We start from the raw sequence: 288,358 nt of genomic DNA, 5'->3' as shown, positions 1-288,358 counted from the left end.
GACATAATTTAATGCCCTTTGGTTGGTCAGAGAAAATCACCTCAATATCTGCCTGATTTGGTTAAAGAGCAATTTTCCCAGCTCTGGAGAGGCACATGCACCCAGCCACCATCTCCCAGAGCTCATGTGTTCTTTCCTGAGCTCAGCCCCTGCTGCCAACCCCATTGTTCTGCCCCCCACCAAGTCCCTATTGTTCGTGTCCCTTGCTGGTGGCATCTAGCTCAGCCAAACTCCTCCTGAGCAGGGGCCCAGGCTGCAGGGGTTGCTCTGTCGTCTTTGGTTTGGCTTTGTTGGTATTTTTTTCCAGGAAAGATTCTGAATGATCATTTTTAGGGGGGCCAGTTTTAGGCACTGCAGATGGAGCTGATTTGCTAGAAGAAGGTGTTGGGGCCAGGGATCAGCAAACCAGGCATTTTGGTGACAAGATGGAAACCTGAAGACTGAGAGTCCAAATTCACATCTTTGCTCTGAAAACTTACAGATGACCCCCAGATTTTCCTTTCCCATCTCTAACAGGTGCTGCCCCACTGATCCCAAGGTGAGAAGCATCAATAATGAGGAAGAGGAGCCAGGAATCCTGGGATGGAGACGACACTTCTCAGCAAAGCTCTGGCGAAACCTAAACTCTCCTTAGCTGCTGGGCTGTACTGGGGGCTGGTTTAGGGTGATGCCATTCCCAGAGCAGGAGGGAAATGAGCTGTCTCTCAGGACTGTCATCCTGCTGACAGGCCCCACGGTGTGTGGTGCGCTGGAACAGCATGGGAGCGCATTTGTTTCCATCGGGAACCGCGCCGGATCAGCGCTCGGCATCCTGTTTATGTTAAAACATTGGCGTTCCATTTTTATAGGGAAGCTGGGAGAATGGTGCAGCTGGGGCTCCTACTGAAGTGTCACCAATTAAGTCACTTTTCAGCAGGCTGATCACTGCTCCAGAGAGGTTCCCAAGCGAAGCATCCCCAGTTTCCAGGCTGCTCTCCTGGCCAGCAGATGTTGGCTGAGGCACAGCACCCCTTCAGCCTGGGATACCTGCCTCCTGCTCCCATGCCTTTCCCATGTCCCCTGGCCAAGACACAGCCTGCACTTCCCACCTCCCCAGTGGGATTTAGGGAGCAAAGGACGAGGGGAGGCGCAGCCTGTTGGAATGACAGCAGCACCCCTTGGACCCCATGGTAACCCTACTGTTTGTTCCCCTGTTGCATAAATGAGAAGGACAGGATCCCAGCCCTGCAGAGCTCCTGGGGAGCTGTGTTGCTCAAACCATGGGATGGGAAAGGGTCATTTGGTGGGGTTTTGCTGTAGGTCCTGAGGGGATATTTAGTAGCCCCCCATGCAGGGTCAGATGTGTGGCCTTGGGATTGTTCCAGCATGGACAGGCTGATCCATGGGACAGATTCCCCTTGGAGGGGGTTCCTGCAGCTGTGCAGAGCTGATTTGGTGATCCCCAGCCCTGGCCATGCAGCAGAAGCTCTCCAGGGCTGTGCCAGGAGCACTCTGCCCACTGCAGGCAGATGAAAGCAAAGCAATTTTGCTCCTTACCCACACCAGCATCAGTCCCAAGGGTGATTTATTGCCCTGGGACTCCCTCCTCACCCGCAAGCAGAGCACAGAGAGAGAGTGTCACTGTACTCAACCCCCAAAATAAGGCTAAAAAAAATCACTTTGAGGCAATTCTAGATGCAGTGGCAGACTGAGATCACCCTCCACCTACAGGAGTTGAAGGGGTCAGAATTGGTCCCTCAGATCTGCAGGCTGAAACAAGTAAGGTCTGTTTTTTTAAGATCACCTTTCAGAAAAGAACCTATTCTCCCATGGCTGGTGAAATCTCTGCTAAATAACAGCCCTGCAGACACATCCTAACAGAGAAGTTTTACCTTTTTACTGATGTTTGCCTACAGCCACAGAGCTCCAAAACCCCGGCCAGCTCAGTAATACTGGCTTGGCTCCTTAATCGAACATAAACCATTTAAATACACAACAAATAAATAGACACGTTCTGTGTTTCTCCAGGAGGGCTTAACACCTTTACAAAGGGATTTCTTTGATACTTAAGCAATAATAGATTGGCTTTCATTTTGCTAAGACCTTCCTTATATCAACATATCTCTTCAAGTACTACACTTCCTTTTATGAAACGCTGGAATTCTTTCATGTTGAAAATGCTTTTACAGCCAAGTCCTCAGTTGTGCTGGCATTTCTTGTGTCTTGAACTCCAAACTGGCTAACCGCAGTCTCAGAATTCCCAAAGGAAATAATGAAAATTCCTAAAATCCTTGGCAAGGAAACAGTTGAAATTTTAAATTGAGTTAATCGTTTTAGCGAAAATGCTTGTAATAAAATAAATATGGGGAGCTGGGGTGAGGAGGGGGGAAAATCTGCTTCAGAAATGAGCATCAGAGGAAAAAAAGAGAAAGGGAGAGAAGATCCTCAAAAGTGAAGCCTTCTCTGCTCCCTTTGAGTATTTACTATTAGGGATATCTGCAAACTCCTGCTGAAAGCAGGGCTTTGGTGGGTGTCCTGGTGAAAGTGAGGTCCTTGAGAGCCCACTTAATGCTCCAAGATAAATCTGGTCCTGGGGGTCTGGCATTAGTGATGTCAGGTGTCTTCAGTGGCTGTGCAAAGATTTCTGAGGACAGAAACCTGGTCTCTGGGATAGCCCTTCTGTTACACCAGGATGATTAAATTAAATTTCAGCTCAACTAACCTACATAGGTTCTTGACAGCCCTTTTCTCTTCCTAATTAAATCTTAAAAACTTTAATGATAGTTGTTCAAATATGCAGGAGAGCAAAACACACCATGATTTTTTGCTTCTTCCTGTCATAGCTAATACAATAAACGGCTAGAAGAAGACTCAATTAATCAGAACTCAGCAAATAATTTACAGATGTGAGGTTATTTGTGAAGATTCCTCACCACATTTTCTCTCCCTACCCTTTGTAGGTGATCCAGCCCAGGGACAAGGTGAAGGAACAGCAGCAGCATCCAGGTTGCCAAGAGGAGGATGTGGTGACAAGATCTGCTCCTTACCCTGAGCAGTCATTTCACAGCTTTGCCCAGGCACAAACTGAAACCTTGGCAGGGCACTGCTTTATTATTTGGTGTTTTGTAGCCCCCAGAAGCTCGACATGATATGGCAATGTGCACTTGCAGTCCTGGGTTGATCCCACAGAGTGGGCAGGAGGCAAAGGGAGGATTCTGACCCTCTGCCCAACTCTGTTGAGATCCCACCTGGAGTTCTGTATCCAGCTCTGGGGCACCAACACAGGAAGGATGTGGAGCCTCTGGAGCAAGTCCAGAGGAGGCCATGGAGATGCTCCAAGAGCTGGAGCCCCTTTGCTCTGCAGCCAGGCTGGGAGAGCTGGGAATGTTCACCTGGAGAGGAGAAGGATCCAGGGAGAGCTCAGAGCCCCTTGCAGGGCCTGAAGGGGCTCCAGGAGAGCTGGAGAGGGACTGGGGACAAGGGATGGAGGGACAGGACACAGGGAATGGATCCCAGTGCCAGAGGGCAGGGATGGATGGGATATTGGGAAGGAATTCTTTGCAGTCAGGGTGGGCAGGCCCTGGCACAGGGTGCCCAGAGCAGTTGGGGCTGCCCCTGGATCCCTGGAAGTGTCCAAGACCAGGCTGGTCTAGTGGAAGCTGTCCCTGCCAGGGCAGGGTGTGGAACTGGATGGTCTCAGGTCCCATCCAACCCAAAGCCTCCATGAAGGGTTGCAGTCCCTTCCCACTCGTGCAGTGCTGTCCTGTCCTGCAGGAGCCGTGTCCCAGGAATGCAACTTTGACAGTGCTGGGTCAAACCAAAGGCTTGTCTAATGGTGCCTGTCAGTCCTAGGGATGGGCTGTGGGAAAGAACTGCAGTAATTACACATGGAATCAGCAACAGAACTGCAGTAATTACACATGGAATCAGCAACAGAACTGCAGTAATTACACATGGAATCAGCAACTGAGCAAATATTCTGGAGCTCTGTCCTGCAATGGATCTCAATACTTTCTCCAGAGAAGTATCCCTGTCCTTTTCCACTGAGGCTGCAAAACATGTTGGCATCAACTTCTTCATCTGGGGTCTCAAACAACAAACTTCTTTCCACAAAAGTGGCATGCTTGGTCCAGATGCTGCAGCAGCTGGACTTGGCTTTTCACGTAAGGTCTGTCTTGTTTTCCCTCCCAGAGAGGGAATTCACCAGTTATCCATAGGAAAGAAGTAATAGCTAGGGAAAGAGTAGAGATTTTCAAAAGTAAAAAATACCTTTAAAAAAAAAAAAAGGAAAAGGAAAAGAGAAAACTAAAATAAAAGAGAGACAACAGGGAAAAAATGTCTCTAAAACATGTGATGCTAAGGGGAGGTCAGGAAAACAGAGCCAGCAGGGGTAACAAGTCAGATAAGATCATACCATCAGTGAAAGCACTTGCAAAAGGAAATGGATAGTGTTCTAAACCTCAATTAATTTAATCTAGTGCTTCACTGAAAACAAATTATGATCTAAGATAAAACAAAACTCTGGCAAAACAAAGAACAAAGCTATTGCAGCCATGATTTACAGTTCAAAGATATTCTGTTTGTTTCCTCTTCATCAGAGATCTTGGATTCCCCTTGAGAGCATATGAATAATTAAAGGTGGTCTCTTACGATGTGTTTGCTGCTGCTCAGCGTTGCCAACCCAAGGGCTGATAGGGGAACAATGGTGAGTTATGAGACCTGCTGGTTGCATTTGCCTTCTGTAAATAAACCACAAGGTTCGGTGGCTTCCCTGCAGTCACAGCAATCATACTGCTTTGTTTAAGTCAGGAATCTGAGTAACAGGCACATGAAGATTTGTGTGGTTTGTAAAACTGAGCTGAGCTGGAGGAGCAAGCGAGGAGGGCCAAGCTGTCAAAGCAGCTTTTGAGTTCTGCAGAAACACCTGCAAGGTTGGAGAGGAGAAAATCCTCTCCCAACCAGAAAGGTCCAGGCAAAGACCCTTTTTTTGTGGGCAAAACTTGCACAAGGGCAATAAGGCTGAGCCCCAAAACAGAGTATAACTCATCACTTGCACACGAGGCCTAACCTAAATGAAGCACAGAGACCACACGAGCCCAGCTCCCTCCTCCAAACCCCCCAGGCCCAGGTGTGGGCTTTGGGGTCTTGTGTGAGCCATGGGAAGGGAAGGGAAGGAGCAGGCCTGAGAACAACTCTTTAAGCATTCAGGATGGAATGGGCTGGATTTCCAAGGTGCCAATCTCTCCTTTCAAGCTCTAAAAGATGAATCATTAGCTTAGGCTTCATCTGTGCCTTGCAGCCTTCAGTGAAGGGAGATGAGTCTGGCTGAGGTCAGGTGAGCCTGGCACTGAGGGCAGAAGGCACAGCCAAGCCATGTTTACAATTTTGAGATTCCTTTGACCTAAAAAGTAAAAAGTCAGGAGACTCTTGCTCAAAAAACCCCTCCTGAAGATGTCCTTGTCTCTGTGACCTGAGGAAGGAAAGCTGCGTACCAACATAAACTCATTTTTTTGATATGTGAGGACAGAGATAACAAGAGAAATCCCCAACTGTAAGTCTTCCCCCTGCACAAATCAATCTGTCCTTGTGAGCATTTTAACCCTGAGAATGAAGGAAAATTAGGAGATTGCCTCTTTATCTGTGCATGGGGGAAAAAATGCAGTTTCCCAGGAGGCAAACTGGGCTGCAGAGGAGCTCTGGCTGGTGCTGGGAGCTGGCAGGGACTCCCTGTCAGGCTGGTACTGAGCACACAACAGAGAGGATCCAGCAGCAGAGTCCCCAGGGAGCAGGGAAGGGAAGTGTCTTCATTGTACCATTCCTAAGACATGCTGGGCACCTCACAAAACATGTGGTCAACATCCTGGATGGAGCAGATCCCAGGCGCTGGTGGGGTCCAGCTGAGAAGCACGTGGGCCGCTGCTGACAGGACAGGACAGCGTTGCTGGAGGCCAGAGGAGGACAATGGCAGGACACTGAGCATCTCAGGGGCTGCCAGGCCTCAGGGGGAGGCCCTGCCCTCAAGTTATTGCTTTGCAGCGTGCCTGCTGTAAGAGGGTTTGGGCCCTGCTCCTGGAATGGGGTCCCCAAGGAGCCGCCACAATTGAAGGGAGAATAATGCAAGCTCTGCTCTCAATGCGAGTCACCCACTCTCCCAAGGAGGCTCTGTTCCAGGACCTCTGCTTTAACCCAAATTGACACCAACTTGGCAAAAGCCCCCAGCTGCACATTCCTTCCATCCAGCTTTACAAGCTGCAAATGCAAAGCCACAAAACAAACTGGGAAGGAAAAAAAGAGGGAGCCTGAACCGTGTAGGGTCCCCCATCTTCCCTCGTGCCCTGATCACCACACCCCTGTTCCCTACCCCTTTTCCTCAGTAGCTTCTTACTTTTTAAAAGGCCTCCCAGGAGCATCATTTCAGCTCCTTGCTGAGTGCCAGTATGTCCTGTCTCTGCACCAAGAGCAGAAATCAGCTTCCAAACTCCAGATCATTCCTTGTCAAGTTAGACCATCTTCCTAGGAACAGGCTCCTGGTGACGAGCTGGAATGCCCTTAGCCCCTTGGTGAGAGTCATAACTACTTGAAAAAAAAGCCCTAAACTACTAATAAATCCCAGCAACAAATGCCAAATACTTACTGGACAAGGGAAGCACTTGCCAGTTGGTCAGGGCTGCTGAAACTTCATCTGTGGAACTATGGGTTCATGGAACACCTCCTCACTGAAGGCTCTGTCTGTCAGTGAAGTGTCTCATCCAGTTTTTATAGCTGAAAGGACAGGCATGAACCCTCCCAGGTCAAGCCAAGCTCTGAAGCACCATACAGATGTTAAGTAGGTTGGTTCACAACCTGGAGGCTCTGAAACTGATGATGTGACAACAAATGCCAGCTCCCCCACACCTGTGGGATGTGTGCCCACCTCTGCTCCAATCCCGTCACCAACCTTTGCCAGTGGGAGCTGGACCAGTACTGGTGGCACCTGGGGACATGGGTTAGTGGTGGACTTGGCAGTGTCAGGTTAATGGCTGGGCTGGATGATCTTAAAGGTCATTTCCAACCAATTCCATGGACACTTTCCAAGAGCAGTGCCACATGTGCATTTTTACTCAGAAGGCAGCTCTCGTGTCACCTAATTGAACCACACATTGGAAATGGGATGCTTGGTTTCATACAGTTCCTTCCTCACTGCCCTGAGGGAGCAGCAAACTTGATCAATCCTCTTCTCTCCCACTTCCCTGCCCAGACCTGATCTCCATGGGAAGACCTCTGTTTCCAACAGCTCTGCTCCTCGCTGGGAGCTGGCTGGAGAGCTGCCCACACTTACTGGTGTCTCTGAGGTCTTTGTCACACAACCAGGGCTGTCACAACGAAGTAAGCCATGCAAAGGTGCACATCTGTGGGTTCTGGACAGATCTGAGTGATTCCAGCACATCTCCACCTGGCATGTGCTGTGCTGACTGCAAATTTAGCCCCAGGGATGAAGGTGATTCCTCCTCTCCCTTTTTAGGTGAAAACCACAAGAGCAGCCAAGAAATCAGTGAAGAGGCAGTCAGCACTGGTGTCGAGGGCTGGGAGCAGGTTATTTTGCTTTTATTTTCCTTCTCATTCTGCTTTGCTTCCCACGTGGTGGGGTTTTTTTTCATTTTTGGGGGGTTTTTGGGGTTTTTTTGTGTCTTCTTCTGCCAACTTTATTTGGACACTGCCCCATCATACACCAAACTCTAAGTATCTGAGGGTGCTGTGGTGTATTCAGCAGTAGCTAGGAGAGAACAGAAAGTTAATGCTGTGGGAGAACTGGGTTAACCCTTGCCCAGGAACGTGCTCTGGTTTATTAATACCAGGGAATTCACAACGAAATGTGCAGTGCACCTACTGGGTTTTCTCATGCTACTTTTGGAAAGATTAAAGCCCCCTAGGACAGCAGCTGCTCTCTGAAGATGTGTTTGCATGCCAGCACCACTAATGCATAGAATAAACTCGATTTTTCCAATTGCTAATGATTTTAATCTTTTCCTTCTGTTTCTGAAGGGGCCGACACAAAACAGAGTTGGCTCATGGTGTTTTCTTCCCTTTTCCAGTGCACTTTATGTAATGTTGATCACACACACGCACTTGGAACTCACCTTCTGTCTGAGGATGGCCCACAGGGTTGCTGCATTTCCATGGATGTTCCTTTGCACAGCTCTGCTCCGTTGCCACATTGAAGGGAAGATGCACCTTGCTCTGCAGCTTTCCTGCACACAGCACACATTGGCATTTGGTTCCTTCACCAGCCTTTGCCTGGAAGCCATTCCTGGAATTTTTCAGCTGTGGCATGGAACAAACCTTGCTCTCTAAATCAGCTGCTCCACAAAGGCTGAGACATGGATCTGTTCTTTGCTGGACCCAATCCTGAAAGCCACAGTGCAGCCATGCACTGGACAGCCTTCCATTTATTTATTTCCTCTTTAAATTACCTGCTTTCAGCAGCTGAGGTTCAACTCCTCCTATGACAGGAACTGCTTTCATTACAAGCACCTCCTGCCAGGGTGACTGGATGTCTCCTACTGATCTGAACAGTTTGGGAACAAGGACCTTTCTACTTCCCAAGGCATGCTATTTCATCCTCATTTTTTCAAGCAGGATACAAGATTTTCTCTGTCTTCACCACACAAGTGACAGACCTGGTCACCTTCACACCACGACAGAGAAGGAGCAGAAGGCAGGAATCCTGTACAGGATCCCTACAGGATGGATCCAGCCCAACCAGTCACCCAGGGCAATGGCAGCACAGGCAGATCCTTCGAGCACCACTTTCCCCCTCTCAGCTCCTGGGTACACAATTATAGAGCATGGTCCAGGATGGATTCATGGGAATAACAGAACAAAAGATGTGCCAGACTCTTCCTCTGTTATCTTTGCTCACTGCTGCGGGTAGACACCAATAGTTCTCCACACCTTTGATAAGACAAGGAGGAATGGCTTTAACCTGAAGGATTGGATTGGTTTAGATTGGATATTGGGAAAAAACTCTCCCCTGTGAGGGTGGTGAGCACAAGTTGCCCACAGAAGCTGTGTCTCCCTGTCCCTGGAAGTGTTCAAAGCCAAACTCAATGGCGCTTGGAGCAACCTGGGATAGTGGAAGATGTCTCTGCCCATGGCAGAGGGGCTGGAAATCGATGTTTTTTAATGTCCAACCTAAAGCACTTCATGATTCTATGATTCTGGACACATCTGGGCCTGGCTGTAGCCCCAGAAACATGTGTACACTGAGTTCACATGTGCTCAACAGCAGTGACTCAAATCAAAAGGCTACAGAGCCAACCCACCCTTTTTCCTCCTCTTTCCTGCTCCCACCCCCACGCTGGGTCAGTACACAGAGCACAAATATTCCTTTTTTTTTTTTCCTTTTTTTTTCCCACCCCACTTCGAAGTGAAACATTCTGTATCTTATTTATCTTGAAAACAATTTATAAGGGCGATAATAACATCCTTTGGCTCCTTGCCTCTGTAGCCCCGGGCTCTATACATGCCTCATTATGGGAACAGCACACACCCTGCCACGTACAGGCAACTCACTGTACGCTCATTAAAATTCTGTAGGTATTGGCTGATATAAACAAAGAGGAAAGTGCACCAGTACTAGAAAGAAAGTGCAGAAAACGACTGCAGGATAGGTCATGTGGTTCAGCGACGCGGCTGGGAATCCTGGAAATCTGAAAAACCTTTTGTGGTTCCGGCATCCCACGTGAGCGCGCGTCGTTCCTGGACGAGCGGCGCGGCTACGCCAGGAGGCAGTCGTTTGACACAAATCCACGCTGGGGCTGATGCAAAAAAAAAAAAAAATTAAAAAAATCACATTTGCCTGTTGTAGGAGGAGATAAATAATGCAAGAAAAAATCAAAGTGGCTGTGACAGAAAACTTTGGAGGAAAATCCGAGCCTTGGAAAAACCAGGCTCTTGTTGGAAGAGTAATGCGCCTAAAAATGGCGAAGAAGAGGAAGAAAAATGTGCTGAATGTCCATGCATTGTGTAAAGAGTAATTGCACTGGAAAGGAGTTGTAAAGTAAGTAAACATGACTTCCAGTTTGATCCATATTAAGATTTATTGACCCTGAAAGTCAATATTCTCTGCAGCAGGGCCAAGGTTAACATTGAGTTTGAGGCCAATGGGAAAGTTGTAATGAAGTGCTGGTTAAGAGGCCCTTACAGAAGTATCTGGTTTTGCAGGAGGATTGGAAGTCTTTCCACATGATCAGCCCCATCTTCCTCTACATTTCAAAGGCATCCAAATCTGCCAATTTTTCTGTGAAATCCCAGCCACACAATTAACAGTGTGCCAAACTGATAAACCCTTTGGATAGCTTTTCTAGCAAGAAGTCTAAACCACCTCTGTGCTACAATCACCCTGAGGCTTTGATCATGGTCAGGACCCACTCGTCCCAGTCCAGTGTAAACACAGATGGAAGGAAAAGTTGACCTCAGCTGATGACAAGCTAAGAGCAAATTTGATGATGCTGTAGGAAAAAGCAACATTGGTGAATTTCTGCCCTTTGGCAATTCCTGCTTTAGGGAAGAGCAGGCATACACCATCACAGCAGAGATTTGTGAGGTTGTGAAAGTAGAAAGTATTCCTTAGGAGTCAATAAAAACATGACAGTTCTCCTACAAGGAAAGAACTCATCCTGTGCTCTCACACCCTGGCCTTGCCATTGTAATTTTACAATTTTCTTAGAAATTCCCTGTGAGATGTTAGATGGACAGAGAGCAGACCATCTCTGTATATTAGAAGTAAAGATGTTGCCCAAAGTCTGCTCTGAGGCATAACATTATACTTCCAGAATATCTGTGCCTGCAAAAACCTGGATTTCCAAGGCTGGTTTGGGCACTTGCCTAAAACCTTACTGCACCTGCAGAAAGATTTGTGTCCCAGACATGTTTCCCTCAGTTTTACCAATTAGGCCAATAAATGGTACCACTTCTCCCAGTGAACCTTTGCTTGCCTGAAAATGCTCTGCCAAATCTTCCTTAGCAAGAGGTGAGGGACAGGGCTGGAAAGAAGACCATGGTTTTTATGAGCCTGGTGACAGCACAATCCAGCAGAACTCACCAAGAATTGTACAAATATTCTTGGAGACTGTACAAGACCACAGACCTGAGAGGGAACATGGATTTCTTTGGAGCACAGAGGGAAAGCAGCACAGCACTTATTTCAGTCTAGTTCCAGAGGAGCAACTTAATTTTGAAAGTACTTTGAATGAAGTTGCAATGATTTCCCCAGGACTTTGCTGGATTTGTACATTTTAATGTCCTTCTCCAGCTGCTCGCTTTCTCCTTGTGTTCATTAAGACATTTGGTTTTGTTACAAGGTCTGGGCAAGAGAAAAATAGCTGTATGTATATTTAAACAGACTATTGAAATAAAGAGCACCATGTACTGGCACAGAAGAATTCATGGTGTTATTCATATGTTTCTGGGCTCAGTGAGGCTGTTGTTGTGCACAGCAAAGAGCACCTTACCAGTGTTCTCATCACAGCCTTGTTCATTTGTGCTTCATTTTTCCTTCTCCAAAAAGCACCAGGTTTGGGTCAGAACCTGCAAAACAAAACTGTCTTTTCTAGGAGGGACAATTTGAGGAAATAGGTTCCTGGTGACCACATTTGGCTCTCCATCCTCTTAAACATCTCCTGCTGACCCTCTACAGTTGTGTCTTGCTTTGTGGCAGGGTCCTCTTTAATGAGCTAAGATCAGAAGCTCCTTAGCAGGGTCTAAGGGATGTATCCAGGGGGCTTCATTTTGTGGGAATTAAGCATAAAATTGGAGACAAATATGGATAGATGGGAAGTATGTTATCAAATAGGAGCCTAACCCCTTAAGAGTAAAACAAAGCTGCAAGCCACGCTCCCAGACCATCAGGCAAGCCAGGTCTCAGGAAAAGGAGACTTATTGGGAAAGGAGACTTAGTGCCTGAAATTCAGTGACAGCTACAAGCACATCCCCAAACCCCCATCACAGCCCTTCCTCAAAACACAATCAGGGAGGAGCCAGCTCTCAATCTAAACCTTTATTTAGCTGCATTTCACAACAATTCCTGCATAACTTGGCATTGTGGGCATGGCCCTACATGGACTAGGAGAGCGCTCAGTGAACAGGGAGGAGAGCTGGGAATGCCATTTTCCCACACTTCCTTACAGAATCTGTTTTCTTCTCCCAAATGACGAACAGAAAACAGAAGAAGGAAGAAGCCATTCACTGGTTGAGGAGTGTATTAAATATGAGATGGTCACAGCAACTTTGGCAATACAAGACACAACTTTTTGCATTTCTGCACAAAAATGCATTTTGTCCCTAAAAGAAATTGCTATTAATTTTCTGCAAAGTATTAACACATTCCCACCCAAATCCTTTCATCAGCACTTGGGTATTTGATGCAATTCAACCTTGCAAAGAAAGTTTTGAGGTCTGTAATCAGTGAACATCACCCCCTTGGGAGCAGGGAAAGGCACGGACAGCAGCTGTGAGGTTTTGAGGCGAAGCTCCAGCTTTCAGCTCGGAGAGTTTATACCTTTAAGAGGCACAAAACAAAAAAGAAACCAAATCCTTGAGATGAATCACTGCAAAGTGTGCCCGTTTTTCTCCTCGCAGGCCTGAGCAGCCTCACACAAAGCCCCGGGGCACAGGCTCCTCATTTGGCAGGGCTCAGCGCAGCAGCAGGGCTGGGGAATACTTTTACGCTGGAGAATTTGGCTTGTAACAAGGCTTTTCAGGAACATGGCAATTGCCCACGTGAACGCATGGCTTCCTGCATTAATATGCTAAAGAGACAAGACAAGCATCTTTAGCTACAGCTGAGGACTAATTAAGACTGCTCTTTTACAAATATTGCATGGTTCATTCCATTCTTCCCCGATTAAGAACAAAAGAAGAAAGAAGTCATTTATTGTCATGAGTCACTTCAGATACAATGGAAGGAATTCCAACAGATGACTGAGACAAAACAAAAGCTGACATTATGAAAGCCATGTCTAAACACTAATTTAAACTGTCAACTTGCGAGTGAGGAAGGTTCATGACAGAGAGAGTATTAAAACTTAAAAGAGCACATAAATCATTGAAGAGATTAGCGGCGTGTGATGGGGCCAAAGTAGCCGCGCTGGAAACTCGCTGACTGGTAGCGAGCTCCTCGTAATTTTGGGGTAAATGCCATGTTTTGCCAACAGTCCTGGACTAAAATGAGTAGTTTGGGCTGCGTTCCCAGAAGTGGGACTCTGTGAGTCAGTGGCATTACTCCTGTTTCCAGCAGGTGAGGATCAGACCCTTTGTGGCCCACATTAGATAAAATCTGGCCTGAGCTTTGCTCTGCCTCATCAGAAATGCTTAATTTCGGAAAGGAGCCAAAAAATGGCTTTGGGTCACATCCGGAGCCGCTGTAAATGATCATGACTGACTTCCACAAGCTGGCTGCTTCACTCAAGAACCTTCCCTTTCAATAGCACCATGGTATCTCCTCTCTTCTGATTTACAAGGGGTTTATCTTGAGGTAGTGCCCTGTAATTCTCTGCAGACCTGCTTTCCACCATCAGGAAACTCACTCATCCCCACTTAATTAAGAAACATAGCAGAAGAAAATGCACTGTGTGCTGCAGGGTTTCACTTGTGAGTTATTTTCCCTACGCATTAGAACAATATTTTATGAAAGAAGTGAGCACATCCTTTTCAGCCCATTTGGTTTTTCAAACAGGTACTTCAGCTCTCACACATCAGCTCTGCTTGTTTTGTGTAAGTCTTGGAGGGGCCATGCGTAACAGTTCTGCAAAATGAAAGAAAACTGTATTTAGATCATCTAAAATCTCTGTCTTTATCTCCCATTGTTGCTAATACTCCCAAAACAGAGAAACCATTATAGATTACCAAGATAGAATGACTCATATTGATGGATTTAAGAAGGTTTATCATCTATCTCAACCATTTTAAAATCCAGGTGACCCTGAAATCCACACAAGCAAAAGCTCCATCTTTTCTCCAACTCAACATGCAGACTTCTTCCCTGCTTCCCTCACAGACCAGAAAGCAACCGCTGACCCTGTTCCCCCAAAATTTAGTTTAGTAAAAAGTAAGAGGCCAAGAAAGTATTTGATAAGTTGCTGAGTAAGAGGAGATGAGAAAATGCAGTTATTTACCCAACTGAGGTCAGTGCTGTGGGGACTGGTGGGTAAAACTGTGTCTCCTGGACACCAGCAATGAAGAAGATCCCCATCCCAAGAATGGGGATGTTATTCTGGACAGATCACAGGTTCCCTTTAACTGGCTGAGCATCACTCTGAAGTCAATGGGGAGTGAGATCTGTGATCCATTTGTGGCTGGGAAGTCAGCAGCAGAGATTTCCCAGCTGGATTTTTCTGGAGTGATAGAACTGGAAAAGGAGGAGGTCCCATGTGAAAGTTAGAGCTGGACAAAGTGAAGGCAAACTTGCAGGATTAAGAGAAGAGGAAGAAGCAGAGAGAAACACAAAAGAGGAGATTCCATGATAGTCGTCACTTTCTCTCCAACAGGTGCCAGTCTGGTAAAGGTAGAGGAGAGTGGGAGCATGGGGCTTGCTCCAAAAATGCCCCCCTCATCCAGACATGAGGGTCATCTGCAGGACCACCAAGTCCTGGTCTGGCTACCTGGGGACAGTGACCTTCAGACACAATCAGGGCAAAATAAACCACCCAACAAGGGATGTGCTCTGTGCACTTTGGTTATGGCTCCTCAGAGCCTCCAGTGGGGAAGATGAACTCAATGTGAAGCCTCTGCCACTGATGGAGTCATGCACCAGGCTGATATCTCACTCTGCAGCATCACTTTAACACCACTGTAGCTTTCCCAGAAGCTTAAAATTGCTGCAGTGGAGGGGTGAATCAGGCCTTTCCTTTCCACACTGACATCAATAAAGCTACACCCAGGGTAAAATTAGCCCCAGGACAGTTATTCTGACACTTTCACAATAGAAAGTTTTGGGGGTTTAGATTTGTTTGGCTTTTCTTTCCCACCCCCAGACCCCCTCCCCCTCTTTTATTTTAATGATTCTCCACTAAGCCCACTTCCACAGTTTGGAAAGGGGAGGGAGATGTCCCAGGGCTCTTTGTGTGACAGGATCATGAGGCAAGAGTCAATGTAGTTGTGCTGACAAACAGATCAGGCTTTGGAGATCTGAGCCTGAGTGTTACCTTATGTTTTAGCAACTTCACTGGCTCCAATCCCTCAGACTGCTTGAATTTCCCACCAGCTCAGTGCAGTTCCCTTCCACATATTTTAGGTGTTGAATTAGTCTGGAGCTCAAAGGAGCAACATTTCCAGGCTCTTGATGAAGAGCACGTCTATCAATTGAGATCAAGAAGAGCTGCCAAGCTTTTCCAAGGTTGTTTGCCTGCATCTGAAGTGTGGATGAGCTGCTTGGCCCTGCGAGGTTGTTTAAGGACCCTCTGGTTCTGCTGTGATATGAAGACAGTGTAAATACCCTTATGTAGGTTTGTGTTGGTGGAACAGAGGTCTGTAAATCCACGAGCTGCATTTTTTGCTCAGCTCCCATCCGTGTTTGTAAACACTGGAGAAAGAGCCCCAAATCTGTGTCCAGCACGGAGCAGTTACGGAACACGCTGTAATCCTGTAATGCGAACCAGAGCGGGCCCGCTAACCGTGCCGCTCTGGAGAGAATTCCTGACATGATCCTTTTACGTATTTCATGTTAATCACTTCCATCTCAGGAACACACACAAACAATACCCCATTAGACGTTCCCTTTGGCACTCGGACAGCAGCACAAGCTGCCGCGTGTGCCAGAGCGGCGGCCGGAGCAGCCGCAGTAGGGACGGGAGGCCATCGCTGGATGCTGCTCGCGGGAAGCGTGTGAAGAGCAGAGCTGAGACTATCTCCTGCTTTGGGTTTCTTCACTGGGTTTTCCTGTGGGCTTTTCCAGGGGAAAAGTCTCCAGCTGTGTGCCTGGCAGGGCTCATAGATGTTGGTGCATTGCCATGATCTCAGAGACCCTAAAGCTCTTCTTCATGGGGGATGGAAATTTGCTTCTCCACATCACTGTGCCTTGAGCAGGTGTAACGCAGAAAGGACAGAGCCTGGGATAAACTGAGATAAACTGACCTGCCTGGTCAGGTTTTCTGGCCCTTTTTCCAGTTCTAGGGATACACAGGGGCTTAACTCTTTAAATAAGCCTTGGGACTACCTGGCAAATATTTTTCTGGTGGAAGGAAAGGGACTGGATCCCCACGAGCAGGGATGTATGCAGAGGGCTCTGCTGCAGGCTAGGACACAAATATCATTTATTAATCTTAATAGCATTAACTTAAAAATCACTTACAGTGGGGAAGGGGGACAGCTCTGAGAACTGAGGGTACAAATCCTGCTGCTGTGGGGAGCTCATGAGAACCTCAGCACAGGGAAGCAGGCAGAGGGAAAGGGAGGAGAGGAAGCCACGTTTGCAGAAACAACTGCTGGAAGAGGAGACATAAAACAAGTCCTCTGTCACAACAAGGGAGATTCCACATCTTTAATAAAATGCCCACCCCGTGGGGAAGGCAGATGGCTTTGTCAGCTCACCACAGGAGCAATTCCATCACCAGCTGTGCCCCACTGCCAGCAGGGTGGGATCCACAGGGACCCTCCATCCCCAGAGGCACCCAGCACGCTCCAGCAGATGGGAATCACCAGCACCATCCCACACCAGGTTAGTGGGCAACCCCCAGGGAAAGCAGAGAGGAGAAGATGTCTTCAAATACCCAGCAGTTTTGTACCATTTTGAAATGATCTAAGCCCTCAGATTCTGTATTTTCCTCCTCTGCCAGATTTTTTCATTACTGAAATGAAGATTTCAAGGGCTTACACGACACAGGCCTTTGGCTGCAGCAAAGCAAGACACACTGGCACTGGTGCCACTGAGAAGCAGCGCCTTGGCTGAGATGTTTCTGCTCAGGATGTACTTTTAAAGCAATTAAAAAGCAGCTCTGACTTTGAATAGTAACACTGAAGCAGAATTCGCTCCAACATTCACTAGCCCAAATGTCTTCACTGAAATCATGCTGTTCCCCTATTGTTATTTAACAATAAATCCCGCCCCAGGGGAAATGCGTATAAATATGAATTTAAGAGTTCCCAGATACAAAGTATCTCCACTTTTTTTACCCTCCCTGGAGATAAATAGCTTAGAAATCTTCCTACAAAGATGTACTTTTCTTGATTCTTTTCCCCTTAATGCTCTAAAATGGTTCTGTATGAGGGGAGAGCATCCAGACACTGCAGCATCATGAAGAAAAGCATCTTAATAAATAAAATAATTCCTTTATTTCAGTGCTGAGGCATTAAATACCATGGTGTGGATGCAGATGTTCTGCTCTGGAGCCCAGCTGGACTGTTCTGTGGGAAGGGTTATGTGGATTGCTGTGTCCACTACTCCCTCTCTCAATGTTCTGGAGTGCAAGAGGCATTTTTGGAGCTGCCCAAGAATTCCCACTGCCTTCTCCATCTTAGGGATGTGCTGTACAGAGGTTCTTTTGTTAGAAGCTTCATTTTACAGCTGAGGGGAGGGGAATGCTGAACTTCCAAACCTGGATTCCATGTTCTTTGTGGTCCCACGGGTGCCAAAGTGGTGGCAACCTGTGATCTGCAGGTCAGGGGAATAAATGGACCAGAACAGTGACTTGAAAAACAACTGAATTAGGTCTCAGCTCTGCCAACCCGGCCCCCATTAAGTGTAGAGGGATACAGCAGTTTTTTGTGGTCCAAAAAATGTTGGTGAATAGCTTCACAACCCTCCACTGAGTATATATCAGCCAGATTTTGCAATCTAGCCTATTTGTCTTTGTGAGTTGAGAGTCTAGATTAGAAAGAGAAGAGAAGAGAAGAGAAGAGAAGAGAAGAGAAGAGAAGAGAAGAGAAGAGAAGAGAAGAGAAGAGAAGAGAAGAGAAGAGAAGAGAAGAGAAGAGAAGAGAAGAGAAGAGAAGAGAAGAGAAGAGAAGAGAAGAGAAGAGAAGGAGAAAAGTTGCTCAGACACATGTTAAATCCACAATCAGATATATCTAGAAATGCAGGCAATGTTGCAAACTCTCCAAGCATGGTAGAGTGCAGAATTTATCTCCTTTTTTCTTCTTTTCTTAACACTTCACCCCTAATAATGTTTTCCTCTAAAAGAAACCCTAAATGTGATTATCTGGAGGGGGGAAAGGCACAAGGTGTGTGATGCAGTAGATGCTGAGCACAGGCAGAGCATCCCTGACTGCTGGTGGAAAGACATCACACATTTTCCATGAAGGCTGGACACAGTCCCTGGGAGTGACCTGGTAAAGCCTCAGGCATTCGGAGAAATGTTGAAAGTAATCCAGCTAAAGCTCCACCTGGAAAGCAGTGGGTGGGAAGAAGACCTCAGTGATGGGGATGCCAAAAAAGCAGAGGTGAGATAGCAGTGGAGAGGGATCCTCCAAGAGCCAGTGCCATGCTCAGCTGCTGCAGAGGAAAAGATTTGGGTTTCACCACCTTGTTTCTATGTGTTTCTCCATCCCAATCCTCTGTGATAACAACCTAGCAAAGAGCTTCCACCCTGCCCAATTACTTTATTGTAATTAATTAAGTAAATGTAATTAATTTAAGTAAATGTAATTAAGTAATGTAAGTAAATTAAGCCACAGTTACTAATTATTGCTGACTCCCTCTATCAACATTGCTTTCACTCTAGTTTTGCTCTGCATTTTTCCATCAGTGCATTGAACTTTTGAGAGAGAACAGCTCATCTTCCGTGATCTTTTCCAAGACACTGGCAGTACCGAGGGAGAATTAACCATCTTTATGACTTTTTGCTGTGAAACATTCCCTCTCCTCCCCTCCCTTTCCCATAAAAAGCCAGAAATGCCACTTAAATTGCTATTGTTCCCTATGATTTAATTTTATACCACTGCTCAGCAGCTACAGCTATTTACAGCAATCCTCAGTTAAGTGATCATGGATATTTAGGAATTTTTAACGCAGCGAGCTCATCCCCAAATTCAGCATCTCTCCTGGCAGCTGGGGTGTAGATAGGACATGTTTACTTAATGTGCTGGAAGCCCAAATATTTAGCTTGTGGTTTCAGTGGCTGAACAATCTGTGCTCAAGGGCTACGTGTGCAACTCAGAGACCACGGAGGGAGAACAGGTCTGGGACTGAAGGTGGAAATGTGTTTGTCAATACCCCAGAGCCCCTCACAGCCACATCTCACCTCCCCTAACACGAGGCTGGGGAGGGCATGGATTAATACAAACAGCCTGCTGATGTCCCTTCGACAGAAAATGTGGGAAACGGAGTTTGCCTTGGATTTATGGGCTGGGAAGGCCATTCCTCATCCTGATTAATGGCGAGTCACGGAGCAAAGCCGAGGCCGCTCGCGAGCCCGTGTGCTCCACGTCAGGTGTCGTGGGAGTGAGAACAGTGGGAGAGCACAGAAAGGTCTCACGACGGTCTGTTAACTAATTTTCATGTGCTAAGTGAAGACATGTCCTGGAATTTTGGGAAAAAAACCTATATTTAGCTGTGCTGAGAGTCTCTAAAGAGAGCTTTGTAAGATGCTGGAACGGGGAGGAAAATACACACAGGTATAAAAAGCACTCCAAGAAAGCAATAACTTACACAACTTTAGAGGGATATCCGACAATACATTTACTGCCAGCTGGGGACTGAGATGAATATCCAGGAGGCTGATGAACAGCAGGCTGCCCAACCCTGCACTTCTGCTGGAACACAAGTGCAAAAGCAGCTCGTGCATGGCCTTTTCCTCCATAGATTTCCAGAGTTTTTACCCTGGAGTTTCCCTGGACATCCCCACATGGCAGGTCTCCTTCCAGCACAGCAGAAATCCAAGAGATACGGTTTTTTTATTTTTTTTTTTACATTTTTTCTATATAATTTTTGGCATGCTGTAGTGATGTAACATGGATGTGAGGAAGAAGGCAAATCCTCAAATCCTCAGCTGTGTGCAGGGAGGGCAGGGAAAGGCACCGATGTTCTGCATGATGGGGCAGTGAAGTGACACAAGACTTGATGGAGCTGGGGAAGGGGGATGAAGGGTCAGTCCTGTGGGGAGCAGCTGAAGGGAGCTCAGCCTGGATTTCTCAGGAGGAGCAGAGTGGCCCTTCTGGCTCTGCACAACTCCCTGACAGAAGGGGACAGCTGGGGTTGGGCTCTGCTCCCAGGGAACAGGGACAGGATGAGAGGGAGTGGCCTCAAGTTGTGCCAGGGGAGGCTCAGGTTGGGTATCAGGAAGAATTTCATCGCTTAAAGGGTTGTCAGGCATTTGAAAGGGCTGCCCAAGGAAGTGGTGAACTCACCATCTCTAGAGGTGCTCAAGAAATGACTGGAGGTGGCACTAAGTGGTTTAATTGATATGGTGGTGATCAGTCAAAGGTTGGACTCAAAGATCTTGGAGGTCTTTTCTGACCTAAATGATTCCATGATTCTGTTTCACCCCATGGTCACGTCATGGCTTGATCCAATAACTGAGGAGCATGGGGAGGATATCCTACATCTTCATGCTGTGTTTCACCATCCCATTGTTCATTTGGACACCAGAAAAGGGGGATTTCATCCCAAACGACCCTTCAAAATACTCTGGTTGAACCCACCATCACCAGGCAGCATTATTACCAAATATCTTCAGGAAAACAGCCAGCAATTAACCTGCTGCAATGCACACACATTTCTTTCACAGAGGAGAAAAAATGTAGAAAGAGAGGAGAAGGGAAGAGAAAGAATAATGCCACAGGATCTCCCCAGTAGCACATGGGCACAATCCAGTACTGTACAAGAGCCATGCAGCAGAGGCCCAGAGGACACACTGTCCCAGCACAAGGGCTGCCAGCATCCTGACAGAATTAGGAAGTCCTCTCTCACAGTTGCCCTGTAGACATGAAATTACACAAAGAAAGACTTCATTAGGATCCTGAACTAAATATAGTCAAGTGAGGAGAGTGGAACATTCAACTTTCGCTCTTGGCAGGCAGCGAGGCTTTGCAACCTTTAGGATATTGTTTTAACTAAGCTGGAAATCTGCATGGCTGTGATTCTGACAGCTCAGCACCTACCAGGGGGAAAGAATTAGGAAAATAAAACCTTTACCTGAGAAAACCCTGGAAAATGTATGTGCCCTCATGGCAGAGTTCTTGCCCAGACAAAACTGCTGCTGTCACTGGGAATGACGGGCTGGAAAATTATTGGCGTCAATGAGAGTTTTGTATGAGCTCAGATCGTGGGGCACGAGCCAAACCGTTTGCAGCTCCAAAAGTCTTATAAATTTGTGGATAAAACAGAAAATAACCAATGCTGAGCCTGTGACAAGCCTTTCTGAACAGTCCAGGTCCACCAGCATCTTCAGGGCTTTAGGCAGCTCCACATCTTGCAGTGCTTTGGCCTTACTGCTCCATCTGCACCTCTGCTGTGGGAATGACCTCTCTGCTGAGGCCTCAAAATGCAACCCCAGCAGCTTCAGGAGCAAAAACACAGACACGTGAGGAACAGGATCGCTTTTGCCAAACAGTGTGGGCATTCAGATGCTCCTGAGGGAGGTAGCACCACCAGTGTCCAAGCTGCCATCACTTGGGGGACTGGGTCCTGCTTTGTCTTCACGGGGAAAGGTCCTGGCATCCATGACACACAGTTTGATGAGGACACCTATTTGTGTTAGGCAATCCCAGACCCTTCCCCCTGCAGGAACTGGCTCACCAAGGACCCAGTTCTGCCTTCCAGCCCTGAGTGCATTTTTGAGAGATCAGAAACTCTTGCACAAATGCAGAGCTCCCAAAGCCAGGGACATCTTTTCAGGGCTGTCATGCTCTGTTTCTGCCTGCTCTGCACAGGGAACAAGCACAAATATCCAGGTGACACAGAGGATCAGCCTCCCCTGCAGGAAAACCAAAGGTACAAGGGTGTTCAAGCACAGAAACTCCCAACACCTCACCCAGTGTTAGGAGTCAGGCACATAGAGGCTTTTATTACTCTGGCCTTTGGAACAGTCCCTTAGTTTGTTCTGAATCCCTAATAATATCACCAGTCCCTAATCAAAGGTCAGAAATCTCACACTCATCTGTCATCCTAACAGCATCCATTAAAGAGAATAAAACACTCCTGAATCCAGCTCATGGCACTGTGAGAGGGGGCAGGAAACCCCCTGAACAAAAAGGACCCATTGAGAGGTGGAGTGGGACAGAAAAGGAAAAACATCCAGCCTGAAAATGATCCCTCTTATTTCCCCACAGCTACGTCAGTGGCCTTTGGTGGAAATTACTCCCCTGTGGGGACACCAGGAGATGCAAAACCTTCCCAGGGACGTCCCTCCTCCTGTGCTGTACATCTCTCCTGTCATGGAACAACCTGGAATAGCTTTTTGAAGACTTCTCCCATTAAGTGAGCTCCCTCCAAGGGATGGGGGGAATGACCAAGCACAGCTGAACCGGGGGAGTTTCCAACCCAGTGAGAATATCCACAGATAGAAGAGGAAAAGGTGTATGACCCTGGGAGAGTGTTTGCAGAGTGTCAGTTAAGTAAACCAGGTGGAATAAAATCAGTTTATTCTGATTAACTTTTAGCCTCAGGCATGAATTCGTGCTACCACAAACCTGCAGACTCCTCTGCCAAAACCTGGAGCCCGGACATGGCACAGAGCTGCCCTCCCCCTCTCCCAGCTCAGCCTGTGCTGCTGGACCTCAGCTGCAGGGTTGGAGGCTCCCAGGACAGAGCAGTTGGCAGCCAAGACCAGCCAGGGCTGCAGCTTTCGAGACACGTTCCACAAACATCACTGTTTTAGGAAAAACATCAGCAAGGAGCGGTCACGTGTTTCACTCCAGGAGCTGAAGGCGTGAGAAGGGCTTAAAAAAAAAAAAAAATAAATCTATTCATTGAAGAAAAGCAATTCAGAAAAGAAACCAAAAAAGGAAGCAGACCCAATGCAGATCCCCCCAGAGAGCTGTGGGGCATCCTGAAGAGAAGAGTGGCTTTGGAGCATCACCCTGGCCCACACAGGCACCAGTGCCCACCTCTGGGATGGGTGCAAGGGGCTGAGGGGTCTCTTGAGACCGGGGGTTCCCAGTATAGCTTTCCTGCATCATTTTCCTAGCCCTGTGCTGGAGCTGTGCCCTGTGCAGCAGGCACAGGGAGCCCTGCTGAGGAACCCCTGCCTTCCACTGCTACCAGTGCAATTATTTCCTAAAATGCCACTGCTTTTCCTGCTGCTGGAATGGAGCGTAGCTGCAGCACATTCATCCCCTTCTGTAATTCTGCCTAAAGCAGTCCCTTGTCTCCTCTGGCCTTCTGCATTTCTGGTTTTCTGCATTAAAACTGACCCTCTGCAAGAGGCAGACTCCCCAGCACGGTGGCAGGTGAGGCAGGTGCGTTGGAAAAAGACATTTTACAGCATGGATTCACGCTCAGAACAAATCCAGAGACACGGAAAAGCTGGTGCGTGGAAGCAGCCCCAAAGTGGAGGCATCATCCACCCACATCCCCAGGCAGCCCTGCTGATTGCCCCAGGGTGGCACTGGCTGAGGAGCAGCAGGGAGCTCCCAGGCCACTTCCATTCCCAACTTTTGCTGCTCTGTGGCTCCTGGGTGGCAGCAGGATGTTCCAGTGACACTCAGCTGCAAGTGCAGCACCAGAGGACACAAAGTGATGCCTGGATTCTGCATCTTCCATCTGTGCCAGCTCTCCAGCATTTATCACCCCCTTTAAAAGCACAGCTTTCCCTCTGCCCCAGAACCTCCTCATGAGCCCAGGCTGAGATCTTCACCAGAAAAGTGCTCTGGAACTGAGAAACGAGGTAGAAGGGTCCAAAAGAAACACCAGATGTACCAAGCAGTGAAAACGAGCCCTGCCACTGTGCAAGAAGGCACAGGCTTGTATAATATGATATATACTGTACATACTGAGAGAAAGAATATACTTCTCACTGTAAAGTGTTTTACATGCTAACCATCAGGCATACACCAGCTCAATGGATGCTGGCACTTTACATAAATATATGATGATGCAGTGCTATATGTAATAAAAATCTGGAGCCCAAAATATGGAAGCAATTCAAGAAAACAGATCTCACATTTTTGCCTTTGTTACAGTTCGATTCTGACATGCTCTGATTAAAATTCAACATCTGCATGCATTTAAAATTAAAATATATAGGTATTCATGTTCTCCTCCTTCCACAATGTTTTACTGCTGCCTTTTTCTTCTTAAATATTAAAAACATTACATTATTTTATTTCAGATGTCTCAATATATTACACATCACCCTTTCACCTCAGAGCTTTGGTTCAAATCCAGCTCTTCGCTGGGGAAATAGAAAACATCTGAAAATATTTAGTAGTCTCATCTCAGTGTCTAATCACAGTCTGCTCTGACATGACAAAACACAACAAACAAACTGGCTTGCCACAGATGAAAAATGTTTACACAAAAATACTCAGGAGTGTAAGAATGAATAAAGACATCTCTAACTGCATTAAAGCCCGTGTTGTTAAGTAATAAAAAAAAATAGTTTGGAGATAGTCTGAGCTGCACCTGCCCCTCTGAAAAGAAAATAAATAAATAAATTTAAAAGTGCAGGTGATTTAAAGTCCTCACAGCCTAGCAGGTCCCAGCTGCATGTTTTTTTGTTATTCTAAAGCAGGAAGATGTGCAAAGATGTGAAGCAGGCTACAGTGCAAATATTGTCCATGGGCATCACAGTCTGGAGAGCCTAAGTACCTCGTGATTTAGGAATCTCAGAAGAGAACTTTATTGCAGGCAAATCCTCCTGGACTAAAATATATGTACTTTAAGAGGAGCGAGCATAAATAAGTCTTTGTCTTTGCAGGGGAATTCAGCTGTTTGGTGGGTGGTGGGGAGGGAGAGCAGCTGTCCCAGCTGGCTCCGTGTCGGGCACTGCAATGGGGCACAGCTCGGCTGCTCTGTGGGGCAGGGATAGGTTTAACAGGCAGGAGAAGGCACAGGAGAAAATTGCCCATGAGAAGGTGCAGGATCTTCCCCCTTTACCCACCTCAAATCCTGGATTCAGTTCTGGGACCCTCATGACAGAAGACAGAGCTGGGGAAGGGGCTGGAGCTCCAGGAGAGGCTGAGGGAGCTGGGAAGGGGCTGGAGAATTGCTGAGGGAGCTGGGAAGGGGCTGGAGAATTGCTGAGGGAGCTGGGAAGGGGCTGGAGAATTGCTGAGGGAGCTGGGAAGGGGCTGAGCCTGGAGCAAAGGAGGCTCAGGGGGCCCTTGTGGCTCTGCACAAGTCCCTGGCAGGAGGGGACAGCCGGGGGGGTCGGGCTCTGCTGCCAGGGAACAGGGACAGGAGGAGAGGGAACGGCCTCAGGTGACTTTTATTATTAAGGGTTATTATAAACAAAAGGAGTGATCATAAAGATGGAGCAACTCTTCTTTATTTCTGTCCTCTACCTACAGACAGTTCCCACCTACCCTACCTGCAGCATTGACCTCATTCCTAGACATGATCACACACTGTTGTCAAGTTATACCCCACTTTTAGAACTTTTGGGAAAGTGGTTCCATTAACTATTTCCAAACTGAAGATTTTCAGTCTGCAGAAGCTGATAGGGACCTGCATGGGAAAAAAAAGAATAAAATCCCTTGCCCTATCCTACAATGCATTATTTTTTTCAGGAAGATATTGTAGTATTTCCTTCAGCAATAGCCAAATTAAATACGAATAAATGAACGTGCTAGGATTTCACCATATCCCCTTTAATGCAAAATAACATGTATCCCTTAATTCAATAAATTAGAAAGTATATTTTTTCAAGGGGAAAAAATACCAGTGTAGCTAAGTCTTTGCAGATCTTGGCACATCTCCAATACACAAAGGACGGGCCAAGGAGAGACATCCAATGGCCATGCTGCCTCCAGAAGTCAGGGCTCAGCTGAGGAACCTCTCTGGGAGGAAGATTTGCTCCCCTGGGCACAGCTGAGCCAGGGGAGGTCTCCTGGACAATCCTGAATCCAATCTTACCCCACTCCTGCTGCAGCACTGAGCTGCTTCCCTTTGCACACACCAGCACTGGGTTTCTTGCCTGGATAATAATTTCCTTTCCATGTGACTTAGACAATACCCAGAGCTTTTTCCATTTCCAAGCACCCCTTGGTCTGGGGTTACATTTTATTGTCTCTGCTTCATTTTCCTGCACTTTCCTTCTGCTGTTGTGTTTTCCTTTTGCCCCTTGATGAAATCTCTCTCTTTGCTCACCTTATTTAAATTCAGCAATGGCACACAGGCTTGTTCACACAGCTTCACACCTCTCTGCCCCTGTTAAAAACCCACCCCAAATTATTTCCCATTTTAAGATCTGAACACCGTTCCCATCAGCCATGTGTCCCTGCAAAGCAGTGTATTAGTAAATTATTTCTCCAGGCTCTTGATTGACATTGTTGAAAAGATACTTTTCATGCGTGTCAGTCTTTGTGGGGTGAAAATGCTTTTAACATGCTCCTAGGATTTACATGGGCTTCCCTGGGCTGCTGCTGCCAAGTTCAGATGCGGTTGGAGCATGTGACATTCTTTGTCCTACTCTTATTTCATTTTCCTTTTCATCCAGCCCCGCTACATATTTCATATTTTTCATATTTCTGCCCTGTGATGTAAAGAGCAGCCATTTGCTAAATATCCACTCCAGCATGAGCTTCTCAGGTCCTGCTGCAACCAGACTTTCCTCTTCGTTTCTTTCCTTTTTAAATTTTGTTTTCTTTTCATTATTTACCTCCTCTTTTAATATTTTAGAACTCAGCCCTTCGAGGAGCTGAGCAGATGCCACGTGTCTGCTGAGCCAGGGCAGGAGACCACACGTGCACTCACGGGGAGGGACAAACCCCAAACACCACATGTCTGCAGAGATCAGGTCTCATTTCTGGCTCTGCATGCAACAGTCCAGCCCCAGAGCCAGAGCTGGGATGTTTCCAGGATGTTTTCCCTCCTTTGCAGAAACAGCCCTCGCTGCTCAAGCTCTTCCAGGGCTCCACACCACCCAAGACAGTGCTGTACCAGAGACACCTCTGCAACTTCATTAAAGCTGGAGCAGCATAATTGAGGACTGGAAGCCTCAGAGCCAGGCCAAGAGCAGAGAAGGAAAACATCATTTCACTTATAAAAAAGCACATTTAAAGCAGAAAATACTAGGGAAAAAAATGTCATGTTTCTCAGAAAAGCTGTTGCATGCCTAAATGTTGGTTTTACAAGCCCAAACTCCATTTGAAAAGAGCAAATTCAGGACTGGTTTCCTAAGAGTCATGTCCAGGAATGGCATTTTATGCATTAAATGTATCCTGCAGCATTTACCAGCTGGTTGTCCACTTTGCTTAAGAAGTTACTTCCTAAATAAAATGTAATCCCTTCACTCTGGATGAAGATCTGTCTTCAAACCACAACACTTTTGCTGCATTCCTGAGAAATCCTCAGCATCCAGCCCCTCAAAACCCATGTTCAACACCTTCCACAGTGGCTGCTCTGCCATGCTCTCATCCCTTTCCCTGGAGCACACCAGGAGGCTGCAAATATTACTGCAGACAGAGATCATGGTTGAAGCCCTAGAACACTGATTATTAACACTGGTTATTAAAGGTAATCAGCAAATCATAGACCAGGAAGGAAAAATCACTAACAACAGAAGTATTAAGACACACACATTTAAATTGATTGTCATCATCACCTGCCAGTGTCCAAAAACAATAAATAAAAAATCACCTGTTTCCCTGGCAGGCAACAAATGGAGAGCTTTCCTAAATTTGCAGCAGTTGAGTCCACACTCAAACTGTTCTGCTGACGGAAATCCAGCAAACTTCTCCGTCACTACTGCGGGTAGAGGACAGGCCACCGATGGGAATAGTTTCATAATTCTTTTATTGGAAGCATCTGTAGAAACCATAAAACAACAACTACAACAACAGCAACACAAAGCCATGTTTTCTCACTTCTTTCCGAGCAACGAGGGTGCCAGAGCGATTCCCCACCCTACCCCTGCACTGCATGGTGGTTTCCTTTGTTCATATTTCACTGCCTGCATCCAGCAGCAAGATTTATGGGCTGGTGCTGAGCTCGGGATGTGCACAGGACTGGTCTCGGGGGACCTGGGCTTGGCCATGCAGAATGGGGGTGCAGAAAGGCTCCTGCAGCTCCACGGAGGGAGAAATTGGAGGGAGGTTATTCCGGGCCAGATTCCAGCGCTTTCCACTGAGTTACAGCTCACCAAAATCCCGGCCCTGGTAGCTAATGAGACGTTTCATGGAGAAATGTTGTCACTCGGTGCCGGCGGGGTATCGCACCCAAGGACACAATGCCTGGATCCGGCCCGATGTCCCCTGCGCTCCCTTCCGGTCTTGGTCGCCATCCCAGCACTGAGGAGCCCATTTATTCCAACGTCAGATGACTTCCCTGCAGCAAAGTGTTCCAGGAGCACTTGCCAGCCTGGCCAAGAACTGCATTTTAGTGCCTCCAGCTCTGCTGGGACCTGGAGTGGGACTGCGCCGAGTGGATCCCAGTGGGGAAAGGGCTCCGAGTGTTGGGAAGATGGTTGTGCAAGAGCAGGACACGAGATCCCAGGTGAACATCTTGGCTTAGACACCTTCCCAATGTGGTTTTTTGATAGGTTACAACAGCAGTTCTGAGCCACCTTACCCCAGCAAAGGGGGGATGTTGCATTTCCTGACTCTTCAGGCTCTCTTTGAGAAGGGTTGGAGGAAGAGGCCAGGAAAACAAAGCAGGGAACAAGACAACAAGCCAGCCAGCAGTAGAGCCACTCAGCTCAACAAAAGCAGTAACCATGTGAATACATGGAGTTGAGCATAAAAATACCCAGGGTCTGTCCAACTCCTATAGGAGCAGAACCCCAACACCTCTGGGCAATGATAAAGCTGGGTCCTTGGTGTGCAATACAAATTTATTTTTGCAGTCCTGTGCATGTGTGTGTTTTTGTGGTGCATGTGCTCATGATAAGCCAATAAAAGAAACCCAAGTGAAATAAAGACTGGGAAAAATGTAACCCATGAAAGCCACACAGAATCTTTCCTTCCCCCCCTGATTCTTGCTCTTTTTCACTTTGTCTAAATATACCTCAGGGCTTTTTCTCTTGGTTTAAGTGTGCTCTTTCATGGATAGTTTTCAATGTATGTTAAAGTCACTGGCTGCTGCCAGCTCAGATTTTTGCACTGCGCGTCTCGGCTTTCTCTTCCATTAAGACAAAGTGCTGGCACTGCTCTTTGACCAAGCACATTGTTCATGGTACTGAGCAGCAATTTTCCATCTCTAACTGTCTTTGGGCTCACCCCAGGAGGAAGGGTGAGCCTGGCTTATTAAGCTCTTGTTTCTCAGAGAGAAGCAACATCTGGAGTGCGGGGTGGGCTGCTGGCACGCCTCAGCGGAAAGGAATTCGGCGTGGGGTGAGGTCTGCCCAGCTCCAGAGGTGTCACTGCAGTCAGGTCTGGGGACAGAGAAATAATGAAACCCCACGTCAAACAGCACATTTCAACCTGTGCTGGGCTGCTCTGAGGTTTTGTTTCTTCTGACAGGAGTCAGGAGGCCCAGGAACCATGTTGGTCTTGGGTTTTATCATCCAAAGCTACATTTTGCTCTCCTGCTACACAAGATTTTGGAAACTTGTGTTGCCCTTGAAGTCTAATTCAATGTGATACCACAAATCAAGGCAGATGTAGAGGATGAACTCTGCTACTTGATTTCATTGAAGTTCTCTCTGAGGCACTCCTGAAAACCCATCCCAAACAGAGCTGTCCCCTGCAAGCCACGGTACAGAAACCACCTTTGGCTGAAGACAGGTATCAGTTGCTGTGCCCAGCAATGTGGGCTCCTCCCTGCCTCTGTTGGGTGTCATTTTGGTCCAGGTGAGATGACATGTCCTGGAACAAGCTGTTCTGTTGCTTTGGGACACAGGCCTCCAAGATACACACACAAGATCCTCGTATGCCACTCCTCCTCAACTTTTCACCAATATCCTCCTTTTTCTCATGCTCTTACACACCCCAGCTCTCAACCTTTCCTGCAGCTCCCTCTCAAAATTACTGGAAAGTCACATGGAAAAGAAACCTTGCTGGATGGGGCTTTCCAATGCAGTGCTGAGGGACTTTAACTGAACCTCCCCCCAAAATGTTTGTGCCTTTGGTCCCCACGTGTGTTTGCAATTGCATTTGCTGGAAAGAACCCACCACCACCGTGGAGATAAAAGCCATCCAGCGTGTGACTCCTAGAAGTTTATTTTGGCTGCCAAGCCGAATGTGGAGATAGTCTCTAATTAGAAGTGTTGCCTCTGCAGCAGTGCAGAGCAATAACAACAGTGGAATTTGTCTGAAGCGTGCGCTCCTCTCGCATGGCCATGGTGAATTAAGCAAAAATGTCAAACTCAGTCTGCAAGCAGCAGACACATTGCATCACATTCCATGTTTACACCACACGGCAGCCTGGCTACAGAGCACGTTTCTCGACAAGCCCTGATGATGTTCATGCTAATTTGGGTTTAAACCCAGAAGAAGCTGGGATGTTCCCCTCTCCACCTTTTCAGACTACTGTGATGATGATTAAGAAAGGAGCGTTTCTAGTTAACGCCTGTCATCACTTAGCTTTGGGAAGATGTGTAACAGATTTCATCCAGTGAACCCCAACAGCTGGAGTACACCCACTCAGGGTATTCCTCGTTTGCTGCAACATTTATTTATTTGGATCTGACTTCTCCAGAGATGTTTATCCTTGCAGAAATATTTGCAAACATCAGGAAATCAGTGTAAAAGCTTTCTGCCAAAATAATACCTCTGCCTGATTTTATTTAAAAGGCTTTAGACCTTCCTGTAATGTACACAGAAATGGTACTTACCTACAGATGCCCAGGAGTTACAAAGACTACGGAGCTGAATGAACAGTAGCATTTTATACCATCACAAATATGCTGCATTTCTCACAGGAAGAACAATATTTTAAGGATTTATGGTGTTCCTACTGGGTCTATCACTACACATGGACATAATCCTCACCTCAAAAGTCCTCTTTCCCACTCTCAGGTTTTTTTCTATAGCATTTATCTCTAGCATACTCCACCATCGAAAGACTAAAAAAAAATTAAGCAGAACCTTCCAGGAATTCTTCAAAAACCAGCTTTTTCTTATATGATGACAATGTGATTCTAAGGTAAAATGCTCTCAAGACCTACAAAACTTAGAAATAGTTCCTCCATCAAATGCAGGTCTCTGGTTTGAAGCCTGGGGAGCCAGACCTGCTCTCAAGAAGTGTGAAGCTATTGATTTCCTCCTCTGTGCCAAACACTGTCAGTACCCCCAGCCCCTTGCCAGAGCACATCGCTACACACCAAGCAGGAAAGAAAAGCAGGAGTGAAAACAAACTTGTCAACCCCTCTGGGCCCTTGGCTAGAGCTTCACAGGGTCAGCAGAGGCCAAGACACAACTGTAAGATTAATTTCTCCCCACCTGCAAGAATTAGTCTGTTTATTTAAATCAGACAAAAAAAACCCAAAAAACAAAACCAAACAAAAAACAAACAAACAAACAAAAACCAAAAAAGCCTTAAAAAACCTCTCAGTGGTCACATATTGCAACATGCTCAAATGTTTTTAAAAACTAGGCCAAGCCTGGTGCTCACAGGTGGGCACATCCAGTTACAAACCCAGTTTATCTCAGCTTGGTAACACCTCAGGCAGTGTCAGAGCACGGTGTCTTTGCCAGGAACTGCCCCTGTGGTGGTTTGCTCCCAGTTAACTCCACTTAAAAGCTGTGCCTGAAGCACCTGATTGTGAACAATCTTTCCCAGTGAAATCTTGTGCAAGCAGAACAAACAATTTTCTTCCTAATAAAAGCAAGACCTTCAAGACTGATGGAGCCAACAAGTTAATCAAGTTTCCTACTAAACAGGAAGTTGTGGGACTGTGGCAGGAGGAGTAAATCTGTGTTTTGGCTGGAGAAAGAGTGGAGAGGAATAATACAAATTAACCACTGGGGTTTGTTTTCTGTTTGACAGGAAAATACCCTTCAAATGTACCAGTTTGGGCAATATCCAGTCTGATAAGACTGGCAATAAAATGAAAGCTGAGCTTCAGAAAAGGGAAGGGTGAAGCCACCACAGGCATGAGGACCATTGTAACTAAACCAATCCTGCTATTAATATTTTTTAGGACTGCTCCCACAGTAGTTGTTATTACCACTAATTACAACTGCAGCAATATTTGCACTGCAGCAGCGTTTGGCTTTCCTTCCCTGGAGCAGGATCTCAGTGTGTTGCTCAAATGTGGAACAAAATTAATAGCCCCGAGCCCCAAAAGAAGGTTTCTAATATAGCATGTTCTTTTTCAGGAGCTCAAAAAGGAGAATAAACTCACTGCTGGTTCCATTCTTGTCCATATAAACCAGCTTCCACTTTCAAGGACTTGCACGTTTCCCTGTCATCTGATGGACAATTAGTCCAGTGCATCTCACAATGGTGGCGACAGACCAAATCAAGAAGAGCGAAAAAAGTACAGACAAAAATGCAATCATGTCATTACAGCAGAACATACGACCACATTTTGCTTCTAGCCACCAAGCAGTACTATGGGATGCGTGTATTCATGTGAAAATAAGCCCAACCAGTCATTGAGATATACACAAAATGGATGATTCATGATGCTTGTGACACTGGAATTGCTCGACAAAGAGAGGGAAGAAAGCTGTTGATTGCCAGGCACCTCAAGAAAGACCACAGATACAGATAAATTTAATGTTATAGACACTGTGGACGTGCAAATTTCTGTCTGAAGACTAACAGACAGGCCTGTGGAAAGAAATGAAGAAAAACATGCTCGTTAGATTCAAAATAACTGGGGAAAGTTGCACATCCACCCAAAAAGGGTGGGAGTCACTGAGTCAATATGCAGCACTCAAAGGTCCTAATGAGCAATACACCCTTTCTAGCCTTAATCCTTTGAAACAGCAAATGGCAGAGAGGACCACAAAGAAAACACATAGATCACAGCCTAGCTATGGTCCTTCAGCTCTTTGGGATTTATCTTTCTCAAAATAAGCAGCATTATTGAACCCTCAGTACACTGGGAAACTTGAAAGTGTAAGTATTTGTTGGATCAAAGTATGCATTACTTCAAAAGCATAAAATGCTTAGATATTGAATGCCATAAATCTTCCTCTGTAAAATACATGCATATATAATTTATATGATAAGCTTGATACTGAGATTTTTAGCTTGGCTTCCAACAGACACGAGATGCAGGCAATTATGTTCCCTTAAGAACGAGTCCATCTGTCCCCTCTCGGTCCCAAAAAAAATAACTTCAGAGCCCATTAGCCAATTTCAACTGATTTTGGCAGAGGGATTGAGGTCTTGAGGGTATTAAGTTCCCATATGCTTTGTGCTTGTAGGTGGCCAGGTAGGAGTGGCAGACTGCAGTGCCTTGAAGGAATAGCCTCAGTATGGACACCACCCTTTCTGAGAGCTCAGGGCACCCAGAGAGACCTCACAAATCTCCAAATAGGGATGTGTGAAAAAATCCTCATCTCATTGGGCACCAGAAAGTCAGAGCACAACACTTGAGGCTTTCCTGCTGTTGAAAGCACCCATTTCTCCTTCCCCTTTGCTCCCAACAGCAGCTGTGGTGCCTTCAGAGCACCTTCACATCCCAATTCTCCACTCATTGCAGTTGTGTCTTTCCATTTAATGGGAGCCCCGATGCATTTTTATGCCTCAGCTCTCTGCTCATAACTGGGGCTATCTCCTAACATATGGAAACAATTCATTTTCTTTGTCATCCTTTGGATCTGAAACTCGGGCACTCTGAAATGTAACTATACATGAATTTCCCTGAACTAATTACATAATATTTATCCTATTTTCTTTAAAGTAATACTCGCTAGCTAAGAAATGAAGAACTGCATTGCTTATAATAAACTCTGCATGCTACATTGTAATCTAAACTGTACAGTTATATATGGTGAAGAACTAAAAGGTTTGAGTTATTCCCCTTGGCAAACATTTTTTTAAGGATTGCTTAAATAAGCAGTACAGAAACCAGATGTCATTTGGTAAGAGTATCTGAATGACCAAAAATTTGCTGTCTGGGTATTTTTTTTTTAACTTTATAAAAACATGAGAAATTCTTTGGATTTATATCATATTTAGCAGCTGTGAAACAGTGCAAACATCTGTTTGTACCTATAGGGAGCTGACCTACGGGGTCCTCATCTCTTAATCACCAAGCAACAAGCCAGTCTCATATACATAGTTTATTGTTTTCTTTTCAGCTGCCTCCTGCACTTCAAAGTTTTTATACTCTCATGTTCCATTATCACGGTGAGAGAGACAGTCCATTCATTACAAGCCCAGATCTGTGCAATAACTGATCAAAAATGGCCATAAAGCACCATGGACACAGAAGTGCCCTCAGACACAGCCATAAGCAGCTCTGAATATGTCATAAAAATCGTTGCTTCCCTTTTTCCCCCTCTATTATTTGTTGTTAGTCTGCTGCTGTGGGTTTGTTGTCTTTTTTTTTTAATGTAAAGGCTGAAAGAAAAGAAGATAAAAAGCAACAGAAGTCTCTTTTTATAGCCAATCCTACTGTGGGAAGAGGGGTTGACAAGACAGCTCCATGAGGTCTCATCTACCCTCTTTTTCTAAGTTTCCACAATTGTCAGTTATTATAAGAAAAGACTGCTATCTTCTACAGTTATGGAGCACCCCAAAGACTCAAAAAGAAGGAAAATAAAGTAACTTTAGTGGCTATCCCCTTCCAAAAAGTTTCTATTGGTGTGCCTGTGCTCATCACAGCCTAAGGAAGATCCCATCTTCTGTCAGGAGTTCTAATACAATGCAGGGCATTAGGAGGGAGAAAGAAATTTATTTGAGAAGATTTTTTTACCCTGTTCATTACCACAACTCACATTCACACCCCATCCTTTAGTGATTCAGCCAGGAGCAAAATTTTTCAGCCTCCGAGATAATCTTTTCCCCCTAATGTAATATTGACCCTGGGACCTCGATTTTTATGCAGTGAGAGAAAAGTGCAAACAGTGTGGAAGAAAAGATTTGTGGTCCTTGGACATGAGAGTGGAATCAGCACTCCCAGATATACTATGAGAGCTTAAGCTACACTCTGAACTAAGGCTGAAAACAAATGGGAAACACTGTATGATTCCATCCCATTACAGTACAAATAAATCATTTCTGGAAATCCAAAACAAATGGCCCAAGCTCAGCTCTATGGATGATCCAAATGCAAAAAAGCTGCTAATTCTAAAAGGCAGATGCAAGTAACCAATTAAGAATGTAGAAAAAAAAAAATAAAAAATAAGGAGTGTAACTTGTTTAGCAGGAAGATGTTAAGGCCACAGAAGTGGGTCTTCCAATCACCTTTTTTGGTATTCCTGAGCAAACATTCTTTTTTGCTTACGTTAATATGGAATGTATTATGACAACGTTCTTATGGATATCCATGCCTTTTGTCTATCAGTACTTGCAGATACATTCAAAACAGCTGCAAATATTTTTTAAATTATGTAAAAGTCCCAAACACTTTGAAAAGAATATTAATATCCCTTTAAAACAGCAGTGTATTATATTAAATTAAGGATAGGAATTTAGAGAACAAAAAAAAAAAAAAATTGTAGTTAGCATTAACATTTTCACTGCTTTCAAATGCAGTTGCCTCAGATAAGATTTTGAATTATTTTGGTAAAATTTAAAAGCGTTATGGTGTTTGCACATTTAGATGATGAAACACATAATCACACATATAGGTTACAAGGAAAGGTTTGTCTTCTTAAAGCTCAGCTGTTTTTTTAGCAGCTATGTGAAAAAATATAGAATTTTTTTCTACATATCACCTCTCCCTAACTTTGCTTTGCTTCAGTGAGATCATCATAGCTACAGTCCCATTCCCAGTGCCCATGGAGATGTTATTTCTCTTAGGGCTGACTCCACAGTCTTTGTCTCTGCAGAAAATAAAATAAAATAAAATAAAATAAAATAAAATAAAATAAAATAAAATAAAATAATAAAATAAAATAAAATAAAATAAAATAAAATAAAATAAAATAAAATAAAATAAAATAAAATAAAATAAAATAAAATAAAATAAAATAAAATAAAATAAAATAAAATAAAATAAAATAAAATAAAATAAAATAAAATAAATACCTTGGAGTGGTTTTCAGGAGGGATCTGGAAAGGGGAGGTATCATTTCTTGCACTGAATCCCTCAACCACATTCCTGGAATGGCCTTTCCACATCCATGACAAAGCTGGCAGCAGCCAGGGAAGTTATGGGACATGAACTGCTCCATCTGTCACCTCTACCAAACTCCTGAGGAAGGAAAAACACAAATTAGTGCTTTACCCTGGCTGTGGGAGCAATGCCATGGCAACATGGGCATTGACATCCTCAAAAGATCACCACAGAAGTACCCCAGAAAGTGCAGAATGGAAAAGGTCTGCACTCATCACACCCTTCCACACAGCGTTTTTGGGGAACATCTGCTCTGCAAAGGCAGAAGGATTTGTGTCTTGACTCAGAATCCAGCACAGAAGAGAAGAGACAGCTGAAGAGCACCCAGGGGAGCTGAAACACCAGGCTCTGAAATGGCTGCACCAAAGCATGCATGTGCAGCACTGGCTGCCACTTGGAAATGCATTTCCTGCCTCCTGGGTCAATCACTACTAATTTTAATTTTAATTTTAGTTTTAATTTTAATTTTAATTTTAGTTTTAATTTTAATTTTAGTTTTAATTTTAATTTTAATTTTAATTTTAATTTTAATTTTAGTTTTAATTTTAATTTTAATTTTAATTTTTGATTTTAATTTAATTTTAAATTTAAATTCAATTTTACTTATAATTTTCATTTTAATTGACACCCCTTACATAACTTGGACACAGAATAGGCTGCTTGAGCAAGGGCTTTCCACCATTTCTTTTGGTTGTTTCTTTTCTCATGGACTGCAGCTTCGTGTCCTTTGGTCAAGTGTGTGCAGCTCCATTTTCTCCCTCCCAGGATGGATTAATGATACATCAAATAACAGGGAGGATGAGCAAAGGAGAGAAGAATAAAACAAGAATAAAGCTGAGTCCCTGTGCAAAACTCCATTGCCAGGTACTTGTGGACTGTTATTACTTTCTTTGGGTTTTTTTCCATAGGATTAAATAGCTAATAAATGCAGACTTCATGTCCCATAATTCATGTTTTGTCAGCTCATTTAAAGAATAATCAATGGTTAGTGCATGAGACTTTTCAGTACAACAAAATAAACTCTGAATTTACTTTTCACAGAGACACCTTGGAATCCTCCACTTCATTTTGTTCTTACTAAAATACCAGTTATACCCAAATACCAACCAGTGACTTGGTTACACACAGATGGATGCCTTCAAAACTTCTGGAAACAAGACCTAGACCTAATTTGGTCAATCAGGATACAAATTCTGGTCAGAAACTGCCTGCAGTTCTTGGCTGTCCCCACTTGCTAATTCCTTGCTCAGGCTTCATCCTGTTGGAGCAGGTTTGGATACAACTGGCTGGGTGCTCTGAGCCCTTCCCTCTGTCAGCCCTCACTGAGTCAGCTCCTCTTACCCTTGCTAAAAACACAGGAGATTTCTGCTCTGCCCATGCTGCAATATCAGCCTCTGAAATTAATCACCCATGAATCTGGGGCTTGAAAAAAATCACAGAATCGAAAGGGAACTTGAAGCTCATCTTGTTTCAGCTCCCCTGCCATGGGGAGTTTCACTATCCCAGGTTTCTCCAAGCCTCATCCAGCCTGGCCTCGAACACTTCCAGGGATGGGGCATCCACAACTTCTCTGGGAAACCTCTTCCAGTGCCTCAGTGTTAACCCAGACAAAACTAGCAACATCAGACTATCAGATGATTCCATCAAATATCAAATCAACATCAAATCTCAATTTTTATCTGTAGCTTTTTAACTATTAAAAAAAAACCCTACTTTGGTCCTTCTGCTCTGCTGCTTTGGACAGAGGCAAAGCAACATATTAAATGCATTATTATTTTTTGCTTTTCACCTTTACCTTCCAGCTCATGGGTGGCACTTATCAAATCTGCTTTTGCACCTGTACCTAATTTAAAGGTTATAGTTCATCCATTAACCCTGCTAACACCACCCATGAGGCACAGAAGCAATATTAATTTAGTGGTATCTGGAACTCTGCTCTAAAAGCTCTATTAAAAAAAAAAAAAAAAAGGTTTCCAAGCAATCTTTATAAATATAATTATATATATAATTATATATATATAATATACTACATATTACATGTTATATTTTATATATTATCTACTATACTTTATATTTTATAATATAATAGATATATATCTCGGCATAGAGGCACCGTTTTTGATGCCACAGACTCTTGTCCTGGGTTTCCCTTGAGCCAACCCCCTTCTTGTGTGTAAAAACATTATTAGGATGCTTTTTTTGTGGAATCCTTGGAAGCTCATTGGGTTACCACCCTCACAGAAGTAGCTGAAATTTGCTGTGTCTGCATGTGGAAACAGCTCTGCTATCTGTGCCTGTGGTTACCTGGACATTCCAATGGACAATTTTTGGATTATAATTCCACTACCCACTCAGCTACCATTTCTTGCAACCTGTCCCTGCCAAGAAAACTCCAGGAGAAATAAAATCCCCTGAAAAACTTGCTCACAATGCTCCAGCTCAGGGCTTGGCAGCTACCTTCCAAAATTAAGTGATTAAAGTAGTGCTAATGAGACATCCATCCCCTGCACCTTTTTCCTTAAAATAAATATGCAGGGCTCTGCATTACAGGTGCATGCAAAACTGCTTAAATAGACATCTTGGAAGCACAGGAAATAAAAACAAAGGCCACTCTGGCAGAAAGTTCCCAAAATACTTGAAAATGTAACTGAATAAATAACTCTTGTTTTTGGACTGAAATCTGCAGACCTTAGCAGATGTGTCCAAGCTAAACCAAATATCCAGGGAACTGGATCTCCTTTCTGATGAGAAATAATGAAGAGCACTGCACTGGCAAGGAGACAGGCTGGAAGAACCTACCGGTCTTTTCCAGCTCCGACTTCCGTGATAGCTCGGAGTTATCCTTAGGCATTGGCTTGATCCATCAATGAAGTTCCTTATTGTGAGCCCAGGCTCCAGGGCTGCCAAACCTACATCCATATTGAACTGGAAGCATTCAAGCATTCATGGAGTGAATAGGATTATTGGATACTCACAGCCGAGCACGTGCCTCTGTCTTTGTGGGAGTGGAAGCACTGGAAAGATCACGGAATATAAGCAGAGCTTAAAAGTCCACTCGAGAAGAGGAAAAATATGGGAGTCACTTCTTCAATTACTCTTTTTTTTTTTTTAATATTTAAGAAATGCCATCATAGAGGTGTCAGCTTAAATTATTAGGGAAAATACTAAGGCAAATAAAGAAATGGCATTCCACAGGCCTGCATGGAGGTGTAAAGGGGATATTTTCAGTGGGGCCTTTTTTCAGGCCCTGCTCTAACAGTACCTGCCATTGTATTTGCAGGGCAGGGTGTCAAATCTGCTTACAGGATTTTTAGCTGCTCTACTTTGCAATCCTTTCTGTTGCAGGGCCCTGCTCCTCCGAAGGTGAAGCCCACAGCAAAACCCTTTCCCCCCAACAACAATGGCAGCAGGAGCAGGCCTCAAGTTTGTAAATATTAACTTCTTTCGAATGTCAGATTATTTACTCTCTGCTCTTCGAACCACCCAGGCCAAATGGACGGAGGCCAAGTTTGTTAACAATAGCTCTTGGCTGGGACGGGCCGTGGCAAAGGTTAAATCCTGTTTGCCTTATTCCCGTGTGGTGTCCCACCAACTCCACCGCTGGCTTTGGGAGGGCACAGGCAGAGACACCGGGACCTGCCCCTGCTTTTGCAGGATGCAGAGAGCCCTGAGCGACCCACGGGCACCGTGCTGGAGCCTCCAAGCACAGCAGCAAGACCCACCACAATGAGGGGCTGAACCCCAGCCAGAGGGGCTTTGTAACCATTGAGGAGAGCCTTTGCTGCCACACCACTCAGGCACGTCCCTCTGAGCCCTCTCCACGCAGTTGTAGTAGCCGTGGTGGGGATCTCACTGAGAAAAGAGATCACAAAAATCACAGAATGGTTTGGGTTGGAAGGGACATCTCATTCCAGCCCCTGCCATGGGTAGGGACACCCAGGTTGCTACAAGCCCCGTCCAACCTGGCCTTGGACACTTCCCAGGATCCAGGGGCAGACACAGCTTCTCTGGGCACCCTGTGCCAGGGCCTCCCCACCCTCACGGTCACCAAGCCATTTCTGCTTGTCCTGTGTGTCTTCAAAAATCTCCCCTGTTTGCAAGGTCAGGTCTTGCCTCCTTATTGATCAACCATGCAACATCAAGCAGAGTATCAGCTGCCATTTGATCACAAATCTCCAAATCCACACCAAGAAACAAGCACTGGCTGGCATGATGGACACCCCAAAACACCCTCAGCACGGACACAGGAGCTGCCTTTCCCAGAAGAATCCCATTTCCAGGCAGCAAGGTAGGAACAGCAGTGGCTGACCCATCTTTCACCCTTCCTCAGTCTGTGTATCATCCTCCTCTTCCTCCCAGCCTTCTTCCCCCCAGCTGGTGAAAAACATGCTGATCCACGAGGGCACGGGGTGTGCTTTGCCCGGCGTGACCCGCACAGATGGCTCGCAAAGGAAGCGCTTGCACAGCAGAGCCAAGTGGCCACAGGCTCATCCAGAGACATTCCTCCCCTGATTAGGAAGGCTGGGAGGGAGCCAGGGGTGGGTCAGCGTTCTCCTTCCTGTGGCTGCAGCCATTCCTGCCACGACTTGGATCACACCTCTCGGAGACACTCTTGGGTCGGGCACGGGAAGTTCACGGCGGCAAACGCGCTGGCGGGGAAGGGGGAAGAGCACGGGGATGGAGGGGAAGTTCACTGAGGTTCAGCCAAAGCTGGGTCTGGAAGAACAGAGGTCTGATATAAAAAGAGAGAGGAATTGCAATGGACATGACCTCCAGGGACTCCTTCTCCACTCAATGCAAGGTGCTGGGTACATCAAGAATGAAGAGCACCAGCAGCTCCAAGAAACCCACAGCTTAGAGTGGTTTGAAGAAATGAAGGTACACACCTACCTGAGTGAAAATCAAAATCTCCTGGTCAGAGCATGATATTTGTCATCTCCTCTGGCATCCCCACACAAACTGTCCTGCTGAACTTGGACAGGTTTGCTGTGCTGCACACACTGTGTGCTCTACAACACAGGAAAGACTAAACAAATCTCTCCAGGCAGCCAGGGTCAAGCCATACCATTTTTATCCCCAAAGCCAAGGAGGAGAAGATTTCACTTCCTAGCAGGGAAAATAACGACACAGCAAAATGAAAAAAACAAGGGAAGCATTACTCAAATTATCTCCACAGCGAGTGGAGGGATGGGAGTCCAGAGAACAAAGAGATCAGATGACCAGATGGGACAGATCAAGCTGACCACAAAGCCTCTGTCCAACATTTTTTGACAACTGCTAGAGCCATATGTTCATGAGGATTGTGGAATAACTGGGAAGGGTGTGTGGACTCAGAGTGAGCCCGACCGCACTTGGAGCTGCGTGGCTGTAGGGTGTGAGCCAGAGAACCCTTGGTGAGTGACCCAGATCCCAGCCCTGCACCCCCTGAAGGGAAAGGGGCTGGTAGATCATTTAGCTCACCTCATGATGGGCTCTGACCAGCCTTTCTCGTGTGTTTCCTGGTGTTTGGTCCATCTCTAATGAGCCATGTTCTGGGGGGAATTCTTAGGTCATTTATTATGCATCATGTCTGCGAGGAGAGGTAGCAGGACTATGGCTAATTAGGAAAGCAGACAGATAGCACCAAACAAAGCCAAGGACAGAGGGATCGTGTGTGGGTGCACAAAGGCTGGGAGTGACCTTTTCTGCCAGCTGTCCCATGGACCTGAACATCAACACTCCTGAAGGGCAGAAGCTGCACATCCCAAATGGCCCGTCCTGCCCTTTGGGTGAAGTCCCCATAAAAAACACACTTTCCTCATCTATTTTGTCAGCTGCTCCTTTTGATTACTTAGCACATTCCAAGGAGTGTGAGGAAACTCGATGGATGACGTTCTGTGAAGTAAAGGTGACAGTTTTCAGGAGTAAGAAGCAATGGCAGATACCCATCCTAGGGACATGCAGGGACATTCAGCCCTGCCCTGAGGCAGTTTGTCACCCACTAATGAGTGGCTCTACTACACACAGCAAATTCAGGACACAGGACAAGCCAGCAATCATGGCAGGCAATAGTTTTTCCTTCTAAAACTGAAGAGAGAATTTAACCACATAATATTACCTAATTTTCCCTGAGTGACCAAGGGACCATTTCCCATCGTAATATTCCAAACTGCCCCTGGTCTTTTACAGAGCCTTGGAGTCTTCTACAACCAGAATTACACTAATAATTCCAGCAAAAGAAAGTGAAACAAGTGTCAAAAAGTACCAAACATGGACAGAGGTTGCAAAATGTGCTGGACACCCTCAAGCTGCACCAGAGCAGCCCCAAGAACCCTCTTACACCCCTTTCCCAACCACCCCAAAGCCCACATAATCCCACACCATTCCCTGGATCCCCTCAGGATGCACAGTTTTCTTTCATCTGCAAGAGACTAGATTGTCCCACCATCAGCAGATCCAGCCTGTGCTCTGGGCTTTGTTGTGACTCCCCAAAACTCCTGACCAGAGAAGAAAATGCTGCAGCTTACTTCTCATCTTAAGGGCCTGCAGGTGCTTTGGGATAGTGCTGCTGGAATTCCTCTCCTACAGGCTGCTCTTGGGCGGTGGTGGTGTCCTGGGGTGATGAGGACACCCTGACAAGTGGCCAAAAGCTCAGCAGATGCCCATGAACTGATGCCCCGATGCTCAGCAGCCTCCCAGTGCCACAATCACCCAACTTGCCTGTACACAGTCAAGAAGTGAGTCCAGAGGAGGCCACATCAGAAGGATGGAACACTTCTCCTATGAGGAAAAGCTGAGAGAATTGAGATTGTTCAGCCTGGAAAAAAGGAAGCTCCAGGGTGAACTCTTTGTGGCACTTCAGTACCTGAAGGGGCTACAAGAGATGTTTAGAGGGACTTTGGACAAAGGCCTGTAGTGACAGGACAAGGAAGAATGGTTTCCCACTGCCAGAAGGCAGGATTAGATGGGATATTGAAGAGAAATTCTTCCCTGTGAGGGTGGGGAAGCCCTGGCACAGGCTGCTCAGAGAAGCTGTTGCTGCCTCTGGATCCCTGGAAGTGTTCAGGCAGAAGTTGAATGGGGCCAGGAACAATCTGGTCTATAGACCAGATAAAGACATATAAAGTGTCTCTGCCCACGGCAAGTGAGTGGAACAAGATGATCTTTAAGGTCCCTTACCTTAACCATCCTAGGATTCTACAATTCTATGAAGAAGAAAAAGGGGAAACTCTGAGATCTCACAGAGAAAACCCTGTGAACAGAAGCGTTCATACTGTGACTCCACCACTCTGGAGTCAGGGACAGCAGAACAGCCAGGAACTCCATGGGGAGGGAATTTCCCATCACTCATGGGAGCGTTTCCCTTTGCCAGGACAGCTCATCTGCTCTGCAGAGTGGCCACACTCCACAGGGGCTGGACCCATGAGGGGACCCATCCCTCCTCTGTGCCCAGCAGCACTAGGAAGGGGCTGGCTGCCCTTCCTCATCCTCCTCCACTCCCCAGTGGCAGCGATACTCATGGAAGCAAGAGCCAGGTTAGGAAACGCCGCACGAGCCCATCCACTGCCGATAATGTAAACAGGGCTGTCGGACACGGCGAGTGCTGCCAGGCTTTGATCAGAGACAGCTGCGTGGCCAGACTCTCCCCACGGCCATGGTCCTGCTCCCCTGCCCCATTCCTGAGGGGGCCTCATCCTTCTGCTGGCAGAGAAAAGAAGCTCTTGTGGCTTTGCATCTCACACCGGCAATTTTGGGATGCGGGAGAAATAATTTGGGTTATTCCCCACCAGCAGCTGGGGGAAAATTACTCCCTGCTTTTGGACCTGAGAGTTCCCAAGAGGAAAATGGTGCCGTGGGTTTAGGGAATTTTGTGGGCATTTGAGCTCAAGTGTAGCTCACTTATTGCTTTTGTCCAGCAGCAGAGCCAGGGAGCTGGGGTAAGATCTTCCCATCATCTGAGCTGCTTGTGGCTGAGCCTTTTCCCATAAATCACTTCACCCAACCTGGTGAAACAATCCAGGTTGAAAAAAATTAGGAATTTGGGGAGTGTAGAACTTTTTACAGGCCTGGATCACCCCATGATGGTTTCTCACCCAGCAAGGGTCAGTGGGGACATCGCATCTCACTTCACATCCCACCCAGCTGCTTCTCACCCCGTCAGGAGCAGTGCTGCTCCCTTGTTCCTCGGGATCTGCAGGAGTCAGGCTGATCCTGGCCAACACCCAGCTCCTGGGATTTGAGCACTGAGGGAGGGAAGGGGATGTAGTTACAGCTGCAGGGACATCCCCTGCCAACAAGAAGTCTTACAAGCAGCCATTTTTCACATCAAGTTTTCCAGAATTCTCATATTTTCCTCCCTGCTACCTTAAAATCAGTTTTACTGTTTTTTTCTATTTATTACTCAAGGTTAATGTCTTTCACCTATTATAAGGCAATCACAGCCTTAGGAGAGACAGAGTGAATAAATTGGCTTTTTTTGGTACAGATTTTGTCCACAACTGTGCAATCCCTGTGTTATGGTTGGGAGAAAAGTGTCCAAGGCTGGGAAACACCAGCATTTTCTGCAGCAGCCTTTTTGAAAGTAGCAACACCTGAATGAAGTGGTTAGGAGTTTACAAGGGCTTGGAAAAAATTACCTCCTTTAAGAAAGTGTTAATTATATGACTAATTAAATAGAGAGGAGGTTGAAACACTCTCCTAGTCATAACCTGTGTGCTCCTTGCCCGTTCCTTGCGTGACAGAGAAAACAGGGAATGAATCCTGTTTGGCCTTCATGGCAGGAAGTGGCTACTAAACCAGCTCTAACTTCTAATTTATTTACCTGGGAAGCTGTAGGGAGCTGTTTTAAAATTGACCAAAGTTTCTGCTACTTAGAAAAAAAAAAAAAAACCCAAACCCACCAGCCATTCAGTAAAAACACATTTGGAACAGCTCAAGTTTTAAGTAAGAGATATAAAAGACCACTTTGTTTATGTTTTTCAGCAATGGTATGTTGGCTTCTTTTTTTCCTAAATGACGGCAAAGAAAAAAAACATTATGTTAAATCTCTTATCTCCATGCAAAGTGGTTGCAGCTATCATAAAACACACACATTGTGTCATTTCAAAACACAAATGGGCTCACGGTCAAACATTCTTCAGATTACCTCCTCTTTTTCTTTTTCCTTTATAATTTTGTGGGCATTAATAAAGTTCAGCATATTCAAGCGAGGTGCTTTGTTCCTCCAGTGAGGAATTAATCACATCCTTCTGGAGAAGCACAAAGAAATCACAGGGTCAGGACTGAGCTGGAATTGCTGCAAAGCCCTCCATGGTGCTCTGGCACCAACCTATCCCTGACTTTTATGTCTATTGACATAAATATTGACATATTTTATGACAAAATAAGACTATTTTGTCCCCATGGACTTTCATAGTGAAAAAAAGTGGTGGGAATGGGGCTGTGATACAGAAATCTGGGGCCAGCAGCAAGATCCCTGGTCCAGAGCTCTGACTGCAGGCCGATCATGTAACCTCCCTGTGCCCAGCAGAATAAGTTAAGAAGTCTCCTTCCATGGGGGATTTCATTTCCATCCAGTGGGGCTGGATCTCAAACACTTCAGACCTGGAACCTGCCTTTTTGATGGTCCCAGGATGCTCTGAGCTCACCAGGCTGCCACAGGGGAGCTGGCAGGAAGGACAGGCTCTTCCACCCACTGCCAAAACCCAGGCTGGCACATCTGGCCAGCTGCCACTCTTTGAGGGCAGGGCATAAAACCCTGAGCCAACTCCAAGGAGAGAGCATCAGCCAGCCCCAGCACGGGGGCAGCTCAGCCAAAAAACAGGCTCTAAATATAACAAAAACACGGGAGGTAGAAAGCAAACAGTGCCTGTTAAGGTGTGCTGTGCCTCGGAAGGGCACGTGAGAGAGGTGGCAGCACAGCTGTAGACTCCCCTGACCCACTGAATGTGCTGCAACTCAAGAAGAAAACTCTGCCAGCACAGCCAAAAGGATATTTTTGGCAAAAAAAAAGGATGTTTTGGCAAATCTCAGCAGTTCTAATGCTGCTGGAGCTCTAGGGTACCTGCTGGCCACCTGAGCAAAGGGAGGGGTGCTCCATTTTCCTGGAGCATCCACGGCCCCTCCAGGACATTTCCATTGGAGAGGTTATGCACCCCAGAGTCCTCCTCCATCCCAAACTCCCTCCCAGTGCTGCTGGAGACCTGTTTGACTCAGAGGTTTCCGTGATGCCTGCTGGTTTTACTTCCCACATCCTGCCCCATTTCCAGGTGACTCAGACAGTGATGTTTGAGTCATGTTTGAAGATGCTGAACCCAGGGGATCACGCTGAGATGGCCCAAAATTACAGGTGGATTTTCCAGCCCTCAGTCATGAGTATTTCCACCTCCTCCCAGTTTTCTCTCCTTTTTGTTGCATTTAAAGGCTTGTGGCTGCAGACAGCTGAGAAGATGATATTGTGCAGGGGCATGACCGTGGGTAATCATGGGAGAAGTGTCAGAGGGGTAAGTGGCAGTGCCACCAGACTGGAACTCCTCCCTGAGCAGATGCAGGTCATTGATACTTGGCTGGGTGAAGCAGCCATGGGGTGTTCCAGCCTGTGAGGAGGCAAGGGAGAGCCTTCCAGTCTCGTACACCTGGAGCTTTTTAACTCCACAATGACCCTTCAGCTTCCATCATTTACAAATGACATCTTTAAAGATGCATCTAAACAAGCAGCTAGTAAAGGAACAAGCAGGAGGACTGACAAAAATTTGGACATGAAAGAGGTTTTTTGAAAATGAGGAACCAGAGGAACAGAGATGATCAGAGTTTGTCCTGACAAGTGGCACCTGGCCAGCACACATGGTACCGCTAAAGTCTGTGTTCACAACACCCTGGTGTCACCAGAGCAGAAGCAGCCTGGGGCTGTGGAGATCTTGAGCACTGAGGACCCAAATCCACCAGAAACCAAGATTTGCAGATGGTCTGAACCCCAGCACTGACCTGCATCCTCAGGGTTGTGCTTTGCTTTGATACTTTGGTGAGTTTGAAGGTCTGGTACCACCACAGGGACACCAGAGGGTCAAACAGAGACGAGCAAACCACGCTTGGCTTGGGGAGAGGTTTCCTCCTCCTGCAGCAGTGGGAACTTAGAGGAATCACAGAATCTCAGGCTGAGCTGAGCTGGAAGAGACCCACAAGGGTCATCCCCAAGAGTCACACCCTGGCCTGAGAGCATTGTTCAAACACTCCTGGAGCTCTGTCAGGCTGGGGCTGTGACCACTTCTCTGGGGAGCCTGTTCAGTGCCTGAGCACCCTCTGGGGGAAAAAACTGTCCCTCATACCCAGCCTAGACGTCCCCTGACATTCCAGGCCATTCCCCATGTCCTGTAACAGGTCACCAGAGAGAAGAGGACAATGTCTGCTCCTCCTCTTCCCCCCATGAGGAAGATCTAGACTGCAATGAGGTTTCCCCTCAGTTTCATCTTTCTTTTCTCTTCTCAAGGCTGGACAGACCAAATGCCCCAAGCTGAGGTGAACTCCACAGGTCTCTGCACACCAGCAGCCAGCTGGATGCTGCCAGACCCCATCAGCAGGAACCAGGACCAAAGGCTGGAGAGCGAGTGTCCTCTCCAGGGGACTCACACACACCTGCCCCAAATCCACATTGGTGAGAACACAGGACATGGCACACACTGAAACCACCATCACTTTGCCAGTCCATCCTTCCCTCCCCCCTGCCAAACCCAAACTCTGAGCTGATCCCCAGCTACCCCAGAGAGAGTTGAGAGTGAAGTATATTCGAAATATAAAAGGTTAAAAGCAGCACAGACTGCGAAAACAAAGGCTTGGGCTTCAAAACAACCTCAACACACCATTTCAGGGAAATTTCTTAAAGTGTTTGTTACCGCTAGTGCCACGAAAGCGATGGATTTAAGGAACTTGGACGTGCTGGAAACAGGCTCTGCCGTGAGTCACCCGCTCCGAGCGGGCACGGCCAGCAAACAAACCCCTGGAGCACCACACAAACACTGATAACACTTGCACCAGGCAACAGCCACAGGACCTTTCAGCAGCTGAACTAATCTATTCCCACTGTTACGCCGTGTTACTTCAGGCACAAAGTGGGGAATTATTTTTTTTTTTCCTTTCCCTGCTAATTAACATTTGTTCGCGCACAAAATGCGGAGGCCGGTGCCAAGCGGACATACCTAGATAGAGCCTAATATTAGATTTCACAAAAGCATTCATCCTGTCTAAACAAACATCCTCCATAGAGTGTTAACCTCAAAATGTTTGCCCAAACAGATGTTCCCACCGCGGGCACGGCTCGGCATCGTTTCCCGGGACGGAGCGAAGCCTCCACATCCATGACCATCCCCAATTAACCCAGGCATCGACAGGAAAACACACTGTTATTTTAGGAAGCTTTGCAGAAAGCTTCCTTTCGAATTTAAAACCGGATCAGTCATTATTTGTCTCTGGCAGAGGCTTCGTTTAAGGTCTCTTCAAGTTACTCATTTTTTGTTACAGCCAGAGACAACGTTCCGCTTTTAAGGGCTGAGAGAATTCGCTGGCAAATGATATAGGGTGTTGATTAACGTTAATATATGGTTCAGGTCTGCTCTAACAGGCAGGAGGCTGAAATGGGAAAGCAAGTTTTTTAACAATTTGTTATACACAGTAGCAAGAAAAACAGGAAGTAGGTGTTTATTAGCAGTTTCCAAATATACCAGCCAAAATAAAACTCCCCATGCAGTCTGAGGTATTCAAAATACAGCGACGACCAGAATTCCTCAGATTATAAGAGGGTAATTAATCACAAACAGCGTTCACAGACCAGTGATTTGGAAACTTCCTTTTTATTGAAGATCTGGATCAAGAGCAAACTTCAAAGCAAAACTAATTGATCTGAGATTCATTGTGTCTGGGCGATAAAGCAAAAAAATAAAATATCATTCTGACGCAGCCAGGTCCGTGGTTTACATTCATCCTGGCCTGACAGCCTGTAAAGCACATTAAAAAGCCATTTTTCACTGGATGCTATAGCTCTGACCTATTGCAACATAAAAGCTATTCATACACGGGAGACTGTTGCTTCCTCACAATCAGAGTATTGCACCCAAAGCCAGCCGTGTTATTCCAGGCTTGTTCCTCAGGAATGTGAGCATATCTTGGAGACTGATTCATAAAAGGAAGAGAGCAGCCCACTTCTGGGCCAGGCTCACATGCTTTATTCAGAAGTGAAATTTTCTGAATTTTGTTTGGCTCCAGCAACTCTTAACTCTGCTGGAGCCAGGAGAGCAACTTGAAATGAACAGCTCTGTCCTTATTTTTCTAAAAATTGCCAGAAAATAGCAGGGTTCACCAATTTTTCTCCATCAAGGTTGTATGCACATCCCAGTCAGGAGACTGCCATTCACCAGCAGCCAGAATTCACTGAAATATTTGTGATTTAACCTATATAATTTGTCACCTAAGTCATCTGGCTTTTTCTTCTTGTCCTCCACTGGAGGATTCAGCTGGCCCCAGTGATACCTCCATGAACACACAGCTCCCCCCTAAATCCATATGCCATAAGACAAAAAAAAAATAGAAGATCAGTAAGTTTTCAAAGGCATTTTCTCCACATCTGCCCTCCTGGCACGTGCCATAGATGCTCCAGAGTCCTACACGGGATCTTGTAGTCTGATTTCTCAGGTGGCTGAGGCAGAGCCATGGGGCAAGGAAAGCAGGCTGGATTTTGCAGGGTTCATTTTCATGTCAGGTTGGAATGGCATGGTTGGATACAGAGCTTATAAGAAAGGAAAAGTTAGTTTCTTTTTTGACTGTAATAAATTCCCAGGCTGAAAGAATTGACACCAAGCAGAGATTTTCAATCAGAGAATGGTTTGGGTTGCAAAGAATTTGAGATCATCCAGTTCCACCCCCTGTCATGGGCAGGGACACCTTCCACTATCCCAGGTTGCTCCAAGCCCCATCCAACCTGGTCTTGGACACTTCCAGGGATCCAGGGGCAGCCACAGCTTCTCTGGGCACCCTGTGCCAGGGCCTGCCACACTGACTGCAAAGAATTCCTTCCCACTATCCCATCCATCCCTGCCCTCTGGCACTGGGAGCCATTCCCTGTGTCCTGTCCCTCCATCCCTTGTCCCCAGTTCCTCTCCAGCTCTCCTGGAGCCCCTTCAGGCCCTGCAAGGGGCTCTGAGCTCTCCCTGGAGCCTTCTCCTCTCCAGGTGAGCACCCCCAGCTCTCCCAGCCTGGCTCCAGAGCAGAGGGGCTCCAGCCCTTGGAGCAGCTCCATGGCCTCTCTGGATTTGCTCCAGTAGCTCCATGTCCTTCTGGATGTTGGGAGTCCCAGAGCTGGACACAGAACTCCAGAAACTTCCATCTATACTTCTCCTTTGTTTTTCTGGATAGTCTGAGGAGTCACTGGAGAATAAATACTGAGGTGATTCCCCCTTCAGCCCCAGACCCTGCTGGGGAGTTCTGCATCCCAAGGGGTGTAAATGACAATTGCTTGGAGAAGAGACTCTCAGTGGCCTCTGAGCAGGAGATGAGCCCTGGCTCTTCCCTCCAAGAAAAGTTCTCAGGGGGTGAAGTCTGGGGAAAGGTCTTGACCCTTCTAGGAAGACAGAAGTCCCAGCCAGACCGTGGGATGGGGTGGGCTTGGATCACACACCAAACCCTTCCAAAGCCAAGACTTCCCACTTCAAACTCTGTCAAAACACAGACTATGAGGACGCATCCAATTTATTCTCAATAGGTTTTGCAGACTTTCACTTTGCTGGGCTGCTTTCCTGGAATCAAAGGCAGAAATTTCTAAGCTCCCAGATCACCAAAACCTCCGACAAAGATTTAATCCTAAATGCAGGCTCTGATTATTTGATTTTTATTCTTTTTCTTTTTGGTCTATTGTCTGCTGATAGCTTCACCTGTGTCATCTGCTCTCAGCCAGGCAGCCCAGTGCTGTGAACAGGAAAGATCACCACGAACAAAACCTTTTACAAGGGATTAAATTTCATCTAAAAGCATGTAATTCTCCATAGCCAGGAGCAGTTTCTAATCTTCATATATAGGAACTTACAAGGCAAGGAATTCAAAGCCACCGGATTAAATGAAAAATGTGAATGAAAAGCTACATGCTGATACTCAGCTGACCTAGGCAAGTTACTGTACATTTTTCAAAGTTTTAAATTACCACTAATGGAAAACGTGGGGAGTAAGGCTGAAGTGTCTCTCTACATCATTCCTTTAAAAAAAAAAAAAAAAAAAAAAAAAAAAAAAGAGACGTCCAAAACAATGAATGAATATTTTCAGCTTAGCCCCTGATGCTTTCCAACACAGTTGGCCTCACTTTGCTCTTACTGTATAGATCAGCAGGTATCATCGGATTAGATTAAGACCAGCTGTTGGTTTCTAGTAAAGGAATTTCCCAAAAAGGTAAAATATAATTCAAGCTTAGCAGCCTAGATACTTTGGAAGAAGAGAAACCTCCGCTCATGACTGTAAAAAGCAGAGAAAAAGACATTATAAAGCATTTAAGAGCTTTGGTTTCAATTATTTTATATTAAAGGATAGGTAAGCTTAAATTGCTCAGAGTCTTTATAAAAATAAAAGGGATTGTAAATAAAATTGGAAACAGATATACAACAACCAAGTTCCCACAGGTGCATTTTCTTCACTGGGGGAATACCCGTGTGAATTTCCAGTTTCCCATCATGTAAGGGGAGACAATGAATTCTGAAGTTACCCCGTTTGCCTTCGGACTTTGCCACAGAAGAAGAAACCTCTTGTCTCTTTAGACCCCAATGTCCCTCTGTGTGTGTCACACCAAAGCAAAGGTTTGTGCTGCCCGCCGGGGCTCAGCGCGAGATCAAAGCTCTGGGCCACTCACAACAAAACAAGAGGGTAAAGCCCAAAGAATCAAAGAGACAAAGGAAAGGTTTAAGAGATAAGGATCAGCCCCAGATATGATATTTCATCCAGATCAGATCCGGTGCAGAAGTTCAATTCAAAGTTCATAAGACAAAAATACAAAAGGGATCAGCTCCGAGGTTTTGTTGCTCTCTATCTCTCCAGGTCTGCAGTGACATTCCCATCTTCCAGGCAACAAAGGTTTCACCTGTATTATGCAAAACCACAGAGCTTATCTCATCTTCTGCTCCTGGCTATGCATCTACTCAAATATGTATTTCAGGCATTTCTAATATCCTCACCCAGCCCCAAACCAAATGCCTCCAGCTGCATCTCACAAACAAGGTGTGAAGTCCCGGGGTAACCAGCCAAACCAGAAACTCATTCCTTTCCTCAGAGAAAGGCACCTCTCCACTCACTGAAGCTCCACCAAGACATCATGGTGAAACATCTGCAGGTTTTTTTAAAAGACCAAGGAGAAAAAAAAGAAGGAAAAAAACCCCCTGCACCTCTGGATTTCTCAGAGGTGCCGAACCTGGTGTGTATTATATTTACATCTGTAATTGTCTTGGCTTGCAGGGGAGTGCCTGGGAATGACGTGGTTGAAAGAGTCTATTTATTGAGAATTCAGGGATGAGAGAATGATGGCTGGGGAGGTCTGTAGGTGTTTTGGAGGTGAGGAAGCAACTGGGAACTGTGATGTCATTGCCCTCAGGCAAGGCTCCCCTGGGAACAGCTCCTCTGCCTGAGGTGAAAATATCATCCCTGACATCTCACCTGCTGCGAGCAGGATCACGGAGACTGCAGGGTGCTGTGCACCACAAAACCCTACAGCTCTTTAAAGCTTTTGTAAAAATACAACCAACATCTTCCTCTCAGCGTTACAGACTCTCAGCTTTTCTCATAGAATATCCTGAGCTGGAAGTGCCCACAGGGATCATCCAGGGCAGCTCCAGGCCCTGCACAGACACCCCAGCAATCCCAGCCTGGGCATCCCTGGGAGAAGTGTCCAAATGATCTGGAGCTCTGGCAGCCTTGGGAATGTCACCATTCCCTGGGCAGTGCTCTGGGGGCAGAACCTTTCCTGCAATCCAACCTAAACCTCCCTGGCACAGCTCCAGCTGTACCCTCGGGCCCTGTCATTGTCACAGTGGATTCATGGATGCAGCTCCTTCCATCCAATCTCCAGCTGCTCCAGACCAACACAAACTGGGCAGGTCACAACACAGCTGGCAGGGGCTGGGCACTGCCCATCCACACCCTCCAGGCAGGAGAAGAGCCACCAGCATTGCAGGAATGCTCTGCACCAGCACTCAGAGAGCCCTTAGGGATGCAGCGCCTTGGGAAAGGGTCAGCAGGACTATTTACCATGGGGGTTTGAAACAGCTGTTGCCTAAACACAGATGTGATTATATCACTTGTCAGCCTCTGTGGTCTGCAGACACACAGGTTATTTCAGGCAGGGCTGAGCAGAGCACTGAGATCCCTTACAGCAGGTGAGGTTTCTGCCTGAACCCACATCTAGCAGAGCCTGCTCTGGCATCCTCACACCCTTCTGCTGGCTGTCCTCGCCCCACTGCTCAAACAGAGTCACCCTGTTTCACAAATATTTACTGGAATACCTATTCCACCGTGTTGCAAAAGAGAACTCTCTGACCTTGTGAAGGACCAAATCAAAAGCAGCAGTTGGATGCAGTAGAAGGCGCAGGAGAATCAAGGAAAAGTTTGTCAGGAAGGATGAGCACCTTCCTGTGCACAGTGTGAGGCAGCTGTCACTGCCTCCCTCTTAGGCAGAGCTGCACAAAACTGTGGGGAAAAAAGACAAAGAAAAGGGGATTTAGAAAAGTGCAGAAGGAAAAAAATAACTAGAAGATTCAATTCTTAAATTTGGCGAGTGCTGCAGGCTCGTGGTCAGGTTAGGCTGGTTAAATAAGTGCTGCAAATATACAGCAAATGGCTCAGGGCTCAACACAGCATCCATTCTCTTACAGGGGTGACTTTGGCATCAAAATATTGAAGGACACCACCAGGCCTTGGTGGGGTAAACACCCCCAGTGCCAATGGGATTGCCCCTGAGCCATCTGTGCACAGCCTGGTGGCACAAGGGCAAAGATGCATTTTCTGAACCAGTTGGATCCCATGGTGTTTTCCCAGCCAGTGTGGCTCTGGATCATCCCACTGCCTTTCCACCCTGAAGAAATCTGGAGCCCAAGCACCTGCACCTCCCAAAGGAGTCAGGTTGTGCTTGTGGGGAGAACCTGGAGGGAACCAAGTGGCTGCTCCAATTCCTCCTGCTTTGAAAGAGGTTTGTGAAAGACTCACACCCAATCTTCTGACATGTGAAGACCCCAGAGAATCAGAGGCAGCCTGGAAGATGAAGTCTGCCCCCACCACTGTTTATCTGATGCAGAGTGTCACTCCAGAGATTTTATTTTGGCCAGGGGGGACAATTGGCTCCCTGTCACCACCACAGACAAACCCATCTCCTGTGGGATGTGGGGTTTTTCATTCTGCCCCCAGAGATCACACACATCTTCTGAAGTTCCCTCACATGTGGTCTCCCAAGGTGCTTCCACAAGCCTCCACACCACGGATACATCAGCCAGGAAGAGCTGAGCAGAATTCCAGACTCATAAATCTCCCCGCAATTATGAGGCCTCATTCAACCTCCCTGTGAGATAAAACAACCTCTGCATCATAGTGTCATGATGGGACTTTTTTTTTAATCCTTTTTTTTTTTCCCCCCTCATTCCAACCCATGGAGCTGGTGAAATGTTAACATGGAAAGAGATGGGATTGTCCAGGATGATCCTTCAGCAGAGCTTGACTACACTGATTGGGAAACCTGCACCACTGCTGGGACCCATGGTTGGGTATTAGGTAAAAAATTAGGTACAAAAGCACCACAATCTAAAAATAAAATATATAACGTCAATAAATATATATATTATATTGTATATATATATTGTATATATATATAGTAAATAAATAGCAATATAAATAAATAAAATAAATATAAACATGCAAATATGTTCCCAGAATAAAACAGTTTAGACAAGACTATGCCAGGAGGGTTCTTTAGTGCTGCAGTTGTGGGGATATTATTATTAGCAGTAGTATTAATATATTATTATTACTATTCTTAATTTCTTGTCATTGTTGTTGATATTATTATTTTTTGCTGTATCTAAATACTTTGGCTCTTAAAAAGTAAAATCTACAGCAAGACACAGAAAAAATAAAAAAAGAAGATGAAAAACACCCCCATGTTTAAATTTGCTTTTGTATTAAGCACTTTTAAAGCTTTGATCAGAAGAAAATGTGAAAAAAAGAACAACTTCACTGTCTGCTCTTACCTGGAGTCTTGTCACAGCAATCTCACACTTGGTGAATACTTAAAAAAGGCTCAAACAATCAGGTGGGGTTGAATAAAATTCAGAATTTCAGTCCATTGGTCATCTCTAATATCATGCCACCTGTTTAGATATTTCATTAGAATTTAAAAAGAAAAATTAAATTGTTACAAAATTTAATTTCTATATCAGAATCAACACTTTGATGAAGCTAAACAAAACTAAATTAACAAAATTAAATGAAAAATAATAAAATTAAGTTAAAATAAACTTCAGAAGATTTATTTCAGAAAATGCAATTTTTTTTTTTAATTTGCACTGGAACAACTCAGGCTTCCTGGAATTTCAGGAGACAAAGAAATGGGGATTTTAACCTTTTCCTTTTTCCAAATCCCATCTTTTACTGGAAAAAAAATTTCAAGTACCAAAACTGTGAATCTGTTAAACTGTGATTTTTTGGCTCCACATGAGCAGAGGTGAAACAATATCCTTGTCCACAATCCCACGGAGCTCACAGCAATTACATGAAGCTGGAACAGCATTTGTAGTTACATATTTTCAGATCCTAAAGGATTTCATCCTTCCCAGTCCCAGGACACTGAACCAGCCCATCTATTCCTTATTTCCCCAGACAAACAACAGACTCATAGGATGGTTTGGGTTGGAAGGGACCTTTAAAGGCCACCTTTTTCCACCTCCTTCCATGGGCAGGGACACCTTCCACTATCCCAGAGTGCTCCAAGCTCTGTCCAACCTGACCTTGGGCATTTCCAGGGATCCAGGGGCACCCACAGCTGCTCTGGGCACCAGGAATCTCACTGCCCTCAGCCTAAATTAATTCTTCCTTGTATCTAGTCTAATCTATTTTCATTTTAAAACCATTACCTCTTGTCCTGCCAAGCAGCCCCAGTTGTGATCCACCAGGAAGAGACAGGAATCTCATTACTCCTGAGAAAGGGAAGAATTCCCAGGCATTCTGAGCCCAGCCCTGTTGGCATCACTGGGTGACAGCCAAGCAAGAGCAGCCCTGTGCAGGCTTTGCAAACCTGGCTTCCTGCAAGTCCTTCTTGACTTGCCACAGCTTCCCACTGCTGTGGGAACAGCTGGAAAATGTGGGAAAGAGCTGAATTACTGGATTTTGCTTCCCTTGCCAAGCTCTATAGGAATGAAGTCATGGGTACCTTGCACAGGGCACCCAGACTTTTCCTGCACTCCCATCAGCCATGGGAAGTTGTTTGGGTTCGATGGGCAAACAGCTTCCTCTGGAAAGCTCTTCCCTCTCCAAACACATGACTGCGCTACTGGACACCGTTCAACTCAGCAAAGTCATCAAGTTAAGTCATCTGAGCACATTTTTGCAGCGAGAGGAGGCTGTGTGGTGGGCTGGTTTGGGAGAACACTTGGATGCAAACCTCCCCGGGGGGAACAGATGCGGATGACACGCTGGAATCCGGATGGTTTTCGTACAGCACCGTCCTCTCCAGCTCCCCAGCTTTACTACAGCCATTCCTCACCAGCCAAACCCAGACCAAGGGTGGTACAAAGGCATTTCTACATCTGCCTTCTGCCACAGATCCACCCAGAGCCCACTGCAGGGGCCTCTCTGCTACCTGGCCCGGAGCAGAGCAGCTTTGGGGCCGCTCTGTGTTGTTATTGTTGTTGGTCCTGCTCAGCACAGCTGAGGCATCTTCCTTCCAGATGTTTGCAGGGTGTGTTTGTGCTCACTTCGCTGGTGCGTGAGAACAGTCACAAGACGAGATGCTCAGCACCAGCCAAAAGGCCCCAGCCTAAACAGCAGCCTTTATTTCCACCTCACCTGTCCTCAGAACAATGGGGTTTGTGATTTCCTATGTGTGCAATAGCAGCAGTGAGTGCTGAATAAATAAACAGGAAACCCTTAGGTCTGATGATGTTGCTCAAGAAAGGCACAAAAGCAAAAATTCCACTTATCTGAGCATCCCTCCCAAATCTGCTTCCCACACAACCTTTTGGGACATCACGTTTGCATCAGTTTCCTCAATTACTGATTCTATCACTGGTGCGATTCTTCAAGTGGCCTCCCCAGGGTACCCCAGGGATGAGCCGGGGGTGGGAGGAAAGGGGGTGTTGTGACTTAGCTCTTGTTTTCCTGAGTGCGCCTGAGGCCACAAACCATGAGCTTTCAGCTTGTGATTTAACCAGGTTTCCTGGAAAGGCAATTCCTTGGATTTTCATCCTACACCTTCCTCCTGGCTGAGCTCACACCAGTCACACCGACCCACTGCGTGGCCAACCTGTGTGTGTGGGACTGAGCTGGGGTTTGTGGCGGTGCTGGAGGGACCTGAGACAGGCAGGGACAGAGCCTGGGCAGGGACCTGGAGCATGGAAAGGGATCTGCGCTCCTGCACAGGGACCGAGAGATCTCCAAAACTCTCGAACGCGCCGTGCAGCCGAAGGAAATCAGAGCATGGGATTGAAAGACCACTTGGAAAACATTAACAGCTCATTACTGATGGTCTGTTTAAAAAGCCCCATTAATGTATATACACATGTCCCTGGACAGCACGTTTACCCCCAGCTAATGGCATTGAGTGGAAGCTGGAATGATCTGTGCGTAACAACTGAGCAAACTCCCAGCCCTCCCTCATTTGCACTTTTCCCGCACAGGCTCCTCCTGACCTCTTCAAATCCCATCCCAATTACAGCCTCCCACTTACCCTTCAATGTAAATAAATCCTGCGTGCTGGGGATGGCTGCTACCAGCACAGATAAAAACAGTGGAGGGAAAGCACAACCTGCAGCCGGCTCTGGAAAAAGGCAAGAAACCAAAGCACAGGAGGGAGGGAGGGAGGCTGGGGCTGAGCAGTCTCCTCAGGCCTCTGGGGAGAGCACAGATCCATCCAGGCTGGAAAAGGCCCCTGAGACCCCTAATTCCATCCATTTCCCCAGCACTGCCAAAACCACCACTAGCCCATGTCCCCAAGTGCCACATCCACGTGGCTTTTAAATCCCTCCAGGGAAGGGGGCAGCAGTTCAGGAAGAATTTTCCCCAATATCCAATCTAAACCTCCCTTGGCCCATCCCAGGGCCATTCCCTCTCCTCCTGTCCCTGTTCCCTGGCAGCAGAGCCCGACCCCCCCGGCTGTCCCCTCCTGCCAGGGACTTGTGCAGAGCCACAAGGGCCCCCTGAGCCTCCTTTGCTCCAGGCTCAGCCCCTTCCCAGCTCCCTCAGCAATTCTCCAGCCCCTTCCCAGCTCCCTCAGCAATTCTCCAGCCCCTTCCCAGCTCCCTCAGCAATTCTCCAGCCCCTTCCCAGCTCCCTCAGCAATTCTCCAGCCCCTTCCCAGCTCCCTCAGCAATTCTCCAGCCCCTTCCCAGCTCCCTTCCCCGGACAAGCTCCAGCCTCTCAGTGTCCTGTCATGAGGGTTCCAAAACTGAACCCAGATCTTGCAAGGAGGAGCTCCAAAGCAGCAGAAAGATACTCACACCACATGGGTATCCAGCAAGTCCCTACTGGTTATCCATGCACCTGAGTCTTCTCCTTGCTTGGATGCATAGGAAACTGCCTTAGGAAACTTAGGATCTTCCCCTGGGAAAAAATGCTGCCACCCCAGAGGTATTCAAGAGGCCTCTGAGAGAAAAAAAACTGGATTTTTGTTGGCTTCCTGGGGCATCCTTAGGCTGCTGCTACACTAACAATATTTTCTCTGGATTTGTGGAAGCTGAAGAGCACTTTTGGGTACTGAGGCAGGGTGAATGCCATATGGATTCTCCTCCCAGCACAAGGTGAATGGAGAGAATGAGACAGCTAAAGCCACCCAGGCTGCTCACTCTTAAATCTCATCTCTAAATCATCTTCCTCAACTTGCACCCAGCCTCATGCTGGGATGCTGGGACCTCACAGTGCAGTTTCCCCAGGAGCCAGCTCTTCCTTTGCAATTCCAAGCCACTGGTGCATCACAGGTGTGAGAGCTCTTGGGTTTCAAGTTCCTGGAGGTTGGGGGTGTCTTTTAGAAATTTTTTTTCTCCTTATTTTTTGCCTTAATGTGGGGACTTTTCTACTGATCATTAAACAATTACCCTGTGGCTTGAAATTGTTTTCAAAGGACTAAATGATGTTATAATGCTCTGGAACTGTCAACTTAATATATGGGGCTGTACTCAGCATAAATTACAGGCAGTTTCCGTGCCACAAAAGCCGCACAAGCTCACGGATTCAGCCAAAATATTCAGCAGAGAGTTGTGCCAGGCCGCAGGGCCCGTTTTGCCAAGACATGCAGGTGTTCACCGTGGAGAGCAGCCCCACCACTGATCCAGGAGATTCCACATCTCCTCCCAGCCAGCCACAATCTCCTTGGGACACCTGAGCCAAAGCGTGGTGTGATCCCAGAAGCTGCAGCGGGGATTTTCAGAGCTGTTGCAGCCCTGAGCTGACACAGCCTTTCACCTGCACGAGCTCTGGATGGAGACCTCGCCAAGAGCTTTGGAGAAGTTCAGCTCCAGGCTGCAAACAGGGCTTGGGCATCTCTGGAGCTTTGTGGCATTGAGGTGACAAGGCCATCCACTTTCTTCTTGCTCACCAGGCAAGTCCTTCCCTGTCAGGAGAGCAGAGAGGTTGGAATGTCTAGGGACAGACTGGAGACACTGTCCTGGAGACAGGGTCAGCTCTGTGGGACATCCTTGGCCTCTCTTCTGTGCCTGCCACAGAGATGGTGAACTCCAAAGCAGGGCAGAAGCCCCAGCCCTTGGAGATGCTTCTCACCCCGAGTTCCCAGCAGATGGGAAATGGGTCCTGTCATCCACAAGCCTCAGGGAACATGGGAATGATGGAGTCCCACCAGCTTTTCATGGCAAATTTGTCCACCAAGTGGTGGCTTCTCCAAGGCAGGGATGGAAGAAAATTCAGCAGCGTTTTTGTGACAAAATCTTGTACTTCCTTGCCCTTGTTGTGCCCCTTCCAGGGAGCAAAGGGAAGAGCCCTGTGTCCTCATGCAAGAACAAGGTCAGGAAATATTTAGTCCATCCCTGCTCCTGGTTTTGCTGAGTTTGAAATGAGTTGTCCAGAACAAGATAAACGGAGAGCAGCGGATGTGTGCAGGATGCCATGGGCTCTGTGCAAAACATCCTGTTGTCCTCTGCATTTCAAAGGGGCAGGGACAAACACAGCTCATCAGGGTGGATGCAGGGCAAACTGTCCCACCTCTGCATCAGGACCTCCTTTAGGATGGAAAAACTCTCTGTCCTGCCAATTTCTCTATCCAATCTCATTTGTGTGGCCTTAATTGCTGGCTGGGCTGAGTTTGGTGTCAAGGATCCCTCAGGAAAAATTAACTGCAGTAGAGACAAACCTCCTGCTTTGGTGTCAGAGCAGGGCTGAGAGAAGGGAGGGGAGGACCTGGCCCCCAAAGCACAGGTGGCTCTCCTAGAAGTCACACTGTGCTCCACAAATGAGGCATTCCAACAGAGAACTCTGTTCCAATCATCTCCTGGCCTCTGGGTCAGGCCCACCCAAACCAATCACAACTGCCCCCAAAACCAGAAAAAGTCCACTTGTGTTTCACTTGCTTTTCTGGGGGCTTTAACACCTTCCAGCCACAGAAAACCTTCACCTTCAAAAGGAGAGGGGAGAGAGAGGAAAGCCACGGAAAGCGAGCAGCTTAGCCCCAGTTACAAACGGAACGACACCAATCCAAGAGGAACCCACCTGGTGCAGAAGGGTTTCTCCACACAGGACTTGGGATCAAGCAGGGATCTGGGGATGCCACGTGGCAAAATGTGGGAACAGTGTCAGGATCATGGTCTCCTGGCTGTCCCCAGGATGCTGGGATGCTGCCACCACCCCATTCCCAAGCGCCACCTCCAGCCTGCAGCTGCAGACAGCCGTCATCGCCCCGGCTGTGGGGTCTGGGTCTGTGGTGGTTTGGGACTTTTCTCCACAGAAGATGCTCCTAACCAAAACCAGATTTGATTCCCAAATATCCCCAATCTCCCTTAAATCTTACAAATCTTCCACACCTGTGTTTGCTCGTTGCTGCTGCTGGGCCCTGCCCTGGGAAGGACGATGTTTATCCCACTCCTCCACAGCTATTTACAATGGGGTTTTCGGATGGAGATGGAGCACATATTTGTCTAATGGCAACAGGGCAGTGAATTTAATTCTTCTCATTAACAGTCATCAGCTTAACGGGAAGCAATAAAAGATTTTCTTTTTTTTTTTCAAGAGCAGCTGCTTGTGAGATAATATTTATGGCTGGGACTGTCAGCAGGATGAGTGCATTGCTGGCTTGTGAGGGGGGAAACTGAGGCACAAGGCCATTCACTGACCCACCCTGGACCACACAGATGGAGGTGGGAAGAAAATCCAGCCCTCCTCTCTCCCATCCTGAGGCCATGCTGCCCCAAGGCCGTTGTTATAATGAGCCAGCATTTATCCCCCAGGAATGGGAATTTGGGAGCAGTGCCACATTTCCAGCACCCAAGGGAGTCACAGCAGGGCACCCTCCTTTCCCCTCCATAAGCCACTTCCAAATCTCTGACTGGCTGGGGACAGCAAATGCCCCTTCCCATGCCCCCACCAAAGCAGGAAAGGGCATTTTGACCCCATTCTGATGATGAGAAATAATTTTGTCTGAAGCTGCTTCTCTTCTGACCGTGGCTGGTGACATCCACAGTGAAACCTGGGATTGCAGGTGGTCCCTGAGTGACTTTGGGTCAAGGTGCTCACCTGACATCCTGCACCCAAAGCTGCAGAGACCCCCAGCACGGGGGAGCTGCTCTCTGCTCTCCTGAGAACAACATTTTGCTTTCCCATTGGCAAAGAGGAGTCACCTCCAAACAAGGACAGATTTTTTGACCTGGTTAGGCCCTGTTGAAGTGGCCCATCTGGGATCTCATTTCTGATAAAGGGACTTTTTTTTCCAGTTCCACTCAGAGATGAGTAGCCTTTCCCTCTCATCAGTATTTACCCCAAGAAACACACAAAACTCCCCTCCAGCCTCCCATTTTCCTGGCAGAACCTGACCAGGCTGTTCCCTGAGGTTGTTTAATCCTGATACCAGTCCAGTAAGGTCTGAAACAACTCCCCATGAATGCAGGCATCAGAAAACCAGTCAGCATTTAGCCCTGCCCTTGGCAGCTCTAGGGGAAAATCCTTACTTCATCCATCCCAAGTGTAATTTGGGCTCTCTCAAGGTGTTTTCTGACCAGCAAAGCTCCCAGGTTTTTAAGCATATCCAAGAGAACTGCTCAGCTGTCTGTGGAACCCTTCTCACCACATTTCATTGCTCGTACCACCAAATTTTGCTCCCAGATTCCATCCTGCTACTGAGGCACATGTGAGTCCAGCTCAGTGCTACCATTGGTTAATCAAATTAAAAATATTATCTTTGCAAATGATCCTTGGGGACTGCCTCTTACCGGGAAACTGTCCAGCTCTACAAACTGTCTTTCAAGGAACACTGTCGTGATTATTTTTAATCCTTTTAAGCACCAAAACAAACAGCGACTCCTCAAGCTGTAGATATAAAATCTCCTCAAGTGACACCTAGAAATACCTGTTTTTGATGCTCTGAGCCCAGGAGTGGGAAGGATCAGGATGTTCCACAGGATGTCTGGCTTGGTGCCTCTGCCAGAGGCATCCATGATGTGAAGACCCTTGGGTGTGGGTTCCTGTGGTGAAGAACAGGAGGTGCCACGTGGGCTTGGAGCCCTCTCCTCAGTCATCCAAGTGGGAGACAGTGATGGAATAAGGCCCTGGTTTTCCTCTTTGATGTAGAACAACAGCAAGAAACTCTCCCCAGCAGCATGGGGTGCCCCCAGAGCAGATCCAGAGCTCAGCCCTCAAACCCAGCCACGAGCAGTCAGTGAAACAAAGCTGGGGCTGTGCTGCTTCCACCAGCCCCAACCACAACTTCATCCCTTTATTCCCTGCTCCCCAAAGAGCTTTTATCAGCCTGGAGAAGCATTTTCAGAGAATCACTGGCTGGGGTTGGAAGGGACCTTAAAGCTCATCTCGTTCTAGCCCCTGCCATGCACAGGGACACCTCCCAGGTTGCTCCAAAAATCTGGGGAAAAGGACATGGATGGCTCTTCACTGAGCTCCCCAGTCCTCCTCCTTTGGAGATAACTGCTGAGTGTGGCATTCAAGCAGAGTGTTTGTTTCTAGTTATTTAATTCCCTATTAAACATCCTTCAACCTGCACATCCTGTCCAGGGTTCCCCCAATGAGGTGTAAAATCAACTTGGCATTTCTGAGCTAATCTTGGCATGAAGGATTTCACTGATTCCTGTACTAAATAGCAGGTGTGCATTACAGCCCAGACAAAACCCACAAAGCCAAGAACAACAATGCAGATTGTCACCATCTTCCCTCAAATCTGATGTGTGGGACAGCACAGTCTGTATCAGGAGATCATTTTGTAACATATAATCTCATATTACTGAAAGAACAAGTGAGGGATGGGTGGATTACTTGGAAAACCACTTGCTCTTTACCTGTGGGACTCCACTGTGTCCAAAAACATAGGAATTATGGGGCATGAAGATGAACTTCTAGGCAATTGTTTCAAAAAACAATAAAAGGTTCAAAAGGATAAATGAAGTGTGGAATCTCTAGCACAGGATTACACTGAGAAAAAAAAAATGTAATACTTATAAAATAATTCTATAAATTACTGGAAGTAAAGTTGACAGAAGCCTATTAAATACAATGACCCTGATTCTGGATCTGGAAGCTCTGACCTGTAAATAGCTGGAGACTGAGGGGTGCTGCAGAAAAAAAGTTGTTATAGGCCTGCTGTGTTCCTGCCTTCTCCCACAGCACTAGGTGGATTTTTTTTTCCTTTTTTCCATTGTGAATATAGAACAATTTCAACATTTTCCATCCATCTCCATGCTAGGACTGGAAGCCAACATCTCCTCTGGGGACCATGTGGACTCCTTGGATCTGCACATCTGTGATCCCCAGGAAAAGGGAGAATCAGACCAAAAGTGGAAAGGAAAATCTGCATCTATAAACACATTCTGTGCCAGCACCTGAATGAAGACTGGAAGAAATGCTGATGGTGTAAAGCACCTGGAGATGCAGCCACAGCTGGAGCACATGGATGGATCCAAGGCACAGGGCTGGGTTTGGATAAGGATTTCCTTGGCACTCTGATATTATGAGTTGGGCAGCTCATCACAAGTTCTTCCTAGGATGAAATCCTACTGGTGATGGCCTTGTTTGAATGAAAGGTCCAGGCAGCCCTTGTGGTCTCTAACACAGCTCTGGGGCTGGGAGTGATGCCCTTGGATCCCTGGAAGTGCCCAAAGCCAGGTTGGGACAGGGCTTGGAGCCACCTGCGATAGCAGAAGGTGTCCCTGCCCATGGCAGGAGGCTGGAATGAGATGAGCCTTAAGGTCCCTTCCAACCCAAATCATTCTGAGATTTTATGTCTCTGCTCATTGCAAGGGTTGGACTACAAGCCCTTTAAAGGTCCCTTCTATTCCAAGGAATTCTGTGATTCCATGATGCCTCTCAAGGACACAGATCCCATTAACTCCACTGCCACTGCTCAGCAAATGGGCTCAGAGCAGCTCTCCACGAGGCCAAATCAGAGTTCTGGGAGAACACAAGGGACCACTGGGACCTTGGTATCCCTGTGTAAAACAGGAAATCTGAGCATGAGCAGCAGACAGTGGATGAAAAATGCTGAATCTGTGAAAAACAGCACAGGGCTCCAAGCTGGGGAGAGTTCTGGATGGACCACTCAGAAACAAAGTCCCAGCACACTTTTTTCATCTGGTGGGTGGAATAAATGACTCACAGCTGATCCAGCAGAGTTCCCCATGGAACCTTCAGACCTCCTTGAGCTCTGCTAAGGTGTAAGTGATGGAATTTTTCCTTCTCTGATTATGTCTTAGTACATACTCTGCAGTCAACTAAGGAGCAAGTTTGAGGCACTTCTTTAAGAAGCCAGGTGAAAATAAGGTTTTGAAAGTCCTATTTTACACTTTCTGACTTGAATGCAGGATCCATGAAGTGGATGAGCATTGTCTGGGCCATTTCTGATGCTCCCTGTCATTATCACTACTGTTTAGAAAACAACATGGACTTTGTAGCTTCCTCTCCATTATATTATACAGGAATCCACCTCTGGTTTGAGGTGAAGTGATGTATCTTCAGGAGGCCAGACTCTAGACCAGAGAAGAGTTTTGTGCCATACCACAGGACAGGGGCTGAGGTGTCAGATACCTCTTGTGGCTCTGCCTGCTCTTCACACATGACTCTGCCCAAGTCTCTTCATCTCTCCGTGCTCAAGACCCTTATCTCTAGGGGGTCAGTGACATCTTACCTGTTTTGGTCCTGTGGTTTCAGATACAGACTCCACAGAAGAGGATCTTCAGACCTGCTTTCATGCTGTGAGACCCCAGGATAAAGAGAACAAAGTCTCCATTGATGCCAAGATTTCCGAACCACCCCAGCCTGACTGCGCTCATCATTTTGGGATGGGCGAGAAGTTTTCCAGAGGTGTCCAAGCAGCAGGGAAGGGCCCCATCCTCCTTTGCTGGCTCTGCAGCAAAGCCTTGGTGCTCCTCCCAGAATAGCAATGTGCAAACCTCGGTGCTTCTCTTCCAAAACCATTTGCATTTTTAGAAACTAATTTGCAAAGCCTCTGTCCCCGTGGCTACAAGCAAAACCTGGCTGTCCGTGCTGCCTCCTCAGCCACGGCACCTCTGGGGCAGCAGCTTGGCTCGATGTGATGCTGTCAACTTGGACTGGGGGTGGATTTACCCCTGGGACAAGAAAGTCCTGCCTGAAGACTCTTGGGATCCTAATGCCAATAGGGAAAGGGCTGGGGATGGGGTCAGTGTAACCACGGGTCTCCGGGGGGAGCTCCTGACACATGGCAGAGCCTGGGACCCCATTTTCCAGCACACCTGACCCCACACTCTCACCTGTGCTCATCATTCCAGAGCATCCAGTGGCTCTCACCACCACCACTGTGACCATTGGAGCACAGGGAGCTGGCAAACCCCACTGAGATCTCCTCATTTCCTATATCCATAAGCCACACAGACAGTACATTTAAGGTATCCAAAGCCACAGCCTTCCTGGGGAAGGCACAGAGACATCTCATCGTGGTGAGCTGCAGAGCATCTCCCATCCAGCTCACACTTCTGGGGATGCTGGTCCATGGGCACAGCTGCCAGAAGGACACCAGATGGTGGGAAGTGGCTGCACACCCACCTTCAACCTGCTCCCCTTTCATTTCACAGCTTGGACTGAATGAGGAAGGGGGGGATTAAACTGATATGCCTTATCTCAGACCTCCCAGGGATCCCTGCAGCAGCCAACACAAACACAGCTCTGGCTCTGAAATAAGTCACATTTGCAAAGAGTAAAGTTCCACGGTCAGAGGGATGATGGCATGATACATTTGTCATATTTTTAAGCAAAGATAAGCACTGGTTGCCTGATATGAAGCCTCACTCCAGGTCTGCCCTGTTGGAACCAAACCGGCGCTTCTACGGCACAGAGCACTTGTCAAACACACAGGATCGGTCACCACATTAACTCCAGCACGGGATTAAACCCCAAACTGCTGCAAGAAATGCACAAAACAATAGCCAGAAACACTGTGTGGAATTCCAGGGTCTCTCCACACCAGTGCTTCAATCCCAGCTTCCCAAACCCCGCTCCTCCTAGTCAGGATGGTGAAGAGAGCTCAGGTCAACACCATTAAAACCCAGCACAAATTGAAGTGGTGGGGAAAAAACATCACTGGCTGTCAGATGGAAACTAGAAAGGAATCAATTCTGGCTTCACTACAGTTTTGGTGTGCTTTCCTATTTTTAAATGATTTAGCAGTTTGAGAAATTTGGTGCCTCTCCAATCACACAAGGTTATGCAGCAGTTTGTCACCCATGGGTGACAAGGACACAGACAGGGAGGAGAACCCTCAGCCCCTGTGTTCTGTGTAAAATGCAAAACTTCAGCCATGATGAACAAATTCCTCAATGCATCCATGAGTATTTTGTCCCTGAGATTACATTTACTGTCAGCAGGTTTATAGCCACAGTTAGATTCCTATAAATTCTACATAATTAAAACATTTTTTTTTTTTTTTAAACAGTTGACTTTTTTCCTACACTTTCTGAGCAGAACACCCCATGCAGGATCTCAGCAGCCCAAGCAAAAGAAAATCTCCCAAAGGCCTCAGGACAAGAGCAGCACCTACAGAAAATCAAGTGCCTGTGCCTCCACAGGGTCAAAGCTTTGATTTCATCATTGAAACGCAATGCAAAAAGAAGCACCAAAATAAACAGCTCCATAAAGCAGCAGGAACGCAGCAGAGCAGTTGGAGGCTCCTCCAGCAAGAATGACCTAAATCCAAGAGGCATTTGTGCAGATGCTGCTCAGCTCCACAACACCCTCACAGCCTCCAGGACAACCCGGGATGCAGCGACCAGCAGGGCAGTGAACCTGGGAGAAGCCTCTTTTTGATAAAGTCAATTTTAAAGCCAATAAAGTGATTTTTTTTTTTTCCTAATTTTTTTTTTTTTTTCTCCAAGGTACCCTCCCTCAGTGGCTGCCCCACATCCAGGGCTGCCTGGGGGCCCAGAGACCCCTTTTCCCACCCGACCCCGCAGCAGCCGGGGTTATCGAGGGAGATGTGTGTAATTGCCCTGTCAGGCAGCTGAAAGGCGCTCGCCTTTAGCTGATGCCACTTCAAAATGAAATTCTTTCTTTGGCATGGCTATGTCTGATATGCAGGCATCAAAGGGGAGGCAGCAGGTCGCCGATGCCCCAGGCCACACATTTCCCTTCTAAAGGCAGGAATGAGAGTGTCAGCTCGGGGCCGAGGGGGCCCCGGAGACCCAACACCCATCGCTCCTCCATGGGGTGCTGGGAGCCTCGGAGGGTCCCCCAGCACCCCGAGACAGCCGAGGGCAGCAGGTGGGACCCTGTGGCCCGAACACAGCTGGGATGGAGGGCTGGGAAAGCCTCGGTGGCACAGAGGAGATGGAGGGCTGGGGATTTTCCTTTCCAAGAGAAGCGCAGGGCCACGCTCGCCTCCCCCTCCCGCAGCTCGCATCTCCTCTCTCCACCTGCACTCTTCAGGGAGCCAAGGCTTTTGGCAAGCTTTCCGCTCCACTTTTTTATTGGTTTCAACTAAGCTGCCCCTTTCGGAGGGTTGGGAAGCTTCAATCATTAAAGGAAAAGAAGAAAAAAAATTAAAAAAAAAAAAAAAAAGAAAAAAAAAAAAAGAAAAAGCAAGCATCATGCACCCTTCACCCTGCTGTCCCTTCCCCATTCCCACGATGGTCCCACACCTCCCATCCCAGCACAGCTCCCTATTTTCCCAGCCAAACACAGCCCCTCCAACGCATTTGAGGCAGGGTTTTTAAGGCCCTGGATACCTCCAACCGTACCTGCCCAGCTCCAATCACCTTCCTGCTCGGAAGCAATTTAGAAAGGACACAGCACAGGTAGCTATTAGCTAACACACATTTAACTGCTCCAGATATCTTTTTTTTTCTTTTTTTTTTTGGCATTGTAATGGAGTGATTTGATCTTCAAAGGACCTGTGGAAACCTTTGAAGCTTCCCAATCTCCAGTGGGGAGGGGAGGAGAGGGGGGAAAATGTTAATAGTTTTAAAACCTGGGGAGTCCTGAAGTCAGAGAAAGGGTATAAAACCCAGCGGGTTTAGCATAAAGCCCTCAGGTAAATCTTCACCTTCTTTTCAAATGCATTTTTGGTGGGTTGCTTTGGAAAGGCTTGGGCCAGGTTAGCAAGGTCGGCTCTATTCCCAGCGGCTCTTAAATCTCCAGGGCCCCTCATCTCCCACGTGGCACAGCCCCAGCACCAGGGCATCCGCGGTACCTCGGCGAGAAATAGAAAGACTAAAATTTGCAAAGCCTTTAAGTGAAAAAAAAAAAGGGTAGGGAGGGAAAGGAGTGGAGAAAAGGAGGGAGGGGGGTAAGAAGATAAGGAGACAAAATAAACTCTCGGCTGCACTCCCAGCCAGCACAGCCTCAGCAGCACCCTGAGAGGCGAGACACAAAATGCATTTACCTTTAAAATAATGACTCATTTTATTTTTTTCTTTTAATACGTAGTTATAAATATATTTTGTCAAAATATATGATCATTATTGTCAAAAACATTTGCACATAAAGTCATAAATAAGGTCAAGGTGAACGTTTAGTTTAGAGAAGAGTCCAGCTATAGCAAGCAGTTCTGGGGTGGGACGGGAGGGAGAGAGAAGGGGAGGAGAGGGCGGCGGGGAAGGGGGTCAGCGGCACCCGCACCCCTCCACCACCATCTCCTGGTAGTTTTTCAGGACCACCTTGTCATACTCATCCAGGTAGAGCATGGAGATGGCGCTGAGCTCCGTGGGCACGCAGCAAGCCTTGGGAATGCTGGAGTTCACGGAGTTCACCAGCGTCTGCACGATGGCGTGGTTGGTGGAGTTGAGGTGGTCGGCCAGAGGGAAGGGGCAGTCCCCGTGGCAGTAAAACGCCTGGTACCCCGGGGGTGCCACGATCCAGTCGTTCCAGCCCACGTCGCTGAAATCCACATAGAGGGCATGGCGGCGGCAGTTTTTTTTGTTCTTGCGGGAACGCTGGTGCTTGGGGCTCCGGCGAGCTCTGCGGGTCAGAGCGTGGCCTCGCCCGTCGTGCCCAAAAGTGACCAGGAGCGGCCTGAGCTGCGCCCAGTCCCCGCGCCCTTGAGGTAAAGATCGGCTAATCCTGACGTGTTTGCCCTGATGAGTCTGTGCGTGGTGGAGGTGGGTGACCTCGATCACCAGCCCGTGGTTCGGCTGCTTGTCCTTGGTCCACCGGATGACGGCCGGGCTCACATCAAAGGTCTCCCAGCGCGTCACGTTGTGGTGCACCAGCCGCGTGTCCAGCAGGCGCGTAATGGCCTGGGCGCGCTCCGACAGCGGCTTCATCACTTCGTAAATGTTTATCCGGTGGAAGCCCCTCTCCCACGCCGCGCTCGGCTCCTCCACCTGCTCCCGGTACAGCCGCAGCTCCGCCGAGGAGATCACCTCGTTGTCCGGCACGCTGCTGAGGTTGAAGACGAAGCGGATCCGGGGCGCCTCGCTGGGACCCGGGACGGTCTCCAGGTGCTCTGGAGGAGAGCAGGGAAGGGGGGGAAGTGGTAAGACAAGCAAACGAGAGCACTTCAGCCTCGGGGCAGCCAGCCACGGCCCCCCGGCACAGCTCACACCCACGCTTCACCTGCCCGGCAGCCACCGGCTCCTCTCCGCTGCCCCGCGCATCCCTCCCGGCCGCACCGGGAGCGGCTCCTGGCCCCCGGCACCGCTCCTGCCGGCCCCGGCACCGCTCCTGCCGGCCCCGGCACCGCTCCTGCCGGCCCCGGCACCGCTCCTGCCGGCCCCGGCACCGCTCCTGCCGGCCCCGGCACCGCTCCTGCCGGCCCCGGCACCGCTCCTGCCGGCCCCGGCACCGCTCCTGCACCGCTCCTGCCGGCCCCGGCACCGCTCCTGCCGCCCCCGGCACCGCTCCTGCCGGCCCCGGCACCGCTCCTGCCGGCCCCGGCACCGCTCCTGCCGGCCCCGGCACCGCTCCTGCCGGCCCCGGCACCGCTCCTGCCGGCCCCGGCACCGCTCCGGCCGGCCCCGGCACCTCGAGCAGTTCACCCCTTCCCATCTCGCCTCCCCGTCCAGGGAGACTTTTTCCCTTTAGCTTTTCCCCCGTTTTGCTTTTCCTCCCCCAGTCTCTCCAAAATCATCTCCCCGGCGAGATGCGGCGCCACGGAGCACAGAGGTGCTTTGTTACGGGGGGCAGGGGGAGAAAGAGAAGCGAATTCCAACGCAGTAATGATGCGGCTGGATTAATAATTCAGATTTACTTTGGAAAAGAAACATCCGCTAGGAAACATTTGGATCAGATTACAAGGGTCTATTGAATAAACCTTATAAACACACAGCTGTAAGTATTAAATTCGAGTCGGGGTTTGGGGGGATTTTTTTTCTTTTTTTTTTTTTCTTAAGAGTAAAAAGCAGGCAGCAATTGCTTTGATAGTTCAAAAGAAACACTCCAGGGGCGAGATCCCGCCCTCGCTTTACTCCCGCATCCGATCCAGAGCCATTAAATCCACGCGAGCCCAGGGAGTGACCCCGAGGCAGAGGCACCGAAGGAAACTCACTGTTGTCAACAGAAGCAAAAGCACTTCAAAATATGGTCAAGCTCGGGTTAAGCACAGGATGCTGGAAAAAATAGCGAGCAGCACGCCTGTCACCCACACACGGCAGGCTGGGGGGGAGGAGGTGGTTTTCCTCCCATAAATTTAGGGCCGGGCACGTCCTGCTTGTAAAGGCATTTGTGAGCTTCCAAACTCAAGGAAATCCCGATCGCTACCGGGGCTGGGAATTTACCGCCTCCCATCACTGACCTTCATGGTGGAAACTCCTCACGGTGTTTGCCCGGCTGGTCGATCGCTCAGGGTACTGCAGGCTAATTTCCTGGAGGCTTTCCTCCTCTTCTCCGGACTGGAGTCGATAGAGATCCAGCATGTAACTAGGAATGACGGCTGACTTGCTGGGCTGAGGCCGCCTTCGGAGCCCAAACATCTGCAGCAGAGTTGTTTCGAAACCCCGCAAGAGTTCATGGCTTTGGGCAGAGCGGCGTCCGGATCCGGCTTGTCCCTGAAGCTCTGCCACTTTCTTCCTGCCGGTCTCAGGGATTAGGCTAGCATGGTTAGTACCTCCTAGAAGGACTTGGCATAGTAGGATGACCATCAGCATTCGGTTACCAGGAATCATGGTGTCTCTGGGGTGCAAAAAACACGACAACAAACAAGAAGGAAAGTCAGGATGAGTAGCGAAATCCCCCTCCTCTTTCGAATAAACTTAAAAATAATAATAATAGTAGTAATAAATGTCAAAAGGACACGGGGAGCAGCCCCCATTCGAGCGGCAGCCGGCGCGCCCCGGCGGGCAGGGACCGGCCGCCGTCGCCGGGATGTCCGCAGCCCCGCAGCCCCTCGGGCAGGAGGGCTCCCGGTGCATCCCGGCCCCGCAGCCCCTCGGGCAGGAGGGCTCCCGGTGCATCCCGGCCCCGCAGCCCCTCGGGCAGGAGGGCTCCCGGTGCATCCCGGCCCCGCAGCCCCTCGGGCAGGAGGGCTCCCGGTGCATCCCGGCCCCGCAGCCCCTCGGGCAGGAGGGCTCCCGGTGCATCCCGGCCCCGCAGCCCCTCGGGCAGGAGGGCTCCCGGTGCATCCCGGCCCCGCAGCCCCTCGGGCAGGAGGGCTCCCGGTGCATCCCGGCCGGGACGGGACGGGAGCGGGACCGGCGGCGGCGGCGCCCGGCGGGGAGGGAAGGGGCGCGCGGCTCTGCAGCCGCCGGTTCGAATCCCGCCGCCGGACCCCGGGAGGGAAAACCAGGATAAGAACAACATAAAGTTTTTCTTTTTTTTTTAAAAAAAGAAAATTTTAAAAATAAAATAAAGCCCTGCGATGAAAACAAAAAGCGAAGAGCAAGGCGGAGGAAGAAGAGGGCTGTACTCACTGACAGCAAGCAAGGCATATCAGCACAGTCCATGATTCTGGAGAGCCAGCCCGGACCCAGCGCGCCGAAAGCCCCGGGGCAGCGGCTGCCGAGCGCCTCCCGCGATCGCCGCCCGGCGCAGTGCGGCCGCCGCCGCCGCCGGCCCCGGTTTTCTGCCGGCCCCGCAGTCACGTGGAGCCGCGCTCGCCGCCAGCCCGGCCCGGCCCGGCCCGGCCCGCCGCCCCCGGCCCGCCCCCGGCCCGGCCCGGCCCCGCGGGGGACGGCCCTGCCCGCCCCGCCGCCCGCGCCCGGGGAGCGGGGGGAGCGCGGGGACCCCCGGCGGAGCGGCCGCGCTCGGAGCCGCGGGGCGCGGGACGGGGTGGGCGCGGTGCCCCCGGGATCCCCCCCGTGCCGTACTCAGGTGCATCCCCGGGGGACCCTCCCGCCCCGCCCTGTCCCCGCACGGCCGGGGCGGGGTCCCCGGGGAGGTCGCGGCACCGCGGGGCTCCCCGAGGGACCGGGCTGGGGAGGGAGATTCGGGACGGGAAACTCGGGAAGCGGCTGTCCCCCGACGAGCAGGGAGGGAGAGCTTGGGAACGAGAAGCAGCTCCCGGGGAAAGGCACGGCGGCAGAGCGCGGGTTTCTCCTGTGCTCCCACCCGCCAGCCCCAGGCTCCCCTCCCGGGGTTGGGAGCCCGCTGCCAGCACCGGGGGTTATCCCCAGTGCCTGCCCTGGATTCCCTCTCGTCCTCCAGATTTTCTCATCCTTGTCCCGGGCTGCCTGAATAGCCCTCTCCCCCTTCCCACCCGGCCGGGTTCCCGGAGCCCCAGCGGGGTGTGCAGCAGGCGCCTTCCCAGGCCCGCACCGGCTGTGAATGGCCACAGCTGGCGGCTCCAGAGAGCTACGGACAGGGGTCTCCGGGAGGAAGGATGCTCCCTGCCCCGCAGTTCAACCCCAGAATTGCTCTGGGCCAGTTTTGGACTGAGAATAAGAACCAGACTTCCCAAGGCTTGAGGCTGCTCCCGGGTGGGGGTTTGGGATAAACTGGACACGACGCTCTCAGGCACAGGGTGGGATTCTTGGGGCTGTTGTGTGCAGCACCAGGATTTGGACTCATGATCCTTGTGGATCCCTTCCAGCTCAGGATATTCTGTGGTTCTCTGAGCTACCAGGGGTGATGTATGAACACGGGGTGGAGAAGGCAGCTCTGGGGGAAGACCCCCTGCATGAAGTGTGATGGGTGCACCATACTTTGGAGACACAGCAGACTGAGGAACCTCATGGTTGCATAAAGCCAGCTCCACCAGGGCATTAAAATCTGTCCCTTTGCCCTGCCGGGGTATCCCTTTGTGTTGTGCAAACTGTCACCCACAGTGAGAGCACAGTTAATTTATGAGACCAAAAGATGTGGTCATGGAGTGGCCATGGGAACTCCGAAGCTCATCAATTAACCACAACCAAAAACCAGCTCAGAAACGATGACTGTGGCCACAAACCACGGGGCTGCTGTGCCTGAGCGCAGCGAACCCACACCAGCGTCTCGGTGTCCTCCCAGCGCTGCCCCAGAGCTCACACACCATCACAGACGCCTTCTTTTCATATTTCACTTTTTTTTTTTCTTTTTTAGCTCAGACCTGACCCATGCATTAGAAAAGCCCAGGGATGTCACCGAAAGGACACGCAGATAAAAGGCAGTGCTGACACTGTAATATCTCTGAGTTATTCCTATACCACTCTGAGTTTAAAAGAAACATCTGTTAGCAAGGTATTTGGACTATGAATCCATCAAAATTTGTGAAATATTGCTATCGCCATTTCAAATGTATCACACTGTGTGTTATTCTTAACAAGGAAAAACAATTTTGGGAGTAGCTGCTGTGCAACTTTTTTTAAGTTAAATAACATTTTCATTGAAAATACTCCAGTCTATAAACAAAGTTTACATGAGGGCCTGTATAGCGCTGCTCCTAAAACAGATCTCTGGACTGGGAAAACCAACCAGCTCCCTCTTTGTGGTCCTCTCTTTGTCTGAAGACCTCACTGGGGTTTTGTAAGGAGGGGAGAGTGGCCGTGTTGGAAATGTTTGTCCCGGAGGAATTCAGTCACACGGCATCCAGTGCTGCTCTCCTAAACCATCCCGTTAAGCTGAAATCCCGAAAATTGCTTATGTAACGCTGGTTAACCCCTGTGTGAGGAGGTGGCCAGCTGGGGCCAGAGAGCCAGGGCAGAGCAGTGTGGTTTGGGCTCTCGTAGGAGGCAAGAGCGTATTTGAGTAGCTCCCTGGTTACTAAGAAGTGTTAGTCATGGGGAAAGCTGTAGTATTTATTCCGTAAAATGTAAATACATAACCCAAACCACAAAGGAATAACCATGGATGGAAATAGTGTAGCGTTTACTGAAGGAGCTGGGCTGCCTTTCTACAGAAGCTGTATTTCCTCGGCCCCATAGAGCGTAATTCACCTTGAACGGAGCTTCTGCTCCAGCCCGTGGAATTACACATCAGCTGAACTCAGTCCAGGCACACTAAACAACCCAGTGTGTTATATATTCCAACCAAAAAAGTGATGCCAAAACGGAGCTAAAAATACAAATGTGGAAGGTTTGAAAAGCAAACACTGCTTAATTCAGCGGTAGATGCAACATTAAAGATCCAGCACATCAAAAAGAGAGAACATTGTGTCTCCACTCAATGCAAGGCTCAGCTCCCCTGATCACACCTCACATGGGTGATGGGGGGATTGACGGTGGTCTTGCCTGTGACCCAGTCCCAGCTTGCCTAAGGGATCTGCTGCCAGGTTTTTTCCTGTCTGTCTTCTGTGAAAAACCTTCTGGGAATCTCTGCACCTGGATGGCAAAACCACTTTTCTCCTCTGGAAGAAAAGCACTGGGGTGTTGGGGACGTCACCCTGCAGAGACTGGCCGGACCAAGGGACGATCCATCATGTGCAGACCTTGGCTGTGACAGCAGGCTTTGCTGGTGGCAGTGAGAAGCCCAGGAGCTGGCAGGTGTCCTGGAGCCCCAGTGCCCAGCTCTGCTCGCAGGGGTCAGAAGCTGGGGGGCAATTATTTGCTCATTTTTGTTTCAGCCTGATAATGGTGGCTTTTCCCAGACATGTTCCTGATAAGATCCCAGCCACTCACATCTGACCCATTTCCAGGTTTTGTGTGCTCAGGACAGACCAGCAAGCGCTGCAGGTTGATGTTCAGCACCTCTAGAAATTAGGCCAGCTCTGTTTACAAGGAAAACTTCTCCACTCATGGCAGCATTTCAGGAGATGCCTCTGGACTCAGACCTTCCCAAACCAGTTCTTGCATCCTATGTTATTTTTAGAGAGGCTGCACCTTTTTGGGCTCTAAAGTCTGCAAACAACCCGCCTTGGGAAAAACAAAAAAGAAAAAAAAAAAAAAAAAGAAAGAAAGAAAGAAACCAACAACAACAAAATAACTTGCCTCACCAGATTTGTGCTTGAGCAGAAACAAGCCTAAAACCATAAATAAATAAATAAATAAATAGAGGCCTATGTCAGAGACATTTTAATGACATGAATTACAGGAGGAGATGCTCATAAGTGTGCTAAAATCAATTCCCTCCTACCTGTTCATTTCAACTGCCTAAGCTTGTCAATTAAAACAAAGGGAACTGAGCAAACAACTCCAAGGGATTCCATTTTCCAAAGTAGCTCCTTACTAAAAACAAGTGCAGCTGCTTGAATGGCAAAAGGAACATTTTTTTACAACCACTCTGAGATTTTCATTATTTCTCTGAGTGCTTCAGAGCTGGCCTGTTCTACCAGAATATTCTAACTCCTCCTGAATAAATAAATTCATACTTCTAAAGCACAGAACTGGGCCCAGCTTGGACTTTATTTCTGCTTTACATTAAAATGTCTCTGCTGAGGTGTCAGGACCACGTCTAGAACCACTCTTGAGCTGAGAGGAGAATCAGGTTCAGCACTGCTCTTTTATTCCAAACAGGGTTGTGTTGGTTTTTTTTTACAAATCCCTACAAAAACATTGTGTGGGAACATTAAAATAATGTAGTTCTAAAAAGGCAGTCCTTGGTAATCAGACACAAGGCAGTCGAAACAGTAGGATTGTCTGCTCTTTTCTATTTTTAAGATTTTAAGGATGATTTTTATTGTTTTGAGAATGCTATTAAAAGGTTGGCTGTCCCACGCAGGGTGAATCTTAAGTTGCTGTTACTTGACTCATTGCCTTTGTCACTTTTCAGAGATGCCCAAGAGTGAGCAAGGCTGGAAAAGTTACCCCTTGCTGTGAGGTCTCTGCTGCTAAATATTGCTCATTTAGAGATGTTGGGCCTCAAAACTCAGAAGTCTGGGTCTTTCAGGCTGGACATCAGGAAGAATTTCTTCACAGAAAGGGTGGTTTAGGCATTGGAATGGGCTGCCCAAGGAGGGAATGAAATCAGCATCCTTGGAAGTGTTCAAGAAACAGCTCAGTGCTCTGGTCTGCTTGGGAAGGTGGTGAATGGCCAAAGGTTGGACCCAATGATCTTGTAGGTTTTTTTCGACCTTAACGTTTCTATGATTCCACGATTGGGGAATGCTTCAGCAACTTGACTCATAAAATAAAGGGAGAGCCATTTTAATGGTCTGTTGTTCAATTTCCCCTGAGCTGTGTTAGAAACACATCTGTTGTAAAAGCATCTCCACATCAATGGGTTTCCTCGAGGGATGTTAAAAGAAGAACACACACTGATCTCATCCAGCTTTTGGAAAGAATCGCTGCCTTTAGCCCACTTTTGCTTCTGCACTTTGTTGCTCCCCATTCCATCAAAGCCTCATCCCTGAGAAGCAAGGAGAACCTCCAGGAGATGGAGAACTCATTCCTCCTGCTCTGCAATTGTGGCTGGTACTAATAAAGACCATCATCCTCCCAACGAGTGCCATCCAACCACGTGGCTACCGGAGATAAGCAGATTCCTTTTGGATCTGATGAATCATGAAGGCTTTTGGAGAACAGCACAGCCCTGGCAGCTCCCTGACCTTACAAACCACTCCATGTGTCTCTAGCCCTGAGATGTGGCTTTGTCTGAGTTCTGCTGTTACTGATACTTCCCTCTTCCTCGCTGCCAAAATCTGCAATTCCACACAACCACGTAGCACCTCCGGGGTGCCAACATTTGTCTTTGTCCTTTAATTGCAGCTTGAGATCTGCTGCCAGCAGAAGCTTTAATGATCTCAATCACTACTACAAGGTGTAAATGAGCAGAGCAGGACAACTGCTGCAGAAATAATTCACATGAGCTCTATTGGAATTTTAGCAATAGCAAAGGACTTCACTGGTAGGTGCTATAGCAAGTTCTGGGAAATGTCAGCAGGTGGATGAATTTTGAGTTCATTAATGTGACCATCCTCACCTGAAAGCAGACAGAGAGGATCCTGCCCAAGATTCCCTCCTGGGCAACATGGCTGTGCCCTGTGGCCTCCATCTCCAGCAATAACAAACTGGTGGGGCTCGTTTGTACCAGTTGCCTGGTGACAAGGTTCATACTCACAATTAATCATCATTCTTAGAAAGTGCTCGCTGAATAAACTTACACAGGGTGTGTGTGAGCAGAGCACGAGCCTCCCACAGACACGTGACACTGAAAAGATGGTTTCTGATGGAAAGGCTCCTGCTCATTCTGTCACAGAATATCCTGAGTTGGAAAGGACCCACAAGGATCAGAGTTTAATTCCTGGCCCTGCCCAGACACCCCAACAATCCCACCCTGTGCTGAGAGCGGTGTCCAAACCCTCCCGGAGCTCTGGCAGCCTCAGGGCTGTCCCCATTCCCTGGGGAGCCTGGGCAGTGCCAGCACCCTCTGGGGGAAGAATCTTTCCTGGGATCCAACCCAACAGGTTGACACAGCTGCATTGCTTCCTGACAAACCTTCCAGCCTAGCATGGCAAGGCTCTCTGTTCTGTTATTGATCAAGCAAGCTAATTAGTGAGGAGTTAGCTGGGTTTATTTTCAAATAGAGACATTCTTACTTAATGTTACCTGCTCTGCATCTTTATGGGGCAATAAAAAACAAAAATTTGTAAGCAGAATCAATTCCCACCTTTCCCCCAAACAGCCACGATCAAAAATATTTGAGTGGGGTCACGGTTTGTGTCAACAGGAGTGAAAGCTGATTTAATTTCTGGCTCTTTTCTGCATAAGCAAGTACCTATTTTCCTCTTCCCTGCTTCCATCATGTACAGACATTGACTCAGCAGCCCAGAGGAGGCCTTCAGCAACCTGGGAATTTCAAAGGCCATAGATTTGGTGCAGAGCTGCAAGTACTGGGATGCCTAAAGGAAGCTTGTCCTAGTGATGAAGGATCTGATTTGGACTTCAGAAGGTCTAGGTTCATCTTTGTGCTTCTGTGGCAGTGACTGAATCATCAGGAATGTACTTTATCCAAGTGGTTAAGAGTATATTAAACAGTGAAGAGTCATTAAAAAACATGAGGAAAGGATGCAATTAGAATTAAAAGCAGGTCAGAGCCTCCGTTCTGGAAGAACAAGAGCATTTTGCACCATTGTCAGAAATAAATAAAAAAATAAATATTACTTTTGAACAGGTCCCCAAATTCCAACCCAACAAATAAAAATCTTTCCAACCTTTTAGGTGGGACTCCAAGCCCTGGAAAAATACTGGAGGAGTACCAGGACATGGAGACTCCATATGATCTCTGATTTACAGCACATGAGACAAAAGTGGTGCTGTCCTGTCCATCACTGGAGAGACACCTGGTGATTCACCTGTCACCCATGGTAGAAGAAGAGGAAGAAGAAGGAGAAGAAAGATGAGAAGAAAAAGAAGAAGAAGGAGAAGAATAGCAGGAAGAAGGGAAGAAGAAGCAAAACTAAATTTGCCTGGAAATAAGAGATTAAACACATTGTAGTCGGAGATGGCTTTCCAGCATTTTCCAGAAATACTCATCAGGGCTTTACATTACTGGCTGGCAGCCACGAGGCCTGTGAACTGAAGGGAGGCCAATTTCTTGACCTGCAGGTTTCAATGCAAAGACAGTCTGTCCTCTCTGATACCTTATCCAAATGATGTGGGCAAACCAGCGTCGTACGTGCGTTCCGTGCGTGTCCGATCCCACAGGCAAACCAGCCTTTCAATTTCCTAAAATACCAGCCACCAAATAGCTCACAGAGGGATAAAACTGAGGAACTGGCTTAAAAAAAAAAAAAGGAAAAAAAAGAGAAGAGGGACTTTTAGAAAAGGAATATCTAAATGTCAGCTTGAAGAGGAAAAAAAGTGAAATGGCAAAAAAGGAATGATTCTGGAGACATCTTGTATCTGTTTCTTGTACATGAAAGGGCCTTAGAAGTCAGGGGGTGCTCACCTCCACAGAGGTCCACCTGGGCAGAGGGTTTACAGAGCCAGAGCCCAGAGGATCAGCAGGAAGAACAGGAGAGAAAACTGATATGGAAAAGAAGTGAAAACCAAGTAGGCAAATTCAGTCTGGGCAAAGGGCCAAGGGAAGGCCAAGTGCAATTCTAGAAAACAGGACTGGAGCCAGAGGCACCGAGGTGTCATGACAGGCCTGCAGTGGTCTACAGTGACAACCCAGAATGATGCACCTGCCAGGAGCACAGCATCACCCAGACATGCAGAGAAATAGGCTTCAAAGTAGATTTTTGAACAGAAGTCTCAGGACGGAGGGTCTGGGCCAGCAGTTTCTACTTGTGCAGGATCTGGAGTTAGCATAAGGCTGGTATCTCCCTGTTCCAGCCCCCCTGGGCACACTGGAGTTACACCTTGAGTCAGGGAAAGCAGAACTAAGTTAGAACAGTTTCCCTGAGGACCTGTTTGTTCCCCTGGTTTCACCCTGCATTCCTGCTTGTTCCACCTCTGTCCTGCTGACTCTGCTGCCTTTTCCCACCCTCTGTACACATACCTGATAGAGCAGCAAGCCTCAGAAGCAGGTATTGTATGCAGCACCACACCCCAATTCGCAGAAACATTGCAAAAAGCAAATGTGAAACGTCATTTGTAAAACCGGCATAAGCTCACAAATGTTCCTCACAAAGACCCAACACTGAGGTCACTCCATGGCTGCCAAAAAGTCACCTGTCCTGTCTCCAGAGGCCTCAGCAAGTCAGCTTCATCTCCCATCACTCTTTCCCTACATAGCTCTTAGGGGCAAAGTGGGGCAGGAATCCTGATGCCCGTCCCCTCCAGCCCAGGCTGAGGAGAAGCCGAGGGGTGTTGGGGATTTAGGGATTGCAGGATAAAAATGAAGTGGATTAAGACAGATGTTTGAAGAGCAGAGGATAAAGTGAGAGGGTCAAAGAGGACTTAGAGTCCATGAGGACTGACCTGAGTCAGGAATAGTAGAGACAAAGCATAGACCCAAAGCACAAAATAGCAAGGTGGGATTGACAGAATCTCTCTCACAGTGGTGCCACAAGGAGAGCTAGGACTTGCAAATCTGTTGTGTGATTTCCTTCCCTCTCTTGGGACCACCAGCCACTCCCAGAACAGCCACCATTCCTTTTTCACAGGTTCTCCAACTGCTAAGCCACCAGGAGGTCAGGATGGCCCCACCACGGGAGTGTGGTGCCTTGACATGGATGGCACAACTGGATCACTTCCATCGTGTTTTCTGAGGGAGGAGAGGGACTGGAAGCAGATTTCTGAATGCATCTATGGGGTTGAGAATGGCTACAACCTGGGGGCTGAGCAAGAGTCACCAGAACTTTGGAGACATGAGGCCTGTGCCTTTGCTTGCAGGAGGTGCACAGCTCCAGCGTCTCGGAGTAACCCCCAATCCACTCTCAACCCTTTCCAGAATACAGAGAATTTACCTCACCCAGCACCATCCTTTCCCTTTCCACACAGGATCACCTTTGCCCTGCTGAGCAAAAACTCCTTTCACCCAAACCAGCAAAACTCAAAGTCCAGTCTGCAAACAAATAATTCTGAAACCCAAAATGAAACCCAAAAACACAGCAGCGTACAAAAGGCATTTTTAAAACAAAAACTAACTAAAGGCTGGGCTCTGCTCTGTTGCTTGAGGCACATAAATGCTCTGTTCATACATTTCAAACTCTTCCCAGCAACAGAGCTCCCAAAGCACTTTGTGTCTGTGGGGTGAGCAGCTCCATGTCTCCCATGGCAGAGGGCACACTCAGTGATCTGGCTCACGTTACTGAGCAGGATCAGATGATAGATGAAGATCCATGATGCTGAGCAGCAGCTCACAGGTCAAAGCCTTTTCCTTCTGTCTGAAAATCCTCCTGCACCTTTCTTTTCCAAAGTAGAAGCCCTTCATTCTCCAAAGGCTTTTGTTGCTACCAAGCTTTATGTACTTACACATCTCTGCTAAAGCAAGATTTCAGCACAAGAGAATTGGCACAGTATGTTACAGCTCACACAATTTTTTATTTTTTTGTTGTTGTTATACTAAAATCTTTTGTAAAACTGTTCATTCTTCTGCCCCATGAGAGATTAATTGCAAATCCAGCCAAAAAAAGCCTACCTCACCTCCCTGGATCTTAGGAAATGTAGATTTGTCACCTTTCAGTCTCAGTATGCTGTTAGATTTTCTCCCTGTAATTTTATGCTGCTGAGGCACCTAATGACCTAAGTGGTCCCAGGAGAGAAGAAGTGGCGTCCTCGAAATAAAAATTAAAATTAAAATTAAAAAAGAAAAAAGGTGTTTAATTGCAATTTACCTTACCTGACTTGTTTAAAGTGTTATCAGAATGCAAGCACCTACTTTCTTCTCTTCATTTTCACAAGATATCCAAGATTTTCGTGAATTGAGAATGTCTAAAGCCTCAGGCATGATCCTGGGTGTTCTCAAGACTTAAATGCCACTGCTTAAAGAGTTAAAGATCTAGATGGCTGCACTAAGAAGATGATAAACTAATCACTCACTCACTGCTGGTGAGCCTGGTGTCATTTACTGAAACATGGAATGCATTTAACAATGTAAGAGAAACTCCATGCAGTGCAAAAGCCAAAGATTATTGTTAGATTGTCAGGGTTTACTTTGGAGAAAGTCCTCAGTCTAATTACCTACGTTTAAGCAACAGAAGTATTTTTGCCCTCGTTGAAGAAGTTCACATTTTCCTTTCAAGCCAATTGGTGGCTTGGGTGTTTTTTAATGCTGCTAAAGATTGCAGATTCTGTTCAGGGGGCTAAAAAAAATGGAGACAGGGACTAGGTAGAAGAAATAATTCTTCCAGGGAGCAAGTAAAAAATGTTTCTTATCATTATAACCATGAGAAAAGTAGAAATAATAATTAGACTGCTAGTACTGAACATTTACCTATTGATTTGTGTCTTCCAGTTCTTTGAAATGGCTGGAAAGAAAAGGACAGCCCTCCACACTCAACAGAAATGCATATTTAAAATCCACACTCTTTTTTAGTGCTATTGGAAAAAGAATTCTTTAAATCATTCTCACTGCAATCTCTAAGCCGAGGAGGAGGAAAGAGCAGGTCCAACATTTTGGTTTTGCATTTTTTGCACCAGAATTTGGTGAATATTGGCAGTTTTCCTTAAAACAAGATCTCAATTAAAGATCAAGATACCAAACATGAATAAAACATCAAAGGGATTTTGTGGGGCTTATCCAAACTGCAAATATCACTTTATTCTCTTTTACTTCATTAAACTTTGAACAGTTGGTGCAGGACCCTTTCCCAGCACACCAAATCCCAGAGCTACTCCCAGTGGATGCCACCAGAAGATTTTTGTTGATGGGAAAGCAAGGCCTGGAGTGACAGAGACAAATGAAGGTGTGACCATAACTCATCGTGGTGGATCAGTGTCGCTTTGACCCAGCAAAGACAGGCAAAAACAGGCAGTGACATCAGCACATCCTGGCAGCCAAACCACCCTCCTGAGACTCTGGCTGGGTGCTCTGATGTGGCCATGGCACATCCCTGCACACCAGTGTCAGTCTGACCTGGTGAACACAGGTAGTAAAAGCAGATGAAGCAACAGCAGCTTAGCAAGTGTTAACTGCTTACCCGTTCTGCAGAGACGCGCAGCGGGAACTCTGCTCCCCAGCTCGGACAAAGCTTGTCCCATGGCTCTGCTGCTGTGACCCAAATGACTTCTGAGGAGGAGAAGGAGGAGGCAGAAACACCTTCTAATGACACCTGCCTTCATAACAAGCCTGGCAAGACAGCACATGATCATTTTCCCTGTTGGGTGATGGCTGGTGGCTCAGGCAGCTCTGCTGACCTTGGTTAGGTCAGTCTCTGAAGAAGCAAGCAAAGCTCCAGCCTCAACCAAAGGATCAAAATCCAGCTGTATGGGTGGAAATTCAACTGATCAAAGAGAGACGTCTTCAGCATCATCCTGAAATGAACATCAAAAATAGATCAGATTGTTCTCAAGCAGTGGCTATTTCCCTGCACGCCTAAAAGGAGAATCCAAATGAGTAAGTCAGGTGTTGCTGTGCACACTGCAGAGATCTAAAGGCAGCAAAGAGAAATGCTATTCAAAGGAACCTGCTCTTCCTGTTGTGTAAACCTCTCCCTCTACAAAGAGGCAACATTTTCCCTAGGAACTGTGTGACAACACTTGCCTCACTGCACTGCGTGAAAGACAGAGCAAACACTTTGAGATCAGTGGGACCAAGACATGTTTTTTTTACAAGGGCATGGAGAGACAGGACAAGGGGGAATGGCTTTAAACTGACAGAAGGCAGAGTCAGATTAGAGATTAGTAAGAAATTCTTCCCTGTGAGGGTGGGGAGGCCCTGGCACAGGGTGCCCAGAGAAGCTGGGGCTGCCCCTGGGTCCATGTAAGTATTCCAGGCCAGTTTGGACAGAGTTTGGAGCAACCTGGGATATGGGAAGGTGTCCCTGCCATGGCAGGGGGTAGAACAAGATGGTCTTTAATGTCCTTTCCAACCCAAATCATTCTAGGATTCTATAATAAGGACTGGGGAACTTTTGAAATACCCTCACAGCTCCACAGACCACAATCGCTACTGCAGAACAAACTGTTTCTATTTCATCTATATGGGCATGATTTTAGGACTCGAAAAACTGCTGCCCTTGTACTTCTCAGCAGCTAATAAAATCCCTTGTTAGCAACATCTGGATACAAGATAAGGGAACCTTGCAAGGAAACATGAGGCATTCAACAGGTTTCTGCAGTGGGTTCTTCGTTGATCCTCTGCTCCAAAGTCCGCTGAGGTGTTGGGGTGTTTTTCCATTGACTTCACTGGGCTCCAAACCAAGACCTAAAGCCTCCCTGCTGTGTCTTGGACATTTATTTGTGTTTGATCTGTAATAAGATCTTTCATTTCTCTTATTCCTGTAAAAACAAATAAAGCCAGAGCACAAGAAAGCAACTAAACACATGCTTAGCTTTAAGCATATCCCTAAACCCACTCACTTAAAGTCCTTAATTCTGTGGACTCCTGGGAAAGAAAAGCACATGCTTAAAGTTAAACACGTGCTTGGGGTCTTTGCTAATTAGTGATGGCCTTGTGTCTTATAGGGCCCTAAACACTTCTTAGAGCATCTGGGGTTTTAGGGCCCATATGGGAGAAATTACATGGAAAATACCATCTCAAAAGTGCAACTTTTAGTATTGTATCTGATGCTGGAAGCCTGTCTCAGTGACTGATTCTGTTACAATACCATTTACAACTAGCTGAGGGAAGAGTTTCTTAGATATTTGTAAAAATAAGAATATCTAAAAGCAGAACCTTTCCTTGGCTAATGCTACAATACCTTCCCATCAAGACAATCAGTCTAATCAAAGTAAAACTTGTGCTTACTGACATCTCAAGACCAAAACTGTATCACTTCAGGCAAAGTTTTGTCCCTGACATCCTTCACTTTGCTCAGAGGATGAGTCTGGCTCTGGAAGACAGGTGAGCCATTACCTTTGGGCCAGGCAGCAAATGGAAGAACATACCCAGTGAACTGCACAGAGTAAAAAGCATTTTTCCTCACTGCACCATGTTTATTTTGGACCTCTGCTGAAGCGCTAGAACTCTCAGCTATCTTGATCAGACAAAGCCTGAAACGTAACGTGTCTGACAGGTCAAATCAGTGTTGTTGCCAGTGAGAGAACACTGGGGAAGTGCCTTCACAAAACACATGCTAGCTAGCAGGAAACCTCTCACCTTGTCAGCATCTCCTCCACAAGGACTGAAACTTGTCTTTCTGTGGCTCTTGCACTCTGTCTCTTATATCCTCCTGAACTCTTTTTCAAGGTGCATCAGTTCACTCAGCTTCAGATGCTCTCAGACTTTCAGCTCTAAAATTTTAACGTGTCCCCTGTTTGTAGATTCATTGTTCTGCAAGCTGAGCACTAATGTCCATTAGTGAGGAATCTGGATCAGATGTGAGCACACATTTCTCTCAACTGCCAAAGCACACAGCCTGGTGCTCCCGCTGCCTTTCCTATTTATACAGCCTGTGGGAAGACAGGTGATATCTGAACCCAGCATAAAGCCTTCAGAACATTTTTTTTGAAAGAAAAGTGATTGTTTGAATGCTTTACATCACATGGCTGCGTTGTCTTTGATCTGAAACTAGATTTACCACAGTTTCACACTTACCTCTGAGGAACAGGGAAGTTGTGAGTCAAAGCATCAACCATCAGAACCACCACAAACAAAAAGCTGCTGGAGGCTGTGCTTGCCTAGAAGCACCAGCAGCACAGTCCTCCTCAATCTCAGGTCTAATTAAACACCTAAAATAACCTCAGCTTAGCCCTTCATGTTTTAAGGATGGAAAGGAGGATAAACACGGGATTCTCCTGGATCCTTCTGCAGCCCCAGTTTTTAAGTTGGTGATCTCCTAAACTCCCTGAATCTTCAGTGCTCAAGTTCCAGCTTTTAGTGACTGTACAGAATAGATAAAACTTTTGTAGGAGGCATCAAACCCATCTTCTCTCAACCTCAAAACAATAGATGCAAAGCAAAAAGGCCGAGGATGTCCATCTAATGATAATGCCTTGGATGGTTTTGCTGAAACAGTTGAACTGGTATTTCCAATGTTCTCTGAGCAGCCCAGGTAATAAAGGAGAATTTACAACCAAAAACTCGTCAGCATCTTCTGTGCTGAGTCTCTGTATTAAATGTCCTGGAGCTATGATCCACTTTTAAACTAGTTTTTGGGGATGACCTGTATCACTTGTTGGAGAATAAGGGTTGATATCACTGCAGGCAAACTGATTTTAGCAAGTCTGCATGAAGACCATACAATTTCAAATTACTCTTTGGTACCCTGCTCTGTGCTTTTGCAGAGACCACTGTCCCCACAGCCTATGGAAATAAAATACTGTCTTCCTTCTGACAGCAAATAGGTAAAAGACAAGAAAGTTGGGGAAAGAAAATTGTGCTCAATACACTTTGTACTCTCTGTAGACCTCAGAAAATTCACTTCTTTCACCACCAGATTCCTGTTCCCAATGCTAACTCTAACCTCTGTTTCCCTTCCTTTCCACACAAGATTGATTCACAGAACTTGATTTAAAGGATGTTTATTTCCATAACAAAAATGATCAGGGGTCTAGAAAACATGACCTATGAGGAAAGATTGAAAGAATTGGGTTTGTTTAGTCTAGAGAAGAAAAGACTGAGGGGGAGACATGATAACAGCCTTCAACTATGTAAAAGGTTGTGTCAGATAGGAAGGTAATAAATTGTTCTCCATGTCCACTGGGTATAAGACAAGAAATAATGAGTTTAAATTGCAGCAAGGAGGATATAGGTCAAGCATTAGACATGTTTCCTAAGAGGAAGGACAGGTGAGAACTGGAGTAAATTAGTCAAGGAGCTACAGACTCCACTGTCACCAGGAATGGCAAATCTTGCCTTGGGGTAGAGGGATAGATCATCTCTCAAGGTCCTCTCTGCCCCTTTTGTGACTGGTCTACATTTATACCAGTCAAAGTGATCAAAAGTATGTTTGTTCCAAAGGAAGGAAAGAGAAAATCTTTCTTGAGTCCTCCCTAAGATTTTTACTGCTGGTTTTATCTGTAGTTAGGGTGCATTTGCAGGCATCCACATTCATTTCTATTTAGACAATTAAGGAAAGGATGATTTTTAAAGTCCTATGCCCCTGCACATGTTTTCTCTTGTGGTTCATGCTATAAAATGATGTGTCTGCACTCTGTTCAAAACCTTTTCTCCTGGTAAGACACAACCCCACAGCATGGGTTGGGTTTGGATATTGAATCTCAGCTCTGCTCACACCAGTTGTGTCAACCCCTCCAGTTCACCTTCAGTGCAAAGGACAATGGAGTAAAAAACCAACCTCTCTGGCCAGTGAAGAAAAGATAATATGGACAGCAAGGAAATTTTATATTTTTTTTGGCATTTCGTGAAAGCAAAATAGTTCTGGATCCACTTATGGCTTTTTTGTGTTTCATCTGCAAAGTAAAATTAGTCAACATGAGGCACAATATCTTCTGCCATTTATATTTAATAAAGTTTGCATGATGCAGTGTCTCCATTATTTTAATTTATTTTCAAATAGCAATAAATTACCTTACCTGTGGAGGTCTGGGTTGCCATTGTACTTGAGGACAACCATTATGATTCAACCTGATTAAAATGTGATTAAAATTCACCAGAAAACACAGTTTAAGAGTGGTCAAGCTTAAAGGTTTATTGTGTCAAGCCCAGCTGCAATTTACCTTCCATAAAAAGAAAATAAAACCAAAATCAGAAAAAGGCAAGAATATTTGTCTGACCCTTTTTTAAAGTGTTTTGATCATTCATCTGAAATGAATTTTTGAAACTGTTTGCATAATTGCATTTCTAAAGTGGTTTATGCACACACACAATCCCCAAAATTAAATGGAACTTTATTAAATGAAATTTTATTTCAGACCAAAGAAACACTTAGTACCAACACATTTTTTTTTTTTAAGAGAACTTCTTTTCTCCCTAACTTCATGTTGCGTGTGCAGACAACAATAGCACTCAAAATTTCATAAAAGGTTTTCTTCCTTCAGATTTCCACCTCAGCTTCCTATAGGAAAAACTGTAAATCCTACAGGTCCTGATCAACTGGGCTGGTCTGATAACAGGGTTTGTCTCCATCTGCTGGTGTTTCAGCTTTTAGAGTCTCAAATGTCTGGAAAAATAGTAATATTTTTCAAAAGATTTGAGAAATTCAGATCACTAAGTTCTCTAACTCCTAATTATTACTACTGAGACCAAGTATTGTCTGTAGGGCTGGATGCCATTAAGTAAAGTTATGGTGATATACTGATCAGGAATTTATTTTCTCTACTCACACTGATTCAAAATTCTTTTTTTTTTTCTGATATTGGGTAACCTCCTGCTTGAATCAACCCACCAGGGAGGGTGGCAGATTTAAACCCCAGGTTAAACCCTACATCATCACCACCCAAGTCACCAACCATGAAGCACAGGTGTCCACCTGTGAGACTTTGATCCTCTGACTTTGGAATGACAAAATCATCAGGAATAATCCCATTAGACAGGACTGCTTCCCTCCATTGATGCCAAAATGTGACAAGTGCCCCAGGAAGTGGGGAAGTGTTCCAGGCCAGGTTGGATGAGGCTTGGAGCAAGCTGGGATAGTGGAAGGTGTCCCTGCCCTTGGCAGGGGGTAGAATGGGATGGTCTCTAAGGTTCCTTCCAACCAAAACCAGTCTGGGATTCCAAGTGCAGGAACAGATACCTCTCATTCTGCCATTTCAAGCCATGAAAGGCATCTCTCATCCTACACTCCAGATGTTAACTGCACCCCAAGGGCTTGTTCCCTCACATTAAAACAAAATTCTTGTCTTCCAGGTGGATTTAGCTGGTGAAGAACCTATCCCAGGTCCCTTCCAGCAAGGCACAAACATTTACAGTGATCTGGCAGCACATCTAAGAGTCAGGGAGCTGATACACAATACCTTGTGCACTTCACATGGCAGGATTCATCTTACCTAACTCTATCCACCTGAGAGGCAGCCTCAGGTCTGAGGCAGTCATTTTAGCTCCCTGAACACCCAGCAGAGAGATGCATTTCCAGAGGGCAACTTATTCCATGACTTCAAGACACCTGTCTTTGGCAAGATAAATCCAACCCTAAGAGAACATTGTCACCTACTTTTTTTTTTTTTTTTCATTTCAAAATAAAAGATCACTGTCAGCCTCCCCACCTGGCAAACAGCAGATCAGAGCTGGACTCAGCATTCATCTGATGGGCAAGTGAGGCTCTGGAGAAGGCAGTGGTTATGCTCTGAATTACTTCAGTTGAAAACTACAGTTGTTTGCCTGTGTCAGAACAACTGCACTGTCCTGATCCTACAAAATTTAAATACTTTTGCCAAGGACAGTGCTCACCAGGATATTCAGCTCCTGGGAATGGGGAAATAGGTTTTTATGTAGTTTATTCTCAATTAAAATAAGTCTCCTGGTAACTTGTTTCACCAGTGATTCTAAAGATGATGATCATTAAAGTCCTGTGTCAGATTCTACGTAGGCTGCATTTAGTTTTACATTTAAATGTCCACATGGCCATAAATGCAGCCATCAGAGCACCATTACATCAAGAATATACGATTACATCAAGATTTATTTAACTGAATCCCCCCTAATTAGGTCATAAGGTATGATTAAGCAGTTGTTAACTGTGTCATAAGGAAGTCTACAAAGGGAACGAAATATTTAAAACAGTAATAACATACCTATCCTGCTTTGCTATTTATGCACAGTTAAACACATAAAAACAAAGGAGCAACTCTTAATTACAAGGACAATTTATTTTGCTGACCTTCTTTTTGGGACACAAGCCAAAGCCACTGGGGGTTGGTTTGGTGGTTTCTCCGGTTGACTTTGCAGGGAAAAAGTCCTGGCCCGTTGTTGGAGGGTTCCTGCCTGCAGAGAGCAGAGCCTTTCACAGGGCTAATTTACAGCCTTCCCCAGTGGTCAAGGGCAGCCATGAAGTACACAAATTATGGTTAAAAATAGAGATGGCTTTATGGAATCTCATCCCAGTGGCTTCCAAAGGTGCGGGGCCAGGAACACATACATCTCATTCCACGCTGCCTCTAAGCTCTAAGTCCATTTTCATCTTTTTTTCATCTTTTTTTTTTTTTTTTTTTTTACTTCTCCCCTTGGATCCTGAGCTCCACTTCAGTTTTGAACTTCCATAGGAAGGCAGGAGGTTAAACCAAACTGCTAACTGTGTCTCTTCAAAACTGACATTTAATACAGGGTATAAATCACTGTGGGAGCCTGTTATTCCTTCAGGAATGCAATTACATAGGGTCAAATAAAACATGAAAGAACCCAACAAGTTTTAAAATGTAGTATGTTCTCAAAAGCAGGCAAGAAGGAATGCAAAGCAGTCCAAATATGCTAACATCCACATGTTGTCCTGTATGAGGGGGATTAGAAGAGAAGGTTTCTGCTCTTTAATGATTATGTTGTTAAGGGTAGGTTTGTTGCAGGTTCTTGCTGAATACCAGCCCACTCAGGGAGCTCTGGGCAGATTACTGTATTTATTTAAAGCAGGTGTCTTTTATGTATCTCATTATTTTAATTGCCACTGTAGTTGTGCTTAAGATACCATTTAGCACAAAATAGGATGTGCAAAGTGGGAATTCACCTTTGCCTTCAGACTCAGAGGTGCAGCCCCTGCTCTCCTGGTGATGGAGAGATATGAGAGACACATCAGGGGAGAGAGAAACAAAGCACTGCAAAATCATCTCTTTGATAAACAAAACTTCCTGATTTAGGCCACCTCCATCTCAGTCTCGCTGGTTTGCTTTTGAAACAACAGGCAAAAACATTAAATAAAACCTCATGAAACCTGTTAAAATCCAAACCAAAGGTGCTTAAGCAGGTTCAGCACCTCCTACAACATCACTCCCTGTCACCATTCACATTTCACTCACGTTTCTCTGAGAAAAACCCTTCTGCTTTCGCATTTTAAATGTATTTAAATAGCCTGGAAGGAAAAGTCCAGAGGTTCTAGCAAATTTTTGAGGTCAAATTTGCAACCCTCAATTTCACTACTCTATATTTTATGCCGTGAATAGTTAAACTAAGCAAACTTTGAAGTTACCTAATTGAAAATCTGGGGTTTATTGAAGGCAAGTTTGATCTGAAAGTAATTTTTTTTTCAGCTAAAAGGGATTTTTTAATTCAAAATGAAAGGCTTTATGAAAAAAAAATATTTTTTTTAAGCATCTAAGTGTAAGAATTGCTAGAAATGTTTCTTCTTCTCTTTGTGAAGAAGTGACTTCTTCCCAAGAGTGAGTGATGTTTAAAAACTACATATATGAGAGAGTACTTTGCTTTTTAAAAGCCTTATATTTTTTAAATTGCTTCAATCTTGCTTTTAAAAGTTTTGCTTTTCACATTTAAATGCAAACCTTTCACTTTTTAACCTTCTCCCTAAGAAAGTAACACAAGGAATAGTCTATATTTTAAATGTTTTCCAGGGAAAAAACATTTAAAAGAAATATGTGAAATAACTCATTTTTCTCTTTTCAAGTGAAGCAGGGAAAACCTTAATAAATTGGGCAAAAGTAAGGGTTTCCTCCAGATCTTTTAAAAATTACATTTTTACAGCATATTTCCTAATGGGAAAATTACAAGTGGGGATTTTTTTCCAACAAAATCCCCATAGCTCCCACTCTCAGACTCCCTGATTTCACCTCCACTAAGGCTGCCAGAATAAAACTTTGGATTTCTCTCCCTTGTTTTATAGCAACCCACTGCATTACAGCTCCATGGGTCACTGGTCCTGCCAACATTTATATATATTCTCAGAACAAAGCCTGGGAAAAAGTTTTTGCAGAACAAACCCTTTGTTAAAGGTAGAAGTAACACTACCATCCATTACAAAGATAATTAAATACTTCCTATTGCAAGAATATGGTTTTATTTGCTTAAAATGTTGCCTCACTGCAGCCACATGGGTGAAATACCTCGTGTTAATCGTGGGCCTCAGGGTTGGTTTGTGTGTGGGGAGGATTTTTTAATATATTTTTAATATCAAGCAGAATGACTCACCTGTTTCAGAGGGGAACAAACACTGCTCCAGGGGTTTCTCAAACAATCCCTGAGCCCTGTGCTTTGAAATGTTCTGGTGTCCTAATTCTTTGTAGGAAGGGCTTAAAAACTCCTAGCAAGGGAATCTCTGGATGAAGAACAGGTTTTTCACTGGTCAGATGTAACTGTCCCCAAATGCAACCAAATTCCGAGTTCTTGTAAAATGCTGTTTTCACTCAGGCACAAACTGAACGGAGAAAGAAATTTGAATTTCACTTCCAGTTTGAAGTTGTCTTCCATTCTCAGAGAATTCCCCTTTTTTTATTACTGTTTGGGAAAGAAATTACAGTGAGGAAAATCCCAGTCTCACAGAAGGCACCCCCAAAATCTGGGGACACACCTGGTTTGTTGGCAGAGGTGCAGGGTCTGTGTGGTGCCAGTGTCCTGAAGCATCTTTAAGACTCCAATCCTGATGCCTGTGACATTCTCTGAGCCTAACACTGACATGTGAAATCAGCTTGGAAAATGCTACTGAACTAGCAAAACTTAAGTGTTTTCCATCCTTTCTAGAAAGTCCTCCTTCCTTCAGCTGGGAAGGTCACCTCCTACAGATACAGTTCCTTGAGCTTTCCTCTGCTGGGAAGAGCTAAACCAACACCAGGTAAAATTCAGGTTGGATATTGGGAAGGAATTCTTGGCTGTGAGGCCCTAGCACAGGTTGCCCAGAGCAGCTGTGGCTGCCCCTGGATCCCCTGGATCCCTGGAAGTGCCCAAGGCCAGGCTGGACAGGGCTTGGAGCAACCTGGGATGCTGGAAGGTGTCCCTGCCCATGGCAAGGAGTGGGACTGGATGGTCTTTAAGGTCCCTTCCAACTCAAACCATTCTAGAATTCTAAGCTCATTTTGTGTATACCTGAGCCTGTTCCAGGAAAAACTCCCCACACAAGTTCAGTGACAGCACAGATGATCCTGACTGCAGAAGTCTAAGGCAGGTCTGTATGGTCAAGACAGAAGCTGAATACAGAGTGAGTAAAAAGGTAAAGTTTCATCTTTTTAGATGCGTTTAGTACAGAGTCACAGAATCATTAGGGTTGGAAAAGTCCTCTGAGATCATCAAGTCCAACCATTCCTCAGCACTGCCAAGGCCAACACTGCCCCATGTCCCCAGGTGCCACATCCACACATCTTTTCAATCCCTCCAGGGATGGGGACTCCACCACTGCCCTGGGTAGTTGTACCAGGGCTGGACAACCCTTTCCTTGAAGAAATTTTTCTCAATATCCAATCCAAACCTCCCCTGGTGCAGCTTGAGGCCATTTTCTCTTGCCCTGTCCCTTGTTCCCTGGGCAAAGAGACCAACACCCAGAACACAGAGTTTGCAGTGGTCCCTCAAGGAGAAATATTCATTTCACCAACCCAAGTAAAACTGAAATAGTGAATGTGCTTGAGCAGGGAAGGAGCAGTGTCACTCCAGAAGAAGTAGCACATGGAACTGCAAATCTGCTGATAAGATTTATTGCACTGAAACTGATACCTTAGAGAAAAGCAAAATGTAGTGGCTTTATTTAATGAGAAAAAAACAACTTGAGCACTCAAAGGCTCATAACAGCATTATCAACATTATACAGATGTTCTGAAGAAACACTGGGTAAAATACAGACAGCTGTGGCAAAGTGTGAGACAAGGGACAAACTTCAGTCTGGATAGAAGTGTCAGGCTCTTGTACCAGGCTGCTCTATCCAAATATTAGGTAAACCCTTGATATGTTGCCACACAACATTTCTGGTGAAACTGGAGAACAGAGGGATGAGACAAGTGTTGCAAGGAGGATAATAAATTTTCTAAAATGGAGATGAGAGCATGTTGTACTGATGGAACAAGTGAACTGAAGGGAGGTTACTGGAGGAATTCTCAATATCAGCTGTGGGATGACTGCAGTTAACACTGCCTCTACCGTGCTGCTGCTCAACGTGGAATCATTTCTATCCAATTTGCCTGAGGCAGAGTTAAAACACATCATCAGTACCAGGAAGATCAGAATATCATCCCTGAGGAAATGACCTAAAAACCACAAGGTGACTCAGGGACCAACACAAACATCTGCTACAGCCACTGATGCTGCGTAGGGCACTCGTGATTCTTCCTGATGAATCCCCTGCTCAGCTGTGTTTGAAACAGGTTAGTTCAAAGTGGGATAAGTGTGGAAAACAGGTGCAAAGGCTGGTCAAGATCCAGGAGACATCGTGACAGTAGAGGGATGGAGTAAATCAAAGGGCAACACTGGCAGATGTGGGCAGGAATAAGAAGGGGAAGATTTCTATGGATCATGACAATGGGGTTCATAAATAGGATCCCAAGAGGAATCCCAAAAGTCTGAAGCTGCAGCCTCATTAAGTTAAGAACAGATATAAAATGAGGCTGATTGCTCTCTACTTAAGGGAAGCTCAGCTCTCAAAAGGGAGAGAGACTTAATCTCAAAAACCTGATAAAAACAACACTAAATATAGATTATTCAGCAGGAGGAGGAAAGTGCTGAAAGACAGGACGGACTTAGCAAGCACTTAGAGCTGAGTAGTGTGTTCTCTGCTGATAAAGTTGTGGCTCAAGCTCTATTCCCCATTTCCTAAGCACCCTGAGTGAGCACACACTTCAGAGGAACCATCAGATGCAAAAGGCACTGCTTGTTAGACGGGATTTCTATCCCCTAGAAAGAAGCCAGCACTGCACTAGAAGTGCCTCAGAGACCAGCAAACACCTGGATTATTAGGCATTGTTATCTTTAGATTTAAAACAATGTTCTGATTTGGAAAATCCAGGTCAGATTGAGGGTTGCAGGGTAAATCATAAACCAGGTGTGTGAGCAGTTACTGTGCCTGCCATAAACACAACGGCTGAGCTGCAGGGACAGACCCTGAGGATCAGATTCTGTTGGTGCTTGATCTCTCTTATCCCACTGGAGAAACTGGATTCTTGCTAAGTATTGTGCTGGAGATCCTCGTTCCACTCCACACAGGCACACACACACACACCCCCATGCATTCAGGCAGGCCATCTCATAAACTTTAACTACATACAGAAATTCCCATATTGCCTCTTGGATATCCTCCAGCTCATGAAGCACTGGTGGATGATCAGTACCTGCCAGGTACAAAGCCTCCTCTTTTCTCCCCAGGTCAAGGGCTGTCATGAGCTGCCCTAATGCCTCTGCAATAAAACTCATCAAATTCCCCCAGTATAAAGTAACAAGCTGTAGCCCTTCTACCAACCTACATCTGCTACTTACAGCAGGCCAAGAAAACAACCGGCTATGTCAACTCTTCATTCTGTTCCTCAGATCATCAACTCTCTGAAAATAACAAAATCTGAAAGGCATATGGACCTTCTCATAAAAACAACAAACACACAAACAAAACCTCAGATGAGTTTCCCAAGTCAGCAGGATCTGCCTGCTAATTATTACAGTACAGAGGGACCGACCATCCTGTAGCCAGAAATTACCCAAGAAGAGGCCTGAGTTCTTCCCCCAGGCTGGGCTGTTTGGACACACTGAACTCCCTCACTTTTGGGGATAATGTGTGGGATTTGGCTGCCCAAATCAACACAGCCCCTAGACCTAAAAGGCTACATTTAGATTAGATATTGGGCAGAAATTCTTCCCTGTGAGGGAGGGGAGGCCCTGGCACAGGGTGCCCAGAGAAGCTGTGGCTGCCCCTGGATCCCTGGAAGTGCCCAAGGCCAGCTTGGACAGGGCTTGGAGCAGCCTGGGACAGTGGAAAGTGTCCCTGGGCATGGCAGGGGGTGGAATGAGATGAGCTTTGAGGTCCCTTCCAACCCAAACCATTCTGGGATTCTGTGATAGCAGGGCACTTGTGATGGATGTTGAAGGCTGCCTTTACCCTCACCTTCGTGCTCGTGCCTCTCACATGTAGATAGTGTGGGCTCTGCAGAGACAGGGAACTCCTCTCTGGCTCAGGAGTCCTGGAGGAGATATTTTGACCCACAGAGAGAGAAATATAGATAGATAAATGGTATTGGGCATGGAGAAAGCAGGCTGGGAAAAAAGCAGAGAGGAATACCTGCAGCCACAGATGGTTTTGACCCTGGAGTGCTCTCTCCCCCACCAATCCCCTCTGCTTACCTCAGAGCCTCCCAGGAAATGTGTCCACGGGGCATGAGAGAATGGGGAAGGGAAGAACACAGCATCCTGCACAAACACTTCCCTGCAGACCCACCAGGCCTGCTCTTTCCTCATCACAAAGGACAGGGAGGAACGATGAGAAGCAAAGGGGCAATTACCTTCAGCAGATGGGCCCTCCGTGCAGCCCCCACCATGTCTGTGCTCAGAGCTGCTGCCAGCCCTCTCTTCCAGGGAGAGGAGAGAGCTCACCTCCCCATCCAGAAAAAAAAAGTAGCATCTGTGGGAGAAAGACATATGTCTGGCCTCCACCGTGAACCCTGCGCCTGGCAGGAGAACGCGATGCCGATTCCAGCCCCAGCTTTTCATTCCTGTTGTAACAGTCATAAACGCCTGCTGAAACCTAAGAAGAACAAGACTGTAATCCTAATAAAACAACATTCTGGAACCCTGAAAACTAGATGGAGGCTTCTCAGGCCAACTTTAAAATTATATTCGCTTTTCCAAGGGCTGCGCTTTGTGTGTGCCGGCGGGATGGACGCTGGCAGGCTGACCCAGATGGGATGGGGGATTTCAGCAGGGAAAGGACAGGAGGCAGTTCTGCAGCTCAGCAGCCATCCTGTCCCAAAATATAGAGAGAATTCCCCAAGCCCAGGCTCTTAAGGTCCCCTCCTAAAAGCAAGCCTTGATATTTTTTTTGCAAATCCAGCCTTCTTTTCCAGATGCCCTGAAAGCCTGACTCCATAGAGCAGGAACAGGCTGTGCTTGTTTGAAGGCAAAATCTCGTGCAAAGACATGGCTTTCCATGCTGAAACCTTTCCCTCCCTTTTTGAAGTGTGGTGTTGAACAGAAGCCATGGGACTTTGTGCACCAGCTACCCCCAAAGTGAAGATCAGGAGGAAAGGGGCTTCAGCTTTCCCTGCTCTCCATCACGCAGCTCTCCAGGGATGCTGCTCTCCCTTGCTGGCATTGTCTCCAGCAAAGCACCACATCAACTGGTGCTTCTCTGTGGGCCTTAAAACACCGACCAGCACCGAGCCCAAGGGTGGCAGGTCCTCAGTCATCAGTTTGCATCCTTCCCCTGGCGTCTGTAGAGCTGGAGCTGCACCAGCCAAGAAGCTGTGCTCTGGAACACCAAGTTGTGCTGGCCTTTTCGGAGAAAAAAAACTGCTGTTGCCAACTCTTGTGATTTTACTGCAAGTCTTCCCTGATGTTATGTGAAACCTGAGCTCCTGATGTGCCACTCCATCCAGCACTTCCACTTTAAGGGAAAAAAAAAAAATCTGTGGTCTTTCTGGTCTTAAAGAAAACACTTTCCAGGAGGTGCCTGAACACATGCTAAAGGCTAAAAGTAACATTCACGGAATAAAACCATCTCATGGTTGTTAAAAGGTTTTTGCAGTTCTGGGGGCCTGACCTGTGGTATGGGGAGCCACAGATTATAGAAAACCCAACAATTGATTGGGCAAGTGCACTGTCTGATAACAGGTATTGGCTGTTGGTGGTGGAAGGCCTGTGACAGCTCCCTAATCAGCTCTGTGGGGATGACATGAGTCAGTCCCTGCAGGGAATAGCACATTGGAACTGCAAACACACACAGGGCACTAATAATATTTATCTGGCAAACAGCATTTTCTATCATCACATTGTCTTAGAAGCATCAATTAATTAACTTTAACTCACCAGAGAAGTAGGAAATGTTTTCCCAGGCTGGGGAAGCTGTGAAGGTGCAGAGAGGCTCCACATCCCATCCCCAGCCCAGGGAGGCTGTCAGGGTCAGGGCTGGCTTTTTAACAGCTCAGCACTTCAGCAGTGGATGAGCTTCCCCACAACCCCATTGCCCTGGCACACCACAAAAAGCAGCCAGCATTTCCAAAGAGCTCAGTGTGCCCATGTGCACCTCAATCTCATCACCACTGTCCTGGAGGAAAATGAGGGGCTGAAAATCTGCTCCCAGGCCACAAAAGTGTCTTGGGGCTGACACTGAGGGCCTCTTTGGACTTGGGTGAATCACTTCACACCCACACAAACATACACAGCTACACAGCTCCTCCCCACGCCACAGAACGTGTCCTACTCGTGACATTCAGAGCACTCTTGACTTCCCAACTTGGCCCTGACTGTGGGTGGTGAATTCTTAGAAATCTGGCCCTGAGCTATTTTGGATTGGCCCTGCAGAGCACAGAGACTGACACACCTCAGCTCTCATGTGCATTTAGTGCTGCAAGAGGGGGCAGATCCCAAGCGATCCACAGGAGCCTCAAGCATGGAAGAGGAAAGATCTGCCCACGTTCATGCACTGTTCCTCATTTGGTTTGAGTTTTTCCTGAGTGCAGCCTTTAATCTCTGCAGAGTGGAATTTTTGTGGAGGGGAAGATTTGGAAAGAAATCAATGGACAACATCACAGATGAAAATCCTAGCAGGTATTATAGCTGGCCATAAAAGAGAGAGCATTTCTGAGTGCAGTGTTCAGATGGAGGAGATTCAGCTCTCAGTGCCTTTCACACACTACAGTTTTCTCACTTTAGCCAATAAAGGCATCTCCCCTGTGCTTCTTCCACAGGATCTCTTCTGCAATGGGATATATAAACTGTAGAAGTCACATTTCACTTTCAAATCAGCAAAGTAGAACATTGTGTGATATTTCAGTCCACAGAGAAGGAGGAGAGAGAGCGAACACTTTGCACTTAAATAACTAAAAGCTTCTAGTGTGACACAAAGGCAAACTTCACTAACCTTTAATTTTCCCCACTTCTTAACGGCACACAGATCCAATGAAATCAAATGAGATAATCCCAGCCTGGTGCAGCCTGGAAGCAGAGGTGAAAACCTCCCAGAGCTCATGCAATCAGAATAGAGCTCGGACATTGTCGACTTCCCCCCTCAACTATTTCCAAATAAAACACTTTTGTTGCTTAGCTGCTCCTGCCAAATGAGTTAACAATAAAAGAAGGAACTTGCAAAGCTTCTATCCACAAGAAAAAAAAAAAAAGTGAAGAAAAAAAAAGGAGGAAAAAGGAGTTAAGGAACTTTAGGAAAAAAACTAAAGGGAAAAAAAAACTCTAAGAAACTATAGGGCAGATCCTCTGGCTGGGGTAAATCAGCACAGACCCAGCTCTGTTGCTTTACCCCAGGCAAATTGTGGGCCTGGTGCTATTCTGCATTTCTCAGGGGCAGGGGGTGGTCTCCACTGGAAGATTGCAACACTGCAGGATACTTTTCCATATTAAAAAGGCGCTTTTTAGCGTCTTGTCTATTGCCAGGTTTTGGGTTTATTGAGGACTCATTTGGCAGAGCCATCCTGGAAGAACAATACAGATGTTTTATGGAGAAATAAACTGGGACTTGGGCTGGATTCTTTCAGTGCTGGATTCCACCTAATTTGGAGGGAGAAATGGCTCTTTTAATGAAGGGTGCAATCAAAACCTGTATGAAAAGCCAATATGCCCTGGGCAAACGGAGCAGGAGATACACTGCCCCTCTCTGCTGCCTAGTAAATTCTGGTCTCTTTAGCACAGGAAAAGCCTCGTAGAAAGGTTAGAAAACATCCTTTTTCAGCCAGGGAATCAGAGCACCACAGCTTTCCTTCTGCTGAATCTCTTGGAGGGAAGTGGTGACCTCTCAACAATGGAGAGTTTCTTTACAGACTAAATCTGCCCTATCTTAATAAGGACCTGATCCTGTGGAGTCACCTGGTCTCTGTGAGCTCTCCCTCAGCAGGGACCCCCTTAATTAATCTCCTTAATTAGCACCATTTTTTAAATAGCAGCTTCTGAGGCACCTGGAGATGATGTGGGTGCTTCTTGTGCTTTCTTCCTTTGCAAGATTGCAAGGGAAGGGTTGAAAAAGTCTTACTCTTCACTCAGGTTGGGTTCACTTCCTTGCAGGGAAGGTGAAGCCAGATGACTTTGAAACCCAAGTTTGTTGTTAATTGTCAGCTACACAGTGTAGAGTGCTCCTTAAATCATGGCAATTGTCATTGACAGAAGAAAGTGCTTGCCACCCTCCAGCAATGCTAAATAGTCATTATTGTCCTTTAGGTCAGATCAAGCTAGAGGAAAGCTGCAGGCTAAAAAGCCTTTTTTTATCTTTTCTTTGGCTTCTTCCTTACTTCCCATTACGAAAATTTTGATTTTTACATCAACCATCCCTTCAGATCTTTTTTTTTTTTTTGTGGCGCTGAACACTTCGGTTAGCAAAGGAAGAGAGACTTGAGTGTTAAACTGACATGCCCTCCCAAGGGTTATTAAGAGTGGCCAGATGTGCTGGGCTATGCTAAAGAAATCTTCACAGGGGAAGACTCCAAAAGTGAAATATTGGAACAGAATATACACAAATTCCCAATCACAGCGTTGCAGGTACCAGAAAATAACTTACAGCCTTAAGCAGCTCCGGGGAGTCGAGAGTTTGCAAATCAAGGGGCTGGCTGATGGGGAGAAAAGAGTTTTTGGGAATTGCTTTGGGCCAGCACCTAGCAAGGCAGATTAGGCTGGCTCTGATCCAGCAGTGCCCTTAAGCACATGCTTAACTTTAACCCTGAAGGAGCCACTGGAATCATTGGAAACACCCTCGTGTCTCACAGGCATTCAAGACAGGTTTGTGTGGTCACAGCAGAGAAATGAGCCCCCCTTACCAGGCAGAGGTTTCTGTCTCCAGCACCTGCTCAGGCTGTGTGGGGTCAGTGCATCAGGCTACCTGCAGGGAGAGAAATCTCCTATTCCAAAACCATTTCTAACTTCTCATTTATTTTCCTCTCTTTTGAAGTCAACAGCCAACTCTTCAAAACCACCTGTGAAATTCTGTAGGAGTGGTTGGAGACATTCCTGCTGGCTCCTCCAGAGTCTGGATTTCACTGACATCTCTCTCTGCTTCTCTTTCAGTTTGTTTTTGGAACAGCACATGGGGGTATTTTTGACCTGCCTCGAGAAAGTTTTGAGGATAGATGGTTTTGTTTAAGGTGGAGTTTCTCAGCTCTGGACTAGAAATGGCTACATGTAAAGCAAGGTTGGAAGGTCCCTCTGAGCCCTGTGGAAAGCTTGTTCTGGGGTACAACAAGGGATACAACAAAGACAAGGAGATGGTTTTGCCTAGCAGTTGAGAATAACAGTGCTGTGATTTATCCATTACTGCTACTCCAGACCGAAATACTTAATCTGTAACCACCAATGACAAGGATAACAACAGTGTGTTAATATATTCCATTTCCTATATATCTGATGAACTGATAGGCAGTCATATGCTGTTCAATATGCAGTTTTTGGCCAGGCCTCCCTTTGTGGTCTCTGTTTGCATTTGCATTAACCTGGGAGTATTAATCAGGTCATGTAGACACCCAGAAACATAAACCAACTCAAACACCCAAAAGATACACACCACACTCAGAATCAACACACAGAAACCACAGGATGGAGTGCAGTGTCCATTAACTCAACCAGATTAATCACATACACACTAAGGGAGGCCAAACATAAAACATCTGATTCCCACCAACCTCTGACTATATAAACCCAAGTAAATACTAAAGTACCCAGAGGCATGACTGGACTCCTGGCCCTACCACATATGCTGTTAAGCCCCCCATGGAAACAAGGTCCAGGTAAGGAAATCATTAGCCACAAAAAGGTTTCTGATATGACCACTCCCAAGGAAACGCCCTCCAAAGTCCATATTCTCGAAGCCCAAGCATTATAATTGTTTCCACAAACATGTCAAGCTGTTCTTATAAGCCTTCCTTAAGTCACAAACCTTCCTCTGATATGAACCCAGTGTACTCAGACCAATGTAATCATAAAATCATAGAATAGAATCAGTTGGGTTGGAAAAGCCTGCTAAGATCATCAAGCCAAATCATTCTCCCAGCACTGCCAAGGCCAACAGTAACCCATGCCCCAAGTGCCACATCCACATGGCTTTTCAGTCCCTCCAGGGATGGAGACTCCACCACTGCCCTGGGCAGCCTGTGCCAGTGTCTGACCACCCTTTCTGTGAAGAAATTTTTCCTGACATCCAGTCTAAAATTTGTACCCATTTAGCCTCATGTTCTTTACCTTACATGGCTTATTTTCCTCTCTGACGTTTACCATCCTGATATTTAGATGTACCACCATCACCCTTCTTCTCAGCTTTCATTTTCTAGCTTAAAATTTTCTCTCTTTCATTCCTCTTCCAAAAGACAATCTCTTCCCTTCCAACATCTCCACCATCTTTTTCTGTAAGCAGCCCAGGTGAAACTCATACCTCAGGAACATGGGGATCAGAATGATCTATAGGATGCCACAGTTCCTGGCATATTTACCTTCTCCTGAAAGAAACTCCTCCTGGGATATATGAAGGTGTGCATACCTTTTTCAGAGCCCATCCCATGAATTATCCACACATTTTTCCTCTTTGTCATCTACATATGGCGAGTCTCTGTAGTAGGAATTCTTATTCCTCCCTAAACTTGTGAGTTTGTGTTTTTCAATACTGGATTTCATCTCTTTGCTATTATTCCAGACTTCAAGGTCACCCAGTTCTCTCTGCATGGTATGTCTCCCAAGTCTGTGTCATCAGCAGACTTCAGCAACATGCTATGTTTTGTACCAAAATCATTCATGAAAATATTAAATAAGATCCATCCCCAAGAAAAATCCTTGTACAGCTCCACTCATGCCCAGCCAGACTCTTTCCCATGCTACTTGTTGTCACTCAGTCAGTTCATCTGAGCAATTCTTATTCAACCTCCAGTTTATGTGTTAATCATGTAAACAGCACAACATCAAATCATTAAGAAAAGGTTGTTCATCCAAATAAAGCCTCACCATTGCAGAGAAAGATCTTTGGAACTCTCCCAGACCAACTCTCCCAAGTAAAACAGCTCAAAGGGGCCTTGAGCAACCTGCTCTAGTGGAAGGTGAAAGCCAAGCCATCCTAGGATTCTGTAGTGAGCAAGTTATCATATGATAACCAAGATACAATGAGGATGGCTCTGCTTTCTGGTAGGTGAGATCTTACACCCGACCAACTTACTGAGCAGTGTCAGGCACCTAAAAGCTGTTAGGTCATTGTACATTAAAATTAACACTGTTAAATTAATGTTGTTAAAGCATGAAGCAAATACTGAGTTACTGTAATTTTTCTTAATGGAATAACACAGTTCCACAGAGGCTGGGGGACATGGTTGAGTGGTGAGTGTGGTGGTGCTGCTGGGTTGAGTTCCAAATGGTGATCTCAGAGGGCTTTTCCAGCCTTAATGATTCTATGATTCCTATGTACATAGATGGCTTTATGTATTAGTAATCTATTATTGATAAAATCCACCAACAGCAGTACAGACTTGTGCCTATTTCTGTCTCATATTAGGCAGTGAAAATAAAATTACATCAGTCCAAAGGGAATAAAGGTTATGTTGCTTTCCTTTGATAACACTGGAAACGAGCAGCTCGCCATTCGGGATTCGTTGGCATTCAGTGTAATAAACACACTTCCTGATGGATGGCTGTGATTATAACGAGCACTGTACAGAAATGACACTGCAATTTAGGAATAAGACAAACACGAGTGATGGAGTTCAAAGCCCCACCGCCCTCGCTGGGCTGGTGTTTGGTTTGCTGTTTTGTTTTGAGCCGACTCTCCATGCCCGCGAAAGCCGGGATCGCCTCGAGGGTCGCCCCAGCTGAAAAGCATCTGCAGTGATCCCCGCTGACCTTTCTCTCTGATAGCACCCTGCCTGCCTTTTAACGGGGGCCTGAACCGAGTCAGAGGTGAAACAGATAAATGACTGAAGATCCAAATGTTTTCTCAACAGGCAAGTTCCCACATGCTCAATTTTCTTTTCCTCCATGAAGAACAAGAGGGGGGAAAAATTGCAAGTGATTAGCTAATGAACATCTGGTTTGCTTTATTTGGGCTTCCTTGCAGCCAGGGGTTGCATTTACTAATTTTTATTTCCTACTAAAAACAAAAAAGGAGCTTTTTTTTGTTGGGGTTTTTTTTTTCCAAAGCCTGTAGAGGAGAGGCTCCTCACAAGTGTGGCCGTTCTTTCCACCACTATGATTACCTGGCCCACATGCCACGTCCTGTGTGGTTACCTTCTGTCCTGAACTTTTCATGTGGTTTGACATGTCTTTAATTTAGACAATCAGACCACGTCTAACCTGAAACAAAAACACTCTTTGGAGATCCTGAACCCTTTTTGAATCCTACAGATGTCAACCCAGCGGGATGCGATGGCAAACTGTAAATTATATGTGTAAAAAGGGTCGATGTAATTACATAGTAAACACAAATATTATCTGATGTAAATATAGACTGATTGTGCTCTTGCACTGCTGACTGCTAAAAATAGCTGATTTAAGGCCCAGCTCTGCACTGACTTTAGATTTGAGCAGCACCATTGATTTGCCTGTGCTCACTTCAGCTCCTGAATTCATCTCTACTTGTTTATTTTCCAGGGGTTTCACAGAACTGAACACATGACCCTGCATGGGAATAATCAGAGATGGGATTTATGAACAAGCAAACAATGATTTGGAGACCTGGTTTTCCTCCACCTCATAGAAATCCTGTCCTCCAAAAATGCTTAAGCCCACACCTCAACTTCCCCAACCATTTCAGAGCATTTCAAGCAGGTTCCCAAAATCTGTTGCTGCCTTGGGGAGTTACAGATTTTCTTTGCATGGTCAATTCATTTCAGAGGCAACTATGAGACTAAATTTCACTGTTTACTGTTGCCCAGCTCTGAACAAGGGGTTAAGGAAATAAATTGCCAGCCATAAACCCTTTAAAAACATGGTTTAGTTTCTTCCTCCCACTCCCACAGATTTACCTTACACTGACTTTGCCAATGAGTTGCTCACTCCAGTCTGTCTTCACTGCAGTCACAAAGGCCCTCAAGCCTCAATGGCACATTTTTATTCAACAGACATAACTCCAAAATTGTTGAAAAGGCCATTTATGGCAAATCTTGGAGCCTGATCCAGAGCAAAGCTGCAGCAGTGTAAATCTGGAGGGACACTCACATAACACTTGTAACTGATATCATACCCTGCCCCAGTTTATCACTCCCATCTTTATCGTTCAACCAACTTGTTCTCTAGAGAAGGATCATAAACCCACAGGTAATTGCAGGATGGCCACACAGACAGTAAAAAGAAAAAGCCTGCAGATGGGTAGTTCAAAGACAGATTTCTCAAAAAACACCAAACCACTGAAAGGAGCCAAGCTGGGTCTCATTTGCAGATGCACTGAGCATCTATAAGTTTGTTTAAAATCAGCAATAGCTGCAATATGCAACGCCTATCAAAATCAGACATTTACCCACAACTGTGGCTTTTGAAAGAAGTGATTTACTTCAGAAGTGAAGAAGAAATAACAGGGCTTTCAGGCAGGCTAATAAATGTATGGTCCAGAGACTTTTCCAGTAGCATATTTATTGTCCAAGCCCTCCAGTCAGCAGCACACTTAATTTTAAGCACATGCTTAAGTGCTTTACTGAACAAAGCTGAAATATGGACCCACCAGGCAGCTCAAGAAAAGCACTTTCACATCAGTCATCCTGCACGAGCAGTGATAACAACCCAGCTTTTTACCATGATAGGCACAACCCAAGCTCAGAAGCATTTCTTCCCTTTGCAGCTGGAATCTAATTGGGAACAAAGCAACCCTGAGGAGCAAGAAGAGTTTTCCTGACTCCTTAGGATGTCCCCTATGACCCTTGGGTGATCCAGCATGGAGCCCTGGAAAGGCTTCACCCAGTGTGCAGCTTTTGGGGCAGGTGGTGGTAGTGACAGACAGGAATGAAAAGGATGCAGGATGAAAGGATGCGAAGCTACAACAACCACAATGTTACACCAAATAATTTCATGCACCTGAGAGTGCTAATACACATCTGACAAGGTTAGAGGCCCACCAAAGTCTGCATATTGTCTGTGCCATGTACCCCAGCTCCATGGTTCAGGAGACAAGGAAAAGATCCAGGGTGACCATGGCCATAACAGGTGTGTAAAATCCTTCTTGCCTCATTGAAGGCACTGGGTTTATATCCTACTCCTAGGTTTCTGTCTGGAAAAGGGACTGTTGGCTCCTCTGCCATCTTTAAAAGATAAAGGAAAAGTAAAAATTGTATTTGTTATTTTAGGAGGAGTGTGGTATCAAAATGTGTCAGACAGAAGAAAGCAAGGATTACTTTAATAAATTATCACCCACAGTGCTGAACACTAGAGAAGCCACATAAAATTATCTCTAATTGAAGGGTGGACTCTCTGGTATCCACTTAGATTACAGCATGTTCTAGCCTTTTCCTGCTTTCCTGCTCTCTGCCATCTTCTAGTCTTAGTGAAAGCTGAGCTTTCCCTGGAAGGAAGAATTAGAACTCTCTGAAGCCTGGCCATCTATTTGCATAAAAATTGCCAAAACTGAATATTTTTGAGATTCTCTCAGATGTGACTGAAACTGGGCTATGGATAGAGTGTGATGGGGGGCAAAAATCAGGGACAGGGACCCACATACCCAAAGAGTCACACTGAGTATGGCTGCATTAATCTTTCTCTCCCTTTAGGAAATAAGACTAAAAACAATGACCTCACATTGTCACAGTGCAGCTTCTTGCTCATTTAACACAAGACTCTGTGACATATCAGACACGTGGTTGTGCTTAGAGAACTTGGTCATGCCAGGCTCCATTCACCTGCACCAAAAAACAGCTCTTCATGTCCACAAATAGGTTTGGAGCCTTCACAGCAAGAGCAGATTTTTTTTTTTTTTCCTGTGTGAGCCACAGCCAGCATGCCAGACCTGCAGAAATCCTGTGAACATTCCAGCACCAGCCTGGACCCCTGTGGAGCCCATCTCAGCCTTCTGACCATTTTCCCTGTTAACTTTTAGAGACCCCTGAGGAGCAGTTTGCAAGGCCCCAAAAGAGGCACGAGCTATAAAGCACTGTTCTCTGTGCTCCAGAGCCCATTTACAGCTGCCTCAGGTCTGCCCTGGCTCTGAAAGACATGGAGGCTGCTCAATGTACCCCACACTCTGCCTGAGCTTTGAGCCTTCCTCCCACAGGTGAGCACCAATCACTAAACTGAGATAAACTCCCCAGGACCAGTGATGGCTGGAACTATGGGAGGGGATGTCAGCCCATTCCTTGGAGCTCCAAAGCCAGAGTTTTGTGTGCTGCCCAGGTCCTCCCTTTTCTTGTGGAAAAACAAAGTTTATATTGTTCTGTAGCTGTTGTAAGAGTGCTTCCAGTGGGCAGTAAAATGTCATCCACCAACACCTGCATCCATAGCATGAGAAAGGTTGGGACAGCCCTCTAGTTCCACTGAGTCCAACCACTTCCCCAGCACACCCAAACCCCAGTCCCCAAGTGCCACATCCACACAGCTTTTAAATCCCTCCAGGGATGGGACTCTACCACTGCCCTGAACAGCCTGTTCCAATGTCAGATCATCCTTTTAGTGATGACATTTTTTCCTAATAATCACCTGGCTGTCAGGGAGTTGTGCAGAGCCTGAAGGTCCCCCTTTTCTCCAGGCTGAGCCTCTCCAGCTGCTCCTGGTGCTCCAGGCTCTTCCCAGCTATGTTCCCTTCTCTGGACATCCAATTTAAATCCATGCAGAACAAGGAGAGTACAAAGCTACATGCATGGCTTTAAAAAGATTAAAGTAGATAAATACAGGGGAGGAGCAATTTTATTATGAAAGGTAAAAAGGGACCTGGATTTTCATTACTGTATAGCTGGAGTTCCTCTTCTCTCTCTCCAGTGCCCATAGACCACGACTCCACTGCAATGATACTGAAAAACACAGGACTAAAACTCAGTTGTTTGCCTCAATTACTCACAGCCTAAGTAGTTTTTCTATAGCAAGGAACATTTCAGTTCATAGAAGCCTCTATTTTCCTCAGCTGCACTGAAGCAATTCTGACCCTGCCTGATTTTCCTGATCACTTTCTACATTTCCCCCATGCCCCTGAAGCACATGGAGAGTCCCTCAGCTTTTCAGACATCACCTCCAAGCACAGAAGCAAAGTAAGGAAAAATCAGCCTGCTGGTTCTGATGGCTCATGGATCAGAGCTTTGTGTCCCTGCTCTGCACCTCAGTTCCCAGGGCCAAGGAGCCATCCCAGAACTCCCAGCCCCCATTAATGCCTGCAGAACTTAAAGATTTGCAGAGTTTACTTGCAAAGCCTTTTAGAAGCAGAGATGAGTAAACAAGAGTGAAAAGTTAAACAAAGGAAATACATTTATGCTTGTACTGTTTTCAAGTTTATGCAAACAATCCATTTCTAAAGCTGTCACTGACAGTCCTGGCACGTTCTCATTCCCCAGCTCAGAGTCATGTTGGAAACTGAAATCACAAGCATTTCTGAGATGCTTTGGGCAAAATACCTCCCTCAGCTCCACCAGCTGAAAATCAGTGAAGTTGGCTGTGGCTACAGAGCCATGGCAACATCCTTGTGCCATGATTCTGGAAGAAGAGGGAGAAGAGTCTGAACTTCTCTGGCCACAGCGGCTGTGGAAGAAACTGGAATAGAGTTATCCAAATGAGTTATGAAGAGATCAACTGAAGAAATAACAGCAGGAAACCATCAAGCAGAGAAAGAATTAGAAAATACTGTTTTTTAGCTGGTCAGGCAGTAAGTGGAGCTGCCATAAATGTAACATTTTGCTCATGGCTTGACCGAGGAAAGGAGACATGGAGAGCCCGCTCTCCACCAGCACAGCTCACCACGCTCCACGCAGGAAGGGAGAACTCTCTGCAAAGGGTCAGCAAAGCCACAGCTTCCCAAACCACGTCTCAAGAAGTGGCATATAGGTTTGTTTCAAAGGGGAAAAGCGTGCACAAGCTCTGCTTCAGCTGGAAGACAGCACAGTTGCCATTCTGACGCCTCCTCACGCTCTTCCCTCCATTCAGCTGCACGGGACAGCACGTTTAACAGCTGATCCATCTGGAGCAAAGCCTACAAAGTTAATTTCTAGCTTTGAGATGGTTACTGGTAATTGTAGGTAATTTCAAATATAATTGCAATCGAGTTGAAAAAGCTCTGTTTGCAGTGTTTATGCTCATCACTCTAATTTAAGACCTAGAAAGCTGGATATGCTGCTCTTCAAATACACACCCATTTTTCATCTTCCTGATTTTACCACGAGCGATCATAAAAACAGCCCCAGCAAACCACAGTCTGCAATGCAAGGCAAATGTTTGAGAAGCTGCATATAAAGTTTCAAGCAAAGCTGCTTGAAGGTTAACGACAGAACATGTTAATGATTATCAAATAGACAAGGAAAGCCGCAGAGAGCTTCCAACACAGAAATGCAAGAGACCCTCAAAATAAATGGTGGCTAACCTTGTTTGGAATAATACTTCTCTTCAAAGCCATGGAACTGTTGCATGTCGCAAATATGTCCACATGTAGTTTTAATACAGGAATAATTACCCATGGCATGTTTGTTAGTGGAAAAAGCAAAGGTCTCCTGTTACTTACACATAATAAAACCTGCATTGTTTACCATGAATGAGTTATATGAGAGTGGTAATAAATAAGTGTTGTAACAAACTTTTGCTGCCCAGGCCTGCAAACTGTTCTTAATATCTGCAGTTTGGTAGCACCTAGAGGCCCTGCTAAAATCTGTGGTGCTGAGCCTGCTGCAGAGCAAGAAACTGTCCCTGTTCTGAAACACAGAAAATATGGTATAGGCAGAATAAAAACATTAAATCCCCTGGGCAGGGTGACTCAAAACATGCAAGTATTTGCAGAAAGCTCAGCTGGGAAGGACACACTGCAGGTGGCCCTTCTGCTCCCTCTGGGATGTGCCCCATGTGTGCAGCCATGTGAGTGGAGGGCAGGAACCAAACAAGCTTTGATCATACTTTGAGTGGGTACTACCTAAGAGCCCACACCAGGCAAAGCTACTCCTGTGTGCAACTGTTCCCAGGCTGGGGACTGAAATGTGACCATTTTAAACACTGGGATACACCCTTGAAGTTAAAATCAACAGCTGTGTGCTGGCTTATAGACACTTAAAATATCTGGGTTTTAAAAAATACATTTGGCTTTCTATAGCTGACAAAACTCCTTGGGAATTTTAAGCTCTTTGGTAAAGTCATATGGAATCACAGAATGGGTTGGGTTGGGAGGGACCTTAAAAACCACCTAGTTCCAACTCTCCTGCTGTGGGCTGGGAAGTTTTATCTGCTAAATCTATGCATGGGTTACAGAATCTCTGGTCATCTCTATCCAGTGTTAATCTCTCTCAACATGGCCCTGCTTGAAAAAAACCCAACCAAACCAAAATCCTTTCCTTGTTGTTGTCTTGCAAGACAACATTCATCATATTCATATAACAAAACACTTTTAAAGCTAGAAATACTCGGGTAATTATTTGTTTCCCACGAAAAATTCAGAGGAAAATGAAAAAAAAAAAAAATTCTTTACCTTGGCGCTTTTCTACTTTTTGTTTTAAAATTAAAAAATATCTTTCCTTCAACTGGTTTTGTTGGATTTTGGCAGCCATTGAACCATTTGAGAATAGTTTCAGGAGCAAATTATCCACCCAGCTCTTCACAGAGCACCACCTCTGTGAAGACTGGAATATTTGCTTATTTTAGTGCAACCCACCAACCTTCTCTGCAGAATTCAGTCAGAAATATTATAGTTTAAAAACTATATGTAACTTACCTGAAGAAAACTTCAAAACCTTGCTTTAGTAATGAAATGGACTTATTTTAACTTTCTCAGAAAGCTGTTTCATATAGTAAAAGAAGCAGCTGTGGGATTACTGGTAACACTGCACAGGAGCTGTAGCTCTGCACCACTTGACCTGAGCCAGACATTGCCCCCAGAAGAGTTTTCTCCTCCTTCATTCAACCCCCAAATAATGCAGGGTCAGTCTCCTATTTATTTCTGTTCCTTCACTTAGGAGAAAGGATTTTAGGACAATTTTAACACCATCACCTCAAAGTCTCAATTACTCTTTGTTGGATAAAAGGGTTTACTAAAGATGAGGAGCTTTAAGGAAAAACTAATGAACAAACTGAAAGAGAAAAATTCAAGCAAATTAACTTCATGGCAACTTTGCAAGACAGCAAGGCTCCTCCAGACTTCTGCAGAAGGAAGTCCAAATGATTGGTCCAAAATAATGTCCTGATCTCACAGGTATCAAACAAATCCAGGTGAGCTATGCCCTTCTCCAACCACTTGGTTTGATGTGTTAGACCCACAACGCTACCCAACCATCTGGTAAATGTGGAAAAAGGAAAATCTGAATGATTTACCCTCAGGAGCAATGGTGGTGGGTACCAGGACTTTACATTTATCAGCAGAACCTCAGCACTTCGTTGTCACTGAACTCCTGTTCCTGCAGGCACTGACCATGCCACAGGAACAAAACCTCCAGCTCCCAACAACTATTTCTACTCTGTTTTTTCCAGACTTCCAAAGTTTTTGCTGTGCCATCAGTGACTATAGCATCCTCTAAGGCTTTACTCAGGAGGCAAAATAATAGGGGGGCCTCAAAAACCTGGTAATCAAAGGCAGCTGCATGCAAGACGTTACACTCAAGCTCTAAGAATAACCATTAATTGCTTGTGTGGGTCAAAAAAACCCAGCTCCCATGAAAAATTAATATCTAAATGAAGACTAATGAGAGGCTGGTTAAATGTAGCAGAGAAATAACAGTAAGGGAGAAAAATTTAGGACCCTGATTCTAAGTGCCTGGAGTAACCGAAAGTGATGGTGATGCTGAGACTTGAAGTCTGATCCTTCAGACAGGGCTGGGCATATTTATTAGTTCAGTCCATGGGTCACCTTTTTGTTATTTAGGGTGCCCAGAAAAGCCTCTGTTGTTATTCAAGTTGAAAGAGCAGCAGCACCACTGAGATAAGTAAGAGTCTTTCCCTGCAAGGACTCTGGAACAAGTTAGCAAGAAAAAGTAGGGAAAAGGGATTTTTCCTGCCAGTGCTGTGCATACTGAATGCCCCAGAGATACTCCTCCAGGAACACAGAGAGCAGTGCTTTGAACAGACTGCCTGCAGCTCATCAGTCTGTTTTCCCCCTTTGTAGCACATGCTGTCTTCCCATCCAGGCTGAAGGCACTTCTGCATTACCTGTGACCCAAGGAATAACCTCAATCCATCCACAGGAGTCTGAGCAGAGCAGAGGAAAACAGCCAGAGCTCACCCAGGCCCCCAGGTTCACATCTTTGCAGACTGGCATCAGGTTTAGCTCACAGTGATAAACTTGGTTGGAAGTAGAATTCATAAATTCAGTTGTCAAGACAAATTTGAAGCTCCCAGACTGCCAAGCCCTTAGAAGAAAGGCTGAAGAGATCTGAACCTACCGTAAGGGGTATGTACAACTCTTCCCCTTCTAAGTTACAATAAAATGCAGGGCAAAAATGTTCCATCCCCAAAACTGCTGTTGCTCCTGCCAAATACCAGCAATATAAGACTGCACTTCTTGATCTCTGGGTAGCAATTAGACCTGAAAGATGGTCTCATGTTGTGCCCTTCAGCATCCCAGCATGGCTGAGGCAGCAGCAGCTCAGGAGCCTCGCTCAGCAGTGTCTTGTTTTGTGCTCTGGGGACTGACAGCACCACAACCCCACGAGATGGGAAACAGCTCCCTGTCCATGTGTGGAAGGGAGGATCTGTCAGCCAGATGCCTGGGACAGAGATGGCAGGAGATAATCTGGTACCATGAACATTTCAGGGAAGTCTTACTCTTCCACAGAGAAGAATGAAACCAGCCAGGAAATTTTTCTTCTCAGGAAACCTCGTTTCAGTCCTGCCATTTGGTCTGTGAAACAGGGAATGGGGAATGGGTGGGTAATCCCCAAGGAGCACCAGCCAAGTTCCCAGACTTATTTCTTAAATGCTTTGCATTTTAATGTGCAAGTTGGAATACCAGCAAAGACCTTTCTTGGTAGCTGTTCTTCTATTCCTGGAACTTGGCAAAGGGACGCTCAGTGATGCTGGCGATGCTCTGGTGTTCCACGGGCAATGTGGAATGCTTAGAAAAAATGCAGCAAATGCAAGGCCAAGATAAAATATTTCTGGCCATGAAGATCAATCCTAACCTTTGTAAAATGCCTGTCAACAACAGCATTGTTTATTACTACCAGCTATAGTCCTGCTGGAACTTTTGAGCTGAAAACTGATTCTGGTTCATATTTCATCTGTTCTGCATCACAAACCTCCATCCCTCTGCCTACTGCTCCAGTGAGGAAACTTTATTATTTCACATTCAACCTGTAGTATGTGGGGTTCTCTACTCATCTTGAATCAACCTTAATATCTTGCACTCAGATTTTGGTGTTTAATGACATTTCTTAGAGTATTGCATAAATACACTTGAATTATGGATTTGATTTGAGCTGATTCTTGTGCTTGTTAATCCAAATATTTGTATTTACTGTGAACTCTGAGACACCTGATGTGGTTGCTGGTTTTGATTCAGTGACTGAAGCTATATAAATGGAAGACTCCTTCCAAAATTACAATTTAATTCCTTCTCTGAAGTCACATTAGGATGTGTGTTGTTAAACAACTCATTCTTGGGCACTGTCTTCTAAAACTGATGTTAGTGGTCCCTTCCAGCTCAGGACATTCTATGACTTTGAATTCATTCACTTAAAACACTGAAAAGCAAAAAGGAATTTAATTCCTGGCTAATCAAGTTAAAAATCTTTGTTTGAACATAAGCTTTCTGTCCTGAGGAACTATATTTAAAACAAAATTTTCAAAAAATCTACATTTAAGCCTCAAAATCCAGCACTGCCAATTAAGGAAATCAGGTATCTCACTACAGCTCTCTTGTGCTTATGTTTCATGATGGGGTCTTCAATTACAGCATCATTTCAGGCCATTTTTTACATAACTTAATTCACAGAGTGAACAGTCCTGAATCAATGAGCACCCACTTAATGTTTTACTCCACCCTCATTACACACTATGTCTTTACAACTTCTTTTGCAATCCCAACCCTGATCTGAAGGCAGGATTAATAATTTTTCCATAGGTTTTCCTAAGGAGCATTTCAATGCAATATATGAGAGCTTGCCCAATAGGAATCAATTCCCATTCACCTGCAAAATGGGGAAGTCATACATTTCCCATTTTGTAGGCAAGGTGCTCAGGCACAGAAGGGAGGACAAAAGTGCTCATTAATTTCCAGAGGCCAATTTGCTATGCCTTGGACATGATTATTCATAGTACTTAGCATTAAATTCTACTTTATGCATCCAACATCCTGCTCTCGTTGAGTAACGTGGCTGCTGGTGCTCCTGTGCACTTCATACCAGATTTGTAGGATTTTATGTCAGAAGGTGATCAGTAGAAGGTGAGCAGCAAACAGTGACCCCCAGGAAATATTCAGTTAAGGGATGGATGGTCCCATCTAGGGACACACAAGCCCTATTTTCCCAGGCCAGCACGACAACACCTTGATTTTGGGACCATCCTGTTGGTTATTGATCACACAATTTCTGCACCAGCAGAGAAAGGAATCTTGCAGACAATAAGCACATTAGTAGGAAAATGAAAATTGTTCATCCAGACATTTCTGCCATTTACAAAACAGACAGTGGTTGGAGGGCAAAATAGTTTGTGGAGATACAAAGAAAGGTCCCTGTCCCAGAGGAGCTGCATCAAGGGCAGTTTTATGCTGATATTTCCTTCAGTCTGGAGAGCTGGTACAATGAAATCTTTGGGTTGGCCCTTAAGATTTGCAATAAAATGTGTTCAGTTTTACCAAGGGGATGAATTTGAGTGTGGTTTGAGACAGACACAGTCCTGAGACTGCTGAGCCACTGTGTACCTGGGCTTGTGCCAGTGCCCATTGAGGAAAAGCCATGTGTGAGATGTTCTATTTCTAGCTGAGTCTTTAAAACTTCCAGGGATAAAGATTTCCCTCCTTTCCTCCTCCACTAGCAGCTTGTTTCTGCCTTGCACTTGCCAGGAAAAAAAGGTTTCCCTGATGTCCAGCATGAAGCTCCCACACTGCCTTTGTGGCCTTTGCCCCCCTACAGTGTCACCTGCCACTATCAGGAAGAGTTCGATCCCATCATCTTTGCAGCTGAACTTCAAACAGTTGTATTAAATTTCCTCTTTACTTGGCCTCAGTCCTGAAAGAAGCCAGGATTTCTGTCCTTTCTCTGGGGCCCAGATACACTCTAGGCCCAGAACAGGGGGCCCTGTTTCTTTCAGGGTTAAAGCCAAGCACCTGTACAACCACCCCAGGGCTCCATCTGAGCCACAGGCTGAAGTCTCCCTTCCATGTAGACAGCTGGGCAGGGTTATTGACCTCTTTGATATGGACTGGGGACACAGCCAGAGTCGGCATGAACAGAGGAAAATTCACATCAGAGGTTTTTTAGAAAGCAGAACAGGCAAAAATAGTCTGTGATGTGTAACTTCAGGCCTCTAGCACACAGGGAGAGCTATAGGGGCAGTTTTGGGGTTCCCAAAACCATGGGCAGGCAGAGCCACCATCCTCACCACACTGTTTAACCACTGAGAAAGTAAAAATAATCAAAAAATTATCTTTCCCCAGTTGCCATTACATTCTGGGAAACCTAACCAGAGGCACACAGGCAGGGAGGGAGTTTAGACCAAGTCTAAGAAGAGAAAAGGCCAAGCTGGCTGGGGCAGTTAACCTCTGACAGACAGTCTGTAATATACCTGACACAGAAAACAAACCAGGTGGTGCCACTGCTCGGAAAATACAGACACAGCGGGGGCCTGGGCATGGAGGAGGGGGAGAGAGGGAAAACATGAGCAGGGGAAAACCAAGAGGGCAGGAGTTGTTAACCCCTGGTAGTGAGTATAAAGTATTTTACTCCCCATCCCATTCATTAGACCGCGTCAGCTCCAGGAGGACCATGTCCATTCCCGCACATAAATCCAGCAAGTTTCTCTTTTAAAAAGGCCAGACACTGTCTCTGCCACGGCAATCCTGCTGTCTGGCCTGCAAGAGCTCAGCTTTGGCAGGTGAGGGCAGCCCTTTCCCTGGGGCTCCTGCACCCTCTGCTATTTTCCCTCTGCCTCCCTGCAGCCCAGGGAAGTGGGATGTCCCCAGGGACCACCGTGTCCTGTCCCTGTCAATGCCAGCCCATGGGCAGGAGCAGCTCAGCCCACCCAGCAGAGATCTCAGGGAGGCAGAGCTGTTCAGCTCTGTAGCAAAAGCTGATATGGAACAGGAAGTGGTAGAGTCACAATCCCTGGAAATGTCCAATAGAGGAGTGGATGTGGCACTTGGGAACATGGGTTAATGGTGGGCTTGGCAGAGCTGGGGTAGCAATTGGACTCAATGATTTTAGAGGGCTTTTCCAACCTTAGTGATTCTATGGTTCTATAAATTTTTGGATGACTGATTTCATCCATGGTCCAGCATAGTTCCCTCAGGCATCTGATCACAGGAGCTGTGCTACAGGAAAAAAATGGGACTCTCACCCTCTCTGCAGAGCCACCTCCTTCACAACCCTAAGGAACAAATCTTTTATAACCCATGCTTAAATAAGAGTACAGTGTTGAAAGAAAGGAATTACACAGAAGAACTTGCATCTGGTGCTGGTTTGGAGCTTATCTTTGCACTTCCAGCTTAAGGGGACACAATGTACCCCCATCCTGCCCCATTTTTATAAGTTGCTCAAACCAGTAACTACCCCAGTGAAGCTCTGGGAAATGCAGGAAGTACTTCTGCCCTTGAAATCTGACCTGAAATTTTACTAAAAAGCTAGCAATTCCAATTAAAGAACGGGGACAAAAAAAATCAAACTATTTTTAACACATCTGTCTACAGTTAAACAACATTGTTTTTCTTTGTGAGAACTTAGTAACATCAGAAAAGTTGGAGAGCCTTCCTGAGGCTGAGGTATTACAGGGCATCTTGTATACCTTGGCATTGTGTGGCTTTCCAGGACATCATTTTAACACTTCACAAATCAGGCTTTATGGACATTCTTCTCTCATAAATCCACTGCAAAGCAAACACAGAAATTACATGTTACACATAGCCAGGTAAACTGCACGGAAGATCACCAGCAAGCAGAGCGTTTTTAAAATGTATAAAAACCATAAAGCATTTTTGGTGTTTTATGATGGCAACATTTCTTTTAGGGCCTGATCCAGCCTCCTTTGAAGTCAAATTGAGTCTTTCCATTGACATCAGAGGGTGTGGGATTTGTCTCACAGCAACTTATACCAATGAGAACAATATTTTGCTCTGAAGTCATTACTTTCTGCTGTGGATGTTTGGAAAACAGCTCGTCACCTGACAATACACCCTGAAGGTACTGACAGTCCATGTGTTTTCATTATTTAAAAATGAGACTTGGTAACAGGCTCAGCTGTTTAGGGAAGGTAATATTTTTCTTAAGTACGCCTACCATAAAGTAAATTAGCAAAATCTTCTTCGAGCTGTAACTAAAACATAAGGGCACAGCTGCCCTGGAGGAGTAAAAGGACTCTCAATGTAAACTCCACTGATATCATCACCATCAGAAGGTCATAAAATTGATTGATTATAAATACAGTCCTCATTTGTTTACAGCTTGCATTTTTGGGTCCTGGGTAATTAGCACATTAACCATCCCTCAAAGTGAGCGCTTACAGGTGCCGCTCCCACATAGCCAAAGTGGAAAACTGCACAAGAGCAGCCTAATTTTCCTTCCACAATTCCAGGATGGATGCATTAGGACAGAGGGGAGAAATGTAAGTTATGTGTTTAGCTACTTGATCACACCTACCCAGGAGCCAAGGGCGTAAGGGGGCATTAAAATGACCTCTTAATTTCCTTCAGTGCTAAGGTAGCACCCAAAAAATGAGAGACATGTCAGCAATGTGAGGGAGATCTCCTCTTTGGGAAGCCTGCGGCTGCCAGAAGTCTTTTAAGATTCTTTTTCCCTCGGCACAAGCCAACAAAGGAAGATAAAGATCACCCTATTTGTGGTAACTGGTACTTAGTTCCTTTTAGTTACACTTAAAATAAACTCTCTTTGAGTTCTCCAAAGGTTTCAGCCTTCAGACACACCACTACCGAGCTGTAAGCCAGCCACCTTCCTCTCAGCCCCTCTTGGCTCCAAGTTCATGACTACTCTGTGCTCAGGACATTAAACTTTAAAGTCACGTTTTATTTGTACAGCTGGATGCATCAGGTTTATGCTTATTGTCTAATTAGCCAACTAGACCACTTCTGAAAGGGTTTTAATGCTTTACCCCCAGTGAGATCTCTGTAGTGAGTGTGTGTTGAAATGCTAATGGAGACAAGGAATTCCTTTTTGTAGGAATTTGCAGTATTTTGGACACATCTCGTGGGCCAAATCTTCAACTGCTGTGGCTTGGTTGGAGTGAGGCAGGTTATTCCCAATTACAGACGTTGAAGGACTCCTGAAATTTAACAGGATGCCAGAGAAGCTATTCACTAATATTCTGGATTTCAGATGGCTTCAAACTCTATTACCAGCTTCCAGGTTTTTCCTGTTTTCCACAGAAGTTTATTAGTCATGCCTCCTGCATGTGGGACAAGATAACAGCGACAGGATTCACCAAGGCACTAACGATTAAAGCAGGCATTATCTGCCCTGGCATTTACGTGATTTTACAGATTAATTCTTTCAAAACATCTCCACTGCCGTCACTTGCTGCACAAATAATTTTAAAATCTCATACTTACATTTTTTTCATTCATGAAATGAGAGTAGCAAGTGAGCAAAAGGTGAAGTCGCTGGCATAGCTGATATCACCTGTGCATTAAAAAAGGAGATCTTGCTTTACTTTTGGGGGTATTTCTGTTAATGCTAACAGTTCCTAAATGGAAATATTTTGGAGAACTGCCTCTTCTGATGTATTTGTACAAGCTAGAGCAAAAAGCAGCCTGAAAAGAGCCCCTAAACACACCGGCAGTAAATAATGCTAATAACCCTTAATTATGGGCCTTATTTAATTCCTGTGCCATGAATGTAGCTAAATGAATGTGTTAAATGATAGCAAATTAGCTTTAAAAATGTTAATGGAAAGTTGCTTAGTGCTGAAGGCTGTTTTTTGCCCTTCTGGCAGGAGGGGAACTCCTCCATTGAGATTCCTCTCCAGCCACAGGAGATCTGAATCCACAGATCTCCCATTCAGTTTTTAAACCCTCACACCTCTACAAACCGAGACCCATTTTCACTTTAAATCCAGAACATTTTAGTGGTGTTACTCCTAAGATTGTTTCATTTATGGTTGGACTCGATGGTCTTAAAGGTCTTTTCCAACCTAAATGATTCTGTGATTCTGGTTTAGATGACTGAATCCTCCTTGTACAGTTGTTTGATTTTTGCACTAACTCAACACACATCGGTACCCGCAGCAGCAAACCCAGCTTGGCTCATTTCAGATCTGGTTTGAGTTCAAGGTGGCAAAAATTCCCCATAAAGTTTATCCATTACAGGTGCAGAATACTACACAGTGCTCCCTTGGTCTGATAAAATTCAGCTTTTCAGTCTTCCTGCATCCTGGGCATGACGCCTCCTTGTAAAACTGTCTCATGACCAAACCACAGAAGAGAAGATCAAGCAAATGATTCAATTTCTAACATTTGAAATCTCTGGGGTTTTTATACTTGAGCCAGTTGCCCAGCTGAGCCCATAAACACAACTGCAGTGGAAAATATGATGTGCTTGGTCAGACGGTATTCCTGTAACAGTGATGACCCAGCAACATGAGCACAGCAATTTTTCTAGCTGTAAGTGCTAATCTTTATTGAACCAATTAGTACAAAGAAGAGCAAAATTAATCACAGAAAATCCTGAGCTGGAAGGGACACACGAGGATCATCCAGCCCAACATCCTGGCCCTGCACAGGACCATCCCAAAGAATCCCACTGTGTGTGTGAGGCAAGGTCCAAATGCTCCTTGAGCTCCAGCAGGTTTGGTTCTGTGACCATTCCCTGGGGAGCCTGTTCAGAGCCCCATCACCCTCTGGGAGAGGAACCTCGTCACAAGGAGGAGGTTCTGTTCCTAAAGTTGCCCATCCCCCTGACCTGCATCACTTGTGCTAATATTATTCCTCCTTAAAATTTGGCTTCAGATTTGATCTTTGCAGGCACTGAGTGAAACAGGTGGTAAGAGACAACAGCACCCTACACACACCACCTCCCCACCCCTCCCCAAACCTTATCTTTGCAAAAAAATCCCAGACCAAACTTGCAATTTATCCCAGAAATGTCTCTGGCTATTCTGAAATGTTTTGCTGCCTTCCCCATCATTTGTTTTTTTCACACTGCTGTCCCACTGCACTTTAAGGCTGGATGATAACTTAATCTAAATTGTCACCGGCATCCAAGTCATTGACTTGAGCTGGTTTATAGCAGTTAAGGATCTAGTTCCTGACAGCTCAGCTTTGGAAAAGAAAGGGCTGAATTGTGTTTTGCAAACAAGCAATACAGTGAACTTCATTCTGTTTCTCTGTTCATGAACCAACATTGGTTTGGTAAGAGATATTTGTTATTCAAGTACTTGTTGGACAGCTTGGATCAACAATGGCTCATTCCAGAAACAGTTCATTTCAATTTCTTGCTGCTCATGGGGTGAGAACTGTCACCTAAATCAGATGGTACTGATGCTAATCTTTGAGGAGATGAGTAAGCCTTTTAAAAATAGGAGAACAAAGGCCAATGAAGAACAAATATACTTGTTCACATGTAAATGCAAGTACAGATACAAAGAACAACCAATTCTCAAACTAGCATGCAAATAAAAATCTATCCAGGCATAAACAGGGAGTTGTCAAGGGCACTGACAGCCTCAGTCTGGCAAGCCCAGGTGGAGTAAAAATTATCAGAGTGGAAGGGATGGTTATTGCCACACTAATTACACTTTCATCCCAATGGCAACAGGATTTCAACCTCTAATTCCTGCACTGACCCTGCTTAACTGGGGCTGAATTACAGCATACTCCTGCACAGCTATTCAGGCTTTCAGTGATGAAGCATTAAAGACATCCCTTAATAAAATGCAGCAATACTTAATTACTCTGGGTTGCAATTTGCTTACATTTTCCTGTTCAGAAACGATCCTAGTCATGTTCCCACCTATCAGTTCATGTTATTTTTTCACTGCTAGATTACAAATCATCACTGGTACCTTTTTGTGATGCACACTTTGCAGTCAAGTACACTCTTCACCTCCTCTTTCAACACTCACAGTGACTGTCTCACAGTACTCAACCAGCACCTTTCTCTAAACATTGGAGAGTTGAGGTGAACTTCAGGAAAAATATTAAATAAAGGTTGAATTTCCTATGAATTTCTATTAGGCATCAGGATGAAGACATCAGAATGTCCCTGCAGTCTATAATGGTATGTGCAGGGCTGTCTCACACCTTTTTCATGTAGGCACAGGCAGAAAAACAAGGGATTTTTCAAAGTTCTGTCACTTTAATTGCCTTATTAAAATGTCTCTGAAGATCCTGCAACTTCACTTACTACTCTGCATTGCTTCTCTGCTGACACCATGCTCAGGACAGTCTCCTTGGCCTGAGTATCTGCAGGGCCAGCCAAGCCAAACTGACTTCAGAACATTTTATGAAAATGTTAATATTGCTTTGTTACCTTAGCAGGCAGATGTGAAGCCATTCCCAGTTGGATTTCGACATCCCAGTGCTGGTGGGTCGGTGCCTATGGCTGCACAGAGCCTCATTACAGCACTGTTAGAGTGATGTTATTGCAAAGAGGAGTTTCTACATGCCATCGCTGCAGCTCTCACCTCATCACCAGCCAAATGAAGGATCGAGGAAAAATACAAAAAGAAGGAACTAAAAGTGAGCTGGAATTAATTTCACTGAAATAAATATTTTTGTAAAATCGGCTGTACAAGCTAAGCTGTTACTGCATCACCCAGGAATGAAGGTTCATTTCTCCAAGATGCAGATCTTTTCTGTGGGTTGTTCTGAACCCATCATGATCCCTCATCCTCACTGTACTTTCTCTTTGGAAGTAGCATAAGAACTTATTCTACAGCTTGGGTCATATATAAAAGTTCCTGAGCACTAAGCTCAAAAGTGGAAATCAAAGTTTCATAAACAGCTTATCAGATACAGAGATTAATTTTATCTCCAGATAACCACGGGATGCTCACAGTCCTCTTTAAATTCCATGGCAGATACCTCACTTAAACTACTAGAATTACCAGAAATTACTAAACTATAGAATCACCACAGAATGGTTTGGGTTGGAAGGAACATTAAAGATCATCTGGTTCCAAACCCCTGCCATGGGCAGGGATGCCACTCATTAGATCAGGTTACTCAAGATCACATCCAAATCACCTTTTCATTAACATTTGAAACCAGGGCCTATTTCTAAAGAGAAGCTTTCAGCTGGCATAAATCAGATTATCTGTACAGATACCAAGGAGCCACAGAAATTTGTGGCACTGGAGAATCTGTCCTGCCCAGGTTCAGGGAGCTCCTGCAGAGCTCTCATGCTGACCAGCAGTGGTGTATAATATCCAGATTTCAGGAAACCATCTGGGAATTCCCTACTGTGCCCCTCAGCCACAAAGGTTACCCTGCCTTCCTTTGTTTTAGCTACTTGTGGTCGAAGGGAGAGCACATCCTTCTAAAGACATTAGTGACTCACAGCTGGAACCAACCATTGTTGAGAGAATTTGTTTGTCAGGGGAAGCTGAAAAAAAGTTTTGCCAAGTACTTCCTTTGGTAACATCTTACATATTTTAATGTTACAGCTGCTGCCAAGGCAAGGGAGGTAATATATCTTTAATGAGCTACAGATAAATAAGTGCATCCAAATCACAGGAGTGCCCTTGAACTGTCCCGAGGAGTTGCTGCTTCATTGTCCCTCCCTCAGGCATCCCAGTCCTCTGCAGTGTCCCCACAACTGATCCATATGAATCCAGTGTTTGATAAACACATTCTAGCAAGTGGCAGGACCAGGCTCTTCTCAGAGAAAAGAAAAAAACAGAGCGGCTCTGGCAGTAGTATTTCTCAGGAATGTGCTTCCTACACTTCTGGTTTTTAATTACAACTGAAACAATTAATGGCTTCAAGACAAAAAGGAAAGAAATTAGATTTTCTTGGACATACAGTGCCACAGCCTTGTGGGATAATTAAATGAACGAAAAGTGCTGTAGAAGGGAGAGCACTCAGTCCTGCTTGTGGGAGAGGAAAAAGTCACCAAGCTCTGCTCCCTTAGCACTGCTGGTTTGCACTTCAGTATCTGAACCATCTCCAAGTGAGTCACCTGTGTAAGATCCACAACATCACTTTGTTTCCCAAATTGCTCCCTAGATCTGCATCAGCATCGTGACTGTGTCAGGGCCTGAGGGCACTCCTGGCCCTCACTAGGTTTCCTTCCACACCCTGCCCAGGAGCTCAGCCTAAAGCCATCAGTCCCAGCCTGAGCTAAGCCTGCAGGTTCATCCTAACCAGAAAACAGCCTGGCTTGTTGTTTGTGCCTGAGCATCACCAGTGTGACCCCTGGAGCAGGCAGCTGCAGCAAGGTGATGAGAAGATGGTGCTCAGGTGGCAATCCAGCTCACCCCCCTCCATGGAGCACCAAACCTCAGGGAGGAGAAAATCCCACATGGAGCTTTTAGACTGTGGTGCTTTCCACACAGGTAGAAAAACAGATCTAGAAAGCTTATTCTAGGTTAAAACACCTAACTAAAAACACAGATTAAATTTGGGGGATATAACTCTCAGGAATTAATTCTATCACTACTTCAGCTTTTCACAATAAACTTCATAGAAAACAATCCATGAGAAACAGCTTCTTGCACCAATCTCACTTCACAAAAGCAATAATAATTATAGAAAAACCAGCACAGACAGCATTTCCCAGACTTGCAGATGCACATTCACAATTTGCTTTGACATCAGGCTTGAGTTTCCCTGAAGTAATCATCAATGTTTCAGGTTTCAATTTTTCATTGCCCACTTTGGGGCCTGACTTTCAAAGAACAAAGAACTTCCTGAAAATCAGTTCCTGACATTATGGGCCAGTTGTTAATTAGAGATGCAGGTGCCTACATGAGGCATTTCATTTGAACATTTTTGCTTGCACACTCGGAGCCATTGATTTCCTCCTCACCCATCAGCTGCACAACACACAAAACTGATTTGTGCATCACCCAGGAGCTGAAAGGAGCTTCCAAAATTCAAATATAACTTTGGAAATTATTTTCTGGCAAGTGAATTGAAGGCCTGCCTGCTACTGATGTGAACAAGATTTGTTTTACTTTTCTGGTGGGCAAGATAAGTTTTGAAAGAGAAAGTCTGATGAAAATTGCCCTGGCATTTAAGTGACATTTTGGCAAAACACCATGGAAACATTTGGTCACATCCTCTCAACGCTTAATTTCTTCCTTAAATGTGCTTTTTAATATGTCACAGTTGTTAAATTCGTAGCAAAAATTCCCTTGAGACTAAACAACAGTGCTTGGTATGTGAAAAATGAACAATACATTACATCAGTAAACTGAGAGGAAATCTTAAATAAATGTATCATTGAGTATCAATAGATGTTTTCTTTATGAAATTTGGCCATTTTGTGGACTGATTTTAGCAGCAGGATATCCTAAATAAATTCAACTATATACATATATTCTCATATTCATTCAGTTATGACATAACTACCAGATTTGCTTCCTCTGATGGGTTTATTGCTGTCAGTCAAACATCACTGTCTGAAAAGGCAACTAAGCACTTAAATTAATTTGTAAACTTTCATTATTTTTAAATGACCAGCACAATCATAGAATCAGATCATGAAATGTATGGGCACTTCCAGCTGTTTTTGATGGGAGGGAAGAGGAGTTGAGATTTCTATGCAAAAAGACTCAGATAAATTCCTACTAAAGCTGATGTGAAATTTGACTGCTGGTGTATTCCGTGGTGTTACTGCCTTCATGGGCTTTGCAATAAAAGCTTCTGCCTGGTCTAGTGGAAGGTGTCCCTGCCCATGGAAAGAGATGTGCTTTAAGGTCCCTTCTAACCCAAACCACCCTGTGATTCCATGGTTCTGTTCTTGCTGCCCTAACCCTCCCTGTGCAGGACTAGCATTTCATCATATAAATCCTCAGAACAAATAATTAACAACTTCATTTATTTGTCATGCAAATTGTTGAGGATGTTTCTGGGTGCTGTGGGTGCTGAGACCTGTGTTTTTCCCAGCCAACATAAACAGATTTCAGTGCTGTAGTCACATTTTAGTAGGATTTCTCTTCTCACACAGCACTCACTATGTGCTGGTGTGGCAGCAGGACCATTCAGAACTGGAACTGACCCATTTACTTTTTCCTTTAAAAAGTAAAATCAGCCCATTTTGGATTCTGGTTTCTAGGGCAGAAATCCCATAGTGCTTTTAGCCTTGAGCATTTACTCAGACATCCTTTTGGCTTCAGTAAGAACACAAACAGCAGCACAATTTAACAGACACACCAGTGCACTGGGATTCAGAAGTTCAGGAATCAGCTCTGCTACTGTGGCCACCTGCTTTACCTCTCAGTGCCCCTGCTCCTCTCCCACTCTGTCTGCCTCCTCTATTTGAACTGTAGGCTCCTTAATGCAAATACCATCTTCCTCTAACAGTGCTGAGTGCCCAGCCCTGGAGCACTGACCTCTTTTGGGATTATCAAACATCTGTACTATAGAAAATAAGAGCTCAGAGACAGTTTTTGCCTCTTGGCTTTACTAATAGAGGTGGGTATTTGAGCCATGGCCTATCAGCTCTGTGTTTTCCAGCTTTGTTATCTCTAATTATTTGTCTGCTAAAGTTGTTTCCTTCTGCAAAGCATAACCTTTCCCCATCTCCTTAACCCAGTGCTCTGTGTTATTCCCTGGGCCTGCATTCAGAGGATGTTAGTCCAGTTGTAAATTCAATCATTCCACACCATCAGAAAATGCACAGGTCAAACTGCCCCTGCCTAGAGCCCCCAGAGCACAGGCCATGATGAACACACCTTCCTTCTATGCTCAGTCCATATTTTTTCTCCACTGGCGTTAGGCATGCTCTTTATGGATAGCAGAGATGGAGAGGAACTCGGATATGGGGGATGCTGTGCCCCTGACTCCAGGTCTCATCCCAGCCTGAGGACAAATGGACATGAATCTGCCCAAAGTCGGAGTGCATTCAATCTTGTTTGAGAACCACTTGTAGCTTTCATGCCAGTGCTGGTCCCTCTCAGAGTCAACTCACTCCAGTTCCCATTTTCACACCCACACTTCTCTTTATAACATTCTGTCTCCTTTTGCCTGGCCAGCAAATACCCACTCCTTGTCCTAAAAATGTCCCTCTCCACACAGAGTGTTTCACTGTCCCTGCTTCCTCCTTCTCTACCACCACACATGATTGTTTCTGTCCCATGCGTTCCTGATTTTATTAAGCCCACCCAATTTTCTGTCTTAAGCTCTGCCTGTCCTTTCCCAGACAACTGGCTCTATGCCATTTCTTGTACCCACTCTGATTCCCTTGACTCATTATTCTCAATCCCTCTGTAAGTCCTGTGCAGTTTGCTCATGCTGTTTCTTCAGGCATAACCTTGGAAAACTCCTTGCTCCCACCTTCCCTTTCCCCAGTCTTTGTGCTAGTCCTGGTCTCCTCTGAATTTAGTTCATAGATTCCTCCTCTCTATTTTCTGGCATTTGATGACCCAGGAAAGAAGAGCAAAGTAACAAAGTTCTAAAGCCAACCTACATCTGAGGGGAGACCTGAGGGGAGGCCTCATGGTGTGTGCAGCTTCCTCACAAGGGACAGGGGAGGGGGAGCTCTCTGTGACAGTGTCAGGACATGAGGGAACAGCTGGAGCTGTGTCAGGGGAGGTTTAGGTTGGATTTCAGGAAAGATTCTTCCCCCAGAGGGTGCTGGCACTGCCCAGGCTCCCCAGGGGATGGGGACAGCCCTGAGGCTGCCAGAGCTCATGAAGAGTTTGGACCCCACTCCCAGGGATGCCCAGGGTGGGATTGTTGGGGTGTCTGTGCAGGGCCTGGAGTTGGACTGGATGAACCCTGTGGGTCCCTTCCAGCTCAGATATTCCATGATTCTGTGCATCTCCCTCCCAGCACTCAGGACTGCAGTTATGTTTGGGGCAGGCAAACCCTGTGTGGATTTCAGCTGAATCCCCACTGAGCACACACAGACTGAGATCTTCCAGTCTCGTGTTTTGCCAAGGTGAAGCAGATTTGTATTGGTGTAGCAAAAATACAACATCCCTGGAAACAGCAGCACAAATACACTGTGAAGACATGATGTAAGAAAAGATTTTTGCTATTCTTCTGAATGGAATTCCTGTCCTCAATCACCAAAAGAGTACCTGCTGCTTCTGGGCACATATTTTAAGGCACTTGATTCATTAATTGCACTTCACCTGATAAGTTTCTGGGCCAGTACCAAAAATAACTGTATTCTCTGCTCAGACATATTTTGAATGGTGGCATGTGATGATGGGGGGAAGGGAGAACATGCAATCCTGTAACCTTCAAAGCTCACAGTTCTCATTAACTAGCACTGAATGTCAGAGCCTTTCTAGCTGAACCTGACAAAATTATCAAGAGAGTTTCAAACTGGGACTCCTACAGGAACAAATCCACTTCATATTTGCCCACATCACCATACCACGTAGCTGGCCACGGGTATCATGAACATGGCTTTGATCTATTTCTGTGAACATGATAAAAGGCAACACATCCCCAGCCAAAGCAACACCTTTCTCCACTGGATGGGCTTCCAGTATTCCAGAAACTACTACAGAAACTATTTACAAGAACATGGAGTGACATGACAAGGGGAAATGGCTTCAAACAGTCAAAGAGTAGGATTAGATTAGATGTTAGGAAGAAAATCTTCCCTGTGAGGGTGGGGAGGGCTTGGCACACGGTGCCCAGAGCAGCTGTGGCTGCCCCATCCCTGGAAGTGTCCAAGACCAGGCTGGGCAGGGCTTGAAGTAACCTGGGATAGTGGAAGGTGTCCCTGTCCATGGCAGGGGGTGGATCTGGATGCTCTTTAAGGTCTTTCCATCCCAAACCAGTCTGGGATTCTATATTTCTGTGAAACATATGGCACCCAGTGGCCTAATCATGCTGCACTGATCTTCCCAGGACAGAGAGACACCAGCACCTTCTTTCTCTACCTGTTCTCAAGACACTGGATCACATCTCTAGAAAACAAAAATCAGAAGAAACCCAGCTGCAACAGCCCAGCCCAGCCACTGTGCAGGTGGCAAATTCCCCCAGGAGTCAGTCAGACAATGCTACTGCTCATTAGGGGTGGGTGGGACAGGAGAAATGGGAATAGACATTTCCCCTCATTCATCAAACTGGAACAAGACTGAGAGTTCTGAAAAAATAACAAGCACTTGGCAGAGTCAATGACTGGGGACAAATCAGGAGAGACTTTGATCATTAAAAGTGCAAAGAATGAAGGTTAAAAAGCAGTTGTTACATAAAGGGGATTCTTTAGTTACAGGAATGTTTGATCCGATTCACAGCTAAGGATGTGTACCCATTTTAAACGTAAAATCCTTTAGCTTTGGTATGAATTTATCTATCCTGCCAGACAAATTGCTCATATCAAACTGTCATTTGGATGTTCAGCCATTGAAAACACAGTTAAAGCATGTCCCTTAATTAGAAATCCCGTGGAAATGAAAACAATCCTCTCTGGCATCTACTAACCCTGGATGGTAAATTGGACTTATCATCTGGCACGGCCTCCTTCCTGTTTGCGTGGGTGGATCGAGGCAGACAAGGAATCCTGCTCCCCTTCCAACAGCCCTCGGAGACAGGCAACCTCCCATGCCAAGGTTTCATCTCCCACAAGTGTCTCGCTGCAAATAGGTCTGGGAGACACAATGAGCTTCTCAGATTAGAGGTGGATGGGACAGGCGTCTTCTGCTCAGTAGGGACCAAGGGAAGCTTAGCTCTATGCTTTAATGGATAAATCTATTTTAAATCTGTTTCATTTCACTAGATAGGAGTCTCTTTGATGGGGCTGAATTTATTTTCCAGAAAAATATCTTCAGTCATTTGCTAGTAAAAACAATATAACTCACTTATTACCTTCTGCTACTGGAAAGATGAGGTAACCCGGCTGTATCCGTCCTTCCAACCATTTACTGCTGGGTTTTTTTTCATTAAATATGTTGTTCAAAGTCCCATGTCCAAACAACTTGTTATTATATAAAAATTTCAAGGTCATTAAAAAATTAAAAGATGTCTCTAATCCTTTCAGCTGTGAAGAAAATCTTAAAAGATGAATCCCAAAGTTTAAAAAGCAAAAGGTAGATTTTACCTTTCAGTACCTGCCTACAGTCAATCAATGCACCAATTAACTTTGGGATATACTGAGATCTTTCTAATTTTAAGTTTTAAAATTTTTAATTTAAAATGGAATAATATCTTGAATGAATTGGTCCTCTTGTAGGCAGTAGGTGGTCTGGTACACAGGCTTTTGAGCTCGACTTGGGAATCACACAGTGAAATTCTCGTATTTCTCAGATCACAATTGAGAACCACTCCCAGGGACCTCAGACTATTCACTGATGGGAAAAGAACCCAAAAAGCTCTGGTTTTGTGCTTGTGACAAATTCACAAGCTTTCAATGTTGTGCACTGGCAATGTTGATGCACTGCATCCAATTTCTTTGAAAACTTGCTTTGTTTATGGCGCTTTTTTACAGGACATTTCTCACTCTATAGGAAACAGATCCTGAGCTCTCAGCCAGCATGGTCAGCCCACTTGAGATGAACTACATCAGGATTTTACCTAAAGTAGATGTAACAATTTCTCCTCTCCTTCAGGAAGAGCTCCTGAAGAGCTTACCAGATCAAAGGGCACCTGCTCATCACTCAGATTTCACAGGTTTTACAAAAGTTACAGAACAGCATCACAAAGCCTTGGTAGGAATTTCCTCTTATCCCACAAAAGGACCTGAGGAGACCGAAGAAGTAACATAATCTTGTTCTACAAGGACTCCACATAAGCAGGTTCAGAGGTGCAAAGAAAAATCATACAGAAGGGAACCTGCCTGTGCCAATCTTTCTCTGGGAAAGCTACTTCTGCTGTGGGACTAGTTCAACGAGTCTGGAGTGGTTCTGCTCCTTTTCCATCACTTTCCCCACCAAGAAGTTCCCCATTTCTTGGCTAAGCTATGCAGGACAGAGGCCGAGGAGAGGAGATTGACTGCTTGAAGCAATAAAAATAAGAGCAGGGTATTAAATAAGGCATTGCTGTAGAGTAATAGGGAGGGTGGAAAGGAATGGGCTCATGCATATTACAGTCCTATAAAAGAAAGAATTCTTAAATGAGTATTAAAGAGGGCTGAGTTACAGCATGAGAAAACTAGTTTAATCACCTATTGTGCAGCTGTAGTTAATTTTGTACAGATTTTACAGACATCCCAGCTATCATGCAATGCTCCATGCAATCACTGTGGGTGACACTCCACTTTTATCACAAGTCCTGTTAATGATGTCATTACTTGGGCAAGTCTTCCATCAGCCTCGGTTAGATGTTTCCTTAAGTAGGACCCGAGGTCAGATAACACCTGATGAATATACATGGCAAGAGGACAAATCTGCTTCCTGACTGCACAGAAGAGAAACACATGCTATGTGGGGATACAGAAATACACACACATGCTTTCCACCCTCAACCTCAGCAGGATTAGCTCCAACCATCTTGGTAACAAACCTTTAAAGCCCCTCTGGTGAGGGGTGTCTCCATGGGAAAGTCATGTAATAGTCTAAAATTCACTGGAATTCTAGTCCTTGCTTGGGAATGTAAAGGACTTTCTACAGACTGGGTTTGAAAATTCATTAACAAATGATTGACCTCACTACATCTAAGTCATGACTGAATGATCAGAAAACTGTTTCTGATGGCCACCTGAAAATCTAACAAACAGGGAGCTTGATGGCTAAACAAGCAATTAGCAGTGCCAACCTAGATGATTAGTTATCAATCAGCTCAGCTGGTGATGTTCATCAGACACTTTAAAGAGTAGCAGCAAGCTAACTGGAAAATTATCCTTAATCACTTATCAGTTTGCTAAATCATGGAGAGCCAAATGACCTCAACAAGTTGTTCATTAAATCCTAAGCAAGCCCAATCTCTCTTCACAGTGCTTTTAAATCTCCAGGCATCATATGAAGTGTGTCTTATCCTGACAGGGATATCCCCCACACTTGCAGGAAAGAAAAAGATAAGGGTCATATTTAGTGTAACTCAGTGAAAAGACAATTTTTCACTTGCCAGACAGCTTGTGCCCTTAGAAATAAAACTACAGACAGACCACCTGTAGCAGGTTCACCAGCATAGGGAATTACACAGAGCTTCCAGCATGGCAAACACACACAGATATTGGAACAACACAGATCCTTTCTCAAGGGATAGAAGGAAGAGGATTAGACCTCCTGGGGCTGCAGAGTCCAAAGTCTGGGAAAGGGTTAATCTCCCAGTCCCAGAACCTGAAAAGAAACAAGGAGCAGTAAGGAACAGGAGATGAGATAATTTGCACCCAACCAGGGAATCCACACATCTTCCCTTTGCAACCACAGGAATGACTTGCAGGCTGCACACTTAAAAATACCTCAGTTCCTGCTTAGTTTGGGGTTGAACATCAAGCTTCCTTCCATTACAATGGCGATTGCAACAGAGTCACTGCTTTCTGTCATTGCTGGACTACAACATTGTCACTTCATGAAATTAAGCTTCATGAAATAAAGGGTGAGCAGACCCTGGAACAGGCTGTGCATTGAGGAAACTCCTGTACATTCCCTGGTTTTAAAGCCTGGTGAAAGCACTTGCACTTGGTGTGTTACTGCACCTGCTGTCCCCAGATTTCAGCACACACTGACAAAGGAAGGCCAGCCCTGTCCCCAGGGTACTGATGGGAAATTGCAAAAGGAATCACTGATGTCACCATTTCTGATGTGGGAATCTATCGTAAACACACTCCCTCACAAAATGAAAACTTCTCCAGAAGAAGAAAGGAAATTCTGCTCCTTGGAAAAAAAAAAAGTCAGATGACTTGGGTTACAATGGTTAACTTTCCTCATGGCCACAGGAAAAACAATTCCTGGCCTGACTGGAATTGTCCATATGTGCTGATACATGTTAATGTTAAGTCACTGCTTGGTTGAGCCTCTCCTGGTGACCTGGAGTAACAGTGGAAGCCATTTCATTTCTTCCTTTGATTTTCATTGCTGTACTTCTATGAATTACTTCAGACATAGATCCAGGCTTTTCCTGACCTTTGGACACATTGTTGTAGCTGCTTCTTTCCACTGGTCTCTTAAGTATTAGGGAGAAACCAGCTGAGATTTAGAAGCAGTTGTAATTGCAATATTTTGTGTACTCCAGACCCAGGGCTCCAGGTCCTTGATGCCTTTTGGTTTAGTGACTTTTAATCTGCTGAGTAAGTACTTGTCAAAGGAATGGTACTTCTGCCCCTGTGTGTTTGAAGTGCCACAATCCTGACAGTTGTGCAGCAGATGGGTTCAGTGACACAGCAAATGCTGCAACCACCAAGGGAAATCTGTGTTCCTGGGTGGAAAGCTCTCCTTACCAGGCAAGTGAATGTCAGGTTTTATGTTCTTCTTCCACCTATCCAAGTTGATTCCCTTCAGCCCTTGTGGTGAGGTTCCCAAATAGGTGTGAATGATGAACAATCTAGTCTGAAACACACATTTATAATCAGATAAGAATTTTTGAAAATGCCTTTTTGCGTAGCTAATTTTTATTCCCTCTTCCAGTTGCTGCTTCCTCCCCTGTTCTCTTCCCATGAATATTCAGGATATTCCTTATTTAAGGATTACAGTGATCATAGCCTCTGGGGTTAGTACTTACAGACTCCTTTCCTGTTCTTTCAGTCATCAGCTTGCCCAGTGACAGTGTAGAAAAGCAGTAAGATAAGGTTTGCTTGGCTTTAGCAATTTTCTACTATTTAGGAGTTATCTGGATGTTACCAGTACAGCCTATTACAGAGCTGCAAACACAGAGAGGAAGCAGTTGTACAATTTTTTAAGTACAATTTGGACAATGATGCAAAAATACCTGGGGGCAACAGTAAAAGCCAGAGCCACGAGATCAGCTTATTCCCCTGTGTCTTTGGGAAGCAGAGAGGCATAAACCTGAATTTTTTCCTTGCCATTGTACTGAGGCATTCACATAAACACATGTAAGAAGATTAAAGTAAATCATAACAATTGTGGCTATCTCCTTAATAGTTAGGCATTTTCCTTAAAAGGAAATGCATTTTATTATCATAACTAGAGTCAGAAACTTTTTAGGCAAGTTAACTTTCATTCATCTCAATGACAACCTAACAGTGAAGGATGGAAGAAGCCCCAAGTTTGATTAATAAAAGGTCGTTTTTGAGGCCAGAACCCAAAAACAAGGAAAGGCAGTGAGAAGAAACCTCACCTGAGTTCTACAGCTGCCCTGGCCAGCAGGACCCTGCCCACCTGCATCACCTGCAGGGTCAGGCTATAGGTAGCTGGGAAGTCCATCACACATGTGTAGTCAGGCTTGGGAATGAAACTTTGCAGTAAGACTATAAAAGAGCTATTGAACAGAACATTTCCAAGCATGATGTCAGTGGGTGGGGGCACTACCAGGCTCACAATAAGCCAAGTATAACCATAACTGAAATAAAACATTTGCATATAAATTTTCCCTCCTAAAATTTATTAGCAGCAGAAAGATAATGGTGTAACGGGTTGATGAAGAGTTGCCATGAGATCATATTTGACTTAATGTGGGGCTTGTAGGCATTGTTGCAGAGAGGAAAGGCTCATTGTGTGTAGTACAGTAAAAACTGTGGTTTAAAACAAAGGGATAAAATAGTTGCCTTAACACAGCAGCAGCATTGTCATTGTAAATCTGCCATGCCACATATTTTATTACAATTTCATAGCAGAAGAGGGAATTTACGATGTGATACTACAAGCTCCGCCAGCCTTCTTCTGTCAGTGGGGTACCTCTCTTAACTCATATCTAAAATATTTGCTGATACTGAAACGTGACTGTGAGATACAAAAACAGTCTTTTACAACTCCAGAGAACATTATATTCATCTAGCTTAGAGCAAAAAGAAGAAAAACAAATTGCTTGAGCATCACTTTCTACAGAGAGTGGGCACTTGGTGAGGGAACAAAGAGAGGGAACCACTGCTGAGCTGAGGCTGCTTTTGTAGGTGAAGCAGTAACACCAAGATGATGATGATGATGATGTTGTTATTATTATTATTGTTGTTATTATTATTATTATTACTACTACTACTATTACCACAGGCAAAACTGGTGCCAAAGGTGTAAGATATACCTTCATCATTACATTTTGGGGTAATACTCATCCAATGTGGGCATTTTGAGCTTGAATCTCCTGTAGGAAAATATCAGCAGCAGTGGGTCAGGGCATTGCATTCATTCCTCCTGGCTTAAACAAAGTCACAATATGCTCCCCACAAATAAGGATGATAATTAACTTTCTTTTTTGTGGGGGGACAACTACAGGATATTCTGGATATGCTGACCTAAATACAATTGTTACTTAACCATGACAGCACCAAGTCCATTCCAAAGAAAACCAAAGACTTCTGATACTAAATGTTCAGTATTGAGAGCACCAAAATTAGAAAAGGTTCAGGTGACACTGCTAATTTAATTTGATAAAGTATTAGGCAGGTTTCTGTTTATCATAATAGTTAAAAAACTTGGTGTCAAGTAAATCCTTAGGCAAAAAGAACTAAGAAAAAGAGCCACAGCTTAAGAGTACGACAACAGTAACAAAAATCAACCAACAAAAAGGTTGGTTTTAAATCAAGAGGGAAAAAATAAGAAAAAGAACTTCAAAAGCATTTGCAGGGAGGAACATTCCACCAAGACAAAGTCATCTGTCCTTGCTTTCCCAAAAGCAGCATGATCAAAGCTGATTATGGGATTTCAAGTCCTGAATGTTTCTTTGTATTGCCCAAGCAGAGAGGGAAAATGCTTGATGATACCAAAAGGACAAAAAGAAGATCCTGAGATATTACAAAGCAGGGAGCAGGATTTAATGTCTTTAAAGACCATCTGTGCCTCCATCTCACCCATGTGATGACGTGAGACACAGTCCACCAGGGTTATGATTGGCTCTGCAGTTTGAGGTAATGCACTGATATAACACTAAACAACAACATATGCACGGCATTTGTAATGAGATTGGACTTTTAACCTTCTGAAACAGTGGGAAATAACAGGGCCTTTAAAAATACCAGCTCTGAGGTAAGGAGAGGGTCAGCCCAATACAATTTATAAATATAAAACCAGTTGCATAGCTGAGTTTCACTTTAAAACATATATTATTTGAAAGACTAAGAGGAAGCCAGAGGAGGAGTGAGAAAAAGAAAGCTGGCAAAGAGGAAAGAACCAGAGACAACAGCAGAGATGGGAGAGGAGGGTAGAGCCTTTGACAAACCACCCCAGTACCACCTCTTGGGCTCCACCTCACACACTGACTGTCCACTGGCCTGAGCAGCAAACTCTGCACACCAAAGTCTGACTTGTCCTCACTGACTGAAATGAAACCAAATGTTTGCTCCTCTGTAAGGCCCAAGCTGCAAACACCACGTGCTGACAGCTCCATCTGGATTGATGGACCAGATGGGGCTGGTGCCAGACCCTCTGAAGATTTAACTGCAACTAGAGTGGATCCAACAGACTGACATGAACTAAATAAATTTGGTGAACTTGAAGTCTATCATAGAATCACAGAATATGCTGAGCTGGAAGGGACACACAAGGATCACGGAGCCCAACTCCTGGGCCTACACAGGACAGCCAAAGATTCCCACCATGTGCCTGAGAAGATGAGAAGTTCAAACAGTGGCAAAGCCCAGAAGGCCTAAAGCAAGGGACTAATGCTGGGCACAAATGTTCAAGGGTGTCAAATTCTGGCAGCATTTTTGGTGGAAATATTGGACCAGACAGAGCCACACTGAACTCACATCTCTGCAATCTCAGCCAATGACACAGCATCTTCTGTTCCAGGACAACATTTCCTTCACACTTTATTCAACATTACAGGCCACTCGGCATCATTACTCAGTTCCCTGAGTAATGAGCTTCACTGTAGCTACAACTTGACCAGCCTCAAGAAGAGCAGAAGAGATCAGTGGCTCACCAAAGCAGGCATGGGAATTTGATACATCTAGGAACCTAAGAAATAGATAATCTGCCTTGAAAACAAGATTCCCCAAGTCTCTTCTCTCAAAAATGGAAGGGAACTTAGGGGAGGCCAGTTTCTACACTCCTGTGGTAACAATGTGGGACCTACCACATGACCTTGATGTCAGTCTTGCCACATCAAACATATTTTCATCTTGGTTCCATGTCAGAGGTGATGGTTTTACTCAGGAAAAGTCCATTTCTACAACACCTATGCACTCATTTCAGTGCATTTTATATCCCAAAACCTCTTTCATTAGGATCCGTTCAGGAGTCTACTCCATTCAGGCCCTCCACTTCTCTTTCTTGGGACTGATTTTTAAGGGCATCTTTTTGCTTTCAAATCACAGCATCTGCATCAGTCCTGTGAAAGGTCTCCAGCTGTCCACCAAGAAATTACTCACAGCACTGCCACGGCACTGGGGAAGCGGCACCTCCTGTTCACCAGGCTGGAATTAGCCTAGGACTGTAGTCCCTCGTCAAGCAAAATGACTCAAGGAGGATTTGGCAGGAGCAAGAGCAGAAAAATCGGACCTGAGTCAAATGCAGCTCTCCAAGAAATTCCTTTTCACTTGCGAGCAACGCGCAGACCGGAGTTGCCTTCCTGTGATTTACCCCCACCCTCCTGCAAGGCAGCATTAGAAAGGAGCCTGTCACCCAGGGATGTTTTTCAACAATACTTCATGTCCTCTTTTACTGTCTTCTTTTTAAGCCACTTCCAAACTCGGTTCCCTTTGCTCCATGCTCAGATCAGACTAATAAGAACACCACCTCAGGGAAAAGTCTTGTACACAGACAGACTTCCTCTTCAGAGGATCAAACAGACCAGACTGTTCCTTTTCAAGTTTTATTAATCCTGGTTCATAATTTCCACCACATCATTAGTCATTTCCTATTATTGAATAGCTGGTAGCAGCATCATCGCTCAGTAAATAGCAAGATAACCATGCCACCTGCGATTTCTTGGCCGATACCTACCCACAACCACATCTGGGTGAAAGACGGTGAGGTAAAATTAAAAGCCAAACCCTGTAGACTTTTTTTTTGATCTGTGGCTCATTTCTTTTATTCACATCATCTGCTCAGCTGGCTACAGAAGCTGCTGCAGAGCTTGTTTAAAAACAGCTCCAGAAGATTAACACTGAAACCAACAGTTTGGAAATGCAATGATTTTCACTGGAATTCCCCTTCCTGAGGCACACAGGGTCTTTGGGGAGCTTGCTGATTATCAGGGTTTATTATTTGTTTGGTTTCCTAAGCTTTTCTTAGTTTGTCAATATACTTTAGGTGATTTTGACAGCAAAACAGGCAGAGAATTCAAGTGCCTTGAAGCAATCTGTTTTCTATTCAGGTTTTCTTGCCCCTTCCTTAATAAAGCTTATTTTTCTTAATAATATCCTTCTTTCTGCCATCTGGCTCAAGCAACTAATTGGGAGAGAGTAACCTGGTCTTTTCAGTGTAGTAGCTATATATTTAAATTTCTGGAATGTCCTCTTGGACATTCTTCATTTTTCCCATGCTGAAAGGGTCTCCACAAATTCTGGGTTGGGATTTCTGTGTGGGTGACTTTGTTCTGCATCAGGACTGTGTAGCTGTGATGGCCCAGAGGCAGCTGTTAGATGATCAGAAAGGGCTGTTCTCCACCCAGGCAGCAGCACTTATCCCCTCTCCTTCTTCCCATCATCTCAGGATATTTTCCAGCCTGCTCTTTCCCCAAGTGCTCCACGGGAGAGTCTCGTGGCGGCTCCAAGCCAAGTTCACAGAAGACAATGAGCCTTTCCAGCATCTCCAGGGGCAGGGGATGGAGCTCCCAGTTCCCGGGCCTGTGAAAGGATTTCCTCCCTTTCACTTGTCCCTGTGAATGGAGAACAGCCACTGCAGTGTGACTCCAGCAGCCAGGAATGACTTTGGGTTTATGGCTGGGGTTTCTGTCACAGCCTTCCTGCATGACCTTAGGCAAGAAGTCACTTGTTCTTAGACTTTCTCAGGGCCTGTTTTGTTTCATCCCTGCTGTTTTGAGCACAAATATTTGTCATTAGAGGTCAGCTGAGTCCAGGTGAAAAGAGATAATTAAATACCTAATGACTAATGCGTTGAACAGCCTTCTGAGGAGTACACAGCTGCTTTTATCAGGGTGTGACACTTCAGGCCTGCAGACTCCTTGTCCCATCACTCTGGCACTTTCAGGTGGAGTTTGATAAATCCAGGAGCAGGATTATGTGATTTGGCTGCACAAGGCTGTGGTAACACACGGGAGACACCCTCACTGTGTGAGTCTCTCCTGGCACTCTTTGGCAGTTTGGAGGTCCCTGACTGTGACCTGCTGTCACTTGGTGCTTCAGTCCTGCCTACAAGAGGTAGCAGGAGCTGGCAGTGCCTGTTTGCACTCACTCTGTCTGCCTGCAGCATGAGAGAACTTGATTTCATAGCCCAAGGAGCCCAGCTCACCAGGCATGTGTTACTTTATACATATATATGTTTTCATCTCTTTTCATTTTCAAAAAGAAACACATAAGCTGTTAATATACACACACTTGTACAAAATCATAGGATGGTTTGGGTTGGAAAGGACCTCAAAGAGCATCCAGTTCTACCCCCTGCCATGGCAGGAACACCTTCCACTATCCCAGGGCGCTCCAAGCCCCATCCAGCCTGGCCATGGACACTTCCAGGGATCCAGGAGCAACCACAGCTTTCCTGGGGAACCTGTGCCAGGGCCTCACAACCCTCACAGGGAAGAATTCCTTCCTGATATCTAATCTAAACCCATGTCTTTCAGTTTAAAATAATTGCCTCTTGTCCTGTCACTATTATATATATTATTTATATATATTTTATATTGTCACTATTATTATATATTATTCATATTGTGCATATAAAAAGGTCTTCTCCCACATTTTTAGTTTGGTTTTTTTTTTAATGTACATACATATTATATAAAACACACTTCTATTGTAAAAATTCCCCTAAAAACTAACTTCCCACAAGTATATTTCAAATTCCCTGTTTGTGTGAACAGCCCCTAACCACCTTTTCTGTATCACAGTGTAATACAAAAAGCATGGAAATTGCTTTGGTTGTGTATTTAGTTATATGCCCATAATACAATCATCTGTCAAATCAAACTCTCATAATCTCCTTTCTCCCTGATCCATCACCTTAATTCCACATTAATTTTTTGTGGCTCTGTCTCCTCTGTGGTATAAGCAGATGGAATTATTCCCCTCTTGAGCAGGGAAAAGAGAGAACTACAGGTCAAAAATATTGCATATCCAGATCATGATATTGTAAAGTACTTTGTGCTTTACATAACTTTTCATGTACACACATTGGAATATTAAGCTCACCTGCAATCAGATGAAGCTCAGTACCCAGAAAAAGAAAAACATAAGGACAATAAAAATATCTCACCTCATACCAGACCACTGTGGCAGCATGAAAGGCACAGTTCAGTGTTTAAATCCCAGGATCACCTTTTTTTTTTCCTGCTCCTCCACGTCTCATTCAAACTCCCACACCTTCCCTCAGTTTGGATAGCACATTCCTTCCCCCAGGTTACTCCTCCTCTCATCTCTCCTGGGTCCTCACAGCTGGGGAAGCAGAATTAAGGTGAGGTGGCCTCAGTTCACCTTCACCTCATCTAACTCCTTAGATGTCATCACAGACTCCTCACTGTCACACAGGCAGGAGACTCAACTCCCTACTCCCTTCTCAGTGAATATGAGCTGGTCCTCCTTCCTTCCAGGGCTGAAAAAGCCCTAATTAGTGTTGCTAAAGACCCAGGACTATAACAGCAAAAATGGCTTGTCTTCTTAATAATAGTAATGAAATCCTGGAACCACTAACTTGATAATAATTGGTATATGGGTATAATAAATGGCTTTTGCCACCTCAAAATGAATTTTCTTTAATTGGGCCTTTTGTTCTCACACTCACTGTGTTATTTGTTTGCCCTCCTGGTTAAATTCCTGCAGTAATGATGAGAGAAGCATGTAATGGGGAATGATGGGCATCTTTATAAACAAAAGTGGTCACATGAGACATAAATCAGAGAAATGGGATCTGGTACAGTAACATCTCTAAATCTCAGCTAAGACAGGCAAAATCCTGTTGATCTTGATATTCTGTACAGATGACAGTCTTTATCTTCAGATACTATAATCCTAAGAGTTGGCCAAAAGGAGAAATCATTTCCATTCACGTGTAACAAATAAGAAATGAGGGCAGTGAGAGACTGATCAAAACCCAGGACTCTGAGGGAGGACTGGAATCTGAGCCAGGTTTCCTGAGACTCAGATCAAGGCTTGAACTATGAGACCCCCCCCTATTTTTTTTCCAGTCCCCAAGGCAACCTCTGCCTTTGTCAGGGTCCCAGTCACAAAGCTGCAGTGTAACTCCTCTGTTACACTGAGCACTGCTGAACTCCTGTGCACAGCACCAGGATCCAAGGGTTTGGCTCCTACTGTGGACACTGAGCTCTTTGCAGGCTCAAACCCTGACATCCCCATCCCCACAGCTCAGCATTTCACATTCCCTTACAGATATGAGCAACATGTCTTAATTCCAGGAGAGATCAGGCTCTGTAAAACAGGGGGAAGGGTTTCTAATGGAATATAATTATTTAGCAGTGCACTGAGGCATGGCCTGTCCTTGCAGACAGCATTTCCTCCTCTAATAGCTGTCCTGATAGCTGGAGCTGTCTTGGCTTTTATCAGCCGGGCAGCCTCGCACTCTGCTGGGACCCAAATGATCAAGTGGCCTTCACAGCTGCCACCACTTCCTATTAAAAGACTACAAGGGGCCTGTGAGATTAAGGAAGGATAAAAACAAGTACTTATCATTTGGGAAGCAAGTCGCTGGTTATCTAAAGCAACGTAATTATATCTCGAGCTTTATCTGTGAGTGGCTTTTTCCTTCCAGGAGGTAGGGAATAGAAAAACTTTTCACTTCATAATGAATCCTATTGAAACTCCATTTTGCCCTTGGCAAAAGGCCATTATCCAGCAGAAACATGTAATCATCCTAAAAATGCATAATGGCATGGAAAACGGACAAGTAGTTTCTTGAAATATTGTTTGTAAAAGGCCTAATTTATAATGGGGATTGTTTGTGTTAGGGCCTTTTGGCATGTATGGTTAACAAGAACTTGCTGTTCTGCTGCCAGTTCGTTTAATCAAGAGGGCCTTGTGTCAGCCCTGTCGATATGGCCGAGAAAACAATGTGAGCTTTTTCCCTGAAACTGCCCCATCGTGACAGAGAGAACACCCTGCTATTTAATCCGGAGTTGTTGTTCCCCTTGATAGACACCACTGCTGTCAATGCACCTCATCCAAACATTCACACTGTCAGATCCATTGCACTGCCGTGCCCGTGGAAAAAAAAATATTAGGAATGATCTGGCAGCACCACTAATTGAGGGCAATCATGGAACTGTGGCCTCTTTGTACCGATGCAATTGTAGGAACAGCGCCTTCCCCACGGAAATGTAGCAGCTCACACACAACCAGGAATGGTTGTCCTGGTCTGGCACTTGTTGGTGCTCAAAGCTGGATCGTGTGCAGGACTGTGTGTGTTTCCCCAAAAGGAAATGAGACAGGCCGTGGTCAATATTCTTCACCCCTTTGGGGTGTTGGAGTATGCTTTGATCACATTTTGAATCTATAAAAAGGGGGTAGAAATGTCCCCATTTTATCTGGCTACGTTTTTGTCACTCATATTAACAAATATGTAGGCATCCCGGTCCATGGTGCACAGAAAGGTCTCTCTGGTGTGTGACCTCTGCAGATGCACAAGACGTGTTTGTAACCCTCCCAAGCATCTCTTTTCTGCTAGAAGATGCTGTGTTCAAGTTCTGCAAACTGTTTATGGCAGATCCAGCACTTGGCACAGACACTGGGACATGGGAGGCTTATTCCAGTGCAGAACTAAAGCAAAACACAACAGGCTGAAGTGTTCCTGCCCCAAGCCTCATGTGTAGTTGTTCACACTAAAAGGAAACTCCACAAGTTAGAGGAATCTCAACATCTGTTGTGCACCAGTTGTGTCCAGTACCCAAAGGGGCTCCAAGAGAGCTGGAGAGAGATTTTGGACGATGGCCTGGAGTGACAGGAAAAGAGGGACTAGTTTCACACTGCCAGAGGATGGGGTTAGATGGGATATTGAGAAGAAATTCTTCCCTTTGAGTGTGCTGCCACAGGTTGTCCAGAGAAACTGTGGCTGCCCCATCCCTGGAAGCGTTCAAGGCCAAGTGGGATGGGGTTTGGAGCAACCTGGGATAGTGAAAGTTGTCTCTGCCCATGGCAGGGGAGGGGGTTGGAATGAGATGAGCTTTAAGGTCCTTTTCAACCCAAACCATTCTGGGATTTCACATTAAATTATCCATGAACCATGTGGTGGGGATGGATGGCTGCTCCTGGCATGACTGTGGTGCTCCTGGGCTGAGGCCTCAGAGCAGGGTGCGTTCCAGCACTGGGTGACACAAGGCCACCCACCCAGTGAAGAAATGCTGAAGATTCAGGCTGTTGCTGTCAGGAATTCCCTTGAAGGCAGGGAAGCAGCACAGCCTTGTTCCTGCCTGCTGCTCAGCACTTCTGGTCAGAGCAGCACACAGATCCAGGGGCTGAGTGTGGGAATCAGGGTACAGATCCAGGGGACATCACCACAGTGAGGGAAAAATGTGCTGGGGATGAAGTGACGAGGTTCTTTGACAGCAGAGTGCAATCAGATATGGCCTACACTGGAGTGCCAAGGAGCACAGAGTGGAGAAAAAAGGAGGAATCGTGGATTTCAAGATTCATAGTGCTAAGATCTAGACTTGAAAAGTTGCATCTTGTCACAAAATCCAGCTGTTTGCTGTATATATGGCAATTGTGCCCCAAGCTCTTGGGCACAGATGAGATCTATTGTGCCTGGAACTGTACATACACTTATTTTAAGACATCCCTTGCTACTGAGAGCTTAGAATAGAAACAGAATGGTATTTTTAACAAAAGCACAATAATTGCCACAACTAAAATGAAAACAAAGCTATAATTTGGGCAGCTTGACAGTGTGTGAAGGCCTTGTATAAAGAAATGTAACTCAAAGGATTTTTCACTTTTGAGGCATTCTGCTGAATCCATGGGTATCTCCCTAACATATAGGAAAAAAAAAAAAGAACCCTTCTTTATTTGTTCCAAAGCTGTGTTTGTACAGCAACTGCTGAAGAAAGACCTTCTTCCTTCCATAACCAAATAAAATGATCCCTTTGGTTATTTATAGTCCTCACAGCCCAAAGACATCACTTGGCTCCCTACCACAAGCCCAGCCATGTGTTACTATATTAAAAAATGCTAAGATGTAATTATGGGGTACTCAAGCCAGTGTCTGCAGACAAAACCTGCCAGGAGGAAGAGAAAGGAAACATGTGCCCTTTGGAGCTGCACTCGGCTTTTCCGCCTCAAAACTCCACCAGGGCTCACAGATGGGGGCTGGCTCTGCAGCACAGCAAAGTCACATCTGCCTCTCTGCAGAAACCAGCCTGCTGTAAACTGCAAGTGCAATCCTGACCTAAAAAAAAATAAAAAATCATCAAATTCCCTCCCTGCCAATTCCAAGAGCCGCATCATTTACGCTTGGTCACACTGCGAGCCACCCTGTCTGCCCACAGAGGGGAAGAGGGAGTAGGGTAGGATGCAGCAGGACTTACCTCCCCTGCACAAGCCTCTTGCATCTGTCTGGGAGCTTGGCCCTCTGCAGTGAAGCCATTTCTTACATTTTCAAATGAAGAGCAGAGCACAGAGACCAAGTTATTGTCCCCTCACGCTCTCTTCCAGGTAAAGGGCTGGTGCTGGGACAAAACACTGATCTTGATGTCTTTTCTCAGCTCTTGTGCATCTTCCCAGGTCATAAGCCTCTTCTGTCCAACTGCTCATTACTTTCCATTTGCTGGCAGCTCCTACCCACAGCAGGACAGCAGAAGGAAACCCTGTCACCCTCGGTGATTTCATCCAGCTGGTCCCCACAGGGCTGCACGCTCCGCTCTTCTCCTGAGCCAGGCAGCGTACCCAGGCACAAATGCTGGCCTGGTGACTGCTCACAAGGGTTAACAGCTTTAGCACCTGGGGATCCTCATTCTCCTGTCACCTGTTTAAGCATCTCCACACGATCATGGAGGAGGAGCAGCTGGGAGATGCTCTGGAGAAGGTAAAGCTCCCACCTGATGTGCCCAGTAAGCCTTTCCACGAGTGGACATCTTTGACTTTAATAAGTGACTCCAGGTTCACACTGGTCTGGATGGAATCCGAGTGGAGTTAAGCTGAGACAAATCCAGGCACAGCATCACTTTCTCTGAGACCCCGGGACACTCACACAAGTAGCTAGTGAAGAGTGAAGGAATGAAGAAAGAAAAAGCACTTTTCCTCAGGGCACATGAGCTCTGACAGGAAACTTTAGAGAAACTTTGGGGGAGGGATAAGTCATTTGGATGATGAATCGCCCACCGGCCTTCCACAGTAATTTCCAATCAAATTGTCTTTAGGAGGCTTCCCTCGGAGCAGGGCACAAAATCCTCTTCTAAATACACACGGTCTCAGGGTGAAGAAGCAGGGTGTATAACCTCAGAGAATGTATATATATATTTTTATATATTTATATGTATATATAACCTATGTTAACAAAGAGCTCGCAGCCAGCTGTTCACCTGCTCCTTCCCAGTGTCAGTCTCTTGTTTTCAGTCAAACCAAAGCCGATCAGTTTCTCCCTCATTACTGAGCATTCACTGACAAAAGGGTGTTTACTTGCTGTCAGAGAGAAATGCAAGAGATAAGAGCAATTTTCCCCACCCAGCACTGCCAAGGCAGACAGAAAAGGGCTGGGAAGGCAAAGTTTTGTCCATTTTCAGTGGAAAACCACCCAGCTTTCCATACCGTCCAGCCAAAGCCAAGCACTCCCCTGCAATGCTCACTTTTAAACCTCCTGCCAGGTTCATTCGCTTTGGGGGTTTGCAATAATCTGCAAGTTTCCACAATTTTGCACAGTCTGATTCTGTGATTAACAAGATTAAAATCTTGTCAGTGGAGGATGAAGCACCAGCATGTTCCCGTACCGTCACACCACTCGCATCCAAACTGCTTTGTCCATTCACTCTGATTGCTTTAGGCTCTCTCAAACCCTGCTACCCATCCACGTATCCCGCTTGATTTCTGCAGCTTTTCCCCCAAATTCCCTGCTCTGGCCAGAGTCGATGGGACCTTTCCAACGCAGTATCGGCAGTGCCACCTTCTGGCGTGCGACACGAATCCCAGCCACCAGCCGGGTCCTGCTGCACACAGGCTGGGCAGCCCACCCGGCCCCTCTGGGGGTGCAGCTCGCATGGCCACCTGCCAAATCCCACTGGAAGGTGATTCCCAAGGAACGTCAACTGTTCCAGTTTGGATGGAAGAGCTGGGAGCACTCGGGTCTTTGCGGTGTGCCCAGCACAAGCAGTGTGACATCAGTGACTTCTCCTTGCACTCTTCCCTCCAGCTCCACGTGGACCAGCTTGGGAATCCTCACACTGTTTTCTCCTGCAGGAAGATGTATAAGGAAAGGAACAGCAGTTGATTCCCTGCATTATTTTCACAGAATTCCAAAGTAGTTTGGGTTGGAAGGGACCTTAAAGTTCATCCTGTTCCAACACCTCCACGGGCAGGGACACCTTCCATTATCCCAGGCTGCTCCAAGCCCTGTCCAGCCTGGCCTTGGACACTTCCAGGGATCCAGGGGCAGCCACAGCTGCTCTGGGCACCCTGTACCAGGGGCTCACCACCCTCACAGGGAAGAATTTTTTCCTTATACCTCATCTAAATCTCCCCTCTTTTTGTTTAAAGCCATCCCCTCTTGTTCTATCACTACGTATCCATGTTAAAATCACTCTCTATCTCCTTTATATTTTTTGGCTTGGTGTCCCAGGACGTAGAAATCAGCTGCTTCTCTTACTTCAAATATCTGTGTGCAAACTGTGCTCCAGTATCTGTTCCCTGTGTCCTGAAAGGAGCAGCCACTCTGCAAACAGCAGCAACTCTACTCATTTTCAATGCTTATGGCTCTCACCTGGCTGGCAGATGCTCCACAGCTACTTTGCACCTTCTGCCCACTGACAGGTGCATTTCCATCCAGGAGAACCTCAGATCCATACCCTGAAGTGCAGCACCATCAGCCACAGGAGGGTGAAAACCTATTTTCAGGAGCATGTCTGTAAAGTTGTTCTCTGGACTTCAGTATTTATTCTTTACATAATTTACAGCCATACTAAAAAAATGAAGTGCTTCATGGAGCTTCTCTGTGGGTTTTGGCCACATGGAACAAATGGGATTTCCTGATGCTTATATCACACTGGCAGCATTTCAGCAGTTCCAGTGCATCTCTCTAAAAGGAGCACTTAATGCTCATTTATTACAGGCCCCATTACACCACTGGCAGTAGCTAAAGGACCTTGGTTTTGGCAGAAATGTCATTTACGCCCACCTGATGTCCTTTTTACAGCATCCTGATCTGGTATAAAAGAGGGGCAGTGTATTGCACAGCTCCAGCTTGCATCCTGGAAGCCAGAAGTTTTCCACTCACCCTGGTTTTGGTGAGATGGGAAGAAAATTCCAAGGCAGAGCCGAGCCTCCTCTAATACTTATGTTTCCCCTTGCATCTATCAAGCCCTTTATAAAGGTATATTAGAAAAACAGGGAAAAACAATAGAGCAAAAGCAGGATTTGTGCTGGAAAGGACAGAGTTCAGTCTCTGTGTGGGGGATATGCAGCTACAGCACCTGGAAGAGGCTTGAGGGATTGCAGCCCACTGGGACATGGCACTGGGAATCCCTGCCTGGAAAAGGCCTGTTCGAAGATGATGTGTTCTGGAGTCTGCAAAACTCCTGTTTGAGACTCAAACCCTAAGGGTATCCCCAAAGGAATAATATTCTTTCTGGTGCTGCTGCAAGGAGGCCATGGAGCCACTGTGTGAGCTTGGGAATTTTATCCCTGCCCTGTAAACCAGACAGGAATCCTTCCTTCCTCTCTGTTTGCTTCTTCAGCCTAAAAGTTCTCCAAGGCAAAGGCTCCTGCACACATGGACCATGCCTGGCACAGTGGACTTTGATCTTCACAAAATCACTGAATCACAGAATTCTCTGACTTGGAAGGGACCCACTGAGTCCAACTCCTGGTTCTGCACAGACACCCCAACAATTCCACCCTGGGCATCCCTGGCAGCATTGTCCAAACCCACCTGGAGCTCTGGCAGCCTCGGGGCTGTGCCCATTCCCTGGGAGCCTGGGCAGTGCCAGCACCCTCTGGGGGAAGAACATTTCCCTAATATCTATTTTTTCTAATGTCTTGGCTGGCTACTGCTGTAGCACATGATAATATTTGGATGAGGAGAGTTTACACATGTGGAAAGTTCCTTCTAGAAGAAGTCTCCCGACTTAGCCTGGGAACTGCAATTGAGAGATGTTATCATAACAAAACACAGCCTTTATCTCTTAGTGGGAAACTTTCCAAATTCCATTTTTTTCTTAAACCTTATCCATCCTTTTGTAAAATAGATATTTCTTAAAAATTAAGACCTTCCCAACTGAACTCATATTTTTAAATACGATTTTAATGTTTATGTACAGTTTTGGTGACAAATGGGCAGAATTCCAATCAAGCTATCACCACAGCAATTAAAGTGATTTTTCCATCTAAATATATCTCTGACATGGAAAGAAATTACACTATCACTGTATAAAGCTGTTCTGATAGATCAGGTCCCTCACTGAGCATATTTTATACTCATCAAAACTATTTATACATCCTCACATAACAGAGCTATTCTAGGAATTTCAAATCTGAATAATAATATTCTTGAAAGAACAAACACATGCAGTATCCTCAATAATGCAACATACAAATCCCAAGGAAGAACCCAATTCCTTTTTTTTGCCTGCTCTTGTGCACATTCCCGCATGCCTGCATGGATCATGCATCCAAAGATTCCACCAAACCCAGCTGAAGAGCAAAAGGAAGCAGTTTGAGGCTATTTTAAAACATGCACAACATGCACCAGCTCCAAACTCCTTAACATACGCTCCTGAAAGCTTTTGTAAAATCCAGCTTAAGGGAATTAGGCACTCAAATCTAATTGAATTTTGGTGCGATATGGACACCTAAGTCCTTGAAGCTCCTTTGGAAATTCATCTTATCCAATACAGGGTTCATTTTCCAGCTGAGAAATACCTTAGTAATGGTACACTTAACACTCAACAGCCATTTGACCTATTTTACTAATGTGTTTGGGAAGGAGGTTAATTAACAGTGGATAGCCATATCCTTAAGCTTAATTTTTCCAACAACCCTGCTCATAAAAGGAAAAACTGAGTACATATTAAAGGAAGCAAGCAATTAAGTTGCACAAATAGTGAGCTCATTGAACTGCAGCTGACTTCTATCATGTCAAAGAACAACTAAACACAGAAGCAATGAAAAGATTGTTGCCACGACCGCCACTGAGAAGTGCCTGGCAATAAAGATGAATAACTTCCTACTTGAAGATTACTGATTAAAGCTCTTAGGAACCAAAAGGTTAGACATAGGCATATCTGGAGCAAAATATTTTAATGCATGTTTGGCAGATTCTGTAACATATTTACAGTGGATTTAAAGCAAAGATTTATACAACTCCAGTAAACTCAGCATTAAGCAGCCTTTAAAAATCACGGCAGTTCCAAACATCACAAGTACAGCCATAACTGGTTCATTTTGATGCCTCAGAGAAGGAGCTACCCCTGCTGTTTCCTAAGGACAGAGGTGGGAAATTGGAGCATTCACAGACCTGAGTGCACTGTGGGAGGGAACTGGGCCTAGCAGGACGACTCACAGAACAGAGAATGGATCAGGTTGGAAGGGACCACTGGAGGTCACTGAGTCCAACCTCTCTGCTCAAGCAGTGTCCCCTCGTGTGTGTCACTCAGGATTGTGTCCAGGTGGGATTGGAATATCTCCCATGGAGAAGACTCCACATCATCTCTGGGCCTGTTCCAGCACTCAGTCACCTCAATGGTGTATAGAGAACATCAGGCCAGCACTGGATGAACCATTTCTACCAAACTCCATGGCAGAATTTATTGTAATCCCTAAAATATAGCTCTTAACTGAGGAAAATCCTGTTCCACAATAGATGCAAATACATAAAAATACAGTTAAGCTCGTTTCTCACTTTTCTATACCAACAAGATCAGCAAGTTGGGAGAAAAATTCCCACTGTTTCAAAGACTTTTTTTTCCCCATTTCTTGCTGTGCTTTCCTGGAGTGTTTCCCCAGAAAGAAACACTGGTTGCTTGAAAAGGAATTTTTCATGGTTTCAATGCAGATATTCCCTGATGGAAATGCTTAGCTCGGTGTTTCTGTTTCACCTGGCCCACCAAGGCTAAAATTGCCAAAATCCAGTGGGATAGATGCTCCATGAGTACAGCAGAAAACCACCCATGCTGGTAATTTCTAAAAGAAAAATGCAGATGAGCCAGCTCAGGAGAGAATACTGTTTAGGAGGAGTGTGTTTGTGTGTGTGTGTCCCAGAGGAGCTGTTCTAGCACACATCCATGAGGCAGGAGCTGTGCAGCATGGACGTGTTCCTCCTCCTCCACAACACAACTTGCAGCAATGCTTTTTGGATTTCCAATCCATTGAAGTTTTCACATGGAAGTGCAGGCCATCTACTAGCAAATCTGAACTCAATAACTGTGCTTTTCCCGGTGACATCCCATGGCAACCTCCTTTTCCTGCATCCTGAGATTCCCTGCACCACAGAGAAAGCCACTGGCCCAAAGAGATGTGTGCAGACAAGAGAGAGACATCAAACAAAACTGTCGGGCTCCTGGTGGAATGAGGGCAATGAACTATGCAGAAATGCAGGGAAAAGAACTGGAAAGGCAGTTTGGCTGGGAACTGACAGCGAGAACACTCAGGCAGAAGACTCAGGAAAATTTATTCAGATAAGTTCTGAGTATCTGCTGTCTGTGACTAAATATGAGGCACCTGCAAATGCAATAGAGCAAAAATCTACAAAGCAGAAAAGCTGCTTCATCCAGAGCCCAGGGACGAGTGGCTTTGTCTAGCAAGGACATTTCACTTTAGATAGAGAGTCTATGTGCCATTCCCTGACAAATGACCCTAAATATCTTAGTTCTCACTGTAAAATAGTTCTGTGCATTAATGACAGGAATTTAGAGATCACATTTTTGAACACTGGATCCAAAAACCAGACAGAAATCTGTGGGGTCAAACAACAATCAAGCCATTGGCTTTTAAGTGCTTGACCTTTATTTGTCTCATACACCTCCTCCTTGAAGTCAGCTGGCATCTTCTCCCAACTTAGGAGATTTTGATTCAAATACCTTCTTATTCCCAACCACTGAATGCTGATGGAAGCAAGACTTGCTATTACAGCTCTTTTTAATCTGACTTGGAAATAAGTAACTTGGAAAAATACCTTCTTTTCCGCCTACTTTCTCCTCTGACTTGTGTCTTTTGGCCCTTGAATTTTTTCTGAATCCACTTCCCCTGCAGTGAATCACACAAGGAAGTAAAAATCTTAATTGTAACACGAATGTTAAACAGCAAGACATGACTTCATTGGAGTGGAGATAAAAGGGCAAGGGATTTCTGGATGAGGTGAAAATCCTCATCTTAATTCACGGGACTTCTTGGGATTCATACAATGCAAGCACATGAGAGTAGAGGGAAGTAGGATTTTTAAAATGTTTTTATTTTGGTGTCTTTCTCTACCCCCTTCAACTGCAACCCTGAGCTTTGGGAACACTCACAGCAAACACAAAGCTAACACAAAGCACAGAAATTAAACATCATGTTGATCCAGGACAGGCAAGACCTTCAAACCCAAAGTGCTCACTTACCTGTAGGAAGGTAACAACAAGAATTTAACTGGCCAGGGAGTGTCTCATTAGCATGAAGGTGATAGTGAGCCTTGGAAACATGAAAGAGAGGCAAGATAAAAGGAGAGTGATGGGAAATACAGGAACTCTAATTACAGCAGCAGCAGGAAAAAGAAACCCAAGTGGTTTGCAGTGACTGTGTAACTCACAGATGAGCACATCTTCCATGTTCCATCTCTGTCCAATGCCAGCAGTGGATTAGAGTCCTGGACTGCCTACCCTGGCTCAAACTATAGGTTTTCCTGTCTCAGATTTCAGAAATACCCAATACTGGCCAACATCTTAGAAACAGCACAGCCTTTGATTGTCCCTTCTAGCCCTATGATCTATGAATTCTCTCTACATTTATGGGGATGAAGCAGTTTTTCAACACTTAAGTCTTTTTCTAATAAGACTTATTTGCAGTCTCCCCACACCAAATACATTAAATTGGTTTTTTTAAAAATTCCTTAAAAAACTTAACATCCACATTCACTGGCCAGTGAGAATTTTGTGCAACATAAATACTGGCATAAGTAATTTCCTACCTATAGATGCTTAAAAAGGTAAATACCAATGGAATTTTGAACAGCATTTATATTTTCTCTCTCATAAATGGTTTGGCCTAAAAATTTAAAATATTCCTTATATTTTGGGGTTTTTTTTTCAGTATATTTAAGCTAAATTTAAATTTTATTCCTATTTGTCAATACATTAAAGTGCATTTGCTCTGCAACACTTGGCTTTGTTCTTGCCAGACAATAGGAGCAAACCGATTCCCTGGAATATACCCAGTGTGACAAGAAGAGCTGGGAGGAAACAAAAGACATTCTTGCACATCACATGCACAGGGATATGCCCAGTTCTGAGAAAAATAATGACATCTCAGATCTATGGATATTTTTCATTTTTTTGTGTCACAACTGCATGAATCATCACTTTTGTGCAGATATTTTAAAAGTCAGACTTTAGACAGAGATAGGCAGGAAAGATAGAGAAGGCAGGAAAGCCAATAAGAATAAATTAAACATTCTTCTAAAGGAGGTTTTCATGCTCCTTAAATCAAGGCTTTCAAATCAGCTTCCGTAGTCTCAGCTTTTCCTATCTTACTTGTTTGACAATGTAAAATCTCCTTGGAACAGATAAAAACTCATGAGAGAGCCATCAAAACTGACACTAAAAGAAATTAAAGGAAGTCCACCATGTACTACCTTGACCAATTATGTTGACAGGACCAGCATGCAGGAGATCCTGCACGAGGATGGAAGCCCTGCCTGTCAGACGAGGACAGATCTCAGCCACTTTCAATTTAGCAACAGGTTATTGATTGTGCTGAACTTTCAGCTAAAGCTTCCAGCCAAGGATTAGGGGTTTAGGGCTAAGGTGAAAACCATTTTATCCATCACAACACAACAGCAATTCTCTGAAAGGAGGAAAGGTGAAGAGAGGTGTTCAGTATGGAGATGATGACAAAGCCTGTCCAAAGGCCACATGAGTGGCTGTGCTACTCTTGGGTTGTTCCTTAGAGGTTTTAATCAATGGCATCTGCAGAAGTAACACAAGTAAGTGAAAATTATTTTATTGCTGAAAAGACTAATTCCATGCTGGGATAACGTGGCATTGACTGGTCTCCCAGAAGACGAGGCTTCTACAAGAACAGGAAGGAATTTCACAGAGCCAGAAGATCTTCTGCTGCCATTTTGCCTAAAATAAAACTTCAGCTTAAAGATTTGGATTTCTGCTGGAGATCTAAACTTGTTCTTGTTGTTTTTCATGCAACAATCCTCTTACCATGGAAAAGAAAAGAGTGAACCAATACAGCTCAGCCTATGGGAAGAAAATCACATCCTCCTCAAAGCTGGGCCTGACTTTTGCACTGAAAAACTCAGTGGAAAAATTCTGCTTATGGAGCAAGCTCATCATCCAGCTAATTCAGCTAGAATCTGTAAAGGCAGATGTAATTTTTTTAAAAAAATGGAATTTAAACTATTTGAAATAATCATCCACCACCTCAGCATTCCTGGCAAACAAAGGCCATCAATATTACCTTCCTCACCAACTCTCTCTTGGGGAAGGATGAGCAAAGAGAGATTTCATGTGCTGGTGCTTCTCACCTCCAGGAAAATAGCATGGAAAGAATCTGTTTGCCACACTAGGAACTGAGGAGGGGGTGGGTAAGAGCCAAATTCATGTCGTTACTGAAAAGAAACTCTTTTTGGTATAGGCATTACTCCTGGGCTCATTACAAGGAACTATGAACTCAGTTTGACCACTGTGCTGGCGGGAGTTTCTGCAGGAGTGGGGGAATTGAAAGGGGAAAAGGATATTAAATATACAGGATTATGATAATAAACAATAGGGTTATTTTAATGCTATTCTAGCATGTTTTTCCAAGCAATTTTAAAATTCATATTAAAAATACATACACATAAGGAATTTAAGGTTAGATTTCTTCCTTCCCCACCCCCCGCCTGCAGCTACTCCGTTTCTCCTGGCTCGCTCTGTTTGCCCAGCCACGTAAGTTGTGAGCAGTTTATCTTCAGAGCTGTTTTGCTGGTTTGTTTGTGTTTAGCTGGAGTTCTGATCCTTTCTGGTTAGCATCTTTCACTGGTAATTACAGGCAGTGTACCGTGAAAAGGTTAGTTTGGTCAGTGGAGCAGAGGGCTGGGCGGGGGGAGAGGGTTCGGAGAGTTTATCAAATGATCAGAGATGCCTTGTTGGCGCTCATCCTTTGTAAACAATAAGAAATGTCAGCGTGGCTGGTTGCTGTCACTGCTGACAGTATAAAGAGCAGAGAGTGTAGCATTCTTTTGGAAAGCTGGTTTACTGGGAGAGGAAACAAGGCTATGGGATGAAGGCACTTGGTGGATATCCGAGTACCTTGGGAAAAGAGAGGAGTTTGGGCTTCTCACTCAGCAACCTAATGAAAACTAGACAAATAGTCCTGCATTTAATATATAGTTTCCACCGATTCATGCTCCTTTTGTTAGGAACAATTCCAGTCTGTATTGGAAAGAGACAGTTAAATATAAAGAAATCATTTCACATTGACAAGCAAGTTTCAGATTAAGAAGCCAGAGGAAGTTTATGAAAGAAAAGAGAGCTGCATGCGGATAGGTAAATTTCCATTCCCTGACCTCACATTCCTTCAACTTTGTGACAAAAAGGGGGAAAAAAATCTGATGCCTGAACAAATAGTCAAATGGTAATTGGGAAAACTAAATAAGCATCTGTGTTATGAAATGCTGGGATACAAGCAGCCAGAAGTAAACCAGAAACTTTGAAAGGTCTGCGAAAGAACTGCAGCAGAAATAGGAGCAACATGAAACAATTTACAAACACAAAGCTATACCTGCAGGCAAACATTTATCTAAAGGAACAGAATGTTCTGCTATTTAGAATCTCATAGGAGAATGTGTCCTGTAAAAACACAGATACTTTTCCAAGATTTAACTGGATCAGTAAACCCAGCCCACAGCATTATGCAGCATTTCTAATATGTGGCCGATGTTCCTAAACTAAAATAAAACCCAGTGTAAAATAAAGGCAGATTTCCTCCAAGAAAACAAATCACACGTGTTGAATTATAATAAACAACATACTGTCAAAGCAGTGTTATTTAAAACAACTGACAGCACTCCATATTCACTGCTGCCTTGACACACAAAGTACTGAATGGATTTTGAGAGTTATCAGTCTATCAGTCACCCTGGGAGATTTATTGCACTTGAGTCAAATAAAACTCACAGAGCTGTTTAACTCTTGATCTTCTAGACTTCACAGAAGGAAAAGGAGAGTGAAATTAGTCTGAGAAAACAGGTAGGCTCTCTGAAGCAGAACTTCGGGCGGTGTTAACTGACACAACTCCCTTTCACTCCACTCCTAAATCCACAGAGAGAGTCCACATCCATCCCTAGTCCTTAGAGGTGGCACTGCCACATGCATGTGCCTATAAAACCACCTGATAAATAGATTCATACACCCAAAACACAGACATTTAGAGACACAGAGAAGAAATTCTCAAAATTTAGTGTTTTTTCACTCCAGACTTGGGATACCTGGTGCCAGAGAGACCTTCCTCTGGCAATCACAGCCCTGGCAGGTGCCCTAAATTGGGCATCAACGTTGCTGTGTTTCATGTTTCCCGTGTTCCACTGTGAAAACGTGTTTCATGTTTTTCACTGTGAAAATGATGTTTGGTAGCTGTAAGGGACTCTGGAACTGAGTCCCAGTAACCTGGAATTTCCCCTTCTATTTAGAAACAGATTCTAGGTCACAACAGTAAGAGTGGATTTAAACCCAGCCACAGGTGAGGCCTCTGAGCTTCCACCAACAGTGGTTTAGACCGCTGGAGTCAGCGAGGATGTCATGAGCTTCACTGGGCACAAGATCAGGCCATACTTCTCATACCTAAAACTGCTTTATTTCCTGGGAAATCCTACCACTAGTGAAATCAGCAGGAGTTGCACCTAAAAACTTAATAACTCATTCTAGAGCTTTTATTCCTCAATGATAATCTCAAAACAAAGCGGGCATTATCAGTGACCTAGACCTGCATAGGGGTAAGTGGACCTCTAAAATATTTCTTTTCCTTTTTTTCCCCTCGTTCTTTTTTAATTGCAAAGTAACAAAAGGGACTCTTGCTGTTTGGATCACTTTTCATAAAGTAAATCTACAGACCCAGTCTTTAAGAAACGATTGTTCTCAAACTGCTTTCTGAACTAACAAATAGTAAAAATAAAATAAAATAAAAAAGATTTGCCTGTCATGGGAGTTGGTCAATAAAATGCAACAGTGTTTATTACAACATTTAAAGTCTGTGATTAAGAACACCAAAAGGCCTAAACTAGAAAGGGTTTTAGCCTGTAATTTCCCTACAGTCCTGGCCTGTACTTCCTTATGAGTTAGCTCAGCAGGGCTTTTCTTCCATGTCCATCATCAGCTTGTAATTATTGCCATTCTCAAAGCTATGCCAGATGGGCTCTTTAGAAGCCGGCATGCAGCTTGTTTATGAGAGAGCAAGCTGTAATATTACTCTACACAGAGACCTATCTGGTCCTAGTCAAAGAGCCATCGTGTTCCCCCCTCCCAGCCCTCCTCACTCTCCCTGCTTCCCTGGGCAAGGCTCTGCATTTCAGCTCGCTTCCCCCTCGGAATGGGCACAGCATGGGGGGTACTGGAACCCAGAATGTGGAGACTGAACCTCGTCTCTCACTGTTCACCCTCCCAAAAAGGCGTGTCTAAACCCAGGCAAGACACTGATTTTGGGGATGTTTCCTTCTTCCTCCCGCTTCCTTCCTCCTCGTTGAACTTATTTGCTCCTTAGAGCGAGGACTGAGGTTTAGGGACGGGATCTCCCATCCTGGGGAGAGGATAAACATTTGTGGAGAGGTTGAGGTTAAGCAGTGGTGCAGGGAACTTGGAGAGGGAATAACCCGGAGTTCATCTCGTTAGAGGCGGTCAGCGTTAGATAGCTGGGAAGGCCAAGACAGTGCTTCTATCAGTAGTTAATGAGGCAGGACCTGCAACAGATAGCCACTTTTAACTTACAAAAGCTTTTAGATGTCTCTGTTTACTTTGATCCATTTCAGTTCATTTGAGCCTTTTTTCTTTCCCTTTTTTTTTTTAAACCTTCCCCCTCCCCACAGCCACCACAGATAAACTGCCTTCCCCCTTCTCCCCCCACCTTAACTCAAACAATAGTATCATTTACCAACTTTTATACTTAACAAGTTTGAAGATCTTTAGTCAAGTTCTGCTACAATGGCATAAAGAAAAAACATGGCTCTTGAGAACACCATCATAAAGAGAGAGGGAGGGGAATCTGGCTGCAGAGACGTAATTAAAAAATCCGACTGCCGAAAGATAAATGAAAGGAAGGGGGGGGGTGGGAATAACAGGAAAGGCTGCATTTTCAGGAGAGATTTAAAGTTATTTGTTCCTGATTGGGGGAACTGCTCATTCTTTTATCCCTTGTTATTTTATCCATGTGATGCCAAAAGAACTTTCTTTGTTAAAATGTTCTCAGAACGGATAAAACTAATTTGCTGGAATGTGAAATAATCCAGAAAGTAAGAGGACTGTGCCTAATGTTCACAGACTGAGAATGGCAAATTAACCGGCCACAGTTTCCAGTCCCTGGGGCACAGGACTGGAATTTAAAGCTTCCAAAGAGAGCCCTGGTGCTAATGGATTTGCATGAAACTTGGCATGCTAATGGAGATTGTCTCTTGTAATGAGCTTTTAATTAGGTCTGCTTAGTGCTTGACCTTCTTGTAATATGGGGCCACTCCTCAGATGACAGCATTTCTAACCCACAGGTGTGGATAAACAGAGCCTGTAAACAGACACGGCTTCCCCCACAGCATTCCCCAGGTCTTCTCCCGCCCAGCATTCCCCCAGTCTTGCCACTTCTTTCCCTCAGATTTCTCACCTCTTCATCAATCACTATTCCTTCCCTCCTAAGAACATCCTTGCTTCCTTGATTATTATTTTGAAAAAGATTTTAAGTCGACTGTTTTCGTTCTCTTGTCCGTTTAAAGACAATATTCCCACCCAGTTGGAAAACAAAACAAAATCAGCCACAGGAAGCTGCTGTTGTAAGAACACATGGGCAGCCACAGCATGGCACAAGGATGGCTCATGGATTCTAAGAGTTCTCCAGATTCCCACTGTCTTTCCAGAAAATAAATGTGGGGAAAAGCCTTTCTTTGCTAAACGGGCGGCCAAAACAGCCATTTCTAGACAGACACATGAGCCCAATTATGGAGGCTGTGCCACCCTCGAACAGCCCTGAACACAAGGATATGTATTTTTGTGTTTTCATATTCCACCAGAAAGGGTTTCTTACCCCTCACTGTGGCTCTCTGAGTCACCACTCCTGCCTTTCATGCTCACAGGGTGCCCTTCAAACGCTGCCAAGATGTGGTAACATGCTGGAAGGCAGCGCCTTTTGGGAACTGTGTGAATCACTTCTCACAGCACCAAATTCTCACTGGGGAGGCTACCAGCAACCAGGCTTTCCCAAATGCTCCAGATCCTCTCACTGAGGAATTTTTCCTTATAACTCTGGGTGTGAATCTTAATATGTAGCTAAAGAACAAAGGATGCCAGTAAATAAATATAAATCTTTGTTTCACAGCAGCCTCTGCCTGTTCCCCTGATTAGGAATACAACCAGCAGGCAACCTCAGAGGATACATATTCATGGATTCATAGAGTGTGAGGCCAGAAGAAACCATTAGATCATCCAGTGTGATTTCCTATATATCACAGGTCATTAACTTTCACTGGGTTACCCCTGTGCTGAACCCAATAATTTGTGTTTGACCGAGTGTCGCTTGTAGCTGACACGAACCTTTCACAAGGGCGGCCGGTCTTGATACGACAACATCAAAAGATGGAGAATCTATTGAGCTTTTTGCTACAATCCTTGGGTTATTTAATTATTAAATATCCCTTTCATGAGAAAAGGTCTCATTTTGAGCTCAAATATATGTAGGTTCTGGCTAGCAGGTTTCTCCACTAAATTTCTTCAACGGCATTTCTCCAATAAGTTTAAAAAACACTGTAAGTATTTTATATCTGTGAAGGTATTTGTACTCTGAGATAATTTAGTATCAATCTTATTTTGACAAGATAATCTAACTGAAATTAGGATGCCCTTGCTTAATTTATACTTGCTGGGAAAGACTCAGAGCTACCTCCCTGAAACAAAAGTGAAAAGGCTCTGAGGAACAAAATCCATAATGGAGAAAGGTTATTAAAGTCACTTTAGGTACCCACATTGGAGATATCTATCCCTGAGCTTCTCAGGAAAAGAAATTAAATAGATAATTTAGGGAACATATAGCCTGAGTTAGTTTAGGTCACTGTGTCTGGAAGAGTGAAACACCTTAATTCTTTTCAGGTAGTATTTTGGGAGTTAGACAAGTAGCTGAGGTGTAGACAACTTGTGTTAACATCTTTATGTGGCCCCATTGTCACTATTAACATCCTAGTAAAAATTGTGTCAGTTCATACCAACCTGAAACTGAATAACTGCTTTTTTCCACTTTAACTTATACACAAAGATAGAAAAGCCCAAAGTGCATTCCTAAATACTCTGTCTCTACCCAAAAAAAACCTCTTAAAACCTTATTACTGCCACAATATGAACCTTCCCTTCTCGTCCTCCTGTCTGGAGCTTCAGATGGAAAATCTGAAACTGAATATTATAATTTAATCAAAATGCAGACGCTCCTCTTGGCAAATGCTTCAGATGAAGATAAAGGACAAGCATAAGACAAGTTTGTCTTTGTGGGATGAGTCATGGGAAGATCAGCTGTCAAGGCCTACAACTCATTTGGTTCCTCTTACAGATGTTTTTACAATTAAGAAAAGTGACTTGAGTGTCAAGTGGGAAAAAGAGTATTCCCCCAGGATTCATCCATTAACTCTGTCAGCAGTACCCCAAGCCTCCACATCAGAGCATGTTCCTTGCCTGTTGACAATACAATAAAGAATGACTATTTACCATATGGTAATTATAGTTCAAGATGTGTTGTCCACATGGATTCTACTTTTGCTTCTCATGTATCCATACAGGCAGTTGAGGTCTTTAGGATAGCAGTGCCTATGGAAACATCTTTATGGCTGGATTTGTATGTCTTGTGTCTTCAGATGAGCTACCATGACCACAAAATACTTGCTGAATGCCTCAGGCCTGTGAAAAAGTCAAAGAGAAAAATCCATACATGAATCCTAGTGATATATCCTTACGGATAACTCGAGGTACATTCTGTAAAGTGAATGAACGAGCAGATGAAAGACAGTATCTTGCCACCAGCTCTGTAATGAGGTATTAGGGAGGAGTGTTGAAAAGCCATGGAAAGTTGTTGAGATATTCAAAACCCAGGAGGGGATGGTAAATCTTTTTTTTTTTTTTTTTTTTTTGGTGGGTGAAAATATAGCAGGAATTAAAAAAATGTCTCCTGATTGTAAATTCTCTCTCCTCTGGATCTAAGTTATAGTTGAAACTACAGTGGTGAGATCTGGGAACAAGCTAAGGAGAGATTGTGTCTAGCACATTTTGAAGAGTTTCTGTCCAAGCCAGGAACTGTTTTCTTCTTTTCCCAGTGATTATCAATCCCAGATATCTTCCTCTGCACATCACAAGTGTTACAATGGATGTAAAATGTTCTTCTCAAGTGTGTTGCAGCTTGGATGCTTCAACAATTAAGTGACACATATGAATGTATTAAAACTGACAATTACAATTTTCTCCCAGAGTTTTTCTCCCCAAATGGACTAAGCCCTCCTCGTGAAACAAGAAGCAATTCTCCTTGGAAGACTGACAGGTAACATGAACTCCAGAGATATATTAAAGCCAAAATCAGTAATCTCAGTACTGAAAAAGTTTGATCTCCTATTTTTCAATCAGCCACAGGAACAGGATCTAAACTTCATAATCCAATTAATTAAGGTGATGGTGCCTAGTTATATCTATCTATCTATCTATCTATCTAGTTTATTAAAATTGCTCCTGTCCCTGATGTTTCAGAATTCCACCAAAAATAAGTGATGTAGTTACTACTTGAATCCTCAAGGTGAAAACCTGTTAGTTTTTTGGACAGGAGTTCAGGATAAGCCTTAATAAAATGTCTTCCTTTTAAGAAGATGAAAGAGATCTACCATTGGTGGTTTTCCCTCTGCTCTTCTTTGCTATTGCTTAAAAGAAATCAGAATAACTGGACAATTGTAAAATAACAACAGAAGGGTAATAAGTAAAAAAAAAAAAAAAAAAAAAAGTCTCCTGAGAATAATCAAAATTCGAGTAAAGCTTGGAAAAGAACAATTTCTTTGCAGGTAAGTAAGCCCTCTTGAAGCCTTTTATTGACCTTTTTAACAGGGGTGTGAAAACACTGAGCGTTCCTCAATTCTCCAAAGGCTCACTACCATTTCAGCAGGTATTCTCAGACTATTTGAAACTGCCTTTTAGATGGAATCACCGCACGACAACAGGCCTGGGTAGAAAATTCCATTTATTTATCTTCAAGATGCACTGTTCTAAACTTTCCAGATGAGGTTTTATGCCCTTCAAGAGCAGGCTCACTTTGCCCCAACAAAATTAGCAGCTTCCTGGATAAACTGTGGAATGCCAATGGTGCAAATGGGGATACAAAGTGATATCACATCCTCTGTGAAAAGAACCAGCATTAAATGGATCATCACTTTTTTCAGGTCAGAAAACCAATACTGTTTTGGCTAACAAAGACTCTCCAAATCTTCTTAGCTCGTTCTTGTGCCAGCTTCCTGAATTAGGAGGAATTGGAGGGAATGTGGATAGCATTTCCAGTCTCCACAGGGAGAAGTTTCCAGCCTCCCTTGTTAAAAGAGGCCAGAATATATTCAGCTAAAAGTTCAGTCCTGAAAGAAAGGTAAAACTTTCTGTTACCTCTAACTGTAAATACAGGTGCATCTAGAAACATTTTTTTCAAGATTATTGACCATATTGTGTCATTTCTTAGGGACCACATGCTTTGAACTTCTTTATGGGATGCTCATTATTAGCTGACCTTCTGCTATAGAAAGTTGGAAAACTTAAATTTAAATTATAATTCAAATTCAAACCAGCACAATCTCTTAAGGTCTAATTGAATTTAAGCTGCCTCCTCACCCCAGAGATTAGACCTTGCTCTCTTCCAATACAAAACTGTGTGTGAATCTGAAAATCCAGTGGATGTTTGCCTGTACAGCACATTTGAGTGAGAACAGAACTGCCACACTGGGGTAGAGCGAGATTCAGGAGACATCCAGGAAAGAGCAAGAATGGGACAATCATTTCTGATACTTGTCTGAATACTGTTCAGCTCCAGCTGTGCTCAGCCTGCTGGATTTCATGGTTCTTCATGTTCAGACACTCCTCACAGATCTCTCTTACAACTGCTTGTACAGACTCCCTTGAAACTATTTTTGCATCCATCTGCACATCTTTTGATGAGGAGCTCCAGGGATGAACCACCCATCTCCTCTTCTGCTTTGAACAGGACTCCCATTAACTGAATTAGCTCCCACTGCCCTCCAGTTCTTGCACTGATGTATGAACAGCAGATCCCTATGGATGCTCTCTGCATCAGTCAATCTTGACAGCTTTTCCAGGCTAACAAACCCCAGACATTTATCAGCCCTATTGTTCTCTGAAGGTTCCTGTGGGATCAGCTGGAGCTGTGCCAGGGGAGGTTTAGTTTGGGTCTCAGGGAAAGGTTCTTCCCCCAGAGGGTGGGCCAGGTTCCCCAGGGAATGGTGACATTCCCAAGGCTGCCAGAGCTCCCAGAGCTTTCAGACACTGCTGCCAGGGATGCACAGTGGGGGATTGTTGGGGTGTCTGTGCAGGGCCAGGAGTTGGACCCAATGATCCTTGTGAGTCCTTTCCAATTCAGGATATTCCACGATTCTGGGATTTTAAGGTGAGTGTCCAGAACTCCACACCATGCTGAATGAGTAGGCAATAAATTGATTTCTAGAACAGTGTAATGATCTTCTCTTTTCATCTCCACTCCTTGTAATTAGGAATTCCTTGTAATTCCTAATATATGATTTGGGGCTTTTTGACTGCTATTAAGCACTGAATTGACATTTCCACAGAAACATAAAGAACCCTATAGATCATTGCATCATTTATCCTGAGTAGTAGTGACCAGTTTAAAGTGTCAGTGGTCAGCTTAAAGCTCCTCACTTTCTAGTGATGCCCAGATCCTGTCTCCCAGCGTGTATCCATTTACAGGTAGGTCTGCTGAATTTCACCCTCTGTTTTGTTTATCAATCACTCATTCCTGCCAAGCTCTTTCACATTCTTTCACTATCCATCAACAACTTTATTCCCCTGACTAAATCCTGCCTCATCACCAGATGTTCTCACTATTTGCTCTCCTCCCCTGACCACTTATCAGTGCATTGAACAGCACAGCCTCCAGCTCAGGGCTCCACTGGTGAACTTCCCTCAAATAACTCAAAAAACTGAGTTATTTAGTTACTTATCCATGCAAGGAGCTTCTCTCCTACCCCATGGGAGCTGAGTCTAATTAAAAGCATTTTGTGGAGAATTTTATGTACAGTCTTTTGGAATTCTCAGGTGGATTATGTCTGTCAGATCAGTCTATTCACTTGTTCATTGATCCTTTCAAAGAACTCTAAGACATTTTTAAGGCAGGACTTCCCTTCACAGGTGCCATATTGACTCTTCCCAAGTGAGTCATATTTATGTCCATTACATTTTACTAATTAGCCCATACAAACACCTCTACTGCACTTCTGTAGTCCTCTGAATCCTGACTAAAGTCTTTTGAAAAACTGGTGTTGAATTTGACCCTCCTGGTGTTGGAAAAGACTGAGAAAGTGACCCATGGAGCAGCTGTTCAGAGAATATCTTGTCTTTACAGCACACAGAAATAGTCAGAGCTCAGCCAAATTGTTCAGTTCAGGCACAAAAGTTCTTAATTGCCCTGATTGCTTCTGCTCTCTGCATGGAAACTTTGAAAGCTCTGCAAACATTCAAAACCTTAAACTCACTGCTCTACCCAGACACTGCCAGTTTACACTCCAAATTATTTAGGTTTTGTGAAAGCAGACAGTGAGGGCTTTGTTCAAGAAAAATGCAAGTAAACCAACAAATAAACAAGACAAAGATAGACCCAAGGGATAAACATTTCAGCTTGGGACATTGACAGTGTAGTTTCAGTTATCAAACCCAAGTGATCCTGGTGAACAGGGCCGGGAATCTTCCTGCAGCCACCTCAGTGTGCACAGAGAGGGCAGGCACTGACCCCCCAACATCCTCCTGTCCTTCATTTCCTACCCCAGGTGCTCAGAACAATGCTCTTGAATGATGCTGTTCCTTTTCAAAAATAAGAGATTTTTCCAGGGTTTTTCAAACTTCCTGCTCTCCCATTCATTCCCCTCCTTGTGACTCCAGTTCCAACATCCACATGTTCCTTCCTCATCTGCCAAATGTTTCCAGCAACCACATCTCCCTGCCTCACCTTGTCCATACCTTTACCCCTTTCACCTCAAACCTCAACTACCTCATCCATTTACTTTAGTCCTTCCCAATTAGTTCATCTCCTCAGGGTAGAGACTTCCTTCCCTTGGGCTCCCAACATTTTAATGGCTGACTTTCAACATTAATTCACTTTCTTTTATGTGCAATAGTGATGAAGGGTCAGACTATACCCACTATTTTACACATGACACTTAATCAGAGAGAATCTAAGTTACTGAGGCTCACAATCTGTCACAGCAGAAAACTGAAGCCATGTCTCCCAGGTCCACAGGAAATGCTGTAATGAAGGACCAGCTCTCCTCTCTCAGGTGGTGATCCCACTGTGGAAGTGGTGGTGGCACGTGACAGAAAGAAATTAATTGTTCTAAATACACATAGCTCACCCCAGTCCATGTTCAGACCACATCAGTGCTCACATCACAGATCTGTTTAAGCAGGTGAGACAGAAAAAATGGAGTGGTTGCAGCCCCATCCTGCAGTAAAGCACTATCAGTACTCTGCAGCTCAACTAAAGGAAGGCATCCAAAGAAAATTCCATTTTCCAGTGCAGCAGGGCAGTGATTTTGTGTGAAAGGAGTTTCAGTGGTGGGTAAGCCCGGCAGCCCTGGCAGCACCAGCCTGTTTGTGCTGAGGATGACAGCTGCACAGAACTGGGAATGTTTCTAACTTTGCATGTTTCCAACCCATCTAGTTGCCCTTTTCAGGAGTGCTGGCCAACTGGAATGGCCCAAGGCCTTGTCTCACCCCTCCCTGGAAATGGAAAGGCAGCTGGTATATCCCACACTGTACCAATGGCCTGTAAAAATTTATGTTATCCAGCTGGTCAGGAACAGGAGGAGTTTGGAGAGCTAAAGCCACACTCAGGGACTGGTGCATTTGCCAAGTGCCTACAGAATGAAGGGAAGATGGGTCTCAGCCTCGGGACTGCACTCCTGCTCACGGGTCCCATGCCTGCGGACCCCTTGTCGTGCAAGCATTCCCAGACAGATCAGGGAACAAAGTGTCAGACTTCCTTAGATTACTCACATGAACCAAACAAGTGGGATTTGGCCTGAATACAGGAATCAGTCAGTTATCCACTGCTAAAATATAGTGGATAATTGAAGATGAAAGGCAGCTGTAAACAAACAGCAGACCAGAATATTACACTATTCAATAGTCCTAGGGCTGAGCAGCACATGGAAAAGTACATTCCTATCCATCTGAAATGGCAGGATAAACTCTGATTAACAGGACATCATTATCAAATTATGGGTCAGATAAAGTGTCCTCTGCCACATAGATGGGAGTGAATGTTGCCACCCACAGAAGAGGTGATACCAGGAGCTGGCCCCTCTTGCCAGGAGACAGTGGGAGAGCTGAAAGTCGGGGAGGAAGGGGAAGGTTAAGAGCTGTGAAGAGTAAGGTTTGCTGCTCTTGCTGCTGGGGAGGAGAGGACAGCAAGACCCCCTGTTGCTGCTGGGAAAGGCCATCTCCTCCAAGCACCCCAACTTCTCCATCAAAGTAGTAATGGAAGAGATGGCTCTCCCAAGGTCTGGCATGCACCAAACAGGCATCAGGGCCAAGAGTCTGCCAGCTCCAAAACTGCTTTGCTTAGAACTATACCCATGGTCCAGTTCAGTATTCAGACCAGATGTACGAGTCTGCCAAGGAACACATCCTGCCCTCGGTGTTTCTTCTCACCAGCAAAAGCAGAGCCAGCACTAGATGCAGGGGAATCCCCATCTCTCCATTTGCCCACTCCCACACAGGGTGTCTGAAATTTCTCATGCTATCCCATGATGACATCCTTGTGCTGTCCCATGGCAGAGAGCATCTGCTAAAATCCACCATTCTGTTAATTGTGTGGAGGTCCCATCTGGGAAGCTCTGAAGACCAACCCTGTCAGATCCTGCTCAAACCTGGCCACAGCCCAGCTGACCCAAACAGGCAAAGAGAAGGGTCAGTCTAATTTACTACAAATGACACAGCCACAGGGTGAGATTGGGCTTTGGCTCAAAGCCTTTAGTGTGATCATTCCTGCACCACCCCCAAGGAACTGAGAGAATCAAGTATCATCCCTTCCCTGCTCAGCACTTGTTGCAGAATGGGGGAAATATGGCAGTCCTGTGGCCAGAACATCTTGCTTTTCCCTCATTCCAGCTCAACTCCACTGGCTGCCACACCATGAGAGAAATGAAATAGCTAGAGTTTCTTGCTGAACTTCTTCACCCTTTCTCTGCTCATCTCTGCACCATCACTCCTGCCCTTCATCTCTGAGGGAAATGGGGAACCAGAGGCTCCCATGCTGGGTGGGAACCTTGCACGTCCTCTTGCAGCTGTGCTATGGCTGGTCCAGTTCAGCACATACTGAGGGGATGATTCAGTCACAGTAAATTCACCACAATCTGTGTCTTTTCCTTTTTTAAACACGATCGTTCCATTTCCAAGAACAGACCAATAGCTTTTATAAGCCCTACAAATATTCACCTTTAAAAATATGCTCCTTCTTTCTGAAGAAATTACTTTTATGTCTATTTTTAAAGTACAAAGGAGTTGTGGTTCTCCATGCGGTTTTACAGTTTATGGTCCCACACATTTTGCAAACTGTAAAATACGGATGTTTCCCTAGTGGAAAAATTTCACTATAAAAAATTCATGGAGTTTCCTGTTTTCACATGGGCCTTCAGTATTTTCTCTTTAAAAAAATATCACCCCTATGGAAGAATCTGGTAGAGCTTAATGGCAAAGGAGCAACATGCTACAGATGTGGGAAGTATCCAACAAAATGTAATGGGAAATGATAACCTCTGTTAAGAAAGGCATAAAGTAATTCAGAAGTGCCTATTACAGTTTTCATTTACTGATTTGTACCATTCTTTAGGAGATTATTTTTCATTATATGTTGACTGGGTTCAGCCTTGTTACATCTCATGTTCCACTGAGGTAGAACAGGGTAAGAGCACGGAACAGAGCTTGCAGCCCAGGAGCGCTTTGGGACAGACTCCATGGGGACAGAGGGATCTGCCAGGATCCTGGTGTGTGCAGCATGTGTGACCGTGACTCCACAGAGTGGGACTGACAAGAGGGACCAGAAGAGCCCTGGAAAAGGATCAGGAGGACACTAAGCATATGGAGGGCATTGGACTCACAGCAAAGATATAATAGGCTTATAGCAGAGCTACTGAAACATCATGGAATCACAGATTCATAGGATGGGTTGGGTTGGGAGGGACATTAAAGCTCATCTCATTCCAACCCCTGCCATGGGCAGGGACACCTTCCACCATCCCGGGTTGCTCCAAGCCCTGTCCAACCTGGCCTTCAGGGACAGGGCAGCCACAGATTCTCTGGGCACTCTGAGTCAGGGCATCACCACCCCACAGGGTAGAATTTCTTCCCAATATTCTACCTAACCCAGCCCTCCATCAGTTTGAAGACATTCCCCCTTAGCTGTCACTATCTTACCCCTTCCTCAGGAAACCTCCTCTTGTTAGAACTGGCTGGAGGAGCCTCTGAGGGGCAAAGGAAGAAAAATGTGCCATAAGAGTGTAATCAAGGAGGTCTTAAGGTCTCCTGGGATATTTAGGTGGCTGATGTAACTTTGATAGCACTCATTACTCAGGGCTTAAAGTGTTTAAAGGCAAACCCTCTCCCTCCTCCACTTCTCTTTTCTATCCTTCACACCTCACTTGTGTACAGGAGTGACAAGGTGACTTGTGGCAGCAGCAGGATGTCACTGCATGGACACCCTGTAAGGGAGCATTTTGTACAGGATGAGGACTGATCAAACAGCCCAGGGAAAGGAACTCTGCTACAGCCTGGAGTAAGAACTGGCTTCCTCCCTTCCTCCTGGAAAGCAAGATCCTAGATTACAGCAATGACAGCAACAAGAATAATACCTCGCCTGTGTGTTCAAAGCCCTGCCTGGATTTTTTTGTGGCTGTACAAATGGGTCTGTTGACAAATATTAGTGCTCAACACAGCCTTTGCTTCCCGTGTATCAGTAAATCACCACGGCTGCAGCAAAGCTATGAGTATTTGTCTCACAGTACTTTATGTACAGTCATGATCTGAGCTCTCACAGCTGCCTTTTTCACTATTGTGATTTCAGCAATACCTGGACAAACTTACAGCCTTGTTTTATCACATATTCACCACATAATATTGTCACATAATGCTTATCACGTAAGACTATTGGTATGTTCAGTGTAGCTCAGAGGGGAAACCCACCAGCTGGGTAACAAATCTTTTCTAGAAGTTTTTGCACCTGGAATAATGTCTTGAAACCTCTACAAAACCTTGAGAAAAGTGTGATTTTGTCACAGAAAGAACGATTTTTTTTGGCGTCTCATCTCTCATCCCAGATGAATTAGCCAAATCAGAAAATCCAGTGCTGTCAATGGAGATTGTGAGAGTTCAGTTCAAGACTGTCAATCTAGAATCTGTTGTTCAAATCTGCAGACAACATGAGGCTGCCTGCAGTGCCTTAAGACACCTAGGAGTCACACTGGAATATCCTTTACTACACAAAAGCTCTGGAGACTTGGGCAAGGGGACACAGACTTCAAAAAATGTACTACAGTCACACAATCAGGCACTGTAGAGCAAACAATTGGATTTTTTTTTTTTTTTTTAATTTTTAAATTTCTTTAAGTATTCTATGCATTCCCTCTGCAATTCTCTGCTTTTCCACACTGGTCCAAGGGCTGACCACATCTGGGGACAGGGATTTCTCTGTAGGTTCTTCTGTATTTACACAGGCTGAGCAGGACTGTGGTGAATGAACTGGTCATAGATTTCTCCACACCCAAAGCCTCTATGTGTTTCTCTTTGGGCTGGGAAACAGCACAGCTTCACATCCCAGAACTCAAACTCAATTCACTTCCTATTCTCCTCTATATTCCTCTCTTTTTTTTTTTTTCTTTTTTTTTTTTTTTTTTAGCTGAATGGCCATAAACTTCACCAGCAGATTCCATACGGGTTATGTTACACCACCACCTGACTCCAAATCAATTACAGTCCAAAGGGATAGAATTGCAGAGAGTCTGTGAAGCCCAGCCCTGGGGTTTCCATGAGGGACAGAGAAACTACAGTGCTAAGAACAGAGCCTGGAGATCCAGCTGAAAGAACTGAGTGATTTCACGATGAAAGCATGGACTGGGAGGCAGGAGAGCCAGGTCTGTGTGCCCTGCTGCTGACTGCCTGCATGAGATCAATCTCTTTATTTCATATCTTAGTATATGACTCCTTGCACACCAGAGTCCCCCATTTCTGGGGCTTCTCTATGCAATCATAACCCAAATATTTCATTATAAAGATGCAGAATGTTTTCTGGAGGACAAAGGCACTGTGAGGATCTGAGATTGTTTCAACATAACACCAGAGATTTCCACTGCAATTCTAAGAAATATGAGCACACTGATCAGTAAGAACTACCAGAATAACCCACAGCCTTCTCTGACATTCATCATTAGAGGGAAATCACAGGAAGATGAGGATGGAAGGGACTTAATTCACCGTATTCTGCTTCCTGCTGTTACAACCAACCATGTCATATAATCCTTTTTGTAAGTTACACCTGACAAACAAACGTGTATTTTACAAGGCTGCAAGAAGTGCTTGTGAAGGGTACAGTCACAGAGATGAGATTAAGCAGGGTTTGGATGCCACAGATCTCATTAATGAAGCCCTCTGCCATCAACACCAGTTATTCTCCACACCAGAAACAACACAGAGCACAGAGGGCACCTGACTTTGTGCTTCTACACAGAAAAGGCTGAGCACAAGGATTGCTCATCTCCCCTTCTTCATGCCTTCCCAAGAGAGATTGGAAAAGGGATAGAAAATACAAAATTTCTTACAACCCTGGGACACACACTGCTCAGCACAGCATTGTGCAGCACCATGTTGAAACAGCAAAGATAATTTGTTTTCTGCCAGTCTCAGAAGAAGTTGTAACATTCTTAATGAAATGAAGTTCAGCTCCTTTAGCTTAAAGTTGAACTCACCAAATCCATAACAATCTTTGAGACTCACAGCTCTTTATCCTTCGTTTATCACACTGAATGGAGAAAAACAGCAATTACCAGGCACTGTGGCAAAAAAGAAATGGATACAGGGCTTGGTGAAATTTGCTGCATCCCTACACGTCCTAGTGAGGCACAGCCTGAAGTCATGGCTCAGTTTTAAGCTTAGCACAACTTGGAAGGATATTAAAGAAGAGAAAATGAAAGAAAAGTGAAGGTTTCTGGATAAACCAGCGGAAGATGCTGTTGCTAAGCACCTGTTCGATAAGTTACGTAAAGAAACATGACACATCGCCCAAAAGCCCAAAGCCAAATTTCTCTCTGGCATAACTCTACTAAATCAATCAAATTACACAAGGAATGACCTTAGTTCAACACACCTCTGCCTAGCAGCCACTCAGGGCTTGCCCTTCCCAGTTTTAGCACTGTTTCTCCAAAAGAATTGCGGTGGAGACCAGGGAGTTCACCGGAAAGTCAGCCTTTGTAGATTTGGAGTTATGGGGAGGGAAAAGGAGGGGGGTTACAGTTCCTCTCCTGCCGAACCTGCCCTGAACTTCCCTGCTGCAGGAACTCCGAGCTCAGCACATATGTTAGCGCCTTTCAGGGCATTCAAACCAACATAAGCACAGAAAGGAAAAAAATCTTCCCTCGCCAGCTTTTGATACAACCTGGAAAACAAACAGTTTGGAAGAGTTCCTTTTTCCTCAGCAGTGAAAATCGTGGTAAAGCACCATCTTGATAGTTCCCAAAGAGATTCATTTACAAAGATCAGTATAGGGGAGGCTTGTTTGGTCTCCCGAGATGTATCTCATCCTCTGACAATTCACTGAGACCTTTGCTGTATCTCACTATATGTGTATAATTATCTGCTCTGATACCTGAGCTCCTATGCAATAGTCTTACTCCAAGTAATCCAAACTATCCCCAAGGCATGGCACACACAGAATGGTCAGGGGAGAGAGGGGAGGAGGGGCAGCGGACTTCCCTCGTTTGCCGCTAGAAATCGGCATTTTAGGGCCTTGTAGTCATTTCCTTGCTAGTGTAAGGAAACTTTTTGTACATTTATATAAAATAGGAGGCCAGAAGTGCACACCCCCATCTTACTTCCTAATATATTATGTTCTCCCCTGCCGAGTCCTGGGACTTAGTCTGGATTTGGTAACTGAAGTAATATAAATGTTAGCTAAGAAGTATTCCAGCAATATGGTTCCAATTTAAGGTTGTTTTGAAGTCTAAAGAACTAATATGTCTCAGAGATTCTTCACTGGATGTTTAGTTCTAATGTAATTTGTGCAGGAGTGCACACTGCTCTCTAGAAGCCCTTCTGCAATGCTCCAGAAAACAGGTTCCTTCCCAAGCAGGATGGAATTATAGAATCCTAGAATGGTTTGGCTTGGAGGAGACCTTCAGGATGATTGAGTTCCAACTGCTCTGCAGGGCAACTTTCACTGGACCAGGTTGCTCAGAGCCCCGAGTCCTTGAGGTTGCAGAGCAACCACGAGCCCCAGACCTGGCTGACACTTGCTGGCCTCTTGTGAATTTTGAAGCTCCGATTAGGGGATGGTGTCCTATTTGCCAGGCCTTGTGGATAAATGAAGTCTGCATGCTGCCACTGGCTTCACTCCCCTTCTCCTCTTGTTTTTCAGAGGCGAAACAAGCCACCTCTGAAGGAAGCCATGCTCTGCAAGCTGTTTGCACTTTACTTCAATAACATGCTTCTTGCAACGCTGCCTTTATTTGTGTAGACATGCATTCTCAAGGTTTGCCTGCCCCCTTTTCCTCCCTCACACCCCTACGGAGCCCCTGCCTGAATCCAAGTAATGAGCTAACCCATGGAACTCATTGCCCTTTATCTTGCTGGGGAACGTGCACCTTTTGAACTGCCATCTGCAGATTGTGTTGATGCACTGACTTGTTAACTGTGCCATACTGTGAAGGAAATGGCATGATTTAGATCAAGTGCTCTGGACGGCTGTTCATAAGAAACACTTGAGCCAAGCTGTTACTGCTCAGGATGTGCCCTGGGGAGAGGGGTTTCGTTTCGGGTCATGCTCTTGCCTTGTATGAGGGCAGGCGCAAAGTACTGAAATCACAGTCCTTCCCTGAAGCTGAGGGGAGGGGGGAGGAGAAACATTATGAAACCATAGAAGCGAAGCTGCCAAATTAACTTCTCACCCTTTCAATCACACTCCAGAGGATAAAAGCCTAACATTTCTGCCTCAGAAACAGGCTCAGTTTACACCAAACAAGTTATTTCTCTAATTTATCAGACTTGCCAGCTATCATTCTAATTATTGGAAACCTCAGACTTTTTATGAAGTCAGATGTACAGCGTTATTTGCATGGTTGTAACGTATCAGCAGATAAATAGGTCTTGGGGAAAGCAAGGCATTTTAGAAAGGGACCTGCAGGTTTCCTTACACAGTTAGGGATTTAAGAACACTATCACTGGGAAAAAAAAAAAAAAGTGGCTCTGGATTTAATTTTCTTTTTTAAAAAAAATGCTACTTCCAACATAATGTAACATAACTCAACATGAGAGGAGGAGACTGTGATGGAAAGCTCATCAAAAGACTCCCGTTGACTTTCACTGGCTTTGGATCAACCTTTAATTCTTTATCTTCCTTTGCCTAGTAGCACAATCATGGAAACAAGCTAACACCCAGCAGCCAGGCCAGGCAGAGGAGGAGGAGGCAGCGAGAGCCATCGGGACCGGCTGCTCGCCCAGCCATTCCCAACACAAACACTGATTTGTCCGTTCTATGTAAATGGATGATTAGAGTCATTCTCTAAGACAAATTTACTTTTCTGCACACTCTAAATCTGTTTAGTCACTTTAAAGGTGTCAATTATTGGAGCATGCTAAGACTATGAATTTCTTAGTAATAGCTTTAATAACATTTTGAAATGAAAAGCAGATACCTTGAAGCTGGCTTACTTTGAAAAGACATATGAGTAGATCTGGTTTTAATTTATGTCCTATTCTACATCTGGAATCCCTTATAATTAAAACTAAAAGCTGGACTACTACTTCCACCTGTCAAATGATGAAAAGATGAATGCACTAATAGCTTACTAAATAGCCCAACATGATCGAGTTTACTTTCCCGTTCTATACAGTAAAAAAGGATTTTGGACAGGAGGCTAAAGGTCTTTGGTCATTACTAATAACACACTTTCAGTATTAACCTACGTACCCCACTACCAGCACCACCACCAGTGCCTTTTAGCACCAAGATCTCTAACCTGCACTTTGCATTTTGATCACTTGTGTGTATTCAGCTCTGCTGCTGTGGCCTCTCAAACTTCCCCAATCCACAGGTGGATTTTCTTCCCTATATTTCAGCCACTCCACATCTTTCTTCTTCTCATCTTATTCTCTCATTAACTACTTTAATCCATCAAGTTTTCCATCTGAAGCACTCTTATCCCAAATTACAGCTTTCTCACTGATGTGAGCAGTTCAGGGCATGTGGTAACTTGGACTCTATTTTTACATCTTCTGGTCCTGTTCCTTTATGATCCCATTGCCTCCTGTTTCTGTTGATCCACCTGCCTCATTTTAGTACACTGGCTGATTCATGACAATTTCCCTGAATGGATTTGCACAGAGCCAAACAAATCTGGACCCTCGAAAGGTAAGTAGGGCCTTGAAGTACAGACATAAATAAAATGACAGCTGTTGGATTCATGGTTAAAACATAATAAAAATACTCTCCCCTTCAGAAATATTGACCTCTTTTTCCCTAATTTGTTGATACATCACCCACGGGTCTTTATAGATGGACAGTGGGATTATGAATCTTTAAGGGGAATCCAGCTCTTCAGTGAGAGCACACAACCTCTGGAGCCCCTGTGCTCTGGAGCCAGCCTGGGAGAGCTTGGAGTGTTCACCTGGAGAATGCACCAGGGAGAGCTCAGAGCCCATTCCAGGGCCTAAAGGGCTCCAAGAGAGCTGGAGAGGACTTTGGACCAGGGATGTAGTGACAGGGCATGAAGGAATGGCTTCCCACTGCTAGAGGCAGGCTTAGGTGGGATATTGGGAAGGAATTCCTGGCTGGGAGAGTGCTGAGGCAGCAGAGGTGTGTCCCTGCCATGGCAGGGATGTAACGAGATGAGCTTTCATGTTCCTTCCAACCCAAACTATTCTGGGATTCCATGGTATAGCATTGCAAAGGGATTCACCCCTCTGGTGTTTTCTGGATGTGGGATATCTTCTTTCAACAGCTTTAAAGATAATTGGGCAAAAATGTGCCAAAAAGAATGGCTCTGAAGGGCCAGAAGAATCCCAGAATGGTTAGGGCTGAAAGGGGTTTAAAGAACATCTAATTCCAACTTTCCACCAGACCAGGTTGCTCCAAGCCCCATCCAACCTGGCCTGGAGCAGTTCCAGGGATCCAGGGGCAGCCAGAGCTTCTCTGGGCACCCTGTGCCAGGGCCTCAACACCCTCACAGGGAACAATTCCTTCCCAATATCCCATCTAACCTTTCCAGTGGAAAGCCATTCCCTCTTGTCCTGTCCTTCCATCCTTTGTCCAAAGTCCCTCTCCAGCTCTCTTGTACATATACATTCTCTTAAAAATAAAAGAGTAGCAAAGGAATTAACTTCAAAAGGAAAACTTTAGTTCTGTCCTTGCAGAATCCTTGCAGCAGCCAGCCAGCTGTGTGGGCTGTCTCTGAAGATTAATTGTCTCATTGCCTGCTCTTGTTTCCTCTGTTCATAGAAATATGAAAATATCCAATCTGGAAAACAGGATTTTACTCTGCTTGCTAAACAACTTGGAATATTCTAAAATGTGAGGGTGTCTGGCCTAGATAAAGCAGTCTAATTAACACTGTTGTTGGTATCCTCACAGTTATTGCTATTTCCAGTGAAAAAACCCTCTTCCAGTAGTTCTTACAGTTCTGAATATTGAGGAATAAATTATTTTCATATTCCTGCATTCCTCAAAGGAAAATAAAAGTCTTGTCTCCTGAGTTTCTAGAGAGCTGCCCAAAAGCCTTCTTGGCATGAAAATGCCAAGAGACATGAATATTCCAGCAAAATGCTTGAGCTCAGGCAGGGAGCTATGGAAAAAGCTGTCCCAAATATTACAAATGCGCAGCACTCGGCCTCTTACGTCAATGCAAAGAGTAATGTTTCGACTGCCCCAGCAAGTAGGAAATGATGCAGGTATTAAACATTATTACGAGAACAGAGACACATTAGTTTCTGCTTATGCAGTAGGACTGTGAATGGAGCTTTTTGTTGGGGAGGATTTTCATGGGGAAAGTTAATACACTTTGTCCAGACCATGAGATGGTACAAATCAGTGTAGTTCCATCTAAATCAGTGGATCAGTGTTGATTTACAGCAGCTGAGGATCAATCCCCTGTTTTTTTGGCCTGCTGAGGATTGTATAACATATACTGCCCAGAAACACTGATGACAAATTTGAAACTGTGTAGGGATATGCTGAACCAAAAACCTGATTCAAACCCAAACTGGCTACTCTCCTTTTAAATCACTGAGAGCTGCTGTCTGAAACATTACTGTCAAAGGAGCATTTTTAAACATGGATCAAAATCTGGTGGCTGCACCCTCTGGTCGGTGCCACGCATGCTGCATTCCATCCAAGCTCCAACCCGCTAGTGCCGATTCATAAATGATGTGTTGGTTTAATCTATTTTTCACAGGGGGTGTTTCAGAGCAGGAAAATTAGAAACAGGTAGAAGGGACTATTATTACTGTCTCATAGTGTGCTCTTGTACATGAGGATTGGATTAAGATAACATCTGGTCTATATTTCTTGAACTATTTCCCTTTTATCACAAGAAAATCGGCAACCCATCTCACAACTGCTCCTAATTTAGATCTAAATATCACTGATGAAACATTGTACAACATGCTGTTATCTATTAAAATGATTTCCCTGAAGGAACAGTGGATACTTTTATATTTTCCAGTGAAGCCTACCATATTCCCCCTTAGAACTAACTAGTTACCTTATAATCATATACGCAAATAGTGAAGGCAAAAACACTTTGGAAAAAGCAAATGAATGCCCACCAAACCTCCAGCTGGTGTTAAGTTAAAGCACATTCACCGATTTCAGGTCCATTTACACCATTCTCCTTGTGATAATGGTTTTGGTTTGTGGTCTGAGAGTTGCAAGGTGCTGTGCATCTTCTAAACCCGTTGCTTTTAAAAAGAACTGGTTACATCACACAAGCATAGAATAATGGAATGGTTTGGGCTGGACAGGACCTTGAAGATCATCCAGTTCCAATCCCCTACCATGGGTAGGGATGCCACTCACTAGATCAGGTTTCCCCATCCAACCTGGCCTTGAATACTTCCAGGGATGTGACATCCACAACCAAAGCTAAATCCAGGCTCAAATACATAATTCAGCAAAGTTTTTAAGGATGTGCTTTTACATACACACAGCAGAGGAACAATGAACAATCTGAGGTTTTCCTCAGGAAGCAGAAAGGCAGAGCACAGCACCCTGTCATCCCTCCCATTTGGTTCAAACAGAGAAATTGTCCGTGGAATGCAGTAATCTTTTTTTCAGCACTTTGCAGAGTTCAAGTCCCCAGAAAGCTGCCTATTGAGTTCAGCAAATAAAAACTTCTGTTTTCTTCAGGAGTCTATAATTCTTTTTCATGGACAGTAAATCAGGAAAGGGGAGGAAAAAAGCATTTTACAATCTCAAGCTATTTTGCATACCTTAAGTGTACATCAGTTTTTCCCATTTCCATCATATTGTTACCACTTAAAACAGGAGAATTAGATAAGCATACGCACCCTGTATTAACTGCTTTAATTTAAAAGTAATTTCTACCATCTGGAATTACTATTTACTGTTGTTTGGAGGAGAGGAAAAGAAAAGAATCTGAAACTGTAGAAAAGATCATCACAATTTCTTTCAAAGAATAACCAGTCTGAAGGAGGGAGACGCATACAAGGAATGCAATTGATTATCCACTGGTCAAGTTGGATATTTTGGAGGGAATTCTGAGAATAAAAAGTCTCTACGAGTTATCAGTGGTCAGACTGGAGCCATTCAGTTTTCACCTGCTTGTGTTTGTTGTCTGGCAACCAGTCAAGGGTGCTATTAGCAGAATTAAGCTCCAGAAGAAAAGATTACCCTGTAGGAGGTAAGATAAAGACTGGAAAGTGTGGCTTGTTATCAGTATCACAATAAGGACCAGGTCAGAAAGGATTCAGTGTGGGTTTCCTTTCAAACAGGTAATCTCTGGTGAAATAATAGAGTAATTGTTGCTTTGAAACCTTTCTGTGCTGCAGCACACTGCAGCTCATTTGATACAAATTCTGGATTTAATGGAGAACTCCAACAAACCTGAAACACACACAGGGAAAGCAAGAAAAGAACAGGGCACCAGTGGAAAATGTCTTTATCCTGTAATTCCAGGTCAATATAGCAAAACATAAAATATTATTCAGGGCAGTTTTATACCTTGATTTATGTCTCCCCTCCTTCTCAGACTGCTTTCTATCTGTCTGTAAAGTTTTGGTCTATAAACGTGCAGTAATGTAATACAAAATATTGCAAGAGTAATAACATATGCAATTACAGTTCATCTCACAAATCCTGAACACAAGCAATGAATCAAAGCTTTCCAGGGGTATTCCTTGAAATACAACTTTTTCTAGGTTCTATTCAAAGGCCTGAAAGTAGTCACTGAGACAAGCTGCAAGAGCAAGATGCACATTGCAGATGAGGGACAGCATTTTATGTTTTTCTGGCAAACTGCCTAAATGTTTGTCTTGAAAAGTAATTGTTGAGTGGGCTTCTCCTTTTTTTCTTTATAAAGATAGTGCACGTTTCTCTCAGATGTCTCCTCTGGAAATGTGCATTAACTGTTTAGAGATGAAGCTGAAGTTTGGTTTCTTACTGTCTGCAGAAAGTGTTAAACAGCAAAATAGTTGAACTTGGAACTCTCAAAATGCAAAGATGAGCTGGTAAACAATGTCAAAGGAGAGGAAAATATAGGAAAGAATTCTCTCATTATCTATCTATCTATCTATCTATCTATCTATCTATCTATCTATCTATCTATCTCTTACCTTCTGGCAAGTTTTGGTTCCCAAGCCTTGGAAAGGAAGCTCATTTTTGGTGTAGACGTCACCAGTCTTACACAGGCTCCTTTCCAAGCCATGGCACAAAGAGAGAAGCCTGGTAGAAGCTGGTCAAGGCTACAACACCTTTTGCTGAAGCCATTTTGGGTCCTGGATGTGGCGCAGAAAGCAGCAGATTACACAGGGTTGTTCCATACAGAGGCAGTTTCTTGATCCTCACTCCAGTTCCCTGATGTTCCAGTTACCACAGGGTTACCTGGATTCAAATATGAGACACTTTACCCTTAAGAGTTTGAAGAACTGCTCAAGGAACTCTGAGCTTGTACAGTTTTTATTCAAGAATTCTTGCAAAAGCAAGGAATGTACATAAATTAATTTATATAAATTAATTTATATAAAACTTGGACACTGTGGGTAACTACAGAAGGATGAACACAGTATCAGTTCCAGGCAAGACTATCACAAGTTTATTACAAGGTTGTGAGGAGATGCACTCAGTTCTAAAGCCAAAGGTTCATAACCTAGATCATATCAATCCTCTTGATGAAATGGAATACAAGCCTTAAATTCTTAAAATTATTTCATGATTTCATAACCAGAGGAGCTGTGGCTGCCCCATCCCTAGAAGTGTTCCAGGCCAGTTTGGACAGGTCTTGGAGCAACCTGGGATAGTGGAAGGTGTCCCTGCCCATGGCAGAGGGTTGGAAAGAGATGAGCTTTAAGGTTCCTTTCAGTCCAAACCATTCTGGAATTCTATGTTTGTAAAATTTTTTGGTTAAAAGTAGTGGAGCTGACAGAATAAATCAAAAAAAATCTGCAAGGCACACTTCACACAATGTCAGTTTTCAAATAGTACTTTATAAAACTTAATTCAACACCCAATTTATGGCATGAACATAGTCAAGAAAACACTCCACATGAAAAATCAAATCCAAAGGTTCAAAGAATAGAGTCTGGGAACTCCCAGGGGTGCACAGGTAATAGCACAGGGATCTCACTGTGAACAGTGCCATTGAATCACACTCCACAGTTCAGAGGAAGAGGCAGCATTGCTGCTGCTAAAGATTGCCAGTGACACAAAGCCGGGTGAAGGAAAGAATAACAGTAAGGATTTGTAAATCCATGAATTTGATGTGGATTATTTGGTGGTTGAAGCTCTTTTGTCTATTTACACATCTTTTAATACAGGCAGATGCAAGGCCATGGCTTGGCAAGGGCAGTGCAGGACTGGTTGGTGCTGGGAGCTCTTTGGTTCCTGCGTGGGATATATCAGCTACAACTTTGCTTTCTGGACACTTGCCTTCAAGTCACTCCAAACCTTTCCCAGAGGAAATGTTTGCATTGGCTTAACACTGTCTGTGCTGCCTACAGAAAGCACTAATGGTTATCCAGGGAGGGAAAGGAACCAGCCTTGAAGGAAACTCAGTGTCCCAGTCCTTTAAAGTTGATTACCAAAACAATTCCTTGCTGTATCTTGTATTTTGCTAACCTACTCTTATTACCCTTCTGCTTCTGTGATACCTTAAAGGCAAAGAAATCACTACACAGGCATTAAAAAAAAAAAAGAAAAAAAAAGATGGAAAGCTCTTCATTTGTAATAAAACTTAGATTCCAAAATGAGCTGCACAGAAGCAGCCTCCAGGCTCTCCTGACTCCACTGGAGTCACTGGGGAGCACATGGCCTTGCCTACAGAAGGATCATGGCAGATTTGAGCATATGAGCTGAGGGGGCTGATCCTGCTAACACTTCATACCAGGCAGAGAGCCAGGTGCACAGAGATAATCAAACCAAATCCTAATTATGTGTCTGAATTCCCAGGGAAATCTATGCATACTGAGATGCCTAAATATGATTGTGGATGTCAATCCAGCTGCTAATCACTGTAAATACACCACTGATTTCCAGAGCAGATGATGGCAATTGTCATTTCACTCTAATTCATCTGTTTTTCTTGAATGTGAGAGAAGCAAACTCTGAGGATGATTGCACTATTATTAGTTGCATTTTCCTGAAGGAAAATAATAACTTTTATATCTAAAGATGAATCTGAGCTTGGGCAACACAGGAAGAAAATTAACACATCACTAGAAAATTTTAGAGAATATATACCATAAAGCTTAGTAAGAGAACTGTAAGATCTTAAAGAGATTTATATAGTTTGAAACATGACTTCTAAGCTTTTTCCCACATTACCATTGAAGTTAGCTGATAAAAATATTTGGTGAATAAACCAAAATAAAAACATTCTGATCTCACCCAAAAGGCATGCTCAGCTTGTCACAGGAAATAAGAATCCTGCACCTATTAGATCATATCTTTGCTACCCACTCACAGAAAATGATTGATATAACAGACATGTTGAATCAAGATGTTAGATCATTCTTTTCCTTCTCTACACACTCACTTGCAGCCAACAGATTTTTTTCCCCCCTAGAATATCTGTGATTCCTTAGATTCTTTGAGGCTATTCCCTTAATAATTGGAGGAGCTGGCTGAGCAAAAACCTGCAACACAGTGCTGGGTCAGAGGGATCCTGTCTGTGCTGCTGCAATCCAACCAGCCCAGCCTGAGGAAGCATAAACAGTGGAGTGGGGAGAAGAGCCAAAAGTGGGGCCAGGAGGGAAAACAGGCATGGCCCTGGTATTTCTTGAACAGATTAGGGCCTGATCCAGGTCCCACTGAAGGCAGTGACACAATTCCTATCAGTTCAACAGAAGTGATCTTGAAGATAATGTTTTCTTGCCAACTATCTGGGTAACAGGCTGTGTTCTGTAGGTGCCCAGGGCAAAGAAAATAATCCTTCCCCATGTGCACAGTTCTTCGGGGAAGCAGAACTTCTTCAAAAGAGCAGCACCTTCACGAGGTGGGATTCTCTTCTTTGCACATCAGAATTACAGCTGGGATTTCAGTTGTGGGACACATCCTTAAAGAAAGCAGCTGTTCTGTTTTCTATTTGTATGAGCTTTTGCTCTTCATGCCTGGAGATAAATAAGAATAATGCAGGATAATGACTAGAAAGTTACTTATCTCTGCATTTTGGGATATAACACAGAGCATGTGAGTGTTTTGAGCCCATCTTGGTAACACAGCTTCTAATTGGACATTTTACACTAATAAACATGTCAAAAGTCAGAGGAAAAACTTTATTATTTTATTAAATTATGTGGGACACAGTAATGGAGTTTGACGTCTTCCAAAATACAGAATTGTTTCCTGTTGCTTGTGATCCTTTGTATCTTAAGGGAAGAAATGAGATTTTATTGAGTAGAAGTGTAATGGGAATGACACATTTGAGGAAAGAAGTACCCACATCATTAGCACCAGGAAATGTGGTACATTAAGAATGTAGGAAGAAATTTCTTAATAGTGTAAAAGAAAGGGTTTATTAGTTTGGATTATCCCAAGGGGTGTTTGTTTCTCACAAGACTGCAGCAAATTCTTTTCCTCTTTCAACTCCCACAGCAGCATATCTTTGGGAAACACCTACTTCTACTCCAGTAACTTTCTCCTGCCTCTAATACATTCTTACCCTCAGTTCAAGGAGTTTGCTCTTCCTCTAAAGGACAGAACACTGCAGAGATTTTTTCAGAATAAATACTGTATTTGTTAGGACATAGTATGGATGAAAATTAAGGAAATAATAGAAGAGCAGAAACAAAGGCAATGCTGTTTCTTATTAATATATATGATAATTTATTATCAGTAACATTTATTCCTGACAGATTCCTGACATCAAGTCCATGTACTGCTCTCCCATCGCACCTTAACTCAAAAGGTCTTACACAAATGACACTCACCTGTATTTATGCATGAATTTATTATTTAAGCTGGATTTGTGTGAATGAAGAGATGGATACACACGTGAATTGTGGAAAAAGCTGTGAGAATTCACTGTAATTTTGAAAAACTGGGTGGTAAAGATATTTTTTTAAGACAGAAAAACATTTGATTCACAGATGATACATAGAGTCAGGCTCTAAGTAAAAATACTTTGCTCTGAGGATGCTACTTGTTTTTTTCCACTATCAGTGGGAAAACCCCAGATCTACAGACTCTGGGCAGGTCTTGTAACCAAACTATTCTGAGAAAACAAATCTTAAAAACAATATATGCAATACAGCTGCTTAGCAGTTCCCCAGGGCTTACTGCTGCTCGCTGCCAGCTCTCAGCTCTTTTGGCTTTGAGCAGGGAGGGCCAAATTCTTTAAATTACCCTACAGAGTATGTAGGTCTCTCTGCCCTCCATGCTGTCACCCTGGTGGCTCTGCTAAGTTTCCTGCTGCCACATTCTTGTTCTCAGGAAGATCTGTTAACATTTTTGGCTCCTTTTGATCTCTGGACCCTTCTACTGACACTTTTCACAGCCTCCTGAAAATGGGATTCTTGCAGTCAATAATTTGCTTATTGTCTCTTTAGTGTAAACTGAAATGTTTTTCATCTTGGAAACTATTTCCTCATGTGTGGTTTTTTCTTATTTTGTTTTGTTTCTTTTTCACAATTCCTATTGGATTCAAGTGATCTGAGATTTAACTATCATTTTACCACCTGAAATGAACACTGGCACCTGCCCACTTCTCAGGAACTATCAGTGTTCTGGGATTTATATCTGGTAACTCCTTTTCTTTATTCTGTTTGATCAGTTTAAGTATATGGAGGTGCTGCAGCTGACAGTGGATTTTATATGTGAAGCCACACTTCAGGATGTGATAGAGAACAGGGAGTCCCACTGGGCCTGGAAGGGTCCCTTCCTTCAGGTTCTGGTGCAGGACAGAAGCCTAAACAAACCATCAAGCACAGTAAGAAAATAATTCTCAGCACCACCACCCCTCCAATCGGTTAAAATAGCACAGTTTTCTGTACCACAAAAGACTGTAATTTGTAAGGAATTCTAAGCACTTGGAAAGCGACACTAAGAGTGGGGAGGTCCTACCCCATAGACACTCCATCCCTTTCAAACCATGGGAATACAGCTGCTTCCCTCCACATGAAATGCAGCCTTATGAGATGAATTCTGTTCTCAGACTGAATAAAAATAAAAAAAGATGTTTCCAAAAGTGCACAGCTCTCTCTTAGCCCAGAATCCTTCTTTTAAAATCATGAAGCCTTGTTTGGAGAGCACACAAAGGAAGAACATGGAAGATAAGTTTACTTTTGCTCCACAAGGAAATCTGATTATGTACCAGTGTTCAGCCTCTTGGGACAGGGAATGTCTCAGCTCTGGGGACATTAGACTCCAAGTGGCACCTACTGTCACCTCCACCCCTGTGTGGTACTGAAGGAAGACTAAAGAAATAAGCTGGGCTGAAACTCCAGTTTAAGAGAACAAGGAACTCTGGATTGGAGCACAGTCCCATCAGTTTCTGGTGGTTTCCACTCCTTTCATGATTAGAAAAGCAAAAATACCAAAACAGTTGATGATGCTTGCTATTACTCATTGGACCTCTCCCTTAGAAGGAAAGAAAAATGGTCAGGTTTCCTCAGACACAGGTGAAATCAGTGAATCACAGGACATTTGAGATATCATGGGCTGTGCAGGTCAGGTGGGACCAGCTCAGTGTCTCAGGCACCCTCTGAAGAGGAGATGACCCAAAATGGGGTTAATGGCAGCAGCTGACAGAGATGATATCTTACACATGATAAATAGAATTCATGTAATTAACACTTTGGGTCATTAAAATCAGAATCATTTCAAGGGGAAAAGAATATTTTTAGTGTTTGAGCCAAATTCCAACAACAAATTCCAATACATTCAGGTTATTCTGTCCTGGGAGCAGGAGGTACATAGGACCTACACCACTCTGGGAGCTTCACCTTCAGTTGTTATGAGGCTCATGGAAAAACACTGTTGCCAGAAATAACTCCAAGGAAGCTGTATCTCCACTTCTGAATCCAAACCCAGGGAAAACATGAGGTGAGGCTTGAGGGCTGTGGGGCACTGGGCTGTGATCACAGGATCCCAGAATCACAGAACCACAGGATCCCAGAATCACAGAACCACAGGATCACAGAACCACACGATCACAGGATCACAGAACCACAGGATCACAGAACCACAGGATCACAGGATCACAGAACCACAGGTTCACAGGATCACAGGATCACAGAATGGTTTGGATTGGAAGGGACCTTATGGATCATCTAGTTCTAATCCCACTGCCACAAGCAAGGGTACCTTCCATTAGACCAGATTACTTGATGCTTGGCCTTTTGGAAAGCAGAAGTCAAATTTTTTGGTTTACTTTATTCTTGGAAAACAGGAGACAATTTTCTTTCTGCTGGAAGGAAAGAATCCATCACATTGCAGTATTCCGTATGTGCTCCCTGGCACTCCCCTGACCTCGGATGGATTCCCTCAGCCTGCAGGAATGTTTTTGCTACACCTGACCAAAGAAAAAAGATTATTTTCTTACAGATTTGTGAGTTGAATCAGCTTTTACTATGCAGTCTGGGTAAGCATGGGAACAGCTGCCACAGAGGAAAATTATTCACTTCATTGGGAAGAAGGGCGAGGAAGAGGAGTAAGAATGCTCCTGTCCCCTGAAATGAGGTGTTGGACTGTTTCAGTTTTATCATGCAAGTTCCCTGTGGTTTCTCTAAAGTGAGAGGATATGGCTCATGGCATTGATGACCTGAAGAAGCATCTAGAGGAATCCTTTTCTCTGAGAGGAGAGAGTAAGCCTGGTACAGCAATATTCCTGACTTAAGGTTGTACTTAAATGCTTTGCCAAATAAGGAGAGAATTAAAGCATCTGCATTAGCTGAGGTAAATACAGCCCAGCTATCTGTGCCTTGATTCACTCTTGCCAAAAGGTCACTTTAGCTGGACCCAGAGGGAGGGCTGCTTTATACATCTCTCTCCAAACAAAAATCCTACTTTTCCCTTGAATACTTGCTTTTTTGCTCTTCTGACCAGGCACACCTGTTTTCTCTACTAACTCAAATCCTTGCAGCCACGTGTGCCCAGGGGATGGGGGAGTGGGGGGGGAGTGTAATAAATAGCAGAAGCAAATAATTTACCCAGTAAAGAGCATTCCATGCTTTCTGTATGCAAATTCTGCATAAAAATTCTACATATATGGTGCAAAACTGCTCTGAACTGAACTCTAAAAATGCTTAATGCAAACACAGCTGTTATCAAGTGTTGTTCTTTCCAAGAGTCCATTCAGTTTGATGGTTATCACTATGCCAACAGCATTCCCAGTACAAACCTCTCTTCCTGAGACTTCAACAACTGCTTTACAGACAAGAAAAGTTCATTTCACCCTGAACTTGATTCTCTGGATCCCTCCTAAATGTGTGATTCTCCCTTTTAATGGTATTGAGCCTAGCAGATACTGACATTTAACTAATTTAGGTTCTTAAGAATAATTTTAATTTAACTACATATTTTATAATATCCCCAAATCAACAGAAAAATATTGTAGTGCCTTCGAATAAATAGTCAAATCTCACTGGTGTCAGCAGAGATAAGGTATATTGTTTAAACCACATAATCTGGCAAAATTTGCTGAATTGTTTTGAATTATAGTAACACCTTTTTTAAATATCAGGTTTGGAGAGCTGAAGTGAATTAGAGAATTCTGAAAAATGTAAATCTACTACTTTAGTTGACTGGTTAGTTTGCCATTTATATTACCTTTCAGGAAAGGGGTATTTTTCATCCAGCTAGAGGGGAGTTTTTTAAAGGATCAAAAGTCTTTTAAATTTATAATTGTACAAAACTAAAGAGGACAGCACTTCCTTCAGGGGCTGATCATTGGATCTAGCTGTGCATTGTGTTCTTGAAAAAACACCTAAAATAACTCAGCAGCTGGCAGTTTCAAATGCCACAGGAATGGGAAGGTCAGCTCCCCAGCCGAGGACTATTTAACTCAAATCAGGGCCTGGACTGTTGATTATAGAATATGGTTTAATATTAAGTGCATGTGCATGATTTAAAAAATCAGAGCAGGAACATTCTCATTCATTTCACAAGGGAAATGGAAGCTTTTTGCTCCTTTGCATCCCTGTTCCTGTGCCCTCAAAGAATCAGTTCCTGTGGGGGAAGCAGGGATGGCAGCTTTGTCTGAGCTGCCGCTCTTCATCCCTTTCAGATGGGTGGATCTTTCAGGATCATCCTTCCCAGCACACCAACCAGCACTGCAGAGCTAATGAGGTGGAGCAGGTCATCTGCACACAAACAAGGAATGGGGACAGGCCTCCTTCCACTCAAAGACAAGGACATGCTGCAAAGTTTATTCATTAATTTAAGCATCTGTAGCATCTTTAATATTAAGTCACAAGAACATAGCAGTATAGTTGTTGCAAACCCCAATCTCATAGCTCAAACTCCATTTTAGGGTGAAGTAAATACTCCCCACACCACTTCAAACCACTCAGGACAGCCTCTTGCTCCAGCTCCTCCTCTCCCCCTCATTAGCTCACCAAGCAGCAGCACTGAGGCAAGTGGGGGGTCACTGATGTGTTGTAATTAGTGATAGTCTGTCACTGGGAAAAGCAGAGTCTCTAATTAACGTAGGGCAGCTCCTTTCCTCCCTCACTGCTTCCTTTGCTCAAGGAAAAGGTGGAGTTATAGATGGGAAAATCCAATAAAAAGCCCAATGGACATTTGCATCTCTATGACTGACAGTAATTTAAACAGCTTTGGCTTCATCTGGGCACAGACAGAGCTTTGAGAAAAGCAGGAAACAAAGGAACATTGGCCTGCAACAAAGTTATCAACCCCTGACTCCTCATGGTCAACAGTGAGTGATACAAGCAGGCAGTCACAGCTGAGGGGTCCTGGTATGACTTGGCAGCTCTGTGATGCCCCTGCAGCAGCATCACATTTGGAGTCTGTGCAAAGCCCACCCTCAGGGTCTTTTGGGGGTTTGTGTGATTGCTTCTAGGATTCTTGAGTAGCTGGCATCAGGAACAAGGATGTGTTGGTCAGAACTTTAGGTTCTGACTGATTTCCTAAGCTTATTTGCAACCCTTTGCCAAGGGATGGTACCGAGGGAGTACAGAGTGTGAAAGGCAATTGGTTGGCCATGGGATTTCTAAGAATATTCCCAGAGCTGAGCTCAAGTATTTGCTTTGCAGAGTTTCCCATCAGCAACACAGATGGACAGAGGATCATCAGCTTATGCTACTACACTGGATGTTCAAATTTTGATTTCTCCTTCAAAAGAGACATGGGTTTGCCTTTATGAAGTACCAAGTAATAGCTCAGGTGGAGGAGAAAGTCTGAGTCCAAGAGAAGCATCTTTCCACATTGATAGTTCCAAATCACTGCACAGGGCCTCCTGCACTCTCTCCTCCCAGAGGAACCACATAAAAACCATAGACAAGGAAACAAAAGATGACTGAAAACATGTCAGAGCAAGGAGGAAGCCCGACATCTTTATCCTTAGGTGTATTTAATTGTACCTGACACTGTAGACATATGAAGAAATTGCTCATTTGAAGAATGAGCAGGAGGAGCTGTTTGAGAATTGCCACTGGCTCAAAACAGACAGACTTCAGGAGTCAGAGACATAACCCTAAATTTCTCAGTCCTGACTGAGAATCCCATAAAGGAGACTGATTAGTCTCCTGAAAGAGACAAAAGACAGAAAATAAGAAAATCAGTAGTTTTCCAGGAATGAAGGCAACATATTATTACACGAATGAACATGGAAGATTCCAAGTTCAGGAAGGATAATATAGCATTCCAAAATCATTAAGGTTGGAAAAGACCTCTAACATCATCAAGTCCAGCTGTACTTCTTTGAGTAGAATCCACAATGACATCCATGATATTACACCAGGCACCATCCCAGAGCTCCCGGCAGACTGCAGAAAAGGGTTTATAAAGGAACTCTCAGAAAATTCCCCAAGCAAGGCCAAGAACAGTAAGTGAAAGTTTAGCTCCTTAAGAAAGCAGTGAAGGAGGGGAAAACTGGTTTTGTTACACAGTGCAACAACTTTTACAGAGAACAGGGGTTTTAGTCTCACACGGTGGGTTAACAACCTCCTGGAAGATGGGCTGAGAATCTCTTACCAAACTGAGTAAATGGAGGCTGAGAATGGGATAATCATGATACTGTGGAGTGAGAAGTGGGGAGGAGCAGAACTGCCTCTTTCAACAGCAGGGCAAGATGTTAGGTCAGCTCAACTGTATCATATAACTGTATCCTCGGCTTTCCTAAAAGGAGAGGAAGAAAATCAGAATTTTGGTGGTCTGGATTACTCTCAAGAGATTCCTCCCTGCATTATAAAAGAAACCAAATGTGGTTGTGTCTTAACCCTAACAAAAAGTGAGTAATTATTAATGGATTTGCCTTCTCCAAGCTGCCTCACTGCACAGTCTGATAGCAACTAAAGACTGTGGGAAGACAGGAGAAGGAGAAGCAGAGGTGAGTGTGCTGCTGAGGCAGTTCTGGTTTAGAGAAACTAAAACTGTTTGGACACACAGTCTGATCTAATCTGGCTCGTTTTTTGATGTGCTGGGAAGAAGGAATCTTTATGTGCCAGTGGTAAAGAATAGCTGAGGATAATAATATCTTCAACTGGCACAGCAAAACCTAGAAGACAATGTCTAAAGGCATTTTAGGGTGTTGTAGTTTGAGAGAGATTAAGTTTAGAAACCTCTATGTTCTAATAGCAAAAGTAGTAAAAAGGAGGTGTTAGAAACCTCCTTCTCTTTCCTCCACTCCCTGAAGAAGGAAGGATTACACAGCTGAAACTTGGGGATAGGTCATTTAACCAGTGGTTACATCTCCTTCTGCAAAGAAAGGTGGAACCAGAGAGTATTTGGGGTTCTTGCAGCCACTTACCTGTTAGGTTGTCAGAGAATGTACAGAAATACACAAGCCTGAATGCTTCTAAAGGTCTAAGGGAGCAGTAATGTGCATCCAGTTGTCATCAGGGTGTGAAAAAAGCTGCTTTTAACTCTGTCTGTAGTAGATAGCAAGAAAAACTGTATTACCATGGATGTGTGACTTGGCCAATTTAATATATATTGAAATATAACATGTAGGTTTTGCCATCAGATGGGAGAGAGACTTGGAAAGCTGTAAGGGGAAATGGACAGGCACAAATCTCTGAGATGCTGTGGCAAAAAAACAATAGTTCATTTGATCATAAGACATCTATGAAATAAAAACAAATGCAATAATGCTTCTGTACACATCTATTAGACATCTGTTAGAGCAGCTGCTTTGTTCTGGTGCTCAGGCTTTGAAGGAGATTGGAATATTCCTCAAGTATTCAAAGAAGGAGTCCAAAAATATTCAGTTCTTGAAAAGGAAAGCTTATAATAAGAGCCTTAAGAAGTTCAGTTTTTGAGTTTAATGCATGGAGAAGTGGCCTGAGAGTCAGGAACTTCTTGATCTAATGGAAATATAACAAAATTCCAGTGGCTGCATGGAGACAGGTGAATTCAGCTCTAAAACAAAAACTCATTTTCTTGTAATAACCATTATAAAATATCAGAACACATTAGTACAGAATTTGGCTTTGTTCTTCTTAGCCTTTAAGAAAGACCAGATACTCAACACTTTAATCCAGCTTCCAAGAAACATTCCATGGCCTACAGAAACAGGGGCTGGAAATAGATGATCAGTGGGGTGGTCCCTCCTGCCTGGAGAGCACATGTACAGGTAGCAGGTACTTCTTTAAAAAAATAAACAAAGACCTGCTTTAAAAGACAGAGTGTAAACTGATCTGCCTGATGTGGTCTGATGCAACAGACTTGGCTTTATTGGATTAACTGGTAAACTTTATCAGCTTCCCAAGAGTCCCAGGAAAACACTGGAGTGCCCACCCTTTCAAAACTGTTGCTTAAAAAGGACTGAATATAAATAACTGCCAAAAAGGTGGATCCAGAGAGCAGAGTGGTTAACCTGTGTAATAGTTAAAATACCTGGTTTATGTATTTGTATTCACAGCTATGAAGTCAAAATGAATCAGTTTGTAAAACCTTGCTGCTCCTGTGTAAATGAGCAGCCACACAATCATGTAATCCCAGAATGGTTTGGATTGGAAAGGACTTTAAAATCCATGTAGTTCCAATCCCCTGCCATGGGCAGAGACACCTCCCAACCCCAGCAAAGAGCAAAAGTAAAATGTAAATAAAACTTGCCTGTGCTACAATAACCAATCTTTTACACCACTTTCAACCTGTGATTAACAGACAATTTTTAAGGAGTCAGCAGCAGAACCATAAAAGACCCTATTTGCCATGGTCTTAAGCTCACTGTGCAGACGCCTACACTTCTTTTGGGAGACTTGTCAGAGGCTGTGAGCTGAAATGTTTGGAGACCTCTATCTTCAATTTTCAGAAACCAACAAATGCATATGAATGCCTCAATTTTAATATCATTCTTGTGATTTTTTTTTTTTTTTTTTAGGAGACAGACAGTAGAAATCTTTAATGTTTCCTGAAAACTAAAGTCCTCTAAAGAAGCTTAAAATCAAAAATTTTAAAAATTGAAAAAAAAGCAGTCACTTTCTTCCTTCTTTTTTTCCCAAGACTTGTAAATAAATCAGAAAAGTCTCATATTGTATTTGACAAGAAAATTCTTTAAGAATGACTCAAAAAGAAAGGTGCAAAATGTCTCACAAGTGTCTCTCCTTCGGGCTGGTCCATCTGCACTCTGAGCTATTCCCCAAAGAGGCAGATTTGAAGACTCCTGAATGTACAACACCCCATGTGGACTCCCAGCCTGCAGTACAGCTCCCAAAGGTAGATTTTGATGGGTCAAAGCCATTTTATTGAATTAGCCCTTCATTGTTTACATGAAATCCAAGTGAGCTCAGAAATACTGATTTATCCTTCTGAAAGGCTGGATTATACCGCGTGGCTCGGATGCAAAAAAGAGATTAGGGTTTTTATACTAATTACTTCCAGCATAAGGAGAGCATGGACAAGAAGAGCGCTGACTTTGGAGACACTCTGCTGGGCAGTTCAGAAATATTTGTCAGATTTTTTGCTGGATTTGTCATATTTCTTACCATGAGTAAAATGACTGTTGCTCCTTAATGTAATTTGGAGTGCCACACTGTCATTAAACTTTGCATAGGAGAATTGCCACGTGTGGGACAGAGGGAAGTAACAGCTCTTTTCCTCTTGCTCCTGGTTGTTTTATCACTCTCCCACTGTCACTGGTGTTGTGAAGTGCAGCATGGCATCACTTTCTTCCACTCTACATCGCCCTTGGAGGAAGTAAGAGACTAGAAAAATATTATCTCATTATTACTAAGTGAGTTTTCATCCATTTATACTTAATCAGATAAGTAATCCTGCAGGAAGCAAAGATTCCCAGACTACAAAACCCAAGGTGTTTTCAGCAGTTTGGAAAATCCGAGTGGAATACAGATGTGAATATTTTGGAAACTTGACATGTCAGATCAGTGTCATGGCTGTAAATCACCGGTGCTGCAGTCAGACAAGAGCAGACACACAATGTGTGTAAAACACTCTCACATGTGTGTCCTTCCCTAAACAAACCCTTATATTCCTCATGATCAAACAGGCACCTGCCTGTGCAGAACAAACTCAGCTCTGGGCAGATTTCATGGCCAGCATTGGAAATTCTTCACAGGGAAATCAGAACTAGCAGGGAATTCCATAATTTGTATGGGCAAAACAGATGGCCCAGAGGTGCCCACAGCTTTCACTGAATGACTTTGCACACAGTGACATCAGATCTTCTCACTACACAAATTACTCCTTGAGGCCTGGGGTCTGTTGGCATTTGTTTGAGTGATGATACTCTGTGTAGTCTGTGAAACAGAACAAACAGGAGGCTTAAAATGAGCCCAAAGATTTGTGAGCTGCTGATCCTATAGAAAGGACACCCTGTACTGCTTTTACATCCAATACAACAAATATATTTTTATGGTTGCTCTTAGATATTGAGCAAAATGTTTGTACCCAAACTCTAAAGTTACAGAAAGGAAATGCACAGATCTTTCCACTCACACAGCCGTGATGGGGAAGGTAAAGCTCACAAAAGGGTCTTGTTTTAAATCTTGCATTCAATAAACTGCTAGAAGAACAAAATGAAAACAAGCTATTGTGTTAATCTCCAGATTAGCCCTCATAGTCTGTCAATTTAATACTGATTAGTAAACAATGTCCATAATTAAGCTGTTGTTGGAGACACAAATGCCCCACGAGCCCGAACTAGTAGTATTCAATCCTTTTACAAAGGATGGCAGATACAATTCCAGGAATGTTAATGCTGTCAAGTATCCATGATGTACATAACAAAAGAGAAGGCAGAGAGTTGAGGTAATTAAGCTCACACTAGACCTTCTCTCCAACCTGTACGTGTTTATTAACTAAATGTTATTAGGTGCAGTAAATAAAATGCCACTGAGTCGTGGGACCAAAAATGGGATGAAGTTTATGGGGCCGTCAAACCCTGGATTCCCCTGGCATCAAAGCACACACATCCCCCTTACTAAGGCCAGTGACATTAATGTGCATGACAGGGGTCCATGGGGCCGTGGTCCCCTAATTGTTTAGGAGACCTTTTAGTCTGGTTGCAGACTGCATGTCTTGGTATTTGTGGAGCTAATTGCACTAAAATCCGCCAGCACAGTGTTTGCAGTGATGGGTTAACTCATTTATCCTCAGGATAATACTCAGCTCTTTGTCAACCTGGTCTCCCGCATTCACTCCTGACTGTCAGCCCAGATGCGGGAGGAGGAAGCAGGCTTCCAGCAGTGCTGCCCATGGAAACGCCCTGGCTGCACATGTGTGAGAGCAGAAACATTTAAACAGGAAACAAAACTGTTTTTCTGAGTGTTTCCATTATTGGTAACCTGCTCTACCTTTCTCATGACGGTCACAAAGCCCAGACTTGAGTTCAGACCCTGATAAACTCCAACAGTCGGGACCAGCAGAGGTGCTTGGCTGGGCTCCCCTTACTTTATTCTTCTCTACTGGATCTTATGGATCTTGGGTTAGAAGAAGATGGTCTTTAATGTCCCTTCCAATCCAAATCATTCCTTGACTCTGTGATTCAGTTTTGCATTAGTCCCATGCAGCACAGCCCAGACAGGGTAATGCTCTGGGTTCCCTGTAACATTCTTTTTTTTTTCCCCCTGAAGAAAAGAATCAAGGTGGAAAAAATGATAAGCCATTTTTTATTTTGATCTCAATATTTTTACATGGGGACAAGATGTCACTCTGTTTTCCCCACAGTTTCAGTGACAACAGAATGCAGAAAAATATTTTTTCTAATATGGACTCCACTATTTACAAACTCCAGAATGAAAGTAATGTCCAAAGGATATATTTCCTTTGGACATTTTTCCAGAGTTCTTGATTTATGGTATTTTCTCAGACTTCTTGCCCCATGTTTGCAAACACGCAATAACAAACAAAATCATAATTACAGCGATACAGAAGCACTTTCTGTCCAGGGATCTCAGATGTTTTGGCTCACAGAGTGTCACTGAGCAAGTTTCCTATGGGATGAAATGTATTGATAGCCCCATTGTACAGTTTGGACATCTGCAAATTAAATTGTTTTGCCAAAGGTCAGAAAGAGCATAAATTAGTGGGAGAGCTAGGAAAAATACTCAACAGTATCTTCCCCTCTCTCCATCCCAGGCTGCCCATGGAACTGCAGAACAGCACTGAGTGGCTTCCTGTTTGGACATGTGGATTTGATTAAGGCAGGCCACAAGTTCCCAGAATTTTTGGCCAGGTGGTGACTTAGCTTTTGGGTGTTACAGAAACACAGCACCTCTGCCCTGCCCTCCTGCCACCCTGCAAACCTCCCTGCATGTGGGGAGCAGCCCTGCCCCATCCACAGCTACAGGCACAGAACAGAGAGGGAAGGAGATGGGAGTGGGAATGTGCAAGTAGAGGTTAGGGGTAGCACTAGATCACAGCACACCAATTTATTTTGGCTTAAACTACTATGGAATCACAGGCTCAGTGGAAAATGCTCCTTCTAGAAATAGAGCCAGTATTCCCATCCCTTGAATAGACTTATAACTGAGACACAGTTTTATCCCATATTTTAAACTTGTCTCTGACACCCAAAAAGCCTCTTCTCCTTATAAAGGGATAAACTTTGTTCTGTCTCTCCAAAGCTACAGAAAAAAAGCTACAGTTTTCTGCAGCAGCTGGATTGGGGTGGTTTTGTGGATCAAAGAGAGATGGCAGAAAGTGTTGCTGTCACACTGAGCCTGTTGGGCAGCCAAGCAGGATCTCTGGAGCACTCTCAGAGAGCCTTAGGAGTGCCTGGAAGTCACTCGGACGCTGGGGATATGTGGCTTTGCCAAGGAGCTCTGCAGTCCCTGTAGTGCTACCAGAGGTTTCCCAAATCTGAGCCTTTCCAGAAGGCTGCTGCTCTGCCTTGCTCGCCCGTTCCAAGCTGTTGGAACTGGAGCAGGTGAGACAACAAAGCACAAAAACGCAGCTCAAATCTCCCCGGGTTTCAGGATGGCGCTTCAAAGGGAACAAAGGCGGCAGCTGACAGCAAAGGAAATTTGGGCTTGGGACTGAAGTACAGAAGTGAGGACTAGAAAGTATAAAAGTTTTTCCCATTTGACACAGGAAAATCACACAAGAAGTTGCCAGAGCTTTTACTGAGCCACACAGGAGATTAATAGAGGAATAACCTCCGTTTCCACTTACTATCCTGCTTAGATTGGGAAAGACTGTTTAGATGAAGACTCCAGTTCTGCTGAAGAAAGCACATTTTCCAAGTAAACCCCATTTTGAGCACATTAGCAGAAAAACAAGAGTATGGATAAACTGCAGTCCCACTTCACATTTCAAGTGCATCCGAATAAAACAGGAACTTCTCATTGCTTAGCAGGAAAGGAATACGTGTTTCTCTACTGATTCATAAAATAAATGGAAGCTGAACTGATATTTCTCCTTATTCTTTGAATTGTCTCATCACACAGTTGGTTTGATTACAATTTGCAGAGAACTTGAAGATCCTTAGATGAGAGAAGTAGCAGCAGCATTCAAACAGTGTATTTTAGAAAAATATTATCCCCTTTCTGTATAAGAATATGGACAGGCACATGAAAATTGCTGTCTCTTTTTCCTACAGGCCACAGCCAAGAGCTAATGATTCATATGTAAAAGCAAAAATGCCATAATGCACTTAACCAGATGTGGAAAGCTGAAAATGGAGGTGTCAGTGGATAGCTGTCCTTAGCTCCTCAGTGTTGCAGTCATCTCTTTCCTTAAGACCTGGAGTGGAAGAGTTTGAAACTCCTCCATGCCAAACAAAGACAGCCCCTCTCACTAAGAGAGTCAGTTCTTTTCAAAATAAATTGTTAGCTGGAATATTCTCTAGACTAGCTCTAAGCTCTTTGAAAATCCACTCTTTAACATTCACATAGAGCTTTGGTACCACCAAGTGCACCAAGAGGCAAATAATTACCTGAAGCAAACCTCACCAAAACACACCCTTGAGCTCCTCAGGCCAAATCTCAGCACAAAAGCGAATTCTGCCAACAGCAGCTTTTTCTTCACTTCTCAACCGCAGAGAGATGAAGGGAGGCTCAGGCAGAATGGAAATGTGCAAAAGTTACAGACTCTGCAAACATCCTCTCCCAGATCCAGCAATACCTGTGGAAAATGGGACAGCCTTCAGCCCTGTCAGCTTCCTAGGAAAATTGCTCATGGAAGCACTGGAGAGCAGGCAGAATTAGCAAAGGTCTGCTATTTACACCCTTTAAAATAGCCCTGCTCCATTAGCCTGGCATGGGACTGCCACAAGCACCTTGTTGGGACAGCTGGGGTGGCTGGGACAGGGCAGAAGGGCAGGAGAGCAGCTGGAGCAGGTTGGCTCCATTCTCCTTCCCACCCCACCTGCTGTGCAGTACAGTCCCTGTCTCCAACAGGAGAAGGGCATTCAGGTGCAGGGAAGTCAAGCCCCACACTCTGATACACAATTTCAGTGTGATCTTGAGCAAATTATTTGGTTCCATATCCTTCAGGGGACTAGTTTTACAGAGCCTTAAGTTAATGCTCAGAATTATACACTTAAATAGCTTTGCCATCTCAGTTAAAATTTCTCTGTTCCAGTTGTCCCAGTGAAAAATAAGACATCAACCCTTCCTTACTTCTGTGGAATGCAATAAGAATAAAGACAAGTCTCTAAGATGCCAGGGTGAGTATCAGCAGACATTTAATGAAGTTAACAGAGCTTAAATAAAATGATAAAATGTCATTTTAAAAAGGAGGGTTTAGCTCAGCCCTCTGATCATACAGGGTCTGTCCTCTCCATAAACAACCTCACTTGCACATTTCAGTCACTGGTGCCTGGACTGAGAGGAAGAGGTTTCAGAGAAATTAAAGACACTCAATGTTTTAAAAGATACCTCTTCTAAAAGAGTTTGGCAGTGTCCCACCACTGAGAAAAACCTGTGGGACAAACTCAGCCCTCACAATGCACAGGGCAAAGAGGCTTTAGCACTGCCTCAAACACAGAAAAATTTCATTCAGAAAATCCAGTGACACACACCAATAAGAGGACCATGATTAATTGTTCCACTCTTTGCCAAACTTCTTGTTTAAAAATCGTTTTTACTGCTTCAGGCATTATCACTGTGCCTGGTGCTCACCTCTCTTTTGTGAGCACTTTGAAGAAATGGTTTACTGGTGAACATGGTAGTGGTGCTGAGTTAAAGGTTGGACTTGATAACCTTAAAGGTCTTTTCCAACCTTAACAATTCCATGATTCTATGATTTATTTACCTTTTCTTCTACATTTCATACAGGGTTACCAGACTGCACAGATAAATCTCTTTTTCTTAATTTATCAGTTCAGCAACAACAATGAGGATGAACTATTATCTACAGTCCCACATTCCCTGGGTTGTTCCACCCATCTCTGAAATTCCTGCATGCTCTTCCAGACCAGCTCACAGAGGTTCTTACCTTGTAGTCTGTAATTTGTGAAGAGTCCCTACAGTCCTTCCTGGTGGGCTGTAGAGGACACTTGGTTCTGCAGTGTTTCTGAGGCTTCTTTCTCCAGCTGAATTGGAGCAATTCTACTGAGCTTTTATTTAAAAAAAATTAAAGTGCATTTGGCACCTTCTAGTATTGCTTCCTTTGATGAGCCAAGAGCACAGGTGCTACAGTTCCTGTTTCAATAATCTGTTGCAAAACAGAGAGGAAATGGTTTCTGTGGCTGTCCAGTGGAGAGGATATGGACTGTGTGGCTCTGAATGGAAGTCTTTGTACACACACGTTTCTAAACCCCAAAACAGAATCATAGACATCAATTAGGATTAAAGCCACAGCAGCTTAAGGAAGAGCACAGAAACTGCCCACTATGTCAGATCCAAAATCTACTGAGTTGATCCTTGTCCCTGAGAGGGAAGAGGGGAGAGGCTAGCAGATACTGAAGGAAAAATGTGCTCAGAGAGGCTGTGGACTCCCCATCCCTGGATGGGGCTCTGAATTACTTGTCTAGTGGAAGGTGTCCCTGTCCATGGCAGGGGTTGGAATGAGAGGAGCTTTAAGGTCCCTTCCAACCCAAACCATTCTGGGATTCTGTGAATGCAGGACCCAGGCAAAATACAGCACAGCTCTGTCTGAACCCCACCAGCTTCCAACAATCAGAGGGGTGTGGAGCTTCTGAGTCAGGGTTGCAATGAACAAACACGTGCAAAAGCCACTAAGAATTTTATGGTTCTCACTCTTTGCCTTCTCTAAGTTGCTGGAAGGTCAGCTGTGATAAAATATTCCAGAGCAATTCACAATTTTGTTATTTGCTAAAGTTCCTTAGAAAAAGGTGATATAGCTTCTTTCACATCATCCAGTAGTTTCCCAGCAGAATGTTATCTAAATAGTGCTTAGCTGCCTTGAATCTGGTTTTCACAGTTAAGCTAAACCTATTTGAATAATTTTTGAATAATTTACATCTCTCTTTGCAAATTAAGATACTGCTTAACCCAACTCCCATTCAGAAACCAACTCTTGGAGTTTGCTGTAGGTCTGATCCCCTGATAAATCCCAGTTACCCATTTCTCCTGCCATTGCAGAGGCAGAATCCCCAGTCTTCTCAGAAGAGTTGGCTGGAGTGTCTGTTCATCCTTCAAATCTGTTTGCTCCTCATTCCTCAAATGCAGGGACATGGGAGATGTTCTGAAGCAGAAAAGAAGAAACACATAACCCCTAACTTTGGGCAGTTTAGTTAGAATTAAAAAATTGTAAGATATTTTTCTGTAAGCAGGGGCTCAGGCAAAGTTTCTTCTATGTCAGTGGGAGCTTGTCCAACAGCTTTAAGGGACTCTGGATCATTTCACAAATGAAATGAGCTGAAGTTTTTCTGTCAGTTCTCATTTACCATGCAACAATCATGACAGAGGCAACAGTTACACCCTGGAAGGGTGGAGAAGTGGGGTTACTGGGCAGAGTATTCACAACTATCACCCATCATCTCTGCTGGTGGTTCCAACTAAGAATGCCATGGAAAATCCTACTGCATTTTCCCCTGAAGGCATTCCCTAGGGCAGAAGGAAAGTAGGTTATAATTTGCTGCAGGAAAACTGGGCATTACTCCATCAAGGAAATAAAAAAAAAATTTAAAAAGTGATATTTTAAAAGAAGGTTATGAAATCAGATGCCATCTTGTGGCCAAATTTCATGGAATTGCTATGGGAAATACAATACAGCCACAAAACACACAATACACAGAGAAGAAATAAGGGATTAAAAGATTGGTGACACACTATGGAGGCTTTTTGTCTCCAGGTTTGTAGTCCTCTGTTAAATGTTTTTCTGTTTGCAGGTGCAGAACAAATTCCTCCACACTTCTAACAATTAAACTCCAGTAAAAAATTTAATTAATGATGAGATGGTCTTTAAGGTCCTTTCTGACCAATGTGTCTATGCATAGAAAAGCTACTTATGGCCTTTTAGATGACTTCAGATCATCTCTCATGTCCCATGAGTTCTCAGCTGAATATGAAACCAACAAACAATCAGGTAAAGCCTTTACTATCACACATTTTAAATTATTCTCATTCCTGTTTCATGGTTTTGTTAATGAGAAATAACAGGATCACAGACTGGTTTGGGTTGGAAGGGACATTAAAGATCATCCAGTTCCACCCCCTGCTATGGCAGGGACAACTTCTACTGTCCCAGGCTGCTCCAAGCCCTGTCCAGCCTGGCCTGGAACACTTCCAGGGATCCAGGGACAGCCACAGCTTCTCTGGGCAGCCTGTGCCAGGGCCTCAGCACCCTCACAGCCAGGAATTTCTTCCCAATATCCTACCTAGCCTTGCCTTCTGTCACTAGGAAGCCATTCCCCTCTTGTTCTGTCACTCCAGGCCCTTGTCTGAAGTCCCTCACCATTAAATCATGTGGCCATCCCACTGCACTGTTGGAGGACCCCAATTCCTGACTGTGAGCACCACAGATATAAAAATAAGTTTTGAAAAACACGGGCACCCAGTGCCACTGAACATACCTTCAGCCTCAGGGACATCTGCACAGGGCTGGGGGATACACCAGATGACCTCCAGGAGCCCCAGGCCTCCTCCAGAAGAGTGACAGCTGGATCCCAGGTGGGATTCCTTATGTGGAAATGGTGCAAGATGCCTGTGTTTGGGGAAATGACCTGTTCCTACCCAATGGAAACATACAGGACAATATATCTGAACATAAGAAGAAATACATCTGAGCTGGTAGCAGCAGCAGTTGTGAGTAAGGGGTTAACTAGCAGCCATTATAGCAGAACTATAGCGAGGAAATTACCCCAACAGAAGTATAATCCACATGGTAGAAGACAAGTGTTATTCACAAGTTATTAATAAAAGAGACCAAAAAGAAGGCAATGCTATACTGTTCTGTTAATCTCATAAGCCCAGATGTTCATGAAATGAAAAACAGTCCAAGTACATGACCTTTCATACTGATGTAAAGGAATGTTTAAGATATGATGGGATGTTATATATCACAGGATGTTAAAAACATCACGGAGAAAATTCAATATGGATAGCAAAAATGTAAAGAATTGAATACTTACAAAAAGATTTATCTGATAAGGTAAAAAAAAAAACAAAAAAAACCCAAAAGAAAAACCATAAAGTAGGTTATAAATTTCCATCATCATTATTTGACATACCTTTATAGAGACCACTGGTTTTACAATGCCAAAGTACAGTAATGGTAGGAATCACTATGGCATGGAATTGTTATAATTATTGTACACTTTCTTGAAAGCATGAAAGGAACTGCTCATTTTTAGGAAGACATGAGATGGCTTTATGTAAAATGTTATGCAGAAAGCACCCTACATGCAAGAGAAATTAAAAATCTATGGACTGTGTTGCAGCCTGCTCCTGGAGTCTGTTCTTGAGATAATCAATTCATTTGGAAGCAAGTTCATTTGAGTAATTAGAAAAACTGGAGATTCTAAAATAAAATGTCTCTGGATGCTGCTCATCCTTTTCTGTTCCAGCCATGGTGAAAGAACCCAAGTGAAAAGCTACAAGTACTGTGTAGAGAACAGAAGGAAAATCTGTGTGTGCAGACAGCAAAGAATTCAGACATAATCTTTTGGTCTTTCCCCTTGTTTCTTTTCAGATGCTTTGGTGTAAAACATGTGGTTTACACTCATCTTTGTGTAAACTTCTCTGGGGTGATTTCAGACACAGGGCAGGCCCTCTGTAAACAAGGTGGACAAAGCTGGGCCTCAGAGCGCGTGGAACACGTGTCTATTGTAGCTCTTTATTCCTAACACCACCTGGCAGACGGGGATTCTGGATTCTGAAGCCACAGACTGGCACATACCCATTGGAAGTGATGGAGTAAAGAAACCCAGCAAAGTCTAAACTCGGGTCCCCGCTCTCCTCTCGCAGCATCCGCATTGTGCTGACACTGGAGCAATGTGGCCTCGGCGAGGGGAGCGTGGGGCAGGTTTGGGAGGTCAGTTTACACCCAGGTCAGCTCAGATGTGTATACAGTATCGAGGTCTGTTTTCTATTTGCTTGTCAAATACCAACACCATAAAGAAAGGAATAGTACTAAATCCACCATTTTAACCTTACACATACCCACAATTACAGCTGAAATAACTCAGCAATTTTTGAGTTATACGAGTGCAAAGAAAGCATCTGCAACCAATCACCTATTTTTTGTTGGTGCTTTTTTTTTTTTCTGGCAATTCTATATCTTAAAAATTGTGAATGCAGTTCTATTTTTTAAAAAAAACTTGTTAAAAAAAAACAACACATGTGCTCTCAGGCTGAAAACACATATGCCAAATTCAGCCTGGAGAGAATTTTTACGGCTGAGTTACAAAACCCTGAAAATAGGGATTTATAATGGAAATGCTGACAGACCATTAACTACAATAATAACATAAATGGAGCAATAGAATTTCCAAGTTATCTCCTTTTTGTTTGTGTCAGCATTCCTGCAGCAAGAGCCTGTGTAGCACACACACACAGCATTAGCAGCACATCACTAAGGACTCTCTCCTACAGTGTTCACAGGATGCAGAGGAAGATGCAGCAGAGGAAGCAGAAAAGGACAATATATGTGATCTATGTCTTGGGGTGCACCACATCTAGCTTGATACAGAATCTAATTAACTCTTGCTGGTTATAGGTTTTGTGAGGAATCCTGCCACCAAGCAAAGACCAAAGTTCACCTGTTTTTCTCTGCGCTGTATCCACAGGAGAGCAAGGCACTGCCTGCTGATCCCACACACTTCCAGTGCCCAGCATGAGGATTGCTTTGAGCTTTCTTTGTGATCCACAAAAGAAAGAGGGAGGTGATAACTGGGTATGAAAGTAGAGCACGGGAGGACTGTTAAAGGATATAACTACGCTTTGCTTGCTCTTGCTTTAAAAGCTTAAGCTCTGTTTTCTCTAAAAAGATTAATATACTGAAAATATGCAAAGTGTCATGCTGCTCAAGATAATTTGTTCCCTGTTACAGGCAGGGATGAATTGTTTAAAATAAGTGGCAGCTAAAGCTACAAAATCTGTGCATTCTTTACCCTTCCAAGAAAACAAAAAATCGTAATGGTGAAGCTGTGTTTAGCCCATCACTGGAAGTTTGCAACATTTTATAAGTTTCCTTATGAAAACAGAATTTGAGATTCATAGAATCCCAGGATGATTTGCATTGGACAGAACTTTAAATCTCATTACATTCCAACCCCCTGCCATGGGCAGGGTCACCTTTCACTAGACCAGGTTGCATCCAGCCTGGCCCTTGAACACTTCCAGGGCAGCCACAGCTTCTCTGGGCAGCCTGTGCTGAGGCCTCCCCACTCTCCCAGCCCAGAACTTCTTCCAGTTATTCTGCACAGGTTTGACACTGGGAGTGAAGGAAAATGACAGATCCGTGAGCAGTTAGGATTTGTCAGATTCAGAGCTTTGAAAGATCCTCCAATACAATCAGCATCTGGCTTGTTCCCTGGCTCATTTGTCCTACACTTCCTAAGACACCTGACATAACAGAAGCAGTATCACTCCCATTTTACAGATGGTTAAAGAAAGGCACAGCAGTGAAATAAATTCCTCAATATTACACACCAGATTTCTTTCAAAACCCAGGAAAAGAACCAAGTTTTCTCCTTGTTTTAGTAACCTCTGCTGTACAAAGCCCAGAGTTTAATCTTTTTCATTTTAAGGGTAAAAAGACTTTGACCTTTTTGACCCTGGAGTTGAAATAACTCATCTGCTTCACAAAAGCCCTGGTTCAGTCCAGAAGTGGAGAGCAAACTCTGAGATCACAGAAATTATTTGCTTCACAAAAATCCTGAGTTTTACACAAAAAGAGCAAGTCTGAACAAAAGAACAGTCTTTTCCTGATAACATCATCAATGACCCTGACAGTCCCTCCCTGATATCACCCTTTTTTGACATCCACCAGCTCCCCCAATGCGGAAGCATTCTCCTAAAAACATTATTCTCTATTCTCTGCATCAAAAGAAGGAAAACCAGTGGCTGTAGCAACTCAAGCTGCTTTGCTGATCCTTCTGCCACTATTGCTCTGCTTTTGTCCAACACACGTGTCTGAGTGAGCCTCGTCTGTGCTCGGGATATTTGGCAGGCCGAGCACCCTTTGTCCCCCTCGCATGCCGAGCACTCCACAAAACTGCTCCCAACAGCGCACAGGCGCTCACGCCACTGTTTGGATTAGAGAGCCTGGAGATGACACGTGGCTCTGCCTATTGTTTACAGCCCAGGATAACACAACAGACACTCACTTGTCCCAGTGTCTCGCCAAGATTAGCACGTGGAAGAGCAGGAGCTGGCCAGGGCTAAGGCTCAGCAGGACAGAGGTTAGGCTTGCGGGCAGAGGGAAAGGCTCCAAGGAGCGTTGCATTTCTTTCGGAGCGAGGACACGTGCTCGTGGATTATCAGGATCCGTGTTCTGGAAGTTTTCTTTCTCCTTATTGATATTGAGCTCTCTCACAGCAACATCTGTGAGCAGCATTTTCTACCATCTCTGATAAGCCAAAAGGTTGTGTTGCATCCATGTGATGACCCAGCCTCAGAGATAAATGCTTTCCTCATTTCCCAGCTGGCTGTGGCATTGTAGCCCATTTGGACTTGGAGCCTTGGCATCAAAGAACCTCCAGGTGGTACCAAGGGCTGCAGCACAACTTCTTTCCCACAGCAAATGTGGGCAGGTTGTTGCCTTTCTAGCACACCGGCTATCCACAAAATACTGTCTTAAGTGTGTGGAATCACAGACTGGTCTGGATTGGAAGGGACATTAAATACCATCTTGTTCCAAACTTTTGCCATTGGCAGGGACATCTTCCACTGTCCCAGATTGCTCCAAGCCCTGTCCAGCCTGGCCTAGAACACTTCCAGGGATCCAGGAACAGCCACAGCTGCTCTGGGCAACTTGTGCCAGGGCCTCACCACCCTCACAGCAAGGAATTCCTTCCCAGCATCCCATCTAACCCTGACTTCTGTCAATAGAAAGCTATTCCCCCCCTTGTCCAAAGTCCCTCTCCAGCTCTCTCATAAATCTTCTTTATGTTCTGGAAGGGTGTAAAGGGAGTTCTGCACTGGAAGGAAGTTCTCACCCTTATTTTCAAGGGACCAAATGGCCTAAAGAAAACTGGTCCAGAAGCCTACTGCCACCTCCATATTTCCCACCTTAAGGATACTGCCACAGCTGATATTAAAATGATGATTATTGCCCTGGAAATAAAGCTGCCAGGCAATAGAACATTTTCTGCTGTACTCAAGCCAGCCACGAGCACTTTCACCTCCTTATCCAAACCCGTCTTAAACCTTCCTTTCCACAGGAAAAATGCACTGTTCAACCCCATCCAATAAGCAGCAAACCAAAGGCAGTCCTCCCTCCTTTTTCTCCCCACATTCACACTGCCATGCTTTGAAACTGGAAAGAAATGTGGGGTTTTTGCAAATAATCACCAGAATTGAAGCACTGAAGCAGCCAACAGAGTGTTAAGCTGGCAGCTGGCTGCACTGGGGAATGGCAATAGGATGACTATTCCCAGAAGGAAGACTTAGCTCAGTAATCCCCAGCCATGCTGGCACTGCCTGAAGAAGGTTGGCATCTCAGAGCTCGATAATATGGTATTAATCATGTTCTTGTCCTGTATAGTCATCATCAAAATCAAACAGCAAAACCAAGAGGAACAGGAAATGCTGAATTAAGGTAACACTTCCCCCACATAAACCACTACTCCAACCTAATCCTGCTCCTCAGCCATGCCAATCCCAGTAAATTAGACTTCTCAAACTGTTTGAAGTCCTGAGCAGCCAGCTCCAAAGCGAGGAGCAAGTACGGGGCCTCCAGCCACAATGCCTCCCTGCCAATTTCATCCTCCCCAGATGCAGGTTCATGAGCCATGACAAAATCTGGGGGCAAAGTGGAACAGATGCAGGGAATTGCTTCTCCTGGTCTGAGGTTTCAACAGGAATGCTCCAGACTGCTTTGGTGAGGGTTGAAGGGAACAGGCAGAGCTCAACACCTGCCCTCACCCTGCTCCACACTCCATGGTTTCACTGTGTCATGGTGAGAAGGACAAACTCTCACTATGTGCAGTCTTAGCTTTTAAAGTTACAGAACTCCTTCTAAGTGATTTATAACATTATAAAGTGGTTTGAATTAGTGAAAAATAGAGGGGCTAGAATTTTTTTATTTTATTTTTTATTTAGTGCTTCAATTGGTTTGGTTATTTGTTTCAATACAGGAGATCAAAAATAATCCTGGTGTTCACAATGAGCAGTAAAGGCCTTTCAAATATGTTGGAATAAGTTTAAAAGCAGGTGGTTACCTTATTAAGTGTTAAATATTCAGAGATGAAATACGAGTCTGTTTCCACCTAGGGCATGCAGTAAATGGCTTCCACATATGCATAACAATCCATTAGCACAATAAAAAAAAAAAAATTAGTTATCCAGCTGAAATTTGAACAAATATGTACTAAATGCAAGAATTTCAAAGGATCCATTTTATTTTAAGAGCTCTTGATCAGCTGGATAACCCTGGGTCCCCTAATCTAAACAAATACAGCACAATAGAAATTATTCTTTGGAATTCTTTTACCCACAAAGTATTTGTGGGAGGGGAGGTGGGTGGACAGAGAGTGGTTTGAACTCATCAGGTACATGACAAAGAACATTCAGATTTTCATTTCCTAAAAGGATTGGGAATTCCATGGGCTGGAAAGCAGCTTTCCAGGATAAGGTGCTTCCTTGAGTCTGCAACATCAATAAAATTCACTCCTGAAACTCAGCTTAGTGAAGCAAACTAAGACTGCTCTCAACATTTTGATGGCATTTTAGCAGGTCTCATCTCTGCATGACTTACCCACTGCAAAATGAATTTGTTGAACTTTAACTGACTCTTTTGGAGCAAAATATTCACTGGCAGGTGGGCTCCAAAGGGACAAGTATCCAAGCTTAATAAACATGCAGTCTAACAGCTTGTGTGTGTTTTAATAACCGTAACAATTTTGTAGCTATTCAAAAAACCCAAAATAATTTTATTTTTACAACAACCTGTAGCAAGTCAAATCGGGAATAGGGCAGACTAAAGCTAAAGTAAATGCCCATAAACTTTTAGCCATATATGCAAAAAATAAAATTCTACAATAAAAGCTGTTTAGCAGTCCCCATGCCCACATTTCAGCTGAAGGGAACTGTTTCAGTCACATGTGCTTTTTCTCTGGAGAGTTATGTTTGGTATTTTACACTCAACTCTGGCACTATTTTTCACTTGTTAATTGGAAACCACAATCACTTCTGCAATGTTTTGCTCTGCTTTCTGTACTTGTGATCTGCACTCAACTTGTCAAATATGTAAAGCCCAAAGCTGTCCTGACAAGGGAACAACATCTGTCCCAGCTCTCCTTGGAGCTGACCTTCCACAAAGTGAGTCCTGGCTTCCATCTGTAGCAAACAGGTTGTTACTGGAACGACAAAAGCCAACTGTACAACCTGCATGAGAACAAGACTTCAGCATTGTGTCTGTTCACACCAGGGTGGAGTTCAGCAGTCAGATTCATCAAAATGTGTGCATTTTGTACTGAAATGGAGAAATTTTAGAAATAGATGCAAATCTTCTTCAGCATTAGCTTTCTGGTTAATTAGGGGCTACTTGTAGTCATGTCACACAATGTAAAATCTGCTGTATGATAGAAAACTTTATTGTTGAGATTGTTGTCATGGACATTGTTAAAAAAAACATCAGCCCCACTGATGGCAGGGCTGTGGGATCTCTCTCAGATAAATACACATACACACACATGCCTGTATATATATGTATGTGCATTGTAGTTATTCTCATGTCTTAGCAATTAAGCTCCAATTTTAAACAGCACCTTTATGGTAACAGTAAAAACTATTTTCTTAATCACTGGGAAGGAGACTGAATCACCAAGGCTGTACCAAACCAAGCTTGATTGCTTCAACCATTCAAGTAAGCAGCTCCTCAAAAGTTTTCATGAACAAACCTAATTTTCATCCTGTATCTCTGATACAAATACATTCCAGCACTACCTCTCCTTCCATTTAAGTGCACACAAAGAACAAAAATATCCCTAAACAAGACAGCTCCCTGTATGGGGACTTGGACATGCTGGGTTAATAGCTGGACTCGATGATTTTAGAGAGCTTTTCCAGCCTAAATGATCCATGATTCCATACCCACAAGGACTCTGCCCAGCCTTGGTTTGAGCTTCACCTGTTCTGTTTCCCAGGTACCTCACCCCTGGTTCCTCCCAGCAGGCAGGGACATCTAGCGACTAAAAAAGGATATTGCAAATAAACAACCACATCTATTTCCTACATTGTTTTGTTAAAATCAAATCTATTTTGTTGCTGTGGCTGATGAGATATTTTCAACACATAAAATAAGCCAATACCATATCCATTCACCGACCATTTTTACTTGGTTTAACACTGATCAGGGGAAATCAGAGGGTAAATAATTTATTTTTTTTAATCTCACTCTAGAAAAATATTTTATTTCCTTGCAGTAATATCTCAACAGGAAAAGCTGCCTAGAAAAAAAACATTTTCTTCTTTGCACAGATCACTAGAATTCTGAACTTCTTAAGAGAACATTCACAAGTTTTGTTTCATTACGTGTATCTTATGCTTCAAATAAGACATAAAGCAACATTCCACATCACTATCCTCTTTCTTTTTCCTCCACATCTATAAATGCTCTCATGGAAAAGGCCCTGGTAAGTAAACCCATATTTCTGACCTGCTGCATGTCTAACATTTCTTCTTTAATAACTCCATGAGCATAGCAGGCTCTTCCTATTAACTACATTACATCATCATTATCAAAGACGAAAGGAAATTAATTTTGTTTTCCAAAGACTTGGCAATAAGTTGAGTCTTTACTTCATCAGACATCTGCTGTTTTTCTACGTATGTCATTTGTGAAGCAGAGTTTTCCTTATGACTTTATTCTCCTCACAGTTTAGCATGCCACACTGTTTACCAGGGAAATAAAGCGGAGCAGGATTTCTCATTTGGTCTCCAAAAGTGTAAAGCTAACTTAAAGCCGATATTATAATCTTTATTTCAGTTTCACATACTTTTTCTGGTCTAAAATAAAGCTCAGCAAAGACTGTCATGCAAATATAACCTCTCATGGTCTTTGCCTGAAATTTATTACTTGTGCTGCAGGACTTTGTTTTAACAGATGGGACTTTATCAGCAAATTATATGGGCAGGCCACCAACTTCCCTCAGGAATGGAGGAGTGCTAGTATTTACTTGGGCTCTTATCTATGCACTTAAAGTCATATTCTAACCACAAACTTCTATTTTCATTTATTGATAGAAAACACAAAACACAGAGAATCTTCTGTTCTAAAACACTGCATCTCCAACTCTTGTGCTCCCCCTGTATGGGATCAGTAGCTGCTGTCAGATATTTCACGTGAGGAAAATTTCTCCTCTGTAAAATGTCTCCTTTTCCTTTTTAAAGTTGAATAGGTGTGACAATGTGTTTTCACTTTCCCCAGGTAACTCCATTAATGCTGCACAAAAGGGAACAATTAAGATCACCTTTCCAAATATTTATTTTGCTAAATAATTGTTGTGGTTTGCTTGGAGTTTTTCTCCACTTAACTACATTGTAATTTACCCTGCAAATAATATTCTATAAGAGAATTTTGCTCATGGAAAGTCCTAAACTACAGCCATCAGCACATCAGGAACTTGAAGGTTTAGTGAATGTGTCCAGAGTGACCCCAATTTCATCTCTACTACCTTGAAGGGCTCAAAAAAGTAATCCTGTTCAGTGCAGGACCACCACAGGGAGAGGGAGGGAATCTGAGCCCCCAGGCCAGCCTGGCTCCCACCTGCTCCAAGGTATAACCTATGTGGGACATTGTGGGCTGAGTAAGAGGCAGGTGAAGGAGAAAAACTAAATAAATAATAACTCCAGGGAGAGAAAGAACTAGTGATAAGCACTGAGTGTCATGCTAGCTGCCAGCTGCTAAGTCCCGTTACAGAACCTGATATTTATGCTTACTGCTAATCAAGATCTAAAGATGTAATTTATAATTTATCTCTGAATTGCACACATCATCCTCAAACAAACACTTTTTGAAGAAATTTTGAAAATGTGCACTCTACATCGAATGACTCCACTCAGCAATGCCCTCTGAAAGAGATGGAATTCTGAAAAATATGGTATAAGGCTTATTTTAAGATTTTCCTACTGAAACACTGTTTCACAGCAGTTTGAATCAATAGGAAGGATGCCAAGTAAATTCTTTCAAATGGGAAAGAAAATTTTAATAGAAAACCATGTAAAAACTTGCAAAAAAACCACTGAAACACTTTAAGTGTTTTGTTCCAAATCATTGAAAATAGCATTAAAACTAAACTATGCTTTCCTGTTCAGTGTAATTCTTTTAATACAGTTTCATTTGTGTGTGTGTTATAGGATCCATACTGTAGGACCCAATCCTGTAATAACCCCCCTGGAATTTTCTCATGAAATCCATCTAGGAATATTTGAGCAATGCATTTAAGACTTGACATTCAGTCAGATGAGACTCTTTGTTAGCAGAAAGATTCCAAATAAACTGTCAACTATAAAGTTCAGAATCCAGCACAGAAACCACCTACATCATTGTGAGACACAGTAAAATAAACTGTTCAACTACAGTTTAATGCAATTTGTGTTAATTTTTACTCTTGATGACTTGATTATCCTGTTCTTCAACCACATATAAAGCCCCACTAAGCAATGAGATACCTCCATTGTACTCCGTGGGTCTTGGATGAGACCTTGATGGCCAAAGTCATCCTGTTTTATTCCCAGAATGAACAGCTCCCAGTCCAAAAATGTGGTATTACTGCAAGAAAATGTATCAGAAACTGGACCTCAAAGGAAAAGTTAGTAATACACTTCTACAGAGAAAGTTTGAAAACATGCTACAAAAGTAAGAGGATTTGTAAAGCAACCCTGTGAAAATCTGGCCATGGTTCTGGCCCAACAATCCATATCTGGATCTCAAATATTCCAACATTTACAGATAAGATATAAAGCAAAACAACAACAAGGATTAAGGTTATTTTCTAAATAATCACCAAAATCATGCTTAGAGGCAATAAACAATTGCCAGAGCTGTAACTCATGTGAGAGCAGTTAAGCAAAGGCAAATTCCAAGGTATTTTAGCTGAATGTTGTGTTCAAATTCTGACATACAAGGATAGGAACTCATGTGAAATGTGGACCTGGATTTCAATTTTAAACTTCTTGCTGTTAAAGTTCAGGGTACGTTTGGGTCACGCAGCTCAATATGGGTTTAGATCTCTACAGGATATCGGGGTTTTTAAAGATACTTTTCATTTTCAAATGTGACAGTTAAAAAATCCTGGGTACAATAAACCATTTGACTTGGGGGAAAAAAAATTGAGCTATAAACTGAAACCAAAGTAGCTCAACTTGGGAGTGTCCCAGCTGCAGAAAACTCTTAATTTTAAAACATTTTGATTGATCCCCAATCTCTTAGAATTACACTGAAGTAAGGGCTGTGCACCCTTCTGAAATCGGGCTATGCCTCAATTACTTCATCTGCGGATAAATTTCATTGTTATTTGAAACATGTGCAAAAGGCAGATACCAGTATACCCTAAAATTGATTAAATATCTACCTCATTAAAATACAAACCCTACAGTATAAGAGGCCCTGCTATGAGGGTTCACTTTGCATTAAGAATGCTAAACCTTGCCAGGGAAATACCATTCTGGATCTGGATCAATCCAGTTTAGTTGGACAACATCTGTATTTTAGCAGCTGGACACTTAGAGCACCCACAGCCTCATTAGGGCTTTCCACTGACAGCAAAAACAAACTGACTCACCTGGTTGTCTCCAGTAATCCAAAGGAGAAAGGTAAACAGGAATCCTCCTCAGATAAAACCTTGCAGTGAAAAGCTTCATCCCATGTGAAGCTGACATTTTTGAGCCCCAAATTTGGATCAGAGTATTTCAGAATGTTTTATGAATTCAAAAGTGACTCAAGGAAACGTGAAACCTGACAGGCTATTAGTCCATTCTGGGGGACTATTACCTTCCAGACAATTATTTTCAACATAAAATTCTGAGGTTTGGAAAACCCTTGTGCCACTTCCCATGAGGATTTACAGTCTGCTGGCCAAATGTGTCTCTGTCTTGTGATACAACACACACAGTAACACTGTGATTGCTGCCCTTGAATTAACAGACAGGAGAAAAATCGTGCATTTGTTCTGAGACACTATTAAGAAAAGGGTAATAATTATTTTTAAATTATAGAAAAAACTTACATAAACACAAAACTGTCAGGAAAACTGTAGGTAAAGCCAGTCCTATCTTGGCAAGGAAGCAAACTAGGTGAGTAGTATTCAGACATTCTGCCTGGATGGATAATTTTTCCTGACCTTGCCCTACAAGGTATGGTGTACACAAATAGCAGGAATAGCACTTCCCAGAGACTCTCAGTTTTCCATGCATGCAGAAAAGCCTCTAGGAATCACATAATTCCCTTATGTAAAAAAAAAAAGAAAAAAAAAGTCACAAATGTGTGCTGGATCTGTTTGATGAGATTGTTAATTGTTATCTTGTTTTTGGAGGGAGAGTTGGGAAGATGCAGACTGAAAGCCAGAGGAACAGCTCCAGAGATGGTACGCTACACCTTGCTGATAATTTGCCCTGGAGCTCACACCTGGTAGCGTGTGCCACATGGAATGCAAGTCCAGGAACCCCACAAGGAAAACAGGAGTCATGATCTTAGGTTTTCACTATCCAAACACCTCTGGAAGCCAACACTGCATGCTTTCTGTGCTCCTGTGCTGCTACCTGAAAAGAAGGAGCAGGTTGCAATCTGGTTTAATCCTCTGGGTGAGCACCACAGCAACCTGTGGATCACAGCTGAGCACCCTCATGATCAAGAACCTCTGCAGGTGTTTTTCAGCCATATTTTGCTACTACAGCTCTGGGAGAAGCAGTTGAGCTCCACATTGCTGCTGCTCAAAGCAGTGCCCACAAGGTGTACACCCGCCCTGTAGTTAAGCAAGGAATTTGAATGGGTGCTTGGTGAACAGGATGAGTTACAGAGTTGTATCAGGTTTAAATCAATCCCTTTTCAGCAGAGCACTTATGTATGTGATTACCTTTAAGGCTGTATGTTCCTCATTAAGTCGGTGGGGTTAAGTATGCCCTTAATGATATAACAACGATCAGAATATGTTTAACTCTTTTACAGATGGCAGCCCTGAGCCAGAACCCTCATTAGTGCTCCTGCTACACTGACAAAGGGACTGGGCCCTTTTACTACAAGGGAAATGGGATGTGGTCTTTCATAATATTTCAAGCATTAAATCCAAATGCAGTTTCCAGAAGAAAGCCACTCAAATCCACACGGACATCCCAGTTACATTACTGTACATCTCACCTCCTGAGTTCTGCATGGAAATGTCCTGAGTGTGGAAGTGACTGTCCCAAGCTCTTGGAGGATCGTTTGTAAACTTGGCATGAGGTTTGTTTTCTAAAATGCTGCTGTGAACAATTTGTCACTGACGGAAAGTCTGACAAACAAGCCCCTCTAGGCTAATTCAGAAAATGATTAGGAATGCTTCTCTGGAGCTAAAGATGGAATACAGACATTGAAGGCATTGCTTTTACTTATGACACCCAAACACTGCCTTAAAATAAAAATAACTATAACAATGCAACGCCAAGAATCCAGAAGTTAGGAAATGCCACAAACTTCATTCTGCCCTTTTTTGAGTCAGGTGTCCATGACATGATCATGCACAATTCTTTTCCACCAACCCACCATTTCATTCATTGTGAGGAAAGAATTAGGGCTGTCCAGGACAGAGCTGTCTGTGATTTCAAAACCAAGCAGTTATTCAACTTCTTTCTATTCTTCCATTCTACATGCAACCCAAGGCTTTATCCTGTACATGGCCTTAAACTCCAAATTTAATATGGATTTATCTGTTTTCTCTCAGGCATTCCTAGGGTATTTTTAGCAAAACATCCAAGTACATCACACTGAATAAAAAGTTTGTCTTTACAACAGATATGTGAGAATAGAATTAACAGTTTCCACTCACCATCTGTTGTTTCCTGATACCTGTACTTCCTACTTCACTCCCATTTTCTCCATTGGAATTCCCATCAAGTGATTCTTCCTATTATTTATCCTGATTATGTAATTAAGAGACAGCACTAGAAGCAAAGAAAAAAAATTATGAGATGAAAACTTCAGAGAATTTGGCTGCCAAACTCTAAAATGCCTCTACTAAACATCTTTGAACTAAAATCTTTTGAGAGCCATACGGCTTGGCCAGATTTAGGAAAAAAATTACAGGGATGCCAAAATTTGATATAAAAATGTCTTTCATATCAGATTTCAGGTGTTTGACAAAAGCCTGCTTGGGCTCACAATGAGAATGGACAAACCTTTGTTTTGCTTGTGGGTTCTTTGTTTTATTTACACAGTGTCCTTTTCATTAAAGCATTTCTAGTAGAGTGAGAGTATTGCTAATAAAAAACAGTTAAAAGTTGTAACAGAGATCAGTGCAATATGCACTCAAAGCGTCTCAGTTCTTCTGGGGATGCCAATTGAGACTTAAAATAAAAATTTAGGAATAAGGTTCCTTAAATTTAAGGATAAGTAATACAGATTAGTAGGCAAAGGGATGTTAGACATTGCAGTGACTCCTGGTGGCCAGTTGATGCAGAAAAGAAAGGGAATATCAGTGTAAAACCCATGACACAAGGGTGATGTTCACAGGCTGGCAGGATCCTGTGAGCTGCAGGCACTGTCCAGAAAGGTTCTTCCCTCTGGGCACCTTGCAGGGATGTCATTTCTGTGGAGCACCAAAAACATCCAGCAACCACCTCCTGGCAGCTGGGATTCAACTCCAGTCAGCAAGGGAAGCTTCCCAAAGGAAATCTCAATTGTCCTTTTTTTTTCTGATCTCTTCCAGCTATTTGTGTACCTAGTTCTTCCTTCATCCCCTAAATTTTGGGTGGTGATGAAAATATAAAAGCTAAAAGGTAGTGAATAGTAGGAAAATATAAGAAGTGTATTAAAGATGGCAAATAGTGCTTTTCCCTTGCTGGAAATGTCAAGGAAAGATAGACATTTCTGATAAATCTCCAGTAGAAAATAATGAATTTCAACCAATAAAATCCTAAGAATATATTAAAAAAAACAAAACAGCATAAAATGTCTTTTGTGATTTAGTCAGATTTCCACAAAAATAAATAATTTCAGCATAAAACCCAAAAATCTAAATGCTTTATCAGAAAAGAGTCAACAGCAAATTGTGATCACAAGTACTCTAATGCATTTTAAGTTTCCTTATTGTTGTTTTTCTGAGTAAATCCTTGTGGACCACAAATAGGATCACCTGTTTGATTTCTTTCACTGAAACACAGAGTGATCCCAGAGGGCAGCCAGTGGGATCTAGGGATGATGCTGTAATTCCTTCAGGCTTTGTGGCTTTATTTGTGGGGATTTCTTTCCACTGGCCTCCAAAGGCTCTTCTCAAGTATGACTCCTCCACCCAGGATGTGAAATGCTTTAGGACAGACATGTGCAAAGGGAAAAAAGAAATCTGTTTTAAATGCAAAGGAAGATGAAACAGATAAAGGAGTGATTTTAATTTAAGCTAATGAGAAGTGTACAATTCATTTTAAAATTAATATATTTATTTCTTATAAATAAAATAGAAATGAGCTTTTTAGAAATTAGTATTTTTGTGGAGGATGATGGCTGAGACACACACAGACAGTGAAGGCAGATGCTGCTACCTAAACATGTAAACCACTAAGTTATACAAAGTGCCTCTTTGCTTTTAAATTGACTGAAAATAAATCAATTTGATTTTAATTTTTAAGTCAGCTCAAGTAAGCACAAGATTCCTCCTTTTCTTCATGTTCACTACTCTAGGCAGGAATAAGGTCACCCCTGGCCACATGGGGGGCAGGATTTACATGAAGGCCCCAGTGGTGATCTGTGGAAAAGTCTTTGAGCAGCAGGAACAGCATCCAGGCTTGCTCCTCACACGGTTGTGCTGACAGGTTTGGAGCTGCCCTTCACACTGTCACAGTCAGGCTGCTCATGCCACGTTCCTCCCCCCTTGTTCCCTCCATGTCATTTTATTTCTTTGACTCATATTTAGTGCTAACAAAGCTCCACACCTCCATCCCTATGGACTGAGGGCCCCAATTCCTTCTCTGCACTTCACAGCGAGCTCAGCCAAACATCCACGCTGAGGCAGCTTCCCAGGCATCCCACTACGGGATTTCCTTGAGAGGGTTCTGGGGCTCATCCAAAACCCAACAGAGCAATGGGCTTTCCCCCACACCATCCCATCAGAGGACTTCAACTCCAGCCCAGTGTCACTGCCACCTCATCAAGCAGAAACAGAGGTGCCAAGAAAGTGCTGTCCTACCCCACAACTCCAACTTGTCACCACCTCAATGTGAGCCAGTGATATTTCCTATTATTTCCACAGATCTCCAGGGTGTGAATCTGGGATATGGGCTGTAAACATAATTCACAAAGCAAGCTGAGGCTGCACTGATAAATTGTATTTCTTACCCCTTTAAACACTCAACACACCAAATGCATAAAACATCTTGTTTATTAACTTCTTCCTGTGTGGACAGACCCACTCCAGAGAATCAGCCCATTTTTTTAATGTCACATGAATAAAAATCAACATTGGATGACAATCTACTGTGGACCCATTTATGGTGATTTATTGAAGCTTAAGACACTACTTTCTAAACGTATTTTGTGTAACCCACCTGAGAGTCTGACCATCTGGATAAATAAGATTTTTCTAATATATTTCAAAATGTTTCTGCATTTGGCCTGCAGATACCAGTGTTTAAAACTTCAGCAGTAGGGAAAAAAAGCCAAATTACACAAAGGCACAAAGAATTCCTGATCAAAACTCTGCCCAAATCCTCAACTGCTGCAAATTGGCATGAAGCAAACTTACAGGGGGCAGGAATCTAGTGAGCTATTTAGATATGAATGGCTGTAATTCCACAGGATCTGAAATCCTTTTTCTAGAAGAACTCAGGCAATCAAGGCTCACCAGATTGAAATGAGTATCTTACAGGCATGATGCTGTGAGATAAAAGGTATGCTGGCTTCTTTCCAGCAAGGAACTTGAGCATGTCCTTATCTTTAAGCTTAAGAGCAGTCACACTGAAATCTCATGCTTCATGGGCCTGAAATTAAACATTAACTCAAGGATTTGGCTCGGCCAGTGCCAATGAAATTTTAAAAGTGACAACTCCAAAAGCCAGGATTGTTTTGGGAACAGTTACTCAGGTGGATCTGGTCTGAGCTCAGCTGACAGTCTCAGGGAGGGATGAAAGTGCTGTTACCTTTCTGCTTTCCAGTTATTTCAGGCCTGACAGTCTCCCATTTAACTGTGGGAAATGTTTTCAAGTCAGCAAATGGCTATTACAATAACTGAGAAAATTTAAAATAAACTTATATAATGCCTTGCAAAATGTAGCATACATACACCTTTGTCTCAATGATCCAAAACACAAATAGAGGAAAATCTAAAAATCTGTCACAAAACTTTAAATTGACTGTTTTGTCAATAGCTGAGTATTTTGCAGCATTAACCTGCAACTTCAGCTATTAAAAGTAAGTCAAGGAAACAGGAAGTGAAGATGAAAATCAGAAAGAATAAAAGCTGCAAAATTAAGCTGTTCTCTTTCACATGTGAAATTCCATATAAAATACTTCCCTATAAATAGTTGTCAATAAACACAACTGCTGCAAATGTATTTGGTAAATGTTGAGGTCAAAGGCCTCAACTGTTTATTGCCTTGTAAACTCAAAGGCAAGTAAATTTATTGCCTGAACGAGTTTCAGAGTATTGGCCATCATAAAAACTCTGCATCCAAGGTACAAAACAGCCCATGGGCTGTACCACAACTATTCCACACACAACTCAGGGCCACCACATGTAGCATAATTCCAAATATCAGAATTATATCAGAAAGATATTACTGCCATGCTGGATGTACACTGCACTTCACAGCTGGAAGAATGGATCTCACAATTTATATGATCTAGGTCTCACAGACATAAGATTATTACTTTATATTACATCTTTTCTCTAATTTTAAAAAGGTCAAATTGGTTCTAAAGTTTTCTATAAACTCATTAGAACCATGGTTAGTGTTTAGTGCAAAATCCTATCCTTCAATCCATTACTCATGACTACATTTCCAGCATTAATGTTTTGAGAACCTTGTTGTCTTCCAGCTCTAAAACATAAAAGGGCCAGTTCAGAAACAAAGTACATATATGTGTGTGTGTATATTTATGTATACACATATGTAACATATGTGCATATATGTTTTCTTGACCAGGGTCCTGCTTAAGGAACATGATGTTTCTGTCCTCTGAAGTTACAGCTCTAAAACTGAATGTGCTCAGTGCTCTTCTTCACGTGATCCTCTCTCAAGTATTGTATGATTGTTAATTAATGTAAATTGGGAGAGAACAATCTGCATAAATTGGATAGAGAATAAATTCTAGGCTAAAGCTAATATGGCATTTGGCATAAAATATTACACTTAGTAATCTAGCCTGTGAATTCCTCAGGGATTTTCCCTCTGATGTTTTTCTCTGTACTGTGGAACATGCAGCCGGTGCTAGGAACTTTGGGGTAATTCCAATTTTTAATCCCCTTCCGCTGTGTGGTCAAAAGGAGCTGTCCGGCTGCCCAAACTGTGCTTTCCAATTTAACTGGAAGTGTGTCCTGCCTCCACTCTGTGAGTCCATTCGTGAGTAGCTGATGATATCTGCAGATAAAGCTTTGCAAGCTGTTATTTGAGAGTGAAGCTGCTGTCAGGGGATGGAGCAACTGAGTGCATCTGCCACTCAGCAGCCCCACCATCCCCACTTCAGCTGAGCACACACACACATGGACAGGCACATGTCACTGCATGCACACAGACAGTGCCCCAGATGGACAGGAAACCCATCAAACAACAAACAAACAGCACTGGGTTTAAAAATCTACTTCCACAGATCTGCAAGCTCAAATAAGTCAGAGATCTAAATAAAAAGCACCCAGGAGCATGCACAGGTACACCTCATTTCCTAGACAGCTATGGCCCAAGCGCAGAATGTAGATTTTTGGTTTTACTCCAGACAGATCTAAATGTTTTCTGATATTGTTTGCATTAAAGAAAACTTTCTCAGCTTTCCTCCAGCCCTTCCTTGGAAATGTTAAATGATAAACATTGCTCCATCTGAGAAACTGCCCCAGTAGATTCCATGCACAAATATCTCTTCAATGTCAACAAACCAACACTTAAACTGAAAGGTACTGTCATGCCCACCCTCCTTCTTTTATTTGCACCTTTTAAAAAAGCACAGTCCAAACCACACATAGCATGTGACAAGCATAATACCACAACACAGTTATGTAAGAGTGGGCAAATCAAAAAGTTTAACACCTTTTCCTTTTTTTTCTAGAACAGCTTCATCCTGGGACGGCAATAAACAAATGCAGAACACTTGTGACTGAAGACTTCATTGGAGCAATGGACAATATTTCCAACTCCAGGAAATTCAGCTCCTGCTTCTTTCCACACCAGAACCATTTAAAACACCCACTGATGAGGATTTATCACTTAGAGGCACTGACTTCTTGGGGGAAAGACTAAGAAAGCAGTACCTCCATCCCTAACCAGTGTTACCTGACAGAGCATTACTCATGGTAGTAATTCCACTGGGGTTAATGGGATTCATCAATAGAATGGTTAAGGTGAAGGAGAAATTGATTCCAAATTAACACAAGGATAAGATAAGCCAAAGAATAATAATGCACAATATTAAACATAAAACTCTCCCAGGTACTTCTGCCCTATAAGTCTGTTTAGCACAGTTAATGGAATAACAAATAAGTGTTATAACATTACCCACCCATTGTACTGTCACTCAACAAACAACACAGCCATGAACTTTTCTTGGCATAATGTGGGATATAAATGGGGTACTGTTGCTTAATCATTCTCCATGATGTTTATAGGAGGGAAATAAGATCTCAGTATAACTAGAGGCCACAGGAGGGACACTTTAAAGTCTGCACTGCCATGTGTGTCAATACCAAGGGCTCAACACATCTGGCTTAATTCATTTTTTAGCTGTTTGCTAACTGGAGACCAGGTGCTATTTCCCCTTTGAGATGGGAAATGCCTTTAATTGCTGCCAGTGTATCTTCCTTGTGCCAAATGGGCACTCAGCAGCCCCTGTGAAAACCAGTGGAGCTGTGGGAGAAGCTGGGGCTGGGATTTGCCCATGGTGCCTCTGCAGACCACAGGCCCCTGGAACAGAAGCTGAGACTGACTGTGCTCTTAGTCTAACAGAGCCTGAGCCTGTGCAAGGCTCCTCAGTGTTTTTGAAATAGAAATGTAGGAGAAGATGGCTAATTCCCAAATCCCTACCATTCTCTTAACAAAGCAAGTGTATCTCTAACATTATGTCTTCCAAAATTTCTTCCAGAACAAGTTACAGCCTTTAAGGGACTCTACCCAGAAATCCTTTTTAGAAAGGCAGTTTTTAAAAACATCCTTTTTAGAAAGGCAGTTTTTAAAAACAATCACCTGTTGCTACAGGCTTTTTGAGAGACTTTTTGACCAGTTGGACTCAGTTTGTCTTTCAAAACTCAGTTAAACGTTAGCAAAGCTGCTCATGAATAATTTTTCATAAGAAGCCTTTTTTTCACATCCATGTTTGGCAGAAAGCAGAAAAAATTTGAAGCTGTTAGAGAAAAATCAAACTTGCCTCAGATGATCTGTATCCCCAAACAAGTTTAGAGCACAGCTGCAGATAGGTTATGGAGATATGAGCTTTGTGCACTCACAAAAACATCAAACCACATTACTGGCCACAGAAACATGCCAGAAAAGTTCATTTGAAAATCATTATGCATTCATTTCTACAAGTAACACCTTGCGGTCCCTGCTGTGAGTGTGGTTGTGCTGCAGCTATTTCCTTTTATGTCAGAAATGTTTTTTGGAAGTTTGGCACAAGAAACACACTAATACTGTTGTTAAGAAAAATTTTGAGTTCCGCAGCAGGTCCTTGAGAACAGCAGTGTAATGCAAGTATTCAGATTTTTATCATTTGTAACCCAATTTCAGCTTTGCCTTACATCAGAATAAAATTCCTTCAAAGCTAATTTCAGTCCAGTCCCAAGAGAGCATTTGCCCATATCATGAAAACGGGGATTTTATTTAACACGATTACATGCACATGCTGGTGCACTCAGATGCCTGGCTGGAATAGCAGAGTTAAGACAGGTCAGGATGAAGGTGCACTGGTGGAGCTTGGCAGGGAACCTGCTTTTAGTGTTTCTGGCTCTAGCTGAGAACATCAGTTTCTCGTTGGTGAGTTCTGAAAACAAAATTCTTTCCAAAGAAAAAAAAGAAAAGAAATAAATCCCTTCACAAATTCTACTCTGGGCAATTGTGTATTGGTGTCATAACTTAAAATCAACAAACCATACAAAGGAGGTGAATCAAAGTTAAACACATCTGTGGACATGACATTCTTTGATTCTGTTTCTTACACCCACTTTTGAAAGCAGGCTTCTGATGCATCAGGCTCAGCTGGCAGAGGTATTTTATTCAAGTTCTCCCAGCCGGTGCTCCTCCACAGGTATTAAATCCCTCTGGGGAATGCAGGCACAGAGGTAATAAACATATTCGTTTCATTACAACATCTTAAAAAATGTAAAAATTCTAAAAAACCAACTGTAAGCTGACCTGCAGCCAAAGTACACATTAATTATACAGCTTAAGTCAGGCGGATGCTCAAGGAAAAGAGATATAATGTTACACCCAGCTGGATACTTTGTAGTTAGCACAAATGTAATATAAAGCGTACCAGAGTTTGTCAAGTGTCTGTCTGGATTTTCAGTTTTCATTAGTACTATAATTAAAACCACATTTTCAGCTATATTACCTATAACAAGAAAGGAATGAGAAATGAGGTTGTCAAGGTCAGTCTCTTTCTGCTCTTTATCCTGAGTATCTGCAGGCCACAAGCTGTTGAATTTGGTGTAAACCAGAGTAATAGGATGGAATGTCACGTTACAACCAAACCTTTGTGGTTGCAAAGACAAACTGATGAGGTCACTTCCTTTTAATCACCAACGGAGGGTATTTATCAACAGCCACATAAGTCAGGGGGACAGGGAGGCAGATGACAGACAGACTGACAGATATATGGAAATACAAACACCCCAAATGCAGATACCACAGAGCTGATGCACAGAACGTTCCTTTGCAGAGAGCTGCACTTGATCTTGTGCTGTCACAGTCCTTCCCATCTATAAAAGGCACACAAATGTTTTTTATGCCCTTTCTATGGCCTGTCACAGAGGGCACAGCAAAGATTTGGTAAACAGGAACAATTTTGATTGCACAAAAACAAGTTCAGAAAATTTAGACCCAGATTCATATTTTCAAACTTTTCAGAGAATTCACAGTTTTGCTTAAAGCCTCTAAGGCAAAGCAAGCTGGTAGCAGAGAGCAGAATTCCCAGGAGAGGGACATAGTGTTACAATCACTATAGTGGATGTCTTAATTAGAGATTGGCGATGAAAAGCAGCACAACTTCATTAAATTCAGCAGAGCTCAACATTTACAAAGGATCTGACCCATAAATTCCAGTACCAATAATGCATTTTTTTTTTCATATTCAAGTACAAGTAAGTACCTGAGGCAACCAAGGCACCAGGGAATGCAAATGGAATTCCCTAGCTGTGGTCTAGAAGGTAAATGTGGGTTTAGCTTTCATGACACTCAGAAATAAAAAAGAATAAAAAAAGCAAAGCAGATGATCAGTCATGTTAAATATAAACAACAGTTTACTTGTGATACTAAAAGGGGATTTTAGCTTCATTAAAAAACAAAAACTAACTACTATGAAGGAGATGAGTGAACTATTACAACACTGAAAGACTTAAAAATGATACCCCAGGAGATAACATTCTGAGAATAAAGTGAAAGAGCTCATATAAAATACAAAAGGTGTGTTGTAAAGAAGGATCAGAAGGGCAGACTTTGAGCTTCATCCAGTCATAAATCAAAAGCTTGTTCTCCATCATTCTTGTCTATGAGGTCAGCTTTGATTCCCAAGCTACAATTCCCAAAGGATGGAGGTATTTCTATTGGCAAGTATGTGTCTTTCTTCCCCCAGGCTGGCTCTGCCAGCCCTGCTGTCACCATGGACTGTCATTATCTCAATCTCTTTACTGCCCAGGATTGTTCCATCCTGGAGCCATAGGGAACTATCACAGGGCTGTGAGAGGAAAACCCATTCAGAAGACTGAGGGCATTTGCAACAGATTAATTGACAAAGAAGTTTATCAAGCCAGGCCATCTGCAATAGTTCAGTGATTCTCCTTCACAGGGACCAAATGCTTTAGCACTCCAGGTGACATGTCAGGGATACAAACTGTTACACAAAAGCTTTAAAAAAGTTTAAAAACTCCACCACCAAAGAATATAATATCAACTCTCTACGCTGTCACGTGCTTCATACCTTTTGTATTTGAGCAACTGAAGCAATAATCTTTGAGCTTTAGCTCAGAAAGACTGTCCACACTTGTAAGAACAGTCTGTGTCCCCACCTGAGCACCGGAGACTGGTTCAGCACCTCTATTTGCAGTCAGGCATCTCCACGAGCACAGGTGGGCAGATACTTCCCAGACTGAAATAAACACAAAATAAATTTAGCATGTTGTTTCCTCAACCTTCATGTAACATAGTAAACCAGATAATTTTTTCTTACATCGGAAAGAAAACTTAATTTCAAAAGACTTCTTGAATATTACTCAACACATCAGACTTTCACAGCGTTCTTGCACAGTGAGTTCTATTATTTGCTCCTTAAGTATCATAATGCTTTTACTTCAGTAATTCTCACTACAGAGCAACGTTGCTGTGTGGTGTAAAACCTGATAGTTACTGCGAGTATCTCTAACAGAGATAACATTTACACAGAATAATACAGACACCTGATCCCGTATGTTTCTAGAGATAAAAACCTTCATTCTTTGGACAACAATTCATAAGGGAAAGGCTTCGATGGGGGTAAAACTTAAATTTTTAATACAAGATCGCCCTCTACTGTTTAGGAGAGAGGAAAACGAGTGTGGCTCGCAGAAACTGGTTTGGGTTGGAAGGGACCCTAAAGCCCATCTCATTCCACCCCCTGCCATGGCAGGGACACCTTCCACTATCCCAGGTTGCTCCAAGCCCTGTCCAGTCTGGCCTTGGACACTAACAGGGATCCAGGGGCAGCCACAGCTGCTCTGGCAATTCCACTACAGGGCCTCCCCACCCTCACAGCCAAGAATTCCCAATTCCCAATATCCCATCTAACCCTGCTCTCTGGCAGTGCAAGGCCATTCCTCCTTGTCATTCCAGGTTTTTGTACAATGTCCATCCCCATATTTTCTGCAGGTTGTCTTCAAGTACTGGACCTACTGATTATTACTTGTATTCTGGTAGGGCTCACATAGGCAAGTGGTAATCAAACCAAACTTTACTAAAAACTAAGTTACAGATATTATCAGGTTTGTTTGGGGATTTTTTTCTGATAGGTAATTTCAGCCTGAAATACAAAAGAAATTGTACAGTAGAGAAAATCTTGTTTTTAAAGGATTATTTTATTAAAACCACTTCTTCAAGGTCACATACAGACCATAGTAGAAAGTACAAGCCATAGAAACAGAACAAAAAGTACCATTACAGATACTTTCTTCGCCAATTACTCTTGTGTATTTAACACAGACCGAAAAAAATTATATATATATATATATATATATATATATATGAAAACTGATAAAAAAAATGAGACAAGATACAACCATCTCATATCAGCTGCACAGGATGGTACAGTTCTTGACTCCAGAAAGTTCTTGACTCTGGAGCTTCTTTTGTAGCTATAAAAAGCTTCATTTTGATTCAAAACAAACAGGAATTTATTGAACACTGTCCTGATACATCATCAGTCTGAATGCCAGCAGGGCTGAACCCTGCCTAGAAATGTAAAAATGCATCTCCATCATAAATAGCCCGTGAGCATTATAAACTTCTCAATTAAAAATACTTCATTCACCTACAAGACTGTTTTTCATCACCAGCTTTAGGGCCAAAATTCAGTTCTGGTTTTAATTCAACAGACAAGGAGGATCCATAGGGCTGGATGGAGATTCCATCCCTCTGTCTGCCTTGCAACTCCACCTCCATGGTGCTGTCCTGGCAAAACAATCCATCATAAATCCAGTGCCTGCAACTGCCACCAATGCATTTGGGTTGTGATGGAATGCAAGAGAAATTCACGTGCACGTGAAGAATAAAAAGTTTCCTCAATCTGGAGTAGAGGGCAATTGTTTGGTATTCTGAAATAACAAACCTTGCAAAGAACCTGCCTTCAGCAAATGTTCTGGCTCGGAGCAACCACCATTCACAATGTTTTCTATCAGTGGTTTTTCAACTGTTTTAAGAACCCCAAAGAAAATAAACTCAAGTCTGGCTGAAGAACCAACCATGAGGAAAATCTATAGAAACTTCCAAAATCATGCTTGCCATTCTAGAAGTTTGTCTTCTGTCTCAAGTCACAACTGTTTCTCCAAACATTACACAGTTTTATTTCACATAACAAGAACTTTCTATTCATATCCTCATTGTCAGGTGGTAACAATGTAGGGGTTCCATTTTCTACAAATATACAATTGAAAGGGATGGGGAGGAAAAAAGAGAAGATGCTCGGAAATCTCAAAACTGTTCCACCTGTTATTTTTTAACCTCCATAAACAACAACCTGGAAAAGTAAAATGATTCCTTGTGGGATGTTGTGGTGATATGACTGGTATAGGGCTCCCTCCCAAAGAGATGTGGGACACCACATGAATCAATTAAGCTTATTAAAACTTCCAGAAACTGAGTTATGAAATGAGAAGTGACATGCTTTTGGCAAATGCTCCAGACAAATGACTGTCTGGAGTTATCAGTATTCTTCATATAATTTTGACAATTTGGACATTTCAGATCTGATTTTATCTCCTTGCAGGGAAAGATCACATCTATAGAGCTTGTTTAGTCAAGGTTTATCTTTACCTAAGAGGATGTACCTTCAATCTCCTCCACCGCTTGCTTCACACCACTTCCCTGGCTGTCTCAGCCACACATTGACATTTATTCCAAGCTTTTACCTGATGTAAATCAATTATTTATTTTGTTCATGAAACCTGAGTGCTGAATGGCAGATAGAAGATGCCACATGTATGCAGCACTCTACTGTCCCCAGGGATGAGGGCTCTTCCCACGACCCAGGAACAGCAAAACCAGGTTAGGCTTAGCTGTACCTTTCTGGCAATTGGAATTTTAACACTTCACTGGTATGAAAAGTTATGAATTTGGGATATAAAGCACTTCACTTTGGTTGGTGCAGGCAGACACAAGACCCAGGTGCACCCAAAGGAACATCTGACCACAGTTCCTGGTCCAGTCAATTATCTAAAAGCCCAATTAAAATTCTGATTAAATCATACCTTTCACCAATTAAATCTTCCAAATTACATATTTGGACCTATGTCTGAAACTATTTTTATCCATTTTTATTCACATGTCCCCAGTCTGTGAACTGATAAAGACTTCCGGAATGTAAAGCCTTGATGCTGATGCTCTCCTTTTTATATGTCAAAAGGACACTTTTTGGCAGAAAGCTGATCTTCCCTACAAAATACACAACAAACAAGCTTTAGCACATCCCCATTTGATGTGCTGGGAAACAGCTCAGTTTAAGAATTTAAGAAATAAACAGACCACCCTGATAGGTAATCGGCCAATAAACACAGTTTTTGTCATTTGATCTGGAAGATACCAAGGGTAATAAGGAAATTCATAGGACTTCCCTAAGTCTGGATTTGGGGTGCTTTTTCCCCAACCTTTTTCCTGTATCTAGTTCAAATTTCACACTTCCTATCCCTATTTATTTCTGCCACAGCTGTTATCACCATTTTAGATTCTGTGCAATACCATTATGATTTCTACTACATGAAGGCGCACAAATTCCTGAGAATTCTTTTGATCTTTTCAAATAGTGACCAGGAGCATTACCATTGTTGCTCTTCTTATATTTATTTATCAGCCTCATGCTGCTGCTTCCATAAAGCTGCAATCCCCAGAGTGTTGCACATAATGTCTAATGGGACCACAGCAAAAAACAAAAGCAAACAACATACCTGCTCCTTTGTGCTTTTGCTGAGTTATTAGAATCATGTTTGCAGCTACAGTGACCGGCTGTCCTCATGTTGCCTCAATCCTTAGGATGTATTTCTTCCCATAGTTAATCATAGTCTGCAACATCTGGATTGTTTTAATTCCCCATTATGCTTCACTAACGTAATTTTTGTACCTCTGCTATCATATTCTGAGTTTTAATAAACTCATCTTCTCCTTGATCCTCTCATCATCTGTTTCTTCATTCCCTGAACCCATTTTAAATCCTGCCATTTCAAGCAATTTGCTCTTACAATCCTTTTCAGGGAGGTTTCAATAAAACTTCCAGCTGTGGAACCAAAGTTACTAATGTAAGGCTAAAATTTAAAATCTCCACACCTGGAGATCTTGCAATGGTCCTACTGGGAATCCCACCAAGTTCAAACCACTTGTGCCCAGCCATTCCTTTGACTTGGAACATCTTTGGAAGTCTCCATGACATTATCCTCAAAATTGATGCCAAAACTCAGCGTTTGTGCCTGGATCCTTCACAACATAGCTCTGTGTGTGTGTCTAAACACAGGCTGTAGAAATGCCTTAATACAATTTTAAAAAGCAAAATCCCACACTGTAATTTATCTAGTTCTTCTTCTTAATGGCCAGAGTTACTCACAGAATAAACCAGAAATTCTGCACAAAGAGATCTACTAGAATGCCCTAAGCACAGGCAACACCCCAGCTCTTAAAAAGAGGGATCCTAAGATATTTTGTCCTCTCTGGAGTGATCCTTCATGCTAGTTATTTTCAGACAAAAACTCCATGCAAGAGCCTTAAAAAAAAATATTTTTACAGCGTGATTAAAAGCAGTACCATGACAAGAATATTTGACTTCAAGTTCATGGCTTAAAAGAGCATAAACGGCTCATTTTCTGCTGTTACAAAGTCCTATGGTCTCTGCACATAGAATTAACCACCCAAACCCTCCACAAGGCAACCACTCAAGATCATCCCTGCTCTTGCATATTCTGTGAGTTTAGGCTCACATCCATCTCTCTGTTTCATCATGGAATCATAGTATGTTTTGGATTGAAAGGGAATTTAAAGCCCATCTAGCTCCACCTTCTGCCACCAGCAGGTGCTTTCCAGTAGACCAGGTTGCTCCAAGCCCTGTCAAAGCCGACCTTAGAACAGTGCCAGGATGAGGCAGCCGCAGATTCTCTGGGCAACCTGTGCCAGGACCTCACCACCCTCACCAGGAAGAGGTTTTTTGCCAATATCCCATCTAACCCTACCATGTATCTTTATGAATTCATTCCCCCTGGCCTATCACCTTCAAGAACCAGTGGGACTACTAGAAACAGGACAGTTTGAACATAACCGCGAAAGGAGCGGGATCCGCCCGCGGCCCTCCCCGGAGCCCTCACGGAGCCCCACCCCTCAGCGCTCGAGACCGCCCCTTCCCGCCTCGCCGTCTCACCCAATCAGAACAGAGATCATCCCTCTATTTGCATATTAAAGTCCGCCCCCCGCTGCTGACCAATCAGAGCACTCCTCTTATGAAGCCGGGGGAAGGCCTGCTTGGCTTTCCACGCACCCGCTGAGCCGCAGCTTCCCATTGGGCGACCGGACTGTGGGCGGGGCCTGTTTGAACGGGCGGCGGCGGGGAGCGGCGCCATGGTGAAACCCCTGAGGGATCGGGATCGGGAACGGGATCGGGATCGGGATCGGGAACGGGAACGGGATCGGGATCGGGAACGGGAACGGGATCGGGATCGGGAACGGGATCGGGATCGGGAACGGGATCTGGATCCTGATCCTGATACCGCCAAGGGTCCCGGCCCTATGGTGAGCCCTCCGCTCTCCCCGCAGCCCGCTGCGGCGCCAGCCGACGGCTTCGCCTCCTCAGACGATGAGGCCGCCGACGAGGACCCGAGCCCGCTCCACATCTCCTGGTGAGGCGACAGCCGCGGGATCCTTTCCCTGAGGAAATTGTATTACATCGCTATGCGGAGAAACAAGAGGGTTTTCTCTTGGCAAGGGAAACCCGAGCCGGGCTCTGGTGACTTTCCAGGCTGGGGGTGGCCCAGTGGTGCTGGGGAACTGTCACTGGATGTGGTTGGGGTTGGAAGGGGCCTCTGGAGACCGGCTGGTCCAACCCCCCGCCCAAGCGGGCTCACCCACAGCCGGAGGCCAAGGATCACATCCAGGTGGCTTTTGAATGTTTCCAGAGAAGGAGACTCCACGACCTCCCTGGGCAGCCCGTTCCAGGCCTCTGTTCTTTACTCACAGGGTAGGGAGACACTGGTGCAGGTTGCCCAGAGAAGCTGTGGCTGCCCCATCCCTGGAAGTGTTCCAGGCCAGGTTTGATGGGGCTTGGAGCAACCTGGGATAGTGGAAATTGTCCCTGTCCATGGCAGGGGATTCGAACAAGATAGGCTTTAATGTGCCCTCCAACCCAAACCTTCTGTCACTCTCAATGTAACATTTTTCCTCATATTCACTTCCCATGCTTCATTTTGTGCCGGTTGCTCCTCATCCTCCCACCAGACACTGGTGACAGGGTCTGGCCCCACCCTTTTGATTCCCCATCTAAAGACATTGATATATTTAAATCATTGAAATCTTCCCTTCTGATTTTTATTTATTTTACTTTTTATTTTCTGATAGGTTGTCTTTGTCTCCTCTCTACTCTTCAGAGTTCCTGGGATTATGTTCCCTGCCAGGTAAGAAGCATTCACTGAAATTTTCAGGAGTACTTGAATGCTGAAGGGGGGTAATACCTTGTACCCCAGAATTTTGTGTTGTGGGTGACTCCTTTTGTAATCTAACCCTGGAATAAGTGTTTTGGAAACACCAAAGCTAATCTAGAGACTATCTTAAAGCAAGATTTTTTAAAGTAATAAAATTAAACATAAATTTGACTGCATTTTTAACTACCAAAACTTCAGCCATGATGGATCTCCACTCAACTCTTAAGTGATCTTTATTCATCCCTTTTATTTGTTGGATGTGTTTTGTGGGGGGATTTTATGCTGTATCCTGAGTTAAAATATCCAAAACTTTTCATCTGGAAAACACAAAGCACCTTAAAACCTTGGGCAGATTTCTTTCTTTAATCCTATTACATTACAGTATTAAGCAGATAAGTTTAAACTGTCTTCTGTACCAGGGATTTACTTGCAAAAACAAGAACTGTGTTTTATTCAGGGTGTGGCTTTGTTGCTTGCTTTGCTTTTGGGGGGAAGCTGCCTGTGCTCTGTTCTGCTGCAGCAGCCATCCCATAAATGTCACTTACCTGGAGTGGTAATTGCTGTTCATAACTTGTTTCAGGTTGCAGGTTTAAGGATATCAGAAGAAATCTCCAGAAGGATATAGGTGAGTCTTCTTTGTGTCAAGAGCAATCCCATGAATATTCCGTGACTATGGAATAAAAAGTTGGGATATTTCCAGGCAGGAGCTGCACAGTACCCATGAGGCATCTTCAGAGCAGCTGGGATCAAGATGAATTACAATTCTTTTTCCCAGAGAAAAGTGAAATCAGGATAGAAAAGATGGATTTATGTAAATATTTGTACTGAGTATTCAGCTGTAAGCTCTGAAGAGCAGAGACTTATAGCAAATCCCCACAGTGTTTGGGTAAGTCAAGCTCAGGAAGGAACTCCTGGCTGTGAGGGTGGGGAGGACCTGGCACAGAGAAGCTGTGGCTGCCTCATCCCTGGCAGTGTCCAAGGCCAGGCTGGATGGGCCTTGGAGAAACCTGGAATAGTGGAAAGTGTCCCTGCCATGGCAGGGGGTGGAACAAGATGGGCTTTAAGGTCCCTTCTAGCCCAAACCATCTGTGATTTTAACTGGAAATGGGACAGAAACTTACTTAAGTGGATAACAGGCTGTCCTGAGTGCTGATGTGTTCTCCAGTGAGACTTCTCTCAGGATTCCCTCTGAACTGAGAAAATTCCTCTCCTGGATTACCTGAGGGGAAATGTGGGAGACACTCAGTGGAAGGAAAGGGTGCTCAAACCAAAATTGCTCACTCCTATTGTCTTAGCCCCAAAGATCAAACAAGAGACTCAGGACCAAAGTACTTAATATGTTTATCCTGAAGCTTGATAGGCTTTTGTTTATTTGCAAGTGTCTTAATCCGTTGGCAGGAGAACTAAAGAACTGTGGGATCCAGGATATCTTTGTGCTTTGTACCAGAGGAGAGCTCTCAAAATACCGAGTCCCAAACCTGCTCGACACTTACCAGCAGCAGGGGATGTGTGTGCACCACTACCCCATTCCTGATGGGAACGCTCCTGACATTGCCACCTGCTGCAAGATCCTGGAAGAGCTCAGAACCTGCCTGGAAAATAAACAGAAAACAATGATACAGTAGGTTCTGGCTGCCTCCCTGTCACCCCACATTCCTGTGAAGGATGCCAGCTTCTCTCCAGATATATGAGCAGGGGAAATAGGATGGTGTGAAAAGGCAGTTGCATTCTTTAGGGTTAGTTGATGCTGTGAAGACTGCTTGTTCCTCCTCCTGCAGCTATTTGGAGAGAATTCTTCCTTTCACATCGGAATGTCCCATTCCAGCATTAGAATGTCCCATTTTCCCTTGCTCTGTCCAGCAGGAGTTTTGAAGTGTGTTTCGAGTGGAACCAGAGGGCTCCTTGCTCCCAGCCTACCTGGATACCAGGTGTACACAACCCTAAAGCACTTCTTTGTCAGAAGTTGTAACTAACCCATCCCTGGAAGTGTTCCAGGCCAGGCTGGATGGGGCTTGGAACAACCTGATCCTGTGGAAGGTGTCCCTGCCCATGGCAGGGGGTGGAATGAAATGACTCTAAGGTCCCTTCCAATCTAAACCATTCTATGATTCTGTAACACCCCCCTGGACTATTTGTCAGAGACTCAATGGGTTCCAGCAGTGCAAAATTCACTCCTAATTTCCATGAACAGGTTAAAAGGAATTTATTTAGCTGAGCTCAGAAGAGAGGGGAAGAACTTTCCAAATTCCATGTTCCCTGAATGATCCCACTGACAGCTTCCTGTACAGACATCCACTGAGTCCTTGGTCTTCCTGCTAATGTAGAACCCTGCTGCTCTCCTCACAACTGTCTTCAAACCTTTAATCTGGAGTAGGATTTAAAGAAATTTGAGATTGTCCATCCTCTTGCTGTTCCCTGTCCTCCTGTGCTTTTGGGACTATTACCAGGAATAAAGGGGAGCTTTAAAATTGAAGTTTCCATGGAAAGACACAGAAGGTCCAGAGAATAAATAGGATATATCCCTGTAGGCATAGAAATAGAATATAGAAAATATGGAGAAAATCTTGTTCTGACTTTCTCGTACTACTGCTCCTCTTGATTTTATTAAGGCAAGAGCTGTGTCCATGTATTTATGTGTTGGGGGGGTCCCTGGGTGCTGCAGTTTGCTACAGCTTGTTACAACCAAATGTTCTCTTTTCTCCCAGCTGTTATGGTGGCCTTGGACGCTCATGTCTGGGTAAGCATTTGTGTCCATGCCTGATTAACCCATCCCACAAACCCATGGAGCCAAATTCTGCTGGAAGCTTCACTGTGGATGCAATCCAAACTGCCACTACCACGAGCAGCCTGGTTAATAGAATGGACATGAACCAATTCCTCTGCATCTGTCTTCATCACAGTGTTGCCCTTTAAAACTTTCGGGAGCGTTAGTTATGTGTTCCCAGAAGGAAGGGGTGGTGATATGGCCAGAAGACGCAAAGGGGAATGAACTGGGTATACTGGCACTCGTTCCTGAAAAGACAAGGAATTGCATCCCAGGACGTTCCTGGGAAGGCAGGGGGAAAATAGTGGGAGGGTTTTCACCTATTTCCAAAGCCCATAGGCTTAGGCAGGAGCAGCAGGCAGATAGGGCAATGCCCAGAAATAGGATTCTACAAGAGATCCAAGAGCTCTGGGACCTGGCTAGTTTTTCCAGGGTGGTTTTCATGGGACAAATCAGTGGCTGTGTGCAGAGGCACTCAGCAGCATTCAGGTGTAAATACTTTCCTTTACAGTGGCTGCCTGTCTCCTGCTCCAGCTTTCGGACACCCTGGCACCTCAGCAGGTGATAGAGAGCCTCAGGAACCTGAGAGGATCGGGGGCCATACAGACCATCAAGGTAATGGGGCTGCAGCAGGTAATGCACGGGTCCAACAGCAGTGAGAGCTCAGCCAGTCCCCTCCTTCACTTCCCAGAGAGATACCTCTGTCTTTCCAACAGCTGCTCTCTGGGGTTTGAGCTGTTTTCTGCTTTCAAGAAACAGCTTGTCCCAGGAAACTGGTGACTGGACAGGAGGAAAAGGACTCAAGTTGTGCTAGAAAAGGTTTAAGTTGGATAATAGGGAAAATTTCTTTATTGAAAGGGTTGTCCAGCCCCGATACAGCTGCCCATGGCAGTAGTGGAGTCCCCATCCCTGGAGGGATTTAAAAGCCATGTGAATGCACTTGGGAACGTGGGGTAGTGACAGCCCTAGAGTGCTGGGGAATGTCTGGACTCAAAGGCCTTAGAGAGATTTTCCAACCTAAATGATTCCATGATTCAAAATAAAGCAGCTTTGAATTCTGCCAACTCCCACCTCTGAGGACCATGTTTTGCATTACCTTGGGGTAATGCATCACCTGTGCTCAGTGTGGGGAACCACAGGATCCAAGTCAAGATCCATGGAATCTTTGACAGTGAAAAATCCCAGAGGATGTGGAGTAGGCACATGAAGAACAAATGAACCAGAGGGTGCAGTTTTCATCCAGGGATCTCAAACAGCTTTTTAAGACAGGTGGTGCCTCTCCTTAAAGTACAGAGCACTCACTGCAGACCTGGTTGTGCATTTCCAGCAGTACAATTTCCTCCACGACTTCCGGGAGAACCTGGCTGCACACCTGGCAACAAAGGACCCGGTGCTGAGATCAGCATCGCGGTAGCTGATCCTGCCACGGGCAGCTTTGTGTCTGTGTGGAAAACTCCTGGACAAGACACCTCTCTCCTGATCTTTCCTCAGTGCCACTGCCTGTGTGACACAGCTGCTGCCTTCCAAATCCTTGTGTAAAGTATTGGGATGGGGAAGGAAATCCTAGAGAACATGTGGTATCTTCCTCTCTTTGGTGATATTAATACTCACTGCCTGAAAAATGCATGTACAAGTGTGTTTGTGTCCATTGCTGTTCTTCTGGGATAATGGAGCTGGATAGAAATTCCATCTCTGGAGCTGTTTAGAAACACCCTCACACCCTCAGCTCTGCTGTAAAGCAAAGCCAAGTCAAGCTGGAGCACTGACCCCTTATGAGCTTGTAACAACTCATCTAAAATGTCACAGTTCTGCTCAATGTTTTGGGTATTTAGGAAGGAGTTCCTCATTCCAAAAGCAGGAGGTGTTGTACCACAAATCTGTGACAAACCAAGCTGGGGGTTGTAGGTGACTGTGGCAGGAAGACACTGCTGCAGCTGCGTGGGTGAGCTGGCAGAGCCCTTCTGCCTGCTGCCACCACTGAGAGTAAACAAACAATCAGCTGTGGGCTGGGAGGATCTCACAGGAACAGTCCTCTAACAGTCCCCAGCCCTCCTGTTTCATTATATCCATTCATAAAAGCAAGATGAAACAGTTCATGGGTTTTGATAAGTTCAGGATTTTGATAAAGTCCTGGACCTTCTCAAGTCAAAAGTTGGGACGAGACACCACACAGCACCAGGGGGCTGGAGATGAACAAGTCCCTGTTTTGTGAACTTCAGAATTTGTCTTTTAACATTTGAACTTCGAGCACAAAGGTGATTTCTGCAGAGTAATTAGTGTTTACTGCCATTTCCTTCTCCACTCTTATGGCAAACGACAGGAACTTTTCCAATTTCCAGAGCATAGAATCATTTACAGCAAATACCCCACCCTAAATGTTCCTTGCAACTAATGGTTTTCAGATATTAAATATTTATCACAGGACTCAGGAGGGAGCTTGCTGAGGGCAAGAAAAATGTTCTATATTTTCTCCATAATCTTTTGCCACCTGGAACTCCGAAAACAATGATCAGGTCCACATTTTGAATGCCAAAGGCCTAGTACTCCAACCAGGCATCACACAAGGGCTACTTCCAGCACTCCTGGGACTCAAGGCTGATGTTGCTGGCCATGGATGGTGTTATCCACACCCCTGGGCAGCTGGGAATACTCATCTGCACCCCATGTCCAGTTAAAGCTGGTCATCAGCAGAACAGTGCAAACACTTTGGTAAATACTGCTGGGCAAAGCCCTTGCAGCTGGAGGGGCTGCAGGAGCAGCTGTCAGTTGGGTTCAGTCAGGCCTGCGTTGTTTATTCCAGTGTGGAATTTGGCTCAAACCAGCCCAAATGCCAAGGGAATGAGACATTTGTTTAGAAGGTTGAGGAGAGCCAGGGGCTGCAAGTAGCCAGTCTTGTTTCCATAATGGATTAATAAATATACAAACATAAAGGTTTAATGAGCTTTGCTTCCACAGGCTGAAGTCATCTCTGGAAGAGCCATGCAGCAGAAAAATAAAAATCCAATAGGAACAATATTCATGAGTTTCCAAAAAAGCCTTTCAAAAATTCTTCTGTGAAAAACTAAAAATTATGGTTGCACAAGGAAAAAAATAATCATGGAATGCTGAAGGGTTGAGCAGTAGGGGCATAAATGCTCAATAAATGCAAGGAAATATGAGAAAAACGTTTTTATGTACAAAGCAGTAAGCTGTCAGGAGTATTAGGAGAGAATTTGAAGTTATCACAGCCTGAATTCTCTTACCCCCAGTATATTTAAAAAAAACTAGAAACTACCTCTCCATCCCCTGGGAACCCAAACTTTGTGTGGTAATAGCCTAGAAAAGGGGAAAGGTGTGGAAGAGAAAGGACAGTCCCAGCACTGTGGAAGGACTTCCAACCAGAGATCAAACAGACTTAGCCCCTTTGACAGATGACGTGAGTAAAGTGTTCATTCATACCCAGCACAAACAAGGTAGAAAGGGGTGCATTTTCACACTGTCCTAAAAAATAGTGTAGGGTCACTAAGTGAAGTCTGGCAGAACTGTTAGATACCTAATTTTACACACAGCAATTCCATTGCAGAATTCACTGTCAGGATTGCCCAGAGCAGCTGTGGCTGCCCCTGGATCCCTGGAAGTCCAAGGCCAGGTTGGACAGGGCTTGGAGCCACCTGGGACAGTGGAAGGTGTCCCTGCCATGGCAGGGGGTGGAATGGGATGAGCTTTCATTTAATGTCCCTTCCAGCAGAAGCCACTCTGGGATTCTGTGATCTTCCAGACCAGACTACAGAAGTGCTCAAAAAGCAACTGAAGTGATGGCAGAAAAGCCATTCAGAGCTTTTTAAAATGCCAAAGCCCACTCAGGCCATCTGTAACACACACACTTCCAAATTTCTCCTTCTTCAGGCAGATACTCAACACCTCCCCTCAGCCACTGCCACTGCCCAATACAGCAGTGTTGGAATATCTGGATTTCTGCTGGAACCCAGTGCAGCTCATGCAGCTTTTATTGCCCCTAACACCCAAGAGACCCAAAGTGAACAAATACACAGTTTATGCAAAAAAAAAGTTTTACTAGAACGGGGAAACTGTGTTGTTCTCCAGCACAGGTAAATGAAAAAGATTATTACTTGAAAATTAAGCAGCTGTTCACAGTCACAACTTACAATGCAATATTTATATGAAACATCTTCCCCTGCCCCATCTGCTATTTAACTTCAGGAAAAAAAGCAGGAAATAAGAGCTTTCCTTTTCCAGAGGTAATTTAATTCCATGTTCTATTTTTAAAGGGAATGTAATTATCCACGGTAAAACAACTGATGAACACAGTGAGGATCTGTTGAATTTAAAAGCAAAACAAAAGGCACCACATAAAAAGTTGCTGAATTTGAGATTTGTTTTTTATTATCATTTATTGCACTAAGGAACAGCGGGGCAGTTTCACAATCTCACTTTCTGCTTTGAAAAAGTCTGTAGTATTTACTACTCTTAAACCCCAGAGTGTTTTCATCATTGGACTTGATAAAGGTTGGAGGTTTGTCCATTTGTTAATCAGACAGCACAGACATTAAAAAAAAAACCAAACCACATTTAAATTCATCCCTTCATGGACAATTCAGCTTCTCCTACCACAACGACATAGGCTCAAGATTAAAGCAGGGTTAATGTATGGAGAAGACACAGAAGGCTCTGGACCATGCACATACAGGGGAAGATTAATCAGATAATAATAAAAAAAATAAACCAAAATAGGACTATTTTTTGCATTTGTGTCCATGAATTAATATCCTAAGACCAATGTCACCTATGGGCAAAACACATAGCATTCCAGTTGTTCCCAAGCACTTGGAGCTAGGGCTGGTTTAGAGTAAGGAGTGGGATACACAAGTCCAAGTGAGCCACTACAAAGCCCATCCTACAGCAAATCCCTAGAGTACTAAGGCTAGTAGTAACCAACACCTACTCAAAGGTTATGGCTGTTCCTTGTGGAGTGCAAAGTCAAAACTTTTCAAACCCCAGTCATCTTTATATTAATTTACACATAATTCATTCATTTTAACGTCCCAGTAAAATATAAGAAAACAGTCTTTCCACAAGTATAAAATGTGGAAATATTTTAAAAACAGGGAAGTCATTGTTTTCTAACTCAATTGTGAATATCAGGTTCCGGATTTAATCTTGGACAGAGGTTCTTCTTGTAAAGAATCCATGTTTTTTGTGGCTTTTGCATGCACTTAACTGGAACAAAGCTTGCTGAATGTCTTCTTAAGAGCTCACCAGAACATAAATCATGCTGCAAAAGAAAATAAAAATATTAAGATGCATCATTTTGATTAGTGTTACACATTTAATTATAACAGCATATATTATAAAGAAAAAGTCCATGTGAGATACGTGGATGGTGACTGAAGTCAGTAGTTTCCAATGTCTCTTCTACTTTTCACGTCAATAAAATCACATTTATATCCAATGCTTTCCTCTGAAAACAACGTTTCAGCTTCTTAATTAAAATATCCTGGGATTTACTGTATTATGCTTAACAGAAGAAATGTTTGGAGCTTTACAGTCATGGAACAGAGATTCAAAATAGTAATTCTGACCAAATTTTGATTTGTGTTTTAAAGCAGAATCAGTGGTGAATTTGGATTCTTTTTCAGGAGAGTTTGCACTGTAAATGATCATACAGATTCCCAGCCTGTTTTGAGTTGGAAGGACCTTATAGATCTTTTCATTCCAACCCCTGCAATGGCTTGGGAGACCTCTGGCTAGGCCAGGTTGATCCAGGACCTGTCCAACCTGGCTTGGAACATTTCCAGGGATCCAGGGGCAGCCACAGCTTCTCTGGGCACCCTGTGCCAGGGCCTCAACACCCTCACAGGGAACAATTCCTTCCCAATATCCCACCTAACCCTGCTCTCTGGCAGTGGGAAGCCATTCCCACGTGTCCAATCACTACACACCCTTGCCCAAAGTCCCTGTCCAGCTCTCACAGGCTCCCTTCTGGCACAGGAAGGAACATATTCCTATGGACAATATTTCTCCATGCACTGAGACAAAACTTCAGACTGGAGAAGAAAACTTACCCATATAGGTAGTAAAAAAAAGATAGAAGGTAGAATGCTAATTTGCACCATCCTTCTTTCTGGCAATAGGCTAAAATATCTGCATTCATGATGGTCGTAGGATCGTAGAGCCCCGGGCCGCTCATCACGGGTCTGCTCATGTACCTGGAACGAGGCACAGGCAGGAGTGGGGTGACAGCACAGGAAACGTGGGTCCTGTGCCCCACCCACCAGGGAATACCACAGTACCAGTAAGGAGTTACACCCTTTACTGAGAAGCAATTCAATTCCCATGTCTTATGGAATGGGAGAGGAGAATGGAACTGCCACTTCCACTGGCTTTCCACACTGGGAATTGTCTCAGTGCACCTCTGACAAGTCAGCGACTTTAACGCACACAACTCAGTTCTTGCACAGCACAAGAGAATAAAAAACAGAAACACCCAAGAAAGCCAGGTGATGGTTCTTATGTACAGCCATGACCTAAACTTTCCCAGAAAGCATCTGGCTTTTCCCAAGACACACAACACTGGACAAGAAGACAGCAACAGGAGAATGAGTAAAAATTCACTGAGCATAACAGACGCCAAAATTACCTCCAAATATGATAAGCCAACAAGGGCATATTGAGACCCAGTGTGAGCCACTCTGCTGCACAGAGAAACATGACACAGAAGAATGCATGGATGAGGTACTCTGGAAGTACAAGCTGGAAAAGAAAAAGATGAGTTAGAAGTTTCAATTACATAGAGCAAAAAGTGATATTTCAGCTACTTGGAGGTGCACAATTGCTTAAAAATATTATTTAAAACCAACACTAACAAAAACAAGACTGTGGAATGTGAAAGCAGCAGCCAGCACTATGTGCCTTGCTGTTTTCACATGATACTCATGAACCAAGGAGAAAAATTTGCATAATTTAATGGTCAGATCAGTATTTTTTTTATTGCTTCTATTAAATTAACAGATTCCACGCTTTATGCATGACACTCCAAAGAGGTCAGTGAGATATTTCTGCTCATGCAACAGAGAAATATCAGTAGGAAACATGCTCTGCAGAACAGTTTATAGGCAAAAAGATATTTGTGTTTTCCTGTTTTATGGCTTTGTTTTGGTCTTCACAGATCCAGAGCTCTTCAAAGTCAAATTATTCCCAAAATGTAACACCCCAGGCAGACTTCACCCAACCAAACCAGCAGTGATGTGGTGGCACACACAGGTCTGCACAGAGGAGCTGCCCTGCACAGACAGTCTGGGGGAAATGGGGCAGTTCTCCCTCACAGGTTCCCACTGTGCATGCTTTACAGCATCATGCTTCCAGCAGAAGCCCACAGAGCTCAGTACCAGGTACTATGGAATCACAGGAAGTATGGAATGCTGCGTAGATTAGTGTTGTTAATAGGAACAACATGGAGAGGTACAGAGAGTAAACACATGCAAAGAGCTGCAAAATCTCACACCCAACACACAAGTTTTATACAAGTCACCCCAAAGCTTTTCTATTTACTGCTTCATTACCTGGTTCAGAAGGAATCATACTAATCAGACTGATTTGAGTTGGGAGAGACCTTAAAGCACATCTAGTTCCACACCTTCCACTGTCCCAGGCTGCTCCAAGCCCTGTCCAGCCTGGCCTCGGACACTTCCAGGGATCCAGGGGCAGCCACAGCTGCTCTGGGCACCCTGTGCCAGGGCCTCAGCACCTTCAATATGAAGAATTCCTTCCCAATATCCCATCTATCCCTACCCTCTGGCACTGGGAAGCCATTCCCTGTGTCCTGTCACTCCAGGCCCTTGAACAAGTCCCTCTCCTGGAGCCCCTTCAGGCCCTGCAAGGGGCTCTGAGCTCTCCCTGGAATATTTTCTTCTCCAGGTGAACACTCCCAGCTCTCCCAGCCTGGCTCCAGAGCAGAAGCAACAGATCTGTAAAGCTTTTGCCTTCTCAACTCAGGCCCTGTAAAACTTCTCCTCATGGAAAACTCCAAAGGTTTAAATTGTCTACATGTGTGTGCATGTACAGACACAACACACTCTGCCCTCTTCTTGGGCAACACAATTAACATTGCATGGGATGATTACATCAAAGTTTCAGTGGTTTCCAATCTTTTTCTTCTTCTTTTAAAACCCCGAAGTATCTTCCTAGAAATCTAAAAGCTACCAACAAACACACTCACGACCTACTTTGCTACAACATGCTAATTCTCTAAATGAAGAATATCAAACAAAGCAAACCTGCATCAATGCCACCAAAATTCAGTTCTTGTACACAAAACGTTTCAAGTAAATATTTTCACCCAGATCTTTGCATACTTACCATTTACACATGGCAATTATTTATAGAAGAACAAGCACCCTGTGCAACACACGATGCATTTGGCAGCCTGCTCAGATTCACCAGGCCTGAAAAATTTGTATTTATTTACCTACACATCTCAAAATACGTTTTTCTTTTCTCTTGTTTATTAAACCCTACTCCCACACCAGAATACCTGCATCTTTCCAATCTCCCCGACTTGATCCTCCCTGCCTGTCCTAAAGAAAAATTAATTACATCAGATCCTACCATATTTATCACAGAAGTGAGGGAGGATGGATCTGGTTGCTGAGAAAAGACACGACTATAACAGGAGCAGAGAAGAGAAGGAATCAGCAGTGTACTGAGGAGTTACTATTTTAGGCTAATCTTTCCACTGAGGTGCCTCAATTCCTACCAGGATCTTTGGTTCTTTGTACAGGAAAATAACACATCCACGTGTTTGTCCAGCATCATGTACCAGATCCCCTCAAGAGCCTGAACTTCACTTTTGGGGACTAATCTGCTTCCACAGGAACAGCAAATATGAGGTTATTTCAGACTTTCAGTTTGCAAAGCTGCCATGTAGAGGACACTCCATGCACGTAGGGCAGCAGAAGGTTAATATTTGGTTGAACATGCACATTTTTACACTACAAAGGTTGCAGTAAGGTCATAATGCATCAATGTAATGAGAGTTGGCCTCTCCCACACTGCAGCAGAGATGACTGGAACAGACCAAGCAAGGGAAACTGTTAGATGCACAGCTCTCCTAGCAGCAAACCTCCTCTCCTCCTCCCCTCCTCACACTGAAATATTCACTTTAATTTGTGTGCTGTACATATAACACGCTCTTCCCCCACCCCAATTAAAGTAAATTTTTTTTTTGTTGCATATTTTATTTAAAACACACTAAAGCTACAGTTCAGGCCACACTGCTGTGCTGGCCCTGCATCCTCCCTCAGCCTGGGCACACACAAAGGAAAAGCCATAAGAAATGCACAAAATGCTGCAGGATCAACCTCTGTGTTCTTTAACAAGCCTCCCTGATGCTGCTGGCTGTAAGAGATGCAGGCAAATAGTTTGCCTCAAATTCTTTTCCTAAGCCAAGGAGTGTCCAAGCTGCACCTGAGAGAGGACCCTGGGACACACCCCTGATCCTGGAACACGGAACAGAGAAGTGAGGATAGCACCTATCACCTTCCACTCACAAAAACCCTCAAAAAAAGATCAGAATTGACTTAGTCAATGCTTGAAAAAAACAACCAAATATTCTTCTCTAATCTTAAATCTTAAATTCAGTAAATTTGTCTTGAAAATCACAATTTATTTCTGCCTGAAGTTATCTTCTGACACCTAACAGGCATGTAACAGTTTTCCCCACGTTGCTGGGTAAGCAAGCAGAATTGGTTTGGCACAAAATATGGAAATCCATGAGGTTGTTATAAACCCCAACAAACAAATAACGAGCAGATGAACAGGCAGACTAAACAAAACAGCTAAATAGTATTACAAATGTTCCTAACAAAATGAAAGGAAGTTCAAAAACATGAAACTGAAAAGCAGTACACACCTTTAATGCAATTTTGACTCTTTTAATCTTTTTGACCTTTTCAACTGTCTTTGTGCCGAAAATGTGGAAAGCAGATTGAAAGAATGTTAGTATGACAGCTGACAAGATCACCATCAGATTAATAACAGTCAGAATATTCAACTTGAAAGTAAAGAATCAGACAAAGAATTTCCCTAGAACTTCTACCAACAGCGAGGGCTTCTCAACCCAGATGCAATTCTATTGCCCAGGCTGATTGCATCAAGATAACACCAAAAATATGCACTTTACACATATTTATTTAGCAAAACAAAATGTTCAGTGTGCTACTTACAGGATTGAGTGTATTACACTGGTCTATGGGGTTCTTGTAATCAGTCTTCAGTTCATCAAATGCTATAATCTAGAGGAAAAAAAATGAAGGAGTTTTGATTTTTCAGGAGCAATTGTGTGTTTTATCCATTGAAAGTAGCATTTTGGCAAAGAAATGCAACCTTTGTTCTCAGTAACATTTCACCTAAGTTCTGCCTACATCAACTCACAGGTAAAAGAGATGTGGAACAGGTTTTACAAATATGAAAACAGTAGTTACATCAGATATTCAAAAGCCTCTGAGTACTCTCCAACTTTTTATCTTCCCACCTGCAATGGATTTCCTACATCACCTTCATCAGTTTTCAACCTCACTCGCTGTGCAGACCCCAAAATTCACCCAGGACTGTCTCAGTGGCCAGCAGGAACCTGGCATGGGGTTCCTTAATCCAGAAAAAGCAAGAGCAAGCCTAAAAGCCAACAGATATTTTTCCTCATCGTCAAAGTAAATGCTGAGCCCACATAGATGCCAGAATCACAGAACTCTTAGGACTGGAAGGGACCTCTGGAGACCATCCAGTCCAACTTCCCTGCCAAAGCAGGATCACATAGAGCAGGTTATACCTCCAAGAGGTGCATAAATTAATAATAATAAAAAAAAAAACCCACTAAAATATGTACACCAGTCTTTTTCTTGACATAAAAATAAAGACAAAGATGCAGCATGAAGTACAAAAGGCACTTGTACACAATCAATGTCCTGCCAAGCATCACATTCTCCTCAGAGCACCTCATTTCAGGCACGGTCCTGTTGGGTGCTCTCCCTGTGCCAGGCTCGAGGTGCAAATCACAGAACCATGGAATGGTTTTGGCTGGAAGGGACCTAAAAGATTATTCAATTCCAACACCCTGCCATGGCAGGGACACCTTCCACTATCCCAGGTTGCTCCAATCCCTGTCCAGCCTGGCCTGGGGCACTTCCAGGGATCCAGGAGCAGCCACAGTTTCTCTGGGAAACCTGTGCCAGGGCTTCACCACGCTCACACAGAATTCCTTCCAGCTAACCCTGCCTTCCGTCGGGACGCCACTGCCCCTTGTCCTTCCACTCCATGCCCGTATAAAAACCCATTTTATCCGCAGAGAGGCCGATTCCCGCTCCGAGGGCGGTTCCGGATGCGGTTCCCCCGCTCCCTCAGCGGCTGCCCAGGGGCGCCCTGCGGGCTCTATGAGGCCGTTCCCCGGGCGGTCCCCCCCCTCCATGGTGCCCGTACTCACATGCCAGATGGCGAAGAAGATGAGGGCGGCCGTGAGCAGCAGCGCCAACATGTAGCAGAAGGCAGCGAACGTGAAGGCCATGGCGGCGGGGCCGCGCGGGGGCTGCCGGGCGCCTCAGCAGGCGCCGCGCAGCCGCCATGGCCGCGCCCGCAGCGCCCCCTGCCGGCCCCGCCCGCCGCCGCCATTTCGTGAGGGGGGTGTGAGGAGATGGAACAGAAAAACCGGGTTTTTCACCTTAAAGTGTGGGAGGAGGGAGTGTGATCGCGCTTACGGGGCACGCTGTGAGAGAGGGTTGGCGTATAATCATGGAATCACAGAGTGTACTTTGGAAAAGACCTACAAGATCATCGACTCCAACCTGTGACTGTCACCACCTTGTCAACAGACCAGAGCACTGAGTGTCATTTCCAGACATTCCTTGAACACCCCGAGGGATGGGGACTCCAGACCTCCCTGAGCAGCCTTTTCCCAATGACTGACCACCCTTCCCATGGACAAATTTCCCATAATACCCAATCCAACCCTCCCCTGATACTTTCTGAGGCCATTTCCCCTTGTCCTGTCCCTGTGAGCAGAGCCCGACCCCCCCGGCTGTCCCCTCCTGCCAGGGACTTGTGCAGAGCCACAAGGGCCCCCTGAGCCTCCTTTGCTCCAGCCTGAGCCCCTTCCCAGCTCCCTCAGCAATTCTCCAGCCCCTTCCCAGCTCCCTCAGCAATTCTTCGGCCCCTTTCCCAGCTCCCTCAGCCTCTCCTGGTGCTCCAGACCCTTCCCCAGCTCCATTCCCTTCTCTGAGGGGCCCAGAACTGGACTCAGCACTTGGTGGCCTCACCAGTGCCCAGCACAGAGGGACAATCTCTGTCCTGCTCCTGCTGCCACACTATTACTGATCCAGGCCAAGGGCCATTGTCCTTCTTGCTGACCTGGGCAAACCTGGGCTCATATCCCATCACTGGCAAGCAGCACCCCCAGGTCCTTTCCTTCTTTCCAGCCTGGAACACTCCATGGGGTGGTTGTGACTCAAGTGCAGGATCTGACACTTGGTCTTACTCAAACTCAGACTGTTGGTCTCAGTCCATTGATCCACCCTGTCCAGGTCCTTCTACAGGGCCTTCCTGCCCTTCAGCAGGTCCATACTCCCACATAACATGGAGCTGTCCATGAATTTCTAATGGTACACTCAATCCCTTCATCCAGATCATCAGTAAAGAAATTAAACACAACTGGGCCCAACACCAATCTCTGGGGGACACCACCAGTGTGCAGCACCATTCCCCATCCAGCCAGTTCTTAACCCAGACTAGGGTAAACCTGTCCAAGCCATGGATTGACAGCTTTTCCAGGAGTTTGTGTTGAAAGGGAATTTAAAACCCGTTGATTTTCAACCCAGTGCACAGGCAGGTACACCTTCTGCTAGACCAGTCCAACCTGACCTTCAACACTTCCAGGAATGGGGCAGCCACAGCTTTTCTGTGAAATTCATGCCACGGCCTTACCACCCTCAAAGGGAAGAATTTCTTCCTAATGCCTCACCTAAATCTTCCTTCTTTTAGTTTACATTCACCCTGCTGTGTCCTATCCCTACCTGATCATGTAAAATTTCCTGCTCAGCATAAGCTACATCTGGAGAAAAGGGAGATGGCAAATTTAAGAAGAAATGCAGGAGAAGGTTGTGCTGTATAAGCCCTGGGGAAGGGAAGGCTCGTCATACAATCCCAAATCAATACAACCTGGAGCTTGCCCAAAGGAAACAGCAAGATTAGAAAACAGTTTGAGTAGAAGATGACCCCACTCTCCTTTCAAAAGGTCATGTAAAAGTTGTTTCAGTTTAAGCAGTGGCACCTTGCAGTAAAGGCAAGCTGGGGTAACATTGCTGCAATCATTTCCTCCAGAGCAGAGTGAGGGATGGTTTCCATAAAACCAACAGCTGCCAAACTAAATAATATTTTCCGGTGTTATCTGCTGGAAAGTTTTATACACAATTAATGGAGTGTCACAATGAGAGATGAGCAGAAACTTTATTTCCTGCACCAAAATACAGGAAAAACTGTAGCAAATGAGCTGTCTTTATGAAATCAGCTGTTGCAAAGATAAAGCTGATGTTTCAGTTATAAAATCACTCATCTTGTCCACAAACTACTCCAAATAAAACCACTGTGGTGTCATTATGACCCATGAAACTTCGATGTGAAACCCAGAAAACAGATTTTAAAATAAATTTTAGTGAAGATGAGCCCTGAAAAACCTGTTCTAGTGGAAGGTGTCCCTGCCCATGGCAGGGGGCTGTAACAAGATGGGGTTTGGAGACTCTTCCAACCCAAACCAATCTATGATTCTGTGACTCTGAGATTAATTAATAAGAAGGTAAGACTACACAAGGCCAGGAGTGTGGGGTGAGTACTAAAGGACAGGCAGCTGCTCTGAGCCATTCCCAACTCTGTCCCAGGAGCCTTCCCATTACATTGCAAGAAGGATAGACAAGAAGACCACCAGGCACTGAGAACATCAGTAAGGGCTGAGCCTGTTGTGGTTTCCTTCCAGCTCAGGGTGACAGGACGGGTTAGGAAGAGAGGCCCTGGCAGTGCATGACAGCCACCTTCCAAGCATTCCTCATCCCTTGCTCCTGAGGAGCCAGAAACAACAACTTCTGCAATTCCTCTGCAATAACATCGTTTCTTCATATCACCTGATGCTCCTTTAGCCTTATTTATTAGCAAATTATTTCTTATTTGGAGTATCCTTGAGCTGCACAGGCACACTTATACCCACTGACGTCCAGCTGATGTCCAGCTGATGTCCAGCATTCCAGCTCCCTGGTTCAAGCTTTTCCAAAGCCATCCAGGAGGCCAGTTTGACTCAGAAGAGCTGTGGGAGGTAGAGAAACGGAGGATGTGTGCAGAGATCCTGTTATACCTTGGGGCTGGGAAATGTGGGTTTTCCACTGCAGTTTGATCCTTCCAAGGTAGATACTTCTGCATTTGATGATTTCTTGTACATGAAAATGTTGTGCAACAAGGATGTGCAGTCTCAGAAGTAAAAAGGTGTGTCAGCCACATACTTGCATTTGCAATTAATAATCCTGGTTCTGCCTCAAGGAACGCAGTGTTTTATTCCCTCGGGTGCTGGCATACCATTCAACTGCAATTATCTTGTCAGGAAAAGCGGAAGGCATCTGTAATCTTACAACAAAGATTTCTGCACTGAAGGATTTCTTGTATCATAGATTTCTTTTTTTAAGATAACACAAAAGGAAACTAAAAGCAAATTCTGTAGAAAAGGGTCTAATCAATTCTCATTTCACATCCATTTGATATTTCAAATCAAACAATGACTGAGTATTTTCTCAGATTAAACTTTGTAAACAATGTCAGGAAGCCACAGAGGAGCTCTGTAGATGGCCCACAGCTCTTAATGCACTTTCCCGTTAGTCTGGACACACTGAGTTTAATCCTGATTGGAATCCCCAGGGAAAATGTCAGTGTCTGTTCACTTCATCTTAAATCCCTCTCAAGTACTTGTCCTTATCGGAAAACAGCCGTATAATCAGTCATAATTCAGTGTGTTACAGCCTGTTCATGAGGAAGATTTTGGCAGAGAACTGTGAGGAAAGATTATGGAGCAATTTCTCTGAATTATGCAGAGGTTAACCACATCCTTCAACATTAAAAATTGGCATTTCAGTTACAGATATCAAGGAGAAATCTGATACTATTGAACTTGGTAATAAAAATCCCGTTGACTTTAATAGACTTGTCTTACTGGGTTTTCAGGGGAGGGAAATCTGAATATTATTCATTTCAATTTAAGGGGCCCATATAAAGGAGGGGAAGGGACTTTTTATATAGGCATGGAGTGACAGGACAAGGAGGAATGGCTTCAAATTGGTAAGAGGGCAGGGTTAGATGGGATATTGGGAAGAAATTCTTCCCTGTGAGGGTGGGGAGGCCATGGCACAGAGGAGCTGTGGCTGCCCCATCCCTGGAACTGTTCCAGGCCAGCTTGGACAGGGCTTGGAGAAACCTGGAATGTGAAGGTGTCTCTGCCCATGGCAGGGGGTGGAATGAGGTGAGCTTTAGGTCCCTTCCAACCCAAACCATTCTGTGATTCTGTGAATTTAGCAGAGACTCTCAGAGGATCTCTGACAGAGTCCAGCCAAGGCCACCTTCCTGCACACCTGTAAATACACATCAGGAGCAGCCAGAGCACAGAACTCCTCACCCTTTATCCACTAACTTTATCCAGTTCAGTCTTTGATCAGCAGGATAAACAGATCCCTGCACTTGAAAGTGCCCCAGTTCCCCTTCCACACTGGCAAATACCCTTTCCCATTGCACTAATTAACTCACCCCCAGAAACCCTGCTTAGGCTCTCCCATTTAGTAGTGGTCACATAAACAAATTAACATTATAAATTGCACTGCACATGAAAGCCAGTCTTGAGAGAAACAATCACATTTAAAACCCAATTTCAGAACACAGGCACTGCCAGACATCTCACCACAAGTCATTACAGAATCCACCCGTGGCCTTAATCCCTCCAACATTCACAGTCAGATGGCAACAGTTTCCATTTAATAGGCTAAATACTGAATACTGAACCTGTCCTCATAATAACAGGGTTTGTTTTTCTCATGCTGGGTAGAGTTCCTGTTAATGGCTTTCCACACAATTCTAAGCATGATAATAGTGTGTGGACAGGAAAATAGACCACAGGTTGTATTTTAAAAAAAATAAATTATAATGCATTTCAGGATTTGGCTGCTTATCAACAAAGAAGGGGTTTTCCAAAACATTCTGCATCAGCCTAGCTGTAGCAGTGGTGACTACAAAAATGTCACCCCTAGTCCTTAGCTCTTAGAATCCCAGAATGGCTTGGGCTGGAAGGAAACTTAAAATTGTCCAGTTCCACCCCCTGACATGGGCAGGGACACTTTCCACTAGACCACGTTCTTCAAGCCCCATCCAGCCTGGCCTGGAACATTTCCAGGGTTTAACATCCTTATTGTTCCTGCCCAAAAGGAGGCAAGATACACACAACTTCAGCTTTGTATCAGAAAAAATAATCTTTGGAGGGCTCTGACTTTGGTCTTCCTGTTCTCTCACAGATATCCCATGTGGCCTGAGTATGGCACTTTCAGGCCCAATGTGTATTTACACACTTAAATCACACTAAATAGGATTTCAAAAGCCTTCATCTAAATTCCTTCACAAATCTTGCTTTTGATCTCTCCAGCTACATCCATATTATCAAATCAGCTCAAAGCTGTACCAGTGCTAGAAATCCACCTCACTGGTTGTTCTTGATATTTAAAGTCCAACTTCACTGTGGCTGCACCACTTCTCCCAGTGGTAACCTTGGGCACAGGGAGCTGGGTGGAGTGGCTGACTCACACTGCACATCCACAGCCTGTGTGGATGAGGGCACAGAGCCAGCACCTCCAAGGTTTTACCACAGGAATGAGGCAGAAGCACTAAAGATGCAGAAGTTCTCTGCGGATGAGAACATCTCTGTGGATGTTCACCTCCCAGACAGGGAATGGGGGTTTGTATTAAACTGTACTTACAGACCCTGGAATGAGGCCATGCAAAGAACGAATGGCTGTTGAGTGGATGCTTCTATTTTTCTATTCTTCCCGTAATACAGCTATACAATTTGTTTTGTACTCCTGAACCAAACAATTGCACATTCACAGTTGGAGGTAGGGTATAAATATTGTCTCTGGCTGATCCCTTGATCCCACTGTCCTTGCTGAATTAATCACACTCGCAGATCAATCCAGGATTTGTTGCTGGCAGAGCAGATGGCCAGGCAGACTGCAGTTGTGAGCAAGGCAGGCACCTTCTCCTTCCAATTATCCAGCAGCATTTTCCAACAGTGGATATTTAAAACTCGATATTATTTTGAAGAAATGCTAGATCTCTCTTGTTCCTTCTTCAGCTCCAAAGGGACAATGACCCCTGAGTTTTGCTCTGCCTCCATCCTCTAAGGCTCAGTGAAAGTACAGGATGGCTGGTGCTCCTTTCCTTTTCAGCTGAATGTTTTCTGCCCCATTTTCTTCTGCTGTCTTCCCATTTTCCACGGAAATGAGGTGACAACACCAGCTGCTGTTTGGCACAGGGATTTCAGCATTATATTAATTGCTGAGCCAAGGGCTCCAGGAAAGGGAAGAGAAGCTGCATTCATGGGATTCATGGCATGGAACAGCAGGAATGGGGGTGACAGTGTGTGCCTTTCAAACAGCCTGGATAGGACTTCCCTGTCACAGGAGTAAATTTGCCGTGAAAGACAGACGTTCTGTTTTCCCAGTGTTTACATCTGTTCTGCACTCAGAGTCCCTCTGGATGATAATTGCTCCTGTTGCCCCTCTGTCCCCTGCTGAGGAGCTGTGAGAGCTGTCAGGGGAGTTTCAGCCCAGCTCCATCATGTTCTGTAGGAGACACCTCACGTTGCTCCAGAGGTGAACAGGGTTAACCCAGAGCGTGTCTGCAGTCCCTGAAGGAATTAAACACGACAGGACAGTCCAGAGGAGACAATCCCCCCGTGGTGGGACACAATGGGCCACTCTGATTAACCACATCTATGCAAATGCATCAAAATCATCCCCTTCACTTCATGGCTAGAGAATAGACAGGGACGTTAGACAGAGCATGGCGAGGCTGAACGGGATGCTGCACATAGACACAGCATCAGAGAGCCTGGTGTCCATGCAGCATCACAGCACTTTAACAGCACCCAAAGGAACAGCAGACATGGAAAAAAGCCTACAAGATCTGGGAAGGGAATGGTGCCCAAGTTTAAACCGTTGTCAACTTAGAATCAAGGAATCCCAGAATGGTTTGGGTTGGAAGGGACCTTAAAGATCACGTGGTTCCATTCCCCCTGCCCTAGGCAGGGACACCTTCCACTTGACCAGGTTGCTCCAAGCCCCATCCAACCTGACCTTCCAGAGATGGGGCATCCACAGCCTCTCTGGATAATCTGTACCAGGGCCTCCCCACCCTCACAAAATTTCTTTCAGATATTCTGAAATATCTGAAATATCTGAAATCTAGACCTACTCTTTCAGCTTGAAGCCATTCCCCCTTGTCCTGGCACTTCAGGCTGTTGTAAATATTCTCTCTTCATCCTTCTTGTAGGCTCCCTTCAGGTGCTGGAAGCCCTCTCTTCTCCAGGCTGAACAATCCCAATTCTCTCAGTCTTTCCTCACAGCAGAGGTGCCCTATCCCTCTATCAACTTGGTGGCCTCCTGTGGACTCACTCCAACAAGTCGATGACATGCCAGCAGTATCCTAACCACCACCAGAGAATTCACTGTTTGGTATTTTACCCTTTGCTGCTTCACACAAAATGAAAATAGAAGACTTGAGGTATGCAATTGCTCAGCCTCATGCTCAACCTTTCAATATAGACACCTGCCAGATACAAATAATTGGAAAAATTAAAAGCTAAAGCCGGGAGTCTTTGTACTTCAGAACTGTATTTATTAAAACAATGCTGGAATTGATATTTCCAATGCCTTTAAAACAGCACAAACCAAGCCAGTGCACTCCCTTACTCTGCAGCCCAGAGAGAGGACACCAATTCCCCAAGATGTTGATTCCAGATACGGATTTTGAGAATTACAACTCCTTTTCCCACCTGTACTGTAGGAACTTATACCTGCCTATTTGGCAGTTCAAGGCAGCTCTTCAAGAACACCAGGGCTGCCTTTCAGAACCCAGAAAAATTCTCTCCTCCCCAGCAGTTATGATTGAAACTTTGTGCCCAGACCGGCCTCAAGGCCAGCTCAGCACACAGGACCATTTTCCTGGGCTCAGTTTCCTTCTGGAGGAGCTGGCTACAAATGACTCATCTCCACAGCTCTCCCTTTGCTGCCAGAGAGAAGCAGTTACCTGCCCCAAGGGAAGCCCCTGCAGAGAATGTAGCCAAACTGGAGTTACACATGTAGAGGCCAAATCCAACATCTCCAGCATTTATAAGCCCTTATGTGCAGGCTTTCCCACAGGAAAATTTTAGCAGCTTAATTTTTTAGACCTTGTACTACATCACCAGCTGTGCAGCTGATACAACTGTGCCAACTAACGAGTGCAGGAGATGACCCACCTGCCACATCTTCAGTTTCATTCCAAGGGGTGAGACCCAGCTTAAATCCTCACCCCTGCCATACAGGAGTGCAGCTGAACAAATTCCAGCCACTCTTACACCCACAGGGCACCTCATGTCTTTCCCACAGCCCCACCAGCCCTCCCTCTCAAGGCTGCTCGGTGTCCATTCTGCCTCTCAGAGGCACCGTATCAGAATTCACCTGTCTGTGCTTGGCTTCCCACCCTCACCTGCACCTAAACAGGGAATTGCAGGAACTTCACCTGTGAGGACCTTGGAGGAGCCAGCTTGTATTCCAGTCAATCCCACAACCCATGGAACAGTAGGCACAGGCGTACTCACACTGTCACACACAGACAGTGACTGCCCCAGCTTCCATCCCTGGAAGTGTCCAAGGACACTTGGAAGTGTCCAGGTCTGACACAGCTTGGAGCTACCTGGGATAGTGGAAGGTGTCCCTGCCCATGGCAGTAGTAGAACTGGAGAGTATTTAAGGTCCCTTCCAACCCAAACCATCCTCATTCCTCTTTCAGCTTCTCCAGAACAAACTACAGCTCTCTGTATTACCTGCAGACACCCTGCCAAGCCATGGGATCTCCTTAGCAAACTCCCAGCGCTGGGCAAGCTGTCTCTTCACACACCTGGAAGGGAAAGCACCAGCTGTGAGATGCTCAGGCTGCAGGTACACTGCAGGCTTTTCCTGCTGTGCAGAGGTTTCCCATTTTGATTCCTACTCCCTCTCTTGCTTTGATTTTAATCACCACTCAATTGACCTTTTCATCATAACTATTAGAAGCCAATGACCTTTCCTGAATGGAAGCATCTCCATTTCATATCTCTGGATCTCCTGGCAATTCTCTTTATTCTGCTGTTGCTTTTACCGCCTGTGATGTGGCAGTACCAATAAACTATTGCCCATTTCCTCGTGAAGCACACTCAATAACCAGCAGAGAATGCCACAGGTAACCTTTTCCTCACATGGGAGAGCTGTTTATTCCTTTTTATTCTCCTTTTCTGGGAAACCATTCTTCTCCCATAGCAGCTTTTTCCTCCCTGAGCTTTTGGCAACAGATTTTGTCTTTCAGTGACTGAGATGCCATTCAGGAGCCAGATGTGCTGAAGCAGCTGTGCATTTTCTCCTTCACAGAGTTCTCTCACCTGGGAGCAAAGGGGTTTATTTCTGTCATGTCTAATCTGTGGCCTATGAATGCTGTTCTTTGGTGTTGACAGAAACAATCTATGTCAGGTACTGAAGCTGAATTCCTTGGATTATACTTGGCAGTTTTTTAAACAATAGAGGAATCAAAGTCTCCAAAGATCGTGACAGGATGAAACAGCAAGAACACAGGAAAGGAGGGCTTAGATCAAATTAATGCAGTGGTCTCTCGGGCAGGAAAGAGATGAGCCAACAGCTGTGGGAAGGTAAAAATACCAAGTTCCTCTGTCACCTTCCAGCAGTGGGGGTCTCTTTGACAGCACTGACACTGTTCAGGAGGCAACCTGCACTTTGTAGTGTATTCCACAGCTCCAGGTTCTGCCAAGAGCCTTGTGGGAGAGGTGGAACAGGGAAGTTTATGTAACATTCCAGGCTGACACCGAGCCCCACACTGCCTTGCACCTCATCTGGAGGCAGTGGGAGGTCTGTGACACAAAGGTGCAAAGCAGGAGAGCACAGCAGTTCCCTGAACTATTCCAACAGCTCCTTTCCTCCCCAGCACAGCAGATGGAAACTGGAATTATTTTAGGGACAACAGCAAATGAGGGAGCAGTCGAGACTGAAGACATGCTCAAAGTCCAATGCAAACTCCAGGAAGCTGACAAAAGGAGGAAGGTCATACCAAGCATTACCAGATTTTCCTTGTGAGACAGGGACCACTTTACAATTAAAACAGGGCAACACAACCTCTTAATGAAACATTTTATTTAAACCAATACAAGCACCATGCTTAGCAAAAAAAGATTTGGTTTAAAGTAAACATGCAATGTGAAGTAGCAGAGACTAAACAGCGTATGGAAGTTGTACTGGTTACTGGTATTTTCATGGAACTCCCAAATTCTCACATCTGACCGTGAACCTCTCACACCTTTTAAGACAACAAGTCTGAACCACAGAACAAACACTAGTTTCACTGAGCCCCTTCTCATGTCCCACCACGGCTCCATTTCACAGTCACTACATGTATGTATAAAAAAATGTTCATGATGTTTATTTTTGGAATGCACTGAAGTAAGGAATTGAATTCTCTTGCTTCTGCCTGTTTGAGTTAGACCCCTGTCATCAGTTTAACATCATTTCTGAACCAGCTGTTTTACAGTTAAAGATACAAAAATGGAATCCTGGTACAAATGCAAAGATGCTCCTTTGGAGAAGTGAAAAAGGTGTCAACACCTGCTTTATTGCCTCCTTTAATAGATCAGAACAGTATTCATGATACTAGAAATACATTTAAACCATCAAATACCAGCATTTACATTTTTTTTTTTTGTTAAAAATATTCAAAACACTACAAGTCTATTTCATGGGCTGACATGCAAACTCATGCTTTAATTCAGTTTACCATCAATGAACAGGACTACAGGAGCTGTATCCCAGCCATCTAGTCAATGTTTAAAGCAAACATGATTAATTGTGGCAGAAGTCTCCCTTGGAGAGACCTTTAACTCCAGACCAAGGATTTTATGGCCAACTTACTAACTCCTGAAAAATAGGAGCTACCAATGGAAAATGCTGACTCTCAGACCTTTAGCTACAAAGGCTCCCCTAGGTTAATCTACACTGTCCTTTAGATGTCTCTTCAGAGGTCTGAAAATTCAAGAGAAATGTGTGATTACAGATGGGCAGCTCACCAGCAAAGCCCAGCTGGAACATACTGGCCTGAACATGGACTCATCTGCCTCCCACTGAGCCTACGGGGGCAGCAGCACGGAACACACAGTTCTACAGATAAGGTAGGGAGAGGATGTTAGAAAACAAGAATTATTTATGCAGGAAGACCTGGACATAATGATGTCTTTGTTTAATCAAGTGGCAGCACTACCTGCATCTCAAGAGCCCAGGACAATTAGCAGCAGCCAGTTGTGTCAAAACACTGCATTAAGACCAAGGAGAACACAAACAAGGCTGGAACAGCAAACACCCTCTGCACACTCGTCCTCCCAGAACCTGCAGCTGCTTCCACAGCTCAGCCAGGGGAGGGAGGAACAGCTGCCAGGCAGGGCTGGCTGAAGAGTAATACTGGTGGGCTGAGCAGCATCAACAGCACCTTCCAGGAGAAACTGGGCTTTAACACTCTCATGAGGATCTGTTTGCTCCCTGCAAGGCAGAAAGTGCTTAAGTGAGGCACAAGAACATGTGAAGTGGAAGAACTCGGCTGAAGATTCAGCTGTAAGGAGCAAAATTATCTTGGCAGAAGGTGGAGCAATCCAGAGATGAAAGGTCAAGTTTGATCATTTCATGCAGCAGCTCCTCTCTTCCCTCCTGATACAGGCCTCTTGTACAGTTATTTTTGTGCAGACCTGTGCAGGCAGCAGTTGGCTGCTGGCAGCCCACCAGTGAACAAAGTACAACAGACACAATTAATCCAGTTTTTTCCCCACTGCAAATCAAGCTGAACATTCCAAGCAGCAGCTTCCCTCTCGCCCACACTGTACTTTGACATGCCTCACCTTTATTACAATCCCAAAAAAACCTCAAAAGAGATTTTTGCTGTTTCCAGGCTGATGCTTGGAATGACACTATCACTTAAGCCAAAGTCTTATTTATACAATGTTTGTCACAAAAGACATTGTTTTTATTGATCTGCAGTACAGAATGATCAAGCAACAGTTTCATAATCAACATCTTTTCATCCAGGGAAATGAAATTGTTTTTCCAGTTCAGTACGTTAACACAAATTTAATTACAAGCACTTCTTTCCCGCACCAAAAGATCGATTTAATTGGATCATTCCAACATGCATTTGGAAAAGCTCCTCTCAAGTCAGATTTATATACAAATAAATGAGCAATAACATCAAACTAGGAAGAGATTTACCAACACTGAAGACCTTTGCAAATTAATTCCTTGTGATCTTGCAGGAATTAGTGTTTTAACACTAACACAGCCTATGTTGACAAATGAAAAATAACCCCACTTGCAGCAAAGGTTTCACAGCATGAAATACTGGCCTCCAAATTTGACACTGCGTTCCTTCCCAGTGAGCAGATTGGTTGGGGCAGCTGTATTTTAAGGTATGTTATCAACAGGAAGCTGCTCTTACGCAGACACTCGTTCAGTAACACAACAAACACTCACGAGCAAGATAGGGAGAGACTGTCCCATGAGTGCTCCTCCTGCCACAGCACGGGCTGAACGTGTCCCACATCAGACAACTACTCTATTCAATATAAAACAGACCTGTAAAAAGACTGGTCATTTATAAAAGTTAAATACTATTTTCACATTAGATCTGCTGTTTCAAAGAGATGAACCATTAAGTAGAATAAAATCAAATGATCGCTTATGCAAAAGCTTCATCTGGAATGTAATTTTGACCAAAAAGCTGTTAAGAAAGTTAGAGGTTGTAATTAAAGTACTCAAAAGCTACGTGTGGCCAACTTTTATAACAAAAGAGATATAAATTGTTCATCATCATGAAAAGCTTTAACCTCCTGACTCCTACAAATGGAGCAGATGATTGGAATTTCAAAGAAAATGAGGTTGGCTTTTTGTTTTAACAGATGTCAACTGCAGCACGAGGCACTAGAAACAAATATTACTTGGATTCTTTACCAAAGATTTTACCAAATTTGTAAGAAGTGGCAGTGTAAAATTCTCAAGTCCTTTTAAAGCTAACAAATGAAAGGCACACAGTATCACCAGGTGTTCAGATAACAGGAAATGAGCAGAGGTAAACTTCTCAGCAGTGTCAGAATAGAGATGCAAGAAGAAATCTGGTACAAGAGGAACCAGAGTTGTAGTTCAGCCCTTAGTTATCAGCTAGTTCCTGTGAGACTGTATTAGCATGAGAACTGGACAGTCAAAGCTTTGCCCTGAAATTTAGAAAGATTGACTCAGACAACTGAGGAATTACTGGAATGACAAAAATTAGTTCCAAGAATTTGAGACAGTTCACATGGACTCGATGGAAAGATAAATGGATGGATTTGCTGTACAAGGATTTTGCCTTTTTAATACCAAACAAATGCTTTAGGGAGTAGTTCTCAAAATTGAGAAGACACTAAGTCAAAAAATCTGGTAAGTGACAGTATATAAATTCTGCATATAAATGGCTAATGTGTGTCATAAGGATGCGTTTGTAGCTCAGAAAAAGTTAGCGTCAGCTTCCAAACGATGTTTGTACACGGTTATAAATCCAGAACTGAACTATTTTAGTTACAGAAATATTAGTCACAGGAGTGCAAAAGGAGTCCCTGCAGAGGAGTATTCCCTTTTAGCAGGTACAAATAAGGAAACACCTGCAAAGATTTGTTACTTCAAGGAGACAGACCTGCTATTCTTTGCACAAACTCTGCACAAGAGAGATACTGCAGGAGACAGCTGTGAATACAGTGCATTGCTTGGATGTAAGTATTCATGTCTGGTTCCAGTATCACCAGGATGGTACATAAATACTTAGAACAGAGGTTTCCCTTAGTGGAAGAAGCCCAGTTTCTCACGCAGCCATTCTTCAGTTAGGTCCTCTGTATTTCTGATTTCGAATACCTAAACAAAATGGCATTGCATCAATTCCTGAGGGATGGGACTGCAAAGGGCCAAGCACACAATGCAAGCAGCACCTTTCCACATACATTGTCTGAGCTGCAATAAACCACTCACTAACCTACAATTTTCAGGTGCTTTCTTGAAAGCATCAGATCAAAGGAAAATACACAAGACTAAGTGGCAAAAAACATCACTAACATGAACAAGAATCTGGTAATTGCTGTTTCTAGGCTTCACTCTTGTCCCTTAAGAATGTGAGAAAAGCACATGTACTACATTTTAAAATAACCCTGAAGTGGCCCCATCTCCCATGCATTATCTCAGCAAGATGGTATTTTGAAGAATACAAATTAATTTAATATCTGGGTTGATTTAAGCCCAGAAATCAGCAATTTTGCTCAGTAAAACACACAGTTATTTTTATTTTGAACTGAAATAAATTCATAATATGCAGTAACATATTGTTTTACCTGTAAAGTATCTCAAAATAGAAAACCTGGGAAAAAATCCCAACAAAATCCTAAAAACATAGAATGGCTTGGGTTGCAAGGGACCTTAAAGACCACCTAGTTCCAATCCCCTGCCATGGGCAGGGACACCTTCCACTATCCCAGGCTGCTCCAAGCCCCATCCAACCTGACCTTGAATATTTGCAGGGATGGGGCAGCCACAGCATGTCTGGGGAAAACCCCAGAAATAACCTAAAAACAACTAACCCAGTTGTGACATCTTTAATGAACCTTTAATGCAGCCTTGAAAACAAGGTCCAAAACATCAATATACTCTTTACATTCCATGTGGGCAAGAAATTGGATAGTGTTTGAGGTTTTTTTTTAATTCTCTGAAGAGAAACTGCATTAATTTTGCATTGATTACTGGGCATCTATGAGATGCCCAAAGACAAAAGCCAAGTAATTTTACAAATTCAAAGGCCTTCAAAATGGAAAAACTCCAAAAATCAGTGTTACAAGAACGGAACAGCTTATCAGGAGCCAAGCTAATATGCAAGTCACTGGAAACTGATGAGAGAACTCAGCTGAGTCATGAGCAAAAAGCACACCAGGAGGAAGTCACAGCATGAGTTAAAATGAAACACAGCTCAGTAAGTGGCAAGAATAAAGCACATTTGAAGAGCAAGCAGGCAACCCCAATTGGAGACAGCCTGTGTTCTCAGGCTTCAGAAGGAAGATGAATGATCACGAACCCAGTCCTGGACTTGCATTCAAAAGCCATTCAGGCTGAATTTCTCCCATTTCAGAAGTGATGGGAACTCCAACTGAGCTACCTCCCAGGCTTTCACCTTCATCTCACCAACCCTTTCTTCTTGCTTACTGAAAACTGTCTTCCTCCTTTCTATCACAGTTATCAGCCCTCTAAAATGCAGTTTCAACAGATGTAAAATAAGATTTCTCGGGGCTGTGCTGATTGTTTCCACCATCTTCTGCTGCCTTTCTATTAAATCCTGCCAGTCTGAGGTGTCTTTCCTTACACAGTACAGCTGGAAGAGGCAGAAGTTGGACAGAGCTTGGAGCAACCTGGTTTAGTGAGAGGTGTTTGAACAAATGAATGTTAAGGTCCCTTCCAACCCAAGCCATTCTATGATTCATAGTTCTCATACTGACCCAACAGACATTTTTACTGGGATGCCAAGGACTCAGCAGGGTAAGGAAGACCTAAAGGGAACAGTGCTGAGGGAAGTGTTGAAATCATTTCACATGGCATGAAAAACCTGAAGCAGCTACTGACTCTATTAAGCTTTACTGCTTGAAGCAAAAGAGTCTAGGTGCCAACTAGGCAAAGATTTCAAAGATCTCCAAAATGAAAAACAGGTGAAATTTCTTTTCTAAAATACACACAGAGGCAGGCCTAGTGAATGCAGTAATTTCTTCTGGTGTCAGTACTGGAAGAACCCAACACAGGAAGAAATTGTTCATCACTTGGCACATGTTACTTACTCTGCAGGCTGTTCTGCAAGCATCCAGCCCCAGGAACCAGCTAAACTGATCTGTTCCACACCATACTGAGGCTTCAGCCTATTCTTTCCCTCAGTAAATTCCTCCCCCACAGCAGAGATGTCCATCCTACTGAGGGATATTTTTGTTTTAGAGAACACTGTTCCTCCCGGTGTTTCAGGGTACAGAAATCTCCTCAGTCTTCCTAAACCAGACTCTGTTCACTGTAATCACAAACTCTCACAAAACCCTTCTTGCCATCAGTTCAAACAAGACACAAGACAACCTGCAGTGAAGGGATAGAGAGTTATTTCAAAAGCCAGTTATACCTTAGTGAGTTCAGCTGTCTGTACAAGCTTATTCTTGCTTCCAGCATACATCATCTGCTGCTCAGGCTTACATCCTATAGTTATGCAGGGGGAAAAAAAGAAGAAAGCTTGTTTAGTTATTTTGACTGCAACACTTCAAAAATAAGATTGGGCTTTTTTTTTTTAAGAATTCAAACTGAAAGCTAAAGACATTCCCAAGAAGACTCTCAGGTAACTACAGAAGAATATGCTCAGTAGTTGCTAAACTCTTTTATATACCTTGTTATTCTAGCTCTACAAAATGAAGGGTAGAACAATGCAATCAGTTTATCTTCTTCCAGGGGATAACAAGGATAATCCAGTAATACCAGCAAGATACACTCCTACAATACAGAACACAGATGGAAGCCCAGAAGCAATTCAGCTCTGTAAGCCCAAACCAAGACCCAGGTTATTTGGCTTCTATTAAAATTACACAGTGCACTGTCCAGGTAAGTTGATGTTGAGGCTTGCTGTGACACAAGCAGACGATGCTCTACACTGCTCTCTAAAAACTTGGGATGATCCAGGATTAGAGTCTGTTTCTTCTGGAACAGTCTGTTCCCCCAGAACTTTCACATGCCCACATCTGGGTTAGGGAGCCCTCTTTTCCTCCTTTTCACCCACAGCTGTGAAAAGCCCTTTAGACTGTCCCCTCACAGCATCCTCTACTGCTGCCCATTACATCCAGGCCCCCTGAGAACTCTGCTCTCAAATCCCATCCTAGCCCTCTTAGAGTCCTGTTCCTTTCATGGGTAGAATGAAAGAAATAGGATTCTAAGATCCTCAGAAAGAAATGGGTTTCCTTGTCCTCTGAGATTAATTTCTTCCCTCCCAGTCACTAATGTCTGAATAGCAAGAGACAGGTGAGCAGAATCACTCAGGAACTGAGGTAGTGTCTTCCAGCCCTCTCTCCACTCACTTCCTGAGCCTTACAGGGTCATGTTTTAAGGATTCCTCAAGATCTGAGGAGTAAACAGGTTAAATTAGTTTCAACCTCCATGAGTAGATGCTCCAGGCCCTGTCCTTCAGAGGGTTGCTGAGCACACTGAGAACAAGCACATTTAGGCAGACACACCTTTTGGCCAGCTAAGCAGGAAACCAACACTCCAGTTCAGCCTTCAGAAGTGGAAAAGAGAGACTCTCTTCTATCATACATCTGAAGTGCCCTAAATGTGAACCTCAAAGGCAGGAAAACCTCCTTGAGAGGTTAAGCACTCAGTTTTATCTTCCCTAGAAAAGAATATTCCCAAACTTATAACACACAGTAGCTACCAATCACAATGTTCACTCACCAACTGGACTGGAGAAGATAAAGCACAATGGATAGGAAACTCTTCCATCTTCATGCTGGTACTTGTAACTATACACAATAAATGTTTTTTCTGAGGTTAAAGAAACTAAGAAATCGATTATTTTAGTAGGATATAATCCTCAGTTATCAGAGCACAATGCACAGAGCACAAGTCAGTGTTGCATTTTAGATGGTATTTTAATTTGGCAATAATAACCTCACTATTCTGTTTTCACTTCCACATCTGACTTTCAGAACTGGCCCTGCCTCAATGTGAGGGCTGTCTCTGTAGTAATTTTTCATATCAGAGCTAAAAATCACCCTATATTCCTCTTCTAACTTAGTAAAAAGACTTCCCACGCTCACCAGTGTGGTTTTAGCTTAATGAAAGCCAAATTCTTTCTTTGCTGATCAAGAATTTCGTTGTTTCAGGTGTTTTGCTGATTTTGAACCACAGTTTTAGCCAGGACTTCTGTTTTACAGCCTCCCACTGCACTGTGGGCATGAAAGGAAAGATTTGGAAGGGCACAGGGAATGGTGCCAGCCAGCTCTTAAGGCTAATAGGGCAGGTATTTTCCTAACATGTAATTTAAGTACCCCTTTTATTTCATTAGAGTAATTCACTTGACCCTCTTTTGTTCCTTTTTTTTTCAGAACAAGGATTCCTCCCTGGATCACATGTCCAATCCCAGAATCAGCAACTGCAGCAAAACAAAACAGCCACATCCTGAGAAAATACCAAAACAGATCCAGAGTTACACAGGCAGATTCCTATATTTAGAAGTAGCCACCAACTGCTAGATTTTACTCATTTCTTTACATTACCAGCAGCTTGACTTTGCTTTACTTCCCCAAACATTATATAGTCTAAAAGGAAATAAAATGTCAGGAAAGGCTTAAATGAGTCATTGTTTCACAAGTAGTACAACGGTTCAGTACAGCCTGAGAAATGATCCCTGGGTTATTTCACAAATGAAGGATCAGCAAGATCACACTAAAGCAATTACTGGCCTAAAAAGGTGAAGTCCAACATTTTGAACAGCTTCCAGGAGTGAGTAAGTCCAAATGGCAGCAGCATAGGAAGGATATCGAGGTTGTCTCTCGGGCAGCTCATCCTTTAGCTCATCGGGAGAAATACCCTGGTGACATTAAACACAAGCAATATTTGAGCAAGTATTTTGCACTGGAAGGTTAAAGCAGAGTAATGGGCAGTGAAACACCTGTAAGGCAGATGTTGACCTACAGGTGAACTGATAAGGGCCTCCCAAATTACTACAGCAGATTAGGAAGACTTGTGTGCCAAGAGACTCCTATGACTAAACACAGAATTAATGTTACCCTGAATAATCTTCCCTATTTTAGGCATAATGAGTTTAGCAAACATTTTGGGCTCTAGCTGGCTATGCTGGCAGCTACCTTGCTTTGCCAACCCTACTGCTAAAGAGAAATAAGTAAGCACACACCATAAAGTCAGTTAAAAATCAGCTAAATCAGAAGTTTGAAAAATTCAGTCTTTCCTCCTTCAGCAAACAAAAAGAGTCCCCATTACATTTGAGTGTTACATTAACATCTACATTCTAGGGAACAAGAGCTATGGTTAATGCTCAAATCCCTGGGAAAGATTTAATTTTGCCCTATGGACCATTAAGAAACACCACACACTGGGCTGACCTTATTATGCCACCCATCAAATTTAGAGTCTGCAGGGGATTAGCAATCCTGCTTCTAATTGATGGCAGACCAGCTCAGAGGCAAATGTGCAGATCTATGTGGAAACACAGCAGAAATCTCTTCAAAAAGCCAGCAGGTGCCAAAGACGCTTTTTACATCATTAGAACAGCTTTAAAATAACATTTTTTGTTTGTGCAATTAATTAGTCAACTCAATTGCTTCTGCATAGTTTCATTATTAATGGTGCTGTGCTTTACATGCAGAGTGACCATGCATTTAAATAAGCTCATGACCCAAATTAGATTAAGAGTTTGATAACTATTTGAAACTAAGGCAGTACCTTAGAGACAACAATACATTGCAGGCTGAAGATACTCTTATTTACAATTCATTTAACAAACCTCATGCTCCTCATCCAGCACCACCAACTGCTTATCCTTGTCGATTTTCACTATAAATCAAAATAAAACACAGATCAATGTTTTTTTTCAATCGATTTATACGATGGATGCATGAAGCTTTTTAGCACTCAACAATTATAGTCCTAGTGATTCTGTTTTCTTCTTCAGTGTATCTCATGACTTCCCAAACAGTGGTAGACTCTGAGCCATAATTAAATATAAATACTCTGCTAAGAGCAGATGGAGACTTGTATCCTACAAACAGCACTGTTTTATTGTTAAAATTACAGGCAGAATTCAAAGTGCTGCAGCTCAGAGAACAAATACCCTCCTGGCTCATGTTTACTTGATCCAGCAGCAACGTTACACAGGGAAGAAAAGAGGAGGCAGGATTTTCTGACAATTTTTGTAAGGCGCGTTTGGAACTTACTTATAATGGCAGCATTGTTGGTCTCTTTGCGAAATCGGAATTTTCTCAGTTTCTCCACCAGGTCTTCGGCAACATCACAAACCACCAGAGATTCACTCTGCAGAAAGGAAACAGCAGAGGGGAGGGAGAGATAAATCTTTCTAGAAAGTGAAACAGACAAAAAAAATCCCTGTGTCACACACATCTGTGCATAAACCCTACCAAAGAGGGCATGCATGTAGCTTGTCAAAAGCTCCAGAGCATCACATAAACCAAAAAAAAGTGGGTGAAAGAAAATTGTTTTTGTTTTTATTTAAAAAAACATTAACAGAATATTTATCTGTTTTTACTTCCTTCTTCAAATCCACACAGTTAACTAGGAGTATTTAATTAACTAATCCTGAAGTGGGATTATTCTCAGTGCTATTACAAGTAAACTTTACACTTCAGAAGTAGATTTTACACTTCTACACTTAAAAAGTGAATTTTACACTTCAATTTCCAAGCCCTGAAATAAGGGAGTCCCTTAGAATGGCAGCAGATGGGATTGAGTTACTTAAGCATTTAATATAATAAGAGCTGCTATGAGTATTTAAGAACATTGTCCTTGTTTATGTTTACCCACAAAAATATCGATTGGATTTCTGAGATTCACACAATCATTTTAACCCAAAAATATGCACCCATTTCATCCTGTGCACACCAAGCTCTCAGCAGAGATGCTCAGATAAAATATTAGTCATCACACTGAAGATGAGGAAGGAAATTATTGTTTCACAAGCAGCCATGCAGGTTGTCTTCCCTTACACATGCAATTTCTGAACTGCACCAAGCCAACCACTGCCATTTCCTGAGCAACATTTTATACACACAACCTCCACCACCAATGGGTTCAGGCCAGCCTGATAAAGAAGTAACTTAAAATCTGCAGCTTCTACTGTACTTGTGAACTCCCAAGGCATCAAGAACTTTGTACCAAAGTAACTGCATTTCAAGGTTTCCTTAAAAAAAATTCTTCAGATAAAAAAATTGTGCAAGATTACCAATCAAAAACTCAAATAAAGAGCTCTTGCATTGAGACAAATAACTGCTTTTAAACTAGAATGCCACTATTTAAGCTCTCAATTCTGTCACCTCTTGTTCAACATTGTGACATTTCCCCCAAAAAGCAGATGGGTGGCTCTACTTCCCCACGTTTGTTGTTGCTCCTGAAAAGATTTCCACCTTGACCAAATTCTGGCTCAAAGTCTCATCCCTCTGCTTCCTCTGGACAGCTAGAGAGGAAATCAGGCTCTGCTGTGACAGCACAGCTCAGGCACTGCCCGTACAGCCTCCCTGATTTTGCTTGTTTCCCCTAAAAGTCAAAGACTGCCCTTGGCTCCCTCTGATCAGTGAGTGGGTGCCTGTGACCCAAACAGGTTGAACGGAATGATCTCAGAGGTCTTTTCCAACCAAACTCATTCTGGGTTCTGTGAAATATCCCTTGTACCCCGTCTCACTCATTCAGGATAAAAACCCTAAAAAAATATTTAAACACAACAGAATTCAGAGCTGCACTTGATAGCTGCAGTTGTATTTCATATAAAATGTCACCAATACCCACTCTCACTAACCCAGGAGGTCTCAATTAAAAATCCCAACAGGATTCAGGGCTGCATTTCAAAACTGAGGTTGTATTTTATATGAAATGCTCTTTTGTAAAAGGAAGCTTTTTCTCCCAATCCTCTGAGCTCACCAGCTTTTCCCAGCAGCCAAGCCATGCTCTTGCTCACACCTGTGCAGCCACAAAAACACAAATTCCTGGGGTAATCTGAAGGAAAACACTTGGCAACATCAGATTCAGACTGTTTATCGGGGCTAAGCCGGCTCACCAACGCTTGGCTTAACAAAAACTCAAGTAAGCCAAGGCAGGATTGCTGCACAGACACGGACACACCTGCCAACAGCACCGAGGGGGATGCTGCTGCTCCTGGACCCTCCTGTGCAGATCCCCTCGGGACACCCACTCCCCTCACCATCAGACTGACAAGTAAACGTGAATTTCCCACAGCGCCTCAAGCACGACTCTCACTAGAGAGGCACACAGCAAAACAGCCCAAAATTTGATCAGATTTGCTTTGCAACTGAACCTTCCATAGGAGGGTTCATCTCCCCCAAACCTTCACCAAAAGCAGCACGCATGACTCTTCCTTTTCCACAAGCATTTCTTTACCCATTAGCCAATATTAATGCAAAGTACCCTACAGCATTCATCCACCAGTCCTTGTTTCTCTTGGTCTGTTCCGACCAGCAATCACAGCTCAAGTCCAAATTCACCACTCGGGCAAATTAGTTCAATGAGCAACAATCAGACGTTCTTCAGTGAATTAGCTCGAAACATTACAAGCGAAGCAACAACCAGATACGATCATGCAATCAGTCGTTTCAGACACATAATCAGTTCCTCAGAGGTCAGATCACGCGTTTTCCTGCTGATTATTCTATCATTTCCCTATCGAATCCTTCTGAATCAGCTAACGATGCATTATATCAGCGGGGTGAGTCCCCTCCCGGCCGAACCCCCCAACCTCCCCTCACGATCTCCCCGGGTCCCCCCATGAGGGAGCGGCGCGCGCTCCCCCCTCACCATCTTGGCGCGCGCACCAACCACCGCCGCCGCTCGCGCGCCGCCGCCGCCGCCTCCTCCTCCTCACTGGGTTGCGCCCCCCCCACCGCGCCTGCGTGGCACAAGCCCCGCCCCCTCCCTCACTCTGCGACCAACCAACAGCGCTTCCCCGGGGTGGGCGGGGCGGCGTCACGCGCCTACGGCCAGCGGGGAGGTTCAAGGCCGCCGGGCGCGGGAGGGCGGGAAAACGTGGGATCACGTGATTCCACTGCACCACGCCCCTTCCCATTGCCGCGCAGCCGCGGTTCCGCCTCCTCGCCGTTGCCATGGCAACTCGCGGGCTCGGGCTGAGGCGCCATTTCGCTCTGAGAGGATCTGGGGGTGGCAGGTCTGGTTGGAGTGGGTTCGGCTTCACAGCCCTTAATGTGGCTTCAGAAGAGCAAGGACTGAACGCTTAACCCTGGAATTGAAGCATGAGGCGAATCAGAAGTTGTGCTGCTCGTGGCGCTTGTTGTGTGCACAGGTGGAGTGTAATTCTGTAAGTCATGCAGTGTCTCCAGCACATAAGTCACAAATAGGAGCAGCCAGAGCTGGGCACACAGTTTGTCCATACTAGGGTCTTAGTGTGAGGCTCTCCTGATGCTGGAATGAATATTTGGCCTTTTCCATGCCACTCACAATTTTAGATACTGTTAGAGCAGAGAAAAATGCACTTCAGGGATTTCATAACAGATTTAAGAATATAATTGCTTTTCTCAGAATGAAAGTACAGATGCAGCTTTCACATTTCAGACACAACTTCTAGTGAATTATACTAATGATTTAAACACCAAATGTATAAATGAAAACTGCAGTTTTTCACCAAGGGTTTCAGCAAACACCATAGAAATGTGGGACTGCTGAGCAGCTATTGTGATAAACGGGCCAGGAGACCAGCTCCTTTTAAAAAGGCCTTTATTAAGCAGCACAGCTCTGGGGTGGGGGCCCGAGGGGTTGCGCACACCGCCACTGCTCCCACTGGACACCGCAGAAGAGGAGGATCCGTGCAGCTCTGTCACTAGGACAGAGCTGGGCCTTCCTTCCTCACGGGAGTCCCCGGGAAGACTCCTCCTTTCAGCCTCCTAGTCTAGGCTGTCATCCCAGTCGAGTCTCCTCGAGGTTATGTCGGCCCCTGGAAAGAAGCCAGGGGACTCCTCTGGGTCTTCCTTGTTAGATGGTGCTGGTTCTATTCCTTCCCTTTTGCGTGGCTCGTTGTTTTGGGGTCTTTTCCAGTCTGGGTGCATCCCATAAGTCTCTGGTCTCTCTCGTTTGCATAAAAGTCAGTATGTCATCTTCCTCCTCAGGACGGTACAGCAACTCGGGAAAGGGATACAATGTTGCCATGTGGGAGTCTAGGAGCAGTGCGGGCAGTGCCTGGCTGAACACAGAACAAGAAACACAGGGTACAGCAACTTGGGAGAGGGGGCAGGGCCTGGCTGAACAAGGAACAAGAAATATGGGGTACAGCAATTTGCGACAGGGGTACAAGGTAAGTAAACCTGGGACAGGGGTACAAGGTAAGTAAGGAGTTTACAAACAGCAACTGTAACATATTATTCTTAACAATATCCCCCCTCTTATATTTTGATCGGGCTCTAGCCCGCATCAACCATTAACTTCTGGCTCTTGAGAATATTTATCTCTTAATTCTCGATATTGCTCATATATTTCCCTGGCAGTTTTGTGCTCTCGATCCTGACTTTGAGTCTCCATTAACATGATCCTGGCCTGCTTCTTATCTTTTATTTCAGGGATCTGGATGCTTGCTTGTACTGTGGTAGTCACTGTCTTGATTAGGCAGGGGAGTAAACAGGGTAGGAACAAGAAACTTGCAAATGCACAGACAGCAATAAAGACTATTTTTTTCCACCACCCTCTTTTGAAGGACCAAAGGTCATTCCACCAGTCTGAGTTCACCAGCGGAGTCCATTCCTGGGTGCCCACATAAGCTATCTTTCGTATTTCTTTTGAGATGTTTTTGATTACCTCACTCTTATCATCTATCTCCAGGCAACATTCAGAGGAATTAAACTTTCCACAAATGCCTCCTTCATCTGCCAATAGGTAGTCTACCGCCAGCCGAATCTGATAGACTACAGCCCTGGTTTGTGCCAATTGTGTGCTAATGTGGTCTAAAGCAAGGGCAGTTCTGTTTGACACCACTTCCAATACTGCCTGGAGACGGATGATTCGATTTAACATATAGACTGGGGTACGATACCCCCAGGATCCATCCTGGGCCCACATGGCCGGTCCATATGTCTTAATTATTTCCTCAGGGGTCCAGATCTTCCCCTTCCATTTCTGATTGCTTCCTAGGTCCATTACATGCCTCCTCTTTCGACTGCCTTTTTTTAAGTCATCATACAAGGGGACTCCCAAGTATGACCCTGATTTCTTAGGTAGGAGGAAAAAAGCAGGCTTTATTATCCCTATTGTGCAGCTTCCTGCCCAATCCCCTGGGAGGTGGGTATAGGCAGTGCTCCCACAAATCCAAAATAAATACTCAGGGGCCTTCCAGAAAGTGTCCTGTGTGTCTGTAGGATGTTCCCAGTATTTTGAGAGTTCTCTTAACCCCCAAAAAGGGTTTATTCCTTTCTCTGCGCACTCATACAGTTTGTACCCCTCATGATAAATACACCCCCTTTCCTTTCTCCCAGTGGCCCAATACCTGTTTGGTTCTTGGGGGATCCAGCTGCTACCTGAGTCTTTCACCGTCAGGTATCTTTTGCAGGCCATTTTTCCCACAGGGGTTTTGTATCTTCTTCCTGTCCTTTTAATGCATTCTTCCCCAATCACTCTTGCTTTCAGATCCCATTGTTCCCGTCCCCTGTTCCCTGTCTGGGGTTTTTGCTCAGTTAATTTCCACCTTAGAATGTCTAAAGGTGCCAGGCTGATCCCTTCCCAGGGCCAGATATCTGACATCTGGGTGTTCCCACATACCCAACAATTGGTTAAGTTTAACTCTCTGCTGATTCTCTCCATCAGGTCAATGAATAGGTTCTTACCTCGTGTTTCATCCAGATCACCTTTCCTTATCTTCAATTGTTTTTTCTTTTATTACATCATTCAGTCCCTCCTGTTCAAAGCAGAGCCAGGATTCTCCTACAGGGCATTCTCCAAGAAGACGTTGCCTAAATGAGGCAGTATTTCTAGTAATCCAATATGTCTTTCCTTCCTCCTGACAGGTTTCCAATTTGGTGTGATCAAAACAGGTGGGATTGATGTTTGTGTGGACCCTCATCAGTGATCTTAGATCCTCTCCATCATATAGGGGATACATGCTTCTCCACTGTCCCCCATCCCAAGGCTCACCAGCTGGACCAACATCAGTCCACCTAAGAGTCCGGTATGAGCTAGTTTAGGGAGCTTCATGGCTCACCTTCCCTGTTAGCCTCACCCGGTCTTGCCTCTTAGGTTTTTTTGGGGGATCAGGAGAGATGGTATGGTCTTTCTTCTCCCACCTTCTTTAATTTAGTTGCCTTTTTGGAGAATGTTCTGTGGGAGAAGTTCATGGTGGGGGGGGTTTCATTCAACCAACTTTGCTAACATCAAAATATTTAACAGCAACAACCACAAGAACTTTAAGAACACTCCCACTTAAACCAACTCACTCGGCAGAGTTCTGCAGTCTTTGTTTATATTCTTTCTCTCTCAGTCTATTTCTGGCTGCCTCTTTATCCTGGTTTAGGGCAAATTTGGGAGAAAACTTCCAGGGGGGGCTCCCCCCGGGAAGCAAACCCATGTGGCTCTTTTCCCCCCACCCCCCAACAAGTTCGGGAAGAGATTTCTCTGAGAGAAGTGAAAAAAAAACCTGTTCATTTCACAGGCACAGCACTACCCAGCACAAAAATGAATGATATCAAATTACAAAACCTCTCGCCCTTCAGAAGAGATGACAAACTTCAGAGGGTCTCTTTCCTGGCGGTGTTGGCTCTGTTATCAGTCCCTCTGGTGCTGGAAAATGCCGCTGCCCAGGCTGGGCTCCCGGTAGTCCACGGGTGCAAGCTCCCGGTGCTCCCCCGAGTCCCCAGTCCAGAGCAGGTTCAATTCGTTTCAGAAAAGGGAAAGAAAACAGTCCAGGAAGACCTCTCTGCTCCAGCTAGTTGGAAAGCCAAGGCGATTTGTGTCTTGTTGTCTGTCTGTGCTGTAGTCAAAACTCCCGATGCAGGGGGGAGCAAGTACAGTCTGATAACAGACTTGGTGCTTCTTTTCCACTCACTTTTACTCTCAGATGGAATTTTAAGAATACAGAACCTGTGTCTGAGTTAGGTGGACAAATGGGATACAATTTAACATCATAATCAACCCAGGACCTTCCACCCCTTATCCCCATATCGTCGACTTACTGCCAAAACTAACATTCTAACTCTGCACACATTTACATACATAGAAACTTCCCCTCCGTTCCACCCAAAAAAATACAAGCAGTATATCCATCATGCCCCTGTCAAGCCTCACAACAAGCTACTGAATCCAGACCCCCCCCACGCTGGAGAGCTGCAGGATTCCCCACTCTCTCATTTTACTTACTCAATACACCATCTTTCACTTGCTCATACCTTCAACACTTACACATTTCCTTCTGTTTCATGTCTGCGTGGTTTAAGGTACAGACAATGGCAGTAACCTTTTATCCAATGATCAGGTCTCCCTGAGGTACACATGGTGTTGTTCCATCTCTCTGCATTATCCACCATGTACAACCTGGTCCTTGAGCAAAGACAACCCCACGAGTGGGTTTTGTCTGTGCCCAAGGTAGAATTGACCCAAACTGTCTTCCCTAGCAGACCTCTGACATGTACTACTGGGACTTTGTCTCCGTCTACTACATGTAAAGACTCAGACTGGGCAGGACCTGCTCGGTTGGTGGAATCTCTGGTATTGACTAACCAGGTGGCCCTTTGCTAGATGTTGCTCCCAAGTATAGGTTTTCTCTCAGAAAATGATCACACAACCCTTGGGTTCCCCAATGAGTCAGTTCATGTATCTCATTTAATATTTTCCAGGCTAAGGCCTTGTTCAGAAACTTTCGCCCATCTGAGGTTAACTATTCTCCTTGTTCTCCTTGAGACAGTTCTAATTTTTTTATTACTTCCCACTCTTTCTTGGTAAATATTGGTTTCTTTTTTCCGTCCTCTTCAGTTACTACCTCATCCAGTTTAAAAATTTTCACCGATTCCTTTGGATCTAAGGCCACTTCTTTAGCTGCTTGGTCAGCAAGTCGGTTCCCTCTGCTTTCTAAGGAGTCTCCCTTCTGATGCCCCTTCATGTGGACCACTGCAATCTCTTTGGGTTTGGTCAAGGACTCTAATACTGATTTAATCAGCCCTTCATGTGCCAGGTTCTTCCCTTTGGAGTTCAGGTAGCCTCTCTCTTCCCAGATCTTACCAAAGGTATGGACTATCCGAAAGGCATACTTTGAATCTGTATAGATGGTTCCTTTTTCTCTCTCTAGCAAGTCCAGACCCCTCTTTAGAGTATGAACCTCACAGCACTGAGCTGACCAACTGGGGGGTAGTCTCCCTTTTTCTAGGACCTCTATAGTTTTCCTTCCCCTACCTCTATGACCACTGCATACCCTGAATATCTTTTCCCCTCCACCACCCTGGAGGAACCATCAGTAAATAGTACCTTCCCATAGGGCAGGGGTACATCTCCCAGATCCTCCCTCACTTTGGTTTGGAGATTTACCAATTCTAAGCAGTCATGTTCTAATTCAGGCAGAGGCTCCCGTGACAAAAATTGTGCCGGGTTCAGGCCCTTGGAGGTTACTAGCTCCAAATTGCTAGTATCCATTAGGATGACTTCATATTTTAATATCCTGGCATCTGTCAGCCACTGATGAGCCTTTCGGCTCAAGATTGTTTTTAAATCATGTGGTGTGTGGACTCTGATCTTACCCTGTAGGGTTAGCTTTTGGGCCTCTTCTATTAAAATGGCAGCAGCAGCTATTGATTGCACGCAGGTGGGCCACCCACGACCTACTGGGTCCAGCAGTTTGGATTGACAGGCTATGGGCTTACGACATCCTCCCCATTCCTGGGTCAGAACCCCATATGCAGTCCCTTCTTCAGAGTTGACAAACAAATCAAATTCTTTTTTTTTTTTAAGTCAGGCAGGCTTAAAACTGGTGCTGAGGACAGCTTAACCTTCAGCCGATTTAATTACGCTTCATCTTCAGCTGTCTACCTTATGGGTTCACAATCAACTAGCTTTTCATAAAGAAACTTGATGCTCTGGGTATATTGTTCCATCCATAGTTTGCAATATCTAAAAAGGCTTAAGAGTTTTCTTATGTCCCTCTTTGTTTTTGGTGCAGGTATGGCTAGAATACCCTGATACTCTTTCTGGGCTCAGTTCTTCCGGTTTTCAGATGCTGGTACAGTTGGGAGCACATCCAAGGATCTTTAGTACCATACCAAGGCCACTGTCCTTGTATCTCTAGTTTGGGCTAGACCTCTATACAGTAATGGATCATCTTGATCCGGTCTAGGCCCTTGGTGGCCTCTTGTGCATCCCAGCAATTTAACGTTTGCCCTGATGGGCTACCAGGGGGAATGGTTCTGGTGGCCTCTTCATTCCCCTTGGGACCTACTCTCTTACTTAAACATTGTCTCATTGCTCCTCCTATCTCCGGGCCTTCACTTAAAAAAATCTTAGGGTGCCTCTACTCGAACAAAACTGGAACTGACAAACAACACAACCTCTAACTTAAAACTGGCCCTTACTTAAACTTTATAAAGGTACTCCTACTCAAACTAAAAAAATTTCTAATGACAGACAACTGACCTTTCAAACCTCAACAAAAACTCACACTCTAGGAATTCACTCTCTCCTCCTTTCACACTAGGGAATACACTCAATCTTCTCACACAGGAACCCACACCCTTTCTTACACTCGGCCGGCCTTCCACTCACACTTTGAATTTTCTGGGGCTTGCAGTCTCCGCTTGCCCCGGGGGTTAGGTCCCAGCGGGGCTTGCAGGTTCCGCTTGCCCCTCCCTACACCCCAATCCCGTTCCCCTCGCGCCTCGCCTCCCTGACCCCCTTGCCAGCGAAGACTATGAGCACTCCTGGGTCGACGTCGAGGGGACCCTAGCACTAGACGCTCCTGGGACCTTCCCCCGTCCCTGTCTCAGTGCCGTCCACAAGATTTGGTCAGCAGGGCTCACCCCGGAACCCCCTGCCCCTCCGCTCCCTGACTATCCCCCTTCCCCAGTGAGAATAGCTTCTGCGCGAGGGCTGACTGTAAGTGAGTGGTGGGAGAATTCCCCCTTGCCTCCTAGCCGCCACCGGTGGCTTACCCAATCCGGTGCTCTTCTGCGATGTCGATCCCAGGCTGTTCTTCTGGGTCCGGTATAGCCAGCTGTCCCCCGGAGGCCCAATAGGGTGGGCAGCTGTCCCGTCCCTGGTCCTCTTCAGGGCGTGGCTATCCCGGACGAGCCCCCAAGCTGTGATAAACGGGCCAGGAGACCAGCTCCTTTTAAAAAGGCCTTTATTAAGCAGCACAGCTCTGGGGTGGGGGCCCGAGGGGTTGCGCACACCGCCACTGCTCCCACTGGACACCGCAGAAGAGGAGGATCCGTGCAGCTCTGTCACTAGGACAGAGCTGGGCCTTCCTTCCTCACGGGAGTCCCCGGGAAGACTCCTCCTTTCAGCCTCCTAGTCTAGGCTGTCATCCCAGTCGAGTCTCCTCGAGGTTATGTCGGCCCCTGGAAAGAAGCCAGGGGACTCCTCTGGGTCTTCCTTGTTAGATGGTGCTGGTTCTATTCCTTCCCTTTTGCGTGGCTCGTTGTTTTGGGGTCTTTTCCAGTCTGGGTGCATCCCATAAGTCTCTGGTCTCTCTCGTTTGCATAAAAGTCAGTATGTCATCTTCCTCCTCAGGACGGTACAGCAACTCGGGAAAGGGATACAATGTTGCCATGTGGGAGTCTAGGAGCAGTGCGGGCAGTGCCTGGCTGAACACAGAACAAGAAACACAGGGTACAGCAACTTGGGAGAGGGGGCAGGGCCTGGCTGAACAAGGAACAAGAAATATGGGGTACAGCAATTTGCGACAGGGGTACAAGGTAAGTAAACCTGGGACAGGGGTACAAGGTAAGTAAGGAGTTTACAAACAGCAACTGTAACATATTATTCTTAACACTATTGAAGCCTCACACAAAATCACAGAATATCCTGAGGTGGAAGGGACCCACAGGGATCTTTGAGCCCAACTCCTGGCCCTGCACAGGAAAACCCCATAAATCCCACTCTGTGACTGAAAGCATTGATCAAATGCTCTTTCTCTGTCAGCCTTGGGGTCATGAATGTTCCCTCAGTAGCCTGTTCAGTGCCTGACCATCCTCTGGGGGACAAACCTTTTCCTGATATCCCACCTAATCATGCAATCACGGTCTGGTTTGGGTTGGAATGCACCCCAAAGTGCTGCGGGTTGGAACACCTGTCCCTAAACCAGGATGCTCCAAATCCCACCTAACATGGCCTTGAACACTTGCAGGGGATGGGGCAACCACAGCTTTTCAGGGCAGTCTGTGCCAGGTCCTCACAGCCCTCACAGCCGACAATTCCTTGCCAATAGCCCCCATTCCAGGGCAAGGAGGAAGCAAAAATCAGCTGTGTGCTGCCAGGGAGGTGGCTTTGGGTCACCTCACTGCCACTGCAGCTGTGACTGGCAGCTGCCAGGGACAAAGCTGAGGCACAATGAGCTCTCCAGCCTCTGGCACGGTGGCAAAGCTGAATCCTGCCCCGAGTGCCATCACTGTGGCTCTAAGAGGTCTCTGCAAGCACACAACAGCAACAGCCCTCCTGATGCTTTACAGACTTGAAAGGGCACCTGGAGCCTGAGCGCACTGCCAGGAGCCAGCGCCTCTGCCAAGGGCTCAGGAGTGACAAGGGCAAATTTCCTCCAGAAGCATACAGGCTCTGCCTAGGGACAGGGCTCTGGGAGCAGGGCATCAGGGAAAGCAGGGCTGGGGGGACAGGGGACAGGAATCACAGCCCGGCTGCCCTGGGACAGGCCTGACAGGCAGACAGGACACGGGGCAGGCAGGAATCCCTGCCCTCTCTGCGCTCGCCTGAACACAGGGAGGAAGGCACGGGGGGAATGGGGACACAGTAGGCCCCTCTCCTCTGGGTTTCACTGAGCTCTTGGAAGGGTTAGGATGCAGAAAAAGTAGTCTGGAATTGGAGAATGCAGAGGACGTAGGCACAATAATCCTTCTCTTGCTTTATAAAGCCTTATCCAGTCCCCACAGGTGGTGGAGGGTAGTTTGTATGGATATTACATTTCAGTGCATGGAGCAGCATTTTGATTACCTGGAGCAGGAGGTGACTCAGCCACTTCAGGAGCTGGTGCAAAACAGCCTGAGGCAGAGTGCCAGGGCTTGGGGGACCCTGCTGTGGCCTGACTTGTGGAGATCAGCTGTGACAGGCAAGTTTAGAAATAACTATGTATTTTTATTTTATTTAGATAATTTTTTCTTGATTAATAAGGTTGTACAATATATTAACTGGTGTTTTTAGTAATAATATTTATTTGTTATACATACAAGCTAGCAGAAATGTAGGAGTAGAATTTTGTTGCATGGGAATATAAATTTATTTGGAATTACACATTTTTTATTATTAAAATTGTATTACATACCATTGTATTATATGAAATATGAGATTTTTATGTGAAATATAATATGCTAGAATTTTAAAATATTAAGTAAGAGTATATTTTTATTTGTTTTTTATAAATTGTATATGGCATATTTAATGTAATTGATGTCATAGGATGTAGAATAGCTATACATGTTGGAATTGATAGAAACTATCGATATTATTATAGCATACGGATACAAACGATACTTTTATTTCTATTATGTATTTTAATAAAGTTGTCTTCGACATAATATTTCATCTGTGACGTTTCATGTGTTTGTTTCAACCTTGGAACCCTGGGGCCGCCATGGTCCCGCCCCGTCCCTGGCAGCCTGAGGGCAGCGGTGTTTCCATGGTCCCGCCCCGTCGCTGGCAGCCTGAAGGCAGCGGCTTCAGTCGGTGTTTCATGGCTCCATCCCGTCCCTGGCAGGCTGAGGGCAGCGGCTTCAGTCGGTGTTTCATGGCTCCATCCCGTCCCTGGCAGCCTGAGGGCAGCGGTGTTCCCATGGCTCCCTCCCGTCCCTGGCAGCCTGAGGGCAGCGGTGTTCCCATGGTCCCGCCCCGTCCCTGGCAGCCTGAGGGCAGCGGCTTCACTCGGTATTTCCATGGCTCCACCCCGTCCCTGGCAGCCTGAAGGCAGCGGCTTCACTCGGTATTTCCATGGCTCCACCCCGTCCCTGGCAGCCTGAGGACAACGGCTTCACTCGGTATTTCCACGGCTCCACCCCGTCGCTGGCAGCCTGAGGGCAGCGGCTTCACTCGGTATTTCCATGGCTCCACCCCGTCGCTGGCAGCCTGAAGGCAGCGGCTTCAGTCGCGGGCTGAGGGCGGCGCGGCCGCCCCGATGGCTGCCGTGTTCCTGGTTACGCTGTACGAGTATTCGCCGCTGTTTTACATCGCCCTGGTGTCCGTCTGCTTCCTCGTCACCAGCGCGCTCGTCCTCGGCTGGTCAGTGCTCTGGGGCCGGTGGGGCTCGGCCCGGGGGGCCTGGGCTGTGCTGAGGTGGGGCAAGGCCAGGCCCACGGCAGGGGCTTGGAACGGTCCATTCCAACACAAACACTCCTAGGCTTCTAAACGAGCAATAAAAATATTTTTTTTAAAAAAATATACGTATTTTTGTTAAGCTCGTTCCTCTCTTAGTAATACCGAAGTGATTTCTTAATGTTTTTTTTGTAATATCGTTCATAATATTGGCAAGCAATGCGTTTGTATCTGCTGAGCTGTGTTTGTGTGTCCGGGGAAGGGAGCAGAGCTGGGGAAGGGTCTGGAGCCCCAGGAGAGGCTGAGGGAGCTGGGAAAGGGGCTCAGTCTGGAGAAAAGGACGCTCAGGGGGACCTTCTGGCTCTGCACAAGTTCCTGGGTGCATCCAGGGTCTTTTCCAACCTAAATGTTTCTGTACATCTGTGAACTGATCTCAAGTGCCTCGAGGGGTGGTGAGTGAAAGAGCTTCTGCTTGTGTTTAAGAGGATGCCGAAAAAATGCCACTGTTCCCTTTTTCAGAAACGGCTCCTTGAATGTCCCTGACTCTCAGGAGTGGCTGTAAATGTAAATTTTGGTTTATAATGCAGAGCACTGATTGGCAGTTAAAATCTTTCATGCAGGAATTGTGGCTACATACACACACCAGACTCACGTGGCTTGCGGTGAAAATAAAACAGGAGTCGTTGAACTTCCTCTCATTGGTTCCACATTAATATCTGCAAAGTGCTTGTGATAAAGGGATCTTAAAAAAAAGATATGATACTGAACCATGATTTAGATGAATCTTCATAATGTCTATCCCTAAGCACTCATCCTTTTGCCAATTTAATCATTATTCTTCAACTTGTAGTAAATGCTGGCAATCCCCTGCTCAGAAAGGTCTGAAGTAGATGTGTACTACAAGATCCTTGCATGGCACCTGTCCACTGGTGTCTTTTGGGTACTGGTGTGCAGAGGACTGCCCAAAGGCATTTTTTTTCAGGATCAGAGATTCTAGTTGCACGTGCACTAGGTGTTATTGCAGTTTATGGAAATATATGCTTTTTTTCCTTCAGAATGGAGTATTAAGGGCCTGTTAATCAAAGAGGAGCCATAGCCAGAAGCTCAGCACATACAAGGAGGTGAATGTGTAGGCCACTGCTCAGAGGTATTTGCTGCTTCCTTGGAATTCTGTGTCATGGCCATGACCAGGAGCCTCCAAGGGATTTCCCAGTGCCTGCAGCTGCAGTTACAGCTCAAGTTCTCCTGAACTTGCTCAGGAAAACAACTCAAATCCTTCATTTGCCACCCAGAGCACTGTAAATGCAAATGGTGTCACCAGAGCACAGAATACCTGATCTATTGCTGCAGTGGCATTTGAGCTCCCTAATAATTTTCAGCATAAATTTGTTTAATGATGTGTTTGTGGTGGTGTCAGTCAGCCTGAAAAATTCCAACTGTTCAGGAATGTTCATGTTCTCATTTGTCAAGCCTTGCAAAAGTGATGGGAGGAGCATCTGTTCCTCTGGCCAACCCTGGATACCTGTGGCTCTGCTCACAGTCCAAGTAGGTTAATGCATGGGCAGCTTCCAGAGCCAGTCCCACAGGTGCCCTGTGCACAGGGCTGAAGTGGAATTTAGATCACCTGATTACCTGGGCATTGTATTTTTAGCTGGAGGGGAATGCTCCTGTTAGGAGGAGCTGGAGGTTCAGCACCAGTTGGAGGTCTGGCTCTGCAGAAACATTAATTCATTAACTAAACCCTTGGAAATTCCTGCTTTTTATCAGCTAGCATTACTCTGAAGAAATTAACATTCTCCTCTACCAGCTAATGATCTGGACTGTTAGATCATAAAATAAAAACTATATCTTTATTCATCCTTCCTACACTTACAGAAATTTACAGAAAACCACACCTTACTGTGGAATAGAAAGACCTCCATGCCTTCACCTGCTGCTAAAACCTTACCAGAGGCTCTTTTATCTTTCAGCTTCTCGTGAGGATAATCCCATTGCTTTCAACTAGCAAAGAAAGTTTCCAAGGAACAGGAATTTTCCTTCACAATCAGGCAGATTCTGGTATAAAACAGGAAGCACCTTTATGCACAGCTTCAGAGATTGGCTCCGTGTAGGTTTGGATATTGAAGGAGGGAAACAGCTGCCGCCTCTGTTTTTTTTTGTGAGATGTTTAACTGGGATATTCCTGTACAGCCCCAGGGAAGTCACTGTGGGTGTTTTCCCTTGTAGAAGAGAGAGCTGACCCTCTGTGTGCTCAAATCAAGGATGGCCAAGAGCCTTCGGTGATGCCACTGATGAAATCCAAATGTTTCCGTGAAAGGAATGGTTTCCATGAAAAACATACAGAAAGCAGCTTGAGGTTGGAGATTAGGAAGGAATTCTTGGCTGTGATGGAGATGAGGCCATGACACGGAATTCCCAGAGAAGCTGTGGCTGCCCCATCCCTGGAATTGTTCAAGGCTGCGTTGGATGGGACTTGGAGCAACCTGCTCTAGTGCGAAGTGTCCCTGCTCACGGGTGGAGGCTGGAATAGTGCTCAGTTCTGCAGGACTCAAGACGGGAGGAAATTCTGGCCTAACTCTGTACCACTAGAGGGCACTGACAGCTCTCATCAATTTTATTCTCTTTGTGAAAACCCAGCGCAAAATATTCCCCCTTTAAAGATTCCCTGCATCACTGTGCAGACTCCTGTCTTCTGACAAAAAGCTGAAGTCGAAATGGCAGGATATATCGTCCATGCATCCCAGCAGATATTCGGGAAAGCCAAGCTACCGCTGTTTGTCCTGCTGCTTGCTATTTAGAGCTGACAAAAAAAAATCAAATATGTCAACACTAACACTGAACCCACTTGTTCTTCTTGTTTTGTGTCTCCTAGGTTTGGTTTGGGTGTTCCTGTTATTCTGAGGAACTCAGAAGAGACAGAATCCAGCACAAGGGTGTTGAAAAAGCGGATGAGACAAGTGAAGAATCCTTTTGGGTTAGAGATCCCTAATCCTGCTGCAGCTTCAGTAACAAGTCAGTAGAATTCTTATGTGATTTTTGTCAATTTGCATTCCTGAACTTGGTACTTTCCATTTTCTGCTTAGAATCATAGGATGGTTTGGGTTGGAAGGGACCTTAAAGATCATTGTTCTTGCTCTCATCCTTTTTCTCTATCATAATTCCTCAGAAATATGCTTCCATTCCAACAGAAATAAGTTTTTACACAGTTTATAAACGTAGTGTTTCTAAAAAGTGAAATGTTTGGATCAGGAGGTACAGTTTAATTCTTATTAATGGAACACTTCCTGCTATTACAGATCTTTAAGTAACTAAAACATTTGCAAATTACCAACCACTGTGGGCGTTTCTATAAATTTCATGGAATTGTAGAATTGTACAGAATTCATTATGGAATATGTGCCACCCACTTAAATCTAAGCCCAGATCTTCAGCAGTGTTTGGAAGTGCAATGTTTTTAATATATAGATAAATAAATCATCACCCTCTTTCTCTATCTGTTCTCCAATGGAAACTGAATTTAAATATCTGTTTGTATCAGAGTTCAAGCCATCCCTATCATTCCTGAAATCACCCACACAGGAAGTGGAATTCATGGCTTTCTGCATCACTGGGGGGCAGAGAGCAAGGCTGAGCATCTTCCACCCACATGGATGTGGGGCCTTCCAATGCATGAGGAAGGGCTGCAGCAGATTTTCCCCCTCCCTCAACATAAAACCCCCCCAACACAACAAATCCAACAGTTCAGGTAACTGGGATTTTTCAGGAGCTTTGAGCACTCCTGGTCCTGTTTGTGCAGGAAGTGTTTAGAAGATGACAGGTTTTTGGAAAAAGAGTGGAGAGCACAGATACTCTTTTTTTCCTCTGCATGATCAAGAGCCTTATTCTTTGAGACCACAGAGAATTTTGTAGATGAGTGATCTAATTAATACAATAATCTCAGGAGGGAAAGGACTTTGGGCTAAGGCTTGGGCTCCTGTACCTGCCAGTGAGTGTGTAAAGTATTACCAGAAGTTAAAATTTACCCTTCATAAAATGCATGTGGTATTTTCATGAGCTTAATCAACCATTTTATGTCCTCACACTCACTTCCTCATCCCCACTGACTTCCATGAACACTAAGCTGAATCTAAATTGTTAGAAGATTTGTTTATAATGATAAATAATTTTTGTTACTTTATAATGTTTAGCATTTTAGGGGTGGCCTAATTGCAGCCTTCCAGTACCTGAAGGGAGCCTAGAAGAAGAGACTTTTACCAGGGCCTGGAGGGACAAGACAAGGAGGAATGGCTTCCCACTGCCAGAGGGCAGGGATAGATGGGATATTGGGAAGAAATCCTTCCCTGTGAGGTACAGGTTGCCCAGAGCAGCTGTGGCTGCCCCTGGATCCCTGGAAGTGTCCAAGGTCAGGTTGGACAGGGCTTGGAGCACTCTGGGATAGTGGGAGGTGTCCCTGCCCATGGCAGGGGGTGGAACTGGATGGGCTTTCAGGTCCCTTCCAACCCAAACCATTCTATGATTCTATGATAAAAACACTGAAGTTGTTTTCTGCTTGTAGCTCTTCAAGCATCTAGGCTTAGCAATTCCAGGATTCCTGCACGTGGTGAGTTAATGAAATCCCTCTCCTCTTTCTCCAAGGGGGTGTAACCCTGACACCTGACTGCCTGGAGGACTGTGTCCTCACCTGCTACTGGGGCTGCAACGTCCAGAAACTCCACGAAGCGCTGCAGAAACACGTCTACTGCTTCAGAATAAAGACTCCTCAGGCATTAGAGGATGCTCTCTACAACGAATACCTCTACAAACAACAGCACTTGTATCCTTTTTTTGAGTTGTTTTGACAAAATCTGTTGGGTTTTTTTGGCACAGGGAGCGTTGAGGCTGGTGAACGTGCCGCAGATTTTGGCACAACTCGTTTATGAACAAACACAATGAGAAATATTCTTTATGCAAACATCACATCTCTCTGCAACTGCAACCACTGATTGTTTTCCTTGACACAGACAAAGCATTAAAAAAAATGACAAGGCAGAGAAATATTGTCAGTTACCAGAAGATGCTCAAGTTGTGGATTTTGGCCCGGTGCCTAGAGCTCACTATCCCTTGGTAGCACTGCTGACATTAGCAGATGAAGAAGACAGAGAAATATATGATATTGTAAGTAATATCAGAATATATTTCAGGGTCACTGTGTTTAAAGTCTGAATGTTTCAGGAGAGAGGCTTGAACAAAGCAGCTTCACTTTCCCATTCCCTAGAATTTGGTCCCTCACTTTCTTATTTTCTAAAATAGAGCAGTTCAAAGCTTTGACTTCCAAACCTTACAGAGAGACTTTGCTTACTCTTTACTTATTCACTACAGCATTGAAAAGATGTTTGTGATTTCCCCAAAGCTTCTGCCTGCCAAGGTCCCTGTGGTCAGAGGAATAAGGCTTGGGGCAGTTTGCTGTTACCTGTTACTCTGATTTCTAGGATCACACGGGCCTGTGGTGGAGCTCTTGCGCTTACACAGACTCTTGGATTCTGTTGGCAAGGCAGGAGGATTTTTTTTATGAGTGTCTGGCAGAGATATGGAGCTGATTGCTGACTTGGCTGTTAGAAACCTAGAAATTACCTTTCTGCCCCAAGTCTGTGTCATGGTTGTGTCTCACAGGAGCCAACTCCAGGACACTTACAGGAAAGGATAAAGGTCTGGCTTGAGGCTGATAGGAGATACTCAGCTCCCCAAAAAAGATCTCCTCCTAATCTTTTGCTATTAAAGCAGCTTCAGCCTTGCCACATGCTGTTCAATACCCTTTATAAGCTCTAAATCGATGATCTCTGAATGATTTGAGACACATTTTTATCTCTCATCTTCTCGTTGGATTGATAATCTGCTTGCACCAACTCCTTGAATGGTAGCACAACTGAACTTGGAAACAAATTGCCTAAACCCACTGAACCCTTTTCCCTGCATTCACCTATAAGCTGTAATCACACCAGTGCCTAAAAAATCTGTCCCTTTTCCAGGTGATGGTTATTCTTGGCTTCTTGTCACCTGACTTTAGGACTGCCCTTCTCCCACCCATCCCAACTTGAGATATTTTAATGTTTTAATACATTTTTATAGGTTCAGGTGTCCGATTAGTTTAACGTAAAGAGACTCTAAATGCAATATTTGAACGTATTTGACATTAGCATGGGCATGAATTTGTAACACCTCTCTTTTGAGCCTTAACATAAAAGAGAGGCATGGAAGGAGAATGGGAGAGGTATTTTTCCTCTGATTTTGGAGGAAAGGAACACATCTAGAATCTGTAAATCCAGTCAAGGAGTAACTCCACCTGAACTTCTTGCCAGACAAATGTCAGAATTGCGCCTGGTTTGTTGAAACAAACTTGTAAAATAGAAATGAAGTGTGGAAATGGATCTTTGCCAGTGTGATAATATCATTTTGAATTATTTGGGGGGTCTGTGTGGGTGTCCATCACTGTGGATGGTGTTCCAATGTCTCTTTCCTGAGGGAGGTGAGGGGTCTGATTTTCATCCTAACTGGTTTTGTGGCAAGATCATCCCTACTTGGTTTTGTGCCATAATTTTTCTCTAGATCCAGAAAATTAGCATGACCGTATATAAAGTTACAGAAATTACTGGAAGACTGTCACAGCTAAAGTGGAAGCTTAGATCTCAGGCACTGTGATTTAGAAAAAAAGGACTCTTTTGCCAAGGAATAGTGAATTCAGTTCTTATAAATCCATATGTGTAGGTACATACACATTTGAACTCTGTATTTAATTAGCCATGTGTGGATTTTGAAGTGCAAGTCTAATTTGCCTTTAAATTTCTTTTTAAAGTAAAACAGCTTCTATATTTCATTTCTCTTTTGACAGCTTCTGGGAACTACAATAATATTGAATTTCACTTTCTTTTTCCCAGCTTTTTAGAGGCTATTACGTAATTTGGGCAGGGTGGGGGTTGATAGGCACAGCATGCAAGCTTAGAGTGCTTGTATTTCCAGAGGAATTATCTAAAGTCAGCCTGTGGGGGTTCACAATCCTTTCCAGTGAAATTTGTCTTTTGCCTGCTCAGATTACAAGCCAATCACTTCTTAGTGAATTTTGGAGTCTAAAAACAGCAGTCCGTGTGTTTGTGAGGGAAGAGGGAGAAAGTGGAGAAGATTGCTCAGGTGCCTTTCCAGTTTGGGGTGTAATTCCATGAGGTGGGAGCAGCCAGAGCAGGTCTCTGCTATAAACTGGCCACAGAAAAGCTCCATGGGGAAGCAGGGTGGGAAGCTGAAGGAGCACCAAGGGCTCTCTCATGCCACATCCTGTTTATACCTTGTCCAGTGTATTTTTTTTTATTTTTATTTTTTTTTTGATCAGTGCTTGAAGTCACCATTGTTGAATTCCTGATTGTCTAAGGAATTCAGCAGGTCAGAAGCTGTACCAAAGCAAATCAGAGAATCTTGGAACAATATGGGTTGGAAGGAACCTTAAGATCATCTTATTTCACCCTTGCCATGGTCAGGGACACCTTCCACTATCCCAGGCTGCTCCAAGCCCTGTCCAACCTGGCCTGGAACACTTCCATGGATCCAGGGGCAGCCACAGCTTCTCTGGGCACCCTGTGCCAGGGCCTGCCCACCCTCACAGGGAAGAATTCTTTCCCAATCTCCCATCCATCCCTGCCCTCTGGCAGTGGGAAGCCATTCCCTGTGTCCTGTCCCTCCATCCCTTGTCCCAAGTCCCTCTCCAGCTCTTCTGGAGCCCCTTTACACACTGGAAGGAGCTCTGAGCTCTTCCTGGAGCCTTCTCTTTTCCAGGGTGAACATCCCCAGTTCTGTCAGCATGAGTTATAAGTTATTAAATACAGAATTTTTTTTCTGTTTGTAGATTGCAATGGTGGCTGTAATTCACGTTCCTGATGAAAGCTACAGACTTTCCTGCCGAATTTTGTATCAGTATCTCCTCCTAGCTCAAGGTCAATACCATGACCTGAAGGTAAGCCACGCTTGGAGTCTGGTTTCATGTGTATGACAGTGTTAACTTTAGCTTGTGTAGGCTTTCAGGAGCCTAAATTAGTACAAGGCTTCTATTGTCATGCAAAGAATTGGATGGTAGTTAAAATTATTTTATCAGTTAAGTAGTGCCACAGGAACTTACTGTACAGAAATATTTTCCATGAAAATATTCAAGATTTTCTGGAGAAATTACCTGCTTCTAATCTAGGAGTCCTCGTGTCCACTTAGTAAAGCAGTAGGAAGAAATTCACTGTTGAATGCTTCTTCTTTCCAGAATGTTTATTTCCTTTCTTCAAAATTCCCATTTTATCAGGAAAACCTCAGAAGAAACTTACTTTTTTGAAATTCCTTTTGCTTGCACTATACTCAGGAATCATGCCCAGAAGAATTTGTGCTTCACGTAAAATAAGGCAAAAAAAGGAGTAGGGGATTGGAATATGAGCAAGAGCAGAATGGGTTGAGTGAAGCAGATTTGACAGCGTGGTGGATATAATTTTGGTAGGAACAGATAGAAGATCCCTCTAGGCACAGAGGCTGATGGACCAGAAACAAACCCGAGCTGCTCAAAACCTGAGCACTTCTGTTAAAGTTCATGCATGATGTTGATTTAATGCAGCCAAGGTCTGAGGACTTATCTTTAATATTTTCCCACTGTTTTATGTAATGTTTCATGTTTCTGAAATGCTTTTAACTGAGACCAGGCAGCTGCCAGGACCCACACAGGGTCTGGCACTGTTTGACCCAGTGAATGGACCAGTGGAAGAAGTACCACTGCACCTCTGTGTGTGCAGAGATTGGGGAAGAGTTTGTTCTCTCCTAAATACTTGTGTTTATGTGTATTTTAGCAACTCTTCATGTCTGCAAATAGCCCTGCACCCTCCTCCAGCGATACCTTCCCTGGTGAGAGCAGCACTGACAGAGGGCTGCTGGAAAAGGCCGGGCTGGCTGGAGATGAACCAGAATTGCAGGAAGAAAACAGCAAAGACTGTGTTGTTTGCCAGAATGGCCCCGTGAACTGGGTCCTCCTGCCCTGCAGACACACGTGCCTGTGCAATGGCTGCATCAAGTATTTCCAGCAGTGCCCAATGTGCAGGCAGTTCGTGCAGGAGTCTTTTCCACTTTGCAGCAAAAAGGAGCAAGATGAGGATGAATCGACCCATGTCTTGCAAGATGTTCTTCCTGGAAGAGTTTTTTAACAGCAGTTAAAAATAAAAGACCTGGGTTGTTTGCACTAAGATTAAATGTGGAAGCCAGACTATTTATGGGAGGATATGTAGAGTTAACTTGTAGGATTTTGCTTTTTTTTTTTTTGTTGGGTAATTTTCAGCTTCCTTATTTTTCCTCGCTCCATATGCTCGCAGGAGCGCTGCTTACCCGTGCAATGTGGACAGGAGAAGTGCGTAGGATAGCTCTGAAGGATGTGATTTTATTTATAACTGCTTCCTAGATTTTCTTGGAGCACTATTGGAGGCTATTTTGACTACTAAATTTAGGCTGTCTACTAAAAAAAGAATAAAACTTGCAAGTGCAGTTGCACAAGGCTCATTCTATATTTATTGTGTTTAAAATACTAGAGCCGTGTATCATTTTAACTCAGTATAATTTAGGAACTTAGCACTTTACAGAATGTACCATATGAAGGAAAGTAAATATTCTTCATCATTAACCCTGTGTATGTTTATTTTGTAGCTGAAGGTTGGACTGTGGCAGGAGCTGGGGGTTGAAGGTGTGGCTCAGGACACTGTTTCTGGCTGGTTTGAAGGATTTGTACTTCAGCCAAAGCCCTTTGGAAAGGTTTTTGTTGATTATTCTTGAACTGTGTGTTGCTGACACTGTCAAGCCCCTGCGATGACATCTTGAGACACAGATTTTCAGTCTTGCTGGCAGTGCCTGTAAGAACTTGTTCTCCATGCAAGTGTTGGTTAATCACTCTCCAGAGAGGTGGCAGTTTTGTGGTGCTTTGAGGTATTTCCAGCTCTTTGCAATTGCATGGTCAGCTTGGATGACCAGTAACAAGTTAACCAGTTACCCTTAGCAATAATCCCAGGAAGTGTACCTGCTCTAACAAAGGAAGAAGCTAAAGAACAGCAGAAAATTATTTCCTTTCACTCCAGTGGTGTGTTGTCAAAAGCAGTAAAAATGGCTTTTGAGAAAAGAAAAGTGGTTGGTTTCTTTAAAGAGAGACAAATTCTCCTAAAGACAAACGGGCTGAGTGTCACATCTGCTCATATAAGGGAAAATGCTCCTTAGAACCTGTAGAAATGGAGAGTAGTTGCTTTCTGTCCTCCCTTTTGTTCCCTTGCAGCTTTTCCCCACATCCAATTCCAGGACAGATGCTCAGGCTCAGGCAGGGAAAACCATGCTCTGTGGTCCTCAGCTCTGCTCTCCTGCCAGCTCCAGGGTACACACAAGGTGCTGCACACCTCCAAACCAGGGAAGCTTCCCCTACTCAAAGGTATTCCATCTTCACCTTTCATCCTTCTTTTCTTTTATTGTTTGCTGTGACCCTGCTTTCAAACTCCAGACAATAACCTCTGAGGAAAAGATTTAGGTGGTGCTGTGTGGAAGAGTAATGGTTAGTTGTAAGGACAGACAGAAGTGGGCAATTGTTCCCTGTAGCCACAGATTTCCAGCCAGTGATCAGCAGGCTGGTTGTAAGGTAATTTATCTGCTCTGCCTAAGTGACCATCCTGGCCAGGGACAACTTGGGAATAAACTGCTGGACAAACCAGGCTGCT

At 44.5% G+C, this 288,358-nt stretch overlaps 5 protein-coding genes and 1 long non-coding RNA gene across 24 annotated transcripts in view; 3 read left to right on the top strand and 3 right to left on the bottom strand.

Moving 5' to 3' along the window:
• Positions 1–2,873, top strand: part of LOC147652788 (uncharacterized) — a 3,616-nt gene extending 743 nt beyond the window's left edge. Inside the window, exon 2 of the long non-coding RNA XR_015288290.1 lies at positions 517–2,873. This is a non-coding gene — a long non-coding RNA (uncharacterized LOC147652788). The remainder of the gene's footprint in view (positions 1–516) is intronic.
• A 48,565-nt stretch (positions 2,874–51,438) lies between these two features.
• Positions 51,439–228,922, bottom strand: BMP4 (bone morphogenetic protein 4). 9 transcript variants are annotated; one of them, XM_086892270.1, is made up of 20 exons: positions 227,508–228,922; positions 223,887–223,966; positions 215,607–215,777; positions 214,302–214,416; positions 210,952–211,051; positions 199,234–199,357; positions 198,146–198,364; positions 196,644–196,831; positions 192,235–192,453; positions 190,056–190,176; positions 117,903–117,984; positions 97,193–97,311; positions 96,799–96,874; positions 96,180–96,242; positions 86,049–86,341; positions 85,030–85,228; positions 84,146–84,262; positions 83,929–84,077; positions 71,848–72,224; positions 69,494–70,560 (listed from the first exon to the last, which is right to left on the bottom strand). In XM_086892270.1, the coding sequence occupies exons 19-20, from the start codon at positions 72,215–72,217 to the stop codon at positions 69,719–69,721; spliced, it is 1,212 nt and encodes a 403-aa protein (XP_086748396.1). In that variant the 5' UTR covers positions 72,218–72,224; positions 83,929–84,077; positions 84,146–84,262; positions 85,030–85,228; positions 86,049–86,341; positions 96,180–96,242; positions 96,799–96,874; positions 97,193–97,311; positions 117,903–117,984; positions 190,056–190,176; positions 192,235–192,453; positions 196,644–196,831; positions 198,146–198,364; positions 199,234–199,357; positions 210,952–211,051; positions 214,302–214,416; positions 215,607–215,777; positions 223,887–223,966; positions 227,508–228,922; the 3' UTR covers positions 69,494–69,718. The 9 variants fall into 9 exon arrangements, 7 of the variants coding, with proteins under 7 accessions (XP_086748393.1, XP_086748391.1, XP_086748392.1 ...); XM_086892267.1 differs by lacking the exons at positions 190,056–190,176; positions 192,235–192,453; positions 196,644–196,831; ... (5 more) ...; positions 223,887–223,966; positions 227,508–228,922 and adding exons at positions 68,917–69,306; positions 119,680–119,749 and having other exon boundaries at positions 69,773–70,560; positions 96,180–96,258; XR_015287804.1 differs by lacking the exons at positions 83,929–84,077; positions 84,146–84,262; positions 85,030–85,228; ... (13 more) ...; positions 223,887–223,966; positions 227,508–228,922 and adding exons at positions 51,439–52,314; positions 53,764–53,912; positions 54,638–54,777; ... (1 more) ...; positions 69,160–69,306; positions 72,962–73,079 and having other exon boundaries at positions 69,773–70,560.
• Positions 228,923–229,026: 104 nt separating this feature from the next.
• CDKN3 (cyclin dependent kinase inhibitor 3) lies at positions 229,027–234,624 on the top strand. Of its 2 annotated transcripts, none has more exons than XM_086895537.1 (8): positions 229,027–229,161; positions 229,354–229,436; positions 230,152–230,207; positions 230,815–230,859; positions 231,633–231,855; positions 232,940–232,971; positions 233,510–233,613; positions 234,329–234,624. In XM_086895537.1, exons 1-8 carry the CDS (start codon positions 229,159–229,161, stop codon positions 234,410–234,412), a joined length of 630 nt encoding a protein of 209 aa, XP_086751663.1. In that variant the 5' UTR covers positions 229,027–229,158; the 3' UTR covers positions 234,413–234,624. The 2 variants fall into 2 exon arrangements, with proteins under 2 accessions (XP_086751663.1, XP_023783033.1); XM_023927265.2 differs by having other exon boundaries at positions 234,326–234,624.
• A 2,735-nt stretch (positions 234,625–237,359) lies between these two features.
• Positions 237,360–244,634, bottom strand: CNIH1 (cornichon family member 1). Of its 2 annotated transcripts, XM_023927266.2 has the most exons (6): positions 244,472–244,610; positions 243,219–243,287; positions 242,906–242,953; positions 239,636–239,748; positions 239,061–239,204; positions 237,360–238,270 (listed from the first exon to the last, which is right to left on the bottom strand). In XM_023927266.2, exons 1-6 carry the CDS (start codon positions 244,550–244,552, stop codon positions 238,243–238,245), a joined length of 483 nt encoding a protein of 160 aa, XP_023783034.2. In that variant the 5' UTR covers positions 244,553–244,610; the 3' UTR covers positions 237,360–238,242. The 2 variants fall into 2 exon arrangements, with proteins under 2 accessions (XP_023783034.2, XP_023783035.2); XM_023927267.2 differs by lacking the exon at positions 242,906–242,953 and having other exon boundaries at positions 244,472–244,634.
• Positions 244,635–246,469: 1,835 nt separating this feature from the next.
• On the bottom strand, positions 246,470–267,187 carry GMFB (glia maturation factor beta). 3 transcript variants are annotated; one of them, XM_086895540.1, is made up of 8 exons: positions 266,976–267,172; positions 264,371–264,467; positions 263,941–263,990; positions 262,958–263,007; positions 261,870–261,952; positions 260,557–260,630; positions 253,139–253,212; positions 246,470–250,960 (listed from the first exon to the last, which is right to left on the bottom strand). In XM_086895540.1, exons 1-7 carry the CDS (start codon positions 266,976–266,978, stop codon positions 253,171–253,173), a joined length of 399 nt encoding a protein of 132 aa, XP_086751666.1. In that variant the 5' UTR covers positions 266,979–267,172; the 3' UTR covers positions 246,470–250,960; positions 253,139–253,170. The 3 variants fall into 3 exon arrangements, with proteins under 3 accessions (XP_086751666.1, XP_086751664.1, XP_023783036.1); XM_086895538.1 differs by lacking the exons at positions 246,470–250,960; positions 253,139–253,212 and adding an exon at positions 254,478–258,275 and having other exon boundaries at positions 266,976–267,187; XM_023927268.2 differs by lacking the exons at positions 246,470–250,960; positions 253,139–253,212; positions 266,976–267,172 and adding exons at positions 254,478–258,275; positions 266,594–266,969.
• A 28-nt stretch (positions 267,188–267,215) lies between these two features.
• Positions 267,216–287,286, top strand: CGRRF1 (cell growth regulator with ring finger domain 1). Of its 7 annotated transcripts, XM_086895534.1 has the most exons (8): positions 267,216–267,492; positions 276,291–278,772; positions 279,596–279,732; positions 280,498–280,637; positions 282,261–282,438; positions 282,632–282,779; positions 285,493–285,600; positions 286,466–287,286. In XM_086895534.1, the coding sequence occupies exons 4-8, from the start codon at positions 280,574–280,576 to the stop codon at positions 286,814–286,816; spliced, it is 849 nt and encodes a 282-aa protein (XP_086751660.1). In that variant the 5' UTR covers positions 267,216–267,492; positions 276,291–278,772; positions 279,596–279,732; positions 280,498–280,573; the 3' UTR covers positions 286,817–287,286. The 7 variants fall into 7 exon arrangements, with proteins under 7 accessions (XP_086751660.1, XP_086751656.1, XP_086751661.1 ...); XM_086895530.1 differs by lacking the exon at positions 279,596–279,732 and having other exon boundaries at positions 267,249–267,492; positions 276,291–277,592; XM_086895535.1 differs by lacking the exon at positions 279,596–279,732 and having other exon boundaries at positions 267,264–267,492; positions 276,291–276,429.
• The last annotated feature ends 1,072 nt before the right edge of the window (positions 287,287–288,358 follow it).

The sequence above is a fragment of the Cyanistes caeruleus genome, chromosome 6 (genome assembly GCF_971803275.1).
Source record: "Cyanistes caeruleus chromosome 6, bCyaCae1.hap1.1, whole genome shotgun sequence".
Lineage (NCBI taxonomy): Eukaryota > Metazoa > Chordata > Aves > Passeriformes > Paridae > Cyanistes > Cyanistes caeruleus.
The sequence above is the reverse complement of the archived record's forward strand: the minus strand, read 5'-3'. Positions and strand labels throughout refer to the sequence as shown.

Bases quoted from the DNA above. Each gene is read 5' to 3' on its own strand.
- BMP4 (XM_086892265.1), bottom strand. From the start codon at position 72,994: ATGGACTGTGCTGATATGCCTTGCTTGCT. The intron at 72,225-72,965 runs GTCAGTGAGTAC...TTTGCACCCCAG, and splicing joins GCTGATATGCCTTGCTTGCT to AGACACCATGATTCCTGGTA. The intron at 69,307-69,772 runs GTGGTCCTGAAA...TTTCTCGCCGAG, and splicing joins ACCTGGATGAGTATGACAAG to GTACCGCGGATGCCCTGGTG.
- CDKN3 (XM_023927265.2), top strand. The intron at 231,856-232,939 runs GTAGGTTCTGGC...CTTTTCTCCCAG, and splicing joins AAACAGAAAACAATGATACA to CTGTTATGGTGGCCTTGGAC. The intron at 233,614-234,325 runs GTAATGGGGCTG...GTGCATTTCCAG, and splicing joins GGGCCATACAGACCATCAAG to CAGTACAATTTCCTCCACGA.
- CNIH1 (XM_023927266.2), bottom strand. From the start codon at position 244,552: ATGGCCTTCACGTTCGCTGCCTTCTGCTACATGTTGGCGCTGCTGCTC. The intron at 243,288-244,471 runs GTGAGTACGGGC...TTTTTCCTCTAG, and splicing joins TCTTCTTCGCCATCTGGCAT to ATTATAGCATTTGATGAACT. The intron at 238,271-239,060 runs GTAAGTTTTCTT...TTTCTTTTGCAG, and splicing joins TTTTTTTACTACCTATATGG to CATGATTTATGTTCTGGTGA.
- GMFB (XM_023927268.2), bottom strand. The intron at 263,008-263,940 runs GTTTGTTAAATG...TAATGTCACCAG, and splicing joins TGCTGGATGAGGAGCATGAG to GGTATTTCTCCCGATGAGCT. The intron at 261,953-262,957 runs ATATCCTTCCTA...CTCAGAAAAAAC, and splicing joins CTGCCCGAGAGACAACCTCG to ATTTATTGTGTATAGTTACA.
- CGRRF1 (XM_086895530.1), top strand. From the start codon at position 277,489: ATGGCTGCCGTGTTCCTGGTTACGCTGTACGAGTATTCGCCGCTGTTT. The intron at 277,593-280,497 runs GTCAGTGCTCTG...TGTGTCTCCTAG, and splicing joins AGCGCGCTCGTCCTCGGCTG to GTTTGGTTTGGGTGTTCCTG. The intron at 285,601-286,465 runs GTAAGCCACGCT...TGTGTATTTTAG, and splicing joins GTCAATACCATGACCTGAAG to CAACTCTTCATGTCTGCAAA.